At 38.5% G+C, this 285816-nt stretch overlaps 14 protein-coding genes and 1 long non-coding RNA gene across 20 annotated transcripts; 5 read left to right on the top strand and 10 right to left on the bottom strand.

Moving 5' to 3' along the window:
- The first annotated feature begins 35630 nt into the window (after positions 1-35630).
- apln (apelin) lies at positions 35631-56151 on the top strand. Its single transcript, XM_026917763.3, has 3 exons — positions 35631-36193; positions 50560-50732; positions 55033-56151. Exons 1-2 carry the CDS (start codon positions 36127-36129, stop codon positions 50724-50726), a joined length of 234 nt encoding a protein of 77 aa, XP_026773564.1. The 5' UTR covers positions 35631-36126; the 3' UTR covers positions 50727-50732; positions 55033-56151.
- Positions 56152-77633: 21482 nt separating this feature from the next.
- vimr2 (vimentin-related 2) lies at positions 77634-89956 on the bottom strand. The gene is made up of 10 exons (XM_026917404.3): positions 89726-89956; positions 88319-88460; positions 87822-87980; positions 87580-87699; positions 85890-85985; positions 83476-83613; positions 81877-81999; positions 80130-80240; positions 79914-80038; positions 77634-78890 (listed from the first exon to the last, which is right to left on the bottom strand). Exons 1-10 carry the CDS (start codon positions 89836-89838, stop codon positions 78848-78850), a joined length of 1170 nt encoding a protein of 389 aa, XP_026773205.3. The 5' UTR covers positions 89839-89956; the 3' UTR covers positions 77634-78847.
- Positions 89957-92906: 2950 nt separating this feature from the next.
- ocrl (OCRL inositol polyphosphate-5-phosphatase) lies at positions 92907-120608 on the bottom strand. Of its 3 annotated transcripts, none has more exons than XM_034305924.2 (24): positions 119986-120608; positions 117568-117647; positions 112972-113063; positions 112620-112658; positions 112189-112302; positions 109796-109969; positions 109439-109688; positions 109194-109355; positions 108993-109094; positions 108639-108753; positions 108366-108482; positions 108055-108236; positions 107669-107780; positions 107278-107387; positions 106972-107107; positions 106757-106867; positions 103730-103895; positions 103286-103521; positions 101353-101376; positions 99214-99330; positions 97214-97298; positions 95655-95782; positions 93629-93740; positions 92907-93544 (listed from the first exon to the last, which is right to left on the bottom strand). In XM_034305924.2, the coding sequence occupies exons 1-24, from the start codon at positions 120025-120027 to the stop codon at positions 93420-93422; spliced, it is 2931 nt and encodes a 976-aa protein (XP_034161815.1). In that variant the 5' UTR covers positions 120028-120608; the 3' UTR covers positions 92907-93419. The 3 variants fall into 3 exon arrangements, with proteins under 3 accessions (XP_034161815.1, XP_034161817.1, XP_034161818.1); XM_034305926.2 differs by having other exon boundaries at positions 112620-112655; XM_034305927.2 differs by lacking the exon at positions 101353-101376 and having other exon boundaries at positions 119986-120607.
- A 4232-nt stretch (positions 120609-124840) lies between these two features.
- LOC128318613 (uncharacterized) lies at positions 124841-129025 on the bottom strand. The gene is made up of 3 exons (XR_008302023.1): positions 126920-129025; positions 125861-125998; positions 124841-125631 (listed from the first exon to the last, which is right to left on the bottom strand). It is a non-coding gene; the product is annotated as an uncharacterized LOC128318613 (long non-coding RNA).
- A 2302-nt stretch (positions 129026-131327) lies between these two features.
- si:ch73-335m24.2 (protein eva-1 homolog C) lies at positions 131328-140036 on the bottom strand. Of its 2 annotated transcripts, XM_026917470.3 has the most exons (8): positions 139684-140036; positions 137508-137710; positions 137256-137379; positions 137016-137168; positions 136682-136825; positions 136495-136566; positions 132407-132487; positions 131328-132143 (listed from the first exon to the last, which is right to left on the bottom strand). In XM_026917470.3, exons 1-8 carry the CDS (start codon positions 139880-139882, stop codon positions 131758-131760), a joined length of 1362 nt encoding a protein of 453 aa, XP_026773271.2. In that variant the 5' UTR covers positions 139883-140036; the 3' UTR covers positions 131328-131757. The 2 variants fall into 2 exon arrangements, with proteins under 2 accessions (XP_026773271.2, XP_026773272.2); XM_026917471.3 differs by lacking the exon at positions 132407-132487 and having other exon boundaries at positions 139684-140025.
- A 1706-nt stretch (positions 140037-141742) lies between these two features.
- clic2 (chloride intracellular channel 2) lies at positions 141743-146762 on the top strand. Its single transcript, XM_026918546.3, has 6 exons — positions 141743-141942; positions 143268-143377; positions 143747-143872; positions 144150-144250; positions 145224-145405; positions 145639-146762. Exons 1-6 carry the CDS (start codon positions 141895-141897, stop codon positions 145798-145800), a joined length of 729 nt encoding a protein of 242 aa, XP_026774347.1. The 5' UTR covers positions 141743-141894; the 3' UTR covers positions 145801-146762.
- Positions 146763-146917: 155 nt separating this feature from the next.
- On the bottom strand, positions 146918-149319 carry urp1 (urotensin-related peptide 1). The gene is made up of 5 exons (XM_034306208.2): positions 149186-149319; positions 148350-148478; positions 148225-148265; positions 148026-148131; positions 146918-147115 (listed from the first exon to the last, which is right to left on the bottom strand). Exons 1-5 carry the CDS (start codon positions 149280-149282, stop codon positions 147084-147086), a joined length of 405 nt encoding a protein of 134 aa, XP_034162099.1. The 5' UTR covers positions 149283-149319; the 3' UTR covers positions 146918-147083.
- A 4824-nt stretch (positions 149320-154143) lies between these two features.
- On the bottom strand, positions 154144-170357 carry slc24a6a (solute carrier family 24 member 6a). Its single transcript, XM_034306236.2, is given in 18 exon segments — positions 154144-155416; positions 155583-155648; positions 155812-155924; positions 156015-156129; positions 156222-156388; positions 159223-159499; positions 160551-160609; positions 160612-160716; positions 160936-161078; positions 161191-161244; positions 161337-161362; positions 161471-161545; positions 161630-161733; positions 161847-161931; positions 162023-162097; positions 164943-165019; positions 167520-167615; positions 169651-170357. Coding segments are annotated over 18 exon segments (1848 nt in total). The 5' UTR covers positions 169751-170357; the 3' UTR covers positions 154144-155305.
- Positions 170358-171981: 1624 nt separating this feature from the next.
- Positions 171982-175076, bottom strand: zdhhc24 (zinc finger DHHC-type containing 24). The gene is made up of 3 exons (XM_026918584.3): positions 173888-175076; positions 173456-173733; positions 171982-173038 (listed from the first exon to the last, which is right to left on the bottom strand). The coding sequence occupies exons 1-3, from the start codon at positions 174199-174201 to the stop codon at positions 172746-172748; spliced, it is 885 nt and encodes a 294-aa protein (XP_026774385.1). The 5' UTR covers positions 174202-175076; the 3' UTR covers positions 171982-172745.
- Positions 175027-188100, top strand: LOC113529119 (high mobility group nucleosome-binding domain-containing protein 5; the record flags this gene model as incomplete). Its single annotated transcript, XM_053235624.1, is given in 10 exon segments — positions 175027-175080; positions 175082-175137; positions 179733-179883; positions 180049-180132; positions 180362-180428; positions 181172-181651; positions 182360-183182; positions 183326-183541; positions 183638-183672; positions 185914-188100. Coding segments are annotated over 10 exon segments (2052 nt in total), but the record flags the coding sequence as incomplete, so codon positions are not given.
- A 780-nt stretch (positions 188101-188880) lies between these two features.
- foxa (forkhead box A sequence) lies at positions 188881-193262 on the bottom strand. Its single transcript, XM_026918455.3, has 2 exons — positions 192506-193262; positions 188881-190259 (listed from the first exon to the last, which is right to left on the bottom strand). The coding sequence occupies exons 1-2, from the start codon at positions 192563-192565 to the stop codon at positions 189168-189170; spliced, it is 1152 nt and encodes a 383-aa protein (XP_026774256.2). The 5' UTR covers positions 192566-193262; the 3' UTR covers positions 188881-189167.
- A 5556-nt stretch (positions 193263-198818) lies between these two features.
- On the bottom strand, positions 198819-237332 carry cyfip2 (cytoplasmic FMR1 interacting protein 2). Of its 2 annotated transcripts, XM_026917792.3 has the most exons (29): positions 237178-237332; positions 222035-222184; positions 217668-217757; positions 216801-216878; positions 216392-216493; positions 216022-216203; positions 215816-215912; positions 215246-215374; positions 215025-215129; positions 214846-214934; positions 214159-214396; positions 213683-213975; positions 211408-211555; positions 211146-211299; positions 210809-210965; positions 209927-210023; positions 209749-209825; positions 209527-209635; positions 209253-209372; positions 208954-209153; positions 208777-208864; positions 207422-207565; positions 207183-207273; positions 206739-206869; positions 203433-203505; positions 203233-203327; positions 202852-203090; positions 202504-202651; positions 198819-200453 (listed from the first exon to the last, which is right to left on the bottom strand). In XM_026917792.3, exons 2-29 carry the CDS (start codon positions 222149-222151, stop codon positions 200286-200288), a joined length of 3759 nt encoding a protein of 1252 aa, XP_026773593.1. In that variant the 5' UTR covers positions 222152-222184; positions 237178-237332; the 3' UTR covers positions 198819-200285. The 2 variants fall into 2 exon arrangements, with proteins under 2 accessions (XP_026773593.1, XP_026773594.1); XM_026917793.3 differs by lacking the exons at positions 198819-200453; positions 202504-202651; positions 202852-203090; positions 203233-203327; positions 203433-203505 and adding an exon at positions 203513-205966.
- Positions 237333-239934: 2602 nt separating this feature from the next.
- itk (IL2 inducible T cell kinase) lies at positions 239935-250242 on the bottom strand. Its single transcript, XM_026918484.3, has 17 exons — positions 249908-250242; positions 249535-249639; positions 248956-249037; positions 248726-248851; positions 248566-248603; positions 248251-248402; positions 246401-246466; positions 246179-246233; positions 245560-245639; positions 245249-245391; positions 244828-244902; positions 244267-244435; positions 243402-243618; positions 243253-243317; positions 243025-243140; positions 242346-242503; positions 239935-240513 (listed from the first exon to the last, which is right to left on the bottom strand). The coding sequence occupies exons 1-17, from the start codon at positions 250043-250045 to the stop codon at positions 240448-240450; spliced, it is 1851 nt and encodes a 616-aa protein (XP_026774285.1). The 5' UTR covers positions 250046-250242; the 3' UTR covers positions 239935-240447.
- A 4883-nt stretch (positions 250243-255125) lies between these two features.
- On the top strand, positions 255126-258168 carry med7 (mediator complex subunit 7). Of its 2 annotated transcripts, none has more exons than XM_026917493.3 (2): positions 255126-255269; positions 257249-258168. In XM_026917493.3, the coding sequence occupies exon 2, from the start codon at positions 257258-257260 to the stop codon at positions 257987-257989; it is 732 nt and encodes a 243-aa protein (XP_026773294.1). In that variant the 5' UTR covers positions 255126-255269; positions 257249-257257; the 3' UTR covers positions 257990-258168. The 2 variants fall into 2 exon arrangements, with proteins under 2 accessions (XP_026773294.1, XP_034161770.1); XM_034305879.2 differs by lacking the exon at positions 255126-255269 and adding an exon at positions 255304-255501.
- Positions 258169-259271: 1103 nt separating this feature from the next.
- Positions 259272-274710, top strand: lonrf1 (LON peptidase N-terminal domain and ring finger 1). The gene is made up of 13 exons (XM_026918542.3): positions 259272-259398; positions 259486-260042; positions 264570-264688; positions 266102-266224; positions 268062-268232; positions 268795-268927; positions 269243-269300; positions 269439-269553; positions 269826-269947; positions 270789-270947; positions 271870-272032; positions 272286-272435; positions 273277-274710. The coding sequence occupies exons 2-13, from the start codon at positions 259724-259726 to the stop codon at positions 273424-273426; spliced, it is 1782 nt and encodes a 593-aa protein (XP_026774343.1). The 5' UTR covers positions 259272-259398; positions 259486-259723; the 3' UTR covers positions 273427-274710.
- Positions 274711-285816: the final 11106 nt, after the last annotated feature.

The raw sequence follows: 285816 nt of genomic DNA, 5'->3' as shown, positions 1-285816 counted from the left end.
CCAACATCCCTGTGCATCAAGTTTCAAGGTCGAACTGTGTAAAATGTTTAGAGATTTTATGCACAGCAATGTTAAACACACTGTCTCTCTTAAAACTTTCCACTGCTGTCTTGATTGTTATCATGGGCTGCATTTCAAATTGAAAATTCTGACCATGCATTCAAAAGTATTTATTAATTTAGGAAAACCAGAAGACTAGTCATGCATAACATAACCTTTCAGTAGTGTTTGTACAAACTGCTTAGTGTCATTACTCAGTCATGGTCTAGAATAATACATATGCATGTGATTTGAGATCCCATGCTAGTTTGTTTAGTGTAGGGAGATGCAGAGGGAAATTTATCCGTTTTGATTGCTGAACTATGTTAGCGTGTCAGGATAGTGAAAAGGACTAAAATAACCATATTAATTTCAATGTGGCTTGTCTGAATGTGACTCCCAGCAACATTTCAAAATATTAGCATACAAAATCTGATATTTCTAATATTCATTTTGAAAATAAATAAATGAAACAAAAGAGGAGATTGTGATTTTTCTTGCGACCCCATTTGTAAATCAAGGGAGTCCACAAAGGACCGCAATCCCTAGTTTGGATTTCCTGATGTAAGGGAAAAAAACTTTGAAGTGCTATGTTGTTATTTTGAATTATTACCTATTTATTTCAAGTTAACTTGTTATTTCATCCACAGTCTATTAATAAGACCTATTTATTGAATATTAGCTTACAGTAATAATAATTCTTATTCTATTTCCTAAATAGTAAGTAACCGAGACATTGCTTTAATGGAATTCAGTTGACACATATACACTCACCAACCACTTTAATAGGAACACTTGTACACCTGCTCTTTTATACATTTATCCAATCGTTCAATCATGTGACAGCAGCACAATGCATAAAATCATGCAGATACAGGTCAAGAGCTTCAGTTATTGTTCACGTCAAACTTCAGAATGGGGGAAAAATGTAATCTCTGTGACTTTAACCATGGCATGGTTGCTGGTACCAGATGGCTGGTTTGAGTATTTCTTAAACTGCTGATCTCCTGGGATTTTCACACACAACAGTCTCTAGATTTTACACAGAAAGGTGTGAAAAAAAAAAACATTTAGCGAGTGACAGCTCTGTGGGTGGAAACGCCTTGTTGAAAAGAGAGGTCAGAGGAAAATAGCCAAATTGTTATAGTAACTCATATAATCACTCTTTACAAACCTGGTGGGCAGAAAAGCATCTCAGCATGTACAAACAAAGAACCTTGAGGTGGATGAGCTACAACAGCAGAAGACCACATAAGGCTCCACTCCTGTCAGCCAAGAACAAGAATCTGAGGCTATCATGAGCACAGACTCACCCAAACTGGGCAGTTGAAGATTAGAAAAAAAAAATCACCTGGTCTTTTTCTTCTTTTTTCAGTCTTCAATTGTCTAGTCTCAGTGAGTCTGTACCCATGATAGCTTCAGATTCTTGTTCTTGGCTGACAGGAGTGGAGCCTTATGTGGTCTTCTGCTGTGGTAAGGTTCCAAGGTTTGATGTGTTGTGAGTTCTGAGATGCTTTTCTGCTCACCACTGTTGTTAAGAGTACTTATTTGAGCTACTATAGACTGCCTGGCAGCTCAAACGTGGTCATCTGGTCATTCCCCTCTGATCTCTTCTATCAACAAGGAGTTTCAGCCTGTGGACCCTCTGCACACAGGATGTTTTTGTTTTTTTGCACCATTCTGTGTAAACTCTAGTGACTGTTGTGTGTGAAAATCCCAAGAGATCAGCAGTATATGATACTCAGACTGGTAGCAATCTGGTACCAACAACCATGCCACGGTTAAAGTCACAGAGATCACATTTTTTCCCTATTCTGATGTTTGATGTGAACATTAACTGAAACGTTTGACCTGTTTCTGCATGATTTTATGCATTGTGCTGCTGCCACATGACTGAATGACTGGATAACTGCATAAATGAGCAGGTGTACAGGTGTTCCTATGAAAGTGGTGGTGAGTATACATCTAATGATTGGCAATTCATTTAAATATTTTCAGATGTAGTCAAGGTTTTGACTCCTAAAATTGACCATTTGAATTTGATGTATGAGGTAATAACTCAAAATTAGTTGACGACATTAATAAGTCAACATAAATACAGAACTAAGAACCTTTTTTCCCCTCAACTTGTGGTTCAGGGCTTCTGTAGGATATAATTAATAATACAGGCAAATTGGAAGAACTAACTGAATGACCACTGCAGTACTTAGCACAACACAAGAGTTCGAAACATAATATTGGCTAGAATGAGAAAAAAACATCTATCTATCTATCTATCTATCTAGGGTCTGTCTTTTGTCCTCCTTAAAGAACACTTTTTTTATGTTTCATGGCCTTTTTTTTTTTTGAAGCGTAATAAAACCACTTCACTGGGACGTTCTTTTTAAAGGGAGAATCTAAAAAACGATGCTGTCCATTTTCTCAATTCTGAACATGGCCCTGCACATGAGGAATTAAAACTAGATAAATAAAGTTCACTGGGAAAGCCTGTATCAAACCCCAGTCAAGGAAAGAGATTGTAATACAGCTTTGATACCTAACCAAAATTGTGCACACGGAATGTGTGTAACCAAACCAAAACTTTTTCTATAAAAAGACTAGTTTATTAATTATTGGGCATTCAGCAAAAAACAAACCTATTAATCAATTGTGTCATCTAGATATGGTGTACCAATCTATAAGCTGCCATTATTAGCAATATACTGTATGTGATGTCAGGTCTACTAAGCAGTTATATACTACATATACACATATACTACATACACACAGGATTGAACGAGAGCTTCTTCATGAAGCCATTTGTTCCTCTTTCCTGTTTATGAACAAAATGACAACCCTGAACATGAGCATTGTCGCCACTGGTAAAGCCTTGCCTGCACTGCTATAGCTTTTAAGTGGCCTGTGTTGAAAAATTACTCTATTACTGTGGTCTTGTACACAGCTGGCCCAGTTTACCAAACCCGTTTAAGGATGTCGCCTGACAAGGATGTCTCCTGTTTGTTTTGTAAATGTATTTGTTTGCAACAATGAAAACAAACCAAAATATCTCCTCTTCCCAACAACTTCCTGATGATTAAAAAGTGCCTTGTGGCCGGTGAGCTCGTCAAGCACTGACAGCTCTTGTAGCTCAGTTCCTGTGGGATTGGCCATTACTGCCTGAAGGCTCAGAGTGGTCATACAGACTTGAGCCACACTGCAGGAGTTTGCTTTTAAAGTGGGATGAAAATAAGGGAAACTCACTGACAACTTTTTTTTTTTTTTACATGGATGACTGAAGCAGAGCAGTGCAATAAAAAGGGCCAGGCTCAGATACAGAGCTTCCACAACAAAATAATGTTCTCAGCAGATCAGAGTGCTCCCCTATCGTCACTCTGCACGCAATATGAATCATTGTAGTCAGATGAGACAAGCCTCAGTTCCCCCTTAACCACACACCCACATATACAGACACACAATCAACACTGATGAGTGTAGCAAACCACATAACAGACACTTACATCTGCAAAATCATTGTAGGATGAGAATAGTCCTGTCTGGTAAAATGGGCCAGGACCCAACAAACCTGAAATTGGATGAATTATTTCATGAAAGAAAACACGCTGCATTCGTTACACACTCATGTTCTAATCAGTCGCAGGTGTGTGTAAGTCAGAGAGGTGTTAACTCCGGGGGCCCAGGAACTACAGCCTTAGGGGAGGTCTAGTAGCTGAAGCACACACACACACACACACACAAACACACACACACACAGCACATAAACACACCCAAAAGGATCATCAGAAACCCAGGAAAAGACGTTCAAACTAAGGGTACCACTATCTGATATCCCACTCACAAGCTAACCTGAAATGTATCAGCACCTTGATTTGCAACAAAAAAATAGTAATTAAATACTTTTTTTTAAATCACGTCCAAGCTTGTATTCCCCTAGATACATTGAACACAGGACAATATCAGAGAATAAATGTCACTGCATTGTACAAAATTATCTTAGCTGACTGAAAACTTCCTCTGGTCTGCTAAGGTCATTGGTTTCAGAAAAAAAAAACTTTCTCTGCAAATGCAATAAATCAGTGGGGAGGTTTAGCAGAAAGGACATGGTTCACTCTGTGTATCTTTTTAGGAGGTACGAGTGTGTCAGAGAGCCTTCGGGGACTGCTGTGAGGGTGTCAAGAGCTAGTCACTGAAACACGGTCATACAAAATGCACCAAGGTGAATAAATTTTTCACTGGAAAAATGGTACAGTGTTTTTACCGAGGTCTTGGGAAGGTCTTTGAGGTTTAATTAACTTCAAATAACTTATAGCACCTTAATAATGTGAGCAACTACAAAATATTAATGTAGCAACAAATACAGTATATTTGACAGTGGTTTCTGGAGAAAACTACTGTCAGCTTTAACAAACATAAAGTGAGAGTACAGAGAAGGCAGTAATTTCATTTTGTAATAAAACAAATGATGGTGAAATATGATTATAGCTCAACTTTAAACCAAGCATAAAAATTTATGAGATTTTCTTTTCTGCTTATTTATTCTCGTTATATTCAGACTCTTTAACTTATCCCTTTGGAGCAATTTATATACAAAAAAAAAGCTACAACTGGAGACCAATTTACTTGATGACAAGTCACATTTTGTTTTATGTCTAATCCATTTTAGTTGTTTGACTCAGATTGGACAACTTACAAATCAAAGCCTAAACAAACTCAGTTTTCTGGTACATAAATCCAAGGTGATTACACACCCCAAAATGCTCTAGATCAACCCCATCATTTAAATAAAATGAAGCAGATTTTTTCGGGCAACTTTTCTTCAAGGGCCAGAAGAAAACAGCGTTCTACTTCTACACTGGTGTATTCAACATTGACAGAAACGTGAGAATCTCTGCGAGCCCTCCACAGCAATTGAGCACCTGTTTTTGGTACACACCAGCAAACATCTGTGCTTTCCACTTACACCATCCCTATCTCTTCTCCCCACCCCCATCCTGGACGGCTTTGCTTCTCCAGGGAATTCAGAGTCCTACAGCAATTCCATGGGTCCTCTTCCGCGGATTATTCCCATCCTGCACAGTGGCTGGTGGGTGCCAATGCACTGCGGCTGTGCACACAGATGGGAGCTTGGCCCTGTGATAGCTTCCATATGTTGCATCACTCCTCCGTTTTTTTTGGTTTTGTTTCCAATTCTCATCTTTCTGTCTCTGTTTTTCTCTTTAAAGCTACTGGTCACTGAAGGATAGGCGAATGCACCCAGATATGAAGCAGGACAGAAGTAAATCACTACTGAAATACAGAGAGTGTGTCGCAAATTGAACTTTGCCTGCCTTCTTTCATCCTTTCAAAATGATTGGTTCAGATATATTATAATGATTTTTATGACCTTGTTAGGATAAATTATCACTTGGTTAACACGGTGCTGGAGAAACATGAAATGGTAATTTCACACTATGCCTCCAGGGCCTTGCAAAAATAAATAATCAGTTTTGCATAACTTATCTGTCATGGGCACTGGACTGTTTTACGTCACCTCAGGGAGGCAGTAATATTGATCCATGTTGTTCTATGGTAAATAAGAGGCATCAGAGAGCTGAAAAAGAGCCCATGGACCCAGTCAGCCTGGGAGGTTCACTTGTCTGGCCTGACACATATGGGCTATAATACACCACCCCTCCACCCTACCCCCTAATTATAATCCTCGAAGTCACCCTCATTAACCAGACATCCGCACTGAACCCGTCTGAGTAAGGGGAGGGAGCTGCCCTGTCAGTCAATGCCGACCACCTGAAAAAAGGTATCAAGAGAAATAAGCCAGAAGCCCCTGAGCTACAACCAGCCAGGTTTTTCCCCACTAAAATAAATGCCTGCTGCAAACACAGACTATGATAAAGAAATCTATGGAAGTCATGGAAAGAGCAGCTGTTGAGAGAAAACTGTATGAAAGCCAAAGGAATGCAGTTCATGCCTATAGGTACATGATGATTCCATCACCTTGTTCTCACACAATAAAACAGTGCAGTGTTAACCACTGAGGCAGATCACATTCATACTGACTGACATGCATATGGTCATTTGTGTAGCCACAGGAAAAAGTGTTATAACAAATAGAGCTTGGTTTCCCAAATCCATAAGGGCAGACAAATTTTTGTAATATGGTAGAGTGAGTACCATGATGAACGCTCTTTCTCCAGTGGAATAATGATTGCTTGCTTAGGGGAGATTCAGTACAGATTTTTTTTTCAGAATAACAAAACACAGTCATATAGTCATGCAACAATCCATCAATATTACTTTAAATGAGTGTTTTACTATGTCGGTTCATCTGCAGAGAGCACACTGTGCATCCAGGAACTCACTGACAGCCTCGTGGAGGGAAGTAAGAACATCAGAAATGACACAAGCTGTGGGCAGTCTGCAGGTTCAAAAACACAGGGCCTGACAAAGTGATTTATGACACTATTGCTGTTCCCGAGGCTGACAGAGAAGACCACTGAGCTTCAGTTTTCTGATATTAAAAGTGAAAGGACCCGCTGCTCTCATAACATTCTGTTAATATTTTGAGTTAAATCCCCAAGAAGACACCTATGTGCTGTGACCTGTGCCATGTGTCTGGATACTTCAGTTTCTTTTGAAGTTTTAACAGCGGTTGAACACTCTTCACCTTTTTTTGAAGTCCATAATTTTTTTTTTGTGGGAAATTAACAACAAGCCACTGAACATTGATCACAGACAGCAAGGAAGGTTGGAGCAGTTTCAGATCATATTCCTGCATTTCTGTTTACATTCTGTGACACTAGGGCTCAAGAATCCACTGTGCCAGTTTTTTTTTCAGGATTTTAAATGGTACCACAGAGACAGGCAGCCAATATCAGGGGTGAGAGTAAATCTCTTTTTGGCAATGATGCAGATTTAGACAGAGTGCATTTAGCCCTTACAATGTCTGACAATGAAGATGAGTACGAGAGCATAAGCAACTATCTTCCCTCCTGTGTTGATGGGTGCACTGCCACATTGCTGGACTGGTGCCTATGAGACAGATGGCAGAGGAAGATGCCCTGAGTGCTAACTTTGCTGGCTAGCCTTAACATGCAACAGAGCCTGCACTATGTCTGTACCTCTGGTGAAGTCCCATGAGCTGCTGCAAGCCATCACAAGATTAAGAGCTGTGAGCGAGCAAAATAGAACGTACGGAAGAGATTGAATAAAAAACATATGCTTGGATTTTTACAAAGAATTTGACATTTCCTTCTAGCCAGTGCTGTATGGCATATTAGCGGCTGAGCAATTGCAGACATGATGCTCTCAAGATGGCTTAAGGGGGATTAAGATGGATAGCATGCATCATGTTCGCTGAATCGGAATTTACACAATTAATGATCTAAAAGTCCTCACTGGTCAAGAAGTATTTGATTAGCCCCTGTTTGCTTGGCTTAGATTATAAGATTAAGGAGGGCACATTCCCGTATGGATTAACACAATTAGAGAAATAAGCACTGAGTAAAATGATCTGATGATTACTATTTTTAAAACTTATTTCAACAAGGATGCACAAAAAAGGCAGCAAAATACTACTTCTATTACTACTACTACTACTATTAGATAACACATTATTAAAGAAACTTTAATGTCCTATATTTGCCTACTCTGTTTTTTACTCTTTAAGGATCCGTGTCAAGAAGGCATTATAATATAAGCCTCTAAGCATGCTGCAGACCACATGCTGGCATGCCTGATGTAGTTGGGAAGAAGTGATTAGATCCACTGTTGTACGGCTCATCTCAACATCCTACAGATTTAACCCGAGGCCAGCTCTCACCATCTGACCTCGGGTTTTCATGTAGAGATATGAGTGAACTTTGAACAGGTTGAGCAGAGGAGACTTGGTGCTATTGATCTGTGGTGATCACTATGACATCTAATCTCTGATGTGTGACAGGGCAAAAGAGCAAAATGTCTGCTGGACACATAGCTTAAGATTTTGCTAAAAAAAAAGAGCTCCTGAGTGACACAAGAGAAAAGCTTTGCCCTATTGTGGTGAGTTTGAATCCTGATGATGCCACAGCTGTCTGGGGCCGGGAGTCCAAGAGAGGAACAATGTTGGCTTTACATTCTCACCTGTCAATCAGCTACAGCATACTCACTTCAATAATATGTAACAGTAAGTATATCAGATTCATATGCACTTTCCCAGTTTGCCCTAAAGCATATAAATTCTAAACTATAATTTCAAACATTTGGACAGTGGACATGAACTGATTCTGTAAACAAACAAACAAACAAAAATGAGTTAATGAACACAATAGTAAGGTAGTAAAAAATTGGCTAGCCATCTATTTAGTATTCACTCGGGTAATTACTTACTGGTGATCCATTTTTACATTTTTGTCTTACTTCACTACAGTTTTTTGTAGTGTCTAATTCAGTATGTTTTTAAAAGCTAATGACACCTTTGTGATTTTATTACCCTTTTCTTGTCTGTTCAACCAGCAATTTTATTTATGAAAACTATTGTAAAGATGACAAAATAACTGAAATGATTCTCTCATTCTCCTTAGTTAGTTGGGATGATGTTCCTTTTTTACCTCATCAGAGAAATCGCCACATGGATAACTGAAGTAAGTTGAGAAACACTTTATTTTATGGGTACCTTCATAGTGCCTTCATAACACATTCATAAGCACTGCATAAATATTTTATAAAGCAATGCTGGAGAATTTATAAACATCTTATGTCAAAACACACAAGATGACATTAGAGGTTTTATGCAACTTTGTCTTTGCATGGAAGAGAAAACAACAGCCACCAGTTATCATTGCAAGTTGAATGATTGAGATACTGTGTTACTCTATGTTTTTTATCCATATCTTGCAAGTTATTAGCTTGCTTTATCTAACAGCACTTTGAGAAAGCTGTGAAAGGTGCACATAGTGCTTCATAAGAGTGTTATTTACAGTCAGGTCCATAAATATTGGGACAGTGACACAGTTTTGGTAATTTTGCCTCTGTACACCACCACAGTGGATTTGAAATGAAGCAGTCAAGATGTGACTGAAGCGTAGACTTTCAGCTTTAATTCAAGGGGTTTAACAAAAATATTGCATTAACCGTTTAGGAATTACAGCCATTTTTTACATAGTTCCTCCATTTTCACAGGCTCAAAAGTAATGGGACAATTGACTGATAAGCAGTTTCATGGCCAGCTGTTTCCTCCTTATATCATGATAAATTAAGGAGATAAAAGGTCTGGAGCTGATTCCAAGTGTTGATTTTGCATTTGGTAGCTGTTCATGGGAACTCTCAATATGCCGTCCAAAGAGGTGTTGATGCAAGTGAAGGAGGCCATCATTAGGCTGAAAAACCAAAACAGAACTATCAGAGAGATAGCAGAAACTTTAGGAGGGCCAAATCAACAATTTGGTGCATTCTTAAAAAGAAGGAATGCACTGGCGAGCTCAGCAACACCAAAAGGCCTGGGAGACCACAGAAAACAACTAAAGTGGATGATTGCAGAATTCTTTTCTTATTGAAGAACAACCCCTTCACAACATCTAGCCAAGTCAGGAACACTCTGGAGGAGGTAGGCCTATCATTGTCAAAGTCTACAATCAAGAGCCACCTTCATGAATGTAAATACAGACGGTTTACCTCAAGATGCAAACCGCTGATAACACTCAAGAACAAAAAGGCCAGATTAGACTTTGCTAAAAAACCTCTAAAAAAAAGCCTGACCAGTTCTGATGCAAGATTAACTTGTACCAGAATGATGGGAAGAGAAAAGTATGGAGAAGGAAAGGAAGGGCTCATGATCCAAAGCATACCACATCATCCGTCAAACATGTGGAGGCAGTGTTATGGCATGGGCATGTTTGGCTGCCAATGGAACTGGGTCACTGGGGTTTATTGAAAATGTGACTGTTGATAGAAGTAGCAGGATGAATTCTGAAGTGTACAGAGCTATACTTTCTGCTCAGATTCAGTCAAATGCTGCAAAACTGATAGTACAGCGCTTCACAGTACAGATGGATAACAACCCAAAACATACTGTGAAAGCAGCCCAAGAGCTTGGAAATTAAATGTTCTTAAATGGCCGAGTCTGTCACCTGACCTCAACCCACCTGAGCTGCTTTTCACTTACTGAAGACAAATCTGAAGGCAGAATGACCCACAAACAAGCAGCAACTGAAGATGGCTGCAGTAAAGACCTGGCAAATCATCTCAAGGGAGGAAACTCAGCATTTGGTGATGTCCATGGGTTCCAGACTTCAGGTAGTCATTGACTGCAAAGGATTTACCTCCAAGTAATAAAAATAATCCTAATATTTATGATTATATTAGTTTGTCCCATTACTTTTGAGCCTGTGAAAATGGAGGAACTCTGTAAAAAATGGCTGTAATTCCTAAACGGTTAATGCAATATTTTTGTTAAACCCCTTGAATTAAAGCTGAAAGTCTACACTTCAGTTACATCTTGACTGCTTCATTTCAAATCCACTGTGGTGGTGTACAGAGGCAAAATTACCAAAACTGTGTCACTGTCCCAATATTTATGGACCTGACTGTATGTAAATTTGATTAACAGTTTGAGGGCATCAGTGTCTTTCATTCAGTTCAATTTAATTTTAATTGTATAGCGCTTTAATGGACATTGTCGCAAATAAGCTTTACAAAAATAAATGGATTCACAAAAAATATATTGTAAATATATGAATTTATCCCTAATGAGCAAGCCAGAGGCGACGGTTCATTTGCCTGACATATGGGCTTTATAAATAAGAAGCTGTATTGGAATGAGGGTCCATAATCATTTTAATACAAATTGACTGAGCATTCAACTACAGATTAATATAAGAATTATATACCCTAATAAAGAATTGGCAAAAACATGTCCACCTGCCATCTTAACATTTGTAAGGTGTACTTATGCTATCTGCTTCTTAGCCGCATTCCAATACAGCTTCTTTTTTATGAAGCCCATGTGCCAGGCAAATGAACGATTTTGATGCCATCAATCTAAAGTGTAAATTAAATGTACATTTATATGTATAACTTCTACAACTTTCTTAAAGTGTCATATACAAGCCAAATAACTTATAATAACTTATAACTTATAATCATTTTGTGTGTTTTGACATGAGAATTCTCCAGCATTGCTTTATAAAATACTTAGACACATGCAAATAATGAAATTAAACATTTCTATCTAAAAAAATTCTATGAAGAGCAGTAAACAGTAACAAACTAAACAAAGTCAATATTTGGTGTCACAAGCCTTTGCTTTTTAAAAAATATCACCAGTAGTCCCAGGTACAATTTGTGTAGTTTTAAAGGAACATAGCTGGTAAATTTTACTGAGAATCTATCACAGTTCTTCTGGAGACTTTGACTGTCACTCTTGCTTCTCTTTTTGTTCATACATGTTGCTTTTTTTTACTTAAATATAAACATTTTTCTGGAACGTTTAAATTTTTTTGTTGGAAAAGTAATGTTTGGAAATGTTTTTTGTACTGACTCCATAATCCAGACATCATAAAATAAACATCTATAGCAAAATGTGTGCTAAAAAATAGGGTGCCTAAGACTTTTGCACAGTACTGTATATATATATACTGCTTATGAATATGTTATAAAGGCAGTATATGTACCCTTCAAATAAAGTGTTACTGAAAGTTGCTGCATTTGTTATTGCTGTTATTACTAATTACTAATTAGTATTACTTAATTGTAGTTTTGCTCTCTGTTTCTAAAATAAGATGTAAATGAAGAAACCATAATTTGGTCATAATAAATAACCTTAAGCTATAATTCCACTAGTTACACACTGTTATATCCTGATGAATAGAGCCTGAGATAACTAGCTTACTGCTACCCACAACACAGCAAAAGCATGCTTGTTTGAAGATGCACATCAGCATCATCACTGCTCATCGTTAACAGGAATCAACAAGGTAATGCAAACACAGACATTGCTTCACTCAATGAATATTTGCTTGAGCAAATTTCAACCACACTGATGCATATTAATAGATTTATCCACAGCATATTATTTATGAAGAACTCCATTCATAAATCTGCATTCTCATACTGTACTGGTTTTGTTGCTGCTTTGTACATCTGAGCTGTTGCACTCGTAATGCCAAACACTGTTTAGACTGTTTATACTGCCTATAATGTTAATGTTGCACACATACGATATATATTCAATTTTTTTGTATTTTTTTAAATTAATATTTCTTATATAGCATCTAATAAGGATGTTGCAAACCCAGTTCCATTGTATTTGTGCAATGACAATAAAGATATTTTATTCCTCTATTCTATTTAAAACATATACTATAAGATCTGTCTAGCACTACATACCACAAAGAATGTGGCATGTAACTATCATTAAAAGGCACAGGAATTTGATAGGAATTAAATTTTTTTTCCTTCTCAGTTTCATGGATCAAAACCAAAAATGATAAGATTGTTTGTTAATCTGTAAGAATTAAGCTAACAATATGATTGATTAGTGATGCTTGCTATGCAATGCAAGCATCGCTATTTTAATCGTGCATATTTGTTCTTCTTCTAATTTCTGGACACGTTTTTGGCATGTAACTAGTCCCTTAGTTTTGCCCCACCATCAAGAAATGTACCTCAAAATGTGCGGCCCCACTGAGACATGTGTGCTATTACTTTTCTCAGCGTTCCCACGTGCGGGTTTCGGCCCATAGAGAATCAAAGGGGAACAAAACACGGGTGTTCCAGTTCGGACATCGTTCGGCTGACCTGCTTATATCACATATCCTCTCGTACGTCTTAGAGAGTAGACCAGGAATCTTCACTGAAAAATGTCCGGAAAATGATGTTATTCCGGCCGTATACTCAATAATGTTAAGTTTTTGGATCCCCCTAACTCCCAAACCATGAGTGACACAGACATGAATTATGTGTCCAAGTGTTCGGCTTGTTCCAGAGAATCAGGATATCTCATTTGGGAATTGATCCCACGTGCACGTCGCGTGGAATTTCCTGTCGGGTTTCGCAATACACACTAATCTAAAATGAGTCTAGAGGAGCAAACAGAAACACTGTTTAGAGTTACTATCTCCACAGGAAATCTTTGGCATCTAACTAGTCCCGCACCGTTTGATTCACAGACACAGATCATACCTCAAATCGCTTGGAATTCTCGGGAGGTGTGTGCAATTACTTTTCTCGCCATTCCCATGTACGTGTCATGAAATTCCCAATCAAATTTCCCCCATACGTGCTCACTGTAGCAAGACACAACAGGCCATAAACTGAGTGTAATCACCAAACTACTGCAGCCATGTCATACATCAAAATGATCAGCTCAATGAGGAGAACTGCATTATGGGGGATAACAATACCCTCAACTTAATGTGCAGAATTGCATTATGGGTCACATGGCATCACGTCCATGTTGCCACAAAACTGACTCTAACCACAAAACTACTGGTACATAGACATATGACATATCGAGACGCTTGGCTGACTATGTTAGTGATGTCAAATGTATGTCACGTGCATGTTAACCCCCAAAATAAGTGGAATCACAAAACTACTGCAACGTAGACATGTGATACATTAAAATGCTCAGCTCAATGAGAAGAATTGCAGTATGGGTATTCTAATGACGTCATGTGTACATGAACAGACTGCCATAAAGCCTATTATATTAAAAACTCGAGATAAATACATTCATCATTACAGCTACCGATATAGGTCAAATTAATTATGCTTCATTTTTTTCAATAAGAGATAAGCATTCTGAATAATATGATGGTGGTGTTCTTGTATCCAAAAAATCGTTTTTCTATGTGTATGAAAAAGATCTTTGACAAAAAAATAATGGCCTGAATAAGAAGGAGAAAAGAAAGAAGACATGGTAAGGAACCCAAGACACAAGAATTAATTAATAACAATTAATTATTATAAACCTATACGCAATAATTAAGATTTTCCATTTAAAGGACAGGAGTAAATATTTTTCTTTGTTCTAACAACAACAAAAAAAAGTCTCTGAGACATTTATGGGCCAAATAGAGTGGGGTCTAAAAGTCTGAGACCACATTGAAAATGTAAGATTTTTTTTTTCAATTTAAAAATTTTTAAATTTAAATTTAAAATTAGAAATAAACAGAAATTCTAAAACAAAAAAGGGAAGTTTGAAAAAGAATATCTTGACTATTCAATATTCAAGATTCTGCACTATTTCTAGGTTCTTATTTAAATATAAGCAAATTTATGATATTGACCATGTTAAATACTTTGTACAAAAGGTCAGATTTTCCACATGCCTAATATCTTCTATTCAAGCATGTGTTCAGACGACACGCCGATGGATTTGATCTAACATGGATCATTAGGTATTACACAAACTTGTGGTGTCCATGCCAGCTCGAGTGCACACTGTCATTAAAGCAAAATGGGGACATACGAAATACTAAGAAACTCTGAAATTCACGTAAATATGTCATTTTCATATTCTAATTTTTACTCAAGTTGTTGTCAATAATATAATTTGTAATGAAAATTGTTGTATTAGATTAGAAAAGAATGCAAAATTTAATCATTTCCATGATTCTCAGACTTTTGGACCCTACTGTATATATGTGACAACCTGAAGAAATGTTTTAAATAAATGCAAACAAATTGTCATTCTTAAATAACTTATATTATTTTTCACATCTACTCTGTTTCATTTTCTTTGGATTTTTACCCCCAATTCTCCCAATTTGGTCATTTGCCAATTACCACTCACCAGCTAGCGCTCCTCTATCACATGACAGCTGTGAATCATGGAGGCTGAAGTTTAGCACATGCTTCCTCCAGGACACATGAATCCAGCCACAGCATCTTTTTGAACTACTGCTTATACTTTGTCACAGGGCAGCGAACACATTAGGAGGAAAGCAACTGCCTCCTTCTGCTCATACTTCAACAGACATACTTATTTGGTTGGTGTTGTTCTGATTGACAGGGGAGAAGCAATGCCATTCCTTGCACCCAGAGAGAATGGGATTCGAACTTGCAATCTCCCGACGATAGGTACGCTTTTATGTTGCGGCACTAAGGAAGCCATATTGCTGAATCCTGCTTTTGCCTTTAAGCTATTTCCCTGGGGTATATTCAGTTCCCTCCAAAAATATTGGAACAGCAAGGGCAAGTCTTTTGTTTTTGCTATACCCTGAAGACATTTGGGTTTGAGATCAAAAGATAAATATGAGACAGTAGATCAAATTTCAGCTTTCATTTTCTGACATCTACATCTAGATGTGTTAAACAACTTAGAATGTGGCACCTTTGGTGGCAGACCACCCAATTTTAGGTGAGCAAAGGTATAGGAACAGATAGTCTTAAAGTAAATGAAAGTAAACAACATTTAATATTTGGTTGCATATCCCTTTCTTCCAATATCTGCATCAATCTGGCAACCCAGTGACATCATCAAACTGTTGCATACTTCTTTGTGATGCTTTTCCAGTCTTGTACTGCAGCTTCTTTCAGTGGGGTGTTTCTCCCTTCAGTCTACTCTTCAGAATGCATGCTCAACTGGGTTAAGGTCTGGTGATTGACTTGGTCAGCCTAAAACCTTCCACTTTTTTCCCCTAGTGAAGTCCTCTGTTGTATTGGTAGTGTGTTGTGGGTCATTGTATTGCTGCATGATGAAGTCCCTGCCAATTAGATTGGATACATTTCTGTGTAAATTGGCAGACAGAATGTTTCTGTAGACTTCTGAATTCATTCTGCTGCTACCATCATGAGTTACATCATTAATAAAGATTAGTGAGCCCCTTTCCAGAAACATCCATGCAAGCCCAAGCCATGACACTACCTCCACCATGCGTGAATGACGAGCTCGTATGTTTTGGATCATAAGCAGATCTTTTCTTTCTCTGTAGAGGTTAATCTTGGTTCCAGAACTTTTGTGGCTCATCTCTGTATTTCTTTGCAAATTCCAATCTGGCTGATGAGTGGTTTGCATATAGCGTCTATATTTCTGCTCTCAAATAGTGGATTGTGATACCTTCACCCCTGCCCTATGGAGGTTGTTGTTGATGTCACTGACTGTTGTTTTTGGGTTTTTCTTTACAGCTCTCACAATGTTTCTATCATTACCTGCTGCTGTTTCCTTGGCTGACCTGTTCAATGTCTGGTTATTAATACACCAGTGGTTTCCTTCTTTTTTTTTCAGAACATTCCAAATTGTTGTATTGGCTATGCCCAATGCTTGTGCAATGGCTCTGATCAATTTGCCTTTTTTTCTCACCTCCAGAATAGCATGCTTTTCTCCCATAGACAGCTCTCTGGTCTTCATGCTGGCTTAACCTTTTTAACAACAAAATGGAGTCTTCACAGATGAAACCCAGGGCTCAAACCAAGAGTAAACCTTCAGAGCTATTGTTTAATCTAACAGGGCACACCTGGGCAACAAGAAACACCTGTCAGTCACACGTTCCAATATTTTTGATCACTTGAAAAATGTGTGGGTTCAAACAAAAGGTGCCATGTTTTAAGTTGTTTAACACATCTAGCTGTAAGTCTCAGGAAATGAAAGCCAAAATGCTGATCTATTGTTTCATATTCAGTGTTCTCAAACTCAAATGTCTTTAGGGTATAGCCAAAAAAAAAAAAAAAAAAAAAGAAGTGGCCTTGCCATTCTAATACTTTCAGAGGGGACTGTACAACTGAGGTTGCACAAATGCAAAATGTTATCTCTGAATGGCATAGAACTTTCAACACAATTGAGAGAGATGGTTTGTGACCATAAAATACATAAGCAGTTAAAATGGAATTGGACCATGGGAACTCTGTCCACCCACACAGTGAGGAGAATGGTGAAGGGTGGAAAAGGAGAACAAAGACAAAGTTTTAGATTTGCACAGTTTAGTAGATTCTTGTGGTTGTCAAGTTTCAAAGTCAGCTGTTAAATGCCCCTTTCAGAACGACAAGCTGTTTGGAAGCATTACAAGAAAGAAGACTTTCAGACCAAGAAAGATCAGACCAAACCCAAAATTTGTGGTCATGCACATCACGTTTGGAGACAACACAGAGAAAAACAAAAATCTGTGTTTTGCAATGACCATCTTAGTCTTTGGATTTGAACCCTTCTGAAAACTTGTGGTGTGAATTAAAGAGGAATGTCCAGATGTACAAAATTAAGAATATGAAGGAGCATAAAATGTTCTGCATGGAGGAAGCCAAGATAGTCAGTACAGGAAGAGACTCAGTGATATTATTCTCTCCAGGGCATCATAAAATATTAATTGTAAGGGTACAGATAGTTTTGAAACCATGTTTCAGTAGAAACAATTGGCACTATTTCTATACAAAGCTCCTGTATGTTTGAGCTTATATATATCACTTATTGCATATGTTGTTCTGGTTATTAACGTTTACTTATTTTTTTTGAATTGTAATAATTCTGTAGGGCTACCAAATCATACAATTACAGTAAACTCAATGGTGCACAAACCTTGTTCTGTGTTTTGGCCATTTTCTTTGTCACCTGTAGAAGGAATTAGAATTCAGGAAGTTTAGGTTTAGTCAACAGTTTAATGCCTGTTATAAATCAGTCACCCGGTGGATTATGGCACAGTTGGCTTGTTTCCAGCATGTGAACAAAGAGTTTCCTCTTCTCACTACTACACTTATTGAACTCTGCTTGAGGTTTGTCTTCTCCAGTTTCCTGATTTTAGCAATGTAACTAAACTTTAGACTAGACTTCTCTAAATGATTTTCCTTAGACACACATACTCTCTCTCTCTTCTAATTTGCTGGCCACAGTTAGAAATCAGCCGGCTGGGACTTGCCAGTAATTGAAGTCTCCACAGTGACTGCCTACAGCACAGCATTAAGCGATGCACAGGGGAGGTTTCCTGGAGGAAATTCAATAAGCTGTTCACAGTTAAGTGTAGTCATCGTCAGGCCATGTCCAGCATAAGATGCAGAAAAGCACTTGTCAACATATCTTAAAATACATGGAAAACATGCCTTACCCTCAGGCTTACAGACGTTTTCCAGGTTACTGTAAGTAATGTGGTATAAACAAACTAATGTCAAGAAGAAAATGCTACGTCATGTACAGTGGGTAAATGACAATATCCAGCAGTGTTCATCAGTAGAACATTGATCCCTACGTTCCCTACTTAGATCAATAGGCAATCTTTACTTATTAAGTATCTTTACTTAATTCTTTAAAAGGCATTAAACAGTGAGGAATTATGTGCTTACTTTGGAGCCCACCATGCAACCTCTGTGGGGCATTAAAAAGTGTTAATTGAAAACATAGACTTTCTGTCAGCTCAGCAGTACATTATTCTCCCCATGCTTGATTTCTTATGGTTATTCTTATGGTTTACTATCATCCACTATTAAAAAACCTGGCAAGTGGTTGATATTATATAATAAAGATGAAATAAATATGAAAATGTTAAAGATTAAAAAGTTCAAAAAAGCACTCTGTCTAAAAGCATGCCAAAACATATATTCTGGGGCCTCTTGAAAAAGTCCTAGAAAGTTGAAGAAAGTACATATTGACATCTACATTACAGCAGAAGGGAAAGCAGAGCGTAAAAGGCACCAGTGCAGATCAAAAGTACACTTAACCTAACCACTGAGGTATGAAGCACATGTCTTATGACATGCAAGCTGAACTATAAATCAGAACTTCCTGATTTGGAGGCTGAAAATGCAGATCACTGGTGCACCTGGAAGTACATGCTGAAATTCTGACAGGCCAGAGAGTATTTGATGGATGCCTAGTGATGTTTTTTTTTTTTTAAGAGCCTCCTGAAAGTGGGAAAAAAATCTGACTCCCATGAGGTGATGCAGGCCTCGAGACAAGCCAGTGTTGAAGATTTTCTGAATAGTGAGAGGCTGATTATGGCTAGTCTGGTGCAAAGTTGGACAGGGCTGTCTTTCATATTTATTAACTTATGCTATTATGCACCCATTAAGCCAAAACGGAAATAACCACACCAGTTTCAAAGCTAAAAAAACCCAGAGCTGTACATGCACAATGACGCAATCCTCACTCTCTATAATCAACCTAGGGAAGGAAACTGATGACATGATTGCCTGTTGATGGTGCGCTCTTCCTAATTAAAACAGGAAGAAGGATAACTCCTCACACCCTTGCAGCATTATCAGGCTCAGGGCTCTGCTGTGGCTGTGACTCAGCTCTCAACTTCTTCCTCCTGATAACCCACTGGGGCTTAAGCAGAAAAATGAGAGAGAAAGGGATGCAGTTCAGGGCAGCATGGCGTCATTTACTTGTCTTTTACAAGTCTTGTTTACGCCAAACCCCCAGCATGAGCTGTTGCTGCTCACAGCCATAATGCCATTTTCAATCTGATGTTAGATGATAGGCAAAACAAAATTATATGAAACAAGTAGATTGAGGTATTTTCCCCAATGATTATGAAATATATATTTTCGTCATGTTAGTGTTTAAGGTACAGTGATGCATTGTAAATTCCTCTTTAGGGGCAAAATGGGTCATAATTCTTCAGCTATTTAAGGGTTCCCCTTGGCCTACATAATCTTTAATGAGGTGGGGTATAGTTAAACAAGAGGGTCAGCAATGTTCCACTGCCACAGAAATATTTAAGGGCACTTGACTTTAATCCTGAGGGTAATACAAGCCTCCTTGTGGATAACGAAATATGAAACTTGAAAAATGACGCATCTAATGATGCTCCCTGACAGTTTTTGAATTAAGTAGCCATTGCTGTGGGATCAATCTAAATAGCACACAGATGGCAGGCACAATTTCTTTTTTACTTCCTAGTAGCCTTAAGCAGTTGCATCTATTTTGGCTTCTCTTATAAGAGAAACAATGAAGGCTTGAGCTAATTATACTGCAGAAATAATAATTAAAAAACACAGAGGACAACACAGGTGGCCAAATAATTAGCGTCCACTTAGATTTCTGGCAAACTACCTATGAGTAATAAAAGCAGCTGAAATGCTGTGAAAAGCTATGGCATAAGTGCAAGCTTAAAATCTAGCAAACATAAAATTACATTAAAATTGTGCATATTATTTGGTCCTATATATAAAAATTAATATATGTTCAAAGTTTATAAAGTTTACCCTGAAAAAAAGAAAAAATAATTAATTAATTGATTAATTTTAAAGTGAATGTCGTAGGTCCACTTCTCTTCCAGGTTTGCTGGTGGGGATCACAGTAGCACATCCTGAGAAGGTCAGCTTAGACTTCTCTATCCCCAGCTACAGATTCCAGCTCCTCCTGGGGGATCCCCAGATATTTCCAAGCCAACTGTGAGATATAATCTCTCCAGCAGGTCCTGGGTCTGTGTAAAGGTCTCTGTCCAGGGGAACATGCCTGATACAGGTCTAGCTGGAGCCAACCAGGGTACATCCTTGTAAGCTGCCTGAACCACCTCAATTGGCTGCTCTTGAATTTGGAAGAACAGCACCTCTACTTTGAGACTTTCCCAGATTTCTGAGCTCTTTACCCTATCACAGAGATTAAGCCCAGTAACCCTGCAGAGGAACCTCATTTTTGCTGTGTATACACACAGCCGTATTCTTTCAGTCACTACCCAAAGCTCTCAACCATAGGTGACATTGGTTGACCACTAAACAGAGAGCTTTGTCCAAAAACTGAGCTTGTGTTTCACCAACAGACCAGTACAACAACTGTAACACTGCTGCAGCTGACCTGGTTCGTTTGTCAATCTCATGACCTCTTTTCCTATCGCACATGAATAAGCTTCCAAGGTACTTAAATTCTTCCGCAAGGGGCAAGATGTCTCCACTCATGTAAAGGAAGCATCCTACTCTTTTCCTGGAGAGAATCATTGAGACAATTAGAGGTGCTGGGTTTAATCCCAGTTGCTTCACACTCAGCAGGAAAATATTCATGTGAATATCAAAGGTCCACTTTGGATAGTGCCAAGGGAACAATATCTTCTGCAAATGACAGGGATGTTACTTGTAGTTACTTCTAGATTCAGATACCCATCTTAAACTATTTCAACTTAACACCAAAAATGCAGACACAACTCTCACTCAATTGATACAGAGACTGGATCACAAGTAGTGACCCCAATACACTATACTCCTGCATTCATCAAGATACACAATCATAGGCTTTCTCCAAATCCCCACAACACATATAGACTGGATTAGCCTACTCCCATGACCCATTACAAAGTTGTACAATATTAAAGAGGTGGTCCACTGTTCCATAGCCTGGGTATTGTTCCTCCTGAACTATTGAATGGGGTCTTTCAAGAACCCTGGTATAGACATTTCCTGGGAAGCTGAAGAATGTGGTTCCCCTAATTGAAACATATCCTTTTTTAAAATTAGAGACCATCATCCCAATTTGCCAGTTCAAAAGCACTGCACCAGATCTCCATGCAACACTGAAGAGGTGTGTTAACCACACAACCCCAACCGAATTCACTCCTGTAGCTATGAAGGTTTCTAGTTGCCATAGTAATTTTAGCCCCAGAAATGCACTCGAAAGCACCAGAGATTTCTGGAACTGTCTCCTGAAATGGTACATCAAACTGAGTCTCCCCACACTTACCTCATTTGTCTTTGATAATAGACTATCAGACGCTCCAAGCAACCCCAAAACCTACTATTTGGTGCAAACTGCTATTTGGTGCATATGCTTTTCCTTCCTGAGCTTTGAAATTTCATTGAGGCAACTGTCTTGTCCACTGGTAAAAAGTGTGAGGGCTTCAGCCTGGGACTGAACTGATGAGTGTCCCCATACCTGCCTGAGGTCTATGTCCTGTGGGAATTGTAGAGCAGAATAGAGACCACCCCCAGTGAAGAAGTGTGGTTCAGAGCCTCTCCTTTGTGTGGCTGTATGGTAGACTATATCTAGTCCTTACCTTCCATGTTCCAAAAGTCAGACCTGACCCCCACCCCCACATTGGTATTTCGGGCTGAGCCCAACCAGGTTATGTGGGTGGCCCAGTCACCAGGCACACACTTGTGGACACCACTGAGACCAAGACTGGCTCCAGGGGTGGTGGGTCCCTGTAACCCAAATCCAAGCAGGGTGTTTTTTGTACCTATCAAGGGGCCCTCTTACCTCATATCTGTTCATCAAGGGTGACCTCACCAGGAGCATTAAGCTACTTGTGACATAGCCCTGAGGTTCACCAAATTACACAAGCCCCTTCACCAGGATACCAGGTCTTGATCTACAAAGGGAATTTCAAAATAATATCAATTGCAAATGCATGAAAGTATATATGCAGTACAAAATAAGTATGACATAAGCAAACAGGGCTTAAACTGTTTAATGTCTCTAAACTAGGTTTTCTCCCTAACATATTCACTGTTACATCACAGTTGTGTCTAACTTATTTTGTCCAATCTTTGATTAGATGCCATTTAGTCTAAACAGTTTTCAACCATAATGCTTCTGTGTCACAGTTGTGACATTGATTAAGTTCTGGCAAAATGTTCAGTCCTTCTATAGTCATTATATACATACAATGCTAAAAGGCAAAAGAGGAAAATGGCTTTCTCATAAAGCCACTGATGATGAAGCTTAACTTTGTAAGAAACCATGGCAACAAAAAAACTTCCATTTGTAGAGAAGCAATTTTCCCTCTGTCTGCACCAATAATATCATTGATATGAATGTTCTTACACACAAATTGGTGGAGATTTTGAAAAAGACACCTGAGACATGAAATAGGCAGAACATCAGGATTAAATTAACCATTTCCAGCAAGCAGCTAAAATCAGGAAATTCTTGGTCTGGAGTACAGCCAATTTGTGTATGTTGTAAAGAAGCGTACTTCAACTCCAGAGACACGCGGTGAATTAAGAGTAAAGTTACAAACAGTTAAAAACAAGGTAGGATGATTAGGATTAACAAATGGATCCTATTTAAAATACATTAAGCTTCATTCAGTAGGGCTATACTAGATGAGGTTAATTTACCAATTGCACAAATGTATTAGCTTACATAATGGAACATAGGGTTAGGCCACAAACTCAAAGCCAGCAGGCATTCTTTACTTGTTTTCTATAGAAATGGACAGCCTATGAATGGCAGCCTATTATGTTATTGATTTATTTATTTGTTTAGAAAGTCTAAGCCTACACAAAGATTTCAGAGGAGGCTAGGCTTGCAAATAGATCATTACATAGAACATAATTAGGAAAATGTCACTCTGTTTATTCATTCACTGTTTATTTTGGACTTCCCATTAGAGGTTTACCTTATTCCTTGATGCCTTTACCAGATGTGGAAATTATTGTTGGCTTCCTGATGACTTCTGTATGCTCCGGTGTTAGTCTCAAGAGGTATGGGCTTACAAATACTATGGGCTTACATTGTCTAACTATAATTTTTTATGCTATTGCTAAAACCATTCACTACTAAAACCTTGGCATGTGTACAAGTCATCATCAGGAATAATGTTAGTATTAACCCTTCACTAATAGTCAGTTTGCCTAGAGTAAAGTGACAAACTGTCCTTATTAGTCATTAATATTGAAACATAATACATTATTTCTTGCAAATAGCTACATTTGCATAGTTACTGGGTTTACTGGGTTTCTAAAGTGTTACTGTATTTTGCATGAGTTGGGTTGATTTTTTACAATAAATTACTCTCTCTCTCTCTCTCTCTCTCTCTCTCTCTCTCCAAACGTGACAAATTGCACTTACAGACAACCTCTGGACAGCTACGAAGTCCACTATGACCTGTTCCCTTTTATTGTTCCATAATAATGACTTTTTATAGCTATCTTTCCTCTCATCCTGACAATTTTTACAATCTTTTTGGCAAAAATACCTTTCAAAAGTATAGATGTTTGCTGTAATTTTTTTCCTGTTGTAATTTTATCCATAGTAATTCCAAAGTATTCTGTCAAAAAGTTAGCTACCTTACTTCACAAAGCCTGATGATAGACTTGATGTTGAGCCTTCTTCTTGTCATTAGATTTTTATTTACTAAGCGGTTATTTATTTATTTCTTTTTTTAAAAAATTATGATTATGGTTTGCTGCTAAATGGACTGAAAACCATATCTAGCTAGCTGGATCATGATGTAGCTAATCAGATCCTTAATTCAAGAGTTGAGTGAGATATGGATAGCCAGCTAAAAAACAGCAGTTAAATGACAAGTTTAAAAACAGTGCAAACAAGATGCTAGTGTTCATTTTGCTTAGGACAGAAACAGAAATAACTAAAACTTGTTTTAAACACGCTTAGTTGATATCAGTAATCAGAACAATTTGAATTAAATGGTACTCTGGAAGATATCCATACCTAAATTCTAAATAAAACAAAAATTTTGAAACTCTGTAAGTACATGTGCACACACACACACACACACACATGCCCACACACAAACACACCCAAACACACACACACACAGTTTCAAGAAAACAATAAATGTTTATTATGATGCATCACAGAAAAACTTTTTCTAATTAGTTTTATCTCGATATTTGTTGGTTGTTCAAGCAAAACTATTGAGCAGGGAGGAAATGTAGAATTGTAGCTTTTGTAAGATACAGCAGAGTGTAACGCAGTGTTTCCTATGACTAATAGTGTTGATGCTCTTTCATGACACCTCCTGCATCTTCCCTTATGCTCATTCTATTACTCTACTTGGGCCAGAGCACTGAAGCTGTGTGGACAAAAATATATTTTTTCTATGTGCTGTAAAAAAAATCTCAGTAAAATTATGAGTGAAAAGAACAAGAAAATATAGACTTTAAGGTGCACAATGGTCCAACACTTCAAGTTGGAAAGGGAGTTTTAATGTGTAAGATGCACAGTCAAACTTACTGCTCATTCAGTTTGTATTCTAATATATCAATAATGATGTATAAATATAGATTTTGTATTCACTGAACAAAATAAATCTCTTTATATTACTGTAATCCTTGTATTTATGGCCTACACATTCACAGCTGTTTCTTAAATAGCATCATAAAACTATTTGATCTCGTTCATCACCGCCTCACACTCAGTGTTCCTGGGATAGTTTCCAGATCCACCCTGACCAGGATAAAGTGCTTACTGAAGATGAATGAATGTACTACTGCTATAATGGTTTAGGCAGGACGCTAAAATAGAGGGATTATAGATAGAGCCCTATAGGAACCATTTTGATCTAAGAGTGTATAGTTTGTCCAGGTATGTGTGACCTTTCATTTTCAAATAGATCTTTTTTTCCAGGTGAAAGCTGTGGGGATTTAATTGAACATTTCATATGCTGTATCATGGTAAATTTTCACTATCTGTGAAAATGTGCTCAGGCCCATTTCTTTATACACAACACACAGGCAAAGCATTCGAACAAAACATTAAGGCACACTTGTGGACAAGATGAAGTCTGCAATAGCATTAGGATTGAGTGGAAAAAAGTGACGGCTAATTTACACAGTCTAGGGTGAAATACAATCCCTTAACACAATTCACAAATTGTCTCAAAAACTCAAAAGTAATGTTTATAATACTTTTGAGGCCTGAGGTCTTTTTCTTTCTTTAGTACATCAAATTACTCAGTGAATATCAGATAACTCATTCCAGTCTTATTGCAGTGAGAGCATCACCTTCCACAATAAAAAATGATTTGTCTAATCAGGGAGAACTTTAAAATAGAAAAATGAGCATGGACAATATGTTTCCTGATGGCTGGCTCAAATCTGGCAGACCCGAGGCAATGACCAGTGTAGAGAATGTGCTACCATGTCAGGGAGCTTTGTCCCAGCACCCACAGTTGTTGCCTGGACAGCAAATTGAATTTGTGAATGTGGTAATAATGTCATCCTCTCTCCACTTCTTATGGGTCATTTTTGGCTGTCAGTTTCCTGCTGCTATCATCTAGAGAACTTTAAGCAGGCCTGAGGCCAAATTCCCACTGCCTGCAGAGTTCAAGGATGTACACTTGGACACATGGAGCATAAATAACAGTGATTACACAACAACCAGGCCATAAGGGATACACAACTTAAGAGTCATTCATAGCACAAATTCAGTCTCTAACTCCCACTTTGGACAGTGGTTGTCATACATGTGTGTTGCCTGGTCTGTATAAATACAGTCCATAAATACAGTGAATTATGGCTTAGACTGTATCTCAGTAATGTAGTTTGTGTTAAAATATTGTTTGCCGTATCTAAATGTCCCACAGTTTGAGCTCATGTTTGGGGAAATGGATGAAGAGGAGATTTGCTAGGGTTCCCTTAAGCTTTAATCATGAACATGGAACCGCCAGAAGGAACTGATTGAATTACCTCAGGCACCTAGAAGGCACTGTAAAGCAGATAGGAATAGAGAGTGATATGTATACACTCATAACTAATGACCAGTCAATCACACCCAAAGCACAGTAATGATTATAATAACAGTACACAATGTTGAGTAGGTGGGGATCTCTCACCAGACCCACTTGTGTACGATTCTGTCATTATGAACTTCACTTGAAAATCTATACTAGTGATTTTAAGTAATTAAAATCACTTTATCCTGGTCAGGGTTGTGCTGGATCTGAAACCTATACCAGGAACACTGGTTACAAGGCCAGACCACACCCTGGAGAGGATACATTTGCATATAGTGGCAATTTAGAGTTGCCAATTTTTGTTTGTCTAGGATACCTTATGTATTAAAAAGACTTTCAGGGAATACACAGCTTATTGCGAGGTCAGTCTTGGGACTAAAGTACTTTCAGTAAAAACATGCATGCTTTTGTAGAACTTCCTGGCAAACTGCCTTCAGCTCTTGAGTTGAAGTTAACTGCTGTATTATCTACCAGTTATTCACTGCAAAATACAAAAAAAAAGCAATCAAACTGTACAGATAAATAGAATTCTCTTAATTGCCCTGAGGGGTCCTTTAAATATATTTGAAAAGCACATGAAACTTCCGGCAAATAGTTTGATGCAAAATAGTTTGATGAAAAATACCACACAAATCTAATTTTACTGAACGCACACTGAATGTGAATGTGTTTGAGCTGAATTGGCGTAAAGCACTAAGATGAGAAAACAGTTTAAGAAATATTAGAACCATGTTTTATTTGTTAACTATGTCATGTTTTAGTATAGCCATGTTTTACTGTTGTGTACTACTCTTCAAAGGTCTAGTTGCTATGGTACAAGTAGAGTTCAGTGGCACAGTATAAAAGTAACTGGTTTCTCTAGAGAAGCCAATTTATCAACATGCCAGAGACACAAAAGGCAGCACATCCTTTACTGGCTCAATTTCCTCCTTCTCCCTCTTTTTCTCTTTCTCTGATTCTCTCTCCTTTTGTCTGTTTCCTCCACACATTACATTTCTTTCTCCTTTTTTCTTTTTTGCCTCTAAACTGTTTTCCAACGTCTCAATAACTAAAACCCATTAACCCAATTAAAATCTTCATCTTGGATCAAATGCACCATAGGGAATCAAAACATTACAAAGTGAAGGTAGAATGGTGGTCATAATATATACTTAACCTTGACAAGCTGATTATTTTTCCCCCCATTGTTTAAAAATGGGGTTTCTGTGAACTCCAGAAATCCAACGTTCTAATGCTCTCTCAGGCATTAACAGGCAGGAGGGGGAAATTTCATCTCAGGTGCTTTCCATCCATTTTTGCGCTCACAGAATGAACTGATTCCTAATGGGTCCCTGATCTCATGTTGAAAAATGACCCGAAGGCAAACTCCCCCTAACAGGTGGGGACCAAGACTGCCCTCACCAAAAAGAAATGATTTATGGTAAGGATATTCTGGCCTCAGTGCTAGCCATTAAAGACCTTGGGTCATTAATAGAGTTGCTTTTTTTTTTTTTTTTTTTTGGCCATTTCCCTTTCAGCTGATAACAATATGCAGCTGGACGAAAAGTGTTACAAAAACCATTGCCATTGGCTTTTTTTGTGACAGTATATAAATTACATTTACTGCTTGGCAAACCATGGAAACGCTACATATAGCAGCATGAATTGTTATGTTATTCTTCCCAGACGGAGCAAAGAGAATTCATAATAAGGAAGGTGTCAGCACATGAAAGGCGAATTTCACAGAGATAAGAAACAAAGAAGACTTGCTTCAAAACGCTGCCACTCCAGCATAGCTTTTATGGAGGCTTTTTATTTCCTATTCATACAAGTGAGTTTCAACAACTCAGCTTCATCCCTCACCTTTTAAAACTCAGAGTTACTTCTAGAGAGAAAGAATCACAATCATTAACACCTTTTTTTTTTGGATGGGTAAGAGAGGGAAAAACAAAATCGCCAACAAATCCTCAAAGTGGAAATGGATTTTTGTTTTTCCAGAGGCTGGCACTGTAAAAGCACTTATTTTCTTAATGGCTTGAAAGCATCATAGCAATAAAAATCTCTTAAGAAAATGAATATATTGTTCCTGTGAAAATCCTCAGTGTAGCAGATATAACACATGGATGAGAAAGAAGTACATGTTTATAGACTGCCAACATCAACTAACTAACTACCATATGACTAACATACTATTCTTTTTAATTATCAGTTTAACAGATCATGTATAGGATTACAGTGTGTCACGGAAGAACAGTTCGAGACATGTTCCAGTTCTCTATCTGTTTCAGACTGTACACACTGATATTAGGACTCAGAAAATCTGTTATTCTTTATAACATTGATCTACACTGAGCTACAATACTGATCTACAGTAAGATCGGAACACATAGGGAATTGATAAAAATGTTAAATGTTTAGTGAGGAACAGGCAAAGTTTGTAACCCACAAAACAACCCTCTAATCTGTCAGGTTCCAGCACTCTCTCAAGTTAACCCCACACTCTTTAGCCCCCAGGATTTGCTGCCTGCATACAGCATCAAGCAGGTTGTTTCCAAACCGCATGCAACTGATTGAAATTCTGATAAGTGCAACATCATGCGAGCAGCTGCAGAAAAAAAGATGACTGGCTTTGGCTACTTCTCTTTGACCATTTAATTTGTTTTGACTTCCTTTAATCTTGCACCTACAATAAATGAACTCTCGATTTGGATTAACAACATAGCGCCACTCTTTTTGGGGTGTGAAAGAATAAAAGAAAACATATCCAAAAACCTGCGAGGAAGCATAGATGGCCAGTTAGTACTGGTCCACTCCCATTCATGCTTAGATACAGAACGCTGGGATGAAAAGCACAGCTTCAGAGGATATCTCCTGTTCACGTGGCCCAGATCCAATCCACTTTGTGACACACAGGCGGGATAACTAACATCAAGATCACTTAGATCACCTGTCACCTCTGTAGAGATCTGTATGTCTGATTACAGGCTGACTGTACAAAGAATTCAAAGCCATTCTATGTTTGTTGGCTTTAGGCACCTACAGTAAAGCTGGATATTATGAGGGCACATGTGGGCTCGACTTATTCTATTCAAACAGGGCCACTGAGCAAAAACAGCTCTCTTAACTTTCAGACACCAGGTTGATAGAAGAATCCATGCTTTATATCATCAATGTACAAAGAGTGAACTTTGTGAAAATGAATGGGTACAGCAAGTACCAGCAAAACACAGTAGTGCAGGTGGGAACTGCTGTTACCTTTTAGAGCCCTTGCATTGTCCATAAGTGAATAAGTGGCTTTGGGTTACTTTAGCCCCATTTAAACGATGGAGACCCTAAACTGTCATCCCTCATATGTAACCCTCAGTTTCCACTCTCTAGCTCATGGGCCGGATAACCTGGATTATGGAGACAGCTGCTGCACAGTCACGCAACATTGGGGTAAATGTTCATGGCGATAATTGGCTGAGACAGATTGAAGAATGTGCTAGAATTTCCTCCTGTGTAGTAAATTTGCTTCAGTCGTAACAGTCATAATACAAACAAAAGAAAAAAAAAGCGTCACTAAAAAAAAAAGCACACTAAAGCACACCTCTGGAAAAGTCTGGATTACATGAGACAAATAAACATCATGATGAAGGTGCAGTCATGAGATAAAAAAATATTTAGACTTTGGTTTTCTTACTTTTTTCTTACTTTTTTAATAAGAAAAATACAGTAGTAGATTTTAGTCTGTAGCAGCCTCCTAGTTGTTTAAAGTCACAGAGACTACATGTTTCCCCCATTCTGATGTTTGATAATATGTAATGTAAATGCATAAATGAGTGCATAAAAAAGTGTACAGGTGTTCCTATTAAAGTGGAAGGTGTGTGTATATAATCAATACAAAATCATTATAATTGTAGATCAAAATACTACAGCAATAAAAATGATCGACATTAATCACAATTATATCAAAGTGAAGCCAGTGTATTTTCCCTTATGAACGGACTGTAATCTCCGTATGGTTAACCTGATATTGACGTGCATATTTAAACGGACATTCTTTACTTTATTGCCATACTTTCTATTTCTTTGTAGTTCCATTACTCATCTAATAAAATTTTTATGGAGTGCAAAGCCAAAACAACACAGATTGTATTATTGCTCAATTACCTGCTGACTTCACCATAAAGCTAATAAAAACATCAGTGTTAAAACAACTAAAACATTATACATTTTCACCCAAATAAAGCGTAAATTCACTAACTCACTAATATAATTTTCCTCTGAGTTATCTGTGGTTATAAGGAATTATTTTGATATCCTTTGTAAAGAGATATACTAAAATATTTGTGATATTCAAAAACAAATCAAAACACTTGTACCACATTAATTCATATTCATATGCGCTTGATGTAATGGTTTGAAGTGGCTTTTAGGTGGCGAGGAGGGGTTTTTTCCACCTCAGGATCCTTGCATCCGTTTGTTGATATTAACGGATGATCTGCTATGATGGTATTGAATTCCTATGGCATTTCTTTGTAAGTGGCCTTGGTCATCCGGAACCCATGGACCGTGCACAAGCCGGTATTTCAAAGGGTTGGGATCTGACACAGGAAGCACTTGGATGTTTACAGGAAGCTCTTTCAATAAAGGAATGCCATGCATGCTGCATGTTGGCTACCGTTGACGACATCTGATGTCTCATTGTAGCTGCCTTAAATAAAACAATATATTATTTGGGCATGTATTTTTAGTTGCACGCATTTCTTCAATCATCTGATTATGTTGATTATAAGAAACAAAGATGACTCCTACTCATGTTTATGAGTGATATTAATCACTCCACAGGTGGTTTTCATTCCTGGCTAAAAAAAGGTCTCTTATCTGACAAAATGTTTCTCTTGTTATTTGTCTGCTTTCATGAGTAATTACCTTCCTGTTTATTATACACATATTAATTACCGGGCTCAAATACAGTGACAAAAATAAACAGGCGGATGTTTTGTTGCTGTTATTAAGAAATCAAGTAGGTTGAATGTTATACCACTGGTGCACAGCTGCACATTCTACAAGCCTCCATATGTAATATTTTCTACCAATTTAAGATCTATTAGATCTGAATTAGCTAGCATTGAACTATGTGATTGAGTTGTGAGTTAGTGGAAAACCTGAAATGTTGAAAATCACATGATGTTCAGAAGTGGGCTAGTTTTAATTGTTATAGTTTTAACTGTGGCATGGTTGTTGGTACCAGGCTGGTTTGAGTATTTCAGAAACTGCTGATCTCCTGGGATTTTCACACACAACAGTCTGTAGAGTTTACACAGAATGGTGCAAAAAACAAAAAACATCCTGTGAATGGAGAGTCTGCAGACTGAAACACCTTGTTGATGAGAGAGATCAGAGGAGAATGACCAGACTGGTCTGAGCCGACAGGAAGTCTGTAGTGGCTCAAATAATCACTCTTTACAACTGCGGTGAGCAGAAAAGCATCTCCAAATGCACAACACATGCACAAACCCTAAGGTGAATGGGCTACAAAAGGAACAATCATGATCCAAAGCACAGCATTTCATTTATGAGATATGACATTATTGGCCTGTGTGGCTGGTTCACTTGTTTTTTTCTGACAACAGAATCAGGATATTTTTACTATTACTTTAGAGAAACCTGTTAACTGCTCAGATCCAACCAAATGCCATCAAACTCAGTGAATGTTGCTTTCAGCAGGACAAAGACCTAAAACATAACCCAAATTAAATTATGCAGTTTTATGGCAAAACATTGACTGTTCTTTATCCAGCTGAATAAGTATTTCACTTAGTGTAGAGAACTGAGGGTAATCCCTGAAACCAGAGGAAACTGGCTGCATTACAGCACTGGTGGTATCATGGGATATCTAACTCAAGCTACCATGGCTTACAAAGTTGAAATGCAGGGACTACGTGTAGTATAAAAGAACGCTGACTCCATTATGGCGCACACCATGTAGATATGATAATGTCATTCTGCTATTTATTTATCTTCATCCAGATGTTTTTAAGATAATGTAATATTCTCAAACGCAGAGCAAAAACAACAAAAACTTTGTTCCTGTCCAACATCAGTTAACACTGACTGTACACAGTAGTCTATAACCAAGGTGTCAACCAATGTTCTCTCATGCATAACAAAGAACTAAGACAGATTTAAATAAACAAATCTGTCTGTTGACACATGCCATGCATATTTGTGATGATGTAAAGCAGCACAGATGACCGTCATGGACAGTATCTGGTTAGTGTACATTAGCGAATTTTCTGAGAGCTAAAAAAAGGGCCTAGGGAGGATAAGCACCTTTAAACTGTGCTTTAGCCACTTGCAGGGTGAAAAGATTACTTCATGAGAAGTGAGTATTTCAAGTGGGCCATTTAAAAATGGAAGGTGCTCATGTTGGGAAGTCTGAAGAGGGTGTTGGGGACATATTTGCCCTGGGGCAGGTGACTCAGAAAACAATGCCTGCACAGTGTGTAGAGGATGCAGGAGCATGGACCCTGAACTGAAGGCTTGAGTGAGTAAATTGACTTTGGAGAACATCCTTACAAGGGGGATGCTTTGTGTTTTACATGACAAATGCAATCCATCCATCATGGCTTTCTGTCTATTCAGCAAGTGCTTAATTGTTTTATAAGTGCTTCACCAACTTCATTCTCTGTGGTTAGCATTCCTATCTTTTCTTAAAGATGAATTGGTAAGTAATTGGCATCATTTGTCTGAATTCTTACAAATTTCTTATGAGTGCAAGTTGGTAAATGGAGGGAAAAGAACAACACAGCATTTCTTTGGAATATTTTAGAATTTTAGTTTGTAAAGTGCGCAATGTTATTGGACATAACCGCTGCACTCCACTTACATTCCAAAACTGGTTATTTTTTTAACCGCTCTAAACCACTTTCACAATTCAGCATAAGAGATAAAAATCATTGTTGCATACTACTTGACAGGATTAAGATAACAAAATTTAGTAACTACAAATAAAATGGTAACACTACTATAAGGTCTACAGATATGCATAGATTAATACTTAAGTAATGCTTCCATTATGATGCATTTATGCAAGTACAAATCTATATGAATAGATATTAATAATGGTACAAGAAACTAATGGTAAAATATTGACATATTTATATATATATATTTTTACACATCTTTTATATTTTTTTTTAAATATTGTCATTACCTCTGATGTCAAAATTCAGAATTTGAAGCCAGTGACACTAATAAGTTGCTTTGAGACAACATGATCAAAATCAACCAACTTTATTGGGGTGATGTCATAAAAATTGATGCATTCAAGCACATGGTGACATACACTAATAAAAGTAGTTATTAAGGCTAACTTACAGTTGATTTTACTGTAGAGGTAACTTTAGAAGACAATATTATAAACTTTCATACCATAGGTGAAATTTGTAATAATGTGTACATTTCATTTGTATTGATAATGTATCCTGTCTTAGGTTTTAGTTTAGGACTAGAGGTGTACAAAAATACCAAAAGGGCTGTGCTAAGGATTAGTGCATGTATTTATTCAATAGTTAAGTATTACTCTGTGCTTATGTGTAGACCTTATAGAAAAGTGTTACCAATTAAACTGAATTTCTGTCTTGTCAGTGTAGTCTTAGTGATTTATCTCCTCTGTTAACTAAAATAATGAAACTTTATAGAGAAAACAAATGGCTCAGAACCAGTGAACCTCTCAGAGCCTAAATGGTGAATCTGACAAGTTGTACAGTCACAAAAAATCAGCAAAGACCCTTTTACAGTTGGGGATGTGGCTGTGTTCAGAATGAACCAATCACATTCAATCTCATGTTCAAAAGTAATCATCATACAGTTATCATCAATGAAATTATTCTGATTAACCCCAAATAAAGACCAGCTGTTTCTGTAGGATTTTCTTGTCATCTGCTAGGTTTCATCTGACTGCTGAAGCCATGGTCTGCAAAGAGCTCATACAAAGCCTATACAGGGTCCCACTGTTGAAAGGTATCGATGAGGAGAGGAGTATAAAATAATTTCCAAAACATTAGATGTACCCTGGAACACCATGAGGGCCGTCATCAACAAGTGGAGAAAATGGGGTACCACAGTGACATTACCAAGAACTGATTACTCTCTGCATGTGACAACAATCTCACGTATTTTTCACATGCCTGGACTGTAGGGTAGGGTGGCTAGACAGAAGACTTTTCTCAAAAATAAAAAATAAATAAATAAATAAATAAAAAACCAACCAACCATTAAAAAAAAAAAAAAATCAAAGCCCAACTAAATCACCCCAAACCATGTGGCAAAATGTGTTATGGTCTGATGAGACCAATTCCAAAAGGTATAATAATTCCATAATTCCAAAAGATATGTCTGGTGCAAAAAAAGCACCAAACGAACAACATACACAAGGTGAAGCATGGTGATGGCAGCATCATGATTTCGGGCTGCTTTTCTTCAGCGAGAACTGGAGATTTTATCAAGGTGTAGGGAATCATGAATAGCTACAAAAACCAAAAAATACCTACAAAAACTGAAGCTGAAGATGAAAAGGAATTTCACCTTTCAGCATGACAATGACCCAAAGCATACATCCAAATCAACCAAGGAATGGCTTAACCAAAAGAAGAGCAATGTTTTTGAATGGCCTAGCCAGAGCCCAGAACTGAATCCAACTAAAAATCTGTGGGGTGACTTGAAGCGGGCTGTGTACAGGAGATGCCCTCACTATTTGATGGATCTAGAATGTTTTTGGAAGAAAGAGTGGAAAAATATTGCCAAGTCAAGCTGTGCCATGCTGATAGACTCTTATCCAAAAAGACTGAGTGTAGTAATATAATCAAAAGGTGCTTCAGTAAAGTATTAGTTTAGGGGTGTGCACACTTACGCAACTAGGTTACTGTAAGTTTTTTATTTTTTTCCCTAAAAAAGTTTCTGATTGTTTTTCACTTTATTTGTATACTTTGCAATTTCACATTAAAGGTGGGAAAAGTTATGATATGATTTACTGTAGTTCCTTTTTTTACTTCATAAAAATCTGCCATTTTAACAGGGGTGTGTAGTTTTTTATATCCATTGTAACTGCAGCTAAAGAAGGAAAGTCTTCTGTCGTCATCTGACCTACAGGTTCATTATGCACCAATGTGCACCAATTTTCTGGCATGCAAAGAGTTTGAGACAAGAGCATCTGTTGGGTTATTACCATAAACCTCCGTGACCCATCTTCCTCTTCCACCCCCCTCTTCCTCTGTTTTTCGGTGGGAGGGCTGACGTGAGGAGTGGAGGGGTGTAAGTGGGGGAGGCCCTCTTTTTTGTGACCCCCGGAGTCAGTTATATAAGACACATGATCGAGTGAAGCCACTCTAAGCAAACATCCACCGTACACAAACCTGCCACAAGCCGACTGCCTTGCAGCTCTACTGAACTTGGCACACACTGCAGCTCTCCTATTCTAGGAGGAGGAGGAAGAAAGAAACCGTGCACATCTCTGTGGGAGAGCTCCAACCGAGACCTGCCCTCAGTCTTAGAGTGGCGCTGATATACAAACACATTCACACAGCCCATTCACACACACACAAACAGCGCACACAGACACACACGCACACACAGTCACACGCGCAGGAGCAAACAGTATCTCTCCCTTTCTCTCTGTCGAGCTCACCCACCCTCCCTCTACCTCCCTTCTACACACACTTACACATTCACACACACACACATATACACACACATACACACCACTACAGTATATCAGCTCACGACTAGAGGAGAGACGGAGGGGAGAGCAGAAATGAATGTGAAGATCCTGACGCTGGTGATTGTGCTGCTGCTTTCTCTGCTGTGTTCAGCCCGTGCTGGTAAGTCAGGGAGCACGCAGGCTGTTGCCTGGAGCCACCCTATGCTCGTCTATTTTCTCTCTCTCACTCTCTTGCTCTGTCTATATGCTGTTAGCTTTCAGCTTGGCTAGAGGCAGCTGTAGTTGATCAGTTACCCAGCGTAGTTAGCTTTCTGTGGCTGGGGAGAGGAGGAGAAACAGCACCTGGGCTGTACACTGTACTGCACTGCAGAGGTTTGCATGTTGTTGTTGTGTATTCTTTTGGGCTTGTTTTTTTTTTTTTGCTTCTTGACCAGAATGCTGTCAGTGCTGTGACAGATGGAAGCCAGAATTTGTAAGGATAAAATGATTGAGTAATATATTCATGACTATTCCTGTATTATGTATTGCTAAGCTAGCTTGGGGGTCTGTGTGTTGCTGGGTCTCATAAATGTAACACATATGCTTATTACAATGTTCCTCATATTCCTTCATGTGTTACATAGTGAAGCTGCTTGTATAATTCATTCAGCCTGACTGATTTCTTTGAAAACAGCCAATGTGCTGTCAGTATTGAAATCTACAGTCAGGTGTATAGTGTGGATGGGTGTATTTCCAAAAGCAAAAGACCTTTCATTGTGAATTTTGGTTGTGTGTGTGTGTGTGTACATGTGTTTATATGATCATTGTATACATGAAAGACTGGACTTAATCCCACAAAAGAATGTATGATTGTCTGGTTTCATAATGTGTAATTAGTGTGTAGTAACAGTATTACTACATACATATTTGGCAGTAGAGCTTTATCCCAATGCTAGGTCATTCAAGTCTTAGCTGTGACTAGGAGCTTGTGTCAGCTGACCAGTGACCGGCTTGCAGATGTGATGCAGGTCGCAGTCTGGTGTTAAAAACAACAACAGTGACCCTTCTGTAGATCCTTGCATTTCTCCAAATACTGACACCAATCAATTAACAAATGCTGGGAAGCATGTGTGGTGTATCAGGAGGGGGAGTGTGTGTGTGTGTGTGTGTGTGTGTGTAAATGTGTCCAGGCTAGTGTCTACTAGCCACATCAAACTGGCAATCTGCACGCCTTCATTATGGAGATCTTGCTATTTTTGTCCCTGCATGAGTAAATGGGAAGCAATTAGCCTGAATTACAGTCAGTATCATTTTTCAGTCCCTTCTTCCATGTGTGTGTGTCTGTGTGTGCATGTGTATGTGTGTGTGTGTATGTGTGTGTGTGTGTGTGTGTGTGTGTGTATGTGTGTGTGGAGCTTGGGCTGAGGCTGCTCCATGCTTCAGCTCCGTAATGCCCAGACTCAGGCCAGCGCTTGTTCCCAGGCAGCATTAGCAGCATTAGCTTCACTCAGACGGCATTAGAGAATCAGGCATCAGTGATGGGGAGAGAGAGAGGCCAAGAGAGAAAGTGATAGAGAGAGCAAGAGAAAAGGGAAGAGACCTGCTGCGAGTCTGGGATGTGTGCTGTCGCGGGAAGGTGTTGCAAGTGTCTGAGTGTGTAGGCAGCGCATGTGAAGCCTTTCATCTCTAGACGCACACTTTTTCCAGTTCACTGGTAGTTTGCTGGAAATTGCAAGCTATTTCAGTCCAGAGATAAAGAGCCTCGCAGAGCGATTGTGTGTGTCTGTGAAAGGGGTTATCTGTAGGCAGATACTGAAAGAGGGTGGGGATGAGCAGTAGAAGTCACAGTGCAACAGGCAACTACACTTTCGTTGTTTTAGAATCAGTCGGCAGAATGACGTGCGACCTCGCACATGTTTATGCGTACCTGAATCAGCTCAGATCATCTTGCAATGGGCTTTCCTCACAAAAGGCCAAGCCCTCTCTGCAGTGAGCCATCCATAATTCATTCTGAAACCGATCTGTGTTCCAATCTCACCATTCTTAAGCCTGGTATGTAAAGATGTCACCTTACACTGCCTCCGATATCAGAGTTTCGTTCTTCAGTTGCAGAAGGAAAAGGACATATCCCCTTAACACATACAGTGGAGACAGAGGGGAGGAAAACAACAGGTTGAAATGTGCATGCGCGAACACACACACACACACACACACACACACACACACACACAGACACAAAGCTCCTGAGATGTGTAATTTTAGCTGCCTAGTTTGTCACCGTAGTGAAAGCAGGTGAAGGCACAGAGATCACTCACGTCGTTTGAAACAAACCATCTGTGTGCAGAGAACCAATTTCACATGAGCTGTCAGCAATGACATTAATTAATATTTAAACTTTAATGTATGGCTCAGGCACAATCATGCACCCTCCAGCACCCTTCAGAGTCAACCAGGACCATAACAAGAGCAGCAGAACAAACACAGGCCTCATTAATAAATCTACATGTGCAGAGCACCTTTAACAGGAGGAAGGATGTGAAACTTTCAGTCATAATTTCAGGCTGTTTACCTAATGTAAAGAGGGTGCTTCTGTCAACAATTATGATTACAAGGGCCACGAAAAGCATACAAAACATCCAAACTGTAAACCTTTCCAGATGTCCAGCAATAACATGATAATGGTGGGTAGCCACCGGGAAGTAAAGTCTGGTTACGGAAAAGTTATTAAAGGATTATATCCTTCAGCAGTTTTTTTTTTTTTTTTTTAATTTCCCCTCTCTTGCACTTGATGTTTTAGTTTATAAGAACACACACATATAAGGTCAGTAACTCACATTTACTTCATGACCTGGGTGACCTGCATATCTCCCATCTATTGTCTGAGGAAACGCTTGATGGCTCTGGCCTCTGTACTATGCAATCTGTTTTAGCAGGTGGTATTTAAATCTATATTAGAGCTATAAAGCAGCAAGTAACATTGAAATACTTTGTGGCTCCTTGGTTCAAATCAGTTCCTTTTTTACACTATATGGCCAAAAGTTTGTGGACACATGCCCATCACACCCATATGTGCATCTTCCCCAAAGAAGGTTGGAAGCACATAATTGTATAGAATATCTTTGTATGCTGTAGCATTATAATTTCCCTTCAATGGAACTAAGAGACCCAAAACCTGTTTCAGCATGACAATGCCCCGTGTACAAATTGAGGTCCATAAAGACATGGTTTGCCAAGGTTGGAGAGGAAGAACTCGAGTGTCCTACACAGAGCCCTGACCTCAACCCCACTGAACACCTTTGAGAAGAACTGGAATCCTGACTGCAGCCCAGGCCCGCTCTTGTGTCTGAATGGGCAGATCTCCACAGCCATGCTCCAAAATCTAGTGGAAAGCCTTCCCAGAAGAGTGGAGGTTATTATAGCGACTAAATCTGGAATGGGATGTTCAACAAGCAAATATGGGTGTTATGGTCAGGTGTCCACAAACTTTTGGCTGCATAGTGTAGCAGTATTCTGAGTACCACTTCTTATAGCATTGTGGACATGTCCTTTTTCATTAAAAAAAACCCCGCCCTATCCAATTTCACCAAATATGTGCGTGTAAAAACAAACAAATCCAATAAGGCTGCAACAAGAACAGCAAAATACAAAATCAATATATTTATACAGAAAGTTCCGAGTTTGAATTCACTGAGGGATTTTATATCAGTAGATATAGACAGCGTAGTACAGGTCTACTAAAGTATCTCTTTAGCAAGATTGCATAATGTGTTTTATGAATTTTATCCACAAAATATTGTTTACTGAAAACAGGAGGAACAATAAAATAAGGACTTCTAATTGTGTCAATATCAAGTATCAGCTGTTAAGAGGACATGCCAATTTATTAAGCACATCATGATCATTAAAATGAAATATATGGCCTCACAAGAAATTTATATATAAATTTAATTAAAGTAAAAAAAATATATATATATATAAATGTGTGTTTGTGTGTGTCCTTTGTAGAAATCAGCTCACCTTGACCCACACACTCAAAGGGTAAAACAGAATAAACTATTCAATCAAGCATGCAGTCCAGACTGCACAACAGCAAATGAGACCTTTCTGATGTGGAGGTGTACACAGGCACTAAAATATTAAACTGCCTTTAAAACTTTCCCAGCTGGTGGTCTTGCTTGTTCTCCCACAATCGCAGGTGTACTTCGGTGGGGAACATAAAAGGTTTAGAAGCATTCTTAAAATTGCTGCTTGATGCTCAGTCTTTCCACTCCAGCATCTGGCAACAGTAGTGAGCCTCATGTACTGGCAGCTTCTGAGCTAAAGCAACCAGCCAGCCTGCTTCCTTCAGCCGGGCAACACTGCTGCTAATCTGTAAGACTCTGCGCCAACAATTGTCGAGGGCATCAGAATCGCTTTTGTTCATCAGAATTCTTTTTTTTTTTTTTTGAACATTCTCTTTATTAAGTTTCTTACAGTTCATTAGAATTCTTACAGATTTGACACAGATTTTGTTGGCCAGAATGTTGCTACTGAACACAGTCTATCACCTGAAATCTCCCCAGCCTGCCTGTTTCTCTTTCGCCTTAACTGGTTAATTAAAGCCAGACATTCCAAACGCCTCCCACCGTCCATCCTGGCTGAATTATAAAGTGATTTATGGATCCCTGTTTGAACATAAAGTATTAGTTTCATGGCCATTGCCAATCAGATGTGATGGGAAAAGACATTTTTATGAACATCGAGCCATGCCGGTGAAGATGCAACAGAATTAAATAGAATTTAATTGCTTTCACATTCAATATCTAAAACATGTGGTGAGAAAATATTGCAACATGAAGTCAGCGTAATATTACTCCATATACTCCGAGTAAAAAAAAACAAAACAAAAACCTTTGTTCTAGGTTTTATCTCATATTTGGGCAGAAATTTCTCACTTCAGGACAGATACTATAAGGCAGGAAAAAGGTAACCACAGCAATTTGTCTTCTCAGGCTATAAATTATATGAGCTGATAATGTAGTGCCCAGTCCATGGTTCCCTGTATTAGTATGCTGTTTGGGCTAAGATGCTCTAATGAGAACAGCTGAAAGTGGATCACAAAGAAGTGGTTGAGAGTTGGGAAACACTTTACATGTCCACTGAGAATTCCCACAATTTATAGGCCCATGCTACAGGATAGGTATGCACTGCCTTTTCAAATAATTTAATAAAAATAATATGCAGTGAAAGTCTTTTAGTCTTTGCCATGCTAAGCTTGTAGTGGTTAATATAAGGTTGAGAGGTGTATGTATATTTATTTGATTATTTATTACTCCATTATATTGGCAAGATTTAAACATGGGATGATGTTATGTTTGTAGCAAATTGCCATAACCACTGTTCTCATAAAAAACACCCATTACCTTAGTGTGAATAGTTTGCTCTTTAAAGTGGCATAGAAGACTTAAATCAAGTCCATAAACATATCTATTTAAGGCAAAAGTGTTTCCTGGAAGGACCAAAGAGCACTGCATTTCATTTAACCACATGTATACACACATTGGTTAATATGCAACACAGATAAACAAAACTAGAGAATGAACTACAGCTGCAACCTCAATGACCTGAAAATGCACCATGAGAACCAGAGCAAATATTTGGGAACTAGAAAGACTCCATCGCACTTCCAGGTTTAAATCTGACTCCTAATTATATACTAAATCAGTAGTTTAGCTAGTTATGGATTTCTCATCTTTTATTCATTACATTAGAAATATTCTCTACTGACTGAGGAGATTTTTTAACAGAGAACACAGGGATCAAAATATGTCCTCTCAGCACAAAATGTGTACAGTGTTGGCATTTCTCTAAGTCACCCTGTAGTGTGGCACAGGCCCAAAGCAGGGGCACTGCAGCTGACCCCCCAGCACTTATAGAGTCACAATACACAAATCCAGCACTGGTGATTACTATGATTCAGTGATCAGAGGCGCATGGAACTCATCACAATTTATCAGTGCCATGGATGCAGGATGCAGCTCCTTTTTTTTTTTTTTGCCATGCAAGATATGCAAATCTGCACTTTCCTTGCCATGGCTGAATGGGATATCCAAAACTCTGCCTCCCCCAAACCTCTCCTTAGAGCAAATCCTCTCTCAAATGGCATACTGCCTAGAGCTGATTCATGAGAAATCTTGCTTAATATACTTGTGTGAGCAGCTCAGTGAATTAGAGGACCCAACCTTCTGTAACCTCTACCCACTGATTCACCCCTGTCAATCCAGAGCAACTGTTCAGCTTTCTCTCTGTCTTTCGCTAAGCTTCATTAGCATTCCCGGCAGCAGGCAGCCTCACCGCTTTGAACCTGCGCTCTGATCAGTTGGAACTGGGCCACTTCTCACCTCATCATTAAAGCAGTGCACTAATTTGGGTCATGTGTAGTTTCCAAAGCTGCGTGCCATCTGAATGTGTCAGACGAGATCAGAGAGCCGAATAACGACAAAGTACGTGTTTGATTTTTTTTTAAAGGGGAGTACGGCTCTTTTCTTCTCAGTAATAGGCTGCAAAATGGAGCGACTTTTGTGGGTTGAGGGGTGAGCAAGAAGAAAGACAGCGTACTGGGACTAAGGGAGCAAGTTTTTATGCACTCCCTTTTCCTCTGTGGGGCAGCACCAAACAAAGCTGTTCTTCATTTCCTCCCATGTGCACTACTATCACAGCCACACTATGCTGCATATCAAACAGTTACATACTTCCAAAACATTCGCAACCAGCAGCGTGCTGGACCACATGCACTGCATAACCCACCTTGTCCGACAGATGCTAATGAAGCACTGAGGGTACAAAACTTGAAATGTGTAAAACCTGGGACTCAATTCCAATTCACAATATCATTCCGTTTGGTCCTGACTGAGCGCCTTTCAGAACGGCTGCCATGGTAACATGGTCTGAAAGTCGACAAGAGATTGGTACCAGTTTCTGCCAAGACCCTGTGCTACTGGTAGGCATGTGATAAGCAGCGCTGTGACTCTCGGGCTTCAAAGGCAGAACGCTTCAGAATGGGGCACTGCTGATTTCACATGCAGCTCAAGCAACGGCCATGGCTTCCTTACCTTCATTTCCATATGCCAAGTAGTTCACTGAGGGACTTCATGTGTGCTGACAGTACATTTAATGAGCTATACACTAAGAGGGTCTTATACTGTGTCTAAGCTAGTGCTTTGTCTTAATTCTCATCTTATTAGGGATATAATGCCTGTGTTCTAGAATGACTAAGTGGAGGATGACTTGGCAGGCTACAGATTATTGGACTTGGCATAGCTTTGTGTGTAGTGGAGAAAATTAAACAGCTCCAGCAGGAGCATTCTATGGCCATTTACAAGTCTTATTATTTTTGCTCAGATCAGAAATGATTTCTGGTTTATATCAGTGTTTGTTAGTGACCCATATGAACAGACCTTTGCTCTCACATGCAGACATTTTCAAAATAAAATGCACCTTAATTCTGTATCCAAACCAGGCCCCCATAAGAAAGTGTTTAGAATCTGATTTAAACAGATCTCATTCATACAGATCTGGTTCATATATAGGTAAAAAAAGGTCTGATCTGTGCCACTTCAGTCCTGTAGTATGCATGTGCCCAATGAGTCTCTCTCTTTTGTCTCACATTCCTTCTCTCATTTTAGTGAATGAAAGACCTTCAAAGCACTGGGTATCACAGCTCTGATATCACACACCAACTGCTATGGTTACACACCCACGGGGATCCACGCCCCAGTGCTCACTCTCATACACATATGCTCTTAACTGATGGCAGCAGAAGTCATGTAAATGGAATATAAAGAATGTAGTATGTAAACAGAATGTGACTTCAGACACACACATGCATATAGTCCAATAAGCCAAAGGCTGGTTAGTATCTGAACGATTTGTTCACCTTTGGCTTTGTGGTACGCTTCTGTTGTAACATTTGGTCAGCACTAGTCTGAGACTCAGATGCTCTGTCCATGGCTGTTTTGTACACATAGCTGACACATAGCACACATAACAAGCTTCGGAATGTTTTAGGCTGCACCAAACTTTTCAATGCCATGACACAATGAGGTTTTGGGAGCAAACTATAGTCACTGGATTGAAAAAATGTTCATGGCAACAGATATTAATTATGAATAAAACATGTATTTTTGTTTAATTTACACAAAACCGTGTAAATATACGCTATACGACTAAAAGTATGTGGACACCTGACCATCACACCCATATGTGAGTCTTCATCAAACTGTTGCCGCAGAGTTGGAAGCACTTGTATAGGACTACATTGTATGCTGTAGAATTACAATTTCCCTTCACTGTAATTACGGGCTCCAAACCTGTTCCAGCATGACAATACCCCTGTGCACAAAATGAGATCTATGAATAGTTTGCCAAGGTTGATGTGGAAGAACTCGAGTGGCCTGCACAAAGCATTGACCTCAACCCCACTGAACACCTTTGGGATGAACTGGAATGCTGACTGCACCCCAATCCTTCTCACACCACATCAGTGCCTGACCTCACTAATACTCTTGTGGCTAAATGAGTAAATCTGCACAGCCATGCTCCAAAATCTAGTGGAAAGCCTTCCCAGAAGAGTGGAGGTTATTAGAACAGCAAAGGGGGACTAAATCTGGAATGAAAAAAGCACGTGTAATGGTCAGGTGGTCAAACTACTCATAATAGTAGTTGGCTGTTACCAAAATGGCCTTTTCCTGTGAAAGTAGTTGGTTTCTATTGTGGAAAGGTATCAGACTATCTAGCTAGAAATCTGGCACAAAAGATCAGTTCTGCACTGACTGAGAGTATCTGGTACGAGCTGTTATAGCTGTAAATTCATGCTGGGGAGAGAGTGGCTCGATGCTCTGATATTTAATTCTGTTATAGTTCACTTCATACATGCTGTGGAGTTCTTTCATGTGTCCAGTTGTAAGAAATTGTGGAGCCAAGCTAGTCAGGTTGAAGGCAGATGCCTAGGACCTTTCTGTGCTCATGCTTATATAAAACATGACTATATTTTCTGCTGGGAAATAATTTTAGTAAAAATGTAGTAGAAAATGTAAGATTTGTTGCAATATGTAGTGCCTACTGTTTCAGATTTATATTCAGATATATATATATATATATATATATATATATATATATATATATATATATATATATGGGATTTTTAATGACTCGCCAGGTTTCTTTATGAAACTGGCATCATAGTCATCAAATTATTGACCATCTTTGTCCATTTTGTAGGTATTACCAGCCTTTTTCTTTGTTTAATTTTTTTCTTTTCTCATCATGCTTCACTACAGTTTTTTCCATGCTGGCTAAGCAAGTCCCATTCAGCTATTGTTTCAGTGTTTGTGGCTCATTCTAAATATGATATATATAAAATGCATGGTAAAGACAAACAATAAATAATTCACCGGATTAATAAGGAAACCACACAAGTCCATTTTAACATTCAAACAGAGACAGTTTAATTACATTGCATAGCAGATCTCTATTACCTTCCGATGACTGAGAATGGGCAGCATGGGGTAAGTATCAGAGGTTGAGGTTGAGGAGTGAAAAGACATGTAATACATCTCCCTATAGAGGAACATGGTGCTGTCCTCACCTGGTTCTGCTTTGCACATAAATAGATCTAATCTCTCACTTCCTGGAGTAGTGGCGAACAGATTAAATCCATCTGGCCTTTCCGTAAATACGGTCTCCAAAACATGTCTCTAATGCGTCCTTAATAATGATCATGTGTCCTTTTTGTCTGTGGATTAGTTTGTTTTTCTTTTTAACTGGTGCAGCACACTTATATTTGCAGCATATTGTACATTTAAGCTAGACACAGGATTTCAGTGAGTCACCCATCAAACTCAGCCGGCTGTTCATAACTGCCCTGTGCCCTGTGGCTCTTTCTCCCTCTGCCAGACAGGCGCTTGAAGAGGCACAAGTTGTCGGCATGAGAGACAGACTGTGGATTTAGAGGGACAGGCTATCAACCTCGGTATGTCCAGCAGGAGCAAGGCAGTCGTGTGAAAAAGCCAACATAATGGATAGCACCCGAGGAGTGCACCAAGGCAGGGAGAAGAAAATGAAATAGTAGCACTTCTGGCTATTCATCATGACTCTGGAGGATGGAGCAGTCTGTCACACACTGAAATGGGAATAGTCACTGCTGCACTACTATCTTCAGTCGAGCTGAAAGAAGGCACCAAAAAGTTCTCTATTTTTTCAGTTTCTTTTTTTATTCTTCTTTTTTCAAAACTACAATAAGGGAATTATGAAGCATCATGATCAAGTAGTGGGTGAAACAGCAATGTCTAGTGGGAATAAATTAAGCCTTACTGAGGGATGTCTAAAGAGGAGTTACGGTCTCACACGTGCAAATGAATGTTACACTTTAAAACGGGGTTAGCTTTCATACTTTTTCTTACAACTTTATTTATAGAAAACCAAACCATATTGCTCTCAATCATCTGATTTAGCATGAATTTCTCATGAGATATGGTGTCTTAAGATTTGCATTATGAGAAGTTTAGTACCGCTTATTACAATTTATTACCCTAATTGTCAACATAATACAAGGACATATAATGCAAGGACGAGGCATTTTACTCCTCAGTGTATTTACAGCTTGTGTAATGGGTTAAGAAACTGAAGAAATATATAGGCACAATCTATTATACTACATCCACTGTTACTGTCCTTGTTATTTTGCCATCATTTTTGATGGAGTTTAAAAGGATGCAGCATCCACCAGACGTCTGGATGTCACAGGGCCAAGTGGTTTGAGACAAAGAGCTGTAAAATAGTCAATGAGAGGAATTCTATGTGCTTAAAATAGACTTCCCCCTTAATATTTAGACATGTGTCTGATTGAGTTTCCTCCGGGTGTTAAGAGTTAATTCATAAACGTTGTTCTGATGGCTGCCGGAGACTTTATTTTTAGCAGCTTTCATTACGCTTTTTTGACCCAAACTCAGATGTACTTCCTCAAGAAGCTGGGCAAAGACAGGCAGCTTGTGATGGCAGGAAACCTTTAAATTGTCTCATTAAGGAGACGAGTTCTGACAGACTGAGCACGGGGAGAAGAGTGAATGTAATATTTTGATAAGCAGTGTTCAGCTTGTTCAGTTGTAATTACAGCCTCTTCTGCAGGCCAGGCTGGGAGATTCTGCATCAATCCTGGAGTCTTCATCCCTTTGAGACAGTTTGGTACTATACTTCCTGTCATGTTTCAGGGATGTGCAGGATTGAATGATGTTTGCACTGACAGTTAGATCATGGTTAAGGCCCCTTGTGTGTTTTTATATTACTCTTGAGGAAAAAAAAAAAAAACAACTTCCTGTCAGTTCTAACCGCACTCACACATGGAGCCTTTTTACATTTTAACCCCTCACCTTCTACCTTCCCCCACCACCTATTAAGTAGACGTGAGTTAAATGTTGACTGAATATATAAACTTCCTTCATTAATTCTGTTTTTGGTCCAATAACAAGAGGATAAGTGCAGAATTAGGCTGCCTGGGGGAAAGTCGGATTTTGTGGGGTTTTTTTTTTCCATGGTAAAATATGTAATGGAGTCTTTCTATACCTTGAATGAATTAGTCAACTGTTCTCATGTAAATGTGTAACACAGCAAGTAAAGATGATTAGCTTGAATACAAGACTTGATTTGCTAGGCTTTTGAAAAAATGTCAAGTATGCTTAAATACTCATTACTGAGGGAGAGGCAGCCCTTGTTAATATTTTCAAGAAGTCGAAATTCTGAGTTTATGTGAAAGAAATTTCTCTTCCAAGGTTCTTGTCCAAGGTAAGCAAAGGATATTAATTAGCTGAAATGTCAGCTTCTCAGTTATAAACATAATGAAAGACCTGGCGAGGCTTCAGGAATACATTTTGCCTGTTTAGACAAGTTCTTGTTCTTGACAGTAAAGCTTAAAGGGACGCTCTGAATTAATAGTGGGCCTGTAGTTAATCTCTTCCTGAAAAATGTTTTTTTTTTTTTTTTTTTAGCTGATGAATCTTTCTGGATGAATTTTTGGCACAAAACTTGAGGCTTAGACTAAAGAATATGTACATCGGCTGAAACTGTGGGGATAGAGAGAGAGAGAGAGAGAGAGAGAGAGAGAGATGGATATTAATTCACAAAGCATGCAAGGAAATGATTAAGACCTTCATTGGGTAAAATATGTTGTAAAATAAATTGCTTGGAAACGGTGGCTTGGATGGTCACTGAATCAGCACTGAGAAGCAATGGCTATTTAATAATTAAACAGGTTTTTATGAGCTTCACGTTATATTCAATTAATTCCAATGCTAGAATTACCATAAATCCGCTCCCTAATTTTCCCATGATGTATGCATATTAGAAGCTTTCTCATGCAAGACATTTCTGGACTCAGTAATGGCACCTAACAGAAAGTAGAGATGAGTGGAATCACTTGTGAGATCAGTCACATCAGATATCAGAGCAGATGAAGATACTCCAAACTCCCTTACCCTGGAGCAGTGCTTTGATTTCCTATAGAGGTGAAAGGTTGGGAGAGTTAGATCACACACAAGTGTGCAAAGCAGGCTTGAAAGATCTCACTACACTTATTGTGTGATGATACGAAACATCTGGGTATATTCAAGACTTGCTATATGTTCATACATACAAATCCTCACTCACACATCTGTGCATATGAGCTGTTTACGAGCGGTTTTAGTTTCTTGAGTAAAACACAGAGCTGTTAGAGAAAAAAGTCATAATGGTGTAACTATTTAATCAGAATTTTTAAATATTTATGGTACACTCTATGGAATCCTTTGATTTGTTCCCCCTAAAGATTCTATGTAGAACCATAGAGCCGAAAGAGTCCTAAATAGAACCCCATTAGGAAGCAAAAACCCTTTACTATGAAGTTCGAGGAAATCTTGTTTTTGAGGCGCCTATGAATATTTGAATTTTGATATAATTTTACCTTGTCTAATCTAATTAAACAACATGGGCATATTATTTAGTGCTGTTATTAAATAACATGGGCATGGGCAAGTGCTGGGGACAGGAACGATGATGGGGCAAAAAAAAAAAAATTGCACCAGAAGTGTTTCTGAAGTGTTTTTATATTCATACCAGCTTAAAGGAAGAATGATGGATACCTTTGAACTATTTTAAAATTGAGCTTATATGGTTTACATCAACTACATGCTATCTCCACTGAGTACATTAGAATACCTCACGCCATTAAATTGACCTTTATAGTGACATTTTCTTTAATTATGATAAAATAATGTAATCATAATGCCATATGTAAACACAGGGTTGCATGAAAGAAAACCTGCTTGAAAATGGCATGCGTCATATTAATTTAAAGTTGCCTGGATACGAGAGGTTCATCATATAGTAGAGATTCATTATAGACACCATCCAGAGAAAAGAATACAGAAATTTATGGCTTGATATTTTTAGAAAGCATTTGGATTAGTTTCTGCCACTACCTATTAAATGAAAATTTGTTATGCACTATACTTTCAAAAAAGTGCTGGAGACAAACCTGCTTATATGAAAAAGTGGTGGGGAAATAATGTTATGCATATACAGTGGGGTCCACATTGAAATGTGACCAAACTGAAAATATGGGAAGATCGAACATTTTAAACTGGAAAAAACAGAAGGTTTTAGAATTTTGAAATTTCTAAAACAAAAAAAGGGAAATGTGCAAAATCTTGACTATTCAATATATAAGATGTTGCACAATTTCTAGGTCACTATTTAAATTTAAGCAATTTATTTAAATTTGTGATATTGACCATGTTAACTCCTTTACACAAAAGGTCAGATTTTCTGTGAGTCTTATCCCTTCCATTGAAGCATGTGTTCAGATGGCACTCTGATGGATTTGATCTAACATGGATCATCAGGTTTTACACAAACATGTGGCATCCATGCCAGCTCGAGTGCACACTGTCATTAATATTCCATATATAATATAACATACCAAATACTAAGAAACTGTGAAATTCATGAAAATATTTCAAAGATTCTACTTTTCACTCAGGTTGCTGCTGATAATATCATTTGTAATGAAAATCTTTGTGCTAAATTGAAAAAGAGCCAAACAGAAGCATTTTCTCTAGTGGTCTGAGACTTTTAGACCCCACTGTATAAGATAGAGTGAATGTACTCAGTAAATGCCGTTCCCTGACTGAGATCACAAGACCACTGGCTGTTGCACCTTTTTTTACAGTGAGAGTTTAAGAGACTAAGAGTCTAATTATGTTAGGTTATTAACCCCTAAAAGCCTATTATTCAGTAATCCATGTTAAATCATATGATTCAGAAATTACAGTGAAACTGCTAGGGAAGGTATATAATGATGAGACTGAGGAATGGCAGTCTGGAGCTGTCCTGGAGCCCTTGATAGAGTTTAAGGAATTAAAATCAGCAGATGACCTAAGTAAACTGAACTGCCTTTGCTAAGTAGTTAACAAAAAAGAGGATTAGCCTATATGTCAAATGCATCAGTATGGAATACAGTATTCTCTCTCTGCTCCACAGGTCCAGTGACCTCCACCGAGCATAGCAAGGAGCTGGAGGAGGTGGGTAGCATGAGGACTCCTGTGCGTCAGAACGCTGCCCGAGCTGGCCGGAACCAAAGACCCTCCGGCTGGAGGAGGAGGCGCCCTCGACCCCGTCTGTCCCACAAGGGGCCCATGCCATTTTAGATCAAGGTCAGTCCCACAATGCACAACACTTTTTAACTCATGGCTGAGACGGACAATTGAAATTTTAACAAATCAGAAGATTTATGAAATTTCACTTGAAATGTATATGAAGAGATTAGAAAGGACACAACAAAGGTCCTAGCTTACTGCTTTGGTCTTACAGTCCTTACTAAGAAAGCAATGAAAAGCACATTTGACAGCATACAACAACTAATCAGTTTTACTAGGAAAAAAAACCCAAAGAAAATGCAGTACTTTTATTTCTAAATGAAGAAGGTTTTTTCCCCTTAATGTTAGCAATGCTGCACATCAAGGAAATCAGTGGAAAATTACCTGTAATTTGAGGAGAGGAAAAATGTAACTGACGTATTCTGTTGTTTACCCAGTAGTTTTTATGTGATGGCTATACTTTAGGCTGGGTTCAATACATCCATTCACTTCGAGTAACTCTACAGTATATCCAGAATGAAAGACTGTAACCAAATATATAGGTAGTAAGTAAGGTAAGATTTCACACAAATTTTTCCAATCAAATAAAACATTGCAGTACCCCGCAACAACACAATCCCCCCGCCCCAATCCCCGCTTCCACCTTTTAAGACCACTTATCGCATACAGGTCCTGTTTCTGATTGCACCACATGGAGTAAGTTGCACATGATGAAACATTAGATTTCAGGTCTGGGCCTTGAATTCTCTCTTTTCTTTACAGTCAAGAGAACTTCTGTGCAGCAGCCTGTCATTTCTTATTGCAATAAACATACATAACAGAAACAATCCAAGAACTGGAAATAGAATAAAAGACCTGGAAACTCCTCCTGGAGTTCAGAGTTCATCCTGTTCAGCCTTTTCAGCCATATCCCGACAGACATAGTTGACTGAGCCAGCTCATTTTGCTTGACTAGCATGCCAATCAAGCCCCCAGTGAATGGCACCATGAGAACAATTATGGACTCTCAAGCCACAACATTCAGAGTTCAAATGCTTATCTAATGAAATCCATTTGAAGTTCGTCACTCTTCCAGTGTACTAATAATTGACTAATAATTATTTAGCAAAGAGAACGTATGAATCAAATAGTAAATCAAAAGCATGCCAGTCAAGCCGCCAGTGAATGGTACCATGAGAACATAACAGAAACACTACAACAGCTGGAAGTAATTCATGTTGTATAGACATGTTATGTACATGTTATGTAAAGATTTTTTGGAAAATAACTATGTAATATGTAAAGAACCATGCACACACACACACACACACACACACAAAATGCAGAACAGATAAACTCGGCATGGTATAATATCTCTGCAGGAGGTGGCAAGCCCGTAACACAAGTCCTGCTATAAATTAACCTCATATGCAATTAATCCTTTCAGCCACTGCAGGCAAGTCAACCCTTTATAGCATAGTTAATTGTTCTTAAAGGCATGGAGATGAAAGCTCTAAAAGAAGAGAAACACAAGCCCCCATAACCTTCACAGTTTTACAATCTATGGTGAATAATAGTTTGTTATTGTTTTGGCCAGATTTCGTCTGGGAATTTTCTATCCCTATTCACGCTCTTGCGTGATCCGAGGGAAAAAAGCAGTGGTGACGCCACAAAGGTGAATACAAAGAGCAGGCCTATGGCATGGAAGCCTGTACTTGTGGAACTACACATGTCTTTAAGTGTTCAATGCCTCTCCTGGCCAGTTAAAAATGAGGCATTCTCTTGGCGAGATAGGCAGTCAGTGCTTGTTTTTGAAGCCCAGAATTCTGGCGGGGCACAATGAGGGAATCTCCAGGAAGTTGTGTAGCTCCATTAAAGGAAACGGCTCAGTGATTCACAATGAACACTCCAAAACAGCACTTCAAACCCAAACAACATGAAGACTTCTCTTTCATTCACTCTCTTCTTCGGCTCCTCTCATGCCTTCCTGGAGTTCAGAGTTCATCCTGTTCAGCCTTTTCAGCCATATCCCGACAGACATAGTTGACTGAGCCAGCTCATTTTGCTTGACTAGCATGCCAATCAAACCGCCAGTGAATGGCACCATGAGAACAATTATGGACTCTCAAGCCACAACATTCAAAGTTCAAATGCTTATCTAATGAAATCCATTTGAAGTTCGTCACTCTTCCAGTGTACCACCATAATGTTGCTTGACTAATAATTATTTAGCAAAGAGAAAGTATGAATCACATAGTAAATCAAAAATATTCCCCACCTGGGACAACCCTGTACTGAGCCTCTAACCTGCATCTGGCTAATGTACAGCATGTCACATTTTCCAATGGGTGGGATAAGCTGCCTTGCAGTTCATCAGCCATGCCTGAAACTGGGTGCAGCCTGACCAGGAGAATTAACTCTCCTCTAGGTCTGATAATAGGCAGGGAACAGTCGGAAAAGCACTTTAACTTGAAAGACTAATTTCTTTTTTCATCAAGTCTGCTAATTTGTTTCCTGATGATCAGAGGCATACATTTTTGAAATAGCAAGACTTTGTACTTGCAAATTTGAAGAAAACAACTGCTTTAATTAACATTTAGAACAATTCAATTCAATTTTCTTTACATAGCACTTTTAACAATGGACATTTTACAACTTTACAGAAATCTGGATATGGAGTTAGATTTAGATCCCTAATAAGCAAGCCAGAGGCGAGAGTGGCAAGGAAAAACTCCCTGAGTCCACATGAGGAAGAAACCTTGAGAGGGACCAGACTCAAAAGGGAACTCATCCTCTTCTGGGCGACAATTAATGGTCCTTTAATTAAACTACACTGTGAATGAGTGGCAGTGGGACTGAACAGCGTGTCCTTAAGAATGGAACAAGAGGAAAACCTCTTGACTTTCTCCCCTTGGCTGACCAGACGACCTTAACAGTGTCAACTATTGCCTTGTTTATACAAGTTTATATATAACCAGCACACACACACACACACACACACTATATATATATAAGGGAATCATGCAAAGCAGACTAGATGTATTATTTTGCACCCTTTGTTATTATTATTATTTTTTAATTTTATTATGGAACCTGTTAGTAAATCAGCTTATTTTCCAATAGTGTTATTACATTTGCATGTATTTTACACACACGAACCTTTAGTAAAACAAGGCATTAGTCTTTTCTTAGTGAGGATCCTGTAAGCCAAGAGCTGCTGTTAAGAAGCATTGTAGTTTCGATAATGCATCCAGAATGACTAGTGTGGTTCAGGTTTGTACATGTTTTTTACATGTTTTATACAGGACTGCATGTGTGGGGCAGAAAACAAGATGTTATAACCCCAAATGACATAATGAGACTTTGTGTTGTGATAGGTTGTGATAATGGAACCACAGCATGAGCATCAACAGCCCTTAATGAGCTCCAGATGCGATTACATTAAAGAAAGAAACAGCAATCCTTTATCTTAAAGGCCGCAAAGAATATACAGAACAGAGTGAAAGTTCAGGCCAGTTATAGTGCCACATGGTAAAAAGAAAAGCCGATAAGAGAGTCACTTTATATCCTACTTTGCTTTTGAAACTACCGACATCTCTATTTGGTTAGAGGAACAACACAGCAAAATACCTAGGTGATGTCACAGAGCAAAATGACGCAGACACAAACAAAAAACAGTGAGATTCAAATCTGTATCAAAAGATGTTGGGGATTCTGCCTCGTATCAGTCAGTGGAGGCTGTTGTTACTGAACAAAGCTATCTTTACGATCAGATGGAAACAGAAAAGTTAAAAAGGAGGATAAGAAAAGATAACCTCATTTACACCGACGCAGAGGTCAAAGCAAACTTTTCGTATTCACTAGATTCCAGTATGTTTTGTCAATAAATGTCACCAAGGACCATCTACTTTCACAAGGAGAGACAATTTGACTGACATGACAGATGACAACCACAGACTTTTTGCAAACACAAAAAAGATTATCTCGCTTACTCACCAGTGCTTCAGACAAAGCACGATTTTGATCACCAATGACTATATCTTACTCCTTGTGCTCGTGGTGTTCAAATGTTTGTTCCCTGACTGGAAAGTGGAGCACAGAAGTGTAGAGGGCAGAACGCATCCTTTAAAATTCTGATGCTTGTGGCCAGAAAGGTGTGCAAAATACAGTATAATAGACGCTCCATGGCCCATGGGCAGAATCCCTGAGGCTGAGACTTCTCTGATGATAACCATAAGCAGAACTGAACAATAGCATTACTGACTAGACTTCTTCCCCACTGCCTATGTCATTTCTGTTAATCTAGAACTTTTCTGCAAACGTATTCATAGTAACCACCAATTATTATAAAGGCTATTTTTCTTTCTTTCTCTTGCAGGCACTGCTTCGAGCGCCCACCCCTTTGGTTCTGATTTCAATGCTCTTCCTTTGTCTTAGGGAGGGCCCTGTAACAAGGGGTCTTTCCAGCCCAGCCTGAAGAGTGATGTCCATAGCACCTGCTGGTTCTTCAAGAAACTCTTCTTCTGTCCACAAAATACCAGGACAAGCCACTCACCCTCAGCTCTATGAAGAATTGTGGGCCAGGAATGGGGTGGGGGGGATATACAGCCCGAGCTATCAGATTCTATCTCTGTCTTTCCATCTCTCTCTCTCTCTCTCTCTCTCTCCTCGAGTGTTTTTTCCTCATTAGCTTTCTAAAGCCCTTTCATTGCCACACTTTGCATGACGTGTGAGCACTGAGAAGCCTGGTTCAAAACAATCTTCATGCAAAAGTGTCAGTTTTTTCTTCGAGGTGTGCTACCCCATTCTCTGCTGTGTAAAGATGCCCTTTGTTCCAGTGCTGTGTCGTGGCAAATTCTGGTGTGAACAAATGTCATATGGGAGGGAAGTGACAGGGATGTGAAGGTAAAGGCACTATTGAAAACTTCATCACTTTTATCCACTTCAATCTTTTGACATAGGTAACAATGCTCCATTTCATTTTACCTTATGTCTGATAAAAGTAGCTATTATACATCTTTTTATTTTACTTAGTTACCACTGCTGATTATATAATTACCTCTGAATTTTGTTGCTTTGCATTAAATGAATATCATCAGGTGTCAAGTAAACAACAACAACAAAAAAAAAAACTATGGTATATGGATTGATTGCATTTCATCATTTTTGTACTTAAACAACCTTCATTAAGGATTATTGCTCCTAAAGGTTTTGCTATCCAAAGCGTATTATGCATTACCCTATAGACACCCAACATCGCAAGATTTAAGCCACAGTGTCTCCTTTTAGGATTGCACTTCTCTACTAACCATGTGTCATGTCTGTCGTCCACCCCTACTCTTCACCTCGCCACAGCAGACATACATGACTGTTAACTGGCTGGGGCGGCCTGCCCCGCTCAGCAAACCACCTCTCCTTTTAATGAAGTGCCAAATAGTAAATCTGTAATGCGATGCTGCCATGAGAATGAAAAAAAAAAAAAAAAGAGACAAACAAACGTTACCTCTTATTTAAGTCTTGAAACACCTAAGCATATGTATGTATAACACCATATTTGTTCTGACATCCAACTTATAAAAACAATGGTAGCAAAGAAACAGTTTAAACAAATCAGACCAAAAATCTTTCAAAGCAGACACTTCTTGAAAATGCAGTAATAGTCTGTTTTTCATACCAACCAGTAGTGCTCTCTTCTCTGACTGCTGTGCTAAAGGCTGAATTGCCCCCTAGGACAGAGATATTTGATTGACACAATAATATGCCTTTATTTTACACCATAGTGGAACTTATTACTTTTTTAAAATTTTGATTCTGTCTTTGGTTTCAATTTTTTTTTTTTTTTCTCAGGGTGCTGTGAGAGAAGCCTGTACTGGATTTTGTGCATTTATTTAAGAAACACACATACAAACATGCTTACACATGCACTGTTCAGTACAGAATACAACATATCTATGTTATATATATAAATGTTATATTATATATATATCTCCCTGTCTATGTATCCACCGTTATAACTATGTATTCAGATTCAGTTTTTGTAAGCCATTATCATTCTCCCTGTTTTGGGAGCAGTTGCCTTTTAGCCTGAGCCTCTTCAGCACAGGTGGCCATTGCTTTGATTGCTGTGGTCATTGAATCCCATTGCTAATCTACTTCAGATGGGCCTCACAGGGGGTTAGCTGGAGTCCGAGGCCCTTGGAGTCTGAGCTCATTGACAAATTGGCTTAGTTCGTGACCACACATACCCTCTTCTTCCGTGGGTTTATCATAACCATGTAACACTCTATAATCTAAGATAACCCACAGAACAAACATCGTTCCATTAACATCAGGCCCTTATTTGTTCTGCAACTATAATTCAGAGACATGAGGCTTTTACAAGACTGTTACCCATATACATAATTGTGCTGCTGAAATAGCACGGCTGGTGTTTTATTTAAATCAGCAGCTAATTCCTTCCCCCCACCCTCCAATAAGCTATTTCTCCATATGGAATTTAAAGAAAAAAATCCTCCACCATCGACGCCTTGCAGCAGGAACAACTCTTAATGAGAGCATGCCTAAGAACCACAGCAGTAAAACACCCAGCGAAGCTCACCTTGCAGAAAAATGGATATAATCATAGGGTACTGCAAATACCCATATATCCAGTCTCACTATTATTATTTTATACATTCTCAGACAGAGATGTAGACAGAGATGTTTCATAATTTCTCCTTCAAATTGAGACATGCTTGTCTCACGTTAGCAGGGCAGAATATCCGAGTAGATGAGGAAGTTACCCCAGATCTGTTGTGACACAGTAAATGGGATGAAAGCAAAGAGACAGGGATAGAATCACTCATTCCTGTCCCCTAACAGAGGTGTAGGATTATTTCCGCATCCACATTGTTCTTCATGAATGTATCTATAACATCTGCACCAGCTGAGCTACCCCATTCACTGAGTGAAGTAAAGCAGTGTTTCAGCACAATTCTAGCCTTGTATCTGTAAAAAAAAGTAAAAAAATAAAAATACCCCCATCACTGCTATATAACACAACCCCTTAGTGATGGCTATCTGTTGGATCACATGTCCAAAGACAAACCCATAATCAACATCCAAAGCCTGGTATAGAAGAGACCCCTAGCAGCTTTGCTCCAGCACCTTTCTGTATGGGCATGCAAGGCTGCACTTTTGCAATTCCATTATGCTGCTGGAAAACTATATCCTGAACACACTTTCTCTTGGCATGTAATGATTTTCCAGTGTATTGTGACAATTTTATTGACTGATTCTTGTCTAGCTGGTTGTCCAAAGCTTACTTTTGAATACAGTGTGGAAAGCTGTATTTTATGTGTGTGCGCGTGTGTGGTCATATTAAAAAAAAAAAAAAATACAGAGAATTACTCTACCACACAATGTGTTGTGGACACATGAGAGCTTTCACACCTTTCTCTCCTGCCTGGTGCAGCCTGAGCCACCTATCAGCATATCAGGCTAATGAAGCTTGTGGTGAAAAGAGAACAAACGCAGCCAGACTCAAACCAGTACTTTAATGTTGGAGAATTGTCTTTTCAGTTCACTTAAAAGAAACCTCTACCCAGTTCCTCATGTGTTTCTGCCCATATGCACTCCACTGTTGACTTACAATGCTTGAGTAATGTTCCTATGCACTTCAAAGCATGTTCCACTGGTTTGTTCACAGAGATGCTGTTTAGGCTCAGATCATGTTTGCTATAGAAATGTGCATTTGCCTGTCGTGGAATGTGTAGGAAAGAAAGGAGATGAGTGAATGTTTGTATATGAAGAGAGCTGTGGCAAGTGAAATGCAGACACTCTAGTCTCTAAGACTTGAGTTTCTAATGGACAGAAGGAAACCTCAAAGACTGCAGGCAGTACTTAATTCTTTTGCCTTAGTGTAATAAATGCATTTTTCCACTCTCCTATCAGTTGTCTCACGCTTGACCAAGTAAGGCAAAAGAAAATGACCTACAAGCAACACATTTGATTGCTTGCTTTTGATAAATGCACCACTGCGCATGTGCAATGTAGAGTCTTAGGGATCAAATAGCTGAAATTCAATCCCGCGTATTCACACATGTCCACTAGCTGAGCAATCAACAGGATAACTGCATTTTGAAATCCCATGGGTGAGGGGCTGAGAATAACTTGATTTCCCCCATAGCTTCTAATGAAACTTCACACCCAGACTAAAGCGAGCTCCATGTGAATATATCTCTTCATAAACATGGCCAGTTTGTTCAGCACACCATTTTTTTTTTTTTATAAATTCTGAGGATAACTGTATAGTCCACAGCAAGCTATGGCTTATCAACAGTATTACCAGGCCATGTGGAAAACACAGTAAAAACAAGGTATTAAATCCTCATCTCTCTTGTTCAAGGTGTGTGCTCATAGAACTCACCAGGCCAAATGTACAGTCTCTGTCTCTGTTTTGATGTTAAACTGGGCAAAAAACAATTTAATAAATAAATGAATAAATAAAGTGTATCAGAAATGGTTGAAATACTGTGTACATATTTGAGCTTTTGGGTTCTAATTTATAAAAGATAAGCTTTAGCTCTTGGAGTACTTATTTTATTTTTTTCTTTTCATGCGTAGCTTTGTGTTTTTATTTTCTATTTCTGTAAAGTGTGTAAATATATCTTTATGATAATAAGTAATATTAAAAATATTATTTTAAGAAACAAGTGTCGAGTTGTCCATTTATAAAACGCTGTACATAGGACACATATGCCAGATGACACATATGTGACTACTAGCATTCTACAACAGTCATGCTTGCAATACTGTATGTTCAATTTCTATATTCTCTTATACTAGCAGATAATAATAATAATAATAATAATAATAATAATAATAATACATATCTAAGGAACATATAAATGAACCTTTATAACCTCATCTCTTTTCACTTTCCTAACAAAGATTATATTTAAAAAATCTAAAATAAAGAGCTTACTTTCTAACTTATAAAGACAACTAATAACCAACTAATAGTCTGCTACTGAGAGCAATATGGAGAACCATGTTGTGAAGCCCTCCTTTGTTTATGCTATCATTCTTTGTAAACAGTACAATGTGTAGCTAATCACGGGGGTAAGACAATTATCCTGAAGTATCGCCCTCGGAGAAAGATTGTCTCACAGCAGTACATTAGAATCTCTGTGTTCTGGCATTTTGACCTGCAATGAGCAGTTGACATGTACAGAGAGTGAAAGAAAAAGTAAAGTCTGAGGGAAATAAGAGGTTTGCCTGGAGCCTTTCAGCAGTACTGAGCCCACTGGGACTGATCTGGGAAGTGTCTGCTTAACATGCGAAGCTGACATGGCCTGACAGGCAACAGGCCGCCCCACAGGGCAAGCGCACCCCAATCTGAAGAGGTTATGTCATCAAACCCGGGTCAGCTGTATAATTGAACAGGAGGTCACCAAGGTGATATGGAACATGACAATGAAGAGCCAGAGTTTTAGTGTGGCTCTGTAGACTAAGCCAGGAGGCAGTTAAGCATCCCAGATGGCCCCTCTAACTTCTGAGGGGTGAAGCAGTCTTGACACTTCATCTGCTAGAGTATCTACTGGACACTTGAAATCCAAGTGTGCTTGTGGCTTAGACTGACTTTACTGAATGTGTGAATGTGAGTCCAACTAAGAAATGACAGAAGTGGCTAATGTATGTCAGACGCATGACTCTCAAGTGCCTTTCTTAATTATTTATGATGCAGGTGAGTGAGAAAAGTGAAGCTGTCAATAAAAACATACAGAAAGTTTTTACTATTTTAACTTCAGATTACACCAAAGCACTAATCTCTGGAGGATCTCTGGCAGCAAGCTTCTAGTCTCTTCCACTGCAACATAAAAGCATTTATTGCTGTCGGCTGATCTGTGGTACTGACTGATGGATGTATGCGGTATCCTTAGTATCATTCTGGTTTCCAGCTCTGTTACTTTGCATAAACGTCCATGTTGATGGGTATTGGATCAGACATCACATTGCCAAATCAATGCCATTTCAAACGACCAATCTACAAAATGAACTTTAACATAAGAGACAATTAAGCGCATTAGAGTTGCAACAAGGTGCAACTTGAGGTCTGTCACTGCAGTGAAGAGGAAGGAAAACATTGGGACTGCAGCACTGGGCCTGGAGCCAGGTTAAAAAAAAAAGGAAGAACAACACAAGCCTAATGCACCTCAGCTGTGTTAACAGTGGCAGTTCTGCAGAGGTGACGGTTCATTGAATTGGTCATAAAAACAAGATCAGCACAAACTCAGAGTCAGGGAGGTTGCGGTTAGGCACAAAGGAGTGATATGGAGAATGTCTATGAGTTTTTTTGAGGCAGGTTTGCCTCTCTGGTTACTGCTTCAATCAGAGTGCTGATTTCTTGTGGAAACACTTTACAATAACAGTACATGAATAATCATGTACTAATACCTGAATTAATACTTACTTAAATATGAACTAATTATACGTTAAGGCATGAACTAATCATGAACTAATGAAGAGCTAACCTTAACTACAACGTGAGTCTTATGAATTCACGCGTGAATAACGACCACCTTAAGTACATATTAGTACTTGTTCGTTAGTTAATGCATTAAATAACACATAGGGGTAAACTAAATCAAATGTTCTCTATAAGAAATATGAATTAAACACGCATAATTTCAAACGTCCGTGGATGGCGCTGGATTACATTCATAATTTACCTGATCCTACTTATTGAACATAGAGACGCACTTTGATAAAGACACATTAATAAAGAAAACCAATCATTTCATCTCAAACCGTTTTGCTTCATTCTCCATCATTCTCAGACTAAAACACCAGTATAATCTTATAGAACACTGGTTTTAAATGCTAATAGATAATAGCATCTGCTAAATGAATAAATGTTACTGTATTAACTTCACCCTTGTGGGCAGAGGAGCAGTGCCCCAGGCCCTAGCCACCCAGAGGACATACTAGTACTACAGTGGGATTTGAAATGGATGGAGAATGATGCAAAACAGGTTGAGATGAAATTATTAGTGTCTATTATTAGTGTGTCTTGCTTTGTTCAATAAGAAGGATCAGTGTAAAATATTAAAATAATCCAGCACCATTCAATCATGTTAGTGTACGCAAACATGTACTAACATGTACTTAAGACAGTTGTTATTCACGCATGAATTCATAAGACTCACGTTGTAGTTAAGGTTAGCTCTTCATTAGTTTATGATTAGTACTTGCCTTAACTTATCATTAGTTCATATTTAAATAAGTATTAATTCTGGGATTAGTGCATGATTATTCATGTACTGTAATATTAAAGTGTTACATTTCGTGTAGTTTGGGTTCCCGGAGGATTTGTGGTTAGGCCTCGGCGCTCTCTCACTGCCGCTGCCCGGGTTTGATTCCCGGCCAGGTAACCTACCCCAGCCACTGGGGTTGCACAAGACAGTGCACTCCCAGTGCTGGACCCAAGCCCAGATAAAATTGGGGATGATAAAATTGCGTGAGGAAGGGCACCTGCGTAAAAACTGTACCAAATCAAATATGTGAACCAATGATCCGCTGTGGTGAACCCTAATGGGAGCAGCTGAAAGAAGAAGAAGAAGAAGAAGAATGAACCTTTCTTGTGGTTTATTTAAAGTGACCATGGGAATGACTTGCTCTGATGGACTACTTCGGGAATAGGTGTCTAGGAACCAAGAGGAGATCTAATGTACTGAACTTGTCCTTGAACTCATTTACCTTATCAGTGAGCCAAAAAACTGTCCTCAAGGATTAGACATGCAAAAGACTGCTTGGTTACATTAGACTTTACTGGCATATTTGGAACAAAGCCAGTGCACAGTCAGGCACATACCCATCATTGTATTATTACAGTGTATTATTTAGATGGTAAGTAACAGCTGTTGATGAGAGACTTGATACATCCTACTAACTGTTTACAGCACAAATGGTGTTTGCGGAGGCAGTGCTGTAACCAGGGAGACTTAAGGTTTCCGAAGGTAAGGGTGCTGCTGCAATCGTTATTGCTGTGTTTATGCCAGTAAACAGGAGTTCTCCACAGGGACTTGGTGACATTGTAAAATGGGACAAGGCCTTGTGCTAAGTAGAATTTAAAAAACACTTTATATATATATATATATATATATATATATATATATATATATATATATATATATATATATATAACATACATATATATATATATATATATGTATGTGTATATATGATTTGTATGTATATATATGATTTGTTTACTCAGACCAATTTTTAAATCAATGCCCAAGCATTAGAAGTTTTGGGTCATAGATTAGTAGCATGTCACACAGTGGAGAAGACTATTTAAAAATTAAAGCTGCCAGCAGCATTTTCGAGGGCCAAGCACCCAGACACCGTGAGTCACACATTCGCAGACACGCTACAATTGTTGCCTAAGCAATCACAGGAAAGCAGAGCCATAACTTTAGGCAAAGGGATTCAAGAGCGATTTGTTGTTTCACTCATGATGTGCATGTTTTGACCACGCACAGTGGCGGAATTCTCTGACTGTAGGAGGAAAGGTCTACATTGCATTGCTGCTGCAGCTGCCACTATGACCTGTGGTGTGACCTGTGGAGTTGTCTGTTGCTACGTTAACCTTTGGTCATGATTGCTACCGCTCTGACCTAAATTTTTTTCTTCTTGATGTTTGCCAAATTTGGTGATGAGAAGAGTAGTGAAAAAATAGTTTTTAACAAAATCCAAGGTGGCCGACAAGAAGTACACTTGAATTTCAGATCTTGGTGTGCATTCACTTCAGCATACTCCAGGGAATTACAGGAAAAATGAACTGTGAATTTAGCACAAATTCATCACATGATATAAGAAAAAAAAAAAAGTTGTTACAGTTCTTGCACAGCGATGAAACTTCTTGGGTACATTCAGGGCATGATCCTGAAGATACTTATCAAGTTTCATGATGATACGTAGATGCATTGCTGAGACACACCCTCACATTCTATTTTTTGCATTTGCCAGTTCGTTACAGGAGAACGGGTTTGAATATCAAAATTCCTTTGATAACTTTTGTTGAGACAGGTCTCAAGATAATTTGAGCCAAATTTGGTGAGGAGGTGAATTTGGAGGAGGAGTAGCAAAAATGGCAGTTAGATGTAAGCATTATTAGCATGTTATTGTAACTTTAGACCAGTATCATTGCGCCAAATTTCACAACTTTTTACCAGACGGTTCTATGGGCTGCCATAGATACCCCAGCCAGAAGAAGAAGAAGAAGAAGAAGAAGAAGAAGAAAGAGAAAAGGTAGAATAACAAAACCTTCGGTGCTTGGTGCCCCCTAAATACACAAAATGGTATGAAGAGGCAATGCTTGGGTTGAAACAACTCCAATATATAAACTCTATTTGGCCTGGTATTTGGTACAAACATGGAGGAAAAAACATCAGACCATCAAGGACTTGAAACACTAAAAAATAATCTTTCTGTCTTTAAGTGTCATTTTGTGTAATACTTTTCCCCACGTAATTCTTATTATGCCGGAAATGAGGCCGCAAGATATAACGCATTCCTCAACTCTGAGTTACACTGTCAAGCAGTTGACAGATAGCCAGTGATAGATATTAGATTTTAGTCCTCCCAACTCATATCATGATCAGCCATCACTAATGATATGACATGGATGTCCAAATTTAGCATGTCACTCTGTGGAGAAGGAGTTTGGTGAAGCGAGGAGATTACCACATAGCTAACAATAAAATATCCTGAATTCAGAAAGAACCAGTGATGCCAGTGTAGCGCGGCCACTTAAAACCACTTTGCTGCAAATAATAAGGAACAGTGCAGCAATTGTTAGATTGAATGAGATTTTTGCTAATATTATATTATTAACTAATTCATTTGAACACCCACTTTTAAAATCGAAAGGAGGTTGAGTTTCATATTGCTTTGAGGTTAAACACAAACGTGATTTCACTGCAAAAACAATGGAGCAATACAAGCTGACCTGTAATTTGCAGACACACTTACTCAGAGCTCTGCCACTGCCTGCCATTAGGAACTTAAAAGGACGGGAGCCGTCATGAAATTACATAGGATGGGGGAAAAAATCGTTGTCAGATGGCTTCAACTAAAAAAAACCTTTTAGCAGAGGCTTTGTGGAATGCTGTAAACACGAAAACAGACTGCAAGTTTGCTTAAGCATTATGGCAGATGTTAATTAAATGAAACATTACAAGGCAGCAAGCAGCAAACGGTGGCTGTAGCACAGAACCTGAATTGGAGTGGGTGCACTTATTATTAGCTTAAAATCTAAACCTGTGACATCACAAGCTTTATTCCTAACTATTGACAGATATATAAACAGATTGTCTTTATGAACAGTATATAGCTCATAAATGGATAAGTATATGGGCATGAAGCTGCTATAGACTGAAGCTGTCTGAAAGATGGAGAGGCAGCTCTAATCTTTGCTACCCATGCAGTACCCATGCTTTATTTCGTTGAGGAAATATGCTTACACCCGCCGTACTACCCGATTGACTGTTTCATTTCATAATGATGTCTTAATGCAGTTCAAATCTCTGAGACCTCCGGAAGAAGAAAGAGATAAAAACTAGCAAATTCAAGCTCCCACTCCATCTTTTTCTTACTCATGTGCACAGCCAGCTGAGCCACACACAGACACAGCAGTGGCAGAGTAAGACAAGCTTTTCTGGAACAGCCTGTACTTCACTTCGCAGCTCGAGCTCAGAGTGGGGCTGACAGCAAATTAGACTGCAGCTGGAGTGGACCTGCTGTCTTGGTGCTCTGCACTGCCTCCTGTGATTGCTCGAATAATAAATGTGCGCACCTTCAAGAGCTAGCCACACACACTGATAGCGAGAGATACTATGCTAACACACTTCCACTGTTCCACTGTGGATTAAGTTTGCATTTTATCACATTTACTTTAGGCTCTTAATGCATTACAGAATTCAGCATATGATAATCTCTGGTGAGTGAAGAGAAGTTGGGTCCAACAGCAAATTATAGTTGTATCAGATAATTGCTTTTGCTGAATTGTTTATTAAACATAAACCCGTGAGAGTTTTCTTTCTCCTCCTTTCCTGAGTGTGTGGTGATGGCAGTGCTCTGCCATGTTTAAGACTGACTATAAACACAGACAGTGGGGATGTAAAGAACACACAAAGGTATTGGACCTCCACCATACTGCCCAGTATCAGTGACGGTGGGATTATCACACCACAGCCAAGCAGCAGCTCAGACAAGGCTACTGCTGACCACGGCACCGTTCCATTCCGCCAATCACTACCAGTCTACTTTAACAAGAGCATTATCAAATATTCACACAGAGAGATAAGGAAAGCAGTAGTGAGAAGCAATTGGGCAAATATATGTGATATTCACTGATCAAGTTGTGTGACAAGATCAACAGTATGTGCTGTAGTGGAAAAATCAGAGGCTTTGGAGGATAGTGGTCTGTAACATTCTTTATACATCACAGGCTGATAAGGCAGTGAGATACACTATATGGCCAAAAGTATGTGGACACCTGACCATCATACCAATATGTGGGCCTTCCCTAAACTGTTGCCACAAGATTGGAAGCACACAGTTTCTCTTCACTGGAACTAAGGGGCCCAAACCTGTTCCACCATGATAATGCCGCTGTGCACAAAACAAACTCCATGAAGACATGGTTTACCAAGGTTGGTGTGGAAGAACTTGAGTGGCCTGCACAGAGCCCTGACCTCAACCCCACTGAACACAATTGGGATGAACTGAAATGCTGACTATGTGCCTGACCTCACATATAAGTGTGCTAGCAGGGCTTAGCCACCCTGCCTTTCAAAGATATAAAAAAATTCAATATAATTTCATTTTTGTATATCAATATAAATCCATTTGTGACAACCATATCAGATAATTTGCTGTTAGCGAATTTCTTAAGGTGGGTTATTTTGGACTTTTGTTGAACAAAAAGTCTTAGAAAAAGGTCTTAGAAAAAATACACAAAATGGTATGAAGAAGTGATGCTGGGGCTGATTTTTTGTAGCCCAGACTGTAGGTTCATGCAGCTTATCAGTGACAGTCATGTCAGATGATTACACAGAGTGAAACAACTCCTAGATTTGATCTCCATTTGGTCATTATGGACACAAAAGGCTCATGAATGTGTGTGTGTAATAGTTTGCCCCAAATCATTCTTATTGTGCCATTGATGAGAAATTGATGTAATGCGTTCCTCAGCCCTAAGAGTTTCATTGCTGAGATCTGATCGATATTATTGTGGCCCTCCCATGTAATATCACAATACAAAATGACTATCACAATACTACTTCTGCTGCTTCTACTACTACTACTAATAATAATATATTACAGTGCCTTTAAAAACAAAATTATAAATCCCTAAACAAAAATAAGACACCAAAATATCAAGTGCATCCACAAGTTCACAGCCCCAGCCACAATACACACGACACACTGCTGTCAACCTGTTGGAGCTCCATCGTGACTGCAAACTTAAAAACTACCACTAAACAAACAAGATCCTACTACACATGGGTTGAATAGAACATTACGAAAAAGCAAAGATCAGCAAAACCAAGCATGAAAACGGGAAAAAAAAAAAAAAAACGTCTGTGAGAAGCAGCAGCATAGACGCAACACAGACACACACATAAGGATACACATAAAGTTTTCCACATGAAGGGCTCCTGAAATATGTAAATAAATAAATAAATATTTTATATAGCCATAACCATCTGAGCTGAATGTTGAAAAATTAACTATGATAATGATCTTTTTTAATGAGGGCAATTGGAGACAAATGTTCAAGTTGATTAAGGGGTGACCTGCACTTCCATTAAAATAAATAAATAAAATAAAAAGTCTGGTTACCTGTGGTTTGGTTAACAATAAAATTCTGTGCAAGTATACTATGGTCAAAAGATCTTTCAAGGTAAGAAGTTGTTTATAAAAGTGGAAATAATTGTAATATGATTTTAAAAAATATACCAGCATCAGTCTATGCAGTTCCAAATAAAACAAGAAAACAAGCAAAAAAGTTGCTACTCTGACTATAAATGTAAGGGAATGCCATAGCTTTTTGCTTTCAGTGTTCCAGTCCATCCTAAAGGTGTTCAGTGGGGTTGAGGTCAGGGCTCAGTGCAGGTCACTCGACTTCTTCCACTCCAGCCTTGGCAAACCATGTCTTTATGGACCTCACTTTGTGCACAGGGGCATTGTCATGCTGGAACTTATTTGGGCCTCTTAGTTCCAGTGAAGGGAAATTGTAATGCTGCAACATACAAAGACATTCCAGATAATTGTGTGCTTCCACCATTGGCAACAGTTTGGGGAAGGCCCACATATGGGTATGATGGTCAGGTGTCCACAAACTTTTGGCCATATAGTGTACAAATACTATTACTGCTCCAGCTAGCTGCTTAGCTTTCACATCCATTCATTTCCAAGAATCCAATATAGATGTAAGTTATACTTGATTTATATAAATGTAGGTTATAACTGATTTCAAGTATATAGCAGTTATAGTAAATAGAAAATAATAACATTAGTATTATGGTTTCTCTGGGCATTATAATAAACAAGTGGGTTCACATGTAGTCCCTGTTTTTTAATGTGAGAGGTGTAATATTGCAACAGTTCTTGTAAATGTTGTTCTTTCCCTGTCAGAATACACCAGCACAATATCTATGTAAATACTCTTGAATTTGGCTGTTGAGTTCTGAAAGCTTGAGGCTAAAAGCGAGAGTTCAAACAAGCCTCTATTGTTGAAACATTTTTGTGGTTGTTCAGTTTCCTCACCAAGTTCTGCCCGCTTCTTCGAGGATGCTCCATGTGGTGCTTATTTCTAGCCTGAATGTTTTTAAGACATAGGATAGGTAGGTGTTCAAACCACACAGGATCACATACATCTATCTTTCTTCAGCAATACCACAGGGGAACCCCATAGTTCTAATGATACTATAGTTCTAACGGTAAATCTAATGATACTTTTTTTGATTATATCTTCGAATTTAGATTGATTTGATTGATTACTTCCTGATGGAATATAGTAAATCTGTAGGTAATCTGTCGTAAATCATTGATCATTTCCCTATATACTACTAGCAAAACCAATCATAACTCTGTGCTCCCATTGGTGCCAAAATGATGCAACAAAATGACAGGAAGTCAGCTGATTTCAGTAGAAGCTGGCAATTTCCAGAGATGGTAGGCAAAGTGACTGTTAGGGAAGCAGACAGCATGAGAGAGTTGTGCTAAGAGTAACTTTATGAAAAGCAAAGCAGTTTGCCTTCTACTGGGGTAACGGAAAGTGGTAGGTTTCTTTTTTCCCCTGAATGCGTAACATTATCCATGTTTTTTAGTTGCATATATTCTTCCCTCCTTGTGGATTCTGAGACAGTTGATGAGACTTGGTCTACTGCTACAGGCTTGGAGTTGTTGTTGTTCTTTGGGGTGCTCCCGTGAGGGGTCGCCACAGCGGATTAATGGTTCTCATATTTGATTCGACGCAGTTTTTATGCCAAATGCCCTTCCTGATGCAACGCTCCCCAATATTATCCAGGCTTGGTACTGGCACTGAGAGTGCACTGTCTTGTGTAACCCCAGTGGCTGGGTTTGGAGTTGGCTACCTGGCTGGGAATTGAACCCGGGCTGTGGCAGTGAGACCGCCGTGGCCTAATGACTAATCCCCCAGGGACCCTGCTACAAGCTTGAAGTGATTTACCCAAAACAGCCCTGGCTGTTTGTAGAGTTGGAAACATGTGTCTTTGTATTTGCATCAACCTCATAGTCTTATGACTATGAGAAAAGAATGAATGAACAGTGCTTTGCAAGCCCAGATGTTGATGGCATCTTGTTCACTAAGCCACTAGTGTTTTGCTGCACAGAGAATGTGCATTACATGCCAATATACCAAGAGTGCAAATATATCATAACCCCACAAAGAGAAATCAGTCTCACCAGTCTGTTTCATCAAAGGGCTTAGACAATTGTAAGCAATGTTAGCATAATGACAGACCTTGTGGACGTTCCACAAATGCACTGCTGGTTGTCCATAGTTTAGAGTGGTCCTTGCAACAAGTTCAAGATCCAAAACCAACTCATGCGTATTGCGTGATCACAGCAAGGTCCAATGTAACGTGTAGATAAAAATACACAGGGATTGTAGGTGGGGGGAGTGAATGACCAGTGCTCTCTTCCACCCCCAATACCATGACTGAGGTAAGACCCTTGAGGAAGGCACCGAACCCCCAACTGCTCCCCGGGCGCCACAGCAAAAAAAGGCTGCTCACTGCTCCGGGTGAGTGTTCACGTTGTGTGTGTGTTCACTACTGTGAGTGTGCACTTGGATGGGTTAAATGCAGAGCACAAATTCCGAGTATGGGTCACCATACTTGGCCAAACGTCACTTCACTTCACTTCATTAAGCAACAATCCACTACAAACACCCCTTATTGCAACATCCATTTAGTGCTCCAAACATCTGTAGCCTATCTGGATTTGGATTTAAAACTAGAAGCAGGTGTGACCTAAACTTAAAGTTTTTCTTTTTATTATTAAATATGAACCCTACCATTATGCCCCTGGAAACACACAGGTAGAAATGCCAGTACTCTCAGCATGTTCCTAATTCTGCTCCTGCAGTTAATATATTTGTTTTTACCTGTCCATGTCAAATTTGGTCGGTTCTCTTTTCCAAATTTTAACCAAACTAGCAGCCTAATTTAAATGACCATGACCCTGACCTGGCAGTAACTTACGTAAGCATGTTGTAAATGCATCACTCTGCATCACACATTCATGTTAATGAACATGGTCTTTCTTTGCTCTGCAAATTTCATATTTAGCTGATATGAAATCGCTCACACTGCAAAACTTTCTGGCATTCTGCAGGAATATTGTACCTCCTATTCATATCTATAATTGTCTCTATTAATAACGCATTATCTGTCAACTTTGAATAATGCATTTGTGTTCAGTTACATCCCTAGTACTTTTATTGAGCTTGAAAACATTTTCTGAATACAGAGCTCATGAACAGGCTTGAAAGAGCTCGGCTATACCTACAGGACTATAAGTCATATGGTGTATCCACTGCTCTGGCTGCCATTCATGCAGAAATCCAGTTCATTCCAAAGAGCTCACAGACATGTTTTTCCAAACTGCATTTAGATTTCACAGTCTGATGAGCCTTGGGCCACAAAGTTCACCATTAACCAGGAGTACAACAGACGCAAGAGTAAACAGCCGAAACACTGGCAAGTTGATCCAATGCAAGTGAGACAACATCTGCTAAAACACAACATCCTCCTTTGCCTTGCTGTGGATTTTAAATGCATTAATTTCCCTCATTTGCAATGGTTCATTACCTTTTGGGTAAACATTTCAAAGCTTAGCTGCACATACAACAGCAAATGATACAATCAGTGTAGCCATTCTCCTGCCAGTGAGAAGCAGGCAGTAGAGCCACCACGCCCAGTCATTCAGTCCAAAACTCTGGATTGAGTTTCATATCAAGCTAACACATCAAATATCGCTTTATTGGAAGCACAAGAGCTTGTTTATCACACCTGTCACTGCAATCGCCCTCAGAGAAGAGCGGGTAGACAGCCGCAAAAACAGGACATACAGGCACACGTTTGAGCTGGTGTCATTCAATTAAACCTAATATTTGTCATCACAGGCAACTAACATTTTCTCCATTTTAATGTTGATAATTAAGATAACTCATATAATTAAGACGTTTACAGACTGTTGCAAAGGGCTGACAATGCTAAATAAATGTCTCCTTACAGAAAGCTTCACCACAGAAATGATTATAAACTTTCTTTTTTAAATACCAGCATGTTTTTATTTAAAGCTTTTTTGTTAGATTTAAATTTTATCCACCAAACAAGACCAACTGAATGATTTGTTACTATAGTTACCACTTTTCTATTCCCGATACTGATCCTGACACTGAAACCTCGAGTATCAGCCAATATCAATACCAGTATCAATATCTTCCCTTTAAAAGCTACTAAGCTTTAAAAGCTTTAGTTTTAATGATCTAAAAAAACAAACAAAGAAACAAAAAAAAAACTACAGCACTTAAAAAATGCAGGAAAAAATACATAACTAAAACAAGACAGCTTTTTTTTTTTAAATTCAGTTAAACTCTTTCACACAAAAATCAATTACATGGCAAATATAATAAATATAAAATATATTTAAAATATAAAATCTAAATATAATTTAAAAAAAAAATCAATTCTAACAAAATAAACCAAAACTCTTTATATGTAATCATTTTCAGTTCCAAAAAATCATTTTCATTTGTTACAGGACTCAAAAAAAAAAATTCATTTTTTTCCCCCTCTGGTATCCAAACCACCATGTTTTAACGATACTGGGTATCAGACATTAATATTAACCTGTAATTTGTCTTGCAGCCAGACCTACTGTCAGAGCTGTATTGTTATAGCAAGTTAATCAACACCAATTAGTTTCATGAATTCTGCTCTGTTGTATAAACAGCTTCAGGCAAAAAAAAAAAAGCATAAAACAAACCAAATACATCCAAACAAACGTGTATCAAATGAAAATCTGATGTTGAATAAAAATAAGTGGATCGGCTGCACTAAATTGCTGCTAGGTTTGAGTGTGTGAATGTGTGTGTGTCCTGCGATGGACTGGTATTCAGAGTGTAGTTGTGCCCTGTACCCAATGTTCCTGGGATCCATTGTGACCCTGACCAATATGACAGACTTACTGAAATTAGGTGGATAGATGGATGAATGGATGGATGAGATTTGTTTAACCCAACATGTACCACTATGCTACTGAGCAGTGGAATTATCTCAGTAAGGTATGGATGCTCGGTTCGCATTTGCAGACTAGTTAGCTTTCGCTTGCTAGAATGTTCAAACTCGATGAAGCCATTTAAGTGGTTAGTTTTGATAAAAAGCTTTGATGAGTGACAAGGTTAGCACCACCGTCTTTACATCATAACAGGAGAAATTCTAGTGAGTAAGTATAGACATTAGAAGGTCACCAAAATATTCATGCATACTGTGTGCCCACAAGACCAATATTAACCTATTTAGAAAGCAATCACTGTTTCAGCTTCCCTGGGGCTCTGAAAATCTCTGCAGTCTGGTTCTGCTGCACAGAAGCATAATCCCTAGCTGATGCTTCATAAATTGCACCTTCAAAAATTCCCTGCAGATTCACCCTGGGAGAGAGAGTCTGATGTTTATGCAGTTGCCATGGCAAAGGATGTCCTTTGGAGGAAGGCTGAGGAAGTGTTAACCGATCAGCACCATTCTCTGGCTGAAACTCTTTCCTATTTGAGCCTGTAACACACAGTCTCTCTATACTGCTGTCAGGTGCATCTCTTACAGTCTAAATATGGATTGATGCAGCAACAGATTTGTCAAATACACTGCCACTCACAGGATATGCATCCTATACATATATACACATATACCATATCCACATTTAGAAAAAAAAAATAGAAAAAATTGAACAGACTAAACTATTAGACAAATAATAATAATAATAATGATGATAATAATAATAATAATAATAATAATAATAATAATAATTATTATTATTATTATTATAATAATCATCATCATCAACACCACACATCAGTGCTCATCTCTCAGCAGATATTTCTTTATAAACATTTACATTGCTAGACCTTTATAGTTTATAATTTCATATGTGAGCAATTCCCATTAATCATGCAACACATCAAACCTGTGATCCTTTCAATGATAAAACAATATTTACATTCAAACTGTTCATTTAGTCATTAAAAATTGTCATTTCATTTCATCAGTCATTAAAAATGTCCCCCTTCGTTGCTGTACCACTGAAGAGCTTGGCTATGATGTGTGCAGAACCTTTGCGCACTTTTGCAGATTGATTGGTTTTGGCAAAACCTCAGCTCTAGGTACTTTTTTTTTTTTTTTTTTTAAAAAGGCACACTTGGCACCTCTGGCCACATTTGTCTTTATGTTAAGCAGCCACTGCTTCTGGTTTGGCTCAAAGCCTCCCTGCATTTGGTTGGATGATTGAATAAATTTCGATTTGCCGTGCTGGAGTGTAAACTTCCTCCACGGCTCACCTTCAGCTCTGGCCTCTCCAACCGAGTCTCCCAAAGGGCTGTGTGTCAGCATCATTATTAGCCCTTCAAATAAGTAGTGCTCAGAAATGTCTATTTACCGATGAGGTCTGTTTTAACCCCTCATTTATCAGTCTCTGGATTCGGATAGGTCTGCCTCTCTGCTTCTCTCTCTTTCTTCCCGACAGGCAGACCCCAGAGCCCTTGTGAATAGACTGTGGGAATATTTGCCAAATTGGCAGCAGATGTTGCAGGAGATTGATATAAGAACTGTTTTGTCTAGAAACGGAGGCTTGACAGCGTCTCGTAGTGAATTTCCAGTTAGATGAGTCAGTGATTGAATAAAATCAATACAATAATGAAGATTTAATGGTTACTTAAGACTCAGAATTACAATGCATGAAGCAAGGGGAAAACATTTGAGCTGTTACAAAGCATATGGACGGTATTACAATAAAACATCTAAGCTTGAGGATAAGCATCCTTCCATCAGTGGCTAATAACTATAAGCTCCACATGATGTTGGTGTTCTCTGCAAAGTCATCCCAGAGCTTTAGGCAGATAATGGGGGACATACAGTATAATGTGCAATAATCTCTTTACAGTAGGTGCCTTATGCAAGATAACAGACACTTTCATCGATAAGATTAGACAGGTACCAACACATACCCAAAGCGGCTGCCAAATCTGATACCATCACTTCGCTAAAGCTAAAACAGAGCCTCCTGCTTACTGTTGAATTCTGTCAGCGCTGAGGGTAAACAGACCTGTGCATGCAATAAAATGAATGAGTATGTGTCTGAAAATTATTTTAGAGTTCTGGTTCAAAAGCCAGAACTTTCTATACTCTTGGATAGAGATAAAATACTGAAAAGAGCTTTCACACTTTTACATCATGAAATTGCTACTTAAATGCAAGTATTTCAGCCCCAAACCTGTTTGCCTCTGCCAGAAGGTTCAGACTTGGCTATAGATAGAGCTTTCAATCAGATAATAAGACAAACATGCTTCCAAATCAATCGAATATGGGAATATGAAGGAACTGAAAATGTCCTGCATGGAGGAGAGGACCAAGATCCCTCTATAAGTGGCTCCAACCTACAGAAGAGACTCAGTGATGTTATTCTCTCCAGGGCAGGTGTAAGAAAATATTAATTGAAAGAGAACAGCTAATTTTGAAACCAGTATTTTTTTTTTTTTAAGAAAACATGTTTAAATAAAACTATACATTGTACCTGTATGTCTGAGCTCAAAATATCACTTACTGCATGTGTTATTGTTTTCATAATATTATTTTTTTCTTATTTTCATGAAGGGCACTTGCTACTATATGTGTAACAAACTGGCAAAACAAATCTAATCTTACGGAGTGAATGAATGCCACTACAAAATGGAACTGCTGCCAATTCAAAAGTGGGAATGTGCCAAGACTTTCCTCATTTTCCACCAAGTTCACCATGTGATATAGCTTAATTAGGCACATGAGAAGAAAGCATAACCCTTACTATTTTTTCCCAGCACAAACGTTGAAGATATCTGGCAAATATAAACAAATGCACCATGAATGGCCTAAAATATTAGGATTATTAACTGGCATTTATGCCAGTCATACAATATTATGTACTGTCTGCTTGATCATTTTTGAAAAACTCATATGCACAACTGCTTCTGATCATCTCCAGATAAAATGTACCATGGTGCATCTACTTCACTGGTGGACTCATGTGGTGGAAGAACTTAAGAGTCATCTAGCGGTCAGCAGCCTCATCATTAATGGAACAACTGTCATTAGAAAACATTTAAAACACCCAACCACCTCATCAAGACAAACACTGTAGACATTCGCAGAATTCGCAGCAGTATAACTCTTCCAGTGTAGAGAGAGAATGTTTACTCGGGGATCTCTTTCCCAGTGGCTCTAAGAATAGAAGGAGGAGCAACTCAAGAGAGAGGGAGAGATAGAGAGGCTTTCCTCCTTGAATCTCTGCCATGCCAGACAGAGAAGTTCCCATAATTTATTATTGTTCTGTTGTTAGGGAAATACTTCTCAATAGTCTCCCCATTTTGTATATTTTCAGTCTTTATTTTTCTCCTTAATCACAATTCCTTCCCACCCTGTTTATTTACAGTATAAATATCTAATTCATTGCATACTTCTTAGAACCTGTATTGAATTGTAAATTATTTCTCTTTCACCAGGACACTGTTTGTTTGCATAGCCATCAGGCGGCTATAAACCTGGGTGAGTACACCTATCAGGAGATGAAGAGAGCTGAATTGAGTTATACAAGCTGCTCAGGTCAGCACCACCACCATTCTCTAATTCAATTCTTCATGTCCAAGGCAGAAGAGGTGTTGACTGATAGGGCCTGTTTTACTTGGATCGAATATCAGCAAGCATAAGCAATGTCTGCTCTTCACGCAGGCAAGCGCCGTGGTCCCACATGTGGTATCAGATGTGTTACCTCGCTAAGGTCAGCATATAAAAATGATCATAAGCCTACTCATATAGTCATATTTCTTGACACTTCACAAAGCCTACTTACAGATTTACTTTCTGAAATCCAATCAAGAAATGTATGTAAGTGAGTTTCAATAATAAAGTGTGAAGAAAGCCACTTCTCTTTTTTTTTTTTTTGTTTATCATGGATGGCGCTCCCACTCTCTCTTCTCCCGTACTCTATCCTCATGAAGGGTATTGGGATTAAAAGGCCAGACCCGTCAGTGACCACTGACCCGGAGCTCTTTGATGACCGACCTCATGACTGAATACTCAAGATTTGGGTCTAAAGGGAGGAATGACCTCAAACCTCTTAAAGGTGCTGCTGGGCTGTAAAGGTTAACAGCTATCATGCTGGTGTGGTGGGGGCAAGTGGTAAGGCTTGATAAATCCTCAAACCACCACCAGCAGGTCTTTAATCAACAATCAGGCCATTAAATCAGTGTTTTGGAGTGCTGCGCCAAACAGCAATCATTTCCATTTTAACGAGGCCATCTCAGCGTAGATGCACACTTGTTTTTCACTAAGCCAAAACTGACATTATGAAAATGGAAAATATGATTAAACTGTTTACGGGAGAATAGGATGTTGTGAATTTGCATAGAAAAATACATGTGTACAAACACTTTTATCAAATCTAAATTTTGTGCTTTAGCAAGCAGCGAACATATTAGGAAATAATTATAATACAGCATGTTAATGTAGACAGAGATGTCAGCATAGAGAGTACAACCTGAGGGAGACAGAAAAACACACAATCAAACTAACATAAATCTTACCAAAGTTCCGCAGTCAACCTTTTGCTTGCTCTCCCCCTCCACTGAACCCCATGAAGGCCAGGAACTGCCTGCTTGCCCAGGGGGCCAGGCTGAATGTGCCATACTTCACCAGAAGGTCCCAGAAGGCACATGTGTGTGTGTTTGCGACAAAGGTGGTTGGGGGAGTAAGTCATAGAGATCTGGTGCCCTGAAGCACTAAGAATGATGGAGTGCCTCAGCAGCAAAAACAAGGGCCCCAAAGACAGAGTGGCTTCCTCCCATGTCTGTCATGTTTCATATCCACACAATTAAAGTAGTCAGCTTGCCTGAGTAGGTCGGTAAGGATAATCTTAAATTCAACCAGTTCACCAGTAGCTGTAATCTTATCTGATCCATTATTAGTAACATTTTGCAGAGCTAACACAACAGTGCTTTTATCTCATAGCACAGAGTGCTTACATGCAAAGTTAAGTTTGAAGACAAATGAGTAAAGTATGGAGGGCAGAACTCAAGACAGGTTAAAGGAAGGACATTTAAGAGATTTCTCTGGTGGTCAGCAAAATTGGAGAAAGGCAGAAAACATGAATTAATTAAACTGAGCAAAAGATTTAATCATAGACTCTGACAAGCTTATTACGTTACACCTCCAGCAAAAAAAGCGCAATAGCATTTGGACAGTGCAGAACAGGGCAAAGGTTTAAGAGGATGTAATTGATCAGTGTCAGGTGAGAATTCAGGAGGTGACTGATTCAACATAACCATATTTCATTGTGTGTTTATATATATATGTACTTCTGAGCATTGTTTGGGAGATGTAGTTTCAGAGACTCTAAATGGAAATTACCATCACTACACCAACACAGTAAAGCTCAGACATTTCCATTCTTTCACGAGTCGCGGTTAACAGCCACTGATTGCTATGACCATTATCAATGGTCTGGAAAAATGCTTAGATGCCATTTATCTTTTGGTGTATGTCTGTATTTGCTCAAACTGTTGTGTCTGATGGTCTTTTTTGACCATGACTCACTTTCATGCCAGACGCACTCTGAGTTTTTAGTTTTTAGGCAACCCTACCACACGGGTTCACAGTAAGAAGAAGAAGAAGAAGAAGATGAAGATGAAGAAGAAGAAGAAGAAGAAGAAGAAGAAGAAGACGTTTCCAAGTAAGGCTTGGACCCCTAAATATAGCTGCAGTCAGCAATCCGCGAGGTACAAGCACTACTTTGCAGGTAAGCCCAGTTTCTGCCTTAGAGCCCTTTATTATTTATGTGTAGCTATCACAGCAGATTAATATCAACACATTCTTCATGTAAAGATTTTGTGAGTTTTGGCTGATGAACTAGTAATTATAATACATTTTCAGATTGCTCTTAAACCTGTGAAGTTGCGTCTTTATTGCCACTTATTATTAGACATTTTAAAACTGAGCAATTTTTTTTTTATTTCAGCAAATTGGCACATTCTTGAGAGCTCTATTGAGTGTTAAGATTAAGAAAACAGTAACAGATATGGTTATTTGTTTAAAAGAAAAAAAATGTGTAGCAACCTTTTAGGAGCCAAGTCTTGCAACATTAAAACGACAGTAATGTATCCATACCCAGGATTATGATGCAAGTTTCGTGATAAGCCAGTCAGAAATGGTTTAACTTTAAAATACACCTATACTGTATGTGTACTTGATAAGACGGCCAGTGAGAGTAGATACAAGACACAGACACCTTTTAAATGTGCAACTTGATGTAAGTGTGCATTAGTTCAGCAGCAATCCACAAGATATCATATGTGTCTGGGCCTCTCTGTCTCACAGGTAGCACAGTCTCTCCTCCTCCACCTCAACCAAAGCCCTGGAACAAAGATATAAGAGGAAATAAATACAAGTAACACTGCAGTTCTTTCACCTTAGCCCCAAGACAAAGAGACATCCATGGCTGACAAAAGCTGACTCACTCAGATCCATGATGATCGTCATGAAATACTATACAGCTCAAATCCCCTTTCTAATGTAAACTGTGTATTGTATACAGTTTGTGATGTCTGGAAATAAAACTAATTCAAAACTGCAACTCTGTGATAGGCCAGCCAGACATGTAGATATGCTTTTGGACAAACAGCTTTTAGGATATTAATATAAACTGGGAGAAGCAGCATCAGAGGATTTAGGCCTGACTGGACTTTAAAATACAGAATGTGTACATACAGTATGTCTTCATCTCTTATTCATGAATTTTATTATGAACAACAAAACAGCAGTTACCTAAAAGAGAAGAAAGAATAAAGTCAGCCTGGTGAGACACTGGAGTCTTCAGGAGTACAGCACTCATGCAGTGAAATTAAGAGCAGAGCTGCTTTTGCTTTTTACAGGCAGCTGTGACATTAACAGTCTGACAAGGCCAAGTTTGCCTCCTGCCTATTTTAATGAGCTATTGTGTGCAAATGCGGAGAAAGACCACGTGCGTCACAGTGCATACCAACAGGTGACAATTAACAATGCAGTGGAAGCACGCGCCTTCAAGGACACAGGAAATGGCATCATGGTTTCTACGACTGCAGATGGATGCACTTCCTGCACCCAAGTTCTTCCTTGTAAATGAGATTGCTATTCGTAGTAATGTCTTCAAATAAACAAGGGCTCATTCAGGTGATGACCTCATCTTTGCTATTCTCACTCTCTCTACTGGGACTCAAATTTAAACACAGCAGGAACTGGATGTTTCCTCATGCTTAAAAACAGCATGTATTTGTGCATTGTTGATTGCTATATTTTAAGATGATGAGCTCCTCTGTAAGGACTTAACTAACCCTACACTACCTAATTAAGCCTAACTAATTAACTATCACTTTTGCACTAGTATTGGTCTGAATCTTACCGGTAGGCTTCTATTTCTATGTCCAGTGCCATCTTCTCATTGAGCAGTTCCTCATAGTCTCCCATCTGTTCCTTCATCTGCGCTTGTAAGTCAGCCTCATCTTTCTCCAGCCGGCAGATGCAGGTCTAAACACACAGACTGTGTTAGTGAAATGGGGTCAGGCCCTTATACAGCTCTGCTGTATGGACTTTTTCAGTATAATAGTCAGTATTTTACTTCCAGCTCCTCTATCTCCAGCAGATGAGCCTGTGTTTTTGCTTCAATCTCTGCTCCCAGTTCCTCACCACATGCCTCCAGCTCATCCAGCTCCTTTTGCAGCCTAGCAATCTAGGATCACATGTGGTGCAAATGGTTATACTTGTAGTGTACTGTACATGTTAACACACAAGAGTCTGACTCAATAGAGTGTTGACATATTTTGTTTTGAAAGGTTGTCTATCAACATGAAATGTCTAGGCTGCCATTACATGGTATGCATGTGCATATGAAGACTGTCAGAATGTCAGGTTGCTTTTGTTCCTTACCACAAACAGAATGCAGAGAGCTATATGGCCCACCTCGGGGCAGTCTAATGCTGTGAATAATTACTGTAATCAGGTAAGCTAAACAGTCAGCTGGCAGAGATGGATGGAAAAAGCTGGCTCTGTTTCTCTTTGAGGAGATCACAGGAGCCTCCAAGCAACCTTATTAACTGCCGATGAGCCACGCGACAGAGGTGGTCGCTGCTTTGCTCCAAGATTGATTGGTGAGGTGATTGGTGTCCTTTGTCGATAGAAGACATCAGTGATGCCTCCCTCATTACACAAAGTCCAAGCAGAGCAGGGAGACCTCATTTTACCATAAGCAGTTTGTTTAGTCATACTGTGTCTTAGGAAGAAACCAGCCTGCTAGCATCGAACACTGACCACAAGATGAGAGAGAGAGAGAGAGAGAGGGAAAAAAAACAGAGAAAGGAGGAACCAAAATCGAGACAGAGATGCAAGGTGGAAATGAAAATGACATTGAAAGACAGGGTAGAATTAGAGATAAAAAAAAGAGAGTGATTGTGGGAGAGAAAGAGAGGTGGAGAAGAGCAAGCGGACCAGGGCAAGGCAGGCTGTCCATCAATGCCGGCCTGCATGCAGCAGATTAAGGAAGAGCACATGGTGTTATGAAAGCAGGCAGAGTGGTTTATTTTCTGTTTATTTTCAGAGTGGGCTATGACTACAACCAACATAATTAGAACCAAACCGCTGTGTTTGTTATTGCAAATGAAAAGGTGTCAGCTGTGACCAACTGATGATTTCCCTGTCCTCTAAAACGTAAACTGAGAGCAATGAATGGTTCTTAATCATGCCATGCTCAAGTTCAAGATGCTTCTCATGCTTCCCTCTGTAGCGAATCCTTCTTTATTATTTTTTACTAATGACTAATGTGATATAATTGTGTCTTCATAAACATATATTTACAAATAAACCATAAATAAAATGTTGCGTGAGAAACGACAGTTGACAAAGTGATGTGTTATTATTACTGGGCCTTATTATTACTGCTGCCTTCTCCTGAGATCCAGCTGGAATGTGTGAAGTTTATAAAGTATAAAGGGGGAAGAGCTGGCTGGCAGACTGTGAAATGTGATAACTTTAGAAGACAGATAAACACTGGTATGGAGACGCTGCAGCACTCACATCTCCCAGTGTTATCACTCAGTGTAAACACACCGGTCACAGGAACACTCATGCTTTATTCCCTGGCGTTCCTGTTCAGCCTCCTGACCTCTCATGACTCCTAAGCACTTGTTTGGATCATTAGAGCAGAAATGTTGAAGGGCTTTCAGCACTAAACTGGCAAGAGCCATCATGGGCTTGAAATCAATTGAAATCACAGGGGATCAAAATGTTAAAAAAAAAAAACAGTGGAAGGATCAGTCTGTTAAAACAGCAGGTCGGTGGCTCAAGTGCGGCACTGAGGAAGTGTCACTCACCAGCTCCTTCAGACCATTCACGTCCATCACCTCAGAATTTTCCTTAACTTTCCCTCCAGTAAGGTTTTCCAAGTTCCTCCCCTTCTCTTCTCCTCTGGCAATCGCAACGGCCCCGGACTCAAACTATTAACACAAGAAAAGCATACTGCATCAGTCATGTCCAATCACTCAGATCATCTTGCCGCACAAAGTGACTCTGGCATATACAGGAGTAGGCTGTGAGCACGGCCGATTAATCCCCACTTACATTACCTCATACTTGTTCCCAATTAACGCAAGCATAAATAAGAGTGAAAGAAAAGCAAATGAGGGGCCATCACGTAAGCTAGCATGATGAGCCAAAATCAGCTGGTAATTATCATTAGTCCAAGACCCAATCACTATCAATTGTGACTGAGACAATTGGCCCCTTTGGAGCTGTAATGAGGCCCAGACTCAAAGATGGGCCCTGGATCCAGGTGCCACAGGGCAAGAGAAAAGTAGACAAAAAGTACAAAGGAGAACAGGGACATAGAGAAGACAACTGTAGAGTTTAACATAGCTGTCTAGAACGGAAAACCCACTCTCTCTCATGTCTTTGAAAATCTCTCTAATACACACATTCACAAACACCGAAGGCTGTCTAGAGACTCCTGAAGCCAGCCTCCCAGTGCAACAGCTCTCTTACCTCTTACCAAACTGCCAAGGAGCCTGGGAAGGAGGCCAGGACACTGATTACTGGCCATGACCCAGTGTAGAGCCACCATTCTAGGGGCAGGCAGGGTCAAAGGGGAATGGTGCTAGAGGATGACCTCTGAAGAAAACCCTCTTCTCATAAGTCACTGAACACACAATAATGCTCTGTGCTGGAAAAAAGTAGTGGACAGGGCTTCTCTAGAGCGAGTAAAGTGAGAAAGAAAACACAGATGCTGGTCCCACAGAGACGTGTGAAAGCTCAGGTTTGCACAGCGGGAAGAGAATTGAGAAAGAGAGAGAGAGAGAGAGAGAGAAAGAGAGAGAGAGAGAGAGAGAGAGAGAGAGAGAGAGAGAGAGTGTTTTCATGACTACTGGGCAGGACTGTAGATTAGCTTTTCAGTGCGAGTTTCAAGAGTTGCAGCAAAAATTAAAATAATGTAGCATTGAGTTAATAATATTCTCAAAAAGGGACAATCCACATAAGCGGTTATAATTCTTCAGTTTAACTGCATGAGAACATAGGATAGAAATTAAAATCTAGTTTACTGTCTTTAAAAAGATCAGTAATTCATCAGTGATTTTTGTTCACATATGGATTGTTTCCACCCGAAAGATCATGTGTCCAACCTGTGCCTTATCTACATTGAGGTGACGCTCAGGCAGATGGGAAATATCATACATATTAAATAGAGGGACTAGTTCACAGTTACATAATTGACTTCAATGACAATGAGCTTTAGGTCTTGAACAGACGGTTGAAAGAAGACATGAATGGCTACACCATGCACAGAGTGTATTCTCTTGTTTGTTTTAGCACAGAATAAATCTTTCCTAGCCTGTTTGATGTGACCATGTCTACACAACTGCATGTTTAAAAGGTTTAGTGTCAGGGTAGAAGAGACTCTAAATATATCCATAATGTACCTGTAGGCTTTCAGCCAGCTGGCAGTAGTAGTCCTTGATAACCGTGATGGCTGGAGTGAGGTCAATGGAGGGGAATTGCAGAGACACAGTTTGATCATCCCGATCTTCAGCTGTAGGCTCGCACAGACTCTCAATCCTCTGTGGACCAGCACACCATTAAGAGGTTACATTATTGTCTTCATGTTACAGTTCATGCGCCTCTAAATTCTTAGATGCCAATGTTCATTAATCTTGCCTGAATAGTATAATAATAATAATAATAATAATAATAATAATAATAATAATAATAAGAGGTACAGCATAGTTATCCGGAGAATATGAGTTGCTTTGAATATCCTGTTAATGGCAGCTATCGTAAAAATAGAAGGAGATGCCTTTCCTTATTTAATACTCCAGATGAGTCCATGGACTGCAAGCATGGCTACGAGGAAGTGTGTTAAACATGAGATAACTGGAGAAAAATACATAATGATTAAGTTTTCTCTGCCTCTAGCCTCCCTTTGTCCCTAGCTCCCATGCCTGATATGAAGGATTTGGTGGTCTATCACCTCCTGGAGGAAGAGCAGTGAGGGAAGACGAGAACAGATGAGAGGCATATAGAGAGATTGAGAGAATATGGTTTGCATAGGAAAATGTATAAAAAGCAAGGCTGAGATAAAGAGAACAAGAAAGAAAGGCAAGGACAGGGACAATACAGACTGAGAGAAAGCTTCTTTCAAAGCCTCTGTTGTTATGTGGGCCAAAGCTCTATCATCTGTGACATCTAACTCTCTACGGCCAGGTCTTGGCTGTTATTTGCCTCTCCCTCACTCCCTCTCATGTCAAAGTTTAATGGAGTGTGCTAACAGCTGATGAGAGTGGGTACTTACCACAGCACCCTTTCTCTCAGCATCACTGGATATGTGTGTCTAATGAGCCATCTTACATACACTATACGCTAAAATACCATGTAAAATCTGACTATGCTTTGACTTGTCTATTTGTTACTACTTTAAATAACATACAATGCATAATGAATGTAAATCACACCAAATAATAATCATCTACTTTTTTAGAAACGATCATTTCCATATTCTTAGAATCATAGAGTGGGATGGTTACAAATGTACTTATAATATTCTGATGTTTGTTGCTGAGACCATTTCTGACATATAATCCCAATTAATTCCATTTAAATCCCAGATTGGAACACTTCAGAAATGTGAAAAAGTAAAAGGGGTGAATACTTATGCAAGACTTTATGGTAAAACCATAGTTTGAAAAATTTGTTTTCTTGGTAATGATTAGCACTCTCTTCATCTGTCCTGTATGGGATATATGTGCAATCCATTTGTGCATGTACCTTTAAGATACACACTTGCTGTCCACTTTATTAGGAACACCTGTTCATGCAGTTATCTAATCAGCCAATCATGTGACAACAGCACAGTGCAAAAAATCGTGCAGATACAGATGTTGTAGCCGATCCAGCTCAAGGTTCATGGGCACAGGCTAACCCAAACTGGACAGTTGAAGATTAGAAAAAAAAATATCACCTTGTCTTTTTCCAGTCTTCAACTGCCCAGTTTGGGTGAGTCTTTGCCCATGATAGCCTCAGTGTCTTGTTCTTGGCTGACAGGAGTGGAACCTGATGTGGTCTTCTGCTGTTGCAGCCCATCTGTTGTAGCCAAGGTTTGATGTGCTGTGCATTCTAAGATGCTTTTCTGCTCACCACGGTTGTAAAGAGTGCTTATTTGAGTTACTATAGACTTCCTGTCAGTTCATACCAGTCTGGTCATTCTCCTCTGATTTCTCTCATCAACAAGGTGTTGATGACCCTCTGCACACAGGATGTTTTTTGTTTTTCACCCCATTCTGTGCAAACTCAGATAGAGATAGTTGTGTGTGAAAATCTGAGGAGATCATCAGTTTCATCAGCCATCTGGAACCAACAATGACGCCATGGTTAAAAATCACAGAGATCACCCCCATTTTGATGTTTGATGTGAACATTAACTGAAGCTCTTGACCCGTATCTGCATGATTTTATGCATTGTGCTGCTGCCACCTGATTGGCTGATTGGATAACTGTATAAATGAGCAGATGTACAGGCGCTCCTGTTAAAGTGACTGGTGAGTGTATGTTGACAAAGAAACACATTTCAAAGGAGTTCTTGATGTGTTATTGGTCTACTAAACTGATTTACTGGATCTGGCCCACTTGACAATGGACTAAGTGTAATGTGGCCTGTTACCTAAAATTAGTCTGACACCAAATAGTGGTTACAAAATAAAATAGCCTTCATTACTGCATACCAAAATGGGACCACCAGTAAAGTCAACACTACTGCGCTGAAAATTCCAGTAGAGAACTGTGTATAAAGAAACACAGCATGGAAATTCTCAGGATACAGTTGTGTTCAGTGTTTTCTTACCAACTCATGCTGTTGCTCCATGGCAGCTAACTGCTTCTCATAGATTGCCGCTTGTTCTCTGAGTGCCAAGCAGTCAGCAGTCACTGTATCCACCTCCTGCAGGGGGCAGCACATATTATTAGACTATGCTCTTCACAGCCAGTGTAAAAACAGTATGGTTACAATATGTCAAAATAGAGCATGAATTATGGTTTAGCCTCGGGCTACACACAGTATCACACTATTCTGACCTACTATTTACATTGATAGTGCTCCTACCACATAGTGAGCAGTGTCTAATGTAGTCAGTGCACCCTAGGGAGCAAACTATTTTGATATACTATTTATTGAGGTAGCATGTGGTTTTGGCATACCATCTGGGGCAGAGGTAGTGAGTTACTGCCTCTGCAGCCACACAGCAATGTATGGCAGGGGCATAGTCCTTGAGAGACAGTGCCATTTCACTTAGCTCATCTGGGCTTCTCAGGGTGCCTGATTAATTGGCGAAGAATTCAATTACTCTGAATGAAAGCATTTGCATGTGAATGTGCCAGAGTGGCCATGGACCACAGGAATCTTGGACTCTGATGGCAGAGCACACGCTTTTCCTCCAGCTTGCAGCTGTCAGAGACTAAATTCCATATGATGACCGTGTCTTTTCTGTGGACATATTGAATCTGCCTTTCAGCTAAATGCTAGCAACACCTAATGGGAGATGGTTCATATAAAACTAGCACTTTTTTTTTTTTTTTTTTTTGGAAATAATGTCTATTACATAGACAGCCTATAAAGGATTGGACTTGCAGTATAACTGTCATAAAAAGATTAATTTTTAACATGATACACTGTGCTTCTCAGGTTTGTATGTTATGCCAGAAACCAAACATTCTGAGTGATTTTCACAAAAAAACTGCCATCTCTGTTTTGACCTATGTCCCTTTGAGTCCACCATGTCTCTCGCACCCTATTTCTGTGTTTTATAGCAGCTTTTTTCCTCAGCCATTCTCCATTCAGATTTCACTCCAGCCAAGCACACTATACAGCATCTGGCAGTGAGAGATGAGAGCCTGCATGAATGAATTATAAACCGTTGTAGCAGCTTTCCCACATCTGTTCTTTTATTGGAAGAGACATGTGCGGAGTGATGAGATGTTCGATGAACACAGCGGCTCATGTTTCGGCATGGCCGCTAGCCCAGAGCCAGCATGGGACTGCTAATCAACGCTCTCTAGATTTGTGCCGTTTTGGCCCCCTCTCCCAGAGTTATTCTCTTCTCAGAGGCAGGGCGATGTCATCACACACTGATCTGGATGGAGAGGCCGCCATCTACTGGAAAACTTGATACAGCGTCACAGAGGGCCTGTTTAAGCTGTTCTCACAAACTGGACTGATGTCCGATAACTGATGTCTACAGATGATTAGATGCTACATTTTGTTTATATTTTTACTGATTATAATTTGCGTGCTATAGACTTGGATTATAGTTACTATAGATGCATAATAATACAGTGAAATGTTCTGGAAGAGATTAATCATGACCCTAAAACAATTTGCTTAATTAAAAAATTAAAAATAGGAAAAAATTGTACAAAAGTGTGTGGAAACAGGGGGACCTTGCTAGTGCAGTTACAATTTTGTTTAATAGGAGAGGAAATGAAGAAAAGATAATGATCAGGGCAGTGTTCAGCTCCATAGGCCTTTATGGCATTACCACAGCAACATCCTTGCGCTCCAGTTGGAGGTGAGTCCGTTGCTCCACGACCTCATCATACTTTCTTTTTATATGATGCAGGTCTTTCGTCAGCTCCTCTGTGTGACACAAAATCTCATCCTGAGGAAAACAGAAGAGCGTACCATATTATGGCCTAGCTTTGAACTTAATTAGCTCAACATGTTTCAAGATTGTGTAAATGACAAATATTTGGTATGTCGAGTGCTGGTATGCTTAAGCACCTTCTCTCTGCGCAGTCTCTCAATCACGGCCTCCAGGCTGGAGTCTGAGGGGCAGTCGAGACTGATAGAGCTGGGGGGGCTTGGTTTGGCTGCCAATCTCTCTTCCATCTCAATAATCTGAGCCTCCAAAGACTCATTCTCTTCTTCCAGACATCGTACCTGACACACATACGATATGAAGCTACACAGGTGCTGCGGAGTCTTCTAACACTAAACTCATTAAAAATTTGTCATAGTGATACGAAAAATATGGGAGACAGAGACCCATGTTAATAACTTCCCTCGGTAATCAATCATAGTAATCAGGAGTATCAAAGTAATGGTAAGGAAATAAGTTAATTGGGTCTACCAGAAAGAAGCTATTACATTTACAAATAATAATAATAAGCATTTTGTGCTAAATAGAAGAGTAATGAGGTTGTGCTATGTGTAAAGCATTTAACATTTGCCCAGTTATTCTGCACCCGTTCGCGAAGTGCCGCCTCTCCAAGTCTCACCATGTCGATAAGGACCGCCAGGCGATCATTGAGGGCGGCGATTATGGAGCGCTCCTGGGAGAAACGCATCAGACCCTCCCTGTTTAAAGCTCGAGCTGCAGAGAAGTCTGGTTCAGGCCAGTCGATCATGGAAACTCCACCCCTACCAAACAGACTTACGTCTTTCTCATGTTTGACTTGAAACCACAGGCAAACAAAAGAGCAATGTGAAGGGATATTCCAGTGATCATGTCATCTGACATGACTAAAGTGAAGTATGCTTACCAGTCAAATGGGTGAGGTCATAATTTCATGACTCCAGAAAAAACACACTAAACATACGTCTTGATTCTGATTTAAGTGGATGAACAAAACTGGATTGCTAAAAACACTGAAGTTTCAATATTCTTAGCACAGGGCAAAAGAATGGGGGAGAAAGAAATACACTGGGGGAGATTTCCAGATTTCTAAAAATGTATAATGCAATAAATCACTAAAAACCTCCTCAATTCCTTTTAATTGTGAGTCAGTCAGTCTATAGTACTAAATATAGGACCTTCACTGTTCTTCACATCCTGCAAATACAATTTTATAAAGAGAATTTTTTTTTTCTAATATATGTTCTTAAACACGCAATTCTGATTCCTTATATTAGGGGTTATCAAACTTCTTGTATCCATGGAACCATGGAACTCTGAAGTGAAGTGACTTGTGGCCAAGTATGGTGACCCATACTAGGAATTTGTGCTCTGCATTTAACCCATCCAAGTGCACATTCACAGTAGTGAACACAAACACACACAGTGAACACACACCCGGAGCAGTGGGCAGCCTTTTTTGCTGCGGCGCCCGGGGAGCAGTTGGGGGTTCGGTGCCTTGCTCAAGGGTCTCACCTCAGTCGTGGTATTGAAGGTGGGAGAGAGCGCTGGTTATTCACTCCCCCCACCTACAATCCCTGCCGGACCTGAGACTCGAACCCACGACCTTCAGGTTCACCTTCGGGTTGCAAGTCCGAGTCTCTTAACCATTAAGCCACGACTGCCCCATAGAATAGATTTATTTCATGAACGTTATTTAAATGTGTACAATAATATTTTGTCTATGTATTAGAGTCATAGAGGTCTGGATTAAACCCTTTCAATTCAAATGACTGGTAAATAACTACAAGAATTCAACAATAAATATAACAATTTTGGTAATGGTGGGTTGTGATTTCCACCACAGTAAAAAACGTCAGTCCCTTGGGGAACCCTGAACCCCACTTTGAGAACCCCTGCCTTATACACTATGAAGAACACTTGTATAACCTTAAAATCACTGAAGTCACATTTCTATCCCTCTTGAAAGTAAATGCCAAAATGCCATAACATGAAGTCCATTTCTTCAATATATCTGAGGAGCTGTGAAGTACTGGCATATCAGCCTGACCTTGCAGAAGAGGGGAGGATCTGGGTTCCACAGCGCTGGCTGAACCATGTAGCTGGTCTCTGGTGCTCCTCTTCAAACAGTTTGCGATACGAGGACACTCTCAGCATGGCCATGGCTGCTCCAAAGCTACACAAGAGCTGGGCAATGTGGTGGTCACTGCTCCAGCCTGGAGACTTTATACACTGCTGGGTTGAGAATGTCACACACACCTGAGGGATCTCTCACAGAGCATTGAGCAGACTAACTATAGGAATGGTATCAGAAGCTAAATGTTTCACACAGGAGAAACAACCATGCCATGGCAACAATGTTGAAATCCATTGCCATTGCCATCTGTAATAAGAAAAGCGTACCATATAAGGCCTAGCTTTGGACTTAATTAGCTCAAAATATTTCTTTAAATGATGTTGCCTGATTGCATTTGCTAAATCAGTGAGGGACAAATATACATATCCTAGTTTCATTACTATGGGAATGCTTCCCAAAATGCTAGTGAAGTAGCCTATAGCTAAATGTGATTCACAGATTGTGACAATATTTTAGTTGTCTATGAAGGCAATATTATGCGTGTTGTATTACCAGCCCATGCTGTATTGTACATGTACATAAACCGTGAAAGCCCACTGATCCGATATGTAAATGACAAATATTTGTTATGTCGAGTGCTGGTATGCTTAAACACCTTCTCTGTGCACAGCCTCTCAATCACGGCCTCCAGGCTGGAGTCTGAGGGGCAGTCGAGACTGATAGTGCTGGCGGGGCTTGGTTTGGCTGCAAAGCTCAATAATCTGAGCCTCCAAACACTCATTCTTCTTCTTCCAGACATCGTACACATACAGTAAGAAGCTACACATATGATGGAAACAATGTTGAAAATCCATTGCCATCTGTAACACATAAGGTATGTTCATATACATTAATGATAAAACACAAAACAAAAAGCATAGGAGAGCATCAGACTGAAGCTCAAATTCATAACCTAAGGCTATATATGTTACTAGCAACTTAAAATGACATCTGTAATCCTTGCAACATGCAAATATGTAAGATAATGTACTGAACTCAAATGACTTCGAATGACAATGTTAGGTTTCAATATTTTATTTCCATTAAATAAGTTAAAAGTACCAAAAAAAAAAAAAAAAAGTGTTCGGTTGCATATGTACCATAATTATAAGACAAACCAGTGCAGAACCCAACACATGAAAACAGAAATAGAATGTAAGACAAGGGACAATATAAATGAGTAAACTTCCAACTATATTTTCCCAGGGAGCTTGAGGAGGAGGAATGGAGACGTCATAAAAGCAAGCAGTCTTCCATCAAACGAACATTTCATCAGAAATCTCAGATCACTGAGCACTAGCACGTCTCCCATCCAGGGGGGTCATGCACTGGCAAATCTGAGCAAGGGCTTCACACTTTGAGGAAAGCAGAAGCTGAATGCTGGGCCCTTTTCAGGAATCTACTTATGACCTCTGTTTTAGAGGAAGTTACAAAATAAGAGGCCTAGTGTTGTGGGTGACTAAATCTATCCACAGACACAGGTTTATAAAAATGCCAGACATGGATAATTGGTCAGACAGCAGAGATCAGCCTGTCTGTGTCTGAGGCAATCTCAGGTAGCTGAATGTGAGAGTTTAGTGGCATTAGGCCATGCTCATTTTTACAGTGGCATGATAATTGCTTTTTAAGACAGCAATAGCTGATACTCATCTTTTAAATTCATGTAAGACTTTGGGGAAATTTGAGCTGTGGGAACAAGTTGAAAAGATGAACGTTTGTTTCACTTCTAATGTCCTTTGATAATATCAGTAACATATTTTCAGTGCTCTGTTTCCTGTTCTATCATAGCTGGCATACCACATGTGCCTTGCATGGTTAACTTCAGGGACAACAGGTTTAACTGTTGGTTTCTTCTTATGCGACGTGGCAGAATACTCAGACTTTGCTGTGTTGACTTACTATGACTTAATACTATGTTAAATAAAGCCTGGCCTGTAATCCGTAAATGTCACAGCACAGGACAAACCCAATGACTAATCGAACTACAACAAATGTGTATAGAAGTCAAGTCAAAGGGCGCTCCTCCTTTCCTCTTCATCTTAAAAACATAATTAGGCACTGATTCAGTAAACCTCTGGTTAGGTCATTAACAATATGCATGATTAGGATCTATATTTGTAGGTAATATTTCATGACAAACCTAAACACAGGTTTTAGTATGGATTGGAATACAGAAAAAGGCCTTGACTAAAGATAGTAGTAGCTTATATGGATTAGCGAACTATATACAGCATATGTAAATGTACAAGCAATGCCCCTAGAAAGCTATTAGGGTGTGTACATTTCTATTAAGGGAACAAAAGAAAAAATTTCCCCTAATGATTATTTTATACAGTTTGCATGGTTTAGGTTACTGCACATATAGTATAAACAGAAGAAAAGAGGAGACATTTTACACCAATGCTAAAAGTGATGACAACACAGAAAACACCCAGTATGTAACAAGAGAACACACTTACATCAGATAAGACATCAAGTAGACATGACTTTGAAAACCAGAAAGCTCATAGCTGAATTTCGAATAAACCACCAGAAGCATGCTGCAAATTAGTGAAACAGAACAGCCATACACCACAACACTGGAGTGTAAAGTGTTCTGTTGAACCACAGTGTGAAGATCCACAATGTTTAATAGCACTTTAGCAGCACTGTTCGGAAAATGCTGAACTCAGCTATGAAGGCGCTACAGCATTAAAGCGGCATTAACAGTTAAACATGATGAACCAGGACAAATGGGTCTAAAACCAAATTCCAATGTATATGACTGAGGAGGAAATCTTACTGAGCTTTGAGAAATTCCCAGTGTCAACTGGTGGAGAAAATGACACATAGCAAAATAATATATAATATATAAATAAATTTACACTACAACGGATAAACACCACTGTGACTCAGGTTCACTGCCACAGAAAGCCTTCCTTCAAAAGGCAAACGATTGTCAAAGTCACCTTTCAAGAATAATATAACCCCACCCACTAATACCAAACTGAGAGGGACAGTCTGTCAACTAGTTACATGGTAAACTCACACAATCCGCTGATAGCTGGATTGGAACAACAATGAAAGGTGCCTCAACACTGTTGAAATCTGTCAAAATGAATGCAGCAGTCAGAAGTTTCCTTACTGGTTGTATTTAGTGTACAAGTCAATTCATATCGGCTCTCTTCAGATGCATGTAACACACATACATACACACAAATAACAGTTTTTGGTTTTGGCATTAAATTTTCTGAAAAGTCAAACATCTGAAAAAGGAAAGGAAAAAAAAAAAAAGGTTCATACATAAATCCTCATAAAGGTCTCAAGGCCAAATAATAAGGAGCCGTAACTCTCAGAGCGACACCAGTTTGACCTGAAACTGCTTCATTTAAGCACTGGAGAAGGCTCTACTAAACAAAAAGAATATTAGAGCCAATTGCAGCGTTTGTGCAAAAGAGGTGCTGCCATTTTTAAAATCGGTATGGTAGTGCAGGGAGGGCCCAACGTCTAATAAGTCATTCACACACCTGTGCACGTACACACGCGCGCACACACACACACACTCATACACACGCACACACACTGCCATCACCAGGGCACCACCTGCACCTGGATGAAAAGTTATGACCCGTGATCTCTCGGGAGCTCCTCAGTCCTCATCGCTGCTCATTAGGAAGCCTAAGATGAAATCGTTGGCCCTCTGCCGATCGTTTGAGGTCTGCCTGCTTGTGAGGTTTGGTGGAGGCCTGATGAGAAGGCTTGCAAAGAGGGTAGCTGGAAGAAGAGAACAGAAATGAAGATGAAAAACATTTTTGAACAGTTAGTGTGGGTACAGAGAAAGGTGGATTACTGACTGACCTATGAGGTTGGCAGTGAGGTTGTTGTCGATTGCATGCTTTAGCAGCTCCCTCAGGAAGGCCATTAGGTAGCGGAACACGTTGCGGTGTGCTCTGGGGAGCTGTGATATTAACTGTAAAATAAAAAAAAAACAAACAAAAAACCAATACCCAAAAAAAAAAAAAAAAAAAAAAAAAAAAGGGAGAGAAGTCAGTTAGTTTTATTTTATTCTATTTAATTTTTAAATTTAATTTTTAGAGAAGCAAATGGATGCGTCTATTATATTCGATATATGGTACAAATATCCCTTTTCCAACTCTATAACCATACCGAAACTGAGGCCATAACTATACAGTCAATAGTAATTTGCAAGAGGCATGTGTATATATTAAGTAAATGATTTATTTACATTGTATATCCACTCATTTTTTCAAGCTGCCACCCATTTCTCATCTTAAAAAGGAGCTTAGTGGATAGCTAACCACTTAATTCTGTATACAAGATCTAAGACTCCCTCACTTGGCTAGCACACAGAGGCAGAGAAACTAAACCACTCTATCTGCTCAGGCCAACTGTGCCATGACATCACTTACAACCAAGAGCAATGAGCCAAGCATTTCAACAATAACAAAAAGCATTTATACACTTGTATTAAGAAATTACAAGAAAGATTATCAAAGGTAGCAAACACAAATGAAAATCCATTAATAAAAATATAATTAAACAGCGTCCATCAGGGGACACAATCACACAGTTTGGCAATCTGGGAAAACTTTTCTGGCCAACAGCCAAAAACATAAAAAAAATATAGGTTTTAACCCAAACTAAGGTTTTCTGCCTGTAAGACACTTTTCTCTACTTTAAGAAACCATTAATATATTTTGACAAAACGTCGCCAGTGCTTATTTTTACCAAAACCTTGCCTGTGTTTTTTGCCTGTAATAAACATGGCTGCAAAACTGTCAGCCGGCCTAAAGGTGGCTAAGTGCGTTTCTCACGCAGTGAATGTCATGTTTTAATCAAGCTGATGTTTACATGCTGCAGAGAAAAGGACCTAAGCCTAACAGATTCAGTTGTCTAACTAGCCCAGCTAATCTAAATATCAGCTGTCAAATTCTCCATGAACACACACAGTCAATTACATTGTAGAAGCAGCGGAGGGCAAAGTGCTAATAAAAAATATAGGAAAATAGTGGGAATAGTGGATGATGGCTTATGATCCAAGTGTCCCATTGGAGCTTAATAATCTTTGATAAAGTGCCACTAATGTTGTTTTTCTATAGATTACATAAAGTACAAAATATAAATTACAAATGTAGAGGTGGGTGAGGCGTTTGCTTGTATGATCCTTTGTCAAGATAATATTAAATCAGGTTAACATAATTCCAGCTCAGACAATCCAGAAATGACAACAGAGTTACTGAGAATTCCAAATATAGCTTATAATGTAGACATAATGAAGTCTATAACCTATAAAGTTTATTTGTCTTTTTTCAAAAGTAAACTGAAGTATATCATTATTAAAGATAGACTGCTGGATGGCCGGGACTGCCGTAGGCTGTAAATAAAGACTTGTATTAAGATAGTGGTAACATTTCTTATGTTTATATATTTTTTTAATATATATTAAATTAAATTAAAATTGAACAAATCAATAATAGTTGATTTTAGAGACTAAGTGTGTTGGTGTCTCTCAGTGGAGTCAGTATGGAATCTTTTAAAAGTAATTTTTCCCTGTTTTGGCTTTTGGCAGTAGGCAGACTTTAAAATGCTATAACCTTATTTCTGGTTGAGAAACACATTTCTACAGTGTTCAGAAGTTCATATAACAGAAAATATCCATGTGAATGGGTTTCCCAGGGCACCACACATATAGTGCAATATCATTAATGACTGCCAATTTGCTGGAAAATCAGCCATTTAAAAACTGAACAATGATTTGTCGTAAGTGGCTTATCTTAACTAAATCAGTACTGTTTTAATCATCATGGACTACAGTCAATTACATTGATTTAGAAAATGTATTTCTTCTAGAGTGTCTGTATACCTGTTTACAGAGACGAGTGTCATGTGAGCATTCCAGACAGCGTTGATAGAGTTCATAACACACCACGGGCTCAGGCAGAGCCTCCAAGAAGATCAGCAGTGCTTCAGCTACTGAATGGTTACTGCCAGCTGATACACACAGTTAGGGTGCAAACACAAAATGAACAGCCACGCATACACACACACACACACACACACACACACACACACACACACACACACACACACACTAGCCTGGCAATTTGAGAAGAACCATGGTGACATTTAACAAAACTGAAGAATGCAGGACAAATTGGACTGAGAGGATCTCTGTGGCAGTGTGCAGTGACAGACAGCAGGAGAAAGTAAAGCAGTAAAGACAAGGAAAGAGAGCAAAACAGAGGATGTACTGTGTCTCCTTGAAGTACTTCAAGTCCCATTATAAAAGGACCAAAAGTGCTTCAGGGCTTTTTTGTCCAAAAAAAAAAAAAAAAAGAAAGAAAGAAAGAAATATACCACAAAAACAGCTAGTGTAGAGTTGCAGAATTAAATGTGGGAGAGAAGAGGTTAAGCAGAGAACTTTTACGTCCTGGGCAACTTTACAACCGCAAGTGCCATCTGACTGACCTGTTTATAATACTGCCACTGAAATCCAAATACAAAACAAATCAGCTGGGTATGTAACGCATGCTTTGCACTGGCTGTAGCTACCACAGAGAAAGCTAACTATCAGCACACACTTAGAAGAACCAGGAAGTTAAGTCCACATCACTATTACAATCACTATTTTTCCCAGGATAATAAATAAAACTGACATATGTAACAAATAAAACCCTTGGGGGCATGCGGTTATAGGAAAATAATCAACAACAGAGTGGTTTGATGCAGACCATTATAAAGCAGAGTTACTGTAACCAGCTCAATGTAAATTATTTTCCTATAATAGCATGTACCAAAGAACGTCATATATTATATCCATTTATATTTGCATTTAATGTTGTAAGTAACTAAGTACACAGCCTTTCCTTCACCGGCCTCTCTTTTTTTCCTCTCTTGAATAAGACAAAAAATATAGCTTGTCATGTTACCAAGAATCTGCAAAAGACCCCTAAAAACAATGCCGTACAGCTTTACTTCTGACCATCGCAAAGCACTGACAGTGGAGGTTCAGTTCAAAAATGGTAAAGAACATTCTCCTCACAGAAAACCTCACCCCATCAACAAGTTCACGTGTAAGCTGTTACTACAGCAATAGCATAAGACACATTAATATAAACCTTGCAGCTGGAACTACTCTCAGAGCCATGCTCTTACAGAAAATTCATCAACTCCTTCTAACCAATCAGAATCGAGCATTCAATAGTGCTGTGGTTAAGAAAAAAAAATATATATATATCTGCAGAAAACATGCCATTAGGAACACAATGTCTTTTTAAACTAGACTGTGTTGTAAAAATTTAGTAAGTGCGTATTATATTTCTACAGCTGCGCAGTGAAACATCTGCTGGAAAACATTTTCCCTACATTTTTATCATACAAGAAACAGTGTACAGCATATAGTCATTTGGAGGAAAAGGATACGGATGGAGTCTGGAATACTGGTGTCCAAACAGTCAATGATACTCTGCAACTCATCTTGCAGGCCAGGGGTCTGGAAAAGGTCCTCCTAGAAAAATAATTATAATTTCACTTATAACATGACCCAATTAACTAGTAAATAAAAAAGATCTGTATTTTTATTTTTATTGCAGCTGCACTGCTAATGTTCATCTCTTTGATTCCAGGTACAAGTTTGCTCCCTAGAGCAGGTGGGATTTTTAGTATCTTTATGTTTTTTTTACACTGCCATTTTAAAGAAATCTAAAAAGGAATATAGGAAAACACAATCTTGATGGTTAGTGTTTGGACATTTTTGTGATTTTAAAATCGTGTCTGTCAAGCATTTAGATATTCATTACAAAAAAGGCAACAATTTAGCATGACAGATAGCAAACTATTATTTTACAGGTCGTAACAGCTGGCTAGCTATTAAAAAAACATTATACATGCTGAAGGCAGTAACTTTATATAAAAGTAAAACTATAAATGGTTGTCTTTCAGTTAACAAGAGCAGAACATAGGTTTCAATTAACAGCAGACCTACAATCTACCCCTTTCCATTTTCATTGGTTCTTTGACATTACCAGTTATAGTATATATTTCTGCTATTAGAAGAATAAGTAAAACTCCTTTGATCAGTAAAACGTCTGGATGTAAATGCATCAGAAAGACTTGTGTAACATCCATGAAAGTTGCTGAGTCTGTAATCTGGGCCCAGCTTTTAAAGCTTATAATGCAGAGCAGTGATCATCAGCCCTCTTCTATCTTCCTACAGAAGCAGACTAAATGGGCCTCATTGATCAATATTTTAGTCACGTTGTGTGTAAATGTTTGCGTAAGCCAAACCAAAATAAAACGTTTCGGAAACACTGATTTTCTTCCTACTTGAGTGTGTATGTTGAAAGAGAATCATCCATAAATTACCAGGTGTATGCATGGCACAGCTGATTTACATTTGGTGATGCCCACAAAACTCCATAAAAGGCAAAGCTCACACAGCTGAAATGATGAGCAAAAGGCAAAAATGGACCTTCGCGGAGGTGAAAGTAAAAGTTATTTAGACTTTTGTCTATGCCAAAAGTGGTGAAGAGACAAATTACAGAAAAAGTGAATTAGGTGTGAATTAAGTGTGGTGAAAAGTAATTAGTCTGATATGAAAACAGGGAAAAAAAAGATATACACTGTATTCAGGTAATCAGGCACACTGAGCACATCAAACAGGGAAGCTATTTTTTACTTGTTTTAAGTGTATTAGTCGACGTGCTGGAGTGGTGCACAGCATTAAATGAAGATGCCGTGGCAAATGGAACGATTAAAAGCTTTCATCTGTAAAAATCATACGGCTATGCACAGACAGACGGCCCGTTTTATGCAGCGGCATGTCTTTTGTCATAATTGGATTTAATTTATTTGTTTTTGATAGAGACTACAAAAGCACTTCTGTAAGTCGTTGTGGATAAGGGCGCCTGCTAAATGCTGCAAACATAATAAAAATAAGCAATTTAAACTCCACAGTATATTCCACATATAAAAGTGCAAGTAATCCATGCACATTAGATGATCTGAAGTTGATCAAGTCGAGGTTTACATTAGTTAGTTTTCTTATGCATAAATTTACACGCACGCAGGAGCATGAGTAGGATACAAATGTTTTTCTGAAGTTACAGGATTTTCATGCACACCATGCGTAAACGCTCGTAAAAGCGATTAACAAATAAAAGCTTTTGTGCCCAGCTTGATAAATGAGGCCCATTGTGTGCAGGAACGGTGATGGATTAGGGTTCTTACTGTATTCTGTACAGGGGTAAATTCTTAGAAACACTGAGCACAAAGCAATGACTGCAAACACTGATCATTTATATTAGCATTAAAATGGCGCAATACAAATGTAATTTTTAAATCTCTGTTCTTCTCCTTGGTACCTTATATGTAAAAACTATAGAGCGGATTTAATATGCAAGCTGCGGTAAGCTGTGATTTACCTGGTGACAGGCCTTGGTGAAAAGATGGTTGACAAGCAGCCAGATCTCCTTGGGGATCTTTAATGGTTTGTCCTCTGTGTTGCCACTGTCCAATAGGAAGTTCACCTTGGATTTCTCCTGAGAAGTAGATTAATGTTAACCTGTTAGAATGAAGCAAATCAGTGTGCTTTTACCTGATTTACTCTGTGCTGCTAATAATGAGCAGAATTTTCTTGAGCTATTAATTAAAGCAGGTATATTTTTTACATTCGAGGTTAGAGGGAGGTCAAGCGGGTCACACATTATTTACAGGGGACTGTGAGACTGAAGGAGAGCTATTTTGTACCAGACATATCACATTCCTTTAGCCACTGTAAATGTATCGCTTAGAACTTAAAAATACACCCTGACATGCCCTATGATCTCTCTCTCTCACATATACACACACACACACATACGAACAGTGGTGTTAAAAAGGGATCTCACTGTCCAGATCCAGCCTTAAAAGCAATTTAAAGAGGAACAGAAGCAAAATCTCTGCATCTGTCTATTTTTTTAAGCACACAGACCAAAATACTTTCTCTTTTACTCATCTCTGAAGAATTGTGCAATTGTCCAACCACAGAAGTCTCAACACCATTACACAGACAGGCAGTTTCTAAAAGTCATGATGGTGTTAATGTGAAGGTTAAAAGTGTTTCAAAAGTAACTTGGTAGCTTCTGAGTGGCGTAACAGAAAAGTACCCTATCATCAAGAGCTCACGAGTTGCCAGGAGTCAAGAAAGCAAAACTGGCAGTGCTTTCTGGGTGGGATGAATGGCATTACTCTCTCTCCCCTGTCCATCACAGCAACACTGGCTAATTGAGGTGTCTGTGAGCTCATGTATGTGGAAGAGGGCAGATAGCGCTCTCCACAGAGTGTGTTATGCTGTCCTGCAACGCTGCATGAGCAGCAGTTCAAAAATACGCAGAGGGTGGCTTCATGTGTCTCAGAGGAAGCGGGTGTTCACCCCATCCTCCCTGGTTGGTAGCAATCATGTGAGAGTTAGCTATTGAATGGAACTTGGCAAGACCAAAACTGGGGGCAGAGGTAACTTGGCATGTTGACAGTAAAACCCATAAGAATAGAATACATGCACTCATTTCACTTTTCTTTGGGCTCCAAAATTCATTTTCAGTGCTCCTAAGCTAGACAAGCATGAAGTGGCGTACAATGTTGGCCCACACATTTTTGACAAAATGTGGAGTGTCATGATTTAAGGAGCGCTAAGGACAGGAGCGGACAATTCACTAGGGATATCTAAACTGAGCAAAACACAGAACAGTGCAGGCAAAACTATCGTACAAATCTAATCACATGTCGAGTGAAAATAAACATGCAGCCAGACTTAACATCATAACATCTTTTATGAGCAGTGCAAGAACATTACAGCTCAGAAGAAAAAGGTTAGCCAAAGACTTGAGTGCAAACACAGCATGCTTCACCAAAGACATTATGAGGACAGAATAAGGACAATGGCTACACAGAGTAAATCCATGGAAGAGCTTTTCCATTGTCTGGGCCTTACAGAGAAAAACACCAATGGTGTTCCGATCCGACTTTTCTTAACAAAATATTTCCAAAGATAACTCTAACGCCTGGGCAACCCCACAGTAAACACTGCCTTGGAAGAATATCAAGCCCTGCTAATTAGACAACCTTAACAATTTATTAGACTAGTTGTATTATTCTTTAATTACCACATGAAATATTGTAATGACAGTGAAACAGTAGTGCTGTTTACAAACTGACATTCAGAACCAAGTGTCAGAGCCAAACTCCAAAAACTCCAAACAGCCTTAATCACTGCCTGAACAACACACTGAGTCTGCTATGAAGTAACATTTGAGAGGAGTAGAAAAAAAATCCTGCAAGAAAGTGGGAGGCCCGCTGATCATTAAATGTGTTAAAGAAGACATAGTGCAAAGCAAACAGAAACCTCTGCAAACTGTTTCCACACATGCAAGAATGTTAACTGATACATACACAGAAATCAAAACTACTCACACCACACATGCAGTGTAAACAAACTGTCTCTAATTCTGTAACGAAATGCCATTTAGCAAGCCAGACAAAACACTGCAGCAGCCCTTACAGTACAGCAATCTGTAGAGCTTTACCTTCTCCATGTAGCTATCTTCTCCCTGAGAGTGAGGCAGTCCCAACAATTATCGGTTGGAAAGGAATGGACAATGCATACAGGGGAGATTGAGAAAAAGGAGGACAGGGAAATTAGATAACCAGTGAAAAGAAAGCATAAGAGATGGTAAGCATTTTCACTCACCACTGGTAAGCAGTCTAGAAAACAGATAAGCAGAAATGAAAGAAAAGATAACTCATGATCATTCATATTTGCATGTATGAGAAATGGCAAAAATGCAGATGATAAATGCTGACAAAGAAAAAGACTGAGGGCATTCTGAGTCAGCAGATGTTACTGAACATGCTGTAACATTCTGGAAAAGCCTTATAGTGATCTCAGCCCTCAGGTGACTTACAGGCGTATGGAAACAGGATACAGATACAGCTTCTGAAGACGAAAGTCTACAGTTACATACAGAAGTGACAATGAAGTGCAGTGGCCCTCGTTAGTGCATGACATGGCATCTCATAACAGTTGTAGTGCATTATGAGACACTGAATAGCACTTGTATTGTGAACAGGAGATTAGCTAATGTCTTATTCTAGCACCTTTCTCCATTTCAGGTTTTATATTCAACCTTTTAAAATCAAATTTCTCTCTAGTCTGGATCTCATCCTCTATATTGATAGATGGGTTTAATGGGACTTCCGATATCATATACACTTATTAAATGTCATTTTACTTAATAATAGACCATTAGGCCGGAAATAAAGTCACAATCATGGACAGCACATTACTGATTCATACCTGAAGTTAACTCTGATCCAAGTTGTAGAGCGTCAATAATTTTCCTGATTAAAAAGCCTCTTTAAGACAAAGTCGGGTAATAATAACAAACGTACGTAGCTGTTACGTGTGAAACGAATTTGATACAGTATTGAAAAATTGAACGTTCCAAACAGTATTCTGAAATTTAAAACTGTATCCTTTTGATCTCGTCTAAGGAGCTCTCTTTTCCGCCGATCCACAATGGGTATGTGTGGGCAATCTATCAGAGAAGGAAGGGGTTTATACTCTACACACTCACACTCAAACATCATTACGTTAAATTCTAGAGGCTGCATTTTTCAGCCTCGGTGCAAAATAATACTGTAAAAGTCTTTATGGGAACTGCAGATATAATTATAGGATTAAGACTAAGCTCATGTTTCTGTCTCATGCATCAGTTCCTACTGCCTTGCTGCCTCAGTAAATCCCTCACGTGTTCTCTGCAACTAATATTTAAAGGCCTACAACTGCACTGAAAATAGAAGTGTGAGAAAAATATTCCAGCCCTAACTGGCAACCCTACAAAATGAGCAGTAGCTGAGGACACAGAAGATGATTGCTACTAGACACAACCAGAGCAAGCAAAAGTTGGAGCACCCTCATTCTGTCAACTTCAAAATCACTGCAATAGTAACATTTTGGGTCTTGTGCTGAACATGTGCATATTGGTAACAAAAAAAAAAAAAGAAAACAGTATGCCATTTGCACTACATGTACATGTTTCCCATGTACACCTGGCAACACAGCAAACACAAAACAAAGAAACTGACCTCGGGGCGGAAAAAAAAAAGTAATCAAAAATGCAATAGCAATCATTATTCCTGATCTCTAACCATTTTAGTTAGGAGAAGACACAATGTTTCAGCATTTAATTAGCATTCCTGACCAAAAAAAAGAAGATGCCAAGTGGATCTCACTTCAGTTCAGTAAGATCACAATTCTGCTACAAAATTTTGCTTTGAAAGTGGAATCAGTACATTCATCATTACAACCCTAATACCTGTACATGGTCCAGTGAGAAGACCATGTGTCTCTGCATGGGCTTCAGTGTTGTGCATCATTCATTTACAGTACATCTACATGATTTACCCTCTTAATAAATCACTACTTCTACAAGCTTGAAGCTGCGGTTTATCCCTCACCAAGTCGATGAGCTTGGTGATGGGAATTTCGCGGATGGGTTTCTTCATACGACACAACGTCTCCAGAGAGGTTCCGAAACAGCTGGGCAGGTAGTTCCCCGACACAGTGATGAAATAGTCTTTCCCCCGGTCCAAGTGCAACACCAAGATGTCCTCAATTTTATCCTCTCCTGAGTTGAGCATAGTTACTGAGTCTTTACTCACATACACCTCCAAGGATATCTCCATGGTCTCATCTGCAAAAATAAATAAATAAATAAATAAATAAATTAGTCAACAACTTTAGCAACAGTGAAAAGCTAATTATTTACATTTTTAGTACATACTCATATCACCAGCTTATTTTGACTGTTGACATTGTGTGTGTTATCAGTTTTCCTTTATTTTCATTCTGGATAAATTCTTCAATAAATGCAAGAACAGTCTTAAGTGACTGGTACTCACTAGGGTCAAGAACACCATCATTAGGATCAGCTCGTAACCAGGGTTTGCAATACTGGGAGTCTGTGAGTTTGGGGATGAAGGCAAATGTACAGGGCACTTGACCGTCATTGGTAATAAGAAAACTCTGCTTCTGTAGCTGGCGAAACTTCACATTCTCAAAGTGAAACTGCCCAGAACGAGAAAACACAATACAGACCAAGATTAAGTCACTCACATGCACATATATGTGGTTCTTATGACGCAAAGCCCCTGGTAAAGTCACACTGACACCTCTGTAAATCACACTTCAACCAATATGAACATTTCACACAACATCACATAACTATACAGATTTTAAGAAGCTAATCATTAATACAATTTTATATGCTCAAACATTTGACAGACTCCAACAGCTTTAATGAAAAAAAAAAATGAAATGCAAATAAAGAGCAAATACACTTAGAAAGACCACTACAAATGTGTTGGTTATTACAGGAAGAACTCTGTGTTCAGGACCGGATGCTAGCTGCCTTGACGTAACTCAAAGGAAATGATTACATGTATACTGAGAGATGTATATTGGTCATTTTCACAGTTTTCACTCCTTTAGTTCTCTTGGTAGATCATGACTTTATAAAGCCAAGTGTGGTTACGCCCTGTACAAATCCTAATGGGAGGAAAGACTTTATCCTGGGTTTTCTTCCATGTCTTTGTTTCGCTCTGCATGTCTTTAAATGGAAGGTGTTTATGCACTGTACTTGTAGAATTACAAGCTCAGTGAAATGTTATGACCGGTACAGCCTTAATAAACACTCCTTTATTACCGGCTGTGTGGAAAGCAGGTATTCTCAAGCCGTATTCTCAAGCTAATCAACTTTATTTGATCATCTGCAGCGGTAAAGCATGTTTATGGTAATCTAATGGTGAAATACAGACAATTTACATGATATATTTATGTCTTCATAGTGAGAAAGCACAGAAATTAGATTTCATGCTCCAGTGAAGGAATAATATAATGGCTGTCTGTAAACTGAATGAATGAGTCATGGGCAATAAACATGTTGCTAAACGGAAGCTAAATACATAGAAAGGCTCCCTTCCTGTAAAGATTACGTTTTGTTGTCTGGCACTTGACTTCGCTTAATGTGTACTAGCACTTCCAGGTTTTGAGCAACACGCTCAGGTAAACGAAAACCTGTAGAAAACTATGGAAAAAAAAAAAGTTTGGAAACCACATCCACACGTCAGAAGTTTTGCAAGAAGATATGCATTAAGACGAATATATCAGTTGCCTTTGTGGTTTTTCACTACTTCCATATAAACAAGAAAGAAGAAGCCCTTTCTCAGGGAAAAAACATCTAAGCCCACCTAAATCATCCCAAACCACATGGCAAAATGTGTTATGGTATAACTCGATGACACCAAGGTAGAACCTTTTGGACATAATTCTAAAAGATGTGTTTGGCCCAAAAACAAGAGCTTATCACCCAAAAACACCATACCCCTTGTGAAGCATGGTGGTGGCAGCGCCATGCTATGGGGCTGTTTATCATCAGCTTCGACGGTTAATTCAAATTAATGTTTTATGTGATTTTCAAAATGTTCTAATCGAGACTGTTTATATATATGTACATTTTTAATTTTTAATTAATACATCCATAAATGCTATTTAAAAGTTTAAACCAATACGAAGGAAAAACACAGCTGTCTTAACCTGATAAATGCCTCCTACAGCATGCACTACTCCCAAACACTGCGTGCTTACAAAGAAAAAAACACCAAGATAAACAGGAAGCACTTCACCGAGGACTGAGCTCATAGCAAAGAAACATTCAAATATCCCTTCAGAGATATGGAACTGGTACAGGTTTGAAAAATCAGATGAACTAGTTTATGTAAAATATAATTTTGCATAACATCCTAAGTGGTAATTCGCCAGACAGAATTAAAACATTTTCGACCACAGCATGCTCGAAAGTTGACACCCCGCGTTCCTATTTTGTTAGCAAAAGGGCTGTCAGCTAACTCGGATGAGTGATATTTTCTTTCTCAAACAGCAAATGAATATGTCTGTATGTTGATTAATCTAAAGCTAATACTTGTATATATAGTAGAACTCATTTTAAAGGTAATAAGATTTACTTTGTTTATTTCTGATGCTGTGCGCAACCAGGCTAATTTGACGCACGAATACCCCAAACTGACTTCTCAGTTGCGGGGGCATTTCATGTCACGAAAGACATGGTCCCCATTTACTGTGTCCAGAAAGAAGGGCTTACTAAGTTGTGCAAAAATAGTAACAGCGCCACTTATATCAAATAGTGCAATGTTTTTTTTTTTTTTTAAATATCCTTTCTTTAAATATTCTTTATTTAAAAGAACCATTGCTTGCACTATTTGCTATAGATGGTGTTGTTACTATTTTTGCACATCTACATTTTCCAAAGCCCATTTTTTATGTAAGAACAATTTTTTTATGTAAGAACAATTTATTTTTTTTTTTTTTTTTTTTTTGGGCAATATCTAATCTATGTTGTCACAAAACCTGCAGGCCTGGACAGTTGAAGATGAAGAAAAATGTGACCTTCCAGCAACCCACAGCAGAAGAAATGGCTTCAGAAGAAGATGATTAACGTTTAGGAATATCCGAGTTAGAGCCCAGATCGAAATCCCATCAAAAACCCGTGGAATGACATGAAGAGCGCTGTACACACGAGATCCCCTCACAATTTATGACAGATCTGGAGGCTTTTTACAAGGAAGAGTGGAATAAAATGTGTAGACTTTTTATATCCACTGTATATCTAATTAGTTTGAAGTCAATTGACACTAATGAAGACTACTGATCAACTATTTAAACTGGCCGAATCAGTTATGGCTCTTGGTTGAAATGAAAACCCGCAGCCACAGAGTGGCCCTCTGTAGGTAAGACTTGGACACCCCTGCATTACAGGTACGGCATGCACAGCACTATCAGCAGAATGGCAGATCAAACTTCTGTGCATATACACCACGATGTATAATCCTGCTTTTGCTCTCATTACTCACCTCTCTCTGAGTCAGTGCCAAAGAGGGTAGAAAGTCATTCTCCATCCTATCCATGTCACGAACTATTTCCTCAAATACCTTCTTATAACGCTGCTCATTTACCATCTTCACCTGTTACACATAAACAGAAAATACAGACGCACACATTTGTGAACAGTATCAAAATTAGTAAAATAAAGCCAAATAATGTTGGAATGTTGGACAGTGAAGCTCACCCCGATGCTAAAAACAGAGCTGACAGGTTTGTGGTCACTGGTCTGCAGTTCCATATGGCTGCGGTAGCACAACTGCTTGACATTATTACCTCTCCATAAAATACGATCGCACCAGGCAGGAACTCGACATTTACCACTGAATCAAAAAGAAAGAAGCACAACAAACAAAAAAAAAACAGACCAGTTTAAAGTAGTACCCAACTATACTCTTATTTGTTTCACATAAACATATATGATAGAAGTTTTTTTTTTTGTTTTTTTTTTAAACTGTGATATAGTGTGATGGATGTGGATCTACAGTAATACCTCGAGTCCCATCGGTCTGATTTTGCATCGTATTTGTAAGTGGGGAGAAAACCTATTTCTCCTTCCATAAAGTCAGTGAAGGCACGTTTAGTCTGCCTCTGGATATTCAGCTGTCAAAAGAGAATAAAGACAAAAAAACAAAACAACTGTTTTATAAGGGTAGAGGAACTGTCTCTTCAATTTAAGCATATCTAACAGGACACGCATAAATATGACAAAGAGGAAACAGGAACAACAACAACAAGGGATTCCAATGACTTACTGTGAATTAGTGTTCCCAAAAAAAGTTTTGAGAACTGAGAAGCCATATTCTTACTATATCCAAAAGGACTTCCTCTTTCTTACCTAACTATTTGGTTAAGCATGTGGAACGTTCTCTCTCGGCACGTACCTGATCGTACTCCTGAAGCCGCCGCAACTCATTCTCAGCAATGAGCTTCTTTACCTCAGCTGCCTCATGTAAAAACAGTCTGTAGTTCAGATCTCCCAACCAAATTACCACACTAAGACAAACAAATTAACACAATCTGTTAGAAATAATACAACTGGATTCTGAAAAGCGGGTTATACATGAGACACCTAAACTGATTAATGCCTCAGCATAAAGTGATGGAGACATGAATTAACTGTTATATGACTAATGTCTTGATACTGTTGTTTAATACTTGATACTGTTACTATCTCATGTTTAATTAAGCTTAAGAAGGGGTTAGAATAGTTAACTTTATTGATGTTTGACAATCTCTGTGAGGGAGTGAGACTAATAAAAAAACGTACTCGTGTTTGACTATACTGAGAGGTGGATGCTCCATGAGGTGAAAGCTCATGCGCGCACAGATCTCCTTATAGTCCTGGTTGCGTCGCTCAAAGTCTTCGACATGGGCTGCCAGGTGGGAGTTCACAATGCAAAAGCTGGTGTTGTAAAACACAAACCGCACTGCCACACCTCCTTTATTTCCCTGTAGGTGTACACAAATCAGCCAGTAGTTACCTCAGGAGTTATTTATAAGGTGCATGAACTGAAACTAGGCACTGGCAACCTCATTACCTTCTCAAATATAGGACCGCTGGACTAACGTTAGACTCACCATTTTGTTCATTAGGCCCGTTCCAACAGTCTCAGCAGCAATTTCACTGATGTGGTTTTTGTGTTCCTTTTTGACAAACACCACCAGCATCATACCAACTAACCGTATAAGTCGTACCTGAGGATTAAAAGTGTCCTCTAAGTTAGTCTACAGGGCTAAACAGGTAGTCTTTTAATATAAGCTACAAAACCTGCCTTTTCTTATAGCGGTGACAAAAACAGGCAGTTTCAAAATTGAGCTTTTAGTCTAGATGTTATGTGGTCAGTCACTCACTTGTCTGTATTTGGCTTTGGGATGAAGACTCCGCTCCACTGCATCAACCCAGAGTTGCTGTCTGGATGAATCCATGTACAATAATGCTTCTGTACTCAAATCCAATTCCTGAAACCTAGTAAGCCACAATGGTTTTCTTATAACATGTTTAAAAAAAAAAGGGGGGGGGGTCAACTAAAACATACAACTGGTCTGAGGGAGCACCTCCACTGTTACGCTGAAAGTCACTGCTAATTAATAAGCATGTAAATGGACTGATAAATCAGTGGAATGTAGGAAGTTGAAACTAATAGATTTGGTGGAAATTTGATACAGAAACACAGATGTTTAACTGCAACTCTTAGTGACACTGACCCCACTGCATACACATCAGGAGGATCAGGGTCACAACACAACCAGGGATCCAGCCTGCTATCAGGAGACTGACCATTCACATTCCACGTGCCTGCAAAAAACCTAGAAAATAAGTTGGGGGGGAAAAACGTCAGCCTTACAATAGGTGGTACAAATGAACTAATTCAGTTTCAAGACAAAAAAAAAAAAAACAATATTAACCTAAAGTTCTGGATGTCCACATACTCCTTCTCCTTCTTGCCCAAACGGTATCTGAGAAGGCCCTCTCTCTGGCCTGTCTGGCTACTTAACATAGCCTGCCTCATGGTTTGTGTAGTTGGACTGTTCGACCAAGAGTTGGATCGGTCTGTAGAGTGATTATACCTGTAGGATGAAATAAGACACTATATCCACTCCATAGAAAGAGAGAAATGTCCTTAAAGCAACAGAAGGATGCTCAGACTTACTCTTGCCTGACAGGCGTGGCCATTTGTAATTGAGGCTGTCTATCTTTGGGAGGTAGGCCTGCAGGAGGGGCAACTGAGGGGGTGTAACTGCCTTTCCGAGGAGGAAGGGGAGGCGTGGGAGGAGGAGGGGCTTCTCTCGGGGCAACTATCCGATTTTGTCTATTCTTCTTTTCCTCGACTTTTAAACCATGGTTGAAATGATCCTCAAAACCAAAGTCTGTCACCAGTTGGCCTGAAGAGTCTACAGAATCTGGTGAAAGTACAAAACAATAATGAGATAACAGCTTTAAATATGCAATGGTTAGATAAACATAGCATGTATTCAACTAGTACATTAATGGAAGGCACTGTATGTACCAGCGGTTAAAGGCTTTCCTGGAGTGCTACTGTTGGTATTGCCTTGTAGCACCGCCCTGGAGGAATTGCTTGCTGCTTTGGAGATGCTTCTCTGAGGGGGGATTGGGACAGAGCCTTTAGGTGGGGCAGGAACAACAGGCTCCATCTTCTTTGTTAATGAACTTTTTCCTTCAACTGGAAGAAAAAACAAGCAATTGTTAAAGTCTTAAATGTACCAGGCAAAACGTCAACCCGAATAAAAGAATTTCAGAGACAAACAGGTATGGAGTAACACCAACTATCGAAACGTATGTGTGCTCAATATGCTGGAGAGAGTCTGTAAAATTAAAACTCCCTTAAATAGCATTTTTTTTAATAAGGTACAGCAAAGTCACACTCTACTTAATACCTTAAAAAGATTACCTTTAATTTACTGTCATGATTGCTGCTAGTATAAAAACAACCTACTAGAAGGGCTGTAGGACATTAGTCTGGGATGGCTCTTACTGGTGAGGTCCTGCTATGTTGTTCCTAGTGACCTCATTAATATCCTGCTACTAAGAGATTAACTATGACGTGTTGACCAAAAGCTAACAGGAAACTGGAAACTGGATGGGCAGGCTCTGCATACAGAAAAAAAATGCTGTGAAATTGCAAGCAGCAGTAACCAGGTGCAAAAGTTCATATTTTTCTTCTTTTACTATTACCAAATGCAAATGTGAAAACCCTCTTATTTTTTATTTTATTTAGACATTTTCTCCTGTATGTAGTCCTGAAAACTACAGGTTTTCCTGAACTGTCTTCTTTGCTCATTTCTCAACCAAAAGTAAAGCAAGTCTTGTTACCTCCAGAAGTGAAAAGAGAGCAAAGATACATACTTCATTCCAACTCCACTGAATGGTCCCAAAGCTTTGATTTTCTCAAAGCAACTGCTATTTATTCATTTCATTTCTATTTATTTTAACATGTAATAAATAATGTATACAAATAAGAAATGTATACATCAACCTTTACAGCAGACTTTATTTTTGAATACTGACTTTCCCACCCCTCCAGCAGGAATGTTTTTTTTTAAATAAGATCCATTACTTTAAATATAAATAGCAAACATTTATAGATGATTGCAAATTACTATACACTATATACTATTTTAATAACTCTGTTGCCATCTCCATATTGTCTCAGTTGTATTATCTTAATCTTTTACAACCTGCCAGACTATAGAAAGCAAACACCCTGCCCTGCTTGACATTTGCAATCTACTCGTGATCATTTGAATCAATGCCTGCTGTGACAGTGACAGTTACAGGTTATTTATGGAACTCGACTACAGAATATAGTACAATCACTGTACTGCTAGGCACCACTGTAAGTTTGAAAAACTAATCTTACATGTATAGTATAGGGTTCTTTCCAGCCGAGAATCAGATGGAAACTTATCAACTACCTAACTAACACTCAAACTCTGCTTGCCACCACAGATTCTGGGAATGGGAGCTTCATCCACATGGGTATGAATGGGAGTTCTGATGTTTTTGTACTTGTAACTGCTAGAGCTCCAGATTTACCAGAGTTATAGTTAGTGATTTTGGTAACATTTTGCAGCAACTGGCTGCTCTGCAACACAAAAGTAAAACCAAAACAGACCCTTCTTTTACTATTCCCTCCAAATCCACACCCAAAACAGATGCCTAGTCTAAAAGGGACCACAGTACATTTCCTCTGAGTGGATATTTTACTGACAGTGAACGCCAAAGATTATAAAACGTGTTCTCTTTGCAATAGAGCTGACTGTACCTTTAACCATATTCTGAACTGCCTTATCCTAAGACGGTAGTACACATACATGATAACTCGGCTCTTAAGGTTTCCACTTTCTTTAAATACTTCGGCTGTCCTTCAAAATCCAAAACTTCCAGCTCTTTTAAAATAATGCTTACATATAACATGTTTGTGCCAACAGCAAAGTTTTAAGGTTTAAAAATATCTAAAGCTACACTATACATAATTTTTTACATCCAATAAAATGATAATGTTTTTACATATCTTTTAATTTCTCTACTACATCTTTATTAGATCTTTCAGGACAAGTCTGAAACAGTCATCAAAGCTAAACATCTTGCAAGAGTGTAGTGTAACAACAGTCCAAGTGTGCAAACTTGTGGTCTCTGGTCTAATTTTAACACCAAATGTAGTTGCTGAGAGCATTTGACCAGAAGAAGAAAACTAAGTCATAACAGAAAGCCACATTAAGTTAGCCTTATGCTAAACAAAAGCTAACTGGCACTCCTAAGACATGAACTTGGGCACATTAGAAATTATGACTGCACTCGTTCAGGTTAATAAGCAACCATGGTAAAGAAAAAGAAAGCAGGAGTTAATAAATAATCAAATCTGAAGGAGCATATGCTCACCTTGGTGCTTAGCCTTCATCACTTGCTGGAAAAAAGTCTGACTGCGCTCATCGTCCTGTAACTCCAACAGGAGCTCTGGAGCTTGCTCCCCTCGAATACGGATCCTGAGCGTCGCTGCCGAAAGAAAGGGACAAGAGCTGTTAGACTACGCACAACAAAGGTAGGGGGAAAAACCAATACATCAGAAAACCTTTCTGAGAACGTACAATATACAAGCTGGAATCACATTCTGACACTACAACAGTAAACGGACAGAGCATGCAAAAAAAAAAAAAAAAAAAAAAAAAAAAAGAACTAATTACAATGACTCATATTGGAAATAGGATCTTTCTTAGTCTCTTACTTCCCTTTATAAAAGTAGTAACTTATCTGTCAAGCAGGATATTAATAGAAACCACATTATGAGAAAAAAAAAAAACTATTGTTCTTACTGCTTATTGAGAGGTCAATGAGAAGAGCCTCCTCTGCTTCTGGGGAAAAAAGGCAGTTGCAGGAAGTTATGACTCGTATGTGCAAAGGTTGCTAGGGGCTGTCCTACTGTAAGGAAACAATTCCTATAGGCTCTCTGTAAATGTTTGCTTTCACGTTTACAAGGAACGTAGAGTATGGAGGATTAAAATAGGGTGATCTGTTCTGATGCTTTCGTCATCAAGCTCAGTGCTGTGTGTTTTTTTTTTTTTACGCACCACAGACACTAAAAATCTGATAAAGAGCCGTAGGACTGGCGTGACAGTGTTCTGAGAGAAAAAAAAAAAAAAATTGCACAATATAACAGCCACTTACCACGTACTACGTGAAAATGCCTATTGATCGGTATGGAGAGCTGGGGTACCGGACTGGATATGACTGCTTCAGGATTTGCCAAAACGCTCAACCTTAAAGAGAGAAGGCGAAATCTTTCTTATGCAACTTTGTGTAGCACAGCATTTTTGATTGTTCAATAATGTCAGCACCACAAGTGAAAAGAATTACAATCCATAATTATAGAGCTTTCCATCGCACGCTGTGGCACGACCTGGCATGACCTGGCAAATTACACATGATCCTACACTATGTTGCATTTTTCATTGCAAAATGAGCTGTGCCCATACGAACATACCCATTTGGTTACTCTTCTTGCCCAGGTATGTGAGAGGTATCAGGTACAGTCACACAGACATCCTGATTCATGTCTCTGGCTAGAACTGCTTCACTACTGACACAAAGAAGTAGTAAGCAAGTGTAGCGTCTGCCAAATAGACAGATAGTGCCGCTAAGTGACAAGTTGTGTCCCAAAAGACATACTATACACTATACACTCTACCGTCTAGTGTCTAGTGGAAAGTAGTATCGTCTCTAATAGAACACTAAAGTTTTTTTACTAACCGGAAGTATAAGCCGTTTCCCAGTCGATGGCAAATGATGTCAAACGCACGTAACGTGACGTCACGAGCTTTAGCAGAATACCCAGAGTCAACAAAAATGCATTTCTTCATTTTACTGTTCATGTCAGTGTTACCTTTTATGCCCAACATGACCTCAGTCAGCATCAGATAGAGGCGTAATCGTCTCCGCAGGTGAATTTTGCTCGCACGATCCAAAATCAACATAGTAAGTTGTGGTTGTGGCTATGGCTGCTGGCAATGTAAATATTTAAGGAGCGTAGTGCCCCTCCCCTCTTCCACTACGTAAGCAAAGCTATAACCGGTGAGTGCATGAAGTGTCCAACACTCCATACTTAGTTTTTTTCGGCTGAATAAGTGCATAATCCGGGTACTTGAAGTGCACTTCTTCTTGTTGGAATTTTCAGTGTGAACACACTACTCACACTATTTATACTACAAAATGGCCCAGAATAGTGCATAAGTATGTGATTTGGGACGCACCTATAGTTTACACTTTATTCTCACTAAACATTAAATTACTGTCATGCTTGTGTTTGGTTGTGCCTGCTGCCTTTAGCAAACACGGCATGTCTTGTGCTTACAAGTTCCCTCGCTATTCAGTGGAGAAGCAGTAACAATCCACAATCTGAACCACACTGTATGGCTTTTGTTTTATTACATAATCATCTAATAAAAATGTTACATTAAAACTTGGTAGTACAAAAGATCTAATTATCCAGTTGTTCCCATATACTTTCATTTTATGCAGTTATGTCTCCACCCCGCAGTGCATCTGAGGGCTGAGAGAGAAGAGGAAGAAAAGAAGAAGAAGAAGAAAAAAACACAGTTGTTGTGGCTTTCATTTTCTACCACAAACAAGTTTCCATATCTCCTCCTCCTCCATACTAGCTAGTGTGAAGCTCAATACTTTAATATGCACTAATATTAATTAGTGGTCATACTTTTTCCGTTCCCAACAAGTGTTCCTCACAACATGCTTCAACTTCCTCTTAACTCAGCATGAAATTTAAACAACAGGAAAATTCACCGACTGCATGGAGCCAAAAAAAAAAAAAAAACCCGACGAAACTCCACTGACCACCGTTTCTCCCAGACTGTGTGAACTGCTTCGTGTAAAAAAAATAAAAAATAAAAAAGTCACAACCCAGACGCTCTCTACTACACCACATTCAACCAAAATAAATGATGACCAAAACATTTTCAGTGTCTTAACATAATTTCTTGTATTGCCAGCTGTGAAAGAAAATGTATTTTGCTTAAGATGAGTGTAACATATTATTATCTGCTCTCAGTGTTATTAGAGTATACATTAGACAGCCCATGATTCCTATAGTTTACTCACTACCCTCCAAAATTCACACTTTTGACAGCTGTGACACATTTTACATTTACATTTTATGTTTTTTTTTTTATTGTGACAAATAATTATTTCAATATTGAGCAAAATAAATGTGATTATTGTGCAGCCCTGCAATCACCTAAACTTATCTGATTAGAAAAAGTTTTAGTTGTCTGGAAAGCAGGTCACTTAAGGACACTGTCACACCTATTAGTCTGGTTGCCGAGTCGGGATCAGAGTGAAATTTAATACTTTTGTTTCGTTTGCTATTCGGTTTGGTTTGTTTTCAGACTGCACAGAATTAAATGAACCAAAAAGCATAAAAAAAAAAAAAGTTGGCTGACAGGTGTGTAGGGCTGAAAATACACACATAAAACTCGAATGGTGAAAATGGTGAATAAACCTTTACCGATTTAGTATATAAATCACAAAAAATCACCCAAGCATGGTGGCAATGCTCAATAAAATACTAGATCATTATATAAATAACTAGGTTAAATATTTTGTGTCACATCCACTGTTTATCTTCTTTTTTTGTTTGCTGGTCCAAATGTCCAGAACACATGGCATTTCCGCACAGCTCTGCGCTTTGGCTCAGTTTGAACCTTGCAGCTCAACCCAAAACATATGTTCAGTTCACATCCTGCAGTTGAGCTGATTCAGGATCTAATCACTTTCTCACTGCAATCCAACCACGTTAGCGTCTGACTGGAAGTGCTCAGATGGTCTCAGATCGGTTATTCTGGTTCTCACCTGCCTAAACACTCCACCCCAAAGAGGTCCACAAACAATCCACCCCTTCATACTGCAACTGCCTAGTTCAAATCAGTGAAACGGATTCTATCCGGCCCAACCCGATTTACTTTAGTAATATTTTTAAAACAAAAATATTTGCCAACAAGTGTGTCTTTCAAAGATGTTTCATTCACTAGTCGGAAATACAGTGAGAGGAAATGTCCGCACTCGAGTGTGATTGTTGTGTTTGCTCCACAGGCGATTGCTTTAAGACTACACAGGAAGCCCAGCTTCCACTAACATGTCATTACAATGTGGCAATGAAGTGTTTACAGAAGGGTCTGTATTATTCATCACTCTTGGCGAAATTCAATATTTTAGCGATTGAAATTATTAAATATCTCACTGCAATATTGGGCTGTTCGTTCATTTAAGGCAGGGGTGTACAGTCTTATCCGGAAAGGGCCGGTGTGGGTGCAGGTTTTCATTCCAATCCAGCAGGAGCCACACCTGATTCCACCCGTATAATCAGCTGATCTCGGCTTTCACTAGACTCAGGTGTGGCTTCTGCTTGGATGGAATGAAAACCTGCAACCAAACCGGCGCTTTCTGGATAAGACTGGACACCCCCGATTTAAAGCGAGTATTTTCTGTGGACAGCTGCTTTGAGTCCCCACACAGCACTGCTAGAAACCCAGTGAAGCCGTGCTTCTATGGCAGATTCAAGGACTCTGTGATTTAACGGGAAAAAAGATGAACACTTATTGGACAACAGGCTTTTACTGCGAGTCCTCCCCAGAAGCTTCTCCATTTGATGATTGGGAGATCTCTCAAAAAGGCAAAACCTCGTCACACACTGTCAAACACTGAAACGTGTTAAACACACCAGCGTCAGTGAGAATCACTTGAAGCTGCAGTAGTGGTTAGTTGAGTACTCTAATCCACTACAGTTTCACACACACTAACAGATCGAGCGGTCACTTCCTTCTTCAGCTGGCAGCTTAGCTGCCGTTTGGCATGAAATGACAGACACTGCTAATGTTAATGATAAAAAAAAGAAGGACAGAACAAAACCCAAGACTTTAATTCAAAATTCAGACAGCAGAAACAGGTCCTTTCAGCTCTCTTGGTGTACACACACACACACACACACACACACACATCTCATAAAGAAGCTGTATTACATCAGACTTGATTCCACATGCTCCCTCTTCACTGACCACATGCTCTATTAAAACATTGCGAGCGTGACACACAGCAGTGTTGGTAAACACCTATAACACATCACTGTTTCCTGTCTAGTGCTTGGAGCTCTTTACAAGCTTTAACTAGCAGAATACATACACCAGGTATGAGTGTTCTGTCTTGCTTGCTCTGCTCTTGAGTAAGAAACACTGCTGTGAGGTATACAAGATTACATTGCCTCACAGTACTGCTCCTGAATCCAGCGTGCCGTTTGGCGTGGTGAAATTTTAATGCAGTTAGGAGGACTTTGTGCTCATGTGAGGCTCATTCAGGCTTCAGGAAACCACAGAGGAATGCAGGATAATGGGCAGCACACTGCCCGACAGCAAAACTACTCACTTTCTCTCAGTCACAAACACAAACACACACACAATCTCTGCAACATGGAAAACATGACTGCTTAAACACTCTCCACGTAACAATACGACATATACAGGCAACTCCACACATCTGGAGATACCAGGGCATCTGGATTTGGGAGCCTTGTGAAAGTGCAGAGAATCCATACAAAGCACAAGATACAATAAACATATTTATATATTCTGCTAACAGCTGCTCACATTTAAAAAAAAAAAAAAAATAGAAAATCCCCATGGAGCAGGACAGCAGTTTTGCACTAAGATATAATAAACAGAACTAAATCTAAACATGACCCCATCAGTAGCAGATACTCACGTGAACTGTCCTGAACTCTCCAGTAGAGACAAGAGTCGAGGTTCTCGCTGCCCCGCCCTCAGCTCATGTCCCTTTACCGTCTGAACATTACAGTTAAGGATTTAATACTGTGTAATAGAGGATGAATGAAAAAAAGAAGGGGAGGGGGAGTGTTATATAACACCTGCATACAAAATACACTGTAAATACAAAATGAAGCAATGTCATGTTTTGGGTGATACCCAATACCCAAAGGAGTATAGAATAACAACCAATTCACCAGACAACAAAACCCTTTCAGGCAGACAGAATCCTCGCTGTACCTTTTTCCCCCACAGCTAATAATTAGAAGCATCATTAGTCCAAATAGTATCAGTGTCAATTTTTTTCCTAAGACTAATTTAGCTTATGCAGCAGTTATGTGCCAGTCTGATATCACAGAAGTCATGGGTTTACCAATTAGTATGTTCTGTGTAGTATATTGCAATAAGGGCTGCACAATATTGAAGAAAAATGCAATAATGCGATAACTTGTTAAATTATGCAATATGTGGCCCGATAATGCTATAAGTGTGTAATATAGAGAGTCGACCTTGCAACCCGAAGGTGAACCTGAAGGTCGTGGGTTCGAGTCTCAGGTCCGGCAGGGATTGTAGGTGGGGGGAGTGAATGACCAGCGCTCTCTTCCACCCTCAATACCACGACTGAGGTGAGACCCTTGAGCAAGGTACCGAACCCCCAACTGCTCCCCGGGCGCCGCAGCAAAAAAAAAAAAAAAAAAAAGGCTGCTTACTGCTCCGGGTGTGTGTTCACGGTGTGTGTGTGTGTTCACTACTGTGTGTGTGCACTTGGTTGGGTTAAATGCAGAGCACAAATTCCGAGTATGGGCCACCATACTTGGCCACAAGTCACTTCACACATTATATATATATATACATATATATATATATATACACACACACACACACACACACACATACATACAGTGCTGTGTAAAAGTCTTAGGCACCCTATTTTTTTTTTAGTACAAACTTTTAGATTTCCAAACATTAGTTTTCCAGCACAAAATTAAATATTATAGAAAAATGTTTGTATGTCAGTAAAGAAAGCAGCATATTACATAAGAGACACTTTTCAGACAAAAAACACTGGGTTTCGCTGCAAAAATAAGAAGTAACTGCATCAGTCAAAGTCTCCAGAAGAACTGCGGCTGCTTCTGCAAGATGCTCAGTAACACTTACAGCTCATTTCCTTATAAAACTGCACACACTTTACCTGAGACTACTATTTTTTTATTTTAAAGCGAAGGATCGTCACACCACATGTTGACTTTGTTTCATTTAATACTGTTTACTGCTCTTTATAGTGTTTTTTTTTTAATGTAGAAACATTTAATTTCATTATTTTTGAAGGCATTTGAGACTTTACTCTACAGCATTTCTTTGCATGTGCCTAAGACTTTTGCACAGTACTGTATGTGAGAGGAAACATGCATGTTTCATGTTCTTTCGAGGAAAAGAAAGCATCCTCTGCTCTCTGTGTTGCCCTAAATCTGATTTTTCATAACTTTTTGAAGTATTAAAATCATTCAGTTATTGCAAGCCTTTGCGATATGCATATTGCGACATTTACATTTGTGATATTTCGATCATTTCAATATATCCTGCAGCCCTAATTGCAAGCACATTGTTCAGCAATATAGATGCAGTTTTGTCCATATCGTTCAGCCATAATCCAGTTATGAACTGTAATCTGAAGAAGGAAATGTGTGGAATGGATACTGGGCTCATCTGTCTGTCTGTCTGTCTGTTCTCCCTGTGTCTGTGTGGGTTTCCTCTCACCTCCTAAAAACATGCTGATATGTGATGCTTTTTAAAACTAAATTACACTGGTTAGGCTAAATTGTCCCGGGGTGTGAATGTGTGTGTATGGTGCAGTGTGATAAGACTGGCATCCCATCCACTTATGGGAGCTTTTGGTATTTAAATCTAAGAATTATCAAGGATCAATACGCAAGACTTTTCCCAGAACAGAGAATACAAAGGTTCTTACAAGGGTGTGCTATGAAGCAAGGAAGGAAGGAAGGAAGGAAGGAAGGAAGCAGTTACACCTGAAGTACTAAGTAGAGAGATGATACATTAGATAGATAGATAGATAGATAGATAAACACATCCTGTAAGACAGTTTGGCTAACCCACTGAATTACTGCAGATATGTTAAAGCTATCTAAAACAGTTCAAGTTAAAAGCTCCTTGTTTGGTTAGACTCCCTGGTCAAGATGTCAAGTTTTCCTAACTATGTGTTAGTTAAGCCTCTAGTGAAGCTAGTTTAGCGTCTACTTCACAGCCCTGTCATAGCTCTCTAGCTAAAAGCCTAGCTCTGTCACACTCAGGGATTATTCAACTATCTAACTCCACTCACACCACTTCCAAAGGATACTGCCAGGCAGTTCTGCTCACAGATTCCAAACGAGGACAACATGGTTCAGCTCTCCAGTTAGCTTCTCGCCAGATATTTCGCTAGCCACTGGCTAGCTGGTTAGTTAACTGGTTAAATATTTGTCTCATACCAGTCCACACCCCTGCGGTCCACTTCTACACTCCTAGCTCCGGAGACACACTTCACAAACAGCTTTACTATGGAAAGCTCGCTGGGAAAAACCCTCTAATTTACTGAAGATAACAATATTCCTTTTTTTGGCAAAAGAAAAGTCACTGAAAAATAATAAAAAATAAAAAAATCCACTGTTTCGTTAGCTAACTCTGCAGTTTCATAGGTGACCGGCTGAGATGGGGCTAGCGGCTAGCTAAGCTAGCTCTACCCCGAGAGGCGAAGCTTGCGGTCTCCGGCAAGAAGGAGGAAAAAAAAAAGCTGACATGACCTTGCAATAGTAGAAAGCCTTCACTAACTGTACTGTCTAACATTTTACTGTTAGAAAGCTCGCCACATCCTGTTAAGACACATCTAAATGTTAAACTACGGCTGCTATCAGCAGCAGCGCTAGCTTCGGCTTCCACATCTGCGAGTATCCGTGAACATAGACACTGCGCACAATTTGCGCATACTCATTAATACACACTTGGCTGCAGTCTGATACAGCCTCCTCAGGAGACTGCATGGTTACAGCAGATTCTCTTCTATCAGTTCTGTTGTACAGTATATGAGTGCCACTGTTATACACACACACACACACACACACACACAGGGCCTCATTTATCAAACTGATTTATTCGTAAATCATTCGCAGAAGCTTTTATTCGTGAAATTTGGTATTCATGAAAATTAAAATCCCGTCATTTTGGAAAAACATTCGTGTCCTACTCATGCTCCTATGTGTCAGTTTACACCCAAGAAGACTAACTAATATAAACCTTGATTGATCAAATCATATAAATCTCCAGGAATTACTACACTTTTATATACGGATTACACTGTCAAGTTTAAATGGCTTGTGTATTTTTAGTTACACACACAAATTTAATTAAAATTTTGTGAAACCCAGTCATTTCATATTAATGGCATTAACTAAAGAAATATTAACTATGAAATAAAAAGAAAACAAGGCAACATAAATCTATAAATTAAGACAAATAAGACCAATCATTCTATAATGCCGCTGTATAAAAGGAGGACGGGCTGAGGGAGCGTTTAAGTCAGGTCCGTATGCTGTGGCACTTTTCTTTGAATGCTGTGTAACTCTATTAGAGCCAGCACCAACTGACCGATAAGTGACTGATCTGGTATGTCTTAAGCTACAACGTATTGTTTACTCCCTAGTGTGGGGAGGGTGTGAGGGATTTCTGGTCGAGAATCATAGAGACACTTTGCTTTGAATAAAAAAAAATAAAATACACCTAGTCACAGTCACTGTGTGATGTGCTTGGTGTCAATAATTACCTGAGTGAAGGATTTTTTCCCCTCCATTTTCATGTCAAATCATTTTATTTTCACCTCACTTAATTCAGCTATTCCATAAACTGGCTCCAGATTTTGACCTTTTCAAGGGCTTGTAATGCTGGTATATAATCGGCATAAACATGAGTCAGAGTAACTTTGACTTCTACGTCTGAGAAGGTCCATTTTTGCCTTTTGCTCATCATTTCAGATGTGAGCTTTGCCTTTTATGGAGTTTTGTGAGTGTCACCAAATGCAAATCAGCTGTCCTGCGTACACACTCAGTAATTCACAGGTGATTAGCATTCATCAACATACACACACGAGTATGAAGAAAATCAACATTTCCGAAAATTATAAATCTGGGGGACATTTTTAGTTTTTTCAGTTTGGCTTGTGCAAACATTTACACACAACTTTACCAAAAGACTAATAAATCAGGCCCATTGTATCTACTACACTCACTGATAAAATGTTATCAGGAACACACCATACAAGTGCACTTTGTAGGTACACAAATAATGACTGCAGCTTATCTGGTGTTATGTAGGCACTACTATTTGTCAGCCTCATCTACCTTGCTTATCAGTGGAAAGGGCCACAGGACTACTTATATATAAGGAATACTTATTTCTTAATAATCCATTATTTTACGTTATACCCCAGTGCTGCTGAATTCTCAAATCTGATTGGTCAGAAGATGATAGATATATATTAATGTATATAGCATATACGAATATTAATGTGCTTATTCTAATATGTTATCTTTCTACCGTTTCACAGATCGATATGGTGACTTGTATGGTGGACTCTGTACAATAATATTAACTAAGACTAGTAATAAACATGTCATTTAGGTTAAGCATTCTGCCACAGGAAAGCAAAAAAAGAGAGAAAGGCTCGTGCTATAAATGATAACAGGAACTAACTTGTCTTGTGGTTCTTGCACAACATTAAACATTACTATAAATGGTTAAAAAGCATGACATGTCATTCAATAATAAATACCAAATTGCTGTGAGAAATAAAAACACTTTAGTACATTGTTATAGGAAAATACTTCACTTTGAATCGAAGCCAGACCACCCTGTCATGGATTATTTTCCTACAACAGCACACCTTGTGTTTTATTCCTTTTCTACTACACTACAGCACTGTAGAGCAGAAACTTTAATGACTGGGAGTTCGTTTGTTGTATTTCTCAGGCTACCGTGTTCAGGAGACGTATTATTGCACATGCGCAAACATGTAGCATCAGAAAAATGTCAGACTGGACTACATTACTTCACTCGACACTTTACTTACCCACTCAACCCTATACAGAGGTGTAGCTAAGGGAAAGGGTGGATTTCAGGTTTAAACCCCCATGAAATATGTTATGACTGTTCCAAATGCTAAATTGTGGTTAACATAACCAGGGGTTAAAAGTGATGGAACTCAGACAGTGACTGGAGAGGAGACTCAGTTTCTGTTAGATCTTATAGAATATTACAGCATTATGTATGAAAGGAAAAATCTCACACCAACACACCAGCCCAGTACCCTTGCCTCAGTGAAGCTGGGTGAGGGGTATTGCTGCAAATCAGTTGGGACATATCAGTTGGAACAACATGGAAGGCAATTAATTTAAACTCAATTAACATCTAATATTCATTGTAATAGGATAATGGGTTTTGCAGATTTCAATTAATTCACTTAGTCAGCAGTTTTCTTGCATGTAGCATCAAATCTGAGATCGCAAAATCAGAATATACTATATACTTGCTATGTACTAATTAAAATAATCACCAAGCCAACAAGCTAGCTACATTTGCACACAGTCTGATAAACAACTTTGGACATGATTAGGACTTGATTAAAAGTAAAACGATCACATATATCATTACAAGTGTGGTAAGATGAACATGGAATTTAACAGTGCTGTTATAGTCAACTATCCGATGTAATTTAGAGTTTTTTCGTTCCCACTACTCTCACTACTTTTATGTTTAAATGCAGCCTAATAAACCTTTAATAATCTGACTGACCAATCAGAATAAAAAATGTTCATGTATACACCCCAATCAGTTTAGTATCCAAATGAAGGCAATCTGAATTAAAATGGGTAATCCTTTCAATAATCCATTAAATAGAAAAATAACAGCTGTGTAAATCTTTTGTGTCTGATTTCTTTCATATTATGATCTACATGTGCATTTGGGTCAAAATGTGCTCCTTGTGCAACAAAACAGTCCTGAAAGAAACCGCAGTTCATGTTACAGATATGAATCTATTTAAAATAATTTTGAGGTTAGATTAGCATCAAACTGACATTTTGACGCAGATGTGGGACACGAACTGAACTCAGTAAAGTCGGCTCAGAGTTTGAAATTGACGGTAAGGATGCAGAACCTGCACACGGCAAAAAAAGTAGAAAAAACATTGATAAAACCATTATTTCTTGTGCATTTATTCCCATACAGTGGCTATTAAAGTTAGTAACATTAGAAGATGAGTGAAGACATTATACAGATAATGCACTTGTATGTTAGTTTCAACAAGCAGAGCATCCTTGTTCCTGAATCTCAGGCAAATATGAAATGCTGAGCAACTTTATATCCTTCATAAACTCTTCTTCACACTTTGATTATTGATTCGATTACACTTCAACTCCAGTCACGACTGCTACACAGCTACTCGTTGGCAATTGTTTTGCAGGGATTCAGCATTAATGGCACGTCTCATTCATGCATGCTTTATCTTGTTGTCCTGTCTTGCACTTTGTTTAGTGTACTGTTTATTGCTTATTGTTCATTGCTGTTTGTTGAGCCGTTGTGTGGCAATAAAAGAATCTTGTCTTGGCTTGTTTTGTCTTGATGACATTTGCTGAGATGGAATTGTTTTAAAACGCATTAAAATCACTGTGATAATCAGTGTGATTAAAAAGCTGAATGCGCTGACTGGATTCACCTCACTCCATGCATGCACATAACTTTGGATTTGATTATATAGCCTTTAAATAAGAGCTGGCAAAAAAAAAAAAAGTGTGTGCTCTCTTTCAGGGAAAGTTTGCAATGCTAAAGCTAGCGTGCAAGACTCTGTGGGAGTGAGGCAAAGAAATGCCATTGCTATTAGCAAAAAAAGACCATGGCCACCATTAGCCATGGGCCTAGCATAGTCTAGTTTTTAATTTAAATGTACCTGTTTTTATTTAAACAGACAGTTTTCTTTTTTAAGGCGACAGTTGCTACTGTCTCCATGCAGACAGAAACCTGAGCCCAGAAGTCAGCAGAGCAGTGTTTTCTTTCTCAGCAAATGTCGAAGCTGAGCAGGATAAGTGGTGGAGTCTGCTGTGTTCCCAGAGCAGCATACTGTTAAAAACATTATAGGTTTTCAGGAATTATATAAACAACACTGAATTATTATTTTTCTCTGTTAAAATTTAAGGCTGACTTAATAAATGTTTAATTAAAGTAATTATGCCAATTCCTAAATCCTAATTTAACCTCTCCAACTATGCAATCGCTAGCACTAGTGGTTCATTTTATTTCCAGTGAAATAACACCAAGGAGACCATTAGAAGAAATCTTGTCCTTATGCTGCCTTCTGAATAAAACAGATTTTATTTCTGACCAAAAACATGCTGCCTACCTCAGGAGCCTCCTCCTCAATGCAACACGGAGTGACACTATATAAATATTGTCATATACTGAACTGTATAAGTAGACCAGGCTACATCTGTGTAACACCTGTGTACATATATCATTATACTGAACTGCACCATATATCACTAACGCAACATATTGTGATGTATCATCCAAATTTTTATTACGTGTCCTCACCAATATCACAACATGACCATCTTCTCTTGCCTGAAGCAAAGCAAGACAATGTGTAAAGAAGAATAATCTGTAGTAATACAATATAAATAAGAATAATCTGTAGTAATGCTATAAAAATAAGAATAATCTGCAATGTGCAAGTGTCAGGTATTTGAGGCGGATGCAAGTGCAGGCCATGTATTAGGAAGTGCAAACCGTACAAATCAAACAATATTAAGACAACAAGCATGCACGTGATCTTGAGAATGTTTTTGGATATAATTAATAGTGCACAATGCTGTGTGTTTTGTACTCCGCTTTTGTCCTTGTCCTCCTTGTCCTGCTTTTTCTTTCACAGGCGCGAGAGTCACATCAGTAGCTGTAGCTGCATCTGAAAGGAAACATTAAGTGAGGTTCAGGCATCGTCACAGGAGGAAACCAGTCATATTAAAGTAGCTGCTAAACTAATCTAGAAATCCAGCTTGGCTTTTCAAAGGATGTTTATCACATGGACACAGGTACAATATATATATATATATATATATATATATACTGTGTATATATATATATATATACATATATATATATATATATATATATATATATATATATATATATACTGTATATGAATGCCAGGATCCAAGCTTTCCCAGCAGAACATTGCCCAGAGCATCACTCTGCCTCTGCCGGCTTGCCTTCTTCCCATAGTGCGTCCTAGTGCCATCTCTTCCCCAGGTAAACGACACACATGCACCCGGCTGTCCACATGATGTAAAAGAAAACATGATTGATTAGACCAGGCCACTTTCTTCCATTGCTCCACTGTCCAGTTCTGATGTTCACGTGCCTATTGTAGGCGCTTTTGGAGGTGGACAGGGGTCAGCATGGGCTCTCTGACCGGTCTGTGGCTACACATCCCCATACGCAGCAAACTGTGATGCACTGTGTGTTCTGACATGAGTACAGACAAACAAATCTACTTTTGCTGTATGTATATATATATATATATATATATATATATATTTTGTTGTATATATATACATATATATATATATATATATATATATATATATATATATATATATATATACATATATATATATATATATATAACAAAATATATATAGTGAAATAAAAAAAATATACAAAACTAAATATTATACACAACTAAAAATACTGATTACAGAATACTAATTCAATTATACATGAAAAAAAGAAAAACAGAAAACTTAAAGCTCCATGCATCTTACCAGGTCTCTATGCCACGAGTTAGTGAGTATAACATGACACAAGCTAGTATGTAGTTAGATTGGATTTAACTGTAACTTTCAGTACTTGCTGAGAAGCTTGTAAATATCACTGTGGAAGGTTATATAGAATACATCTCTATACAATGTGTTTTGGATCAAAACTGGTAACACATTTCAGCAATAGAGAAACAATAGCAAAACCTAAGCAGAAGTTTGTTTTTAAGTGCCAGCAATTTGGGTGAAAATCTGGATGCATCCTGTTCTAAGAAAAATGTCTGAAAGGCCTTAAAAGTGTACTTCAGCTGTTTGGGATATCTGAGGTTTAAAGTGTATGTGAGGCCAAGAAGAATGGCACAGGCTTTAGCCATATTTCTCAGGTTAGTCACCACTTGCTCTCCCTCAGCACAATACTAAAGTCCTTCTACTCACCCCTATTGCAGCCGGTGATTTTCATCATGTGCTGCATGAGATCTTGCTGAACATTTCCATCATCACACTGTGGAACACAAACACACAAACATTTAATGCTTCTCAATATTGATTATGGATTATCTACCTGTATTTTATCATTTAAACTGTATTCAGTGCAAACTATCTATATTTTAACAACAAACATGAAGTAGTATTGTAAATAAACACTTAGTTCTGAATAGTTCTAGATGCTTATGTTGTTCTCTTGGATGAGATCATCCTCCTTTTCCCCCAGGTCATGGACTAAGCAATGAATGACACTGTCTCTTGTCTGGTCAATGCTTTTATCAGGGTTCTGAAGTGGAAAAAGAGTAGAACTGAGGAGAAACGGTCTCACATATTTATACTGAAACTGATTACAGATAACAGATAATACAGATTTTTTTGGAGTCTGCCCAAGTGCTCCTCCTTTAGAAGAGAATATGCTGACAAGCTTTGGGGAGTAGTGGCCTAACATCTTGATAAATGTTGGCTCCAGATGCACAGTGGTAATTCTTTTAAATTCCTCATTTATCTGACAGGCAGAAAACATATAAATATTATTGTATGTATGTATGTATAATATATTGTATGTTCAGCACAATATAAACCACATTATTGTCTTTGCTGTTTAATGGTGCTATAGGACATTCACAAACAAGGTTCAATCTCATGTTTCCCAAGTTGAGGATATAGATTTAGGGTTTGATGACCTACCTGGAGGATGTTGAACAGGATGGGCCATCTCTCTTTGATATCCATAATACTGGGACACAGTTTGTCCACCTCATGGCAAAGTTTTGTGCCATTTTTTCTTTGATCACAACAGTATTGTCTCTGTTTTTCACTTCAGTCAGCATTTCCATTCTCACTTGTTCCAAGCTCTGTTCGCTTAATTCACTTCTGCTTTGCATGGTTTTTTTTGGGTTTTTTTGGCAGGCTTCCTGTCCTCAGGGTTTTCGTTTTTCATTGTGTTACATGCAGCTTCAGGAAATCCAAACTTACTGACTCATCTTCTGTCATCAGCTATCTTGTACTTTAGGCTCATTTGCCATCCATAATAGCCAGGAAAGAACCTGGTTCTTTCAGACAAGGGTATTTTCTAATCAGTGCTTCAGCCATACTGGCAATCTGTACCCAAGAGGGATATGCTGTGTAGGTCTGAATAGCCTTAACCAACTTGTCATTTATCTCTTGCTTCACATTTTCGACAATCATAAGGCTTCCATCTCTCCAGTGGGCCTCCATGGCCTTTTAAGCATCATCTATGTTTCTGGGGGAAAAAATGGGAACAGGAACACTTGGGGCCATGGCAACCTGTCAGGCCTACTTTGTGGGGAGAGGATGACTGCAGATGAGACAGATGTGGATGCATGACATCAGATGAGATGGATGTGGATGCATATGTGGGGCTTTGAACATGCTGTGGATGCAATAGAGGAAACTTCATCTGCTGACAGTGATGTACTGGCACTGGGGATTTCTTCATTGGTGGCATACAGTGTCAGAATCACAGAAGAAAACAGAATTCACACAACCTTGATTGTATCCTTGTGTTGAATTTGGTTAGTGGAAGTAAGGCTAAAGAAGACATCAAAGTCAGAGTCCTTATACTGAAGACTGAAAACCTCAGTAATATTAAATGTCTCTTTAACAGCCATCTTCAGCTCGTCCACTGTATTTGGGATTCCTGAGGGAAGGAGTAACTTCCTGATTTCCTGCTCAGTAAGCACTCTTAATGCTGCAGGCTCCATGCTGCCATGTGAAATGCATAAACATTCAGAAAATTGATAAATGCATTATAAGAAACCACCATGAGAGCTTGTTACTGACCTACATTATTCTTCTGAAATCATAATCATAAACAAAAACAACATAAAACTGTATAGTCATAAATAACATTTTCCATCTGGGTTAATTACCCCTCACTAACACTAACTAACTGCAGTTATACATCATCTGTAGTGATCTCATCTAATACGTCCAAAATATACGACGCTTCAGTGTGACCAAGTGGTTTTTACATTTAATGTTCAGAGATATAAATAAAAAAAGTCTGTGAGTTACATCATGTGACTCACAGACTTCTGTAAGCATATTAATTATTTATATTCATGAAAGCACAATCAGGAAAAAAGTGAACAAGTATGGCTTTTCACAGAAGGCTAGGAAATGGCTAGGAAAAAGTCCCTTCTCTCCAAAAAGAATATGGCAGCATGACTTTGCAAAATTGCATCTGGACAAACCACAAAAGTTCTGGAACAATATCCTTTGGACTGATGAGACCAAGGCGGAGATGTTTGGTTATCAGGCACGGCGCCATGTTTGTTGAAAACCAAACACACCATTTCACCACAAACACACCAACTATCAAGCATAGTGATGGAGGGCTGATGATTTGGGCTTGTTTTCCAGCCACAGGACCTGGGAAACTTGCAGTCATTGAGAGAGCGATGATCTCCACTTTATACCAGAATATTTTTGAGACAAATGTGAGGCCATCTGTCCAGCAGACACTGTCTGACACTGCAAGCATACCAACAAATCTAAAAGAAAAAACATCAATGTGTTGGAATGGCCAAGTCAAAGTCCACACCTCAACCCACTGAGATGCTCTGGCAGGATGATAAGAGAGCTGTGCATAAACAATGCCCCCAAACATCAATGAAATGAAGCAAAGAAGAGTGGGCCACAATTTCTCCAAAATGATGTGAGAGACTGATAAACTCCTACAGAAAATATTTACTTCACGTTATTGTTGTGGTTAAATGGGGTTCTACATGTTACTGAATTATAGGATGTACGTATTTTTCCCACCTAGTTTCTGAATGTTGGTTTACTTTTTGGGGAAAAGAATTGAAGTCAAGAAATTGAACTCCTTTTTCTCCTTTTTGACTCTCTCTTTCTTTCTCTCTCTCTCTCTCTTTATGGAAAAATAAAGTATCTATCTATATATGCCTAGGTAATTGTCAAAATATTTATTCATTCTTTTATTTTCAGTAACTGCTTTCTCCTGGTCAGGGTTGTGGTGGATCTGGAGCCCGTCCTGGTTTGAACCCTCAGTCTAGTGGGTCGCACAGGTAATTAGTCCTATTGGTCTGGTTGTGCTGTGTGTTCTCAATTTTGTCTTGCTTTTGGGTTGTTTTGATTCCCATAGTTGTCTTGCAATATACAGAACCAAATCCCATGAACAAAGAGTATCTTCACTGCACTTTTAAAGTAGATGTTTTAGGCGAGGTTTATAAAATTACATGAAACATATTGTTTAGTCAAACTCGTTCTCATGCAGTTATTTACAGTGAAAGTCTTTTTTTAATCAAATACAAAATAGGGAGCAAAATCATATGTTTGCTCCTCTTCTAATAAAAGTAGGGGTGCAGGTCCACAACATTAAATGTGACTATAAATAGTTAAAAAGTACAATGTGTCATTCATTAATAGATGAAAATTGTTGGCAGATCGCTATGGTATAAGAGCACTAAAATCTTCAAGATAATCCATAGATACATGTACTTTATTGATCCCTGAAGGGAAATTTGAGAAACATGTTCTTCACTGCTGAAACCTGGGATCAAGGCAGAGACTTTTATACTGTGTCTTCAGTCTAATGCTCTCCCGACTGAGCTATTTTAGCCAATAGCACAGTTATAATCAGTTTTAAGCTCAATAATAATCCACTTCAGCATGGAACAACAGCACTCCATTATGAATTGTTTTCACTGTGTTTTATTCCTTATATAACAGCGCAGCTCTTATATAACAGTTCATACTGTAATTCAAATCACAGATTTAGATTAATGTGCTCATCATCCTTTCTACAGTAACGTCTCCTTCACAGAGACGCTCCACAAAATCTAAGCCTAATAATATACCAATTAAAATGTGTTGTTATTTAGTAATGAAAAACATGTTTATTGGTAATATAGCTGCTTTTTCTCTTAATAACTTCAAGAGAGAGAGAAAAGAGAGGCTGGTGAGGGAATGACTATTTATAGCTGCTATAATGTAAGTGATAACAGGAACTCATTTGTTTCACGGACGTTCCACAACAAAATAATAATAATAAACTGTTAAATTTATGATGCAGTGTTATTAAATAAATTAACAAATTAATTGTTAGCAAACTACTGTGGTATAAGTGGAGTAAAACATTTCAGGACATACTGTTATTGGAAATTTTGGAATATATTATTTTCCTATAACAGCACACCCTGTTGTGTTTTATTCTTTACTTAGCTTTTTATCAGCAGTAGAAAAAATACACTTGCTCCTTACTGACTTACTAACACAGACTTGCTGTTTGTCTTACAGAAATGAAGAAGCCTCCCTCTGCTGGTCACTTAGTGGCAGCATGCTAAGGAAAAGTAAGAAAGTTTTCGAAAAAAGATTTTGGGTTTTTAATTTAATTTTATTCTTTGATTTATCATCAAAACATTACATTACAAAAAAACTCTCGCAAATAAACAAACATTTGTGTCCCAAAAAGAGATAAGGTTATAGAAGGTTACGTATGTTCAGTAACTGACACACAACTAACAGTAATACTGAATATACTGCATATTTTAACTCGTTTATTATATGTAACAGTTATTCATCTTGCAAGTCTTCCAATGGTTTATGAGACAAAGTATTGGAATGGATGCATGACAATATAATTTTTATCTTGTTAATAATATAGATGAGTGTTAAAGTAAACAAGTACAAATCAACAAGTAATCAATACACATCACAAACTTCTCACTGTTTTCTGGTCAAAACTTTCAATCACAAGTAGTACAATAAGCAAGGACATAACTGGTGTGTGTTCATTTCTAAAGTCAGGCAGATGAAAGCCTGGTCTTATGGATGGCATAGGGGCTGGAATTGCAGTGTGGCCAAATGTCTCCATTTGGCACCTCTGCTCTGTCCCTGTCCTCGTCTCTCTTCTCCTCCATAACCACTGTCATGACCATCTCTGGGCTGAACAAGTCAGCTCCACGGTAAGGGTGTGTAAGGCGAGGAAAGGAAGAGTCTAAGGAGATATTGTCATCACTGATCAGCCCATGGCGTGATCTGCGTGCAGTCTTGATCTCATCCTCTAGATCGGACATCAAGTCCTTCACATCCCGCACCAGCGTAGATTTCACACCGAACAGACACAGCAGGAAGACCAAACCAGCACATATGCCTGAGACAAAGTACAGAGCCACTGTCTCTGGAAGCCCTTATAACATGGACAAAAAGAGACAGAATACAAAAGCTTTAAGTCTGTGCAAACATAAATAAATAAATACTGGGGACAGTTAGAAAAAATAACAGACATGCAGGGCTTTTAAAATAAAATATTGCTGACATAATTAGTATGGGGAAAGGCCATTGCTGACTGCTGGTGTCAGTAAGGGGGAAAAGCAATCCAATTAAAAAGTATTTTCTGTAAAAATTATTTGTTTTCATATGCATGCAGAGGGTCCAGATTAACTAACCTACCCTGGATCTGGACAAAGATTTCCAAAGAGTTGGTGAAAATGTTTTGTGGTCTGTACACACCAGGGCCAGTGTACCAGCCACCTGTAGAGGGCGAAAGCAGCCTCAGCAGTCAGCAGGACCACTCATTAAATTATACTGTACAGCCAATACTATGAGCACCTCATTAACAGCTCTATCAGAAATGTCCTTTTAATCATATGTAATGGTAGATTGTGTTAATGCGCCATTTTAATGGGATTTAGTCTGCTTTTCAACATGCTTTCATCTACACTAAGCACTGTGTCCTGGTCAGACTCACAGTGCATCCAGAGCCTATCCTGGGAACACTGGGCACAAATACACACACACACACACCCATGTGCACACTTATTCACACCTAAGGGCAATTTAGAGTTGCTTTTTATACTAAAAAAAAAAAAAGGCATTATTAATACCCAGAATCATTTGCAAATATTTCAGGACCAGGTAAAATTTCTTAAAGAGTCTGTGGTCAAATACAGCGTTTACAATCACTTTGGCACTAATTTCAGAACTTTGATGTCATTTTTCAAAACTCTACACCCAAAACACACAACCAATGATCAAAAGGCACATTTTTCAAAACTCTAACACTTTTTCCAGTTGCTTGGATACAACACACAATACACACAACTAAGATCAAGATCACAAGAACTAAAATCACCTGTTCAACAAGACACAACTTTGAACCATTTCACAATGCAACTCACACATTACATCTGAGATGACTGTCTAATCATTTCATCACAATGATCTAACTATCAGTTGATACAACTTCTCGAAATGACAAGTAGCTGTTGCATTACTCCTGATGCATAGTTTTATGGAAACTGATGAACAATATTCCACGTTTAGATCATGAAAGTTTCAGGGTAACAAGATCCATTGACACCATTTACTGTGGAACATGAACCAACTGGAATACATTATATATGGATGTCATATTTCATCATTATTCTTTATCAGACAGTTTCTATGGTCCCATGTACCACTTTTCCAGACCATGTTTTCAGATTTGACATTACTGTATGTATGCAGGCCCTTGTAATTGCTTTTCCAACAAGGCCAACTCGTTACTGATGATTGATTTCACATTGTGGTGCGAGTATATAGTGAAATGAGTGGAATCCACCTACAACAACATAGCAATAATATGGAGCCAGCAGGCGATCCAGGTCACAATAGAGGTCAAGCAGTGGGAGGAGGAAGACAAGGAAGACATGGTGGTCAAACGAATGGCAGGGGACAAGCACCCTTTCTGAGAGGTGGTCGTGGGCCTTGTCATAGAGGAATGCTTAGTCCTCACCAGAGAGGCAGCCATGGGCCTCGTTTGAGAGGTGTGGGGGAACTTGGTAGAGGACAGATCCATGTGGAAGGCCACGGATCAAGACAGAGGCAGCACCGACAAAGAGTGTCCAATGAAATCCGAACAATAGTTATAGACCATGTTGTAAATCGTGGCATGACAATGACTGAGGCAGCTACAATGATTCATCCAAACCTCAGAAGATCAACCATGGCCTCAATCATCAGAACTTTCCACAATGCATACTGAAAAGGCACCAGGTGTCTCTAAAACAGCTATACCATGTGCCTTTTGAAAGAAAAGCAGACACAGTAAAGCAGCTGAGGACTGAGTATGTTCAGGTATGTTCAGTTTCAAGCCTGTTGTGAGAAATTCCCCAAAAATTCTACATCATTGTAATCAGTAATTCTCTTTCCAAAATGCCTTTTTAGAGAGTGATGGAGCTGGATGCTGACGAAAAAACCCATCACAAATGAATCTTTTTGGATGAGGTGGGCTTGAACCTGGCCAAGACAAGGAGGAGAGGTCAGAATTTCATTGGCCAGTGGGCAACCATCCAAGTACCTGGACAACGTGGGGCCAATATCACCATCTGTGTGGCTATATGGGAAGATGGTGTGGTGGGATGCAGACCTCGTCTTGGATCATATAATGCAACTCTCCTTGTAACCTTTCTTGATGAGCTAAATCAGGTCTGTAGAGCTGATGGCGTGACCTATGTCATTGTGTGGGATAATGTCAGGTTCCACCATGCTCAGATGGTGCAAGAATAGTTTCAAGCCCATCCACAATCTACCACCCTGTACTTACCCCCATATTCTCCTTTCCTTAACCTGATTGAGCAATTTTTCTCCATAAGGAGGTGGAAGGTATATGATAGGCACCCTCACGAACAAGTCACCCTTCTCCAGGCCATGGATGATGCATGCAATGACATCATGGCAGACCAGTGTCAGGCCTGGATTCGCCATGCCCGAAGATCGTTTCCAAGATGTTTGACTAATGAAAACATCCATTGTGATGTGGATGAGAACCTGTGGCCAAATCCACAAGACAGGGTTGAAGGAAATATAGAACTACAGTAATCAATTCTTTGTTTTGCTTTTTGCAATAAGCCAGGTGAGGAACACTGCAGTTGATATTTTACAGTACTGTACTTTTTTTTTCTTTTTTGTAGCTTATTATTTTTGCTTCGATTCAAAGAAACCTATGTTGTGATTTGATTGTATTTCATCAATAAATTTCAGATTATTCTCTCTACGAGTCCTTTTACAGTGATGTATTTATGTTTAGTACCATATTGAAACAGGTATCACATATTTTGCACTAGGATATTTAATGATTGTACGAACAACTACACAGTGAAACTATCAGTAGCTTGTGTGTGGGTGATCTAAATTAATGTTCCTGTGGTATTTCATGATAAATGAGTTATTTGAACTTAAAGGTATGAATGCACAATGCAGTGTTTTGAACAGCAGACAGCCTGTGTTACAAGTGATGACCGTTTTGATTTTTGTGTCTAGAGTTTTGAAAAATGACATAAAAGTTCTGAAATTAGTGCAAAAGTGATTGTAAATAAACTGTAATTGGTTTTAAATTAATAATTGACTTTCAATCTATAATTTGGATAATAATGATGTACTTTGCAAAGTGACCTCATCAGTTAATATCACAATATCCCTGAAAATAAAGAAGAAATATCTCAGAAAGGATGAATGTGTTCAGATAACAGGGTTTAGTAAATATCACAGGACACAACTAAAATAATGGCTCCTACTAAAAAAAAAAAAAAACATTTTTCATAACCTATAAGAGATGATTCATGGAAAAAAATGTTGTGATGATTTATTTGAAATATTTGAAGTATTTCAGTGATTATATATCAGGGTAGTATAGTGTAGTTATAGTGGGCTGGGACAGGAAAAATGCTAAGTGTCGTAGATAGGTTTTTATTAATGTTAATATAATCGTCTAAAATATTCATCTATGTTAAAAACGTCTTTTACCTTTACTTTATATCCATGTTTAATAAAAGTAATATCAGTGGAACACACATGGCACACCAATCATGGAATCAGCCAAACGTGGTTGTGACCTGTAGATCAGCAGTGATGCCCTGCTATGCTGGTGGTATTGAAGCTTTTTCAGGAGAGTTTCTCAAACATCTGGTGAATCTCCATATGTACATATCTACCCCCACTTCACAACGGTAAAAAATATAAATGCATAACACATACAATACATACTGTATATCTGATGTAGACACATATTCTGTGTAAATATTGTAGATGTTTTTCTTGCCTCAGTGGTTCTTGTTGTTGGGGTTTAATTAAATGCCACATTTCCAAATTTATCAATAACTGTAACAGAACTGTGCAGAAGGGTTGTGTGTAGTATTTCATTACATGATTCACCATTCAGTGCTAAAATACATTTTATATATTTAAAGACATGTATGAGTAATGTTGTGTATGCATTCTTTTTATGTATTGTAAAATTTACTATTAAACCAGTTCAATGAAAAAATCCATGTCCCCTCAGTTTCCACAGAATCCATCTACAGTTTAAATACCACTGTACACTGCTATGTGACAATTCCTATATCTTTGCTGTTGAATGTTCTGCATGTTTAAGATACTAAAAAAATCAATAAATATATGAGCCTTATTTTTTCATTGGATGATTGAACATTATTTGTACTAAAATTTGACAAAAAATCATTCAATATCCATCTTGTTCATATAAGTATTCCACATCTTACCATGTGTATAATCAGAGATTCGGAAAGGATCTGCACCTCCACGTCCCATATCTTCCAGCAAATACCTAGGAACTGAATTCACAATAACAAGGCAAAGGCATCTATGAGTGGCCATAAGATCATTTCACAATGCTCTGTGAATGTGTTCTTTTATTCCTCACTTGCTGTGGTATGTCCTGTAACTCACCACATGTGAAAGACACTCGCAGTTGTTTGCTGGTGCCAGGGAAACAGGGGTCACCAAAGTTCTGCACATTGGCCAGCACAGTGCAATTTGTCCTTCCATGACATTTCCTTGATACCCTTCTCAAGGCTGACGGAGACAAGCACTCTGAAAGAAAAATACAGGCACAGAGATTGCATTGTCTGCCTGGATTTAGGATTATTGTTTATATGTTTTGGGGCTGGATTTTGCTTTAACTTAGAGTCAGTGATGGAAATATTCAGTTTAGCACAGGCTCTGCTGTTATATAACATTTGTTCACTAGATGGCACAACAGAGTTAAGGTTCAGTCTCAGACCCATGTCAGACTTCACATACACCCCTTGAGGGCATACGGGGGTGTTATGCTCCAGGTGGCCAAACGTGGCGGAGTAGATGGCCAGGACAGTGTCGTTCTTACAGGCGAGCTTCAGCCTCTCGTTCTCACACACTGTCCGCAAGCGATGATGTGCTTTGAAAAGGAAGGAGAAGGATTTGGCTCACTGTATGTCATAGAAATACTGGTAAATGTGCTATGCAGATGTGTGTGCGCTCTAACCTGGCCGACACTTGTAGGAAACCAGGATGTACTTGCTGGTTCCAGGGCAGGGATCTTGTCCAAACACTGGACTTGCCACAGGAATCTGACATGCCCTCCGATCCTGGCACTCGGACACCACTTTCTACTCACACACACACAAAAACAAGCTCAGGCCTCCATTCAGAGGAAGCAGTACAATTTAACCTCACAACAGAGCGACACTTTAAACATCATTTCAAATTGTTATTCAGCATTCTTCCTGTATTATACCTGTATGGCGATGGCGGACGTGCATTCTGTGCTTTCCTCTGTGACGTTTTCGTTTGCCTTGGGGCACAAGTGCTGACTTGGTATTCGCCGTCCATAGAATGCAGACAGAATAGCCACTGAGGTTTTTGAGGGACACCTGATGGTCAGGGTCTCTCCCTCACATGCATGGGCCGTGTGGTTCCTCAACACTGTGTGAAGGAAATCTATAGATAGAGGGAAAAAATGCTGAACTGGGCTTTAGGTGTTATCTGTGTTAGTTCAATACTCAGCAAACAACCTGGGCATTGAAACCACATTAAACACTGGCAAGGTGTTGTGTGTACTACAAGTACTGCATGTTTAGTTTGAAAGGCCACTGTAGTGTGATGCCAACCATCCAACCATATAAAACTTATGAAACTGCCTTCCTTTCTTATCTTATCATTGTAGGTGTGGTGCATAACTATAATATTAAATCATTCACAGCACCGCCCTTATCTGTTTCCAGAATTATAGTACATGGGAATGAATAACTGAAACCTATTCTTTTTTTTGCTAATCACTTTGAAATTGATCAGCTGTGCAGAACTGGAATCTTAATAGCCAGCATCACATGCAATAGAAGATCATATTTACAGAAAAATATCATCATCGTTATCTTCACTAACTGCCTTATCCTGGTCAGGATCTGGAGCCAATCGTAGGATCACTGGGCTTGAGGCAGGACAACACCCTGGGTGTCATGCCGCCCTATCACAGCGCACCATGCACACACACCACACCTAGGGGCAATTTAGCATAGCCAGTGCACGTACCTGCATGTTTTTGGAGGTGGGAGGAAACCAGGAAATCGATGAAACCCACACAGACATGTGAAAAACATATGAAATGCTACACAGACAGTAACACAAGCTCAGGATCGAACCAGGGACAATGGAGCTGTGAGGTGGCAACACTACCAGCTGCTTCATCGTGCGTATAGCAATAATATTGTGTGTATATCAATAATAATTTATTATAGAAGATAAAAAATGTTATTCAATTTCAGCAACCCTCACTCTGTCCCTTTTATCTATTCAATGTCTATACATTTTAGAGAAGATTGTTAAGAAGCATGAATATTTCATTATTTCATTATTACATCAGTCCACTTACTATATTGTCTCAATTCAATTCAGTTCGATTCAATTCATTTACATATTGCTTTTAACACTGAACACTGTCACAAAGCAGCGTTACAGAAATCCAGATATAGACTTAAAATTTGTCTCTAATGAGCAAGCCTCTCATAAAAGTGTTTGCAGAAAATAATTACATATTATGGGGAATAAAATTTTAAATCATAAAATCATTAATTGGACCAAAATACTGCATTACAATTCAACATCACAATCACATGTTTGGAAGAAAATGTTCTTCTGTTTTTAAACATTTTAAGAATATCACACTTTTCTGTTGTTGTTTTGAAAACTCAGTTCTTCTCTGACTCCATAGTTCTTAAGTATATATTAAGTGCACATGAGAATTTTCACTATCAATATTTCTATTTTATGATCTCTGGCAATATAATGAATCTAAATTCCATACATGTGATAGATTTGAAGGTTTTAGCTTTGATACACAATACCTACCCTCATCCTCCCCTTTCCTCCTCGCTGTCGGACCACTCAGCTCTGGTTTCTAAGCTTTAACATGCAAGACTCCCTCCCCATATTTGTGTGTGAATGTGTGTGTGTGTGTGTGTGTTTTTGTTGTGTGTGTGTGTGTGTGTGTGTGTGTGTGTTGGGGGGGGATGGTGAGGAGGACATTAGTGATGTCTCTTAATGTAATATAAATACACAAATAAAAATACATTAAGTGATGATTGCAATATTGAATAGAGTTAATAGTATACTAAATCATCTTTGTTTTAGAATCTGTACTTCATGTTCACAAACGGGGTTAACTGCCTTATCCATGCTTATCTCATCCTTAGCCTAACAAACTGCAGATACTAATGTCTTCTCTCTTCTAATGTCCAGTGGTTTGTTTTAAAAACCATCGCAGTGACCCTGACAGTCACCGCTCTAAAGCTGACACTGCACAGCTATTTTGCACAGGATGTATGAAAGATAAATCTTAACAACCACTCTCTTCCTGTGAGGCTGCAGTGTTGTGTTCACTTGTCTATCGCAGAATCTTAGAAAGAAAAACTTACCAGAGAAATCTGGAGCAGTCCAGGCATGGTGTGGGTTGAGAGCCAGTAAAAAGAAAAGAAAACCCCAGGACAAGCTAGAGCTGCATGGACGGGACATAATGCAGGAGTCACATAATGGTCTGGTTTTAACACTACGAGGTGATTTGTTTGTTTGTTGCCCTCTGAATTCTGACCAGGAGGAATCACTCAATGATGCCATTGTACCAAGAAAAAAACAGGCCTCTTGTCACAGGCACTGTGAAACAGCTGACGGCTGTGGCTGGCACACTTTGGAGTGTGTGTCATTTTATTGACATGGAGCAGGTTGACAGGCTGAAGACGTAGCTTATATTGTCATTGGGTCACATTTACAGTGCAGTATTAATTTGCAAAGGAGGTAGGCATGAGTGCTGCGAAATCCTAGGTGTTATCAGTGATAGTATGTGTTGGGTGGCACATGGGAGCTGTAGGAGGCAAAAAAACATACATTCCAAAGGGTGCTCTGCTTTATCAGCACAGAGCCCATAATTATACTCTTTCCCCCTCAGCAGGAAGAAGAGCAGCATGAAGAAAAAGCCATACTCCTGCTCACATCTCTGAACTCTGCCATGTTTGTCTAATGCTGAGTATGCTGACAGGAGGGATCCATTGTCTCGTTCCTTACAACCTGACATCAGGATCTCCATGGAAACCTCTCTGTTGGTCTTTACATTTCTACTGTCAAAGGAAGTGTGCAGCATGGGTTTAAAATCAACACAGGTCTAATACTCACATAGAAGAGTGGGCGTAGGGGATACACTGAGCTAAGAGTAAACTCTGCCCTATCCTGCTTCCTGTGCTGGCCTGAGTCTGGCCTTGCTTCATTTCCATGAGTTGTTAGTATTTCCATTTTAAGGGCTTGTTTTGCAATCATATATTTTATCCTGGAAGCCCCCCCCCCCCCCCCCCTTCTGATGAATATTCTGAGAAAAGGGAACATTAACTATTCTACTTTCTGTTTGCTATTGAGTATATACTTGTGTCTTAGGGTATTTTGTTGCCCACTGGGACTGTTTGTCATACGGTTGTGAAATCCCCACAGTGATGCAACAAATTCCCCTCTAAAAAACAGAAATGAAACTCCTCAATATCCATTTTTACATTACAGTGCTTTGGAGCATGCCTGTCTATTGTTCACGGAGCTTGGCAACAAATTAAACCCAATTTTAAGGTAGGCAAATATAATTTCTTCAGTATGTTTCATGCGATGCGTGTGAGTTCAAACAGTAAAAGTACAGTTTACATGGTATCCATGGTAACAGGCAACAAACATTTGATACTGAGTGGTAGATTGAAGCAAGCATTGAATCATGAACCTGAGACCTCATCAATGACTCAGTCCTTCCCTTTACATATCTAGATGATCTTCCTTTCTTTTTCAGTGAACAACAGTTTCTTAACATTGAACACACACACTCACATGCACAACTCTCACTCCCATCACCATCGCCCTGTGTGTGACTCATGGCTAAGATCAGAGTCTGCTCTCTTCCAAGACATTTAAAGGAAGTTTCTGGAAGGCGTAGAAAACTAATACAAACCTGTAAAAAATTCTCATTTGAATTGTGATCAAATTCAACAAACTATCTATACACCAGCTGGAGTTCTGTTGGGAATTGAATTTAAATGTAACACACTGGCTTTTAACACAAATCCAGGTGTTTTTAAAGTACATTTAGATTCTCTCCCTACATGCCATAGCTGTGAAAGCTATTTTTTTTCCATTAGCATTAATTAAGCTAAGTAAGAGAGAAGGGCATTGTGGTTGGAAACATAGTGGAAGCTTTGTTTTGGGAGTCCCAGGCACTGAGAGTAATGTTACTGAGAGGCAGGCTTTACCAGAAACAGCACACATGTTAAGTGTTGATGGCTTTAGTGAATGGAATGTAAGACCACTTCATGCTCATTGATGTTTTACTCTCTGTTAATTAAAAGCTATGAAATGTGAACTATTTTTGAACACTGCATCTACTTGGCCACTAGTTTATATAAGTCGATGCCACACCCATTCGACTTTCCCTCCCCCTTGGACTTAAAGTATTGAAGGAGCAGTTCCCTGACCAGCCAGTCAACGAACTCCTACACACAGATACATGTATGTGTGGTGAATTTTCTTTTGTCTTGGTCACAGCTAATTTGTAGGATCACTGCTGAACAGTTTTGGGCTAACAAGCGTCCAGATTGTGGAAAATAATGGCACTTCAACAGGATAAAGAACCAAGCATTGAGCTCTTCATAAAGGTCAGTGCTTTCTACTTTCATTAATATTAGTCACTTAAATTTTCAAGGGTTATAGCAGGAATTAAATATTTTAACTCACTATGTTCTAGTAAGGAATGCAAATTTAAATACACGTACCTCTATCATTTACCTACCAAATAGATATACGACATGAGTTTTAGTTTAGTTTCTAATTCAAAGTGAATAGTGATGTCCGGGCTTTAACTTTAACTAAACTAAAGAGGGACAACTGAAAAAACTTCAGGGTTCTAGATTTGACCTTTTTTTATACTGGCAGGATTGTACATTATTATCACACATTAGCTCAACCTCATAATCATCATGAAAAATGTATACAAATTTGAACTAAAAAGGCTGATGTAACTGTAAAATGTTAAAAATTTATGAGTGTAAGGCTATACTGGGTTTTGCTATAACACAAGAAAAAAAATAAAATGTATATTCTAGTGTTGAATGACAGACTGCAGCTGAAATTTGTCTGCTCTGTGTGAAAAGGAAAAGATCCTCGTTATGTTCATTCTGAATTGGAAGTTTACTGTCCTGTCATTATGGTGTCGTAGTTGCATAGTAGCGTGTAACTGTCTACTTATACGCTGCTCTTTATCACAACATACACACCTCAAGAGATGAGGGGGGGTGGCATCTTATCATCTAACACACACAGGGAAACGCTGGAAATCCCAGACCCCTTCCTGAGGCCCACACACACAGACACACATGCTTGTACATGCACATGTAGATATTTTCATACGCATATTAACTAACCTATCATATGGAAACCTTTGGCAATAAACACAATGACCAGATTCCAGAAGATTATTCATTTGAAATATGGCACAAGAACTTATTTCTACCAACCATCACAACATTCCTGATTTACAGCTTTGTTTAATTTGCTGCTTTTGGAGCAGGTGGGGCTTTGAGTGGACTAAGGTGGCTTCCTCTTTTTGGATTAAGTCCTATAAAAAGCCTCAGCACCCAAACACACATAGACACACACAGCTACTGCTTTTTATCATCCTGTTTTTGAGATCCTTTTTTTTTGGGGGGGGGGGGGGGGGCGGGGGGGGGGGGTAGTAGCTGGAAAATAGACTGCGATTCAAGACGGAATAATGTCTTAGGAATTAGAAGGAAAAGATGAATGATGAATTATCCTGTCTCCTCTGTAATTAATAACTAGGAACCAAACGACATGTTCTGGTCTTGTACACTTAGGAGCAAAGCTAGACCAAAGCTAAAAGTATTTTTTCCAATTTTAGTGTGAATGTGAGTTCCTGTGTGTCAGGATACAGCGTTAAACACAGATTTGCTCTGTGTGTCTCCAGGCAGGCCATGATGGAGAGAATGTGGGGAACTGTCCCTTCTGTCAGAGTCTCTTCATGGTGCTGTGGCTGAAAGGAGTCAAATTCACAGTTACTACAGTCGATATGAGGAAGTAAGTGCTGCTCCTAACCATATCCCAGATAGTGATTTTCAGCTACAGAAATTTGATCAGTTGTTGCATTCTTGGAATAATCAGGTTGGGAGGGGCCCATGGATATGGATTTCAGAGTAGCTGTCATGCCTATGTTATTTACTTTTGTTATTACTGTTTGCAATAAGCAAATAAAATCAGTTCACTCAGTCATTCTGTTAGCTTCTGTCACAGCCAGCCACTCCCACATCCGGGTGCTTTGCTTAATGAATAACAAAACACGTGAAAGAGTAATTAATCACCACTGGCATCATAAGTGCATGATGTGATTGATGAGTTCATCCACACCCTGTAGGCCACACACTGACTACTCCGATTTTTACTGTGCAGGAAGCCAGAGGAGCTGAAAGACTTAGCTCCAGGGACCAACCCTCCTTTCCTCCTATACAACGGTGCCCTTAAGACTGACTTCATGAAGATTGAGGAGTTTCTGGAGGCAACCCTTGCCCCTCCCAGGTATGAATATAAACTTAATCCTCCATGTTTGGTGGATTTGAAGGATATAATCCAATCTTCCATGTTTGTACACTTAAACATCTAAGACTCTACTTAAATGACTTTGCTGATTAATAACAAATATATTATTGTATTGAAAGTAATGGAATAATTTCATATAGTACAACCTTTTAAAAACGTATTTGGCACCATATAAGCTATGATTAACCCACGCATACACACAGGTGTAGTACTCATACACACAGATCTCACTCAACCTCTCCTGCCCTACCCTCAGATACCCTCATCTCAGTCCCCTGAATAAAGAGTCATTTGATGTGGGTGCTGACATTTTTGCCAAGTTTTCTGCTTTCATCAAGAACAGTCCAAACAACAGAGGTTAGTTATATTTAACCAATAAAAAAAAAATGCACTTAAATGATCGATTAGTACTTTATTTACTTCTGAATATACTAAGTATCATATTAGATTGGTATCTATGCATGCAGAACAGTGGGCATTTTGTACCTTGTTTTATTCTGCCTTTTTTCAGAAATTATTCTCAACTGCCACTTTATTAGGATGCCTGCACATCCAATGCATAAATTCATGCAGATGCAGATCAAGAGCTTCAGTTCATGTTCACATCAAACATCAGAATGGGGAAATCAATGTGATCTCGATGGTTTCGACCGCGGCATGGTTGCTGATGCCAGACAGGCTGGCTTGAGTATTTCAGAAACTGCTGATCTCCTGGGATTTTCACACACAACAGTCTCTGGAGATTACACAAAATGGTGCAAAAAAACTCCAAAAAACAGTCCAGTGAGAAAAAAAAAAGAAAGCCACCTCGCTGATGAGAGACGTCAGAAGAGAATGGCCAGACTGGCTTGAGCTGACACGAAGACTATGGTACTAATCAGTTAACCACTCTTTAAAACTTTGGTCAGCAAAGCAGCATCTCAGAACTCACAAAATGTTGAAACTTGTGGTGGATGGATTGCAACAGCAGAAGCCTTCATCAGATTTCACTCCGTCAGCCAAGAACAGGAATGTGAGGTTACAGTATGAGCAGGCTCACCGAAACTGTGCAGCTGAAGATCAGACAAACATCCAACTTTCTTCAAACTTCAACTGTCCAGTTTATCTGTAACCACTGTAGCCTCAGATTACACTCTGATGTTTGATGTGAACATTAACTGAAACTCTTCACTGCTATCTCTACGATTTTATGCATTGTGCTGCTGCCATTTGATTGGCTGACTGGATAATTGCATGAATGTGCAAGTGTATGGCTGTTCATGATATAGTGGATGGAGTATAAAAAGTACTATAAAAGTAAGATAGATTTGATCATTCTTTGTCCACACAGTACAAGAACAGGCTTTGCTAAGGGAGTTTAAACGCCTTGATATTTATCTAAACACACCACTGCCCGAAGAGATAGACCACAACTCCACCGAGGACATTTCCGTCTCCAAGAGGAAGTATCTCGATGGCAACCGCCTGACGTTGGCAGACTGCAACTTGCTGCCCAAATTGCATGTGATCAAGGTGAGACAGACAGGTTGAAGTGAAAGCAAAATACATTATGTGTTCTTGAAATGTTTTAAATGTATCATGGAATAGACAAAATATTATTTGTGCCTGATAGCTCACTTTTATAGCTCAGTACTGAGTTTCAACAAGATAGCTATCCGTAATGTTTGGTATATTCTGAGTATATATTTTAACCATATGCAGTAAGCCAAAAGTCATATTCTTTCTCATTTGCCCTATATTTGAAGGTTGCTGCAAAGAAGTACTGTAACTTTGAGATTCCGGCTCATTTCACTGGCGTACATCGCTACTTGCAGAATGCATACGAGAGAGAGGAGTTCAGCCAGACTTGTCCAGCCAGCGTTGAGATTGAGAAAGCCTATCTGAGCGTTGTTAGCAAGAGGACATAGATCTCCAGCTAAGAAAGTCTTGCATTTCCATCAACTCTTTACATGAAGGAGGACATTCAGCCTAAATTTTGTAAATAGCTTTAAATTAAATAAAGTGTCAGGTTCAGTTTAAACGGCTGAGTCCTGTGAGTTCGGTATAATATTGAAATGTTTGTTAATGCTCTGAATTGTACTACTGTGCCATTTAATGGTTTTTCCATTTATTTAGCCCATGAACCTAAAACACTAGAGATTCAGATAAGTCATTCTCTAGAAATGTTTTTTAATGATGAATAATATCTTCATTTGTCATATTGGCACGTTATATATTTTGGATTTTTGAAAACAATAATTGTTTTATAATTCTGGATAACCCCTGCACAATCCCTTGGGTAGCCTGTTAAATGGGCCATGTGTGCAATTTAATGTACATCAAATGTGATTTGCTTTGTCCATAGTGTATATATGTATTTTACACACTCTTCTAAATGTTTTAACACTCTTTTTTTTTTTTGTTTTGGTTTTTGTTTGTTGTTCTGGGGGAATCTTTACAGATTTTATGTAAAGCCCTACAAAAGAGGGTTTCTCTTTGACAAAAGTCTCCAAGATGAAGCTGTTTAGAAAGCTACGTTTGTGAACCATACAAAAAAAAACCTTAAGAAACCTTATTTTCCTTAAGAGCTTATCTATTCAATCCTACATTTTATGTATATACATAGTGTTATGTATACACGTATCATGAGTGAGTTAAACACTATACCATAACCAAGCATGCTGGCAAACTTATGTCTGAATCAACATAAACTGAAATTTCATGTTATGTGCATAGATCAGGTATTCTACACAATGAATAAATGTATGAGTAATCGTATTACAGAAAAGGTTACATTCAGATCAAACATAATATTGTTACTGAAGGAAAAGGTCAAATGCATTTCATTTCACAATTTAATTAAAAATAAAAATAATTTCATACATATCAACAGCATTGTGCACATCAGTGTGTTTATGAACATGCAGATCTTAGAATGAAGATGTATTGCTGATTGAAAAATACAGAGGTGATTCAACTTTGCTGGACAAAATGCTCATAACATTTACAGACACAGTGTTGGCCTCATCAAAGCTCCACTTTTCTACACAGCTGTTTTACAGAGATTAGCTTTCTTCATGTTTAAAAATATATCCATGTGCTGTAGTTAAATTAATATACGCATTGTTAAAGGGCTGCTGGATTGATGTTTAAAGGAGAAGACAAACGTGACCGTTTTGGTGTCTGTTCCTCTGTAATTCCCACAGGACTCCTAGTTTGTTACACAGTACTTCCAAAAACAGGCTGCCAGGGAGAGATAAAGACAAAGAGCTTCATTGTTCAGTAATTCTAGCAGTGTGACAATATATTGCTTTGATGATATACTGTGATATAAAAAAAATAATTATTCTATTAACAGCATGCTATACTGCTTCTGAAAATGACAAATGAAAACAAAACCTGAAATATGCTACAAGGTTTTTAAAACAAAGTAACACAAGCACACTGGGCAAAAAACAACCTAATGACATTAGAAATTAGTACAAATTTGAACAAGCATGTGTAATTTGATTGGAGGTTTTTATATGAATTTCTTTATATTCCTTATAAATGAAGTCACAAGAAAAAGTAAGGACGCAAACCCCACTGCTTAACTTTACACATGATCTTTTTATATGATCATGAGAGTTTTACAAAGTGTGAGACCATGTTCATTAAAAAGAAGAGAAATTATATTTCTGTACCATACTGCTAAACAGTAGAAAGCTAAAGGTGTTCCTTAATATAAATATGATTATCCATAATCTTAAAAGAAAATATTCAGGTTTCTCAACCTGAATATTTTACCACCATATACCTCAATATCTGACTTCAGTGTAAAATTGCGAGCACATTCTGTGATATTGTGAAAACCATGCTATGGGGATGTGCAGTTAGTTTTCTGCTTCTAATCGCAAGCAATCTGTAGTTGTTCGATTTTTGATTAACCTGGCACATCTGGATATGAGGTTTCCTACTGCTGACTATGATTACGTCTCATTCTACAGTCTAACCATTGCATAAGACAGTTATAAACATGCTTTTTCATTGTGTACATTTCCATTATATAAGAACCCTAGAACTATAATCGCCTGATTGTGCTTTAGTATTCATCAAGAGCTATAATAACTAATATATACAAATCATGCAGTTATTTCACAAAGCCGAGTCTGACCTCTCTTGTTGGGTTTGGGTAAGTTCTGCTCGGATCGAAGAAAGCCTTGAGAGCGCAGGTTATCTGCTGCTGCTAATTTCATGACTACTTCCTTCAAGTCATCCACCTGAGAGACAATTTTCGTTGATGGTACACAATCAGCAGAAGAATCACTTGAAAGGAAAAGAAATATGAGCCAGCAGCATCATAAGGTTCTTACCATGTGGTTCATTTTATCCTGTTGGAGATTTTCTTTCGCTCCTGAAACATGCAGGAAAAAAAACATTTAAATCACAGCATCTGCTCTGCAACTGCTTAAACTGTAAAATATTCACATCCTCTCACCTTTAGGCCAAGAGTCTCTATCTCTTTCCTGGTGAAGCAAGATGGGAAGGATGGTCTTGACATCTCTTTGTGCACTCAGGTCATCGCTCTGTCCATCCTCTATTTCTGTCACCAGTTTCTGAAGGAGGTCTGGTAGAACACAGAAGCTTGGTGTGAATGCATTAGCTAATGTTGGCTAACAGAGTGGCAATAACGAATAACATAGTAAATATACATTTCTAACATCCAATGTTAAAACACAACTGTGTGAGTCATGGACTGAGTAGAGACATTTTTGCAGACATATAGAGGCTCTGAACTTTTAAAAATAATTAGTGAGGCACCTATATATTCTTATATTCGTATATATCTTATTTTATAACATCTTAATTTAAAAAGTCAACTCAAACTTAGGTCTTGGGCTAAATTTAGAAATGAAATAGCTCCACAATGTGTGGTGTTTTTGTAACCTGAAAATTATGTCTAGTTTTACTTGATGCAGTGGGAAACACACTGTACAGTAAGCAGAACAGAATCCAATAACTACTGAATTACACAAGAAATTGTATTAAACTCTTCAAATTGTAATAACATTTTTATTTCACATAAAAATCTAACTCTTTATCGATCTATAAAGGCTCCTGAGACAGCCAGTAAGTCAACCAGCACTGTAATAGCATCGATATGAAAATATAATATATATTGCAATCAAGTACAGTAGAATGTGACTTCATCATGACTTCACTATATATCATGACTATTACTGCAATCCCCATTTCTGCATCTCTTACAGATGAGATTAAATTAAAACGCTATGACTTGTCTTTCAAATTGCTCAAGAAAGCACCTGAACTTACCTTCGTGTGGTGTCAGTGCTGTATCTGAGTATAACGGTAAAGCATTAGCTGCAGGGAAAACCATGGCCAAAATGTAGAGCAGTGCCACAGACAGCATGCTGACAGAATCTCCAACCACTTGAGTCTTTGCTTCCTGGCTGTGGGAAGGGACTTCAGTTTTATATCTTCCAGGGCCATCTATCCTAGCTGGATCAATATCGCTCATGTCACCCCATCAGTGTAAATGGTTTTGATGTGACAGCACTCTCGTCATAGGTGTAATTCAGGGTGTGCTCACAATTCATAGGGTTCCTATCTCTGCTTGCACAGTGAGCCCTAACAAATGTTGACTCTCTCCTACCAATCAGCCACTGTTCAGCCATCTCACATTGTTTATGGCCTACGTGGCTTCTCAGACGTATGGGCCATATGGAGCATTTTAACAACGTCAAAGCATTACATTGTCTTCATCCAGGCCTAAAAGATGCTAGTATAAAATCATCTTGGATTATGTCATTTGTTTTATTTTAAATATATTTTTTTAAATCTAGTACCATTTTCCCTTTTGAACAAACAAAGAAACAAACAAACAAACAAACAAACAAACAAGTAGTTGGTGGTACGGAGGCACCAGGATAAAGCAGTTTACGAAAGTGAATTCATAAATGAAGTAAAAAATAAGTAAAGACAACAGATTTGAGAGTAGATAATGTTCTATTTAGATGTACAGTACTGCATAGTCAAACATGTTACCAATAAATAAGCAGTTTTGCAGAAATACAGACTAATTTCATGTTATTACTTTAAAATTTGAAATGATTGAAAATATATAAAAATTTCTGAAATCCAAATTATTGGCCATGGTAATCACATATATGTGGTAGACAGGCTCCAAGAACTCAGGACATGTTTGGACTTCTAATTTTTTTCTCCTCTTTCGGCTACTCCCGTACAAGGCTGCCACAGAGGATCACCCGTCCACATACTTTCATTCTGACACAAGTTTTACACCGGATGCCCTTCCTGACGCAACCATCCCCATTTCCGGTCTTGGAACAAGCACTGATAGTGCGCAGGCTCGTGCAACTCTCCAGTGGCTGGGGTTGGTTCCTGAAGCAATGAGAGAGCCGCATGCTAGCCACTAGCCCACCAGGAAACCACATGCTTGGAATTCTAATGATACACTGGAAATCGTTGCTAAGCAAATAGAAACACAGCACATAGTAAAATAAAATGTATAAGAATAGGTGTGTTTTAAACATGATAAGGAAAAAACAAACAATACTATTGTCTAAATGCTGAAGATATTAAAAGCAGGGAATGTACCAACTTTCAGGATTCCTTTAACTGCAACTGCAGCTGTAAGTGCTAAAATAATAATAATAATAATAATAATAATAATATAGCACACGTCATATGTATTGTACTTAAAATTCCAGCACCCCCAGTGTAAAATGCTTTCCTGTATCCCTGCAAGCATGAACTAGACAAGGATAAATGTTAAGGAAGGGGAAAAACCAATGAACATAAAGGTGGCAGAGGAAATGAAGCCAGATTACATACTGGATTACATTAGAGGTGTGAGCTGGACTGTTTTTTTTTTTTTACTCCATTCCTACTCAGTGACCAGGATAAAGCATTTATAGAAGATGAGCGAATGAACACACTGAGTTCATTTGTGAGTGAATAAGCCACTGCATGAATAAGCCGATGTATTCAATACGCTTCCATGTTAATGAACATGACCTTACTTCATCCCACAAGCTTCATATCTAACTGCCAGCTCCCTGCTAGCATGACAGTAAGAACTAGCCGCTCCTTACACTGCTAAATTTTCTCTCTTTTCTATCCAAGTCTGCCAAATTTGCAATGAGCAACAGCTTCCAAGCTCCTAGGTCAGAAGATCATCCTTACCTGGTTTATTTTATTTTACATCAGCAAATTACAGCTAAAGTATTTCAGTCACTAGTTACTGAGAATTGGCATTAATTTACAGGCTAGTTGTTAACTAAATGATTTGCAGTGTAGTTTTACTGCCTAAAAATGTTTCTTGAAAAATAGTAAAAAAAATAAGAAGTAATAGTGATAAGTGCACTCTGCAGCTGGAGGCTGATTTGATATTTAGCCATTTAGTATTTTTATCTTTAAAAATTAACTTAACAAAGTTCCATGTCCTTCCAATAACTACAAAATACCAAACACCGACTCGAACATCCTGACACTATTCTGTACTCTGAGAAACTCTCAAAATTTTAATACCATCTGCTTCATTTATTCAATTAGCTCTTGACACAAAAATCTCTCTAGATCTCTAGATAAATATTATATAAATTATATAAATTTTAATCCCTTCAACATCAAATAATGTACAACCAGTAAATGACTACCTCACTCTAAATGAACCCTAGCTATACTTGCCTTTTTTTCACAAGCAGTCTACACCTGGAACTGTTTTATTTTTAAAGCATATTAAGTGTATTAAGCTGGCTTTATCAAACCAAAGTGTAAATTCTAGTTTTACTACTTTACTGAACCAGCTGTGCATCTATTATAGAAATAATCTAGATGTTCACTTTGGCACTTAATCAGAAGAGCGCATATATTGTTACCTGAACAAATACACAGAGACCTTACGTACATAGTGACGTGTGTTCCAGGATGTTGCTGTTGTGTCTTCAGGCCATATCTATCAAAGTGAAAGGTGTATAATACAACACACAGAGGCTGGTGTTTGATAAATAACCACACCATGTGGTGATGGATATTGCTGTCTGGAAGTATGTGAAACTGCAGATGAAAGTATCAGACAGGACTAATATCCCTCATCATTTTGATCTTTGATAAAGCATAGTGTCCAGCTAACAAAACTCTCTGTAAAGACCATTATTGTCCTGGATATTGCAAGAACTTCATGTGTATATATTGGGGAATTTTCTTTCTTTCTTTTGTCACGCTCCATAGAACCGTTCCTGCACACTGAACGCCATTTGGCAGACTGATGGAATACCTCACATAACTTTTACACCCAAACCTCCTTGCTAAATGCCTTGTCTGAGAATGTTGATTACCTTTTGCAGTTGGTTGCCATGCTTGTGCAAGTAAATTGATTTATAGACTTTTAAACTTTTTGTTTGTTTGTTTTTATTGAACTTGCATCTGCAATTGGTTTAAGTTGTGTAAGAGCTACAGAAACTGCAAGAGTTTCACAGATGAGAATTTTATTTAAATGGGTAGTGGGTGGGGGATGTATATTTAAATGGTTTTCTGAAACAGCAAGTGGTGTTCTTTTGAAATCCCAATGCTCTATGTGTGTGTGTGTGTGTGTGTGTGTGTGTGTGTGTTGAATATACATTCACTTTATTAGGAACCTGTACATCTGCTTATTCATGTAATTACCCAATCAGCCAATCATGTGGCAGCGGCACAATGCATAAAATCATGCAGATACTAGTCAAAAGCTTCTGTTAAGTTTCATATCAAACATCAGAATGGGGGAAAATGTTATTTCAGTGACTCAGTGAGAGGTCAGAGGAGAATGACCAGACTGGTTCGAGCTGACAGAAAGGCTATGGTAACTCAAATAACCACTTTTTACAACCGTGGTGAGCAGAAAAGCAAAGCATATCAAAATGTCATTAACGTGAGGCAGAAAGGCTACAACTGGGAAAAAAAACATATTGAATTCCACTCCTCTCAGGAGAACAGGAATCTGAGGCTACAGTGAGCACAGGCTCACCTAAACCAGGCAGCTGAAGATTAGAAAAATCATCACTTGGTCTTTTTCTAGTCTTCAGCTGTCCAGTTTGGGTGAGCCTGTGCCCACTGTAGCCTCAGATTCCTGTTTGTGGCTGAGAGGTTTGGATATCGATATGTTTTTTTCCCTGTTGTAGCCCATTCTACTCAAGGTACAACATGATGCCCGAACTCTATAGACTGTTGTGCATAAAAATCCCAGGAGATCGGCCGTTTCTGAAATACACATTTTTTTTTTCATCTGAAGCTCCTGACCTGTATCTGCATGACTTTATGGTTGGATAATTGCATGAATATGCACGTTCCTGTTCACCTGCATGCTTGGTATATAGCCTACATAAATAGCTTCTACTTCTAATCGATCTTAAACCTAAATAGATGCAAATCTTTATCTTCTGCTGTTTACAATATGTTGAAATGAAGTGACTTGCATGTTACATTGCAGCATGACTATTTAATTACACTCTCAACAACATACATATTATTTAAGAATACAGATAGAAGTGTAACAAACGTGAGGATATACACTCAGACATGTTCATACATCACTGGAAAACAGAAAATAGGAAACATTTTAGCTAATCAGAAGAGTTAATTCAGCTACAAAGAATTAAGTCAGTGATATGAGATCAACAAAAGTGATATGAGAATGATTAACCCCCCCAAAATTCCAATAAACCCAATAAAAATGGTGTAAATTATAAAAATATGTTGAATGTTATAAATGCTGAAACCAAGCTATGACTGTGATAAATCATTAGACAGGTACTAAACGCATTTTGGGTCTTACGAAAAAATCACAACTGTATACCGATGAGACAAACACAGAATTTTCTATTAATTCATACAAATAAAAACTAGTGGTGAGAATAATTTAACAATATGCTTAGATTACAGCCCACTTTAGTGCTAAATGTTCCAACTAAAAAACTACAAAATAAATGTCAGACTGTAACAACCTCAACAAAATAACAATTTATAAACAGATAAGCAGCTCAAAATCATCAAAATGATGTATCAACTTTTCAGGTCCTTATCCCCTTTTTGTTCAAATTTCAGCAAGGATCATTTCCATTTGCTGATTATTCTGTATTTAAAACAAAACAAAAAAGGTGAAACCCAACACACAGACTAGTGTTTAAAGGACTTTAGTAAGTAAATTAAGTGTAGACATATAAAATGTGTAGTAAAATGTGTCTAAAATTGCATGACATACACTGTAAAAGTGTTTTTTATTTTGTTTTGTTTAATGAATCAAACTTCAAAATACTGAAACGGCATGTTTTCTTCCAAATCCTTATTTTAAAGAAATACTTTTCCAAAGTAAATATGATTACATCATACATTACATACATAATAATGTGACTCATTGCAAAACAAAGTGTAGTTTTGAATTGTTTTGTTGTCTTGCTCAGAATTACTACATCATTTTAGATTCTTTAGAGTAGAAAATGTACAAGCACAATGTAAAGAAGTGACCCGTGTTTTGTAAACATTACATCCTGTGGCTTAATTCAGGAACTTTACGTTAATCCTGTTTAATAATCATAACTAGCTTTAAAATTCTGCTCAAACAGTAAAACAAACAAAAAAACTTCTGTATCTTTTAAATATTGAAATACACTTTGCAAGACTCAAGCTGATGTAATGGCCAGTTGTGTAAACTATTCTGTGTTTAGCAGTGGACTTATGCCAGCAATGTTCAGTCTTATTGGGGTCAAAAGGTTTAAAAAAAGGGTGAAATAGGCTTTAAGTGGATTCCGCTGTGTGTATGAATAGTGCTGTGTAGATAAATATTTTGCAGATTTCACTTGCTAGTTATGTTCCTTCACAGCATGAGATATCCGTGCCACCTTCCTCTTCTCAGTTACAAAAAAAAATCTCAAATCCTCCTGTGTTCACTTTCTGTTTTTGTTTCTTTGGTGTTGCCATGCTGTCTATATAAACTTTTGGTAAGATTAATATAGGCCTTTTGAAGAAACTTTTAAATATGGCAAAGAGGCAGAGTTTACAGATTCGGCTTTAGTGACACCCAGTGTCCGAACCAGGAACTTCATTTTTTTTCACTATTGCACATTTCTGAAATAGTGGCCCAAACAAAATTTTATCTTCTTTTTTCTAAATTCTCTAGCAGGCTACTTCAAAAATGACATTGTGGGGTGTGGGGTGAGCCATAGCTTTCTTTTGATTTCCAAGTGTATGAATACAGTATAAATAATACAGTGAGTAGTAACTCCTTAATATGGTTTATGAATCTCTAATCACTGATTGACCCCCACAGGACTCGCTCCTTATGCCTCTGATGGAATAATTACAGTAATGTGATGTTTCCTCATGAAAAAAATCCAGCGTATTATTCAGGGGAAAGTTTCACTAGCTGTGTGAGACCTACAGCTTCTCAAAGCAGATCGAGCAGAGAAGGAAGATGGCATACAAGATCATAAGTCCCAGGCCTAACCTCCGATCAAGTCTCCAGCGATTCAGATGTACACTGAGAACCTGCAGCACAGAAGAAGAACAAATATTCACATGAAACAGCAGCTATCAGCTGTGTTCCCTTGCAGATAAAAAAAAATTTTTTAAACAGAATCGTTGAATTAATCAATCCCGTCAGCTGTCCTTAATAAAAAAAAAGGATATAGTAGTCCTTAATGTCAGTACTCACTGTGAGAAAGACTGAAGCAAGCAGTAAAATAACAGAATACACCAGTCCCCTACTATTAATGAAGACCTGAGAGGTGAATGCAAATAGAACAATAATGAGAAAAAAGTTAACTTAAGCATATATTAAGCATATCATATCTAATAGCAGTGTTTATTTGCATTCAACATTCAAATAAAAAAAGGCAAGTGAGAGCACAGAGCCAAAATTGATGTAACTGGCAGGAACTAACCGTTGACCCGTAATCCACCACAAGTGTACGCAGAGCCCACGGGAAACCAAGGCCCAGTAGAATGTCAAAAATATTACTCCCTATTGAGTTAGACACAGCCATGTCTCCCATACCTAGAAATCCACAATGCATATACAAATAGAATGTGATTTAATGAAATTAAACGATCTAGAACAATACTTTTTCCTGCTAAGCATATGTACCTTGCCGGGCAACTATAAGACTGGCCATGCAGTCCGGGACGCTTGTGCCAGCTGCTAAAAACGTGATGCCCATAATCACATCTGGGATGTCCAGTGTGAAACTGATGATGGTGACCTAAAACACAGAATACGGTTGAGCATATTATTTAAAGTTGATACAGTCCTGTAAGTTCAATACTTCCATTTGTCAAGTACAATGATGCATACCATCCACACCATGAGGTAGGAGAAAACAGCAATCCAGAGTGTGGAGACCACAAAGGTGACCATGAACCAGTGCTCCCAGTGTGGCATCAAACAGTTGGGCACAGTGTAATAAAGCAGACAGCTTAAAGGCCACGAGAGCAACCACTTCACCCGCTCACAGAACCCTCCTGTGGAAAAATATACATGGGAACGGAGTTTACGCTCAGACTACAGATAGTTTTACAAGCCCATGAAGCCCTTTAACGGAGAAAGGAACTATTGAAGAGCACATTGTCATGTGGGGGGGGGGGGGGGGGGGGGGGGGGGGGGGTGGGGGATGCGCCATGTTCATTATTTGCCAGAAAAAGCTATATAGGTGGGTATTTTTGTCATTTGCACAGAATAAAATTCTCAACAGACAAAATAAATGACACCTTTAATTAATAATGCATAGAAATGAAGCTCTGGGCTCCAGGGAATGTATAGCATTATGGCTGTGTGTAAACTGAGTTAATGCCCAGTCCTGGGCAGATGAAATAAATTAATTAGTTGTGGGCAGTGTGAAAGAATAAATGATTCACGGGTCATGTTTAAATTTAATAAATGGGTCATGGGCAGTGTGAATAGAAAAGCTCGATCTGCACTATAGGCTAAATAAAGACAATGGCTCAGTTTCTGTAAAGATTCATTTTCGTAGTGCTCTAATCCTTTGATTGTTACTAATCTTGACTTATTATTGACTTAATATTTGACTTATTACTATTTTTGTCGCTATTGACTGTGCTGCTACACGAGGCAGGTGGCTTGTTGTTTGAGCTGGAGTGTAGCAGGGTGGGTGCTGAACACGCAGAGTGACTAATCTTATGATGTTATAATAAGGCCACAACCTCATAAGATATGTGAAATGTTGAAAGCAAGGCTATGCCTTGGCTGTTCATCATCTTCCTTTGAGGCTGTGCAGCCACAGTGAAGAGAGAAGAGAGCAGCTGTTACATCAGAGGCCGCTGGGATGAAAAGATAAGATTAGAGAAGCTGTCAATGGGCGTGGGCCATATGCAAGAATCTGCTGTGCTATCAGTGACTGCATCTCATTCATGAGGCCCAGGTTGGCAGGGAGGGATGGTAGTTTAAAATCAGAAGATTGGAGTGAAAAGCAGGAGTACAGCACAGCAGTGGTACTGATTATGCTGCAGACTGGTGTTAAGGCCATCCCCCACCCAATATGTTTGGACAACTGCCTAATCCATTTTGTGGTACATCCCATGCAACAGACAGGGCAATTACAATGTTCAATGATGAGCTCTTATGCGTGTTTAAACGCATACTGAAGAGCAGGCATACTGTCTCCAATGACAGATGCAGAAGCCCTAGGCTTGAAATCAGTGCCTCGGGTAGATAAGATGCACTGTAACAGGCAATGTAATATATGATGCAATAGGCACTGAAATAGTACAGACAGCACTTCACTTGTGTGAGCCATGTATGACAAGGACACAAGTTTGGTTGGGTCAAATGCCATTGTTGGAGCCTGATAAAAGCAACCTGTCCCAGCTGCTGTTGGCATCTGGATAGATAATTGGCCCATTAGGCATTAGATTATCATCCCTTCTGTCTGAGACATAAACATTCCTATGAAGTGGGGTTTCAAAGACTGCAACAGAGGATGGTGGGAGCTATGTGGAATGCAGTGTGGGACATATTGGTACCAGAACAGAGCATGATCAAGCCTCTGAAGGTTTACTGGTGATCCAGGTGTAGTTTTTGAAATTACACAGTCAATTGTGGGCTGGTTCTCCTCTCTGCAACTAGAGAATTGGAGCTTGATTACAACAGACCAGTTTCTAATGAGTACACTATCCACAGGATATCATTTACATTATTGTCACAATTACGTGTTGACAACTTTGCTATAGGTACTTAGCAAAGGAAAAGAGCAAAGAGTAATTCTCCAACTAGTAAATAGTTCAACAGGAAACTGCCCTGGCAGCCCTTCAGTTATAGAACCCTTCAGTTGTCAACACAAAATGCTGAAGCATATTACATCTGGCTCTGCTCCACATTTAGGAAAACAAAGTAACCCTATAGACATTATAATGACAAATAGTTACTTGCGTTTAGGGTGTATTTTAGGGCTATTCTGAATGTCCAAATGCTCAAAGGAGGCGTTCACATCTGTTTTAGGAAAGTCATGGTGATGCAATGACCTCTCCCACCAAGCACTGATGGTACAGACCAGCAGCTTTGTGTTGCTGAAACCGAATGTATTTTGCCAGCAAGAAACTGACTTTTTTGTGGTTGAAAAGCATGGAACTGTTCTAAATTAGTCACTGGCACTAGCAGCATGTAAGCGGAAAAGTGCTATCTGCTGGAATTACTATTCTTTTTAGCACTTATGGCACATTAATGTGCTCAGTAGATAATTTGCTGTTCTGATCTATCTGAGGAACACAGAGCACATCCCTTTGACTTCACCATGCTGCTTAGTCTAAAGAATTTTTAGTCACTGTGTGCAAATTGGGGGCAGTCGTGGCCTAATGGATAGAGAGTCGGACTTGCAACCCGAAGGTGAACCTGAAGGTTGTGGGTTCGAGTCTCAGGTCTGGCAGGGATTGTAGGTGGGGGGGAGTGAATGACCAGCGCTCTCTTCCACCCTCAATACCACGACTGAGGTGAGACCCTTGAGCAAGGCACCGAACCCCCAACTGCTCCCCGGGCGCCGCAGCAGAAAAGGGCTACCCGTGCGTGCGTGCGTGTGTACGTAATTGGATGGGTTAAATGCAGAGCACAAATTACAAAGTGTATAGGTCACCATACTTGGCCACAAGTCACTTCACTATCGCTATTCACTCAAATTAACATGAGCACCACTAATCAGGTCACAAAGAAAAATCCCAAATGGGGCCATGTCTCAAAATAACAGACAACTAGGCTACATAAGTGCTACCAGTTCAGAGGAGCAGTTACAGTATATCCAGCCTATCAAGCAGTCTGTTTTTATCACACACGTTTTAAATTCACTGGCCTGGCACAATGAGCGGATTGAAGGGTTGTTCTTCTTCTGCCTCATCATCCTCCTCTGTGTCTTTGGGCTGTGCGTCCCCCATGTCTTCCACCCTCTCCATTGCCCCCCCCTTGCCCCTCGTCCTCGCCTCTTCTAGCGGTTGGGTCTCGCTGTCCATGTTGTCACCATTTTCTAGTCCCCAGGGTACTCCCTCCATCCCTGGGCTCTCCTGACCGGGAATTTCTCCTGTGCCACTGCCACTTTCCCCTGAGCCCCGGCTCATGATCAATCTCTGCCTCTGTGGGATAAGAGAGAGGGGAAGAATGAGAACACAGCATATTGATAGAGGGGTCAGATATTAATCCATATGCTCTGTTTAGATCAGATGATTATTTTTAATTTAGAACAATACTAAAACTGAGAGAGCAAGTGAACTGTCAATTAGTAAATAGTGAACAGAACGTCAGGGTTAAAAGCATTCTGCAAAGCGAACTTATGGATGTCCAAATCTAAGCGTGATGTGGAGCAGAGCATGGGGAAGTCTTTTAAGAAAGACATGCCTAAATTGCAAGAGTCAAGTACACAAACAAGTCATGATATGCACATGCGTGTAGATGGAATAAGCTGACATTGAGAATTGAGAAGAAAAATTAAATAAAATGTAGAAACTCTTTTCTTCAAAGAAGGGGGATTTCAGTATATAGAATACAGATAAAGACACCAGCCTAACAGATATTTCACAGAATCTAGCTATAGATACTGTATACACTCAGTGGCTACCGCATTCAGTACACCAAAACTAAAAACACGTTAAACTAAACACAGATTTTTTTTTTAATCCCAAAGGTGGTCTATTACATAATTCTCCTTTTTTTAACAATGTAAAAAAAGATTCTATAATGTGCTTTTTTGGGGAAAATAATTGTTTGGGAATTGTATACCACAATTGTTTGAAAAATTGCTCTTTTCTACTGAACACTACAAATGTATAAAATATGTATTTAAGAAAAAAAAATTATGAAACTATCTAGAGTACCGCATACAACACCCTGAACAAAAAGTCTTAAAAAAATTAAAACTTGTCCAGTTAGTGGTGTTTGGGTTTAAACATACTGTATGTTTCATCTTGGCCAAACACAGCTAACTGAAACTTATCTGAAAACAAATGAAAAATGAAAATGAAAACAATTATGAATTCAAGCCAGTAAAGTGGTAAGGTCGCGTTCTTACCTGATGGTGCTAGCAGTATTAATATCTGCACACTTGAAAAGTGTTTTATCAGCTACGAGAATGCAGTAGTCCTGTGTCTGCCAGTCGGCTAGCATGAAGGGTGAGTGGGTGGGCGTTACCTCAGCGATGAGCATGCATCCGGCCATGCTGAGGTGCGTACGGGGAGAGAAGTGGGGGTGACCATGAGATGGAGGCTTGCCTCTGATAAGGAGAACTGGTGAGGATGCAGACTCATCAGCTCATCCACCATCACCACGGCTGAGTCCTGTTCACTTGTACACTGACCTGAGCAGTACAAAGTGTTTTTAGTGTTTCTGATCTTTAAACATTTCAAAGTACAACAATGTACTGCTTCCCTTGCAAGATTTTTAATCTAGGGTCAACATCTATAATGACCATGAAAATCTAAACAGCGTCAATGTATCTGTAATGTGCTGCTGTACAAATAAAGGAGAACAAGCAATACACACACGCAGTCACGCACACACACACACACACACACACCTTTCTTCATCAGGATCATTGAAGTGTCACAGTGTGTGCTAGCTTCTTCCGCTGCTACATCTTGCCGTAGGCTGCTCACCAAACATGGCTGTCCGGGTATACCACACCTCAACTCCACCCAGCCCCAGATTTGACCATTAAATCTGAAACATACCCAATACAAACACACACACACATACGCCCATAATGAGCCATCATTACTATCATTAAAACTCTATGTAAAGCATTTAGTTTCAAAGACTAATCATTACGTACTTCATGATAAGGATGTAAATTCCATACATTGATATGAGGACTATAGTCTCCCACCTGTGCCAACCAAGCAAAGTGCACAAAGTCTGAGATTCTGTTTAAACATTTCTATACGGTTTCAAAAGCAATGAGAAACCACTGAAACCTACCAGAGAACTTTCTCATCATAAATGATCTGCAAGTGAAGAACATGTCTGTCTTTAACAAATCAAGCTTAGAAAAAAAAAGAGGAATATATACAATAGCTTTCCATTATACAACATGTAATTCTAGCAAGTCTCACCAGAATTAAGGCCAAGACCGAGATGATGTAGTAAACAGAGTCCCGGAAGAGAGGCCACCAGGTGAGAGAGATCGTCTAGGAGGAAAAAGAAAACGAGATCTCTATACATCTCTATTTCTCCTTACTGTAGGGAAAACTCCTGGAAAACAAGTATCCTACCTGTCCAGCAAAAATGCCACACACTCCAATGATAACTAGGATATTAAAGACTGCTGAGCCCACTATGGTGCCAACTCCCACATCTCCCTTAGTGATGAATACACCTGAGACAGTGTTATATATTAATCACACTGGAGGAAATTGTCTGAATAAACTTCTTTAATAAAACAAAAAACAACTATCACCAATCTGACCAAGCAAGTTCAATAAAACTGACCAATCAGAGACGTAAAGAGCTCTGGAGCAGAACTTCCTGCTGCCATGAAGGTGGCCCCGGCAACATCCTCACTCAGATGTAGGTTCTGCAAATCGAAAGATGCTAAGGATGTACTGTACATAGAAGTATGTGTAGTCTTACATGGACAGCAGAGACAACAGCAAAACAGCTCTGACCTCACAGATCTTTTCCAGAGATGGCACAAAGTACACGTCGCAGACGATAGCAAGAGCGTAGAACATGTAAACAGCCTGCAGATGTAAAACCAAAGACAAAAGAGAATATTAACAATTAAACTGGCCTTTGCAGTGACTACCAAGCTGCACTGGACATGAAAAACAGACTCAGTATTAATGAACAGTTTAGTGTGAAATTACTTCCCTTACAGTTATGTTCATTTAATTATACTACACGTTTATCCAAGTTCACTACAAGTAAACTACTGTATTCTTACAGAGAAGTACACTAAGTGTACACTACGTATACTTGCCACTTACTGGTAATACTAGCATGTTCAAATATATTGCTCTTGAAAATAGTATAACATACTATACTTTTATATAGCACTATACTTTGATATATGAAATACTTTTTAATAGTTTACCTTAAGTTAAAATGCAGTAATTTATTAGTTTTTTATGTGGGTTTGATGGCAGAGACTTGAGTCATGAAACTAACCAGGTAAATCGTTTAGCTGTTGGTTGGGAGATCATGAGGTGCCACCTTCATGAGGTGAAGCACCTTCACATTTATAGGTGGGCAGCCCACATGTGAAAAGGGGAGACTCTGCTTTTATTTTATTTTATTTTATTTTATGTATATATATATATATATATATATATATATATATATATATATATATATATATATATATATATATATACATAGATATAGATATAGATAGATAGATAGATAAAGTACTATCAATAATTATTTAGAAGTATGGCTAGTATAATCAAAAGTATGATAAGCATGATAATTTTACTTTAAAGTACACTTTACATCATACAGAAGTTATATACATCGATCAGCCATAACATTAAAACCACCTGCCTAATATTGTGTAGGTCCCCCTTGTGCCACCAAAACAGCTCTGACCCGTTGAGGCATGGACTACACAAGTGCTGTGGTATCTGGCACCAAGACATTAGCAGCAGAGTCCTGTAAGTTGTGAGGTGGGGCCTCCATGGATCGGACTTGTTTGTCCAGAACATCCAGCACATGCTTATACTGAGATCTGGGGAATGTGTAGGCCAAGTCAACACCTTCAACTCTTTGTCATGTTCCTCAAACCATTCCTGAACAGTTTTTGCAGTGAGGCAGGGCGCATTATCCTGCTGAAAGAGGCCACTGCCATTAGGGAATATTGTTGCCACGAAGCGGTGTACTTGTTCTGCAGCAATGTTTAGGTAGGTGGTACATGTCAAAGTAACATTTACATGAATGGCAGGACCCAAGGTTTCCCAGCAGAACATTGCCCAGAGCATCACACTGCTTCTGCTGACTTGCCTTCTTCCTATTGTGCATCTCTTCCCCAGATAAGTAATGCACACGCACCTGGCTGACCACATGATATAAAAGAAAACATGATTCATCAGACCAGGCCACCTTCTTCCATTGCTCCAGGATCCAGTTCTGATGCTCATGTGCCCATTTTAGGTGCTTTGGGGGTCAGCATGGGCACTCTGACCAGTCTGTGGCTACGCAGCCCCATACGCAGCAAGCTGTGATGCATTGTGTGTTCTGACACCTTTCTATCATAGCCAGCATTAACTTTTCAAGTATTTTGTGCTACAGTAGCTCTTCTGTGGGATCGGACAATATGGGTTAGCCTTCGCTTCCCATGAGAATCAATGCCGGTTCACTGGTTGTCCTTCCTTGGACCACTTTTGGTAGGTACTTACCACTGCATACCGGGAACACTAGCAGTTTTGGAGATGCTCTGACCCAGTCATCTAGCCATCACAGTTTGGCCCTTGTCAAAGCTCAGATCCTTAAGCTTGTCCATTTCCCCTGCTTCCAACACAAAAATTTAGAGAACTGACTGTTCACTTGTTGCCTAATATATTCCACCCCTTGACAGGTGCCATTGTAACAAGATATTCAAAGTTATACACGTCACCTGTCAGTGCTTTTAATGTTATGGCTGATCGGTGTATATGGAGCAAAAAAAAAAAAAAGATTGAAACAACATTATAACATTGAAATATATTACGTCAAAAATCATACATTTGTATTTATTTATTCTGAATTCTCCTTCTTGAAGTTCAGTCATTTTATTTCACTGTTCAGATATTCACATTTTCACATTTTCAAACAATATCTATATTGTCTATTGTTGTCTATTGTCTAATATCTATATAGTATCTATATAAATTTTTTTTCAGTGTTCACAAATTCAGATTCAATAATTCAGTTTTCAGATTATTCAAAAACCTGTACTGAGGTTGCTCAGTGCTCAGATTCAACCAGTTACATTCAATACAAAAAAAAATCAAGTATAACATCTGGCTACTCAGCGCAAAGGCAATCGAGTCTAGACCATGTTGTGCTGTTTCACGTCTCCTGCCATGAAATGCTTCCCCCTCTCAGGATCACAATATCACTGTATGAACGGAATGCTGTGAAGGCAATAGTGGATTTGAATCAGACTGAAAAAGAAAATCTGTGTTCTTTAGTAGGAGTCTGCAGCGGGGGTGTGGCGGAATGAGTGAATTATAATGTGGCACATTATATGATGATTATTTGTGATTGTTATCTCTCTCTCCCTCTTTCTGATAGCCCTGAGAATGCATGTTTTTGTGTCAAAGTGAGCTGAAAGCCAACTTATACATTGAAAAAAACGATTCAGTGATTCAGTAAATATATGGCAGAGCCGCATAGATAATTTTTTGTGCTTTTTTCGTTTAAAATCTTTGTCACTGTTTTGCTTCCATATTTATACACAGAGACTGAGACTGAGTACATAAAGTGAATTTTATTATACTATGACATGTATTCATGCACTTACAGCACTTCTTAAAAATGCTAAAGTATACTCTGACAGTGTGCCATGTTCTGTTCACACAAGTGTTTTTGTTTTTTGCAAAAACTCACACAGAGGATATGCAGCAGCAGCGCCCCATGCCTTCTCTGCTCCTTAGTGAAGACATCTTCAGGAAATTCATTGATTGCTGTCGGCGTGTGTGTGTGTGTGTGTGTGTGAGTGTGCGCAGAAAGAAAAACACAGTCCATTAGTAAAGGGTTGGAGATGGAGCGAGTAGTTTCAATTATTGACATAAAAGCAACCGAAAAGTTTCACAGCTTTACTTTCTCCATGTAAGGCCTGCTTTAGTGCTTCCACTCAGGCCATCTACGCAGACACAATAACAAACGCAGGATTTCATTTTTTGAACTGGAGAAATGGTAAAATCGTGTCAAAATAGTGGTTTGGTATTTTTCCAAGTAAGTGGGGTCTTATCAAAAAAAATCATATAGGAATTCAGATATCTAATAACAGTATGATCTGATTTAAGAGCATCTGCAGGCAGGAGGTGTACTGGCATAAGGCATCTAAAAGCCTTTTCAATCCCTCCTCCTCTATTAGACAGCAGTGTGTAACTGACTGATTGAAAGTCAATCAAATGAACCAACAGCTGGTCAAAAGAAGATTAACACTCAGCAAGCTCTGATGACAGCTGATGTCATTATATTATCTGTGTAACCTTTAGTAAGAAACAGTGCTCCTCTTCTGACTGCACATTTAACTCCACACTGTTATGAAGCTTTTAGAGCTAACTGGCTGACAGAAATCTCAGATCATCTGTAGCTGGTTTGATATAGTGGTCAGCGCCCAAGGCAGCAGGCCTGCTTACATTAGCGCACATTAGAGACATTTCAGTCTCCAGATACAGATTTGTTTGATGCAGAAACCGCTGCACAAGAACATTGCTTCTGCAGGCATTGTTAAGTGGGTAGTCAACAAAACTATTGCAAACAGTACAAAGCAGTTTCAAAACTGAATGTGATCATGCATGAGGCAAAACTATTTATTAACTAATTCATATACTGCATGGGTTCAGAAGTTAGGCATCCATGTGGATTCATCAGTCACTGCACTATATAGCTGGAATAGAATTTCTGAAGAAATGAACTTAGGTTCGATGACTGTAGTCCGAAATGTTAACATTGGCTTGAGGAGATTATTTTTCTTTTTGAGGTCAGAAAATAAAAAGAATAATAATAATCTGATGAGTAACCTGATGCTGGACTGTAATTATAGAGGGAAATGCTGCACAAAGAAGAAAAAGTGTTAACAGACAGCAAATTATTGCATGTCAATTTTGGCACAGCAAATCTCTTAAAAAAGCAATAAGCAATTGATGTGCGATGCTCGGCCAACAACAGAAACGCAAAATAAAGACCATGGATCTCCTTTAGTGTTTTAACTGAGACACTTATCGTAGTGTCGGAAATCATCAGCACATTACAACAGTGTTTTCTCTGTACAGAAACATGGACTGAAACTTTGACTTTACAGTTTGACTTGAACAAGTGTAAACATCCTGTGGGCAGAAACAACATTTCTGCTGCTTCGATGCTTTTCCTTTCTGGCCTTTTTCAGGGATCCACCACACTCAGGGCCAACTATAATAATACAATAGGAGAGCCGACATGTTGTGTGTCTGGAAGTTTCTTCCTGGTTTGTTGCTTCAGAAAAACATTTCTTTTTAATCATATAAACACAGATTTAGACCCCCCCACCACCATCTCTCCCGATATGATCAATATGACAGAAATCCATTGTGATGATATTAAACTTCAACTCATGTTTGCAGTGATTTTAAAGAGCAGACAGATAGACCTGAGCTCACACACTGCCGGAAGCAGCATGAATGATCAAAGACAGCTGGCTTCAGAGAGAGCCAAGGAAATGAGACAGACACACATTGCTGTAGGTGAGCGATTAGAGGGCTGATCGGTGGGGAAAAGGGCTGTGTGACGTGTGTCTCTTAAGCACCATGCTTTGACTGCTTAAAACAGACCTTCCTCTGTTCCGAAATTACTGATTCTGCTGCTTAGCAACACCAAGCCTCAAAGGGGGCTTGGCTCGGAAGAAGGCAGCTGTCTGTAAATGATGAGAGAGGAAAAGATGGAATAGCAAAACAAGGAAAAAAGTAAAGGAGTGCTGTTTGAGCAAGAAAGAAAGAAAGAGAGTGAGAGAGAAAGAGAGAGAGGGATATATATATATATATATATATATATATATATATATATATATATAGAGAGAGAGAGAGAGAGAGAGAGAGAGAGACAGACAGCAAGAGATAGAGAGAGAGGGAGAGAGAGAGGGAGAAAGAGAGAAATAGAATGTGTGTATCGTAAATTAAGCTTCGTCATCTTAAAATATACTCTCACTTATAGTTTGCCTGGCTGCTTTATGACTAGTATTTATGGCACTCTTGTGTACAAAACACTTACCCCAGGTCTCACAATTAGTTTAAGTGTGTGTGTGTGTGTGTGTGTTTGTGTGTGTGTGAAGGTTTAGTTGTGATTCTCTTTTTTTTGCATTTGTTTCTAGTCAGACTGTATAGATGTGCAGCACTTGTATTTTAGTGCATTTTCTCACTAAATCTGGGAAATGAGTAAATGTAAATGTAAATGTAAATGCAAATGAAGCTGATTGGAACTCACCAGCTCGGGGTTTGCTGGATGTTTGGTTCGACTCTCCACTCTGCTGAGTCAGTTTTCGTTTAGACCAAATCGGATCAAATTCCTTATCAGGGGGATCTGTAAAACCAGAACTATTATATTAAATTGTACAGTTATTGATATTACACCTTACATGAGAAAAGAACTAAACATCAGTAGACAGTAAAACCACAGGAAGTACTCAGTTAACAAACTTTCTCTTAATCAGTAAATGGGGCAAAGACATGACATTTCTTTTTGTGTCTGCATCCATTAACTTCAACAAAAATGTTAATGAATTATATTTGTTATAAAAATGACTTGAATGTGTCTCTTCTAGTAGAATAGTTTAAATTTATAATTACAATTATTATTATTATTTTTTAAATGCTTTTTAAAAGAGCTAAAAAGTTATTTTCATTACTTTTGTCTGAAATGACTCTCCTAAAACATTAGTGCACCCAGCTGTCATGAAACAAGAAAACCATGTGACAGGAGTCACCAAGAAAGATTCCCTGGAGACTCATAGCTGTGCAGTAGCAAAGTCAGGCAGTTTATGAAATATCAGATAACTGGATGTTTTAATGACGTAGCAAAGTTCACATTTGCATATCAGTAGTTGGGATGCCAGGAAATGTTCGAAAGGTACTTTAAAAACGTGTAGAACACTTAATCATTTCTGTCAATATGATTTGAATGCTAGGTGGAGCACTATACTCACCTCAGTATTATATGGCATCTACTTCATAATGTTACGTGTAAAACTTCCCTTTTAAACTGGCTGGCCTAATAACGGCTGACAATGTAATCTAACCTAATCTAATCTAATCTAATCTAAGATAATGTAATTTTAAGGCTAGTAACTATTATTATTATTATTATTATTATTACTAGTAGCAGTAGTAGTAGTAGTAGTATTGCTGTTACCAATAATTCTAAATCTAAATTCTGGACTGTATAGAATGCACAAAATGTCATTACATTATAACATGACAATTGTTTGTAATATATATATATATATATATATATATATATATATATATATATATATATATAACACGTAGTGTCTTGTATTCTTTGCTCATGCTGTGCTGTTTTACTGATGGAGTAGCTGCAGTCACTTCTGCATGTTTTGCCCACAGTGTTGGTTTTGTGCATAACTGATGGTTGGTAGCCATGAAATGTGGTGTACAACGGCTTTGGCACTACTAGCAGGAAGCCTCTGCTTAGACACGGGACACTTTTTGCAGACATGTACACTAGCTGTTTTCTGGCTAAGCCACTGGAATCACCTTCTTGTTTTGACTGGATGGATGTTGATTCAAGATTCAAGATTTTAATTGATCACATACACAGTTATATACAGTATATAACCTGCAGTGAAATGAAAAGCTGGCCTATTTCTAGGCCAACACTGTGCATTTAAATGACTAAATTAAAAATAAGAAATGAATAAGAAGTAAGAAATAATAAGAAATAAGACATGGTTGCATGGGAATGTGCAAAAAATAGTAATGTACAAAATATACAGTTATGTTACATGTAATAACAATACAAAGTGCAGCATGCGGAGTAACACTGGAGTGTATGAGAGATTAGAGAGTCTTTCTGGGGTTCTAAGGGATGTGTATGGTGGATATAAGGGTGGACTTAGCACTAGGCAAGACAGGCATCCGCCTTGGGCCCCCAGAAGCCAAGGGCCCCCTCAATATGCAGATTATACAGGATATATTTTTAATTATTAATGCTATATAATGTATGCAGAAAATTTCGATGTTGACACTGAATAGAGCCCTGTTCCTGGGTGGATATATCGGTGTTCAGGAGTCTGACAGTCTGAGGCAAGTTGGAGGTTGTATACAGTTTGTAAACAGTTTGTATACAATTGTTGGTTGTATACAGAATCTGAGGCTTCCTAAATACTATAATTTTTCATCTGAGCATTTCTTTTATGGCAGAGTGAGAGGAGAAGCCAGCTTAATTTTAGTATCTAGTGCTCTGGATTAAAAATCCCCATCACCTTTAAGGTTGTGGTTGTTCAGTTATAGCCTACAAGCAGCATAATCCAGCAAATCAGACTGAATTAGCAGGAGGTCAGAAGCCGCACAGCTGGAGACAGAAAGCCAGCACGCACCTGTTACTCGGAGAAGCCAGCTGAGGGCGATGAGTCCAGCACACACACACAGCCTCCTCAGCAGCCTCCTCAGCAGCCTGCTCATCCTCAACGCCTTCATCACACCACTGCTCAGCCCTGCAAGCCTCAGAACATGGCAGTGCGACCCAGGGAAAAGCGCCCTTAGCTTTCTTTAAGCCTACATCCAGTACACGAGCTCTCTCTTGTCGTTCAGACGTGTGGGGTTTGCTGGTTTGGCTCCCACAGCATCGTCAGTCTGCCTGGCGACGACAAGCACAAGCACAGCCGCGGCTGCTAGCTTCCTCTCAGCACCGGTCAGAAGGAGACGAGGGCACAAATAAGCTGAGATATCTCCTGTCTCAGGGCATATGGAGTGTTTATGGCATGCTCGAGCATCCGTGGCCCCCCTCCGTGTTCCCTACACACTTCGTCGCTGAGGGTGTTTCCCAAACAGAGCTCTAGTAGTGCGCCCTCATGGAGGAGCACTGAGGAAAAACACAACACAGTATTAGCACTAGCACTAGCACTAGCAAGACCTAGCCAATAGCATCCTCTCAGACAGGCTCGTTGCCACTTGCCTCAGGAAATAAGTGAAAATAAATACTTTGGTTTCTTTGTAACACTAAGATACATAATAGTCTCCAATAACATCACCAAGGCTAATCAAGTTGACTTTCTGTAGAAGACAAGAATATATGATACTGATAATTGATTCAAGTCCAGCTTGACATGAAATACTTTTTGTGGCAACAGTTGAGTGGTCTTTTTTTTTTTTTTTTTTAGGTGTAGTAATAAACACCAGAGATGAGAACAAGTTAGTGTTTTGCAAGTTTTGCAAGTCAAAAGTTTTTTGCACTCAGAAGCCTCAGAAACACCCCTGAAATCAGCAACTCCAGAGTCCTAACGTTTGCGCTGTGAACAGATCAGAATGTGTTCCTCCAGGTTTAATGCCACTTCAGTGTGTAATGCCAGCAAATTTAATTCAATTCAATTATATTTATATTCGTATAGTGCTGTTAGGGTGGCTTAGTTAGGGTCTCGCACCTCCAGGGTTAGGGGTTCGAATCTCGCCTCCACTGCACAGAGCTTGCATGTTGTTATTGTGCTTTGGCTGTTTCCTCCAGGTACTCTGGTTTCCTCCCCCAGTCCAAAGACATGTGCTGTAGGCTGATTGGCATCTCTAAATTGTCAGTAATGTGTGTGTGATTGTGCCCTGCGATGGTTTGGTGCCCCCATCCAAGGATGGATGGATAGATAGTGCTTAGCAATGGATATTGTCACAAAGCAGCTTTACAGTAATCAGTATGTACTGTATAATGAATGATATGGCCATATGACTTAGAATCAGCTCCATCATTAAACACTAGTGCAATCCCTCCTTCGAAGTGAGGGGAACTTCAGTGTTTTTTTGGGTCCAAATCCAAGTAACTGGTTGTTAAACTGGTGTTAGACTCACAGTTGTTTTTTAGTTTGGTGACTTATCATGGTACCCGCATCTAGATCCTTGATAAATACTATAAGATCTTATTGAACACTGTATGAGATGAACACTGTAGGTATTAATTCAACATTTTAAGGTTTGCTTCAAATAATTATTTGCTTCAATTAATATTGAAATCATATTAACACAGAGGATGCCATCAAATATGTGTACGGTTCAATTAGACTTTATTCTTGACATGTAATAAGGATGATAAAACTGAACATGTAAACAAGGATTCATATGTCAAGGGCTGAACTTGAGTTACATCATTAACTACACCACCATGTTGGGCCTGTTTCCTCTAGGTATATAGTAATGCTAGCTATAAGAACACAGAAGCATAGAAAGGCAGAGTACAGAAGACGTGTGGAAATGAGTACAGGTATAGATCATAGCTGAAACGTGTGCACCCCTCCCTGCTCACTACCTTCATCGCTGAGTGTTATAGTGCACCTTCATGGAGGAACACAAGACAGACACAACTCACTCACATTTCATTTTATTTAAGTCCTTTTGAAGGGCCTCTGGCCAGCATGCCATTACATGAGAAGGCTATGAACAAATCTAATAGAGGATTATTGATTCACCAGGATAGATGCATAATAATGTATCGTTAATAATGCAAAATGAATGATGGTCTTTAAAAGTGCAGGGTGCCTAACTGTTTATGGTTATTATGATGTTGATTACAGATCATTAGAAACTCGTTTTTGATCTAACATATGCAGATGGAGTTGATGGAATGAATGCTACATGCAAATACTATTATTCAAGGAAGATAGGTGGAATCATATTTTGCACCATAGAACAAATTATTGCATGCTGTAATTATAAACCTGTACACATCATACTCAGAGCTTGTCACAGTTGAGTGATATTTATTTCATTGTTACGCTGGATAAGCTCTAACATAACCCTTAGATGAATGGTATACAGACTGTTTATTAACTCGTAAAAGTATCAGTAATATCACCTTGGCATACAGATTTCGAAATGTTATTTGGCACATCAATGACTGATTAAAAAATATAAAAAGAAAATCCAATGGAGTAAATAAAAATACAGTGTATTCAAGACAAAATTCCATTCACCACAATAGCATTCAGTTGGTTTATATCATAATTACAGTGCTGGGACAATAATATAAATGCATTAAATGGAACATCCACATCACATTATACTCCAGGACAATACATATCTATCCCATCAAGATCGTCTAAAATCAGTTAACCGTAAACCTTTTCTATATACAGTGATTTGGCAAAATAAAATGAAGATTTCTTGCTGGTACCCATGATGCAAAGATAGCTGGTAATTGTTTAAAGATAGCTGGTAGAATATTCACTCAGTGCACAGTTAGTGTAATCAGTGCTTCAAATCCACTAATCTTGACTAAAATCCTTCCCTGGCTTCACATTACCTATAACTCTGGCTTCATATTACCATGGATAGCTGTGCACAACCAATTTGACTGCTTGTGACCCTAAAGTTAATGCTGTCTCCAGAACAAAGTTTGCTAGGATTTGAAGATAAAATCAATTGCATCCACTTTTAGATAAAGAAAACATCAGAATCTCGTCAGATTTAGAGTCAAATTAGTTGCGCAGAGCCTTCACTTCACGGGGTCAAGACAGCCAGTGACTTTGAAGTTGATGCCGTCGCCGGGCAGGGTGGAGGGAATGAGAGGACAGAGCCAGCAGATGTACCAGTGCTCACCCAAGCATTCACGGACGTTGGCGAGCATTCCGAGACTGTACGGCCGCCGGGCAGAATACCATTCCCTCGTCGTCTGACCTCTCAGCATCAACCCCACATGGAAAAAGAGGAAGGCAGAGACCAGCAGGAAGCCCACCACGCAGGTGTCGGCAATGAAGGCAAAAGTGAAGGCTTGCGCTGTCACCTGACCTGTGATCCACAAGAGAGATGGAAGATTTTGTCTGGTTTACAGTCATCTAGGTCTGTCTGGATGTCTCGTAGTACTTTGTCAAGATGACTGGATGTGCAAAATTTGAATGGATACTTAACTTGACATTCAAATATAATACACAAAAATAAAACAATCATAAAAATCATAAGCAAAATACACAAATGAAAAAAGAAAATAGAAGTGTACTATAAATAGGAATAAAATGGGAAAACTGCAAAAAAAAAAACAACAACAACTAAGAAATATAACACAAAATCTAACCTTATAAGATACTGACAATGTTTTTGCATTACATAAAATGATCATTTGTCATGACCGGACAAGTGATGAAACATCTTTCTACCTCAAGACCAGTCACCTTGACTCACCTAAACATCTGCTCATTATGCACTTACCAGTGACCAGCATAATCCATGGCACCATGAGCAGCATGAAGCTGTGAAAGGTAACACCTTCCTTCAAGATGACGATGAAGACCTCAGCGTTCATCACCACGGCGTACAGCAGACCAGCCCACATGAACAGCAGACAGCTCAGGAAGTAGCGGTAATTGCGGAAGCCCACACACTGGCCGAAGAAGACGCAGTGGTGATCCCGACGCAGGACACACACTTTGCAGTCATAACAATGCGAGCATCGTGGAGGAGTGTGTGTCTCACAGGTGAAACAGTACCTGACAAGCAGAAGAAAAAAAAAAAAAACATTGTCCTAATAGCACTCAAAATATCCATATACACAATACGCTGATGTGTATCCAGGGCTAAGTGAGCTCTGCTGAGTAGAGCACAGGAAATATGAGACAATACAAATGCAATAATGTCAATTACCTCCAACCCTGCCCCACGATACCCCCATTAAGGAATACTCCACGGATACTCGGGTTGGTTTTAAGGAACAGAGAGGCGTTCCATGTTATGCTTCCCAGCATAAAGTACTGAGCAAGCAGATGCATGGTCTTCCAATGAGCAGACCACTCAGACTCCTTCTGTGCTGGCTCCAGGGGGGCTTCCATCAAAACCAGATAGCTCACTTCAGCCGTGATGGAGAACACCAGGGTTGTATTGAGCACAATGGGCAGGTAGCGACAACCCTTCTCCACCCCACACCACACTTTACTCCCAAAACTGACCATCTTCACCATCTACCAGCCTTTTCTATTAAAACTCTCCTGAAGGACCAGCAACCATGTACTTAGCGTCTTGGTGCTGGACTCTAAATTCATACAAAACCATAACTAGTTGATAACTCTGACAGGTGTCCTGCTGTAGTCCAGTTTCAGTGAATGAAAAAAGGAATATGAGAGGGGCTTGATACTGTCTGGGATAATACAAAAAGCCTTGTAAAGCTGTCTTTCAAGTTTAGCAGGTGAGGTAAGTCAGCTAGCTAGCTACAATCATGGCACATTAAGAACAGCTGGCGTGTTTCACATCGGCTTAGCCGCTTAGTGGCTACAAAATAAATGTAAACTATTTATACCGACGTGTCGATCCATTTATTTCTATTTTGTGTATTAGTGGTGGAAGAAATGAGCTCTGAGCTCTCAACGTAGGTAAAAAAAAAAGCTAGTTAGCTAACTACCTAAACAATGGCACCGCACATGATTATTGTGTTACAATTTTAAGCGTCCCTTAAGAGCAAACGGTTGGGACACACTGGTTCCTACTTACAAGAAATGATCTTTTTAAGGACTTCAACAAACTGTTGATATGTCAAGCATTTACATTCAGATAATTTCTATATTATGACTATACGAATCACACTTTACATTCGAGCAATAGCAAAGTTTTTCCACAGCTTTACAGTAAAGCCTACAGTAAAGCCTACAATAATTAATAAAAACATAGGGAAATAATGTTACCAGTGGATCAAGCACATAAATATATATGTCGATAAATTTGTCAGTCTGAAGCGTGACACTATCGGTCTGTTCCCATTTCACAGAAGATCCCTAAATCCCTAATCCCTAAATCTGTTAATCAGTATAGCAGTTGTTGAGGCTGTGGAGGTTTTCGCCCAGCCATGCCATGTGTTATGAACAGGGATGGAGAGCAGTAAAGGGTGTACAAACTGGCGCTGTGCGACTCACTTAACAAGGTAAAGTCTCATTTCTCATCACAGCCACTCACCTGTTTCTCAGATCAGCTCTTTTTCCAAAACAGACTCAAACTTCAGACATGTGTATTATCCTAATGTTTTACCAAGTCAGATAAATTTACTAAAACACACTAATTTCTACACTGTAGACAGTTTTGTGATTTGTCTAAATGAGAATATATGAGAATATAATGGTAATGAATGGCAGAAGGGGGCGACATTGAGAACAATGCAGGCCTGTAAGGCAGGAAGGCATCGGGTCCTGTCCAAATCGAGGGTTTCCACCGAATTCTGCCTTCTGAGGTGCCTTCATTAATGTGGCCAGTTTGTGAAGGAGCATACAGCTGTCTGTCTCTGGACAGTTAAAATGGCGGCGGAATCCACTTGCAGTGAGAGCAGATTGTGGAAAGAAGATTTGTCTTTACCTTTATGTTGTCTTTACTTAAACAATCAAATAATCATGACTAAACCTTACTTAAAATGTTGCATTTTGTACCAATAAATCAAAAATCTAAGTTCGTGTACTTTATTAACCTACAAAATATAAACTTAAGATTTCAAGTGTTATGAACTGAAAATCAGGATTCATTAACATGACGCACGCTGGTTTTTCCTCTGATGTGATTGGCCAGCTAAGGACTTCTGCCTGGCAACAAGACAACTAATGCTCTGATTGACTAATGCGGACTCTCAGCTGTAATCCAGGTGTGGCTCACGTGACACTGTCCCCTATTGGACACGACTATATATAAGCTTACGTGGAAGTATGAGGACTGACCCTTAGAGAAAACAGACTCAGACATTCTCCCACTGAGCCCCACTATCCAGTTTTTGGAAAAATTACACCCAACTAAAAAAAAAAAAAACACTTCGAAAAACTGTCGAATTATTGCCTATTATAAAATAAAATAATATGACATTAAGCAGATGGTTCACTGGTAAACTCGGTGAACAGTACATTTTCAACATAATCCTTTACCTTTTTTTTTTTTTAGTCAAAATATTCAGCCCTTTTCTGTGTTTTTTCCCTCTAATATATATAGTTAACTGGTTTTAACTACTTATTGAATGATAGTTAAGTCAGAGATAGATTGATAGATTTATTTTCACAGTATTAAACTGTTTACTGTGACAGAATCCAGTCTTTCAAGTGAGAGTTTTGTTGTTAAAATGCGGAACTTGCTAAACAGTTGGCAAGAAAGGGTCTGAAACTGTCATTTGAATACTTCGTTGTTTTTTATTGTTTTTTTTTATTTTTATTTTTTGTATTTTCCACATATGCAATTCCTTCTCGACCCACTAGGGGAGCTCGCCACACAGTCTCAGTACCTCTGCCTTAGAGTCTAGAGTTCAGTCTTCACCTAAAAGATCTACTTTATTTAGTGTATGAGACTACATGCCAAAATGCTGGAGAAATATTAAGTATAGCTATGTTTTAAGTGTTGCAATTTACTTAAACTGGAATAAGGGAATTGGAAAATAAGAAAAATCTATTTTCTGTCTGAGAAGATGATCTTTCAGTAGAGGAACAGAATGTATAATTTATGCAGCTTCCAAGTATCCACCAATCCGTATTCTTCACACATATACTGCCGTATAGTGCATGAACGTCATCTCATCTATCATTTTTAGAAACACATAAATTAGATTAGAATAGTATATTCTGAAGTGAATAATATATTCTAATCTGGTTAATTAAATAGTATAACTCTAAGCTTTTCTTTGTCTTTTCCCAAATTAAAGTGAATATTTTAATATTCATTTATTTAAAAGACACATAAGACACCAATGGTCGAACAGAAAGTTAGACTTCTTTAGGCTTTGGGATCAGAATAATTAGTGTGTATTCAGCTGGGGTGTGGGGAGAAGCTGTAAATGCATACTCTCCAAAAGCAACATGAGTAAAAACTGAGCCAGTTCTTCAGAAAAAGCCTTACAGAACTCAGCAGTTAGGCCTTCAGTTCGTATAGTCTCTTCTTAAGCTCTTCCAGTGCATCAAGTATTTTTCCAGTATGGTTATATCACTATCACAGATCTGATCTTTTCATCTCTAGAAGTTGATTGAGGTCCATAACCGTAAAGGATTAAAGAAAAAAAAGCAGATATTTTTTTTTCGAATACTTTGATTTATAAAGATTAGCATAAAGGATGCCATAAAAAGAGTCTATTTTATAGACCCGATTTTCTCCCTAAGTTAGTCTTGGCCAATTCCCACCCACCATTTAGGTTTACCTTATTATATGACAGCTACCAATCTGGAAGGCTGAGGGCTATCACATGCTTCCTCTGAGACACATGAAACCAGCCAACCACATCTTTTTGAACTGCTGCTCATGCTGCATCACAAGGCAGCGTAACACATTTGGGGGAAAGCACTAGCCATGTTTCTAGGTTTTGAAATGCATTGACACCATCTCACTAGTGACATCTTCTGTCCATATGTATTATAACACTACATATTAACATTCATACTAATAATGTTAATAATAATATATATATAATATTTATAATATATAATAATAATATAGTATGTTAAAGTCACGTCATGTGATGGGTTTCGTGATGACAATAAATGATATTATTGTTTTGAGCAAGATTTTGGTGCTTGAATAAGGGGTAGAATATATGGTTTGAATTGAGCTTAAATTAAATATATTGTCAGATCTATGCTTGTTTTGTGCAGTAAGGTATAAAGAAATATTACAGTGACCATGAATGTGATTATGTAACTGGAAGATCAGTTACATATACAGAAAAAAAGGCTCAATCATTATTTTTCATAATAAGGGAATAAGGTGACTTTATTACTTTCCCAGTCTTTAAAAAAAAATCGTTCACAAGGAAAAAATGTGGCAGGTATACAGCTGCTCTGGTTTTCATGTACTCCAGTGGATCTTTTAAAACCTTTTATCTTTTAAATATAGACTTTAAGTTGATATTGAACACTCATTGTTACTAAGAATACAGTGTAAAAATTGCAGAAAACGGAGCTTCCATGCTAAAGACGTATGCTGAAATCCTTTTCTCCTTGATCTCACTAGTTCCTTCTTGATGGTATGAAGGAATGTTTATCTTTGTACTAAATGTGTCATCGGATTGAGTCTGAATCTGCCTCTGATAAATTATTCCATTTTGCTGTGTGGCATTGTGGTCCTGGATCTTTTAAGTTTAAATACATGGTTACAAAAACTCCTCATATATTTACCTATTTCGTACTTCAGCAGTTCCCAATATGAGCTAATTTTTTTTTTCAAAATGATTAAGCAGAGATGAATTAAGCTTTCTCTAGGGCCTGCAGTCTGTTAACGTGTTCCTCCCAGTCTGTTCAGCTGCCTTGTGACGTAGCATGAGCACCAGTTCACAAAGATGCAATGGCTGGCTTCATGTGTCTGAGAGGAAGCATGTACATGCACTAGACCTTCCCCTCCCTCCTTGGTAGCTGATCGGAAAATCTGCAGCAAAATGGGGTAAAAATAGACAGTAGCAGGCATGAAAAAGTACTGAGAAATTACACTTAAGTGAAAGTGTAAGCAGTGTGTCAAAGTCTTAATTAAAAGTGGAAGTATCCAACCATAAATGCACTGAAAAGAAAGTAAAAACATTGCTACTTAAATGTACTTCAATATTAACAAGTAAAAGTTTTAAACTGATGAAATTAAGTTAATGGCATGTTTTCAAGTGAAAAGTAAAACAGTTAGAAGATTTTTTTTGTTTTAAAGCTTGAGAACATCATTCAGTCTTTGTACACTTGCTTGTCTTATACATGACAAATGCTACATAGTTTGAATACATCAGAAGTAATATCATGTAAATAACCACTATTTAATAATTTACTATTTAGAATTTGACTTGCTGAATAGCCAACTATGTTAGCTACCAGAATTGATGTTAGACTAAACTGGCATAACAGGCTAACTTATTTAAAATATAGCCAGTTAATGTTAGCAAATTAGCAAAACCGAACTCAACAAATTAGATGCTCAAGGAGATGAAGTTCAGAGGAGATGCCTAATTTTATATATTAGTCTTTGCTTACTCCAGCATATTGAAACATTTTACTGAGGTAGGGTCAGGGGTGATCATCCTTAGGTTCGACACTGCAGTGCAGAGGCTTATCCATCTTCAGATGCACATAGTTAGCTATAGCACTAACTAGATTGTGTACCATGTGAAGGTCACAGCAGATGACAAATTGGCATGACTCTTGACAGGTATTTTTTCTCCGTTGATGAACTTGATGTTAAACTGGAATGACTGAATGCTAAACTGAGCCCCATTCAACTGATGTATCATACAATCATTGGCTGGATGAGAGAAGAACAGGCTTTATTGATTGGTAATGCGCACTTCAAAGGTCTAAATAAAACTGTTTTTTTTTTTTTGGAACTGTACTTAAGTAAGCACAAGTATCCAATTTCAATAATACTCAAGTAAAGTATAAATACACCAAAAAATGCATTAGTATAATGAAAAAGTACAGTTATTCAAATATTTTCTACCCAGGACATTAGTCAAGTGCATGTTACCTATTCAAAAATATGCCCCTTCACCTTCTTTTATGTGTGTGTGCAGTAGCAGGGTTGCTCTGCTGCAGTATCGGTTGCAGGAGCTGAGTGAGAGAGAGCGAAGGGCGCGAAACCATAACCAGAAACTGTTGCAGGATTTCCAGAGAGCACAGAACACCCTCAGTGACTTGGTGGCTCGTACTGAAGCCATGAACACAATAAGGGTCAGTAAACTAGCAAACCTACTGCCACCATTTGTTCACATTCTGTTACCAGTGTCTCTGAGGAATTAAATGTTTTTATTGTAGAACAGATTATAAAGGTCATGGCCCAGATTGTTGTTTTCACTTGATTTTGCTGGACTAACTCACCATATCACTTTAAAACAGATGGAGTATGAGAGGTACCTGGAAGAGAACTATCCTAAATGGCAGCAGAAGCTGCAAGACAAGAGGTTGTCAGAACAGCGAAAGGTACTTTCAGTAGTTCTTATATGTTTTAATCTGATATATATATTCTGGAAGCTTTAGGAGCAAGAGTCTTCAATCTTATTTGCAAAAAGCCAGTGAAGCTGCATTCATTCCCACCAAATAAGAGCTCCAGACAATAGTCTATTGAGGACTGATAAGATTGGACTGATAAGATGCCATAATGTTTTAAGATTGATCTTTCAAAATGTTTTGTGTTTTTATGTATGTCCAGATGATAGAACGGCACCTAAATGCCTGCACACCACAGACGGAGGAGGAAGGTCAAAGGATAGATAGAGGCAAGAAGCACCCTTTTAGGATCAACTCTCCTTGAGCCATTTCTCCTGCCCCATCTCATTGTCTCAATCTTTAATTCCCTTCCACACATATCTGACCATAGAAATAATATGCCAGAACATAAAATCTGCAAATCATAACTCTCTTAGAAAAAAATGAATAATATAATAAATAAATAATTTAATAAAAGTCTATTTCAGACTGTTAAGGGTTCTTCCAAAGGGACAAGCTGAAGAATCCTTACAGACTCTAGACTTAACCTGAGACTTTTTTGTTTTCTGAGAGTGTACACTATATGGCCAAACGTTTGTGGACACCTAAAAATCACACACATATGTGAGCCTTCCCAAGGTTGGTGTGGAAGAATTCAAGTGGCCTGCACAGAGCCCTGACCTTAACACCAGTGGGATGAACTGCAACACTGACTGCATCCCCAGGCCTCCTCACCCAACATCAGTTCCCAACCTCATTAATGCTCTTGTGGCTGAATGAGCAAATCTCCAAAATCTAGTGGAAAGCCTTCACAGAAGAGTGGAGGTTATTATATCAGCAAATGGTCAGACGTCCACAAACTTTTGGCCATATAGGTCATGTCATGCGTGCAGATTTATTTTACTTAGCATTATGTAATTCGTTTGAGCCCTTTGAGTGCAGTTGATTATGTGGTGATTTTATGTGTTTTGAGCACCATTTTGTTTACTTTCTGTTCAAGTCCCAATATCTAGGCATGCTTTATTCCATCCAGGCAGCAAACAATACATGCAAGGAAACATCCAAAATTCCATCCATTCGTCCTTTCCCTCTATGTGGTTAACTCAGTCACAGCCTGCAGGCATTGAACCGGAGCACAGTAACATCTCCAAGAACACTAAAAACATCCAGAATGTTCACCAAGCATTGAATTCATCTTTGCTTGACCCCAGCCTGTTATCTGGTGATCCACTCCACAGTCTGTACTCAATAGTTCCACAAAACCCCCCTTTCTATGAGCAATTGAGGCAATATCCAAATTCCTGTTCATCTGGGAGTGGAAGGTTTAACCTGAGAGTTCACCGTCCCACTGACTGTCCTTCTTGGTCACGCCTTCCTTTGATTAATGGGGATAAAGAGAGAAGAGAGGAAGAAGGAAGACAAAAAACGCAAGAAGCATCATCAAACTCTCAGGGTGAGAATCTCCACATGCAGAAGAAAAGGAAGAAAGTGAACCGCAGTGACACTAAGCCAGGTTAGGCAAGATTACACTATTATCAACAGGTAGTTGGGTGCAGTAATAGTAAAGTCATGAAATGCTGAGTTTTTGTTAACGGTTCATTTTTGCTTGGAAAGTTTTTTTTTTTGTGTGTGAAGAATTTATATATTTAAGTCCAGGTTAGGAAATACAGAGACAATGGCAGGCATCTATGGCACTATGTCAGTATCCAACAGGAAATTATTTAAAAATAAATAAATAAATAAAACTTATTGGCCCACAGATTACTAAGACACTTTATGGTGTTTTTTTTTTTTTTAGTTAATTCTTCACCCATCTGTAGTCTCTCTGTTGGTCCTATTACTCAGTGGATTAGATTATATCACCTAAAACACTACAATGATGATTTAAGTAAATGCAGCCTAGATATGATTTATTAATTCTCCATGAATTGCAGGGGAGTAAGAGACTTCTCAGAGATATGATTTGAGATCAGAAGTGAGATGAAAAGCCTTGTTCATTGGTTGTGATTGCCACCCATGTGACCATACCCATGAACAAAACATACATCTAAGCCAGTATTTCTCATAAATCTGACAATAAAAAGAAGGAATATGCAGACACGTTAGTTCAGTGGCACTATATTAATATCCAACAAAAAATTTAATCCAAAGACAGTGAAGTCCTGATACATACAAGCCATCCTTAGTATGCTTTTTAAGTATACTTTTTGCCTGTCCCCAGTGAGTATATCAAACTACTATGGAGACACCAGTGAAAGCAGTGATCTGTCCTCTAAAGCTGGCAAAAGCCTTCCTACTGAAGTTCAGAGGAGAAGAAATAAGAGGAGAGAAGAAAAACAGCCACACAACACAAGGAAAGATGCTGTTTCTCAGGGGTCATCCTCAATATCAGACGGTCAGTCTGTTCCAAAGCCCAAGCAGCAAAAGAGAAATCAGCAGTCTAATCAGAGAAAAACTGCCTTCAAGACTTCAAAAGTTGCTGTAGATTCGCCTAAACAGCGAGTGAAAGAGAACAAAGATGATGGTAACCCGATTAAGGAAACGCTCACAAGCATTTCCTGTACAGTCGAGACAGAAGGGATGCAGAGATATGAGAAGAAGGATGAGGCAGAGGAGGAAGAAGAGAAATTTAGTACTGTAGAGAAGCAAGTGAATGGAGTGGCAAACAGATATTCAACTGAGAATCAAGAGAAGAGAGCAAGTCGGTGTGAAGAACGGGATAAAGAAGGAGAGGTTGAGGAAAGATATGGAGAGCAGAGCAGTACAGTTGAAGAAGAAGCACAGGAGGAGGAAAATTTAAGAAGCAACACATCTGCTAAGGAATCCCTTCTTGAGGAGATGGGCTCTGTGAGAGAAAGTGAGGCAGAGGAAGAAGGAGAGGGAGAAGAGGAGGAGGAAGATGGAGAGAAAGGTGATGAAGATGAGAAAAGCAGAGCATCAGGAAGAGGGAGCAAAGAGGATGATAATGAATCTTATCAAGAAGGAAATTACAATGAGGTTTTGGCATCGGGTTCGGAAACATCAGAAAAGAACATCCAGGACAGGTAGGGTGAAGATTAAAAAAAAAAAAACTTTTACCATAAATATATGCTTATATATGCAACATATGCTTCTATATATGCTTATATTTAATATATGCTTCTACTAATCATATTGCGTCCTGATTAACCCCTGAATAATTTCTTAGTCTCAGAGAGTTGTATAAAGATGAGACTGAAGATGACCTGGCTGAGAAGGAGGGAAGCATTGATGATGATGATGATGATGTGATAGTAGAAAAGGCATCCCCACTGTCATGTCATCCTGTTTTTGAAGATACTAAATATCAGGATGATGATGATGATGATGATGATGATGATATTGAAGGTCTTCTCGCACCACAGAACAACACTCTGCAACACCAGTAGGTATTTTCCCATGTAATCTTATTTTATGTAAAACAATAAACGTGGTATTTGTTTTTGTTTTAACTATAGAGCACTTTTATTTTTTTTTACAGGGCAGATGAACCAGAAGAAATACTCAAATCAAAAGGTGATAATAAATGTCCACGCCATGCTGTCATTGTGTAATTTACATCAAACTCATGGGTACTTCAGTTAATATATAAAGATAATTTGAGGTACTTTATGATCTCAATGTAATGCTTCCTCGGTAACTCCAAGCTAAATAATTTTTTAGAAAATATTTTAGATTCATATTTTAGATGCTTACCAACAGAACTGGTACGTTGGAACCTGTGTGTGTTTTTAGATGTGGGGTGGAAATGCTCTCACCCAGGATGACAATGCCCCATCTACAGGGCACAAGGGCTTACTGAATGATCTGATGAGGATGGAAATGATGTAAATCATATGCTATGGCCTTCACAGCTACCAGACCTCAGCCCTGTTGAACACTTAGGGAGAATTTAGACCTACATGTTAGACATCATTCTCCACCACCATCATCAATACACCAATTTAGGGATTGGGAGCAATACCTCCACCTTGAGAGGCTTGTAGAATCTATATCAAGGCTCTTTTTGGTGTCTTACCTTTCAGAATCACTATGTTGTTTTTTCCTTTAATTTGTTTCCCATCTGTTTGTTCAAAACACCTACAAAGCTATAATGATCTACGCAAACATGACCTGGATATGATTCATTAATTCTGCATGAATTACAGAGGAGAAAGAGACCACTCAGAGATATGATTTAATGTCTGAGTCGGGATAACAAACCTTTTTCAAGGGTTGTAGATGCCACTATGTGTAACAAAACATGAACAAAATGTTTATTGATGTATATTTCAGTGTTCTCAGATAGAGGTATGCATACCCCTAGGGGTATTTGGAGGTACTCCAAAAGGTGCTTAACAAAAAGGAAAATCCTGACATTTCAGGGGGAAAAAAAGCAAATAATACTAATGGTTTTTCCCCCTGAAATGAAATGAATGTAATTAGAATTACAAATATGATTATTTGTAATTATAATTGTAACAAGTATCAAATTACTGCACACCAGGACTGGCTTTATAATGGAACACATTTTGTCACCATAGGGTCTATATCACCATAGGGACATAATCATGAATAATATGTGCTATGACAAAAGCAAAATTCACAAGTGGCTTATTAAAAAAAATTTAAAAAATGACAATACAGGACCAGCTAAAAAGGGAATCAAAACTGAAACTCAAAAATTAGGTTTAATATGGATAAATACTAATGGAATTTATGGAACTATTTGTCTCATTTTCTATTATTAACTTCATTTTATAGCAATATATGGGACATTTTGCAATACTCTTTTTATAGCTTCAAGCTATATGTATTATGTTCTTTCTCTTAGTTTAAAAAAATATGAAAAGATCATAGGGATACCCAAACTAGTCACCCGAATTAATCTCTGTTCTAGTCAATACTTCAGAAATGGTCTTGTGCCAAACGTCCCCAGGTCCCTGACTGACTGAGCACCTGCAGGATGAGCATTACTGCTCTGTGAGAAAAGCATGTCGAACCAGTTAAACATAACTAATAAAGGGAACAATAAAGAGTGAAATGCAAATCAGATAATTGTGCAATATTGCTGCAGACATGTAGTCAAACCCATTTGTTCTAGCTTAATAAACAGATTACTGTTTTCATAAAGCATTTGTATAGTTTTATAAAGTATTTGTATAGTTTTCATAAAGCATTCGTATAGTTTTCATAAAGCATTCGTATAGTTTTCATAAAGTATTTGTTGCTTCTAATCAACGTTAAGGGTAATTACGTTCAGAATAGGTTTTATTATTAATAGGTTTATTAGTAGCAAAATACAGCATGTTTTAGATTCTGTTACTCATTTCAATCTTTTCTTATTCTTCAAAATGTTTGGTATTCTATTGGTGGAAAATTTTGCTTCTTCTTTTTTTTTTTTTTTTTTTAAATAAATGCTTAAAATTTGAAAAATTATCTGCCAATAGAGTAAAATTACTAAAAGCTTGAAATTAGTACAAATGTTTACAAAGAGGTTTAATAATCATATATTTGGTTTATTGTAATCTTATAATCGGAAATACTATATACATTTGGCTAAAAGACATTTTTACTTGCTGTCATTTTTTTATAGTGTATAATAAGAACATAATAATAACCTTTAAAATACATAGTATCCACACTATTATTATTATTATTATTATTATTATTATTATTATTATTATTATTGCCTTCTAAATCTACAGTATAGACTCTTGGTTGCTTGGTGTTTTCTTTTATATTCAGTGTATTTATTAATTATCTGTTTTAACTCAGGTTTGCGCAGTGATTCAGAAGAAAATGCACAAGGTAAAGACGATCCAGTGGATTCTGGTGATGAATATGACCATTTTTATGACTAGGCTCCACTTGCAACGCTCACAGGAGATGAAGGTGAACTCATCAATGACAAATTACAAGAAGATCAAACATTACTTCAGGACACCTTAATAGATAAAACCTCTCTCATATCTGCCTGCAATAGGTCTGAGACTCCAGCAGTTCTGTGCATTCAGGATATGAACAAGGTTTATAGCCTACACAGCAAACACAGACAAGCAGACTGAAAGATTAATAGAGAACAACACCGAGAATTACAAAGAGATGAAAGAGGACAAACCGGTGCAGGGAATCCCTCAGGCTTTTATGTTATTTGCTGGGAGCTTATCGGCTTGCCCTGAAAGAACCACAGTACTGTCACTGTGCAAACACAGGTGGGTCTGCTCGGGCAACAGAAAGAGAAAGAGATATGAAGGAGAATAATAGGAAAAAAGGGAATAGATCACAATAGAGAACGTTTAATGAAAAGAGAATTGTGAGAGAGAGAAGCAGAATTGTGAGAAGAGAGCAGATCATCTCCCTTTACACAACATGCAGAAACTGCATTTCCTCATTCTGAAATAACACAGTGAAAGTGTGCACAGTGTGTTATATGTGTAATTTGAATGTAGCAAGGGTTTGAATGCTTTCATATTTAGATTGGAAGCACAGCCTAGCGGAGGAGGGTGAGTTGGAGTTCGGGCAGTGAGAGGAGGCCGAGCGAGGGGGTAATGGGGCTGAGCGATGGCTGTTTAAGCGATGGCTGTTTGAACAGGCATGTTTGCACGGATGAAAAGGGACAGAGGGACGGTAGCAGAGATGCACATTAACAGACAGACGATGAAAAAAAGCTGCCACTGTGTAAACTGCACCGGCCCAGTCTTTCCTTCTGGTGGCCATGACAACGGTGCAGAAGCTACTCTTTGCCCAGTCACATGCCCTCCTTTTGACATGAGGAACAAAACGTCTCCAATGTCTCCAATGTGGCGTCAAAGCAGACATTTTGAATCCGTTACTGCTGTAGACCAACTGCTACAAGCATTGTCCTTTCTCACTAATTTCCTGGTTAGCAACACACATTCTGTAATAAGTAATTTTAGCTGAAAATTATATTTACTATAATCAGTGCATGCCATTTTATTAAGCCACTTTTAGTCTTCATTGGAACTGGAATTAATAGTATCTATAATAGCAATGGCACACTGAAAAGCATTTGTCTAAGAATATTTTCTATGGCATGTACTGTATACTCTCTTTTATTTGTTTTTTGCAGCTGAAATTCATATATACTATATAAGATAAAGAAAATTTGTAAAGGATATTGGATAGTAAAGAATAGTGATCTGGCTTCATCAAGGAAAAGATAAAATTTTCTTACAATACACTTTGTCATTCTACTTACTTGAGTTTCTGATTAGTGTCTTTTTGTGTGAATGTAATGAAGTAAAGTCGCCCTTTTGGGGCCTTTTCTATCCTTCCACAACCACAGAGTGCTCCAAACTGAATTCTAGACTGAGAAAGCCCGAAGCTTCCAGTTGGTGAACTCTACATTTCTATATGTTACAAAGGCCTTTTGGTATATTAAACAGATCCAATTCAGAATCCAAAACACATGCTATTTTAAAATACTTACTTTACTATTTTTTCATACTATTTTATACATCACATTTTATAAATCAGGTTACTATTCAGAATGTTAGTCTGGACCTGATGATGAGTCGTAAGGGTTTAAGGGGTTAATCAAAGACAATCTCTCCATCAGTCATATCCGTGTCCACCACAATGTGGAACTCACAGTGTGCCAGTCACGACTCAAAGCTCATGAACTCCTCATCCCTCACTCTTTCTCTGTGGATTGGACACACACAGAGGAGCCCATGGCCTCTGCTCAGATCGCTGTGGGTGTTCTGGTGCCCCTGCTGAGGAAGACACTGCTTTGGGGAGGTCTGTCGTTAAAGCTGGTGTCATCCCTTTGTCCACATCCACTTGTACACAATGCTGCTTTCCCAAGATACAAAGCTTAGCGCAGGAGGGGTGGAAGGAAGGTCAGGACCTTTTGAATAACCTTCCCGGCATAGCCATGTAGCAGAATGAGATGCCACACACTAGCCGTGTTATATTATTTACTCACCTATCCTGGATATTACCTACATGCCACCATTTCTTAAATAAAGAAATTGTTGCTTATTTCTCTGTACAAGTAACTGTAAGTCATAGTGTGTTATTGATTATCTACATTCCTGCTCATATCTTAATTGATGTTTATTGGACTTTGACCATTTACTTAGTTACTGTACATTTATATTTAAAATGGCACTGTTTATGAGAAGAAAAATGTGAAAATTGTGAATAGAGATTTTGCTACCTTGTGCCTAACTAAATGTCTAACCAAACGAGTATGTTACAAATTAACCAAACAACAGTGGAGGTTTATTCATGGGGAGGATGGGGCAGAACCCCACCATTTATATCAACATTTCAACAATTGTTAATCATTCATAACTCCATATTCTATTTTAAAATGTGACTTTTTTTTTTATCGAGTTGATAAAAAAGTGTCTATTTGACAGATATATGCCGATGCACCACTGAATTGTTTGCCTTTCTTTCGAAAATTGTTGGGCAGCGTGCTCACTGCCCCACTTAGCTTCCATAGAGTCATTATTGTGCCTAGTGGTTAAACATGGGAACTGCAACAAGTGCTAACAGAGGTCCATTGGGGCAGGTTTTTCTCTGCCCCATGCTCATGCAGGAGGAATTTATGTTTTTGACACACAATTTCTGTAAATTACAGAGTACCTTTAAAAATTCACTAGAGAGTAGCCTATAGCATATCTCAATTGTGATAACCTCTCAACTTAATTTTGTTTGAGGCTGTATTATTATTAATGTCGTAGTGCCAAAACCAAAATTGCTCAGGAATGTGGGAATTGGGAATGTTCGTTTGAGATCTATAACATCAAATACAACTACAAACACTTCAGTAATATCTGGTTCATGACAACATTGAATAAAATTGTAAGAACTTTATTTATGAGGAAACCTAGCAACTGACTCATGAGTCCTCTCAAAATATAACTATGACAAACACATTTGCATTTGAGGGCAGGTTTATTATCTAAAATTTTAATTTATATACAATATTTTCAAAAGGTCAGTTAAAACACATAAGTAGCACTTCAGTAGCTCAGAAAAACGGGTAAATCAGTGCTTCAGGAGGAGCTTAAAACCGGCACTGGGCACAAGCTGAGTCCAGAGTAGCACACTGAGTCTCCTGCATACGAAGATTCGTCCTTGCCTGTGAGATATGGATTATACTGATGAATGTTGGAGCTTGATGATGGATAATAAACAGGGTAACTCACAGGAGGCTCATAGCACTGAAAGTCCATAATTGGTGGCACAGAAAGAGGCTGGTGGAAGAAGGGTTCTCCATGAATGCAAGGCTCCGGAGGGCAGGAGGCGGTTGGCTGTAGTGTTGACATGGTGGGGCAAGGTATATTTGTCAGGTGTGCAGAAGGTTCTGAGGATGGAGGAAATGGAGTCAGTGAGTGTGTGGTGTGTTGCTGAGGTGGGATTTGTGAAGGTGACATGGAAGGGCAATCCATGACTGGTGGCAACACTGATGGCATAGGAGGCTTAGAAGGCTGAGGCGGGGAGATAGACGATAAGACTCTCAATTTAACCTCTGACATCTTTTTCTTGCCCCTTTCCTTTCCAGTTTCTCTGTCTGCCTTTTTTGAAGCATTTTTAGTTGTGGATGGTGATGTTGCACTCTTGCAGCGGAAACGCTTCTGTCGGCGCATGTAGCAGCCATTTTCAAACATGTTGCCAGAGTCAGGGTGCAGGGTCCAGAAGGAACCTTTCCCTGGAGAATCCGGGGACCTTGGGACCCGCACGAAACAGTCGTTGAACGAAAGGGAGTGGCGGATGGAGTTTTGCCAACGCTGTTGATTTTGCCGGTAATAAGGGAAGAGCTGGCGGATCCAGTCATAGATCTCATTCAGGGTGAGTTTCTTGGATGGTGACTGCTGGATAGCCATGTAAATCAGTGAGATGTAGGAATAAGGAGGCTTGGTGTGGTTGAAGGTTCTCCGGTACACTGATTTCAGGTCAGGAAGCTCCAGTCTATTGTGATCTGTTTCAGGATATCTCTGTTGGACCAGGACATCTGGTGGAGTCTCAATCCCTTCTGTGTCTTCTCCAGCCATTGATTCTCTTGGGAGACTGAAGATATGATAGGGATGCTCTGGAGAGGAATACGGCCCACTGCTTAATCGTGTACTGTCTGCTCCACGATAAGCCTGAACCGAAAAGGCAAGTGAATATTAGGAAAACTGTTTGTAAGCCTGGTCAATAAAATCTTAGAGTATCTTAGAAACATACAGCCTAGAGTTATGAAACAGGAGCACTACTATACTCTCAGAAATAAAGGTATGAAACTGTACTTTCCCTTGTTGGTGGAATGGGACTAACAAGGGTGCATCTTATATACCTTTAATAGGCATCTTTCACCTTTAAACATAATTTCATGTAATGTAATTAAGGATGACTGATGCACTTTTAAAGCTTTACTCTAAAACGCAGGTTCCCAGCCCTGGTCCTGGAGTACCCCCTGTCATTTTAGTGTTCTTTGCTCTAACACACCCACTTCAACTCAGGAAGGACTGATAATTAGCTGAATTTAAAAAAAAAAAAAAAAGCCAATTAATGGTACACAACTTGCACCACCTTCCCAGGTAAAGATAAATATAAAAGATGGTATAAAAGATGTACCATTGATGGTGGCACCCCATTGACAAGGAAAATAGTTTGCTAACTTTATTTCTGAGTGTGTATGGTAGTGTGAAGGGACCTGAATTCAAGCCCCTAACCATTGCATGCACAGAGCTCATGAGCTAGTGTTGATTTCAGCTGGTGTTGATTTCCTCGCTGTAGCACCTCTTTTGAGATTTGTGTTCTTCATTTGATTAGCTCACCTCGCCTGTCTCAATGTAAATGATATTCTGGCCACCCAGCCTGCTGATAACCCCATCATTATCCCTCCCTTTTCAGCCGCGCATTCTTCCTTTTAACTCACTCTCCGTCCGCTAGATTTCTGTTTCATGTCAAAAGCAGTGACTGAGGGCTCTTTTGAGACCAGCTTGTGACCTCCGCTGTCCACTTTCTTTCGCCCTGCACATTGTCGCTCATATTTCCGCCCCTTTAAGTCACTATAGTGCTCGCGCTTTGTTACTCTGCGTGTTAAACAGCGCGCGCGGCGCTTACTGAGAGTCAGGGAGAGACCCGCGGGACCCCATCACCCAGTCCATCAATGAAGTACAGGCGGACCACACACACAGCTTTACACACACACACACACACACACACACACACACTAACACTAACACACACACACACACACAATCACTAACACTAACACACACACACACACACACACACACACTAACACTAACACACACACACACAAACACTAACACTAACACACACACACACACACACAGCTTTAAACACACACACACACACAGCTTTACACACACACGCACACACACACTAACACACACACTAACACACACACACACACACACACACAGCTTTACACACACACACAAACACTAACACTAACAAACACACACACACAGCTTTAAACACACACACTAACACACACACACACACACAGCTTTACACACACACACACACACACACACACGGCTTTACACACACACACACGCTTCAATCTCGTGACGCCAAAGTGCGCATACAAAATGTACTAAACGCCACGTAGGCTATTTATTTATTAATTATAGGAAATTGTAGGCAATTTATTTATTAATAATATTATTATTTTGATTAAATGCAATGTATGCATTTGTTATTTTAAATTAAATATATTATCTTATATTATATTATATTATATTATATTATATTATATTATATTATATTATATTATATTATATTATATTATAGCTAGGCCTACAGGAAGAAATGCGTTCACATGGGAAATGCTGAATTTTATTCCACTTGTATTAAAAAAAAGGTTCTTTTTTCCCCACGTGTTTTCACACATTCACGGGAAATTATATGAGGTAAAAATATCACGTTATTTCTAGTTTCTTGTTGTGAATCTTTGCTTGTTATATTACATAAAATATTCTGTTCATTTTTATACATTTGATTTGCATGCTGGTTATTATTAGCAGTGCAATTTCCAACAGGGTTTGCTTTAAAACTGAAATACAACAAAACGCAAAACCTGGAGCAGTGGAGTCATTTCCACACTTTAAATACTGTAATATAAACATGAGAATAATGATGTGGTTCATTAGGTCTAAGGCAAGAATGGACAAATCCTGTTTAGTTAAATAATAAAAATATTAATATGAATATGAATTCAGTTTATGTGAGTTGCAGTATTAGTATTATATACAGCCCAGTTTAATGGAGTCTGTAGTTAGTCTTATTAGGCAGAACTAAAAATTAAAACATTAAACAGTTAGACAAAACTAAAACAAAACTACACTTGGCTTGAGGTTAAATGAAGCAGTCCTACCTGCTCTGTGTAAAAAGTCGGCCATTCATCACATCTCTCCTGTTTCACTCCACCAATCATATCTTCTGCTCTTCAAGTTACAGAATGAAGTTATATAGAGTATAGAGTGTTTTTTTTTTAACTTAAAAATTAAGCTTCTCCCAGGTTTGGAGCATGAGCGGTTAGATCAGCTTTCTTAGACGAGCTGTGAGCTCTGAGAGCTGTTTCTGTTTGACTCTTCCTCCCAGCTCTGAGTCCTGCTGCAGGGCGGGACAGAGCTGATGATCAGTGCTGAAGATCAGAGCTGTGGATTAGTGCTGATGATCAGTGCTGAAAATCAGAGCAGAAGATCAGTGCTGAAGATCAGTGCTGTAGATCAGTGCTGTGGATCAGTGCTGAAAATCAGAGCTGATGATCAGTGCTGTAGATCAGTGCCAAAGATCAGTGCTGTAGATCAGTGCTGAAAATCAGAGCAGAAGATCAGTGCTGAAGATCAGAGCAGAAGATCAGTGCTGAAGATCAGTGCTGAAGATCAGAGCTGTGGATTAGTGCTGTAGATCAGTGCTGAAAATCAGAGCTGAAGATCAGTGCTGAAGATCAGTGCCGAGGATCAGTGCCGAGGATCAGAGCTGTAGATCAGAGCTGTAGATCAGTGCTGAAAATCAGAGCAGAAGATCAGTGCTGTAGATCAGAGCTGATGATCAGTGCTGAAGATCAGAGCTGATGATCAGTGCTGTAGATCAGTGCTAAATTGGACTTCCTTTAGCTAAATTTTGATCATTTTGTGTACTACATGTTGGGTGAAAAAAGTAATTAAAAAAAATTCAGTAATTTAACATTTATTCCCCAAAACATGCAAACAATATTAGAACAATATCATTAGGAAGTGTCAATTTACAAACTACCAGATTAATGATCTCAAACCACAAGCTTCATTAAGTCTTGCTTGACATCCATAAATTAATGAATAAATGAATGAATAAAAACATCCAGTATAATAAAATGTTCTTCAGAATTCACTTAAAAGGCAAACGATAGAGCATGAGTTTTAATTTCATATGAAAACAAATACAGGGCTCAATGAAACACTGGGCTAAAATTAGAAAATATTTATTATTTTAAAATAATGATTTATTAAGTAAGACATAATGGAATTTTAACTCAAGTGATTTTGAGGTTCTTGTGTCAAAACATGGTTTTTATCCCCCTTATATAGTATATGCACACTTTTACAAAACTGACACCCTCTACCATTTTGCAATGATTTATTATTTATGTGAAGTAAGATAGAGTCCTGGGGTATTAAACAAGGCCAGCAGGACAAGTGCTGCAGCACACTGACCTGCAACAAGAGCAAGATGGAAATAGCTCTCATTACACAGACACCAAACAGGACAAACACACTGGTTTAAAAGGGAAAAAATCTTTAGAACAATTCCTGGACATTTTCAGTAGTCATGAATAATCATAAGTTTAACCAGAAGCACTCAGAAAGCTCTGATTATGTGGGTTTATAACAATAATGACACTATTTGTTATCTATTCTGTTTTAATAATGCTGAATCTGCTGGATGAAGTCTATGTGCACGCGTGCGCTGATAAACCTGGCTGTACAGGCGCATGCGCATTTGAAGGTTATTTATTTTCAGCGCGGAAAAGGAGTGAAATAACGAGCCTGGAATAAGATTATATTATTATATTCTTTGGTTTGTAGACTGTTTGAGGAGAAACAGATCTCGGTTTAACAGCCTCATGTGACAAAGTGTCTTCAGTTGATATTGTTATATTGTTCTAACATGCGAGTGGAGTTATGTCTTTAATTTTACACGAGTGAAGGAAGAAAAAAATGGGGGGAGTCATGAACATTTAAACCTTATTTTTTCTCTACACTACGGAGGCTATTCGTTTTGTGACCGAGAGAGAGAGAGAGAGAGAGAGAGAGAGAGGCAGACAGAGAGAGAAAGACAGAGAAAAGAGAGAGACAGAGGCAGACAGAGAGAGAGAGAGAGAGAGAGAGAGAAAGACGGGGGGGGGGCAGACAGAGAAAGAGAGAGAGAGAAAAGAGAGAGAGAGAGAGAGAGGCAGATAGAGAAAGACGGGGGGCGGCAGACAGACAGGGGGGGCAGACAGAGAGAGAAAGACAGAGAAAAGAGAAAGAGAAAGAGAGAGGCAGATAGAGAGAGAAAGACGGGGGGGCAGACAGAGGGGGGGGGGGGGCAGACAGAGACAGAAAGACAGAGAAAAGAGAAAGAGAGACAGAAAAGAGAGAGAGAGGCAGATAGAGAGAGAAAGACAGAAAAGAGAAAGAGAGAGAGACAGAGAAAAGAGAGAGAGGCAGATAGAGAGAGAAAGACGGGGGGGGGGGGGGGGGGGGGGGCGGGGCAGACAGACATGGGGACGGGGCAGACAGAGAGAGAGAGACAGAGAAAAGAGAGAGAGAGGGCAGATAGATAGATAGATAGATAGATAGATAGATAGATAGAGAGAGAGAGAGAGAGAGAGAGAGAGGCAGGTGCTCAAAGATAAAAAACCAAGGAGAAAAACAAGAGTTTGAAACACAGACTATGGCCATAACCTGCACAACATAAAACTGTGCAGATATACTTTACACTTGAGATAAAAAGCCAGTTCAATAATATTAACTTTAAATTTAAAGTTGATTAATTAACGATTCTTAATTCCAGTTTGTGTTATGAGCATCTGATGAGCATGTAATGATTCATCTTCTTTTCACATTTTCAGCCTTGTGTTCATCCTGACAGGCAGCTGGCGGGTAGACTCGGGGTGGTGGGTGTCATTTTTATTGGAGCAAAGCAAACATTTACTCTGCAGGCTATTTCATCCCTCCCCCAAAACTCATCAGCCTTCACCTAACAATGCCAAACCATACAGCATGCAGCAGCAGTGCAGTGTTGACTGCAGCCAAACAGCGCTGATTTATTACTGCATTATTCTGAGACTTCAGGTTATTCACTCCAGACTTCCCCAAAATGTGCGAGTCAGTTACATTTAAAGTCTTTTTTTATGTACTAATGTACTGGCACCAACAAAGATGCCATGGTTAAAGTCACAGAGATCACATTTTTAATTCTGATCTTTGATGTGAATGTTAACTGACAAATGATTGGCTGATGAGATAACTGCATGAATGTGTGGGTGTACAAATGTTCCTAATACAGCTATCATAAATAAATGACAAAAAAATAGCAAATAGGGGCCCATCCACATCAGCCCTAAATGTGAGCCATAAAAATGTAAGACAAATATAGATGTATTTTACATGTTCCCTAATTTTTAAACTTGTTTTTAATTGTTTTTAAAGAAACATTTTTGGCAGTCAGTAAAAATTTAGTGAGTTACTTAACAAATGAAAAAAGACATTGTGGATGAATCATTTATTGTTCTCCTTCTTTACATTCTGCACCACCAATGCAGTTTCCTGTGGAACTAGTGGAGTATTTCCTCCTGTTCATTTCCTTGATTGGTAGTCTACCAATAGCAAAGTCATCACCTCATGACCATGAACCCAAGTGTGCAGCCTGTAAAAAGTAATCACAAAATAATCAAATAAGCATACAAAAATGAACTGGTACAGCACAAACTTTTCTCTAAATGCTATTACAAACAGGTCTACACACACAGTCTACCTGCAATACATATTTACTGAACCGAAGACAATGTCAGGTCACTCTCCTCATCTTTTTCCTCCTCTTCCATCACCTCCTCTGCATCATCATCATCATCATCATCAAACATTTGCTTATCTAAGATGTCTTTTTCGTCTTTGTCCATGCCCTCATGGTCTTCAGAGTTGCAGCTGCAAGTCCAGAGATCAAGGAAATAATATCAGTAGTATATGAACAATGGATTAATTCATTTTGTGTCATTTTAAAATTGAAATAATTTGACTAAAAATGTGCTCACCTAGGAGTCGATATGTTATAAATCTGACAGAGTTTGCACAATACCGTTTCAATGGGAAAGCGTAATTGCATTGAATGAGCTAAAAAACCCTAAAAAAGTGACTGTATGGGAAAACTAAAACAGTGGAGTTATTCCATAGAGTTATTTATATGTGTAGTTATTGATTTTTTAAAATTCATTTAGCTAGTTATTCCATAGAGTTATAATTGCATCTAATGGTAATGCCAAGAAACGGTAATAGAGGTCGATTTGGGAAAGAATCACGCTGCCCCATGCTCAGGGTAGGGGCATTGGACAGGACAGTTAATGACAGGGTTGCCAGTGTCACTTTTTTAACACCAAATTGGGCTAGTTTAAAAATACTCAACAGCCATGAAAAATTCAAAGTGTAAACTCAGACAGTGTGTCTATGATGTACAGAACCATTTATTTTTGTATATATTATGGAGTGCGTGTGCATCACAGTGACCTTTGTTCCCATGCAAAGGCTGGAAAAAGATGAAAAAGGAGACTCCCTTTTCCATCGCCTGAATTTTCTGTGCTAGTTTCAAGTCTTTTGTGTGGATTTTGAGTTTTTAGTTGGGCTGGAAATTTTTCTGAAGTTTTCCAGCAGCCATAGTTATTGATATTACCTCTTTTGTGTGCACCTTGCACACAATTGCAAGAGGACAAACACAGTTGAACCAACACCTAAAACCATTCAGAATGGGCTACTAGACTATGCTGGATGACTATGTTGTCGACTCTCAGCTGCCTATTACAGGGTTATTCTAAAACTGCACATAGATATCATAAGTCAAGTGAAAGCCTGTTGAGGCTATGTTGTTATTAATGTTGTCCTGTCCGAACAAAATCTATGGTCATGTGCAACTGCTGATCTGAGTACAATAAAGCTTCATTCATATAAAAAATAAATCTTATCTACTAAAACCTACTCATGCAGTTTTAAGTAGACGATAAATGTTAGTTATTTCTCAGAAATGGACATGCTAAACTACACCAGACAATGCTACCTCAGCTCTGCCACATTCCCCATGTCAAATACATATCAGAAAAAATATAAGTACATCACAACTAAGTGGAAAAAATGTCCTTACCTCAGTTTATCCATCTTTCTTTTCAGTCTGTCACGTCCAGGTGCAGTGAGGCAAGTGAAAATTATGCTCCTAACTTTCTGAAGTAGCATCAAATTCCCACCACAAGCAACCAATCAAATAGTTTCCAGCACTGAAATAACAGACACAACACAAAAATAACAGCCATCGATTTCTTCTGGAGCCACAGGATGGTTATTAGCTGTGTGACCTCCACGTCACATGGAACATCTCCTCAAGTGTGCTCACAGACGACTAGCCTCGCTGATTTACCTGCTCAGTCAGTGCATCAGTTTGACGGACATGTTGACAGTGCATACACGCAGGAGTGTGTCGCCTGCACCCAGAAACGGTGCTGTAGATTTGGGAAGAGCTTCACAGGCAAAGGCTGACCTCTGTGCTGATGCAGTGTCATCTCACTGTTGAGTTTAGCTATCTAGTGGAGCAGCACAGCCCTCTGGGACAGGACACACTAGCTTTGTGCCCTACTTTATGCATTTCTGCCTCTTTCACTGTCCATGTTGAGCAGAACTCACAAGCTGTACCACAGAGTTGTACCAGTGGCCCCAAAATGATCCACAAGAACCTGGTTCCCACTGTTACTCTTACTAGTTATTGGGACGCCCTGCTGACCTCCTCCCTGACTTCTTGTTACAGCTGAACGGAGAGGTGTGGCATCCTTGGCCAGATTAACTGCGATACCTTTGAACAGACCCTTTCCGGAAATGGTGTGTGTCCTGCCAAGTGGACCTGGTGTGCTGCTCAGTGTAAAGTGTCTGGAGTTACCTTGTGGCCGAACCCTGGATCCATGCCTAAGCTTATGTCACCCAGGTTTCTGAGTCGGGAATCTGAGCTCGCTGTGATTGACCTAAATACATTTTACTTGCTTAAATTTCACACAAATACATGCAACTCAAATAATTTCAGAAAAACTATGACAGCATAAAACAAAAGTTAATCTCTTCTTACCATGACCCAAAGACAAAATGAGAACAATGTATGGAACATATATGAGTAAAATTAAATACTTGAATTTGCCCTGCACTGCCTGAACAACTCCACTCTCTTTGTTTCCTTACTTTTACAAAACCATCTGCCATTCCACTATTACTGTACATGGAGGAAATAGATGCCAAGTGCAACTAAGCCCTTTGACTGATACATCCTGATGTTCTTGTTCTGCTGCTTTAACATCAAGTACAAGTCATAAGAGAGGTGAGAAGAACATTTAATTTAGTTTTTTTTTTCGTATTTATGATTGTATTAAATTCATTCTCTGGAACAAACATGACATCATTAGTAAATCTCAAGTCAGGTTTCAGTTAGATATTTTTTTTTATTTCATGGAAATACAATGCAATTTTCAATCCATTTGCACAACCATTTGTTGTACATTTCATTATGTTTTTCCTTTTTCTATTTTAAAACACTTGATCACTTGTACAACAATATGAACAAAAATTCATGTCACAATAAGATCCAAGATGACAATAAGTTACACCCGTCATGCCAGCATTTAAAAGCAAAGCCTCAGAATTTTCATTTCATTTTTAATCATTAAACAATTTAAGCCCTCCAAGGCGCAAGGAAAACCGTGTATGTGAACAGAGACTTGGAAAAGGAACCCTTACTTTACTAAGTACTTTAAAAGAGAAAGGTATGTAAAAGATCCTGCACTCAGGAAAGAGATGAGTTCATGAGGATCCACTCACAACAGTAGCTTTAGGTCTTATAATTGCCCTTATGTACAGGAAATGGAAGTTTAAAGGTCATTTTCCCCTAACAACGTGTGCCACGGCATGTGATGGGAAACACCCCGATATCGGATATTTCCTCTAAATGAAATCAAGAGGTATTTTAAAGGAAATCCTTCATCCTCCATTGCAATATAACTTTGAAATTTAGGTTATGTGAGTTCACAATGCTAAACATCTCCACTGGTTACATACACACTTTAAATTAAAACATTGTTATCCCAGACAAGCAGTCCATAAACTGAGACGTTACTAACTGCAACCATTGGTGGGGGTTTGTTTTCTGTAGATTAGGCAAATACTCAAGACATATTACATTATAAAAAATGAACAAGTACCACACCAAATACTTCACTTTGTCTGACATTTAAGATGGAAAATAGAAGATATAATAAGCTTTAAAAACAATTCAGAAAAGCAGAGCTAACTGGGTAATGAAGGAAACTGAACGTGGTGATCTCTTTAAAATGTGTCAAAATATAACAATGATACATAAATATGCAAACTAGATTAACACTATTGTCCATGAACCAGATTCCTCTTGCTCCTATTTCTTTAGGGACATACATTAAAAATTAAAAGGTGAACTTAGTTAAAAGTGGCATTGCAAAAATGGGCTTTACCAATTTTACTATCAGTATGACCAAGTGTAATGATATCAGGAATTAAAAAAAAAAAAACAATAAAAATCACAATAAAAATTTATATATGTGCTCTGGTTAATTTAATAGTTATATTTAAATTTGTTACTTTTTACTTTTACCATAATTTGCCTTGTGTACTACAGGCAGGACCTGGTGTGAAACCTGGAAACTTATTAGGATGTTCAGAATCGAGGCTCAGAGAACAGTGGATAAGGCCTTCAGTTCACTTGAGGATCTAACTTTTGGACAAGTGTGGAGGTATGTCTGCCACTGCTGAAACAGTGGTCGGGAAAACGCTCGTAAATTACCTTTACCTTGTAAGCGCTTAAGTTTGAAAACCAGCCCACACCAGAGGAAAGCGTGTCAGTGGTAGGCTGAGGGGGTTTTAACATGTGGTTGCCAGGGACTGGTGTATAGGAGGCTGGAAACAGCGAACATGCTCGACTGTAGAACTGTCCGTCTCAACAGCCTTCATGTACTTGTTGAGAATGGCAAAGATCTCATTGTTGAGGATCTGGTACTTTCGGATGCGGTCAGCCATTTTCTTCAAGGGCTGAAAATCAAAGGCATGGAAACGTTAGACACTATACTCTGTTGAAAAGTTTCAGCATTTATTCGATTAATTTGGTCAGTCGACTTTGGCTAAACTGTGTTTATATCCTGATAGCTATTGCTGAAACAGATGCTCAGAAAAAAATGTTTCTTTGCATTTGCTCTGAAATCAACTAATAAGGGTTGTATTTTTATGCAAAGGCAAATGTAAAATGTCAGGCATATCACTAATTTGATTGCACATTAGCTGATTTTTTTTTTCTGTTTATGCCAAGTTGCATTTCATGGTTCAGACACATGGAGCTCAGGTGCTTGAGCACCTGCTATATTGCCCCTTGTTGCCCCAGTGCCCTTTCGGAATTTTTTTTAAAGATGTGACTGAGGCTCATATCAAATCAAATAATTATTTAAATAAAAGCCCCGATTGCTGACTGTCAGTTTACATCATGTTACTTGGTGTGTCACTGCAGCTACAACCTCCAAGCCTACATTTGCAATGTGGAGATGGTGAGTTTAGTTTTAGTCTGAACACTTGCTAAGTACATACTACGTGTGTACTTAGAAAGAAAAAGTGTTCCATGCCGTTGCTTTGCAGTTTACTATCTGGCTTTCGTAGCTGGAATTTTAAATCAAAGATGGGCTGTGTTCACATTCACATTTCAGCTTAAAGGTGAATTTGGGCATTTGTGTATTATATTGTTTTTCATTATTCAACATTAAATATTTATCCTTCCTTTTATAGTTAGTACAAAGATGCCTCAGAAAGAAAGAAGGCGAAAAAAGAAAAACGAATGGATCCTGTCCTCTAACAGCCAGAGAGAAGTATGCATTGGAATAATCTAGAAATAATTATAACAATTATATTTATATTTGCACAATTTTATGTAGTGCAGGTTATGCCACATTTGGTGTTTTAAAATCTTGATCCATTTTGTAACTTTAAGCACCTCTCTCTCTCTCTATCTCTCTCTTTGGTCAGAAATGAAAGCACCTGTGCTAAATGTGAACATTCCAAATCTAATCTAATTTTACACACCCGTTAGTTCTGGTCCAGTAATTTGGTTGGACAAACAGTGTTCCAAGAGTGCTAACACTTAGTACAACAACACTGGGACATTTCGCTGTTTGTATCACTCCGCTTGTCTGTGTCTGCTACAAATAAATTGCCTTTCTAGCAATAGTTCATTACATTGAATCTGTTACTACACTTACTACATCCTGTCAGTCTGTCTGTGTTGGCACGGCATCACACAACACTCTATCCAGCTGGAGCTCCTTTGGGAACCATTTAGTTCATGAAGCGAAAATATTTGGCCATATTTTGTCTGAAATGTCAGTTACTTGATATTAATTTCGTGTTTATAGAACCGTGGTATAAAAGCAATATCACACTAGCAACTGTGCTGTTGTACTGAATATCAGCACAGCTGTGATCTGGCTGTAGGGATGAGTGCTGCAGGTAATCATCACTAGAATTTGGTATAACAGCACTTTTGCTTGTACGATATTGCTTACTTATGTCATTAGAAAAAAACAAACAAACAAACAAAAACAGCTAAGCAACCCTTATTTGGAGTTTTGAAACAACAGCAGACTAAATGTTCTTTTTTCTCTACTTACGTGTAAGTATAATGAGAAGTTGATTTGACCACACTGCTCATTACATTTAGGCATACTTTAAAAAAAAAAAAAAAATTGCTGTTGTTTGGTTCTGATTGTTTTCGTGCACTGTTTCTGATGCATAACATAGAGACTGAAGATGGGTGTACAGTTATAAAATGAGACATCGGTAAAGTTGTCTACTGTTAAAGATTTTAAAATAGAACTTTTCTCACAGTTGAGCAATTCGTGTAAATCAAAGGTAATCAAAGAAGTATGCGAGTAATCATTTTCTATTGCTTTTCCATAAAAATGTGAATAACATGACATAATTACCATTAAATATTTTGAAAATATACTGATATTAAATTTTGGGTATATTGCCCACAATATCAACTTAATAACTCCACAAGGTCAGAGAGGACACCTACCATGTACTTGATGATACTTACCACATTCTTGATGATCTCGTCCTTGCCATCCTGTCTCTGGACCTTCAGCAGATGGTAGCAGAAATCAAAGAGGTCGAAGCGCCGCTGCTGGCCCAACAGCACGATGATGGCACAGCCAGCCCAGTTTAGTCCATCCCCAAAACACTGCCTAAACACAAACACAGTTGCACCACAGTATGCTCAGTAGACTCCAACCTAACATTCCTAAAACCTCAATCGCACATAAGATCACTGTAAGAAGTACAGGGTGTATCATGTGGAACACTCACTAATAATGACTTTTAATGCTTAGTTGTTTTTTTTTGGGTTTGTGTCTCTGCCAATGTTATGCTAATTTAAATGACATACTCTGCGGTGAACTCGTGTGTGCCCACTGGGATACAGTAGACAAACTGCATGGCGCTCCAGAGCCGGTGGAACTCCATGCACTCGTCCACGTGCATGACACCGTTGCTGGGTGGTGGTCCACGCCACACGCTGTCTTGCAGAAAGCTGCGGATGCGTGTGAGGATGACCTCGAACATTGACAAGCCGCAGCACAGCCTCTCCTTGGTCAGCAGGTCTCCCTCTCGTGCTATAGCAATTTGCTGTCAGGAAGATTGGCATATAAATACCGTGCACTAAAAACAAGCAGCTTGAATTTTTGTATCACATATTTCACTTTCCATGTCGAGTGACATCACTAATGCCAGACCCATTACAACCTCTGAACAGATGTTTGTGTCTCACCTGTGGAGTGCCAAGTCTCTCAATGAGAGGAACCAAGTGCAGAGGAGCATACTTGGCTTCCAGCCTCTTCATCCTCACCTCCAACCTCTCACCCTCTACAGACCAAGCAACAGCATGGGATAAGGCTCAGCATTCGAAACGGCTTTACTGATCTCAGCAAGAGGAGAGTGTAATTATTCATAATCTGTGTTGTTCTTCACCTTTGATGTAGACTCTGGGGAGAATGTTCTGGAATGGAGCTGCATGAAGGAGGTCACAGACTTCTTCCTGGGACTAAAATGAAAACAAACCACCAGAGAAACCTAGTGAGCAACAAAACTGCTTAACGAAGCAGTTCCTGGTTCCACTGTGAAATTACAGAAACCACACAAACAGCAGTGTAGAAATTGGATGCCATCCAATGATGATATACTGTACATATGATGTAAAATCTGTGTAAATCCTTGGTGCACACAGAGGACAAAACTTGGCTTTAAGCCGTAACTACAGTCCAGCTTTAGAAGTTTTTTTTTTTTTTTGTTGCCACATTTTTGCCAGTTTATTAGATACACCTACCTTATAGTTATACCCACTGATCAGTTTATCAGGTACACCATAGGTCACTGTGTCGTATATAACACAGTAGCCCATCTTTTGCAGTCTCTACACCAGCCATCAGTGTAAAAGAAGTACCACAGGACCATCAATAAGCAGATATTATTTAGACGGTGTTTCACAGTGACAAATACGTAGTAGTTGCATGTTAGTGTGTATGTGGTGATCATACGAGTGGATCAGACACAAATGCTGCTGGAGATTTTAGGCGCTGTATATTCTTACACTTATACATTATTATACACAGACTTTGTCAGTACACCATGCCATGGAGGTGTACAGTTACACCATGCACAATTTGTGTTGATCATCCTCTAACCCCTCCTATGAGGGACCATTTCCACTGATGGTTGGAGTAGAGAGCGGTTGCCAAACTGTACATAGCAGCAGATGGAGTATAGTCAGTAATTATATATTTGCAAAGAGCAACTTTAAGGTAACTCTAAATGTTATCATGGCGGAGTGTATATACAATGTGGGTGTACCTAATAAATTAACAGCTTGGTGTATATCAGCCATACATATTATGTAATGATTAGGTTAGGAAATGCTATTTAATTGTATAGCTTCGGGAATTTGAGCAGTGATTAAAACACACTAACTCTCACAGGCAGGCAGAATCATTAGTTGGTAGATAACAACAAACTTGACTATAACATAACATACAGAATTTATGCAATTGGAGGAAATGGATCCTGGATTAAATTACATGATGTGATTAATTTTAGTGAAATGAGGGCACACTGACTTTGTCATGTCACTTCAAACACAATAATAAACCAAGCAATGAGCAGATTTGTGCCCTGTGCAGAACGGTGTCAATGAGAGATCAGCGTGCAGTGATCGGCTGTCACAAAGTACACTTCAAAAAAAAGATACATTAAACACGGAAACAAAAGGCAAGCATCAGATTAATACAATTGATTGAATAGCAAAGTGCATGAGTGCAAGATCAGTGCATCAGAGCAAGACATTCACGAGCAGCCAGAAAGTGTTCCATACTGCCATGGATTCGGAAGAAGAATTTCTCTTTATTTAGTGGTATGTGGGGCTGGTTTCAAAAATGATCAGCACCGCTGCAATTCATACTTTGTGATACGTGCGCTTGAGAGCATAACAGCAATTAGAGTCTCTAACTGCATTGTCTAACTAGGCTGGAGACCCTTGTAGAGGGATTGGGGTGCACGCCTGTACGCAGAGCCATTATATCGTTAGGTTTGTGCGTGTGGACTTCCAACTTCAATTCAGACCAACTTTCGAACGTGAAGAACCACATAAAATGTGTAAATCTAAAACTAAGATATTTGGGCTCTTTTTTCTATGCTTTATCATCTTTATTTGTTACATACACATTATAGTAAAGTGAAATTCACTTCTTCGCTTTCAGTATTCCAGCTTGTTAAGAATATGGCACCCCTGGAGCAGACAGGGTTTTGGCACTTGCTCAAGGGCCCAGCAGTGACAGCTTGGTGGTGCTGGGGCTTGAACCCCGACCATCTGATCAGTAGCCCAGAGCCTTAACCACCCACTGTGTCACCATTGCCCTAGCTCTGTTTTTCCCTTCTCACTATGTAGAGGGACAGAGTGCTCATGGGTCCAATACCCTAGCAAACTTCCAACTGTTTCCGACATGAATTGTTTTTGTTATGGTTGATCTAAAACGCCTTGCAGTATTGCTCTGTTTCTAGAAAGAATCTTAAGAGATGTGGCAAAATAGTGACCCTCCATGCTACTGAGAAGTAGCAAGATTAATTAAAAATAAATAACATTTATAGCTGCCAACTAAATCTCCTATTGTATGTGCACGATACTGCTTCAATGCTTTTGGTATTTTATTATGTTCTGTCCAAAAATTAGATGTGGTTTTTCATCATTTGGTGAACAAAGCATCCACAAATAGAAATTCATGTTTTTATAATCACCATTGTAAAATAATTGTTGCAACCCTTGTTGAACGACATGAAACTAACTTTGCTTAGTCAGTTGTCTGGGGACCGTGATCACCTTATCGTTGAATCCATGGCAGAATAGGACACCAGGAACAATATGTAAAATGAAACAAAGCGACAGCGACCAGAGACGGTGTGCTATTGGTCTTTGTGTGGTTTTGTTACATGAGTTAGACCTAATTCCTTACCACCTTTGGTTGTTGCCAGCGTGTAATGAGAAATAAAGTTGCGTTTTAGAGGCAGATGGCAGCACTATCTTCTACTGACACATCATTGGCATCCACACAGTAATGAAACACACACACACACAAATTAATCATTGTACACATTGTCCAGGGTGACAATTAAGTACAATGCATCAGGAGAAAATATTGATTTCCAGCTCAAATCAAGGGAAAGAATTACTCAGTACAGGGAATTGGTCCTGTAGGCTGGGAATTTCCCTTTCCATTCAGAGTAGCAGTGTAGTACAGTACTCGTGAAAACCCACTAACAGATGCCAAGAATTTCAGTCTCCTACAAAGCTATAAGAAACTCTCCCACAAAAGAGAATTGACTTTTGTGGAAAAAATGCACAGAGTGCCTAAACCAAAATGTGTCAAACAGACTGTATATTGCAATGAGCCACAGACGGACAGGGAACTTAAAAGGAAGGAAATAGAGACACAGAAACATGACAGGATAGAGCTGAGTGATAAGTAAAAAAAAAAATTATGCATTTTAAAGAAATTCCTATGACACATTTATCATGAAAATATTATACAATAGAAAATCCAGAATTATACACAATATTATATTTCAGTAAAATCTTTATATCTAAAAATAGTAATTTAAAAAAATGCTGTGTAAGATTTAAAAGAAACCTATAATAATAAATATAATAATTTAATATTTTACACAGTCTAGCCTTGAAGCTAACAAACAGGAAACAAAGTGAAATGTACAGAATGTGTAGCTTCCTACCAGTGCTTGCTCAATAAGGAGGCAGAAGAGGATTGCATTGCCAACCTCCCTTAGGCTCTGAAACACATCAGTCTTCAGCTCAGCGTATTCAATTATATCTTTGAGCTGGTGGTGGAAAAACTCCAGGATACCTGAAAACACACATAATAAATAAAATACCACATAAAATACCACATAATAAATAATGAGAACTGTAAAGGACACAAGAAAATGAATTTTAAGAGATCACAAGTCCACAGTAGCTTCTGCTTAAAAAAAACACTGCATTTAAGGAAAACCTTAGAACTACTAACGAGTCTTTAAATTGCTGGCATTCATCTTGATAATCACAGAACCAAAGCAGATTTTCACACTTCGGCTTGTTGGTTGTTATTATTATCGTGAAATTGATGTAGATGAAAAATAAAGATGACAGCTGTAATCGGAGACAGTGAGCCATCTTACCTGGCGATCCATACTCATGGCGAGGCAGACGGCAGATCTTAGGCATCACCTCTATCAGGGTCTTCACATACTGAAGAATGGTGCCCTGGAGCTGAATAGCACAGCAGGAGACACACCGAAATAACATGATGTAGAGTCAAAAATAGACATGGGCCTAATGCAAGCTGCTTATATACAGATAAATTACTATAGATGAGAAAATGATATCCTGTTGACAGTGACTGTTAAATGATCACTACCAAGCTCTTGACAATTTTCAGCAGCTCCTCCATCACTACAGCGATGCCCTGGTAACCAAGGAGACGGCAGATGGTTTTGAAATGCGGGGGACCCACAAAGTTCCTGTAGGAACTGTAGATGTGGGAGTATGCAATGTTCAGAGGCTGTAAACCAGAGAATGACATCATTTCACACATTCCACCTCCTCAAACAGCACATCACATGGAAACAGTTTTATCTGACATAAAAAAAAAAAAAAAATCACATTGCAAAACGAATAGTATATACAGTACTGTGCAAAAGTCTTAGGCACATGCCACATGCCTTCAAAAAATTATGAAATTAACTGTTTCTATATAAAACTACTATAAAGAGCAGTAAACAGTAATAAACTAAAATAAGTCAATATTTGGTGTGACAACCCTTTGCTTTTTAAGACAATACATCAGTAGTCTCAGGTACAATTTGTGCAGTTTTATAAAGAGTTTGAAGAATCTACTACAGTTCTTCTGAAGACTTTGACTGTTGTACTTGCTTCTTGACTTTTGCACACAAAACCCAGCAGCCTTCACTATGCTGTTTGTCTGAAACTGTCTGTTATATGTAATATGTTGCTTTCTTTACTGACATACAAACATTTTTCTGTAACATTTAATTTTTTATTAGCAAAGTAATGTGTGGAAATCTAAAATGTGTTTGTACGGACTCAATAATGCAGAAGTCATAAAATAAACATCTATAACTACATAAAAACTGTACTAAAAAATAGGGTGCCTAAGCCATTTGAACATAGGCATGTAGGTTTTTGCCATATTGAGATATAATGAGTATAATGAAACAGCAGTCAAACATTTATCCAGATATACCTTTTCCTAATTAAGTAATTATTACAAATTATCACTCCAGAAATGAAATGTCTGAGTATAGATGGAGAATTATGGCAGTAATTCAACATACTAGTTAACTTCATATAACTACGTATATTCCTTTAATATTTGTTTTCCTTTTTGTGTTTAGGTGATAAAATCTCACAACCCTATGAACAGTTTTGAAGCTCATTTGACAAAAAAAGGCCATATGACTTGTATAAACTTATATAATTTGATCTAATTTTATCTCATTTTAGTAAACTAGATGCAGTATGCTTCTGAACAGCTTTTTAAACTAGCTTTTTAAACTTATAATTAAAACATAATTAGAAAAATGTATTTATTCAGTCTACCACGGGTAAATTCCTATTATTATACTGATGTTTAGTAATCGCAATTTTTTTTTTGAAACATGAAAACTATGTTTCCAGGGGCTTTAAGGTTTTATTATGCTAAGCATTTTACATAATTGATGTTCATACAGGTGGAACAGTGCTAAAACCTACCTTAGAGCCATACAGGTAGTAAGGCTGAACGTTGGCAGGCTTATCACGCTGAGGCTCTTGGGTAAAGGGAATTGCTGTGCGCACAAACCTGCCCCACAGTATAAAACACAATGAACAGGATAATACAACTGATATATTCATGTATAATTATTATATCCACAGTGAATCTGCACAGACCGGTTGGTGGAGCCATTGTAGCAGTAGTTTGGCAAGAAGTCAAAGTTGAGCTCCCAGAAGACGTGCAGTGTGATGCGGCCATACGGAGCAGACACGTTGTGGTTGGCTTCCCGGAACATGGCGTCAAAGCTGTCCAGGGTCATGTGTTTGGACAACAGCCGATGAGTCAGTCGATTTATTTCCAGCAGCCACTCGAGCTCCTGGAAAATACATACATGCACAGTACAGATGAGAATCATATTGATGCTTTCACAAAACACCATGTGGAATACACTCATTCTTTAGTGCACTGCTTTTACCACTATAGATGTGAGGTCTTCACTCTCAAAGCGGCTGATGGCATGGTCCAGGGATTTGTACATGGCTGCTGAGATCCTCTGAGTGATCAGTCTGTTCAGGTCAATGGAACGACCCAGGAGCTGTGAACACACGTGCACAGGAAAGAACATACGATCTGCCATAGTCAGCAAAACCTTACTTCAATGCCAACAGAACAAGAAAATTTAGATTTAAAGTATTAATATGCTCAAAGGACATGGAAGTTCAACCCCTGTATGTGAACGAAGGCTATACCTGGACATGTCTCTGTTTCAGCAGTGTCTCGTAGCGGTTAGAGGGGGGATAAGGGATAATCACACCATAGTTCTTACATTCTGCCCGGAAGCGCTTGTCCAAGAGAACACTGAGACAAACACATTTACATATTCAAAATAACCGAGTTTAAAGCTTGAATACATATTCAATATTAAACCAGTTGTTGAATCGACAGGTAAATGAGGTATAATGATTGCTCACCTTCCAGCCATCGCTTTATAGTAAGCAAATATTTGATCAGCCAATTTGTATACAAACTGATCAAAACACAGGTTCACCTAGACAAATTGACCATCGTTGATTAATTACAATCTCTGAAATAAAATAGGTTGAAATGTCTAAATTATAATAGCATGCTAAGAAAGATGTAAGACTCTACCTCAGCCTCTATCTCATCGTAGAGGAACTGTTTCTTGAACTTGGTTAGAGCGTAATATCCACTGTCATTATAAAGATCCAAAGGATACAACACATATCTGAAAAAAACCAAACAAAAAAAAACAAACAGTAAAATATGCATTAGAAATACATTAAAAATAAGCATCCTTAATGCCTGCTTTTCACTGCTTCCAACAAATGACAGACGAGAGAGCGGAAGTCATTCATTTTCAGTGCAGAGTTGCAGGGGTGCTAAAGACGTCACAGACTGTCTGTGGGTGAAGAATCTTTGGAAGGCTGTGGATGTGTTGAAGATTTTCATTCTGTGCAGGATGTAACCATGTTACCGGAAGTAATATATTTTCTTTGAAAATACACGCATTTATTTTGCATTTAAAATTCCACATTTTCTTCATATTCATACATCTTTTAGTAAAACAGATGTTATTAATCAAACTGAATAATATGTTTGTTACAAGGCATTTTGTTGTGAAAAGCTAGCCAGCTGGTTAGCTAATTAACAATGCTATAGCTTGGACTCCATACAAATACAGTAGCTACCTTGTTACCACATTTATACACATAAACTCTATATTTGTTGAACTTTTGAAATGAAACTTTTTCACATTTCAAACTACACATTTTATGTAGGCCACAAATATCCATACATTTTCTCTAAGCATCATATTTCGTATTCACGTTTCTATATGTCACATAATAAAGGACAGGGATCTGCCAATGCTAATATTAGTCTCTCTCCCCCAGGCTCGTCTGTGACCGATGACTGTATAACAATGAACAAAATGTAAAGGACTTCCTTTACAGGTATAAGACAGGATGCAAAAACGAAATATGTGAGTGTATGAATGTCTGCAGCACTTACTCCATCATGGAGGGTTCTTTGGTCTCCAGAATATGGTCAGTGAGGATCCAGGGCATGGACATCTCAATGGGGAACTGGATACGACGACCCATGGTGAGCTCCAGGAAGAACTCTCGGAACCAAAGCTGCGACAGGTCACAGCACTGCTGAAGGGCCTCTGAGAATCAATTATGACAAGGGTATTTCATGACTGATATTCAGGAAACCTTTACAGCAATACAGTGTTAAAGAGGCTCTGCATAAAACAAAATGGTATGCAAGGCTGTACATGTACTCTTTTGAGAGCTAGACATACGGGTTTTAATGCTTTTGTATTAGTATGAAAGTGATTTCTCACCACTGAAGTTGAGGAGATGGGTGTAGAAGAAGGAGTGCTTATGGAAGTCCTCTATGGCCTGAACTATTGGGCCATCCAGGCTGCTGCGTAGGGTCTTCTTAGAGCCGCTCTTGTCTGCGATCAGAGACTCAAGCATGGTTCGCACCATGTACAGCTGCAAAGGGGCAAAATCGTTTTAAATAATTCTATAACACTTCTAGACAGCTGTTATGCCATCCATAAGCAGTAGATATGTGAAAAGAATATCTTCAGTGTAACTGACCTGTGTGCTTGAGGGGCCAACTGCACGGCGGGGCACTTTGATATCGAAACCTCCTTTGGGGTCCTTCTCTCCCCTTAGACAAGGGTCATTGGGTGGCTCCCTGCCTCCCTCCCAGTCACAGATGGTCTTCCGAATGGCCTGTAGAACGCTGTGAGCACAAACGGCAATGTTGCAACCATGTGGATGGAAGTCTTGCTCTCATTCAGAGTCATTAAAGAAATTTAGCAAGCACATGGCCATCTTGCACTGAAGCACTGCATTTTATAGTGTATAGTGCTGTATAATGCTTTCCAGTGGATTGTGACAATCTTCAATGTGGATGGATTAACATCTAACTGCTCATGTTTCCTGTCCACCTTTATATTCACTAGTTCATACACAAGAAAGCCAACAAAAGGTCTAACGCTGATTGTAGATGTGGCATTTGCAGGCTACAATCAATTTCCTGGTCTATGGGTCCTTTTCACAACCAAGTATGAAACATGGCAATTTTATTTATATTGGTGTCCCGTTTAAATTTGGTCTCTAAAATGAAGAGACTATGTATCAATATATTGGGTTCACCCTACATACATACATACATATATATATATATATATATATGTATGTATGTGTGGGTGTGTGTGAATATATATATATATATATATATATATATATATATATATATATATATATATATATACATATATATACAGTGGATATAACAAGTCTACACACCCCTGTTAAAATGCCAGGCTTCTGTGATGTAAAAAAATGAGACCAAGATAAATCATTTCAGAACTTTTTCCACCTTTAATATGACCTATACCTTTTCAACTCAACTGAAAATCAAACTGAAATATTTTAGGTTGGGCGAGTAAAGATAAAAAAAACAAAATAATGTGGTTTCATAAGTGTGCACACTCTCTTATAACGTGATGTGGCTGTGTTCAGAATTAAGCAATCACATTCAAACTCATGTTAAATAGGAGTCAGTACACACCTGCCATCATTTAAAGTGCCTCTGATTAACCCCAAATAAAGTTCAGCTGTTCTAGTAGGCTTTTCCTGACATTTTCTTAGTCGCATCTTACAGCAAAAGCCATGGTCCACAGAGAGCTTCCACAGCATCAGAGGGATCTGATTATTAAAAGGTATCAGTCAGGAGAAGGGTTCAAAAGAATTTCCAAGGCATTAGATATACCATGGAACACAGTGAAGACCATCATCATCAAGTGGAGAAAATGTGGCGCAACAGCGACATTACCAAGAACTGGACGTCCCTCCAAAATTAATGAAAAGACGAGAAGAAAACTGCTCAGCGACATTAAAGGAGCTGCAGGAATTTCTGACAAGTACTGGCTGTGTAGTACATGTGACAACAATCTCCCATATTCTTCATATGTCTGGGCTATGGGGTAGGGTGGCAAGACGGAAGCCTTTTCTTACAAAGAAAAACATCCAAGCCCAGCTAAATTTAGCAAAAACACATTTGAAGTCTCCCAAAAGCATGTGGGAAAATGTGTTATGGTCTGATTAAACCAAGGTTGAACTTTTTGGCCATAATTCCAAAAAGTATGTTTGGCGCAAAAAGAACACTGCACATCACCAGAACACCACCATACCCACAGTGAAGCATGGTGGTGGCAGCATCATGCTTTGGGGCTGTTTTTCTTCAGCTGGAATTGGGGCCTTAGACAGTTCCAAATACCAGTCAATACTGGCACAAAACCTTCAGGCTTCTGCTAGAAAGCTGAAGATGAAGAAGAACTTCATCTTTCAGCATGACAACGACCCAAAGCATACATCCAAATCAACAAAAGAATGGCTTCACCAGTTTTGGAATGGCCCAGTCAGAGCCCAGACCTGAATCCGATTGAAAATCTGTGGGGTGATCTGAAGAGGGCCGTGCACAGGAGATGCCCTCGCAATCTGACAGATTTGGAGTGTTTTTGCAATGAAGAGTGGGCGAATACTGCCAAGTCAAGATGTGCCATGCTGATAGACTCACACCCAAAAAGACTGTAATAAAATCAAAAGGTGCTTCAACAAAGTATTAGTTTAAGGGTGTGCACACTTATGCAACCACATTATTTAGTTTTTTTTATCTTTACTCGCCCAACCTAAAAGATTTATATATATATATATATATATATATATATATATATATATATATATAAAAATAATGTATGTCACTGTACTGTAAAAATTACTTACAGACTGAACTGTAGCAGCCACATTCCATTTTCACATTTTCAGAGACATAGCCATGAAAATGGGAACACACTAATCTTACCTGATTAGGACATTCTTCTTCTTGCGCACAGCCTGCCTCAGCGGCTCTCTCAGAGTGACCTGAGCAAAGTCCTGCAGCGCAGCATAGATCGTGTTCCTGATGGCCTGGTTAAACACGCTCTCCATGCGGCCCATCAGCACCTGCAGGCCTTTGATCATGGCAATCACTTCCACCAGGGCAAATTTCTCCTCACTGGTATAGTTATAGCGTGTAGCACGCTCATACTCCTCAGCTGTGCCAGGACAGTCCTTATTGCAGAACTTATCAGTGGGGTGCACGAGTTTCCATGAGTACTGGAATAGGAAGGGAGACAGAAGAGACAAAAAGAGAACAAAAATAAATCCTAAATATAAACCACATAAGAAAGAACTGGCTAGAGACAAAAAAATGCAACTGCTGTATCTATGCTTTAAGGCATGCATGTGCTCTGTGTATCTCTCTCTCACACACACACACACACACACACACTCACTTACCACCTCCATGACATGAGTACTCCACTTGGAGAGGAGCTGCAAACCTCGGAGAGCCAGATCAAACAGCTCCCTGTACTCCTCGTCAGACTTCTGGCTGTCCAAGCCGGAGCCTGTAACCACCTCACTATTACTGTAACGTGCCAACTCTGAGATGAAGCGGATGTGGTCATCTCGGATCTGAACCATCTGCTCACACAGGTTATACTGCGGACTAATACTGCTCTGGGTGCAAGTCCACCTGGGGAGTTAAATGACCAATGAAGAAGATTGAAAAATATGCATCAAGGGGAATATATCATTCCTGTCTGTCCCTAACGAAACTAACACGGATCTCTGAGAAGCACAACAAGCTACTTCTGAAATAAACAGCAGTATGAACTCTTATCAGTACAGAAGATGATCCATTAAAGTAGTGGTGTATAACGAGCACATGTCTTTAACAGAAACAGTAAATTGTAGTATAACAACTTATGTGTATTTGTGAGCTATTAGCACTCCTTTGAATAATGTTTTCAGCACCATCGGCTTTAAGGTTAGCTCTCATGTCAACGTTAACATGCTTGTCTTGCTTGTGAAGAATGCATGCACGCACTGACGACTTTTGTTTCAATAAATGAGTCACTATAAGGGAGCAATGGCATTTAGGATATATTTATTCTTACTCCTTTTAAGAAATTTTGAACTTACTTTGACTTGTTCTCCTCATAATGGGCGCTTGTCTCGATGTACCGAGACAGCTCAATCTGCATGTCACCAAACAGAGGCACGACCTGGAGCTGTGGAGGCATTTCAACACATATTAACAAATTCAACTCAAGAGGCATATTTTTTGAGTGAGTTCTGTTAACTATACATTTCAAACCAACCTTGAAGAACTTGTCGATTTTACTGAGGTTTATTCTCTTCTTGGCATCCAGCTTGTAGATGTTGCTGACGTTTCCATCCATTAAATAAAGCCCAAACCCCATCACCTGTAAGGCAGGGTACAATCACAAATAGGTAAGCACAAATCTCCTCAGCAGCATTTTCCCACAAGATTGATGGGCCACAAAGGGCAGTGGCAGAAGATGAAGGGTAGGCATGGCACCTTGAGCAGCATGTGTTTCTCACTGGGTGTCAAGTACATCTTATTCTCATAGTAGTCCACACAGATGTTAACAATGTCTGCCAGGAGCTCCTCATAGCCAGGGATCACCTCTAGCTGCTGATGCAGACACTGTAAGCAAACAGATCATTAAACCTTTCAGACCTACATTAAGATATCTTTTGCATACTTTTGAACAAACATTGCCAATTTTGATGGTAACAGTATTGTAGTGTATATAGTACTATATTTTATATAAAGTATTGTGTATTCCCAGCAGAACCTCAGCTATGTGACAACTCCTCTACACTTCAATAAAACCTTTGAATAAGACATTCAGGCTGGCTAGAGTTCAACCTACCTGAGGTAGAAGATTAAAACATGAGATTAAACGATCACTCTGGGCATCAGTAACAAAGATAATGGATGAAAACTGATTCATATACAAAATGATAAAGGGAGCAATGTACCAGGTAACAGTTATAGGCAACACACCCCATATTTGCAGTTTCACAAGATAAAAACAGGTCTCAGATCTTATCATGCAAAAGTCTAAAAAAATCTGAAATTTACCTGTGTGATTCTATTGTGATTGGCCAGGAACATGGAAAGGTTTTGGGATTCTTGGATAGACTGTGGGTCAGCCATCTTTCTGAGGAACTGAGCAGCTCTACAAGAATAAAACAGTTACAGGAAAAAATACAGGCTTCCGAATGGCACGAAAGTAATTACCGCTCTAAATCTAAAAATGATTTAGTGCAGGACCATTTCTGTCATACCTTTTGTAAGCAGAGTGGTCATTCTTCACACTGCACTTCATGTTCTTGAGCTCGTCCAGAACAGCGAACATGTTAATGAATTTGCCCAAGGTAAGCAGGTAAGCCTCAGACACAAAGTCTTTCCTGCGCTCAGCGTGGCACAGACGCTTTACCTCACTACAAAAACGCTCAATTGCCTTACGCTAGAACAGAGAACCATAAATGTTACCTTTCTGGACCATATAAAATCCCCACACTCAGCCTCACAAGGGATTTCTACATTCTTTTAGAAGAGATAGATGTGTAGATGTGTAGGACTAAAATTTACATGTGAATACTGAATATTAAATAAGAATGAAAAAGACTAACTGCTAAAAGGTTCCTTTCTTACTTGGAAGTACATGAACTTCATGAGCTTGGTGACCTCAGGTTCCAGCACCTCCACAGTCTTCTCGTAGATCTCCACTCTGTTGGGCTGTTCGTTACATTTCACCTAAGACCCGCAAGGCGGTAATATCACAGCATAAAGTTAGAAGGAAAGTGATATATTTGATATATATTTGATATATATTGAGGTCTGGCAAGTTCAGGTAAAAATTAGGAACTTGTGGCTACATACTGTCCAGTTAAAGGAACCTGTTATAAGATATCACTTACACAAAATTATAGCACATTTTACTAAAATGTAGGGGTAGAGAAAATTCAGTTAAATGAAAAACAAATGTGTCATGTGTTAAATCAAATTTCTAAAGATTCTATGTACCAGGTATATGATTATTGGTAAAAGGCTTCCTGTGTACCTGGGGAATGGCTCTTGAGCAGCTTCTCCAGGTGTACAGCATGACAGCGTATTCATGTCCCTCCTCCAGCATTTCATTCTGAAGACAAAGTCACTGATTATAAGAGGGCAATGATAAGGGAGATGTTGCAGGGCATCACACACACACACGAGAAGGCCTGTTCTTTGTAGTTTAGCTCTGTTAACTGTTAGAAATCTACATATATGTATGTACTTAACCAACATGGCAACAATGGCAGCAATGATACAAACTTGACCAACATTAGCCTTACATTATGTAGAGTGTTGGTTAAGTTTGTATATTTTTATATGTATTTCTAATACTTTATCGTTTTTATAGTAACAACTCAGTAACAGAGACTGTTACAGCCAGAACTACTGTCAGAGCTGCTGTTAAATTAATTAACACCTTCTGACCATTTAGATTCAAGAGTTCAACAGTGCTGTGGTATAAGGCGAAAATATCATAATACCTGAAGATATTTTCACATTACTCAACTTATAATATTTAAGTTTGCTAATGAAGTGCAAGTAAATCATTAACACTGCATTTTAAAAACATAACGATAAAAAATCACCTACTCAGCACTGAAAGTAGCAATGGAGGTCAGTGTCATGTATGTATTTACGATACCCACTATACATCTATGTTTCAGTATGTTTTTTAAACATTTAGTGTCTAGTATCTGAAGAATACTTGAGTAAATGATTCTGCTCACATTCTCAGTTTGGTGAAGCCTCCGGTGACAGTTAATGAAAGCAGCTTTGTGCGTGCATCAGATGCTGTGCTTTTTATCATGCAGCTGCCATGGTCACATGACCTGTGTTCAACTATGCAGTAGCACAAAAAACGCCGCTCTCTACTCACCATGCTGGAATGGACTGTGGCCTGTTCAATGTATCGGGCGATACCAGTCACAAAAGCATTTCTGTCCTCAAAGTTGGTATCGAAATTTGCCTGGTTGAAAAGACAAGCATTTCTTTATACATACAGGTCTAAACATAGACTAGTTATACAGACATATCATATCTAGATATGACATGATGTTGCATGATATATCATTCTAAAAGATATTTCTAATTCTTTCCTGGCATTTAAGACATCTTTAAGACCATTATACAAAGTTGGCAGTTTATTAGGTACACCTATCTAGTAGGGGTGTAGCAATAAAGATATGGTATCGTATCAATCAAGACAAGGCTCTTGACTCGATACATCTGAGTATCAAACAATACAATCAACAGACTGCATAATCAAGCAGGCTATTCATCACAAAACACTGCACATTTTACATGAAATGTGATACACATTTAAACTTAATCAGGCCCACACTTCCCTGTTTTTCACAAGCTAACAGCAATAGTTATGGTCAGCAGCAAGCAGGAACTGAAAGATTGTCGTACTTATGATGTTGACAACCAGCAGATGGTTAACCGAAACTTTACAGTGTGCCAAATGAATGGAATTTTTAAGTTTGTCTATGATTAAACGTCTATTATCGAGTGGTGTGTTCCGCCTCCTTTGGTTTCTGAATGGCATGGACTTTCCTGGGTGTAGATTCTACAAGATGTTGGATCTACTGAAAACTGAACAGCTGCATGTCTTGTCATGCTGCATGCAGACCTTTTCACCTGATCCCAAAGATGTTCAATAGGGCTGAGAGCCAATTACTGTGCAGCCCACCAAAGCAATGAAAAATTCTTTGTGCTTTCAATGACTCCCGTAACTAGCAAGAGAGAGAGAGAGAGAGAGAGAGAGAGAGTGATACCGCTTGGTAGAGTTTGTGAGACATGCCCACACACACACACATGCCAAGAAGCGTGAACCTGAACCTGATGGAGCCGTTTTCTGTTATTGTGCTGTTTTTGTTTTTTTTGCAAGTGCGCTGAAAAGTGCAGATTGAATAAACGTGAACCAAGAGCTCGGCTAATGTTCTGCCTGCCTCCTGAGTCTTCCTCCACACTCTCAGATACCAGGGTTTTATGGTGGTGGTGAAACCCAGGATCTGGCAAGACTCCGATGCAGCCAGGGAAGCCTCCCCCCTCTAAAGAAGCTAAAGAAGAGACGACCCAGTTGTTGGTACCAAAAAGCCATAGGGAACTTCTGTTCCAGGCGGTTCACTATAATCCCATGGCTGGGCATTTGGGGCAGGAAAAAATCCTAAACCCCCCAACGGCTTATTTTTATTGGCAGGGCATTCGCGGCAATGTTCGCAAGTGGTGTGCAATGTCAGCTGGTGAATCCCACCCCACTCCAAAAGCGCCACTCTGCCCATAATCCTTGATTAAGGTCCCCTTCGAAAGAATTGGCATGGACCTCGTTGGGCCATTAGAAAGACGCACACAAGGATATAGCTTTGTGTTAGTCCTGGTGGATTATGCAACACGATATCCGGAAGCAGTGCCTCTGCACAATATCTCAGCACGCAGTGTTGCAAAGGCACTCTTCCGTGTTATCTCCTGAGTTGGGATCCCGAGAGAGATCCTGACTGACCAGGGCACCACGTTAACGTCATGGATTAAATCGATTGACATCAGTGTTTACTATTTGTAACTTCATTCAAGAGGATGCATGAAAGTGGGATAAGTGACACAAGCCCCTTTTATTTGCAGTATGAAAGGTCCCGCAAGCCTCCATGGGGTTTTCATCATTCGAATTATTTAATGGGCACAAGCCACGCAGCGTCTTAGACGTCATTATGCACTTCAAATATACCACCTCAATCTCCTGAAACCATTTAGATAGGCAGTTCCTGTGGCACAATTCACCCCGGGCCCCTGTGGAGACCACCGTCTCACTGTCCCAGAGAGCACAGGTTAGCTGATAGCAACAGGAATTTTCAGATGTGTTTTCAACTCTACCCGGTCGTACGAACCTCATATAGCACCACATTGAGACTCCTCCAGGTGTGGTGGTACGTAGACGCCCATAATGGTTACCTGAAGACAAAAAAAATGTGGTTCGGGATGAACTCAAGGCTATGCTTAACATGGGAGTAATTGAGGAGTCCCACAGTGATTGGAGCAGCCCGTGGTCTTGGTGCCCAAGATCGATGGGTTGGTCCGTGTTTATGTGTATTTTAGAAAAAGCAGTGCAGCGTCTAAATTTGACACATACCCGATGCCTTGCATTGATTAACAGCTCGATCAGTCAGGTGTGGCTCGCTTTTATTTGACACTGGACTTAACCAAGGGGTATTGGCAGATTACCTTGACTCCAATATCTTGAGAAGAAACTGCCTTTTCCATTCTGCTTGGGTTACAACTATTTGTCAATCTTAGGTTTGGGTTGTTTGGAGCACCAGAGATGTTTCAATGTCTCATAGACAGAATCCTCCACCGCACAATGCATATGCCACTGCTTATTTACATGACATAATCATTTATAGTAATGATTGGCAGCAGAATTTTCAACATCTGAGGGCTGTCCTGAGATCCTTGGGATGGGCAGGACCCAGAGCAAACTCAAAGAAGTGTGCAATTGGACAGGTGGAAGTATGGTATCGCGGCTCCCACTTGGGCCCCGATGGACAGGTGCATCCCAAAAATTGATAAAACAGCAGCAATTGGACCCAAGACCAAAAAAGGGGTGAGGCAATTCCTGGGGCTGGCTGGCTATTATCTGAGGTTTGTACCTAATTTTTCAGATGTCACCAGCTGAAAAAGGGAGGGCCAGATCCAGTCCAGTGGATGGAGCCATGCCAGCATTCTGGCCTTCTGCCAGGGAAAAGCAGTTTTGTGTGGGGGTGAGCTGTTGCATTCTCCTGACTTTTCTCTCCCTTTTGTTTTGCATACTGATGCATCAGACAGAGAGAGGAGTGTCCCGTGATGTACATCAGCCAGAAGCTCTCTGTATTAGAGACCAACTACATTACAATCAAGAAGGAGTGTCTGGTCATTAAGTGGGCAGTCCTCACCCTCCGATACTACCTATTGGGGTGCCCTTTTACTCTCTGTTCCAATCACAATCTCCAATGGCTCCACCGCATGAAGGATGCCAACGCATGGATCACTTATTAGTATCTGGCACTTCAGACATTCAAATTCGAGGTGGCCCAGATGGGGGCACAGATGGTGGTGGTGAATTACCTCTCCCGTGAGGGAGGAGTCAGCTGCAGGCCAGACAGGGGATGGTCGGTGGGGGGGGTATTTGGCAGCGGGGGCATGGTGGAGCATCAGCTGGATGGAGAGGAGGCGGGTCGAACCGGCAGGTAACGCGTGATGATTCTCACCTGTGTCTTGTTACCGCCAGTCTACTTATTTGTGTCTCTTTGTGCTTTGAGTGACTCCCGTAACCAGCGAGAGAGAGAGAGAGAGTGAGTGAGAGATACCGCCTGGCAGAGCTTGCGAGACGCGCACACACACACAAACACACACACACACACACTAAGGAGCGTGAACGTGAACCTGATGTCGCAAAAGCTGTCATGGAGGGACTATTTTTGTAGAGTTTTTTGAAAGTGCACTGAAAAGTGCGGACTGAATAAATGTGAGCCTGGAGCTTGGCTAAAGTTCTGCCTGCCTCCCAAGTCTTCCTCCACACTCAGACACCAGGGTTTTACAATGTCCCTTATGACACAGTGCACTATCACATTACACAGTCTACTGATCCTTCCATCAACATGATGAAAAAGAAACCTGAAATTGTCCTACCAGGCAAGTTTGTTTTTTTTTTTTAACTGCTTTTTACTCCTGTGACCACTGGAGACACACTTTTTTAACTTCACAGACAAGAAGATAATACTCCATGGTTGAATTTGCATATGATTTTCCTGGTTTTGTCTGTCTGTTTGCTTGCATTATTTGGTCTACAGAACTGCTGATCATTGATACCGTTTTGCCTTTCACAACTTTATTTCTGCGTTATAGAAATGATTGTGAGTGAAAAGTTCAAGATGACACATACGGGAGATGATAAAACCGCCACAAGAGTCAGATATCATTCAGTAAAGTCACCCCATTTGCTTATTCAAATTTTTAACTGAACACTATCTAACCTAAAATGCTGTTCTGTCTGATTTATACCACAAACCACAGTCACGTGGCATAAGGCTTATTAGACTGTACAATTTGTGTTAAAGCGGGAGATGTACCTAATAAACTGGCATCTCAGTGTATAGCATCGATGCTTGATGGAAAATTAGAATTTAATTGTCTACTGAACTCAACATCCAACAATATTTCTGCATGGTAGATATCTGATGTGTAGTCATAAAGCAGACAAAGAAGGCACACCTGGTACATAATGGAGGAGGGTGGAGGCTCGATGCATGGCTGCTGGTCTGGGAGTGGAAGCTCCTCCAGCAGGTCCACGTTAGACAGTGCATCCTCCAGAGTCACGTGGGTCGTCATGGCTGTGCTTGTTCACTCACAATGCAGTCCAGCCTGAAAACACAGAGGGACGCATTTTACTAAGAGAAGTCCTTATCACAAATATTTATTACTACATTTAGACTGATGGGCATTATCTACTTAGTAGGTGATCTAACAACATGGAAATAACTTTGTGCACCATGCCTAGTTAACATAGAATAAAAACATTTTAGAAAGTGCATGGGCTTCATGACAGCTTTTGTTTTGAATTTATTTCAATCATTAAACAGAGTACACAATGACAATGATAAATTTGAACAAGTGGGTCATTATATACAACAGTTAGCTCTTTGAAAAGTAAAGTTGCAAAGAGACAAAAGCACAAAACAGTAGTGAAACCCTCATGATCTTATACTAAATGCTATGAGTCCCTCATGCCTGTCTGGTAAATCGTGACAATCCATTTTTAACACCAAAACACAGTTTGCATCGATGCAAGATGCTCATAAATATGACACAATCTGAGAGCTTATTCCTTCATTCATTCTCATTTTTATTAAGTATAACCTATACAAGATCTATTCTCTGCCATGCATTCTCTGTGTATGATTGATTACATGTTTTGATTACTGGCTGACAGTGTGCCAGCCTGTCTTGGTCTGATTAACTTAATATGACATTTAAGATGCTAGAAATGATCCTAAAAATTATCATTGGACAAATAATAAACAAACAGAGTTACAGGAGAAATAGTGTGTCCTTTATTGTCATCATTAAAAGGAAAGCTGATGTATTAACCAAGACATTTCAATGTGTCTGTACTGACCATTGTTCTGATGCTTAATGTTTGAATGGTGAATGCACACAAGATACAGCAGTCACACAGTAGTACTGTGTGAAGCACGTGTGAAACAGCGGTTTTACTTCTCTATTAGGACACCCCACGAAAGCCTGTGTTTTTTTTTAACATAGTTAAACATATGGACATTTGATCTTCATTTTAACAGTATTGGGAGATTCAAGTAATATAATATAATTAAACAAATAAAATCAAAGAAAAGTCTTTTTAAAATGATCTGTAAAATGTAATTTAAAAAAAAAACTAATTTCTTGTGAGGAAAAAGTAAGGACAACCCCACATTTATTTGTACTTAAAATGGCTAAAATTACCTACAGGTGTATGACATCAGGTGTAAATTATTAGAACATCATTACAGAGCATTTTGAAGGAAACTTGCCTTATTTAAACCTCAGACATTTAGTTTGGTTTGCTCTTAATTGTTGAAGTGAGAGGTATCACCATGATGAGATCCAAAGAGCTCTCTGAGGCCTTCAGAAAGAAGATTGTTGATGCTTATGAGTCTGGTAAGGGATATAAAAAGATCTCAAAAGAATTTGTAATCAGCCATTCCACTGTCCTGAAAATCATTTACAAGTGGGGAACATTTAAAACAACTGCCAACATGGCCAGGCAGGCTGTCCAAGCAAATTCACCCCAAGAGCAGACCGCAAGATGCTTAAAGAAGTCTCCAAAGACCCTAAAATATCATCACGGGATCCACAGCAAGCTCTTGCTACAGTTGATGTCGAAGTGCATAAATCTACAATCAGAAAGAGACTTTAGCACAGCTTTAATTATCATGGGAGGTGTGCAAGGAGGAAACCTTTGCTGTCTAAGAAAAACATGAGGGCAAGACTGAAGTTTGCCAAAGAACACATAGACAAAGGCCAAGACTTCTGGAATAATGTGCTTTGGACAGATGAGTCTAAAACTGAATTATCTGGACACCATAACAGAGGGCATGACTGGCATAAACCAAATACAGCATTTCAGCAAATGAACCTCATACCAACTGTGAAATATGGAGACGGAAGTGTTATGGTTTGCTTTGCTGCAGCAGGACCTGGCCAGCTCACCATCATAGAATCTACCATGAATTCTACATTGTATCAGAAGGTGTTGAACATGTGAGACCATCTGTCAAAAAATTGAAGCTTAAGCGCAACTGGACCTTGCAACATGACAATGACTCAAAACATACCAGTAAATCCACCAAGGACTGGCTGAACAGTAAAAAATGGAGAGTTCTGGAATGGCCAAGTCAAAGCCCAGATCTAAATCCTATTGAGATCCTGTGGGGTGATTTGAAACGGACTGTGCATGCAAGAAACCCCTCAAACATCACACAGCTGAAAGAATTCTGCAGTGAGGAGTGAGGGGAAACTTTCTTCCAGTCAATGTCAGAAACTGGTAGATGGCTACAAGAAACGTCTCACTGAGGTTATTTCAACCAAAGGGGGAAACACTAGCTATTAGGGTACAGGGTATCCTAACTTTTTCCTCAGTTGAAATACTCATTTTTGTTGATTTCTTTTGTTTAATAAGTGAAAACAAAGTGACTTTTTTGTTGTTTACATGCAATTACATCACTTTACATCTACAGGTACAAATTAAAACAAGATCAGAAATTGACATTTTGACATTTCTTAATAAAGAACTGAATATTTAATGGGGTGTCCTAATCTTTTCTCATGACTGTATATATACACACACACACAAATATACAGTGCCCTCCACTAATATTGGCACCCTTGGTAAATACAAGCAAAGAAGGCTGTGAAAATTTGTCTTTATTATTGAAATTTTTGATATTTTGTTCAAACAATTCACAAAAATACTCTGCTCTCATGTTCATTCCTTTTCTGTTTTCTTATAGCCACTTCCCATATTATTTAGCTCAACAACCTTTTGCCACACCTGACCGCTATATGCCTTGGTCTTACATATTGTCATGAATGACTAAGGGAATTTGGCCTGTGTGTTACCTCTTTGACCTATATTTTTACCCCTGTGAAACAGGAAGTCATGGTTGAACAATTTCCTGTTCCTACTCACCCAGGTGTACTGAAAAATTTAAAATATCAATATACTTCAGAGGTATTTTTCTCATATGAATTCATAGGGGTGCCAATAATTGTGCCACACATATATTTAACAAAGTTTTTTTTTTTTGGATAAACCTGTGTTGTGTTTGCAATTGTTTGATATCTGCGAGAGCAGAGTATTTTTTGTGAATTTTTTGAACAAAAGATCAAAAGGTTAAACAATAAAGACAATTTTTCAGTCTTCTTTGCTCATATTTACCAAAGTTGCCAATATTAGTGGACAGCACTGTATATTTGTGAGACAGTGCATTGTTGACCATGTAGTGTGTGTGTGTGTTTGTGCACTAAGAATGCAAGACTAAAATTGCCTGCTGATGCATATCTTATAATATCTTATAGCTTTGAAGTCCATGGTACTTGATGTATTATATTAGTCCATACAGAAAGGACGTCTTTTTTCTGTAATTTTTCTGTTAGGCACTCTATAGTGACCTTGGGCTCTCCAATTTTATAGTTAAAATTGTCACAGCTTACAAGTGAGGAAAGCATATAAGCCTCCAGTTTAGCACTGTGCAAACTTCAAGCCTAAATCATCACATATTCACCTTGAACCATGTTGAGTTGTAATGTAATTGTCTTGATTTCCATGGCTTGTAGATGTAAGCACAAGCCTAATCTTTATCAATAATCCAGATCAAGAGGCAGAATGGTGTGGTGTGCACAGAACAGGCAGAAACTGAAGTCTAATGATCGGTGTGGTTAAACGATCAGGCAGACAGAGCAAAACCGGATCAAAAACCCAGAGAAAGCAAATGGTCAAAACCAGAAAGACAAACACAAAGTAATGCTCAGAACTGCAGGTTGGAAAGAATGAGAAAACCTCGCCAACAACTGAACAAAAAGAGTTCATTAAATATACTTAGTTAATTGAGTGAAAACAGGAAGCATGTTCAGGTGAGTGTAAGCATAGTAAAACCGGATTGGGATCAGGACAGAGAGCAGTAGCTCATACATTGGTGGTGAAGCCTGATGTGTGATAAAACTGACTTGCTCAGAGGGCTGCACAATTAATCATTCTTTAATCATAAATGCAATATTTGCTTACTCAATTAAACAAATACAAGTGACTGAATATTTGTTTTCATAGTGTTCTGTCTCACTCACTTACTTACTTCGAGGCTAATTGTGTTTATATTTAGCATTTAGAAAGTCCACTCAATTACTGTGACTAAGTATAAGGTTAAGTGATATAAGTCTTTAAACATTTATATAGAAATGCTTATATAATGTACTATATGAAAAAAACAGTTTTTTTTATGTTAGTCTAAAATAAACAAATTATCAAATGCAAGAAAATGGTTATGTTCCTAAACATCAACAATATCTTCATCAAATCAATAAATAATTGTGATTTCAATATTGTGCAAACAATTCTATCATTTTAGCCATTATTGTGCAGCCTTAGTTGGTTATGTGGTGTCTGACACAGTGTTATCTCCAAAAAATACACAGTATGTCAGTAGCAGCCATGTTAAATTTAGAAAAACGTCATAATTTGGTCATTTCACCCATGCATCAGACTCAGGTAGGACTGTGTGGTCAGTGTGTGATAATCTAGACATGCGGGCTGTACAATGGTAAACTGATAGCTATAAGCTTCCCATACTTGTTAGTTACATTAGCCACGTAGCCCCAGTGCAAAACAAAACAAAACACCAATCCTGTCTGATAGACTATATTTAAGCGAAAGGAAAAATTGTAAAAGTCATATTTGGCTGAACTACTTCAATAACACAGTTACCAGAAACTGTCCACACAAAGTAAAATCATATCAGGTGTTCGGTGTATAAAATGTTTCCTGAAAAAACATTCCTGGTCTAATGACCCATCACCTTGAGCAGTTTGTGACGGGCGTAGGCATTTTAAAAAGCAGGAAATGTATCAGTTAATGCTTTACAACAGGTGGCAAAACGTGAATCTGCTTCACATGGAAGATGATTTTTCACTTTCACTATGCGACCAACTGCAACTGGTCAATACTGCCATGCGGTTAGCTTATCTCTTGACATTTCTGCAAAAAAAATGACCCGTGTAATTGAGAGGCTAAAAAAAACAAGACAATGACTCACTTATTCAGAAAGCTGGAAACAGGAAGTTAAGGAGGAACTTACAACGTACAACAGTGTATACATGGTTAAGACCACAAAAAGTGTTACAGCTACGTGCTGACGTGTTCACTTCTCAAAAGCCTTACCTGCATAAGACTAATGTAGATACGCAGTAACGCAAAGTAACAGCAAGATATTACATTAAACCTGTCTAACTTCTACTCCTCCATATCTAGATTCCATTTGCTAATGAATCATTGTAATGATTCATTCTCATTAATAACTCATGGAAAAAGTCTACTAAAGCCACAGGTCTCGTTGAATGGACTAGAGTCAATATAACTACTGAAATATTCGCCAATTTACTTCTTTAGTTTTCACATAAATCTTAGGTGATACCTTTAATATTTCAGTTGAGTAAAATTTTTGAGGTTTATTCAAACAGTTCCACATTAGAGCTTTATACTTTAAACCAACTAAAGGGTGTTGGTCCATTTTCATCAGAGATTAAGGTATAATCAAATGACTTGCCCCACTAGGCCGACAAGTGTTATGATCTCATCCTCTGTGGTTAAAGGTCTGTTAATATGCTCTCTGCTCTTCAGTCAGATGGCTGAAAGCCAGTTCAGTCATCATGTGCCTCATTGTCTGCTTCTGATCTCACAGAAAGGCTGTAACAGGCTTCATTTACAAAGTTAATACACAGAACAATGACCCAGAGGGGCGATCATGGCTACATCTCTCCTCCTTCACCTTACTCTATTAAAAGGCTTCATGGATATTATTCACACCATGCTGACTTCTGAATTATAGCAGGCAGAGGTTTAAATGCAATGCCCCTCACCAAGATTTAGCTTTCTTCATATCAGACAGCTGTGAGAATTGCACACAGTATTTTAAAGCTCAGACAATTAAATACAGTCAGGTCCAGTGAAACAATTTTCCTAAGTTTGCTTCTGTACACTACCACAGTGGATTTAAAATGAAGCAATCAAGATGTGACTGAAGCGTAGACTTTCAGCTTTAATTCAAGGGGTTTAACAAAAATATTGCATTAACTGTTTAGGAATTACAGCCATTTTTGACATAGTCCCTCTATTTTCACAGGCTAAAAAGTAATTGGACAATTGACTGATAAGCAGTTTCATGGCCAGGTGTGGCCTGTTTCCTCGTTATTTCATGACGTTATGGAAATAAAAGCTCTGGAGTTGATTCCAAGTGTTGAATTTGCATTTGGTAGCTGTTCATGGGAACTCTTAATATGCGGCCCAAAGAGATTTCGACGCAAGTGAAGGAGGCCATCATTAGGCTGAAAAAACAAAACAGATCTATCAGAGAGATAGCAGAAAGTTTCGGAGTGGCCAAATCAACAATTTGGTGCATTCTTAAAATGAAAGAATGTACTAGCTAGCTCAGCAACACCAAAAGACCTGGAAGGCCACAGAAGACAGCAAAAGTGGATGATCGCAGAATTCTTTCTTTGTTGTAGAAAAACCCCTTCACAACATCTAGCCAAGTCAAGAACACTCTGGAGGTGGTAGGAGTATCACTGTCAAAGTCTACAATCAAGAGACGCCTTCATGAATGTAAATACAGACAGTTTACCTCGATGCAAACCGCTGGTAACATTCAAAAGGCCAGATTAGACTTTGCTAGAAAAAACCCTCTAAATAAAACATGACCAGCTCTGATGCAAGATTAACTTTTACCAGAATGTAGGGAAGAGAAGAGTATGGAGAAGAAAAGGAAGGGCTCATATTCCAAAGCATACCACATCATCTGACAAACATGTGGAGGCAGTGTTATGGCATGGGCACATATGGCTGCCAATGAAACTGGGTCACTGGTGTTTATTGATGATGTAACTGCTGACTCCTTGCTCAGATTCAGTCAAATGCTGCAAAACTGATAGGACAGCACTTCACAGTACAGATGGATAATGACCCAAAACGTACTGCAAAGGCAACCCAAGAGCTTCTTAAGATAAAGAAATGGAATGTTCTTAAATGGCCGAGTCAGTCACCTGACCTCAACCCAACTGAGCTGCTTTTCACTTACTGAAGACAAAACTGAAGGCTGAAAGACCCACAAACAAGCAGCAACTGAAGGCGGCCGCAGTAAAGGCCTGGTAAAGCATCTCAAGGGAGGAAACTCAGCATTTGGTGATGTCCATCGGTTCCAGATTTCAGGCAGTCACTGACTGCAAAGGATTTGCATCCAACTATTGAAAATAGTCCTAATATTTATGATTGTTATTTTGTCCAATTACTTTTGAGCCTGTGAAAATGGAGGGATTATTTTAAAAAAATGACTGTAATTCCTAAACGGTTAATGCAATATTTTTGTTAAACTCTTGAATTAAAGCTGAAAGTCTACACTTCAATCATATCTTGATTGCTTCATTTCAAATCCATTGTGGTGGTGTACACAGGCAAAATTACCAAAACTGTGTCACTGTCCAAATACGTACAGAGCTGACTGTACAATGACTCTCATTTGCAAAACTAAGAAACTGTGTATCAAAGCTGCTGATTAACGTAATAATAATAATAATAATAATAATAATAATAATAAAATAGCAAATACACACTTGAAATGCAAAGTGTATTTCACTGTCATTCCTTCATATAACTTGTACATACTGAAACGAAATACCTTCAGAACAATGGTGCAACATATAACAATGCAGCAGCACTGTACCCAAGACTACATAAAGAGCAAAAACATGACAATATAAGACAAGTGTAAAACCAGACAATAAATACACAGGCCAACAAACGTACGGGACAGCAAACATTAACTGGCCATGACATTATAACAATGTTTGGCCTGATTATAAGGCATAGTTGAGAATTAACTGAGCATAGGTTTTAGGGAAATGTTGTCATGTTTCAGCAAATGACTACAACTCAAAAACCTCACAAACACTTCAAACTAGCCCAAAATGTTCGGCTGTAGGAAAAGGTAGATGCAATTTTCTCAGTCTTTTTAGGGGAGTGAGTTAACAGTAGTTCGCATATCTGAATCATAGTATATAGCTACAATAGGTGGATAGTACACGGAACCTGGCAACACTGCTTACAAAATAAAGCCATATTCACATTAATATGATACTAATGGGAGATGAACTATTTGTTTTTAGCCTGACCTAAACCACATTTCTACCACATTTCTGTACAAACAAAAGAAATATGCTTTCACATGTTGAGCCACTGCTCTCTATATTTTACACAGACAGCGTGGTGTGCACAGGGCAGTATATCTCTGCTGGCTTTTCAAAAAATAATAATTTAATTCATTTTAAAAATATCGTAAAACGTGTATGTTCATTAAGTGTTTTTCTCGTCATTCTTAAATGAGCATTCTCCATCATTATTAAAAGAAAATCATACAAGCATGATAATAAAATGCTATGTGAAGGACCCCATTTTGAAGCACCACAGGTGCATCCCAGCTTTATAACAGGTTCTGACAACGTGTCCAGCAAACTTTTCTGATCTTTCTGAAATGTAACAACCCAAAACAAATTGAAGTATATCTGATAAAATATTATTAGATGTCTGTTGTTAACTGAGGCCTAAATAACCATTTATCAATTTGGGCATGACATCACATATCAATGACATCACTGGTTTGAAGCATAGTTAGCTTGCTTACTCAGGCACATTAGATAGAAGATACAGTAGAAAGCTTGCTGGAAACCCTCCGGTTTTAATCCAAACACGAAAACGGATACAAATATTTTCAGCACTAAACAGTACACTACACTATACGATACACTATCCAGCAATTTAACTGATAAAAACTGTTCCACTAACAGCAAAATCTGTGTAAAGCAGCAAGATCTTATTATGCTGCCCCAAAGCCCCTGATTAGCAGGGAATGATGTCGTTCTCATTTCTGTATGGTTTCAAATCAGGGCTCCACAATATGACAATATAGCTGTAATATTTGCACTACTGTCACTTTATCACTTTCAACAGGACTGTGTACTGGTCGGCGTCGTAGTTATGTACTGTCTGTTCTGTCTTGTGCTGTCTGCACATGTTTGCACTTGTGCACTTTACGTTTAATTTATGTAATTTATGTAGTCCCCGTAGTTCTGTGTTGTTCTGTGTTGTCTTATGTAGCACCTTGGTCCTGGAGAAACGTTGTTTCGTTTCATTGTGTACTTGTATATGGCTGAAATGACAATAAACTCCACTTGACTTGACTTGACTAATACTGATATCAGTGTCAATACACTTTTCTAAGATATCACAGATATCGCAGATATGCCTTTTAATGATATTAATAACATTGCAAACTCTGGCTGTAAGAGGAAAATGTCGAAAAAATGTTAAACCTTTAAAATTTTCAGAATTTTTAGCTGCTTTTTGGTTTTACAGAATTTATTTTCATAAAATAAAAAAGTATCATCAGGCTGAGTTTTTCCAATTTTATGTAGTTTGTTAGCTAAACCATGTACACTCACTGGGTACTTTGTGCAATTACAGTTTGAACAAGTGACTGGATTTAATTAATTACTTTTTTTTTAATTTTCGATGTAAATGGTCTAAAAGACTGGATTTTTTCTCCCAGGAGCTGTCACATTCATCATGTCACTGTCACATTCATCATACCTACATACCTTTCCTATCAGCTCCACTGTAGCTACTGGATATTGACTAATAAGTAGAGAGTTTAAAGGGTTAAAAATAAATCAGATTTGCCCTGCTGTGTGAACAAAGCCAATTAATTTTGCGTAATTACTTTTTAATGGTTTTCCAGCAGCCAATGCTGTGATAAAGCCTGTGATAACTGTACGTTCACACTAGAGAGCGACAAGTCGCTCACGCTGCTTGTAGATTGTCTCTTGTTGGCGTGGAGCGCATGTGTATCGTCTGTCCAGCTACACTGAGAAAGAGTCATGGCCTAAATGCAGCACACAATTTACTACAGTATGCAATTTATTTGTCTTTAAAAAATGTCCTTAAAATGAATTGTAATAATTTAATAAAGTGAAAATATGTGAAAAATCTGTTGTTTGATGTGTGTTACATGCCAGCCTTCGTATTTGCTATTGGCAGCACAAGCTAACTGCACTACATATAGACACTCTACAGAGACACCAATGATCTTTGCTATTTTTTCAAAGCTTTAATGTTTTTTATGTCTCTATATACATTTAATGAGAGGTCACATATGACAGCATATGATGAAAACATAGTGATACGTTTTATTCCTTTTTCTCCGAGTCAAGCAGTACGCTGGTACTAAAAGCAGGTAGAAACTAAAGTTGTGAGAAATGGGAATGAGAAAATGTTGTACCACGTGTGACATACGATTGGTCCAAGGAATCAATCGAGCCAGTTGTTTGGATTTGTCACTTTAATGTGTTGAACGTAATTTGCATAAAATTGAGAAAATCTCAACTAGCATGTCGTTTGTTGCTCCGTGTGACGCACGTACATAGAAAATGAATATCCGCCTGTTGCTTTGTCACTCGCTAGTGTGAACGCAGATTAAATCAAAATTCACTGGTGGCCATGAAAACGAAATTTGTTTTTGAGCTTTTTGTACAAGGGTCTTGGCATTGTGGACATAGATCAAGTCAATATATATATTTTAGAAATAACAAAGAATGTTTTGCAGATATTCCTGTTTTAATTTAACTATTTAGAATTTCTCAATTTGCATTGAATAAAATGCATAAGATACAGAAAATCAGTCAAGTCCTTTAACACACTCCTTCCCTGACTTCCTGTTTAAAAGGAAATACGTCAACATACAGAATCAAATCATGGCTCTCATAGGCATTTCATGGGCACTTTAACAGATGAATAATGTCTTGCATATCACCGATTAAAAAAAAGCAATAGAAACAAATACTGAGGATGTTTTGAGGTGGCCAATTTAGAAGTATAAATATACAAAAGCTAAATGCTTGTGAAAGTCAGTGTCAGTTAAATGTGTGCTGTCAATTACATGTGCAAAAGGTGGAGTTTCCTGATACATGCACAGTATCTCACAAAGTTACTCAGATGTATGAAGCCTTTTTCATGCTGGTAAACTACATAATTCACTTTAAATGTACGAAAACGGCTTAAGAAAAATGAAAAAAAAAAAAATGGAAAAAGAAAAAACAAACAGAAGTATACTTGTTTATTTGTAGCCAAGCCAAGTGTGCTGGTTTTATCGGGATTCAAAAAAGGATTCTTGGCAACACATCCCATACAGGATAAATGTCCTATGCAGGGACTTTACAGAGAGAGAGGAACTGAATCTGATGTCAGTCAGACCAGTGTCAGCTGTCCAACGCTTGGCTGCCTTTTTAGCACAAAGACCTAAGGAACTGCTACACAGAGAACCACAGAAGACCAAATGGGCCATTAGTGTTTGCCTATACAACTGATCTTTCTTTAAAAGAATAGTGATGATAAAGTCATCTGTCAGTCAGTTTTGGAAGACAGGATCAGCTATTACCAACGGTTTATTGAAGAGCAATATTCTGAAAGTATTCCACCCACGAACTCAAGCATCTCAACATACGGTTGAGCTCTAACATTGTCTCAGAGTCAAAGTTAATCAGTCATGTGTGAAAACAGTCCTTCTATCATTGACATTCTCAGAGAAGCAGCTAATTTCTTAGACAGTGAGTAGAATCAAACTCTGAACAAGGTGGCACCTTCCGCTTTTCCTGGTGGGGGTCGCTGAGAACATCAGCCCAGACTTCTCTATGCCCAGCCACAGAATCCAGCTCCTCCTGGGGGATCACCAGATGTTCCCAAACCACATGTTAGAAATAATCTGTCTAGTGGTTCCTGGGTCTCCATCCAATGGGACATGCCTGATAACAGCTCTGTTGGAGCTGACCAGCGGGTTTCCTTGTAAGGTGTCCAAACCAGTTCACCTGGCTCTTCTCAATTTGGAGGAGCAGCAGCTCTAATTTAAGGCTCTCCTGGACTGCCGAGCTTCTCACCCCATCAGGTATAGTGTAAGCCCAGCAACCCTGTGGAGGAACCTCATTTCTGCCACCTGTACTCGTGACCTTATTCCTTGACTCACTACCCACAGCTTGTGACCAGGATGTGGCCAGGGTAAGGACATGCAATTTAAACTACTGCAACCAGATTGCTCTAATCTGGAGCTGCTATTCTCCACATCCACAACTACTATAACGTTTATGTGGTCAACATTTGACTTAACTAGCACCCTGCTTTCGATTTTGTACATAAGAGCTAAAGCTAGCTAACTTTGTATTTAAGAACTAACACTGGTCACGAAGTTGGATACCATGAACAGGAGTTGTTTGGCCCAGAAGAGAGACTGTCTGGTTTCTCTGTTTGAACAGACCAAGTCTAAGTCTAATATACTTCCATTTGTCTACCTTGGCCCTCTACACTGCTCAGCCGATATTCCTTGACATTATGTAAGCTTCACAAAACCAGTGGACCATTGATTGTTACACACGTATTTGTTTCCGCACTATGACACCCTCTGAACCTTTGAGCAGACTGCTGGGCTACAAAATGCTCCTGTAACACCATGTGATACGAAAACCTATTTAAAGACTGAGAATGTATCCTCAGATGGCAAGGGAGACCGCATGTTTTAACAGATACTCTGTTGCGTGATGGTTTGCTCATTCTGTACTTTACTGTTAATATGACGTAGATGTGTGAGATGTGCTCAGTGGCTCCAGAGGCATGTGCACTGATAAACAAAACAAGCTTCACGACTTATAGACTAGATGGGCAAACAAACAAACAAAAAAATCAGAATGCAAAATGAGTTATAAATTTCTCATTTGCCAATAAAACCTGGGGAGAAATCTGGCCGACAATCATTGAGACCTCGAGTTAGATTTCACATGTGAACTGCTTTTCATGAGTAGTGACTTATTAAGCTTGTGACACTGTATTTGCTTCTTCACGATTGACAAATTTACTCATTTTTAAATGGCCTAACTTTGAAGGAGGGTGAGAAAATATTGGTGTTCAAAATAAACGTGTTGAACACACAAAACACCATAACTTCATGAGTTGATGCTATTTAATGATACATGCACTTGGCACAAGCGTCTCCCTCAACGCCCTGTCCCTTTACCTGCTGCTATTTTTAGTGTATTGGTGCATTTTGGTGTCCTACTATAACTGGACTACGACTGTAACTGCTATAACAAACACTTTTGTCCATGTTTTTAGGGAGAATCTATGACATCTGACCACATCATCTTACTTCCTGAGTGCCATCTGGTCAGTGATATGAGGCTCTAACACATGATTTCAGAACATATTAACAGGAAACTACTCTTTCATATGTTTATGTAGTTATTAGTTTTATTGAACTCACAAAGTGGTTTGTGTTCATAAAAAGGAGGATAGTAATTTAGTGCTGACAATTTGAACTTTGGGTGTTTATAGACCACAGTGTGTGTGTGTGTGTGTGTTCTCCTCCCTAATTTTTATTTACTCATTTTTGGCCAAAGTATCACTTTGATGTTGAGAGAATCATAATACTACACCTGGTATTGGTCTAGAAATCAAAATTCTGTTATTATTTTGAAACCCAAAGTAGCATGTGGTTTGGGATGCAGCCAAACAAATTAGCCTTGCCATTTTCACACCACTTTTTAAAAGATCATCACTGAGGTCTCATTTGCTACGCGGAACAGCCAAATAGAAAACGGTTCATCACTGCTGGCCTCTGACGATCAGCTGCATGGGCTCTGTGAAGGGCCCAGTGCCAATGATTTGGGATACATCTCAAAAACAACAGGTGACTGTTGGCCACAGATCAGAGAGCGACAACTGATGAGTCAGGGCCTTTATGTGAATTTCCATCATATCTAGACTGAATGGCAGAGAACAACGCTGGATGGAAGTACATCACTGACGCGAGACAGACGTCGCAGAAATCACAGTGAATCTCTGAACGAGCAGGATACACTGAAAAATGTCTCAATTATGACTAGCAAGCAAGCGTTTCATAGTGTAGTCAGAGCATGGCAAAGCAGTCGATAACTAGTTACTAACTTGTTCAAACATGGTTTATTTCTCCTCAGCTCTGTCCTAAAGCTCTTCTGTCCTGAAACTCTGCATGTGCTCTCATTAGGCTGTATTGGAAATGCTGAAAGAGGCCAAATATTCAAACTGTCACTCAGAAGGAAACAGAACTGTCATATATATATATATATATATATATATATATATATATATATATATAATGATGATAAAATGATACCTGGGTTTGAATTCACCAAAAAAATATATATATTATTATATTATTTTCTCCATATGTTCTCCATAAATACTCAGTCAATTACACACCGCTGTCAGCCATTACAACTGCTAGATGCTATCTACTACATGTCTCACAGAATGCACCGGCAACTCACAGACCCAGTCAAAATATTTAGCCAGTAACATGGAGTAGGCTGAAGAAATGCTGAATAATTAACAATATCTGTTATACTTTATTGGCCAGTGCCGTCGTTCAATTTCTGAATTTCTCAATTTCTTGAATTTCGCGAGGCTCCAAAAATTAGCTAGCAGCTCGAGTTTAGCATCCGTAGCATCCTTATGACACTTCGGTGTTTGACACAGAAACGGCAGAAAAGACATTTCAGCAACCATAAATGAACAAATATGCAAAAGAATGGCGCAAACGTGAAGTAAACCAGCAAAGCAAAAACAGGACATGGGTGTAGCAAGCTGTGTTTGAGAAGCAGGGCTCTGAGGCCAGTCCTCTCCTCACCCCACCCAGAAGGGGAAAGGATGCTATCAGTATCACACACCGAGCCGCCCAATGGATGCTCGATTTCTCAACCCACTGTTATATTCACCCGCTTTCTACAATAACACGAGAGTTAACCAAAAAGAAGACTCATTTAAATGATCAGCACTAATCATCTGCAGTCTAAAATGCTGATTTTTAGCAATTAATCGGCTGAGTGACGTTATGGAGAGCAGCGTTACACCGCCACACTAGCAGGTTGCTGCCATCATCGCTGCCTTGTTCCTGCTCCCACATCCCTGCTTCATCTCACCGCAAGAAAAAAAAACAAAATGCTGCTGGAAATCATCGTACCTGCAAATCGCATGTCCGCACGACAAACGGCCGGACGATGAGCGCAGCGCGGCGTAAAAACACGACGACGGCGCTTCGCTCTGTATCCGACAACTGATGCTCTCGGCTCGGTCGCTGTCCGCTAATCCGCCCCACACAAAGAGCAGAAAATGGCTGCAAGTGCATTTCCTTAAAGCGACAGCGACCCTTTTTTTTTTTTTTTTTTTCATCTCTCTGTGCCTTCACATGTCCGGTGTGCTCATCCGAGGTGTGAGCCTCGGTCCTGCTCCAAAACCTGATCCAAATAAATACTGAAATGAAATATGTTTATATCCATATATGCTACTACTTAAATTCATATTGCAGTACTACTGTCTTCCTGATCTCATTTACTTTCCGCAAGATCTGCAGCACTGCCAGTAATCTTTTATCACTTTATTGTTTAATGCAACATCAAATGCATTGTTTCTTATATTTCGTACAAACTAATTCTGAGTCAGTGACAGGATTTTAGTGGTAGGTTGTTTCAGCAAGTGAATCCATGATGTAGACCTTTAAATACATCCTTGTAAGAAACGAACAGCTGCTTGGCTACAGCTCTCCTCTCAGTGTATTAGGAGTTAAGCATGTGTGCTGTTTTCAGTGTTTACAGTGAACACCGACCTGCTGCTGCTCCTGAACGCTCACCTCCCGCTTGCTGTTGTCACAGTAACCACAGGAGGAACGTGCGGCTGAAGCGGAGGATTATGTCCACCAATCATCAGTGAGAGTGTGGCCAGGCCACGCCCAAAGACACAACCATATGCAAATTTGTCTCTCTTCAGCGGCCTATTCTGCTGTAACATCCGCCTCGGGTGATAAGACCACCATACACTGAGTGATACATTTTTTTCCCCCAGTCATTTGAGTCATCTGTTGAATTAAATGAATCGTTCAGATCCGTTCAGCAACCTGATCATGCTGTGGTCTAAGGCAGACTATAAACAGCTTGAGTAGTAAAGCAGCTAATAATTGTTGATATTTTGTGTTATTTTACAGTGTGATTGCATGCCTGGGTTCAGAAGAATTATTTTTCACACCCAGCAGCACACACAAATACACAGGTTCAACACACAAACACACACACACACATTATACAATTCATGGATGGGTTACAACATCATAGGTCCATCAACAGATTAGACATGTAACAGAAACCTACACACACCCCCTGATCATGACGTCAGCAGTGTAGACCATGGAAAGGTAGTGTTTTGGCTTTAAGTTTTGTGGTTTTTCAGTTGCAAAACCTGTCAGAAGAACAAAAGCAAGGCCTCATGCAGCAGTGGCTGATATGGATTCATTCACCCAAGTGAGTCGTTCAGAAATACTAAATCATTCGCGAGCTACACATGTCTAGACGTGAGTGGTCAGAAATAGGCCTACACGTCTGAATGGAGTCAAATGCATCTTGTGATCAGACCACTTCCGGAGGTGGTTTGAGACACAATGGCCACATTACAGCTGTAGCGTGAACATTGTGCCCAGATGCATCTGAGTCAACACTAAAATCCCACATAGTCACTAGTCTTGCCAGGTTCTTAGTTTTCACACGGTTTCGGGGTACTTTTGAATTGTCCAGCCTCGCTGTTGATACACTTAACAGGTTGATTTTTGTCTTTTTTCTTAGATCATATTAATTAAATGTCTATATAATAATGGTCACACCAGCTATGTTTCTTCTCATATGCATGCTTCTTCTTCCTTTCCTAACATGAGCTCTGATTGTTGAATGCAGGCTATATGTGTCACTGATATGGTCTACTCATTTTCAGAGCATTCTCACAGCTATTTTTTACATTTATGTGTGCGGAGTTTCTATGCTGTGCTTCGGGGGTTTCCTCCGGGTACTCCAGTTTCCACCTCAATCCAAAGATGTGCGTTGTAGGCTGATCGGCATCTCTAAATTGTCCGTAGTGAGTGAATGGTTGTGTGTGTGTGTGTGTGTGTGTGTGTGATTGTGCCCTACGATGGATTGGCACCCTGTCCACGCTGTCCCCCGCCTTGTGCCCGGAGTCTCTGGGATAGGATCCCCGTAACCATGGGTAGGATAAACAGGATGGATGGGGATGTGTAATGATAGCCTGCAAAACTATTTTAGGTCAAATATAAATTGCTTCATTAAATAAATATCTCTATGTAGGATGTTACTTATGAATTGTCTGTTACATCTTTTTTTTTTCTTTATTATGTTAGTTTTGATGTTGGGCTTTAAAATAGTGTATAGCTCTAGAAGGGGCACAGTTTGAGTTTGGCAGTATGTAGGGTATTCTGCCATCAGACAGCACTGTTAAAGGAAATGTTATTATAAGGTTGGATATTAAAGTCGTCCAGTGCACAAATGATGACAAATCATGCATATTATCTCCTTATGAGGTTGAAACTCCTGTCTGTTGGACAAGCTCTAGAAACAAAACATATATAATAGATTTACAGGCAGACTTTTATTATACAGGCCTATGTAGTATTTGAGAGTATATTTGAGATTACAGCCTTGTGCACTTAGAGCTGTATGTGAGAGACAGGTTTTCAATATTCAAGCTTATATACTGGCTTATATTTTGTGGGTGTGGTTTTGAAGTGACATGGGGTTGCTTTTGCCAGATTTGGCAACCCTGCTACTGAGGAAATGCAAGCACAAACGGTTGGCGGAGAAGCATTCAGTCAGATGAAATTACCAAGTGTGAACACCTATCTTTCATGGCTGTCCACTTTCGATATGATCACCCAAACATCAGGTCTATACAAGACTTAACATATTTATTCAAATGTATTACTAAGAACATAAGTTGTTTTCTTTTACTGAAACTGCATTTCATCATGCATAAAAGTGATTAGTAAATACACAGGTATTACACATGTATGGACATAGTAATAAACACAGTTTGATGTTAACTTGCAAAATATCCTGCTGTAAAAGCTAAGTGTTTGCTATAGACAGATAGAGACAGATATAAACCTACAGTTAATGAATTTTTCTGAGAACCCAATTCTCTAATTCTATTGGACTCTGAAATAGATGGTTACATAATGGTGCCCCCTAAAGGAAAAAAAAGAGATCAGGAAATTTGATTGTACAAAAAGACATGAAGTAACCACAGGTTATTCCATCACATATAGGCAGTACAGAAAAATCATAGATATTAATTGCAAAAAAAATAATAATAATAATAAAATAAATAGAATATACAAATAAATAAAATGTTATGGACTGTACATTATATTTTCTTAAGAAATGTTGATAGCCTTAAATCAGAGATCCGCGAGAGAAGCCAGTTCATGCAAGAGCAGGACAAAAGAGGGCCGGTCTTCAGGTTTCTGTTTTTTTAAAATAAAAAAAAGCCATATTTACAACATATAGGCACTCTTATTGTCATTGGTTAACAGAATAAATAAATAATAAACAAAATCCCCATTTATGCTACTTCTCCCCATACTTCAGTTTTCTTCCCTGCTTTTGTGAGCAAACCTTAAACATTTAGAGGATGTCACTTGCATTGCTGTCACCACGATTCACGTTACACGCAGAAATTCTCCAAGTTGTTCAAAGACGATGGAAAATTTAAACCTAACATGGTTCATGAGCTGGTTATTGAAGCTACAGGTTTAAAGGTGCTATATTTAGGAATGGTGTGATTTATTCAGCCTCTGGTTGGCTGTTCTGATGATCAGGTGCTGATTTAATGTTGTGCCAGAATATTTCAGTCTATGGTCCTACGTGGTGTTAAAATTTGATGCCCGACTGTCATCTAATTACAACTAAAGATGATCTCTATCATGTCTTAGGGTGCATGTCAACTTGCAAGAGAAATCTGACTTCACAAACAGTTTCAATTCTGCGTCTCTAAGTCTAACCGCCATGTGACCATCATTACCAGGGGTAAAATCTGCACTCTATTAACTGCAAGTTTCATTGTTAGAAAACCAAGTATCACTCGGGACTTCCTGCAGAAATGCCCTGTGAGGAATAAGGTCTATTATTCTTTAGTCTATGATCGTTATAATAATTATTTTATAACCTTGTAATAAGTAAGGAATAAAGCAAGACAGCATAGGCTGTTATAGGAAAATAATAAATGACTAGGTGGTGTGTTACTCTGACGTTAAATATTTTCCTCTAAAAGCATGTCCTGTAGTGTTTTATTCCTCTTATACCACAACCAACACTAACTTTTTTTTTTTAATTAAGCAACAATACATCAGTACAATACAATATCTGTTTACAGTTACATTTTAATGTTGTGGAACATCCACAAAATAAGTCAGTTCCTGTTGTCATTTATGTTGCATTACAGCTTTAAACAGACGTTCCTTCCCCAGTGTTTTTTCTCTCTTAAAATTAATGACACAAAATGCAGCTTGTTACAGAGAGACTGCAAAGCCCTCAGTCCTGAAGAAATCTCCCATGTCAGAAAACATAAAGGAACTTAAAGGCCTTATTTCTGACTCTTATCAAAATGTTGATACTAGAGACTCCTTCCAAAATGTCACGTAAATGTTTCCTCACGAAAAAACTTCACCATATCAACAAATACACACATTTTCTAAATCTGTTTATGTTCAAGCATAACATAAAAGTCCATTTGTAAGTTGTTACTATAGTAAATATAATGTATTAGGATGAGCGCATTAACTTAAATCCGTTATTTGCGCCTTACAGCTGGAACTGCTATCAGCGCTGTGCTGTTAGAGAAATTTCAATGCGACCTGCTGTGTTATAATGTGAAATATTAAATACATTGCCTATATGCAAGTTTTCATGTGCTAAGATCATTTTTCCAGTGTATTGACAGTATTATTTATAATACTACTACGACTGTACTGATATAGTAAAATCTATTTATGTAACAAATGTTTCTTTTTGTTTGTTTGTTTTCTTCTGTACAGTAAATAGTTTATTTTTGGAGACGTTCAGTAATGTTTTGCTGACGTTTGTGTGACATATTATTTATAGTATTTTACATATAAGTATATTGATATGACATTTTTTGCCATGTAACTAACCCCTACTTAGACCCCTGTGTCTGAATAAAACTTGTTGTTTGTTCGATTTCACTTAAACACAGCATTTTAAGAAATAATTTACACAGTGCCTATATAATAATAATAACAGTGCCTATAGAATACATAACTGAAATTTCTTTACATACCTCCTTCCAGCACCACTGCATTAGCTGGTAAACAGGGTCTGGACAGAGTCGGGGTTTTAGTAACCTTAGTCCAGCGTTTAAGGATTCCACCACTTCTGCATTACTTCGACACTCATAGGGCAGTCGGCCTTCGCTGTACACCTCCCACATTAACACACCTGAGCCAGAGGATATATCATAGTAAACAAAAAAACTCTCTTTTTTGTTATTCTTTTGTTGCTCACGCTATAAGATAATCAGTGTGACAAATAGACAGTTTGATAACTGTACACATTATTCAGTTACGGCATTATAATAAATGATCATAAAATGCCAAATTTAACACAGCAGTGTAAGGGCTTAAAAACATATGCTTAAGAAAAAATGTAATTTATATAAAAAGGATTCAATAATAGGATTGCTTTTCAGTAGTTCTTGAGAACAGTTGTTTAATCAACATTTTGTAATATCATCATCATCATCATCATCCATATCACTATAGAATAATGTTAAATAATTGTTAGCTATTTTGGATTTCTTTATTATAGTATACCATGTACTAGTAGATAAAGCTAGATTAAATAAAATAAATAAATGAATGAATAAAAAATAAATAAATAAAAAGCTACAATATGTTTTTCCCCCCAGATTCTTTTCTTTGGTTGAAAAATCTGAAACAGTATCATCATTGTGCTCTCACCAAATGACCACACATCTGACTTGCTGCTGAATTTGGTATATCTGATCACTTCTGGAGACGACCACTTCACAGGGAATTTGCTAGTGTAGCTGGTGTACTGGTCATCCGGTACAAACCTGCGAAGATGAGGCAACATCAAGGATACAGGGTGTGTGAGAAAGCTGTGGTATTTATTTATTGCTTTTTAGAATGCAGAATAATTATGATAATCAAGCTTTGCTTTCTTACCTGGTCATTCCAAAATCTGAGACTTTCACCACAAGGTCTTCTGAAACCAGGCAGTTTCTTGCAGCCTGTAAAGCACATTTTGGAACAAATTTAGAGTTCGTGATTACTGAATGGCTTCTGAAGGGCATTTATTGGAAACAAAGATTTACCAGGTCTCTGTGAATGAAATTCGAGCTCTCCAGGTAAGCCATTGCTTCGCTCACATCTATACACATGCCCAGCAAAGTTTCCTGTGAAAGGCAGCCTTTTCTGGAGCGCAGGAATTCTGTCAGGCAGCCGTTCTCCAGAAACTCAAACACCAGGTACATGGGGGACTGCTGCGTGCACATGCCGTACAACCTCACCAGCTTCGGGTGGGATACTTTCCTGTGGTTCAGGATGTCATAGCGAACAAAATCAGACATAAGATGTAGTGATGTGGTCACATCGGACAGCATACAGGTTTCCATTAACAATGCAGTACGGCAATCACTTCTGAATGTTTTAGATTTAAACAGAAATCTAAACGAGGACGCCAATCAACTCAGAAAGCCTTCCATTGTTCGGAAAGCATTTATGTGAAAGAGATAAAGTCAAAACTTACAGGAATAACAAGTAATCGAACTAAGAACAAGCTTTTAAAAACAAAACCTTAATGTTTTAGTAATCAGTTTATCTTGGCAAAAACTAAAAAAAAAAAAACGATTAACAGAAACTGAAAATAGAAGATTTTATATTTGCTTAGGACATTCCACAACAATGTGAATTATAATGAACTGTGGTACAGTATTTATGTATTTTTAAAATGTATTTATTTATTTTACAAAGCTTTCATTTCCACATTTTTATTACAGTGCTATTGTATTTGTTGTTGGTGTGGGCTCTGGTGATTTTCTATTTTAATTACAGGGTCATCAACTATTACTGCTAGTATTACTAATATGTGGAAAAATCAGTTTAACATTGTTCTCAGTTTAACATTTATTATGTTCTGTGGTGTAAACAGTTGGCGTGAATGACTAAATCATCACTTACATCATAACCTTGGCTTCCTCTTTAAAATCCTCTTCAGACATGGCCCCTTCACGGATTGTCTTTACAGCCACCTTCTCACCACGCCACAAGCCCTCCAACACCAGACCAAACTGACCACTGCCCAGCTCCGCCCCGAGAGTCAGGTCCTCCATGTCCAGCTCCCACTCCTCTGGAAGGCACAGACACACACAGACTATGAGAGCAAACACTTCCCAGTTATCATTTATGAGTAGAAATCTACTATCTAGAAGTGGATAATTCACTTAAAAAATCATACAACATAACCATTCAAGCCAATAACCCACTTATGGTATATTATGGTATATTATGATATATTATACTGTGTATTAAATAGACTTGATAACAGAATTGCTCTTAGCCTTCAATATTTTATATTTGGAGCATACTTTATACATATATAATGATACAGCATTGTGCACATATACATACATAGCTGAGTATAGCCTCACACCCCTACTCATGTCTGTTTCTATTTTTTTTAATTGTTAAATTAAGAACTTAAAGAAATTATTAAGAAATTAAGAAATTAGGAATCACTACCTGATGCAAGCTCCTCAATCCTGGGAGAATTCCCTTGGCCTCGGGAGACACAGTGCCTCAGTCGTGTTATTAAACCTACCACCATGACAAGCACATTACAACAAACGTTATTGTGCTACAGATACGATTTCTTTTTTGTTTTTGGTCAGTTGGTAAAAATTGATCGTACTCTGCTTTATTACTAAACTGCTTTAGACAAAAGCGTCTACTAAGTGAATGATGAAATGTAACTGTAAACAAAGTTACCATAGCAAATCTCTTCTTGTAGATCTAAATTGACTGACTGAGTAAATTGTTTTATCCAACTGAAATGATTTAAAATCTAGTAATTCTATGACTGTAGAGAGAGAGCTATCATTTAGAGGCAGAGTTTATTAGCTAGCCTTTACCAGCATGTCCTGACTAAATATGACAGGCTCACCTGCTGCATTGTGTTGGTGATAATAAATGAGCTCTGGGATGGTGCTGAATAAATATTTTTCAGCCAAGTAATACTTGGGCTCTTCGTCCTCTGTCTCTCTGATCTTATAATGCTTGACTCTTGGATATTTTTCCCCATTTGACCTGCAGAAATGTGATATTGAAGAGATATATGAATAGTTACAATACGATTATGACAATGATTTTAAAGGAGTCTGAGAGAACTACTGTATTAAAGAAAGTGAGTATTTTAAACGGGCAGACTGAAACACACACTGAAATAACAGTTTAGTTTGGAATGATGTGGTTTACCCAGGGGCTTTGGTAAATACAGACACTGTGTAAACTCCTGCATGCCGGGAGTCACGCACCATGAAAGCACCCTCCTTATCCTAATAACATAAGAATACAAATATCTGTCATAGATTACATCGATACATTTACGTCGATTACATTAGCATCTTCTTTGCCTTTAAACACAAATCCTGTGTGAAGTGTTTCTTATGCTGTGAAATGTTTACAGTGAAATATTAATGTTTATTATGCTACTGTTTGTGTTAGTTGCTCCTTAAAGGTTGTTGGTTAGTTAGACAGTACAGACACTAAAACTGTAACTGCACATAGAAGTAAAAATTGTCTGTCTCACATTCAAACCCTATCCTGTGACGCAGCCGTGACAGGAAACCTCACAGCCACACTGGTTTAAAGGTTTTGGATCTCTTTGAACACTACATGCAAACTCTGCAGGTGCAACTACTGCAGGCTTGCAGAAAGCCAGAAAAAAAACGTTCCTCGCTTGTGACAAAATTACCCAATAGCAACTGCAGACTCTGAAAAAGGTATTTCACACAGTAACATGTACTTTCATTTGAACGAGTTTGTTTATATAAAATAAAAACCTAATTTTGTTTTGCAATTTTTGTGTACTTACCACTGCAAGTAATAATTCTTCAGCTTCAGTCCGCGTTACATCTTTGTTGTACCATCTATACGAGAAACAAGGACAAGCAAATCATCATTAATAGGTTTTTCAATCTGTGACATATACATATAAGCCAAGAATGGAAACAGGTTGTGCCAAAATATATAATCATTAATATTTCAATATTTAGATATGGTTTTATGCATGTAAATATATATATGTAATTCTTACTTAAAGTGCTCAATGTTGTTCGAAGGTTTCTCTTTAATATAAATGCAAGGCACAGTTCCAACATTTCTGTGAGAAAAAGAGAAAAATAAATAAAGATGGAAAAGGAGAGGACGGGTTTTAGTACACAGTGGAATCTGGCTCAAGAGGTATACATCGGATGCGTTAATTTACACCCAAATACAATGCCATTACTCTCTGATCAACTCATTCACTCATTTCAATCAATATTAAGGGTTGACCCAAAGCTAGCTTGTATAAAAAAGTGTTAGTATACAGTATGACATGTGAATTTGTGGTTTAGATCAACCACATTAAAAGACATCTATTGATTTGCTTGTAAACTTTTACTTCCATAAGGCCGAAAGCCACTAACAATGAATAACTTCTCATTTCAGCTCATTGACAATGAGGATTTTATTTCCGAGTGCTGATTCGATTATGGATTCGTGTAGAGTGCTAGTTAAATATAAGTCTAATCATCTGATGATAAAACAGATTCTGCCAACATGGTTATTCAGTATAAGAACCTGATGGTTTTGACATCTGCTTTGGCAGCAACATAAATCATAACCTTTGGGCTCCTTTAAAGGAATTCTCCAACACCTTTTCAACCTAATATCTTAATTAATCTGCTATTTGACCTAATAAATGTACCTCATCTCTAGGGCATCTATGATAACAGACAAGAATTTCAACATGTTTCCTTGTAATGAGAAAACAGAAAAACTTCTTTCTCAAAACTCAGCTATAATAAAAGACTAAGAGAAAAGTCTAAAAGTCAATAGTATTTGTAAATTCAGCTCTGAATCTATATAATATCCTTTGAGTGATCATTTTAATCAAGGAGAATCTGTGGTTCTGCATGGTCTGATCTGTCTGATCATGCATGAATGACACAAAACCACCGGGAAAGTCCAAGTGGCCTAAATAACATTGAACTGTGTTTTATCGTATTTTAAAGTTGGATAAAAATCCGTAAGAACAGCTTACGTAAAACATTCTTAAATGTTGGTCTCAATCCATTGTTAAAGTGTAATAGCTGTAGTTTTCAGCCAATAAGCTTTAACTTTTTAGTGTTTATTGCAAGGAAGTAAAAAAGCCAAATAAACTACAAAACGGTAACACCCTATTTCGAAGGATCCTTCCCATTGCCCAACACAGCAGAAACACTCTGAAGAAACATGTGCAGAAACTCTGCGGTCCTTAAACTTTTTAGGGCAGTTCTTGGGTTAGGGTCACCACTCATAAAATAACCTTTACTAACCCACAGAACTAAAGATTGCAACAGCTCTCTGACATATTGCTACATCATGGTGTAAATGTGCTATATTTTTTGATTGGGAAAGATTGAAGAAATGAAAAAAAAAAATGGTTGCAATGTTAATATATTAATTCATACATTAATATGTAAGTGAGCTTCTTATATTTAATTCATTAAATATTTTCATTATAAGAATAAAAAGGCGGCGAACTCTTTATTACTGTTGAAAAAAAAAACGTTTTTAAAAATGATTTAAAAAATTATATATATATACATATATATATAAAAAATACTATGATTGCTAATATTAAAATTGATAACACTGGAGAGCTTCCTCTTAAAATCAGCTATAAGCTCTTGTGGATATTCTGGATGTTTGATTCTAGAAAACTGGAATATAACAATGCAAATAATATTGTTATTATTAGTAACTGCATAATTTCTGATGGTTTAGGAAGGTAAGAGTAGGCTTATCCTTAACATGGAACTTTTTCCAACTGAGAAATATGTAGTTATTTTTTTTTTAAAGAAAAAGTTCATACTGCAACACAAAAACGTGATAGAGGAATTGTATCTGCTGCATATTTACCCATCTTTATCCCTGACGGTCCACCAGTTGGGTTCAGAACAGTCTATTACTGTGTACTCCTCATCCTTGTGCAGTGGAATGTCTGTGTCTTCTTGAGGGACAAAGTTCTTCAGAGCCACAACAATTCGCGTTTCTGGGCTAGAGATCCGCCGCTGTGGGACAGAGGAAAAAAAAAAATGCACAGAATTAATTCAGGATATCCAAGCATTAGTAATCACGACTACTTTCATTTGTGTCAAAAGGGAGAAAAAACACCATTTGGTTTACACAGCAAACATATCAGATTAATAGGATTACATATAGCGCTTGACTTACCTCTGGGTCTGGTGTTGGAGGCAGAGGTTTTTTGGATGCTGTGTTGAGAAAAGACACATTTAGAGAATATACTCAATTTCAAATAAGCATTATTTCTTATCAGCGTATGATTATTGTTCAAATACAGTAAGATTTTCATAGCAGCTGTGTTTTATTGTACCGCATCCACTTGGATAATAGTCACTGCACCCGGGTGCCAGCTTGTCTGTCCTGTTACAACACCTCCATCTTCCCTCTCCCCAGAAATCAGGATGGTAGCTCAACACTAGATTGTTGCTCTTTGTTTCTTCATATAAGATAAGATATAAATAAAACAGTGAACCATTTTATTCAGATAAAATGCAGATAATCCAGTTTCTTTTATGTTTACAGTCTCGAACAGCTGCTCACCCTCTTTAAGCGCTCTGACCCACTTTAGCCTGCAGTCATTGTCTGGTGCAAACACGTAAAGGTAGTAGTTATCATAGACAACCTGTAAGTAAACCAAAAAGCAATGAGGGTTTTTTAGTTTTCATACACACATTTACACAACAACTTCATCTGACCATGAATAACAGATAGTGATTTATTTGTATTGCACATACATATCAGTATGATAAAAAATAATGTACACAGATACATTGCGTATAACAAATGAATGATATGTGGACCAGACCCATTCCCGTCTCTTTTATGAATTTTATTGATTCATTTGTTTTTTTGTTTATATTGCTGTACTGAATGTGTGAAACTGTACAGACTGCATCTGTGAACCTAAACAAGTTTAACAACTTAAACAAGTCTTAAACGAAAGAGGAAAAATGAGAAAAGGAACAACAATATTGGTACAGAGGGATTATTTATTCATGCCGTACCTCTGTAACGTCTATCAGCACCATATTAATCCAAATAGGACAATTTTATGAAAAAATATTCTTTTGCTGAGCTTCATCACAAATACTGTTATATAAGGTTTTACAGCACTCTCACCTGGAAAGGATATTTGTATTCACAGGGTATGGGAAGGTCACTGCGTACAGTCTCTACACACTTAATCCGGGAAAGTTCAATGCAGCCCTTCTGAATTGGCTTTTTCTGAAACACCAGCAAAAATGTTACATTCACTTTTATTATTCTGTTTAGACATTAGACATGTTCTACAAAGTAACTGCCAATTTCAAGTTTTCAACTTTTAGCGAAACTATTTTAGCTTGATCCTGGTCAGAAACACAGAAAAACACACACAAGACTATAATTTAAATACAATCAATGAAATGTATGTACATCATGGTGATAAATACAGACTTTATTAAATGTTTAAGGAAGCTCAATATGTTGTCAGAAAAGAACTGCATTTACTCACCCCAGGGCGACGTTCAGAGTAGGTCAGATCCTCAGTGTTTAGCACAAAATATCTTTCCTTATAATTGCAAGGAGACGTTCGTCGTTTCTGCTGAGACTTCTTGTATAAGATTCCTTTTAAAATAACTCGTGGGTACATGTTAAACTGAAATTGTTGGAGGAACACTGCTGAGCTTCAGGCATACTGGTGTACCCTGTAAAGTCTGTCTTAGTAACAAGCTCATGATTGAACTTGCACCATAAGTTGTGGGTTTCCGGTGAAAACATGCACTGCATGTAACATTTCCTTTAGTAAGGCATTTGAGATACAGAGCGCACTCACTCACACACACACACACACACACACACACACACACACACATATTAAGGAAAGGCATTAAACCGCTTTAGTAAGATGATATTTTAATGTCAGGGCTGCATGGTGGCACAGCAGCTACAGTTGCCATCTCACAGCTCCAGGGTCTCTAGTTCAATCCTCAGCTCCAGTTGCTATCTATTTGGCGTTTCACATGTTTGCCCCGCATTTGCAAAAGGTTTCCCTGGGGCAGTGGAGAGGCCAGTAATTGAGCAATGGGTGGACCTGGGAAAAATAGGGAAGGCAAGGATTTGTAAAGAAAATCCAAATGCTAGCAGTCAATCAAAAGCACTTAAAAGACTGCAGAAAGTGGCCAATGAGTTGAAAGACTATCACTCAAGAGGCTTGTTCTCTCTTTTGCCAGTTTGGAAAACCTACCTATTCAGTTCAGTTTAAAACACATAGTACTTATATATATAACACACACACAAACATGTTACAAAAATGGTACAAACATTTTACCATAGGTCTATAGGCTTAAAAAGAATACAACAAAACAGCTGTCATGGGCCTTATCGGTTCAAACATAACGTTTCCTAAAGTCTGTGTAGGCTTATGATGTTACAGTGCAAGAGAAAAATCTAACCAAAGAACCAAAGAAATCAGGACAAAATATTGTTTCAGAAGAAACCAACATATCCCATCTTCTCCACTTTTTTTAAGCCAAGATTTCTTTAAAATTTATTAGGAGAATCATTATGAGAATTAAAGCTATTAGGAGAATCATTTTATAGCGGCCTGTCAGATTTAGCTTTGGTTGTGGTGATATTTAAAATAAATTTATTCAAGTGAGGAGTTTAACAGAACTAATAGCCTGAGTGGCCCATGCATCAGATTTTAATCAAATCATTTAATTCACACACAAACCCACAGCAAAACGACAGCAAAAGCCAGATTTCAAGGAAACCAGATAAGTCAGATAAAAAGGAAACCATGCCTACTCTAATTCCTGTGATTAAATATAATGTGTATAGAACACAGCCATAATTTTGCTAAGTGTTTTTATTACACCATGCATTCCTCAACAAACTGCAGTTCTGCTCTTCAACTCTCGAATGAGTCTGGTCTCCACTCTCAGAGCACGTTCCAGTGTTAACAGAAACTGAAATACATTTCATGCAAGACCCGGATTATAATGAGGGCTAGGTGGTGCTGAAGCCCTAGGCCCTGAGCTCGGAGGGGCCCCTGGTTGGCTGCCATTCGTGTCAGTTGCATGATTGACAAGTAAGAACTAGCCTGATTATAGCGCCAGAAAGCGGGAATACAAACAAAGAACCACTTAGTGTCTACACTGGTTAGAGATATGAATGATCAAAGATTTCGCCTCTCGCAAGGCCAGGAAGAAGAGCATCTAATGGCCAGACTCTCTAAAGCACATGTGTCAAACTCAAGGCCTCCTGCCAAAAATGGCCCGCTGCCTCATGTCATGTCAAATATTTAAAAAAATAATAGCGAAACGGACGGTAGTACACAACTACTGAACATTTTCACACTTGGTAGCATTCACAGCAGATCCGCACCTGCAGAGATACCACCTGCGTTCTGCACACTGCACTGTACCGCACTGTGAGATGAAACTCGGGTTAAAATAACACCTATATGCTGCACCTGATGCAAGTCACACCCTCACCTAAAAAACGAAAAAAGCAAGGAATTAATTTCAAGATGATGGCATGAATTTGTCGTTTTAATCATTCAGTACAGGTTGTCAACCAATTTTACCTTTAAATCATTCAGTACAGGTACATTGTCAACCAATTTTACCTTTAAAAATCAATTCAAATATTGTATTATTAGTAATAGCCGAATATGATATTTCATTTATTGGATGGGTGGTAATATGGAAATATAGAATCATAATGATGATTTCAATGATCTTTTTATGAACGTCATCACAGTGCAGCTACGGTGCAAAACGATGTTTAAAAAAAAAAAATTTAATAATACATTTTTCCTGGAAACATCAGAGCCTAGGTTATTGGTTTTAAGTGGTAGAATAGATAATGTGGCCCTGCTTTACATGCACTTTTATTTATCCTATTATTAGGAGTGGCAGCTCCTAGCAAGTGAGAACTGTTTTGTGTGAATAATGTTAACAAGACAGTGGTGTAACCAATGACTGTATATGTAGGTGGATGTCGTAAGAGGGATTCCAGAGTGAAGTCAAAATGTCTCTGAGGCCCTCTAGTGGCTCGCTGCAGTACAATTTTTAACCCATTTTATCCCATGTTGGGGAATGGAACAGATAGAAAGCTTCCATTTTACAGCTCCAAAAGTGTTCTGTTGGTTTTACAAGCTCAACTGACTGTGACATATCCCCCAGTATGTGTTATAGGAGTTATTTGACAATTAAACCCCACCACCCCGACACTATTTTGTACATGGCACCCTCCTGAATGTTTTGTACATGGCAGTGCTCATAAATGTGCACACAACTTCCAACACACAGCTGAAGCTCTTGACAGTTCTGCAGCAAAGCCATGTCTTGTTTTGCTGTAAACTGTTCTAACAAGCCTTGGGGGGGGAGTTCTCTTCAGTTTTTTTTTTACATTTTGACGTCTAAGCTGGCTCATTGTACCAATATTATAACCAGCAATCCAATATGAGTCAACCAATTGATGTTATAAACCATCGTCCCTGTAGCTCCTGTGTAGACTGTTGTCCCATCCAGGGTGTGCTGCTTCCACATGTCCAGTGTTCCCAAGATAGGCTCCGGATCCACTGCAACCCTAACCAGGTGGGAGATAAACACATTTCTGAATGAATAAATGAATCTTTTAGCTATATTGGTGTTGAAGAGCAAAAAAAAAAAAAAAAGATTTTGTATCTTGTAGTTTAACAAATCCCATCATCCTTGCTGAAAAATCCAGTTTGCTCTTACAAGCTACCAGCTGTCATAACACATGCTGAGCCAGTAGAGATGTAGAGATTTTGTGATTTCCTTACTGTTGTGGTATTTTCTTAAAAGCAACTTGTCTGTAGTGCTACATTAGTTGCTAGTTGCACAATTTAGAAACTGTTTCCTTCTACCATATTGAGCAACACGTTCCTAGTAGCTGGTTTTCAGCAGGGATGGAAAAAATAATAGAAAATAAAATAATAAGATAATAGAAAATAAAAAATAATAAAAAAGCAACAGTTATGCATTACTGCAAAGAAATATACATTAATATGAAAAATAAAGAATTAGTAATAAAAGTGACCTGGATGAAAAAAAAGTATTTATTTATACACACCAATACAGTTGAGGTCAAAAGTTTACATCCCCCTTTCAGAATCTGCAAAATGTTAATTATTTTACCAAAATAAGAGGGATTATACAAAATGCATGTTATTGTTTATTTAGTGCTTAATACTGAATAAGATATTTCACATAAAAGATGTTTACATGTAGTCCATAAGAGAAAATAATAGCTGAATTTATAAAAATGACCCCGTTCAAAAGTTTACATCCCCTTGATTCTTAATACTGTGTTGTTACCTGAATGATCCACAGCTGTGTTTTTTTGTTTAGTGATAGTTGTTCATGAGTCCCTTGTTTGTCCTGAGCCTATTTGAACCCTTTTAACAATGACTGCATGTTTTTTCCTTCTGGAGCATCTGTGAGCATTTGAACTTAGTTGTCCTCAGTGTGAAAAGATGGATCTCAAAATCATACAGTCATTGTTAAAAGGGTTCAAATAGGCTCAGGACAAACAAGGGACTCATGAACAACTATCACTAAACAAAAAAACACAGCTGTGGATCATTCAGGTAACAACACAGTATTAAGAATCAAGGGGATGTAAACTTTTTGAATTTGAAGATCAGGGTAAATTTTAACTTATTTTGTCTTCTGGGAAACGTGTAACTATCTTCTGTAGCCTCTGAAGGGCAGTACTAAATGAAAAATATGATATTTAGGCAAAATAAGAAAAATGTACACTTCTCCATTCTGTTCAAAAGTCTGAACCTTCTGTAATAGTTGCATATGAGTCCCTCAGTTGTCCTCAGTGTGAAAAGATGGATCTCAAAATCATACAGTCATTGTTGGAAAGGGTTCAAATACACAAAAATGCTGGAAAACCAAAGAATTTGTGGGATCTGAAGGATTTTTCTGAAGAACAGCAGGCAGTTTAACTATTCAGGACAAACAAGGGACTCTTGAACAACTATCACTAAACAAAAAAACACAGCTGTGGATCATTCAAGTAACAACACAGTATTAAGAATCAAGGGGATGTAAACTTTTGAACAGGGTCATTTTTATAAATTCACTATTATTTTCTCTTGTGGACTACATGTAAACATCTTTTATGTGAAATATCTTATTCAGGTCAGCACTAAATAAACAATAACATGCATTTTGTATAATCCCTCTTATTTTGGTAAAATAATTAACATTTTGCAGATTCTGAAAGGGGGATGTAAACTTTTGACTTCAACTGTATATTATATAAGTTAATTAATATATATAAACTAATAAATCACACACACACACACAGTGTCCCAAAAGTCTCCAAAAACACCATTCCTAAAAATTTGTTAATAAGTTTCTAACAGTCTCATGTGTGAAGTGCTTGCCATGTTTCCTGTTAAATTCCGTTGCACCCTTGTGACAGCTTCCTGATTCAGCCATGAGAATGATTTCGACGCGCTCTTCTTTTGTCTAAGGCATTCTTAAAGTCTATCTGAAAAATATGTAGACTATAACCTAAGTATGAACAATTCTGGAAGACATTTTGTTAAAAAAGTGTTCATTTCCCCTGTGTATGGAGACTTTTCGGACGCCCTGGTAGCTGTTACAGCTTCTCACAGCCCGGTATGACACACACAGCCTGACTATTGTTTTGAACCCGCCCCCAAACGATTTCTCACCAATGACAGCTTCCGTTTCTAAGATCATTTTGTCCAATCAGAGGGGCCGTTACACGAGTTTCTCGCGCAATGCGAACAGGAAAGCGTCAGGTTCTTATGTTTTCTTATAAGCTTTAGCGAGTGAAACATACACAGATTGGAAAGTGGTTTGGTATGTATTGATTTCTATTTAAACACTGATATGGTGTCTCTGAACATTACTAACTAGCCATCATTAAGGTGACTAGGTGAGAGATACCTAACGTTAGTCTAACAATAAGGGAAACGCGCTGAGCTAATGCTAGCTAATTTACTACTACCATGTTTTAGTACCATTTAGCTTTACAAGTACAATTTTTAAAGTACAAGGCAGGGTGTTATTATGTGACTAAACAAAAAATGCGGTAAGGTTTTATACATTTGGGTTAGTTCACTAGTTGTTATGTCCTTAGCTAGCTGGGAAGTTAGGTTTTATTTGAGACTGAGACTGCTCAGTCTTCAGGTTATTCTCTCTAACACAAGGCTGACTCTAAACCAGACTTAAACTGGGATGATGCTGTTTTTGGGTAATATATCCAAATACTGTGGGATAAATTAGATTACAAATGTACAAACGTCACTTTTTTTAAACGAAATAATACTTATAAAATAATAAACCCCCCTCTTTTGTCCAGAAGTCTTAACTTGTCCATGTATCACTCTGTGATTAGCTGACTTGTTCTTTTTCTACTTTCTTTTTTTTTTTATAATTGCATTTAAGTTCCATGTGAAATGTAGGTGCTGAGAGATCATTTGTACTGATATTGTTGTATATAGACATAAATTGTATGCTAATATGTACTACTGTATGATAAAATATATCCTTTACCAGATCATGTTTACTGTAGTAAGGTTTTTAACCATAGTATTTCAATATATTTTATGTAAATATGCATGAAATTTAAAGGTACATTGCCTAACCTTACCATTCATTACTACACAGCTATATTGTATAAATAATATATATAAATAAATCAAGGGTGTCAAACACAAGCCAGATTACCCATGGTGCAATGTCCAGTGGGCTGAACCAAAAATCTCCCCCAGCTTTTACATGTTTTGTAGTGAAATGAACTTAACTGGGATTATATGTCTCATTTTTAGCATTCTAATAAGGAAGAGGGATAGTTGCACTCAAATGAGATAAATATATCCTCAGGTGCGTGAAGCAAGAAAGTGAACCGCAAAGGTCTATGAAAATATATATTTATTACTTTAGACTTGCATAATGAAAAGAGTGCAAAGATCAGTGTGCAGACGTTTCAGCCCATAGCTTTCTTCAGTGCTTACCTAACATACAACAATTCATCTCTTCTACAGCCACATAATTGAAGATTGAGACTTAAGCTGAGCTTGACCAAGAAGAACTCCTAGTTACAGAACTCAGTTCCAGAAAATACAGAATAGAAATTGCTAATTAAGAATTATTTATCATTAGAACATTTTGTCAGTAGCTGAGTTTATGGCCCTGAGTTTCCTGCTCTAGGGCTGTGCCATATGTGATGCGATACATATTGTTATGTATATACGATACAAAATGTCTATTGATAGATATTTTTCTATATTGTTTATATCATCAATTGTTGCAAAAGCTGCTTTTCGGCAGTTGATTTACATCACTAAGGTCAGAAGTAGGAGCTACTAGCGGTGTGCTGTAACATAAACAAAAAGCAAGCATTTCTTGTTCTCATTTGTTATAGTTCTGTGCAATGTCATTTCCACGTAAAAGGAGAAAAGAAAACGTGCCTTTCACTGGTGTTTAGTTCACACAATGATCAAAAAGCAGTCATGAATGCAGTTATTTTGTATAGATAAATTTTTTTCATCAGAGAAAATGTAATATATTGTGATATATATTTGTTTCAATATATGATATAAGATTTTGTCCAGATCACCCAGCCCTGTCCTGTTCAATATTGGCCTGTGATGTAATAACAGTCTATAGCTCTTTTTTCGCCCAAATTTTTCAAATTCAGTTACAGTCTACAAGAAGGTTTTAATTTAGAACACATTCTAAATTCATTTGGATTAGAAGTTTCATCAGGTTGAATGTTTGACACCCCTGATATAAGTCATAAAAGCAATGTCTAATTTCTCTTGTGTATTTGTCAGACCCTCAGAATGGGCGAGCCGCAGCAGGTCAGCGCCCTACCGCTGCCACCGATGCAGTACATCAAAGAATACACTGATGACAATGTCCGGAAAGGACTGGCCCCTAAACCACCGCCTCCCATTCGGGATAATTACATGATGTTTGGCAATCCGTTCCAGTGTGATGACCTCATCATCCGGCCCCTGGAGAGCCAGGGCATTGAGAGGCTGCACCCAATGCAGTTTGACCACAAGCGAGAGCTGAAGAAGCTCAATATGTCCATCCTAGTTAACTTCCTGGACCTGCTGGACATCCTGATCAAAAGCCCAGGCAGCATTAAGCGTGAAGAAAAGTTGGAGGACCTGAAACTTCTGTTTGTCCACATGCACCACCTGATTAATGAGTATAGGCCTCATCAGGCCCGTGAGACACTGCGAGTGATGATGGAGGTACAGAAGAGGCAGAGGTTGGAGACAGCCGAGCGCTTCCAGAAACACCTGGAACGCGTTATCGAGATGATCCATGGCTGCCTTGCCTCACTGCCTGATGATTTGCCCCAGCCTGACAGCTCTAGCATGGCTGGAGCAGTGGTTTCAGGTTCAGGGGGCGATGTTAGACTGAAGGCTGAGCCCATGGATGTGGAGGAGGCTGGGGTTAGCTGCATGGCAGGACAAACAGACAAAAATGTACCCGCTACTACAAAGGAAAAAGTATGGGATAAAGATGCTACAATGTGCAGTATCATTGATGAGATGACGTAAAATTGATTACATTTTTTTTCTTTTGTTTTGTTCTGGGGTAAATATATCAGATTGCTAAAAAACTGTATTACAACACGGACAGTAGCAAAGCCATTCAAATTTTGGAGGGGAACTGTTTTTCTTATGACCTTCCAAATTCTGTACACAATTTTACATAATTAAAATAAGGTATTTTTTCATCTTGTTTACTTCTTCTATGCCTCTCCTTGTTTGTGGAAATTGTCAGTTTCTTGCTTCTAATAAAAATTGTGTTTTAATAATAATTACTTTCATAATAGTAAGTATGCCTCTGGGTTTTTTTTTTTTTTGTAATCTGCACATGTGAAAACATAACGCTAATGATCAAACACCTCCCTTTTCTGCACCACTTATACAACTGCAGTCGCAGCATTGAGTACCATTACTGTGCTATCTAGATAATATTAATATCTAAGCTCTTATGAAAATGATGGTCTTAATCATTGTTGATAAGCGTCACAGTTTGTAAAACAAAAAAAAGAGTGACTGCATTTTAATTTTTTTAATTGAACAACAAGGGGGGCACCGTGACTTAGTGGTTAGCACTGTAGCTTCGCACCTCCTGGGCTGGGGGTTCGAATCCCACCTCGGCACTGTGTGTGTGTGGAGTTTGCATGTCTCTCCATGCTTTTCTCCAGGTATTCTGGTTTCCTCCCCAGTCCAAAGACATGTAGTTTGACTGGCATTTCTAAATTGTCCATTGTGCCCTGTGATGGACTGGCATCCCATCCAGGGTGTCCTGCACCTTGTGCTGAGGCCCTGGGATAGGCTCCAGGCTGCCCGTGACCCTGTGTAGGATAAGCGGTACAGAAAATAGATGAATAGAGTTGAACTACAAACCCATTATATGAAGGGATTGTGCATTTCAATGATGCGTTTACACAAATGATGCAGTTTGACCACAAGTGAGAGCTGAAGAAGCTTAATAGTTAACAGTAGTTAATAGTATGCAGGAATCCCGAAATAACATACATTAGCATATATATATATATATATATATATATATATATATATATATATATATATATATATATATATATAATGTGTGTACACAGAGAGAGGGAGAAACGTGGACAACTAAAAACAGGCACTAGTTTGGTCGTTTCTTAATTTAAACTCGTTAAGCGGGATTTGAACGTTATTAAACCGTGTTATGAAAAAGGCTGGTTATGAAACTGTTTCACAACAGGGCGGCACGCGCAGCGCGCAGCCAATAGGAACCGAGCCGCTTCGTCACGTGGTTTTATTTATGTAACTTACGGCGTCAGAATATAGCTCTGAATTTACTGTAGTGAGGCCAGCGACGGGGAAAAGATGTTGATTTGGTAATAAAATATCCACACAAAGACATGAAACTGAAGCGTTGATGGAGTAAGTCAGATGACAGAAGGGTAAAGCAGTCTCTCTCTCTCTCGCTTTCTTCCTTCTGAAGCAGTGAGAACCTGCTCAAAAACAGACAACGTTACTTTTTTTCCCAGGAAAGGCTGAGATGTGAAGGACAGTGGACAGCTTCCTGAAGGCGGATTAGAGGAAAAGTGTTGATGCCGGGGTAAAAGGTTGTGCTGCTTCAACACAGTTTCCGAGAAGCTCATGTGAGTAGGTGAGAACTGCTGGCTGAAGCGACACTTCGCCCTCCTCAGCTCGCCACACCGGCTTCTCCAATCTGCAGGCTTGTGTTAGAAAGGACTGGACATTCCTCTTTCCCCGTGGTTTTGCATGAATACTGCGTGTGACATGGAGCATCTGGAGTGTCCCATATGCCTGTTTCTTCTGTGGGAACCAGTGACGATGACTTGCGGTCACTCGTTCTGCCGCCAGTGCATTATGGGAATCTGTGTGCCGTCCAGATGCCCAGTCTGCATGGAGAGGCTAAAGCCGAGGGACGCAAAAAACATCAAAAACAACGTTTTGCTCTTCTCTATAACAGAGAAATATTGCCCTGAGGAAACCAAGACGAGGTGCGAAATCCAGGAGAGGCTGAGGGCTCGCGACTTTCCCACAGCACTGAGTATGGCAGAAGACAGGATAGAGGCAGGTAAGGGTTAGTCCACACGGCTGTTAAAGAGGGTGGCAGGCAGCCTGTGCCTGCAGAAGAACCTTCTTCTGTTTTATACTTCTCAACTTCAGAGCGGTGCTGAATGTTTAGCTGGATACTGTCTTGTGCGCATGCGCACGCACAACGTAACGCAGTCACGAAGTCATGTGTCATACCGCGCGCTTCTTCTCGCCTCGTACACGCTCAGAGTTCAGATACACCGTACAGGAGGGGTGCTCGAAGTGTTTGAGCAAACAACCCCAAATGCACATGAATTATTTTCTGCAGCCACAACCCTTGACCACTCTATATTCCAAACAAACAACAAAAACAAAACCAAACAAAACAAAAAATCTTGATTGATAATATAGGACTACTACATTTGAACATAGTAACATCCATATGTGTAACCTAGTAGTAGGTTAACTAAAATTAACTAAAAAGGAACCAAAGGAACTTATCAGTCTGTTATGTTGATATAGGAAAATAAACCATAACACGTCTGTGTGATGCAAAGCAGAGGATCTTGGGTTATACTTATGATTTATGACTGACATATGATTTGTTTGGGGTTAGAATAGTTTCATATTGTCAAATAAATAGATTACAATCCACAAATAAATGTGGAGAGATTCACAAAAGTTAAACAAATTCACAAATAAATAGATTGAGATCCACAAATATGTGTTAGGAGTTTCACAAAAATTAATTAAATTCACAAATAAGTAAAATGAGATATGAAAATTAATGTACACACACACACACACACACACACATATATATATATATATATGTATATATATATATATGCATATATGTATATATATAAAATCTGGGTGATTTGACCTTTTCTCAGCTTCAGAATGGCTTGGTTTTCTCCCATAGACAGCTCTCTGGTCTTCATGTTGGTTTATCCTTTTTAACAACAAATGCAGTCTTCACAGGTGAAATCCAAGGCTCAAACCAAGAGTAGACATTCAGAGGTAGTAACTATTTAAACAATCAATCTAACAGGGCAACAAGAAACACCTGTTCCAATATCTTTAATCACTTGAAAAATGGATGGGTTCAAACAAAAGGTGCCATGTTCTAAGTTGTTTAACACATCTAGGTGCAAATATCAAGAAACGAAAGCCAGATGTCTTCAGCTTATAGTAATTGGCCTTGCCATTCCAATACTTTTGGAGGGGACTGTAAGTATGCTATTTGAAACTCTAGTTTCTTTAGTGGACTTAGATGGACGGGGAAATTTATCCAGGAGGCACATCTATTGGACTGGGTTCCTATGGGACACAGACAAATAAAGTTTGTTTATATTTTTTTAGGAAATATGCTGTTTTAAAATAGGTAGTAATAATAATAATAATAATAATAATAATAATAATAATAATAATAATAAACTGCACCAGTGGGATTTAAAAAACACACACACATCTCTAGTTGAGACAATTGTTAGAGCCAGAATTCATAGACATTGCTGACAGCAGTAGCTTAGCCAGGAAAGAGTTTCTGGGGGGATGAGGAAATGTACTAAAATTACCATATGATCTCTACACTTAAATTGAGAAGTGCGACACCCTCAGGCTTTTTAAGTGAATGCCTGGGAGTGGTGAAGGCATGAATTTTTTTATTTAATCATTTAAGGTATGGTCTACCATCAACCAATTCTTGACATATTAATAACGTTATAAAATACCTTTATGACAGTACCACTCAAATGTTTAAAATAAGATGCTAGTAATAGGGGAAAATGACATTTTATCTTATAAAATCAGATGTGCCCTTTTTCCCCCCCTACCTCTGGTACTTTACAGGCTGTTACCTCGACATCCCTATGCTCAGAGTGTAGCTAGCTGGTTTTCATATAGAAACAGGAAAAATGCATGATCATGATTGGTTAATCCTATTTCTTACCATAGCAACTCTCAGCCAATAAAATATGATTAAACAAACTAAGGGACACATTTGACATTTGGGATGTTAAATATTGAATTGCAGCAATGATTCTGTTGGCGTTTTATTGCTGGCCATGGGGGTGTTTGATGGGACACCAACACCGCATCCATTCTGCCAGTAAATCAGGGCTCTAATGTTTACTGCCCGGTAATAATGCAAAAAACAAGGTAGCCACAAACCCTCTAGTATTTTAGGTTTCTGCAGATGACTCTTTGTAGATGACTCCTATGAGCTTTGAAACCCCAGATAAGAGGCATGTTTACTGAATCCAGAGCTTTAAAAATTGATTTTGAAATGAAGATGGGTTTATTCTGAACTAAATTGTAGAAAGGAAACCATTTTTATTACATTCACATATCCAATAAGAGGGAGGCAGTACTCTCCATCTGTCACTGTTTTGTTTGTGCATATCCATTTTCTTTATGAAATTTTGTTTAAAAAGTGCCTTGGGATTCCTTGTTACTACTACACATAGGTATTTAATTTTGTCTAGAGAAACTGTGAACTGAAGAGAGTTCCATTACAGTATATAAATAGAAGGGAGCTGAACGTTCTTGGTTAGTTAAAATGTAGGCAGATGGGGTGTGTGATTCTCATCAAAACCGGGGCAATCTGACTAGCAATTCTTTTTTTTTTTTAGAAAATTCAATTCCAATCCCATCCAGGCTGGGGAGCTTTACCACTGGGAAAGGATTTAATTGAATCAATAATTTCTTCAGTGGACAGCTCAGAGTCCAAGGCCTTTTGTGAAGCATCATCCAACTTAGGCAACTTAAGGCCAAGTAACAATGTAGTGATGTCTCCATTTGGCCTTGATTGGTACAGCTGTTCAGAATACTGTTTAAAACAGTCATTTATTGCATTGGAGTCTATAAGTGATGTCTTATGCGATGGATAGCCCTACTGGCTTGTAGCCCTCTAAGCTGACTAGCCAGTAGTTTATGGAGTTTGTCTCCAAATTCAAAGTGTTTTTGTCTGATCCTTAGGATCTGATTATATACCTGACCAGACAATATTGAATTATACTCATATTTTGATTTAAGGATATTTTGCAAAGTTTGAGTGTTACTATACTTAAATATTCAATTATGAGAGCTCTGATTCTATTTTCTCCAGACGGCTAAGTCGAGAATAATCTGGTGACCCAGATCACATATGTTTCAGCTTGTGAAAGTGACACCACAGCTGTTTAACAATGGCAAACTAACCATCTGTGTTTAAAAGTGCAGATTTTGCCATGCAAGCAGTGAAGTTTGTACAATGTGCCTCAAAAGAAAAAAGAGCAAAGAAAAATTGATAATATGCTTGAAAAACAGCAAACTCCCCCCACCCACTTTCTCAAACCAAGTGGGTGAAAGTATCCCTTCATAAGCACAAGAGAGGCTGCATCCATAAAGCACACAGAACTGACTACTATTACATAGTAGTGTTACCCCAAACATCTCCACCTCCCCTCCAAATAACACAAAGTATGAATGGTTAACCAGAAACACAGGGTCACCTCACATAATGAAGGTCAGTAACAGAAAAACTACACCCTACCCGAAGTGGTCTGCTGTAATGAAACCCCAGTGTATCAGTTCAGGAGATTAACTCAATGTCAGTTTCCATTTAAACTGGTCAAATGCATACCAGCCTCCTGCGGGGAGATAAACAACTTGGTAGCGTTGTTATGAGTGACACTGAAATGAGCAAGGTAGAGAAATCCACATGTGGCACCAGTGTTCTCAGTTGCTTCCGTGTATCATCAAAGAGTTTGCGCTGCTTTATCACCTCTGCTGGAAGATCAGGGTAGAAATGAATCGCCTTTCCCTTGAAGGTTAGGGGAGACTTTTGACTAGCCAGCAGTAGAATCTAATGATATAATTAAAATCTAGTTATATTATTCCTTTAATCAGCCCATCTGCTGGGCTGCTCAAAACCTTGTTGGGTCCTTATGGCAAATGTTTAATTTTGAGTGATTTTGATGTCTTTAATGTAAATTGTTGAAATATGAGAGGGAGCATCATGATTGCAGAATTGATTGTTATGCATACATAACCAAATTTCTAGTGAAGTCTGTCTTATACTGCACGCTTATGCAAAGCCTGTTTTATTATCCAATGACAGGCAGGGCTCTGCATGTCCATGACCTCTACTCTGTGTATTTCACTTGTGTAATTCGCTTGTGTAATCTTGTTTTGCATGTTTAACAGCATGTTTGTTATGGACATAAAGCATAAAATGTTAATATGCTTGATATCTAAGCACCTTTGTGTTAATCTGTAACGTAGCTTCACGTATCCCTCTTTATGTTTCTGAACCTAAACCCTAGGACAGTTACACTTAACTCTATTAAATAGACTGCTTACACAATTCAACTCCAAATAAAAGAAGGTCTGTGTTGTAGTTTGGCAGCAGTGATTCTGTCAGCAAAGGTGTGGGAGGAACACTTGTGTAAGCCTATGCTATTGACAAGATGATTAAGTGTGCCTGTCACTTTGAATAACATTTAACACTCAAAACTAAAGAGATCTAAACAGAATCTTCTTGTTGTTGTTCATCTCTTTTTATGCTCACATTTTTCTTCAGTTCCTGATGATTTGAGTCTGAAAGCATGGAGGGCAGAGGCCAACGTAGGGCTCCGGCGCTTTTCTGAAGCTCTCCGTGACCTGGAAGATTTGTGCTGTGCCAGGCCTAACTGGGCTGAGGTAAAAACTTGAATGTGTTCTCAGTGGAAATATTTTTTGGGTTGCTGTTTTAGAATAAGCATATATGAGCATTTCAGTACCTGCTGCATTTGCTAAAGACTTAGCTGAAAGTATAATCTAACACCACTACATCTGATGAAAGGCTGTAATTGTTTTATACAGTTTAATCCGCTTAACTGTTAAGTTTGAAAATAAATATTGATGTATATTGGCGATGCATTATAAAATATGAGTGCTGCTCTAGAATAAGTTTTCCTAAGTTTTTATTTTGCATCTTAAACCGCCTGTATCATTTAAGATTCGGGAAACATGAAATTTCCTCGGTTATCTGAAATAAAAGAGTTTAATGTAGTTTGTATACATATTACATTTGAAATGCTGGTTACAGTGATAATTCCATAAAAAATCCTACAAATATTCAACCACTCATTCTTGAGATATCCGCTGAAGAGAACATAATGCCTGCACGACCTAGTGGCAGAGACATAAAAACAATCCATTTCTGAAGTCTTGTTTCTTCGACGTCACAGAAACGAACATGTTAAAATTTACCCACCCTTTCACTTTACAGCCGGCTAGCCTGTAACTAGCCAAGCCTAGCCTAGCCTAGCCTAGAACTTAGCAGTTATTGGATTGAAAAATGACACAAACAAGCAGTTAGACACTTTTCTGTTCCTGGTTGTCAGGAAACAAATGAGAGTCTATATAAGGATTCAAACATTCAAAATGAGCATCTGAGGTTTAGTTTTTTGTGACGGCTAGATTTGTCCTAGTCATTTTTTTTTTATCCCAGAGTTTTTTAGACAGTTCTTCCCATGTTATAGGCAGTGGTGTAGTGTGCCTCTTTTCACTTGTGCCTGTTTAAAAGGGATAAGGAGAGGTTGGAAAATGGTCCTGTAAAAATGACCTATGACTGTTTTGTACATAATGTATGTTTTTGTACACAAATGTTATAAATGGACTTCAAGGAAAAAGATAAAATGAGACTATTAAAGGGGTGAGAGGTTATGACAAGGCTGATACAGGAAGCCTAGGTTTGTCACATCTGATGCTCAAGATATGCGGGAAGGATAATCTGACTGTTGTACTGCCATCAGCTTGTCTTATTTTCAACAGGCTTATTTTGAAGTCACACACTAGTGCAGCGGTACAATTGTCAATGAACAGTTTTTTATTACTTAATATTTGGTAATGATTTAAAATTGATCAGAATTGTCATTCAGTAAGTTCACAGGCTTTGAATTTATTGGTCTTTAGCTCATTCTAAAAACATAAATACCATGTTTTTATGCGGACAAGTGTGTTTTAGTGGTGCTATACAGTGGTGTAATAGGAGAATGTGTTATATGCACTACATTTCTCTGTAAAGGCTTGCTTGTCTGCCCTCTTGTGACCATTTCCCTGCATGCTTAGGCTTTCTTCCGAAAAGGGAATGTGCTGCTGGAGATGGGGAGACTGACGGAAGCTCTCATGCAGTTCCATCACTGCCTAAAACAACAGCCTGAATTTGCTGCCGCTAAGAACCAGATTAGGAAGGTATGGGAAGTAAACAATCTTATGGCAACACAGACCCTACCAACTTGAACATTAAACTCTTTACTCATGAACATAATTAGTGAAAAATGTGAAATATTATGAAAAATTCACAGTATATAGTAACCATTCAATCTGATATCTTAGTTTTTGTTGTATCAGATACAGTGTTTAAATGGGTTGTGTTCACTGTGTTCATGGAAACATGAATGGCCCACTACAAGAAAACTATTCTGAAAAATACAAAAATCCATATTCACTGGAAAATTGATAATTGACTGCATATAAGTGGAAAAACTAACTTGATTAAAAAAGAAAGAAAGAAAATAAAGAAGAATGGTGATATTTCTCAACATGGCGAAACCCATGGAAAGTCTGGTTAGTGGCCAGTGCTAAATGTCATTACAGTGTCATTTTGGAGTCTGTTGTTAGTAATTATCAACACATGAAGGAAATATTGATATTCTAGAGGAATATTAAATGAGGCAGTTTTGTATCATTTTAAGTGTCTTCCTTTACGCTGTTTGTATAAACACAATATATGATATATGCTCAGTGTTCATTCCATATTTCCCACTGCAAAATTGGGAAATTTCAGTGACATTTCAGCGAAGCATTGGACAGCATTTGAGCAAAGGTCACTAACAGATTGAACAAGATCATTAGAACAGCTGGGTCAGTCTTGGGAGCTAAACTGGACGCAGTGGAGATGGTGACAGGGATTAGGATTCTGGAAAAGGTTTCAGTGATCATGAAGAATTCCTCCCACGCACTCCATCAAACACTACAGGAACAGAGGAGTACACTAAGAGGCAGATTTCTCCTGTCCTGCCACGGGAAAGGACGCTTTCACTGGTCATATCTCCCAGAAGCCATCAGATTGTACAACTCAGCACTCTAATCTGTCTTTTTATCTATACATCTATGCATTATCTGCATTGGATACAATACGGCAACTGTAACTACCTCATTAGTGGATAATACCTCATTTGTGGGTAACTATCTCATCTATGGATAATACTGCATATATAACCATTACACTGTGCACTGTAGGAGACACAATATACTGTACTTCTTGAACCTTAGCATATCTATAGATGTATATGATACATACTATATAGGTTTACTATTTATATATCTACACTATGCATACAGTTTTATATTTTTATTTTTTAATTTTATTGTATTTTTCAATATTTATCTTATTTTATCTTTAGTTTATTCTTACTTTATTTCTTATGTGTATTTGTGCCTTGTCTTTTTATGTATGCTGCTGGAACACTCTAATTTCCCCTTCAATAAAGCATCTTAATTTCATGACCCATTATCAGGTGCTCACCACCACATGTCAAAAGCATGTATTCACAACTTCCATTTAAATGCACCAACGGTGTCTGCCTACAATTTCTCAAAAAAAAAAAAGATATGAATTGATGTGTTACATGACAGCAGCAATCCAAGCATTTAATGATTTATTTACAGAAATGCTTGCATTGCTGCTGAATGGAGGATTGCCCTTAGCAATTTCATGTAAATACGATTTATATGGATGTTCTTTCTCAGCTTTCTTTCTTTTTTTTTTTATTATGTCTAATAATGTGCAACAAATATTTGACAAATAATTGTCATATATATGTGAGACATTATTATCTATCCCAATACATTAAGGATAATAGTCTTAACTATTTCAGGTTTCATTATAACAGTATATGGATAACTGCCATCTCAACATACTGCCACATTCATAATGCGTTCTGTTATTCAGCCTGTAGCAAAACAGGAATCTGTCAAACATTTGTCATTACTTGATTTATGTTGCCTTTCTCCTGTTGACGTTCAGATCTTGGAGATGGAGGGTATGGCCATACCAGAGGAGGTGCCTCAGATCCTGCAAATAGTGGATGACTATCTTAAAGACTGCAGTTCTCAAACTAATACTTTTAGTTCTACACCTACTGAGGGCCTGAAGTTACACTGGAGCCAACTAGATGAGAAGTTTAACTGTGAGCAGGTAAAAATGCCTGATGGCTGTTGTACCATTTGCATATTAATGTACTGTACTTAGTGCCAATTCCGCTATTCTCTTCATTATGCCAATGCCCTGACAATATGACATTTAGAAAAGAACCTGAGAATCTAAAATGACCTAAAGTTGGATATGAGTGAAAACAAGTTCGTTTGATGTAGGCACTTATTTAATATGTTGATTGACCAGGGCCAATATGTATAAAGGTTCTGAGAATTATTCTCAAAGTAGTCTCAGAAATCTATTTTTAAAAAGGTGAAAATATTTCAGAACACAAAAGAATGCAAAATAATACAGTTTGCTATGAAATGGTAGAGGCAATTAATGCTTTGTAGCCCTGTGTGTGGTGGACCACAGATGAGTGTGTGAAAAGAGCATTTAAAAATCACCAGAAGGCACAGAATGAAAATTATTTCCACATTGTATAACAACTGACTGTATTAACACCCATACATAAGGTTTATATCAATATTGCCACATAAGAACAAATTTTTGCTCGGAGTAGCTTTATATTTACCAGCCCTGGTGTCTTTCTTCCCATCTCCAGCAGTCTACATCTCAAGTCAAGCACAACTCCAGTGCTGAGTGCTGCTTGAGCCTGTGCCAGTCTGCGTCTTTCCTTTCCATAGCCCAGGAGAGTGAGGAGCTGATGGTAAAGAAGGAGGATATACAGATGAGAGGTGGGAAGATTGTACAGCCACTTTATCACTGTACATTACTCTGCTCTGTCAGTCAGTACTCAGCATCAATGAGACACTCTTTTAGATTTTAAAGTGAAATGTGTGCATAAAGATAAGAAATGTATTTCCATTCCTTACACACAGAAACCTGAGCACATGAACACACAGTGGTGATGATTCACAATTGCGTAACTAAAGTGATCTTAAACTCTCATCATGTTTGCTAGAACTGCCTACAGTTTCATTGCATGTGTGTTGAGTATTATGAGGAAATCAGAGTTGTTGCTTTTTTGTTGGTTTTCCTGCCTCTTGTAGTGGACCGGGAGATGTCCCCGCTGACTGTGTCTGACTTTGAGTGCCCCCTCTGCATCAGGTAAGTGCAGTATATGCCAGAATACACTCTAGTCTGGAATTAGTATTATTATCACATACTACTATATATCTCAGTATGTATGTTTTATGGACACTGCATAGTGCTGTTATGTGTTTTCTATTCTTTATTGGTCCTCAGGCTGTTCTATGATCCGGTTACAACCCCATGTGGCCACACATTCTGCAAGAACTGTATTGAGAGAAGTCTTGACCATAATCTCCGCTGTCCACTCTGTAAACAAGCACTACAGGAAGTGAGTCTTAAGCAACCTTAAAGCCTCAAACACTCATTGATCATTTTTTACATTTAGTCTCTTGGTATAAAAGTCATGTCTGTAGAGTTAACATAGTGCTTCTAATATGTCCTTAAGCCATTCTGCATCCTCTTTGTAATTAGAGGAATGGCCTTTCATGGATAAGTAAAAATAAATGCACATTTAATATAAACTGTTTCTATGCATTACCAGTCCTCCTCATTTTCTACTATTGTAGATAATAAAAATTGACTTCTCTCTTCATGTGCTAGTATTTCAAGAATAGGAAGTACAACCCCACGGTTCTGCTGCAGGAGATTATGACCCGCCTCTTCCCCCAGCAGCTGGCTGAGAGGAAACAGGTGCATGATGCTGAGATGGCTGAGCTTTCCAAGTGAGTCAGACACAATACAAGCAACCAAGACCTACAATGTATATAAAAAGTATACACACCCCCATTAAAATAGCTGGTATTTGTGATGTAAAAAAAGAAACCAAGATAAATCATGTCAGATCTATTTCCACCTTTAATGTGATATAGCAACCAACAAAATTCAAGTGAAAAAACAAAACAGAAATGCTTTAGGGGGAAAAAAGAAAAAACTTACAATAAGCTGATTGCACAAGTGTGCACACCCCTTAACTCAACCTTTGTTAAAGCACCTCTTGCTTATAATACAGCACTCAGTCTTTTTGGGTAAGAGTCTACTAACTTAGCACATCTTGATTTGGCAATTTGACTCCACTCTCCCTTGCAAAAATGCTCCAGAGCTATCAGATTGCAAAGGGGATCTCCTGTGCAAAGCCCTCTTCAAGTCATTCCACAGGTTTTAGATAGGATTTAGATCTTGGCTCTAACTGGGCCATACCAAAACATTGTTCTTCTTCTAGAGCCATTATTTTGTTGAATTGCATTTGTGCTTTGGGTCATTTTCATGCTGGAAGGTAAAATATATCTATCTATCTATCTATATTTTTTTTACATCACAAAGACCTTTTAATAGGGGTGCATAGACTTTTCATACCCACTGTGTAGCATGATGCTTGTCATTTGGTAAAAGAGTGCTTTTTTGGAAATAGGAAGCCAGACAAATGATGTAATGATTAGAAAGTGTTAAAACCTTTGATTTTATTGTTCATGTCAGTAAATAAATTGTAAACTGTCATCAGAAATGTTTTTCAGTCATTCTTCACCTTCGTTTGACCTTTTATTCCAACAACCTCTTCTTTTCCAGTCTGACCAAAGACATCCCAATCTTTGTGTGTACTGTGGCCTACCCTGGTATCCCATGCCCACTGCATGTTTTTGAGCCACGCTACAGGCTGATGATGCGCCGATGTATAGAGACTGGCACTAAGAAATTTGGCATGTGCAGCTATGAGCATGGCAAAGGGTAAGGAGTGGTTTTACACTGGAAAAACATACAGAGACTGTTACATTACACACTGATTAGCTTAAAAAATATATATGTAAGCAATATCGCATGAACAAGAGTGCGGTTATGCTGAATATCAGCACAGCTGTGATTCATATTAATTAATTAATACCGAGCGAGTGACATTTTGGATAAAGTATGGCCGAATGTTCTGTTTATTTTTGCTCTGCTACCAGAAATATATCCCAAAGAAGCCACATTCACTTTATAGCTAGCTAGCCTTTCTGTTAAAGGTGCTTCCACTGAAATGGGCTTCCCTTATTCTTTTCCATCTTCAACTGACAAGCTTTCATATTTTAAGCCAAAAGTTATATTTCTGAAAAGTCTCGTTTGCCATGTCCACTGATGATGTCGCTAACACTACTGTAGTAACCATTTCGAACTAAGAAGTGAACACAGATGAGCGGAGTGATGCACACAGTGAAACGTCCCAGTGCCGTTATACTAAATATAAGCACTCTTGGAACACCAAATTAGTGGACCAGAACTAACTGTTGTATAATTATTCATATATACGTATTTTATCGGATGTTTTGTGAGCAGATAAAAATCTTTTGCATGTCTATTTAAATGGGGTTTCAGCCATTAAGAAAATTCTAGAGAATCTGCATTGACACAGTAATGTTGTTCTGAAATCAGGCTTAATGTGTGCCTGAAAAGCCTGCTTAATATTTATGTGTTTTAGTTCAACTGAGATATTTAATTGAGTTTCCTGTCAGTTCAGAACTGTAATTTTTATTCCGTAGTAATTGGTTTCTACCTGTAATGTGGTATTTCATAAAAGCCCCAGTAAATGCAATAATAATTTAAATAATTAGGTCAATACAGAATGACGCATCAGTCAAAACATGTCTGAGTTGCTGTATTTGGGATGGCCCAGGTTTGCAGATTATGGCTGCATGCTGGAGATTCTGGACCAGAATGTGCTCCCTGATGGCCGCTCTTATGTGGACACAGTGGGAGGAAGCCGTTTCCGTGTGCTCCGGAGAGGCCAGAGGGATGGCTACCACACAGCTGATATTGAGTACCTGCAAGACCATAAGGTCTGCTTTTATAGTGTTTCACAGCTGAGCTTAAATTACAGTCCAGTTAATACTATGCAAGCTGGCATTTAGTCAGCTTTAATCTGAGTTTATAATTTAAGAAGGAAAGAGATCCTAAAATATTTATTTCAGGATCTCTAAGCAGTAGTGTTTTCAATAACAGGAGAGAAGGTTATTTTAGATATCTTGTTGTTGTTATACTGTCCGTTTATGTATAATGTGTATCTGTTTCTGTACGTTGGGCTAAATTTAGGCACATGATGCTGAGCTTGAAATGCTGCAACGCCTCCATGACAGTGTGTATCAGCAGGCCAGGGAGTGGTACCAACGGCTCAACAGCCACATCCGGGAGCAGATCAACCACCAGTATGGGGCCATGCCTGAGAGAGAGGATAACATTCAGGTTTGAACATGCATGCGTTAACATGCTTAAAACAAAATTTATTTCCCATTTCACTCTACCCTAACCCATATAACCCTAATTATGTCCTCCTACGTCAGCGTAATCAGGTTACTTCTCCCAAATAGTCAGTAATTACGGAATAAATTATGTTATCTGGACTTAAAGGTTGGTTAAGCTGGTCTTTGTATATTCACCACTGATCATTTTCTTATTTATTGTTTTCTCACCTTTAGATCATTGGATTAGCCTAATGTTGATAAATTTATCTGCAACTAGTACAAACAGAATACTATCTAAGAATACTATCAACCTAAAACTCTGTTAGAGGAGATAGTACAGCAAACGCACACACACACGTGCTCACTCAACACTCAACACATCAAGGTTATTTATTTATTTTTTTAATTAGTGCTCATTTAAGTGAAGTGGGTCTTGTCTTCGTCTGAGCCAGTGACTCAGCCATTCAGATCACCAGGGGAGTCTTAATGCATATCTTGCTAGTATCTTTAGGGATGGCGGGTCAAGTGAAACCATGTTAGAGCCTTGAAGGGAGCGTCCATTTTTGGCTTTGCAGAGAAAACAAAGCTTTTTCAAAAAAAAATTAAAGGACCAGAATATTGCAGCATATCTAACCACACTCTTAATAATGTATTCAATCTAAGCCAGACACTTTTTATATTTTTGCCACTCATTTGAGTCAGAAGAATTTATACCAAAAATATAAATACAAAAATATAAATTATACTGCTGTGATCACAAAAATTTTTTGCCACCCATCCCTTTTCATTGCCTATATGCTGTCTTAATTTTTGTAAGTTATTATATTCAGTGTTTTTGGCAGGCATCTGCTGATGGTCCGGCCTGGTGCTGGTGGCTGTTATCAGTGCTCCAGTTAGATCCAGCCTACCAGACAACAGTTCTGTCCCTTACCTCTCTGAAGGACCGATTAGGACATCTGCGGATCGTATTGGAGTACTTTTCTCAGAGATAGGACACACACACACACACACACACACACACACATACACACACACGCCTTTGTGTCCTTCTTACACTGCCTTAGAGAAAGAGCACATTTTTGCTGTACTGGTAATTATATGTGCAATTGATTTGGGTATGTTGTATATTGAGTCTCCAAATACAATGTATTGATTTGCTTCTGTCGTTGTTTAGCTGAGCATTAAATTTAGAAACACAGATAATTCAGGCTAGAGGCACGCACAGGGATTGGGATCCCACAAATCATGTGAATGAGCTTTTTTTTTTTTTTTTTTTTTACCTTTATGTGGGTAGTCAGATATGAAGCTTGCAGGACAAAGAAAGGCCATGCTGATTATTAGCATATTGAGTTTTAGCATGGCATTTGTTTATTTTTAGGGTAAAATGATGTTAATTACAAGTTTAATTAAATAAAATGAAGTTTTAAATTACAAAATATTGTGAGCAGGTGCAAAAAAGAAATATTGCAGACAATAATAATAATTGCAGGAGTGGGCTTTATTGGTCAGAATTTCTTCAGGAGACAGCGGGAGTGGGATTAAATAAACAATACACTGCACACCTTTAATTTACACTGTATGAATACATAGAGGAACAAGGAGCATGAAGGAATTATTGATGCATAACGCTTGCAAATCTAAAAACCTGACCTTGTACCTACACCTATCATTGTAAAATTGCTGAATCAAATATATGATGCTCTTTGCAAAATGAGATGTCACCTGTTGCAAGAATGCTTTTTTATGTGTTTTGCAGTAGTGACATTCTTATCAGAATTGGCCTGTCAAAATTATAATGTGTGAAGTTTTAATGCTGCTGAATAATGCTGAATAAGGCTGTTTGTCATGAGCATGCTAAAGCCATTGTGCAATTTTAAAAGTAGAGCTTCAAATTTTTACTCATAATTCAAGCTGTGATTTGAATAATACTTAGAGGCAAGTTAATATTGTGAAAATGGTGATAGGGAATTTATATCATTTTTGAACAGTTATAGACTTCTTTTTTTAGGCTGAGCATTAATTTCAGAATTTCAGGTATGCTGGAGTTGGGAGAAAAAAAACACTGAACTCTGTCAGTTATGTACAGCGAACGTCTCTTTTGTGGCCATCAGAATTTCTGGTTTTCTCAGGATCATCTTGAAAGGGATTTTTGCCTTTGGGTTTAAAGTCTTAATTTGGATGAGTAAGACACACACTTACGCACATTTGTTAATTTATAAATAGATTGAATGATTAAGCAGCTATAATAATAATAATAATAATAATAATAATAATAATTGATAATGAAGATAAGCTTGAATGAAAATTAATGTCTTTTTTCTACTGTTAATGTACCATGTTGAAGTTTTTTTAATAACATATATAGTAAAGGGACAATAGATCATGTGTTAGATGACAAACCAATCACATCTGCAATCCCTGATGTTAATCAAGTTTTAATCAAAATTTGTCATGTAGTGCACGTCATCTGCCGGCAAGAAGGGTTTTTATTTTATGTCTCTATTAATGGGATTCTAAAATTCTGTTTTTTTAAAAATATATATATTAATTACATAGCAATAAGAATGAACGTCAGACATGGAATTCAGTTTGATCAGCCTGAGAGGGCCAGACAAGGGTGAACTCTGAGATTTCTTGTAGAGATTTCATTACACTTGTTTCAATTCATGCAGACCTTTAAATATTGCAAAATGTGGTTTTGATTGATTGAATGTTTAATTTTGTTTAAAACGTTTTCTTCTGAATAAAACTAAGCAATATTAAATAGTCAAAAATTACATGTTTATTGTTACTGTAATAATTATTTAGCATATTTTCCTGCTGTTTTGGGAATGATTTTAAACTTCCATTGGCCATTTTATATAGCAAACAAGTTCTGATTATCTTTAATAAATGTACCATTACAAATCAAATAATACAGAGTCTTATTAATAACAATGAATGAATGTTATTATTAAATGATTACTAAATAATATTAATTTAAAATTTTGTATTTTAGTATTTATATATATATATATATATATATATATATATATATATATATATATATATATATATATATATAATACTAATTTAGTATAAAATTTAATATTAATTTCAAATTTAGCATGCTGTAGAAGCTTTAGCGCAGCATTCAAGAAACTAATGCCAGATCAGCCACCAGATGGAGATGTAATATCACTACAGAACAGTGTATAATTTATCAAGTTGTCCACTAGAATGAAAAAAATTAATGACTTGAGCTTCACATTAATAAGTCAGTCAGTTTTGTTTTAAGCTTTTATATTCAGATACATTTTACACTCAGTTCTGAAGGTTTCTTCACCGTGAAGTAAGTCACAAGGTCGGTCCAGAGCATCAGACCATGCTGCATGAGCTGATTTCTTGTTATACGGATGGGTGATGAAGCTCCTGACCCCTAGCTAGTGCACACAGCTATACAGGTCAAAGGCAGAAAATCAATGTGAAGAATGAGAGAGAAAAAAGGAGGAAAGAATATTGCACATTGCACTGAAGACCCTCAGCCTATTGATCTGGAGAAGTGGCACCAAGATGGGACAAAGGAACAAGAAATAATGGAACACTGAAATTTTACATAGTGTTTAATGAGAGTGTAAAGTGGTGTAATTTAAAATGTCTAGACATGAGAAAATCATTTCAGAAGTTCCTATAAAATGTGAAAGATGTCGCCTCTGTATGAGGTATATCTGTAGGAGTTAGTTACACCAATAATGTTATTTTATACAAATATAAATGACAAAAAGGGTATTTCCAGCTAAGATGCATCCCATAAAATAGGTTACGACATTTTTTAAAGTATGGTAATTGAGCTTGCTTTTCACATAAAATAGTTCTGTATTGTTTATCCAGCTTCTTAGCAAGTCAGCTTTCCTAATACAATCATTAAATGCCATTATATTCCAAAAATAGTGATACTGGCATGTACCATTATCATTGGCTGAATAATTCACACTGTTCTACCTCTAAGAGTGAACACCTCTCTCATATGAACATGAACATGAACCAGAACATCAAATCTCATTAAAAGCACTGGCATAAGAGCAGTGCTGTGAGCTAAACTGATCCATCACTCCCTTTGAGCTGTGCTGCCTGCTGCTTTTTGAGCCTCTCTGAGGGTGACAGCCATTTTGTGTTTAATAAGCAATTGTGCACAAAGGACCCACTGATCAGGTGTACATTTGAGGGGAGCACAACTATAATAGCTCATCAATGCATGGTGTGTAAATCCTTACAATGCAGTGTAGATTAAGATAGGAATAGTATGTTAAAATGGTAATTTCTGGGATACAAAAGTAAGGGAACTTACATGGTGCCAATTAGTGGTAGAAGATGGAGAAGTGGCTATGCAACAGGCAATAAGGATTACATTTGTGACTTTAAAAAAAATGTGCCTTCTATTTCCACACTAATCCATCCCGGATACATAAGAGGCAAAGTCAAAATTCAGAGAATGAGATTATTAACTGGAATTACTGGCTTGTCAGGCATACTTGTTTATGCTCAACGGGCTGTGGGATGAGATGCTAATACTTGGAAAATGGATTGTACAGAAAACTGCCAAAATCTGTCTTCTCTCTCTCTCTCTCTCTTTCTCTCTCTCTCTCTCTCTCTCTCTCTCTGTCTCTCTGTTAGTGTGAGGGGTGGGGGTGGAAGGAAAGAGACAGGCAGCTGATAAACCTGCCTTGTTTCGCACTACTCTAATCCCCCGCTTGCATTAATACACAGATAAACCTTAAAAAGGCAAGTGCAGAAGAGTGGAGGGGGATATATCAGAGCCCTGGAGCTCCAGCTTCATGGAGCTAACCGCAATTAGACACAGAAATGACAGAAATGACAAGACGGCTTACGCTGCTTCATGTTGCCAAGGTAGGACTGTAATTGCCAGCTCCACAATCCAAGAGGAGAAGAAAAAGTTGCAGAAAATAATACGCACCCAGAATAGATCTAGATGTGTTGATTTGCTTCTCAGTGTGGCAGGTGGAAAAGAATATGTCTTTTGTAGGAGAGATAGTATAAGAAACACTGCTGATTTCTGTAAAAGTGAATTCCGGATAATTCCGGATAAAAAACCCCAGCAGGGAATAAAAGGAAGTGTGTACATCGGAGAAAATCTCATGTACTCAACCCCCCTCTTCACACAAATTAATTTACTGGACTGTTGAACTGGAAGGTTGGCATGGCAACAACCTATCTCCCCACAAACATATGTACATAGAATATAAAACTGATACTGACCGTTAAGACACCCTTTGAGCATTGAAGAAAAAAAAATCCATAATGTTAAGAGAGGTGAGAGAAAGAAAAGGATGAATTTAGAAGAAAATGTGAGTGTTTAGAGTGTTTAGTATTTCATTTCACTAAAACTTGCTTGGATAAACATGAATAAACACAATAGATAACCATCTCTTTCAGGTTTAGCTCACATTTTCCACCAAGCTGCAAGATCAGCAATCTCCAGTGTAGATCTATAGCTGCTGTGTGGAGAGTTGAGTTTCACAAAGCCAAGGTGGATTTTACAGATAACACCAGCTGCAGCCTGGATGATTCAGATCCCACTGAAAAAAAAGCAACAACTTAGGATCACTGAGTGTGCACAAAATATTTGTATTATGTTCTTGGTACAATCTAGGTTTATGGATCAGCACTAGAGCTAAGTGACCTTGACAGTAAGGTGTGACAAAGTGTTGCTGCCTTCAAAGGAAGAAAATATACTATTGTGGTTATATTTGCAAGCATCATATATTCATTTGTTTACCAGTTCAAAATGTTGTAAAAAAAAATTTGTGGAAATTGCACTCCATTTTTCTCAGACAGATTTGAAAAGCTGTAGAGAGGACAGCAAAAACTGGCTCTTATTGGTTTTATGAATCACCAGAAGCTTTCAGCACACTGTACAAACATTAAAAACAAGATTTAAACATACAATAAGTAGGAGAAAAGTCTATTGATGGTGTAAATGTTTTAAACACAGATATTCTTGATGTGAGAAATGCATTAAAGCATATTTAAAGCATGTAGATTTCAAGTGTTAAGGAAGGAAGCAATGAAAGAAAAATTTAATAAAATATAAAAATTGGTTTTCATTTTCTTTTTCTTTTTATTTATTTATTTATTTTTTGGTAGCCATGGCATGCCAGTTGTTCCCAGTTTTCAATTCTATAGTCATGAATTCTTATTATGCTGGAGCCAGGAGTTAAGTAAGGCAAGAAGATAATAAATCATGGCCTTGAATTTTCTAGGCACCTGAGACACATAATACGTTGTTAGAATATACTTAATATATAGACTGAATTATTTTGCAGGAAAATGAATCTTTTTTTTTTTGTGAACATGAGACATAAAACACCTAACTTGCTATATTCATGTGTGGCTATGCTGTATATAAACTCCTTAAACTTGCATCCTTACATTCCTCATTTAGCTACCATTACATAAACTATGCCATTATCATATACGTATAACATTATGTGTAATTAATAAATGATTCATAGCAGTTACTCAATACTATGATTTGAGATGAATACCTGAGTAATAAGACTTTAAGGTTTAAAAACAAGCAAACAAATAAAAAAAACGCCTTAGACTTGCAGTATCTCAGTGACGCATGGCACACATGGTTGCAGATCGGTGGCCAGGCAGTTGAACACTCATATTTGCCCTGACTGGCCTCTTTGCCTCTGACTGATGAGAACACACTCATTTATTTTCATCAACGCAAAGAACATTCGCTCCCAGCATTCTTTTGGCCAGACATCATCATGGAGACAGAGCTGGTCTCGGTCATTAGGGCATTGTGGAATGCAGAGCTGGAATCAGATTACTCTTCTTCAATCACAGGTCCTCTGCTTGGTTTAGAGACAACATATAAAAGCCAGCAGATCGATAGACAAATTAAATCCTGTCTTTTCTAATATCACAGTGACAGAGGATGGGACAAAAAAGAAATCCACTTGTGTCTACGGACCAGAGTTATTTATGCATTTGCAAGAAGAAAAACAAAGCAAGAGAAGAAGCTTTCTTTTGGTTCTCAGGTCTCTTGTGCATCTTAGACATGGGTTGCGGATTCCGTGTGCATGGAAGCAAACCACATGAGACTCTTCTGCGTAAGGGGATGCATCAATAATGCATAGATTCAGACCTCTGAAGATATGTCTTTCATCCACCACACAAAAATATTTTTTAATCCTGCACCATGACATGAGACCCAATGTGTGGCACACTGCATGTATGTGGGTGTGCGAATGTTTCAGAGAGAGAGAGAGAGAAAGTGTGTGTGTGTGTGTGTGTGTGAGAGAGAGAGTGCTTGATTTTTTATAAGGATAGAATCATGTGTGTGAGGATTCGGACCCAGACTGCTAAGGATATATATTACTGATGCACAAACATTCAATGACAGATTGCCATACAAAGCTCAGAACAAAGGGAGCATCTCATGGATTTCTGAATCACATGGAGTGACAGCTGCTTGCTCTAACTCTTAGCTTCTCCTCATCCTTTTAATGCATATTATTTCCATAAATTTTCCCTTACTGTGCAGAGCTTCTGCTGCACTTTACATTCATCAGATTAATCATCAAAGTTGGGATGAAGTCATAACTACATTACTCCTCATAGTTTCGCTAGCATGTATGGGGATTTTATTATTGCTACAATCATTTGTAAAATGGTCAATTCTTTGTCTTTTGTGCTATAAAACATTTCTGTAATTTCTCCAATAAAATACTGTGTTCAAACCAGTATGATATTCGTAATGTGTTATACATTTCAATCAAAGCAGCCTGGGAAACAGTGGCGTAGCCAGGAATTAATTTCAGGGGGATGAGGAAATATCATTCATTTATCTTCAGTAACTGCTTTATACTGATCAGGGTTGAGGCGGGTCCGGAGCCTATCCCCGTAACACTGGGTGTGTGTGGCACAATTCAGCCTGGATGCAACACCAGTCCATCACAATGCACCATGCACGCACACATTCTCACACTCATTCACACCCATGGGTATCTTTTTAGCTTAGCCAGTCCACCTACCTGCATGTTTTTGGACAGTGGGAGGAAACGGGAGAACCCAGAGTATACCTATGCAAAGAAAATATACTAAATAGGAGCAAAGCACGATCTGCAAAGTAAAACTGGTGAACCTGACATGCTCGTGCATTCTGGGTGAATGTCAGATAGTAGTCGGAGCAGTGATGGAATGTGTTTGTTATTTAACCAATCTTTACCAATCTTGCTAGATTTGTAGTGTTGCTATAAAATATATTATGACAGTTCCACTGAAAATGATTAAAATAAGGTGCTACTAATAAGAGGGAAATTGTATTTTATCTTATAAAACCAGATCTGGAATTCTTTTTCTGCTGCAGTAGCTACCCTCAGTACTTCACAGGCTGTTATCTTGATATCGCTATGCTCAGAGTCTAGTTTTCAAAAAGAAATGTGAAATATGCATGATTGCTATAGGCTAATCCTGTTTCTTATCATAGTAGCTGGTAGCCAATAAAATATAATTAATATGATTATGACTGTTGACTATTTATGATTATCATTACAGCACAATTACAGTGCAAGACATGTTATTTGACATTGAATAACCTTTTTACACACTAACTGTACTATAATGACGGTACAGAAAAATGATTGTATGTCAATAAAGAAAGAAATATAACATATTCACTGTTCAGGCAAGAAATGCTGTGGCATTTTCTCCAAGATACTTAGAAAAACTTACCAGGCAATTTCCTTATAAAACTGAAATGCACGTATGAAATGCACCTGCAACTACTGATGCATTTTTGAAGGCAAATATATTATCACACCAAATATTGACTTTGTTTAGTTTAGTTTTCTACTCTTTATAGCAGATATTCTTTAATGTGTGTGTTTTATGTTAACCACCCACGAATAAGCAGTTGGTACTGGAAAATATTTCAGGGGAGGTTCAAACATGAAAGCTGGAAACATTATAGGCCTTACTCTATGGCTGCTGTAACACTGCATTAACTATATTGTAATATTAGAGTAAAATATCATTCACTTTAAACCTAGGCCCCAAAATCACATACCTGATGCAGCAAAGGACTTTCAGCTTTACTGGCTAAATTTCTTATTTGGTGGTATATTATATTGTTTTGTTAAATTTTGATAAAACGGCATAGCTTCAATAAGTACAACAGGTTTAAACCAGGGCTAAAGCTAGACAATGTTAATAGTTAACAGTTGATGTTAGCCTAGCTAGCTAGCTGATGTTAGTAAATTTTAGTCTAGCTAGCTGGTTAAGGTTTGCTATCTAATAGACTTTTCCATTAAAAAGATAATATTGCTAATGCTACTACTTTATAAATTATAACCAACCATCCAAGAAAAACCGACTGATAATGACTGAATCTTCACAACCTGCACCAAATGGTAATCAACAGTAAAGGTGAGGGAATGTTAACATTGCTAGGTTCTAGGCACTACTATATAAATTATAAGCTCCAGCTCCTGCCAATGCAAAACATTCTAATATCTAGATAGAATAGTTAGCTAGCTATTCAAAAAAAGTGTTGAACAGCAGCTAGGTAAGTAGGAGTAGGTCAGTTAAGTCATCTTTCTGCATTAACTTTCTTCTCTTGTCTTATCATTCAGGACTGTTATCCATAGATTCTGTAATTATTCTTCTCATTGTTCATTTTTAATATTATTTTACAATCTATTTAATAGTATTATGCAGTACAGCCAGGACCAGTGGAGCGTTTGCCTTCATTCCAATAACTGCTATATGCTTCAGTGCGAGTGGGTGGGGCTAACCTGTGTTAAGTGAATGAGAGGGGACTAATTTGCTGTAAAGTAAATAGATTTACTGGGTAGATTTCATTCATTTCATTATTCATTTCTGTTATGAAACTAAAATGGATTGTTTTTGCTGTGTTTACAAATAATGTTAAGCCTTTTTATTTCAGAAAATTTAGGAAAATTTGGTTTGCCTTTAAAGGCAGGTCTCTTTGGTCTTTGGTGAATGAAAATGTATTTGGAAGCTGATTGTTAGAGCCACTATCTGCTGCAGCACGCTGCAGTAATGAAGAAGTTGAAAAAGTCCATCCTGGTCAGAGAGAGAGAGAGAGAGAGAGAGAGAGAGAATCAGAGCGAACAGAGTTATGATGTCCCTCGTGTAGCACTAAAGTGGAATTGAAGGTTGGTATCAGGTAGGACATGACTACTGCAAATGACTACTAATGTTCTCCACATGCCCCAGAGGGTGAAGCAACGCTGCTGATAATGACTCTCTACTTTCACACTCAGTTAGAAATTCATGTTATGAGTGTGTGTGATAAAAGGATTATTATGTGCAGAATTTGGCACAGCTAATTTGAAGGGAAGTTTTGCATGTCCTCAGTCGTGACCAGCTATATAACAAGTGACTAATATACTAGAGTGCAAAAGCGTTTCTCCTGTCATAATTTGTGAAGGAGCCACCTGTTAATAAAAGCTGTAATCATTCATATTTAGTGTACTAATTTTCTCACGATTTAATTGCCACTCACTACCTGCGTTGCTATGATAATTATTGCAGCTGTGATTTGACACCATTTATGTTAGCTTGCATCCAAGTCTTTCTGAACTTGGCTTGAGCTGCAGAACATTTAAGAGGAACTGCAGAGATCTTCAGTATGGAAGCATTTAAAAATTTCAAGGCTCTCAGTGTGAGATTGCCTCTATTCACTATAAGATTTTAGGCTGTAGGGCTTTGAACTAGTGAGATGATCAAGGGAATTAGTCAGCACTCGAAATGTAAGGCTGGCTCCTGCCAAGCAATTTAAGTAAGCATCCCTTGCTGGACTATAGTAACTTCTAATCTTCTTAACCTTTAGTAAAGGATCCCAGGGCCAGAAAACAAAAATGAGTTTATTTTGTATAAAGTGGGAGAGGAGTGATTAAAAAAATCACATCAGAGAGACCAGACCTGCCCTCATAATTGCATTTTTGCTCTTAGTTCAATCACTCTCCCCAGTGGAACAGGGAACTAGCAGGTTTATTAGAGTTGGTGGCCTGTGATTGCCTTTTAATGAGAGAATGACTGTGAAGGCAAGATAAGGAGGAGCTCAGACTAAGAGGTCCTCAGTGGGATTTGAATAATCATCAAAAATGCCATGTCTTTAAAAAACTCACAATAGGATATGGCAGTCCAACGCTTCCAACCCTGACCAGCCAATCCATTTATATTCCAGTGCAGTGGTCCAGTTGATGCCTCTGAAAATAAATTTTGTTCTCCTTTTAAATCGTGCTATGGTAGAAAAAACTTATGTTCTTATGTGTAAAGAGTGAAATAAGCTAAAACAATGATTACATTATTCTGCTTTTATCTCCTGTATGATAGTGCACTATTAATCAGGAAACATAAGGCAAAAGATAAATCTGCCTTCATTAGAAAGGCAGGATTGTGAAACTTTGAGTTAAAAATACAGGTCCATAGACAGCAAATAAGGTACATAATGAGTCTTTGAATCTTTCAGATGGGTTAGATGTGCAGGTTATTATTTTTTCACCCAATTTTCTCCTCAATTATTTCACATTCAATTATCTTGTTTTTCCTCTGTTACTCCCAGTCTGGAAGGGTTTAGGGCTAACATGGGACTTTTTTTTAATTTATCAGTTGAAGAGAATAATCATCTTTGTTAAGGATGAATAGGCTGAAGATGATTGATAATGTAATGATAGTAATTTAAAACCTATTCAAAAGACCATCAGTCTGTATTAGATTTCCCAAGAACCCTGAAATACACAGGTACACACTCAGTTATTTCAATACTTGATAACTGTTGCTTTTTATACATCTAAATGCTTTTAAATTCTTTCCAGGGCACAATTAGTGCGAAGGCTAGAACCATTATATTTGGTCAATTTTGCTACACAGGGATTCAATAGGCCCCAATTTCTCACATCTCTCATCAAAAAAACAATAAATATATTAAAGAATATTTTATGATATGCTAATTCATGTTGTAGAAGAAAAGTGTAATGCAATACTTGTATTACTATATATATATATAACAGTTTAAGGTTTATTCTGATATGAGTAAAAGGGGAAATTAGAGAAAGAAAAAACTCATTAGAAAACAATGTCACTGTTTTTCACATAACAGTTTTGGATTTATTGCTCCTACAAATAGGGAATAGAGACAAAGTGTAACACTGCTTTCCTGGCTGAACTCCTTGACGATGACCCTGGTTGCTTTAGCAACAGCCGGGAGGGCAGACAGCCCATCTAGCCGGGCTACTTCCTTTCAGCCTTCCCACTGTAGCGACATCTAAGGCTCCAGCACTGCTCCATAATCCACTCATCCGTCATTCCGTCTGGTTCCATGTGCTACACCATACATCTCTCTGCTCTTTGCATCATCCATTTAACTCTGCCATCCATCTTCTCACAGTGCCTTTCCACTCCCATCCACATGCTGGAGTTGCTCTGACTGACCCATTGTGGGCTCACCATGTTCACGTTTGATTCACAAGGAGCCACTCCTTCATCCAGTTGTCTATCTGGGTGGAGATTTGGATGGGAACCTGCATATTAATGTTGCAGGGCCCTGCATGGAGTAATGGCATGAATGGATGCTGTTTTGGAAGCGAGGTGAAATCTGAGCGCATTAGCACATGAAGGGAGGGAAGCAGGGAAAATCTGTCTCTGTCTCTAAGCTGATGAGGTGGTGTGATAAACGGGCTGCTGATGAGTCAGTGAGTCACTTTTCTGTTCCCTTCCCTGGTTCGTTTTTTTTTTTCTCTTTCTATTTCTATCTGCACAAGCACACTCAGAGGAATGCAATTCGACACCAGGTGTAGCCTCCTACCCAGTAATTGACAGTTAGAGAGACAGGAGCTCTAAGGTAAGATGATTGAATGACATGTTTCATAATGCACTGTATGTTTTCTCATCACATGCATCCATCCATCATGTGCTCTCTGAGCACTTTCTGTAAAGACAGTGATGAAGGGCTGGCCATGTCAGATCAGATTCAGATCAAATATTACCCCCTACTTCTGATTCAAGCCAGTTGCCAGTTGGGCTGCATTGGGAGGTAAGTAGACTGATGGGTGTGCATCACAGCAGGTAAGGCAAGCACAGGTGTCAGTAAGAGCATGTTAGAGTGTGTCTGTATGCAGGGGTATGTAATCTCCACAGAATCTGGAAGTGATGCCAAGTGGCTTAGAATTGGCCCTATGCTCTGACTCACATAAAGCAGCTGGATATGAAAAGAATATGGTGCCAGCTGAGACAGGGAGAGAGAAAGACACCGTGCATAGTGTGACTGCTTGCAGGGGGGCGAAAAAAGAAAGGGAGTGGGATGAAAGCACATCATGGCAGGTGTCATGAATCCTTTCTTG

This window comes from Pangasianodon hypophthalmus, chromosome 7 (genome assembly GCF_027358585.1).
Source record: "Pangasianodon hypophthalmus isolate fPanHyp1 chromosome 7, fPanHyp1.pri, whole genome shotgun sequence".
In the NCBI taxonomy this organism is placed as follows: Eukaryota; Metazoa; Chordata; class Actinopteri; order Siluriformes; family Pangasiidae; genus Pangasianodon; species Pangasianodon hypophthalmus.
The sequence above is the reverse complement of the archived record's forward strand: the minus strand, read 5'-3'. Positions and strand labels throughout refer to the sequence as shown.

Coding starts and splice junctions, on each gene's coding strand:
- med7 (XM_026917493.3), top strand. CDS start 257,258: ATGGGCGAGCCGCAGCAGGTCAGCGCCCTACCGCTGCCACCGATGCAG.
- lonrf1 (XM_026918542.3), top strand. CDS start 259,724: ATGAATACTGCGTGTGACATGGAGCATCTGGAGTGTCCCATATGCCTG. Junction 269,554..269,825: donor GTAAACAAGCACTACAGGAA/GTGAGTCTTAAG, acceptor TTCATGTGCTAG/TATTTCAAGAATAGGAAGTA. Junction 270,948..271,869: donor AGCTATGAGCATGGCAAAGG/GTAAGGAGTGGT, acceptor GGGATGGCCCAG/GTTTGCAGATTATGGCTGCA.
- ocrl (XM_034305924.2), bottom strand. CDS start 120,027: ATGTTGTCCTCGTTTGGAATCTGTGAGCAGAACTGCCTGGCA. Junction 112,659..112,971: donor GCATTTTCACGTAGTACGTG/GTAAGTGGCTGT, acceptor TTTTTTCCCCAG/AAGCAGAGGAGGCTCTTCTC. Junction 107,781..108,054: donor CTCAGTATAGTCAAACACGA/GTACGTTTTTTT, acceptor TGTTTGTCTTAG/TGTGGTAATTTGGTTGGGAG.
- zdhhc24 (XM_026918584.3), bottom strand. CDS start 174,201: ATGGTGAAGATGGTCAGTTTTGGGAGTAAAGTGTGGTGTGGGGTGGAG. Junction 173,734..173,887: donor ATCGTGGGGCAGGGTTGGAG/GTAATTGACATT, acceptor TCTGCTTGTCAG/GTACTGTTTCACCTGTGAGA. Junction 173,039..173,455: donor ATGGATTATGCTGGTCACTG/GTAAGTGCATAA, acceptor TGTGGATCACAG/GTCAGGTGACAGCGCAAGCC.
- urp1 (XM_034306208.2), bottom strand. CDS start 149,282: ATGCTGTCTGTGGCACTGCTCTACATTTTGGCCATGGTTTTCCCTGCA. Junction 148,479..149,185: donor AGCACTGACACCACACGAAG/GTAAGTTCAGGT, acceptor GTGTTCTACCAG/ACCTCCTTCAGAAACTGGTG. Junction 148,266..148,349: donor TAGAGACTCTTGGCCTAAAG/GTGAGAGGATGT, acceptor TGCATGTTTCAG/GAGCGAAAGAAAATCTCCAA.
- apln (XM_026917763.3), top strand. CDS start 36,127: ATGAATGTGAAGATCCTGACGCTGGTGATTGTGCTGCTGCTTTCTCTG. Junction 36,194..50,559: donor GCTGTGTTCAGCCCGTGCTG/GTAAGTCAGGGA, acceptor TCTGCTCCACAG/GTCCAGTGACCTCCACCGAG.
- clic2 (XM_026918546.3), top strand. CDS start 141,895: ATGGCACTTCAACAGGATAAAGAACCAAGCATTGAGCTCTTCATAAAG. Junction 143,378..143,746: donor ACTACAGTCGATATGAGGAA/GTAAGTGCTGCT, acceptor TTTACTGTGCAG/GAAGCCAGAGGAGCTGAAAG. Junction 145,406..145,638: donor CCAAATTGCATGTGATCAAG/GTGAGACAGACA, acceptor CTATATTTGAAG/GTTGCTGCAAAGAAGTACTG.
- cyfip2 (XM_026917792.3), bottom strand. CDS start 222,151: ATGACGACCCACGTGACTCTGGAGGATGCACTGTCTAACGTGGACCTG. Junction 216,204..216,391: donor TGAAGTTCATGTACTTCCAA/GTAAGAAAGGAA, acceptor TCTCTGTTCTAG/CGTAAGGCAATTGAGCGTTT. Junction 209,826..209,926: donor ACGATGAGATAGAGGCTGAG/GTAGAGTCTTAC, acceptor CAATTTGTCTAG/GTGAACCTGTGTTTTGATCA.
- si:ch73-335m24.2 (XM_026917470.3), bottom strand. CDS start 139,882: ATGGCATCATTGAGTGATTCCTCCTGGTCAGAATTCAGAGGGCAACAA. Junction 136,826..137,015: donor GTATGTGAAGTCTGACATGG/GTCTGAGACTGA, acceptor TTTTTCTTTCAG/AGTGCTTGTCTCCGTCAGCC. Junction 136,567..136,681: donor GCGAGTGTCTTTCACATGTG/GTGAGTTACAGG, acceptor TTGTGAATTCAG/TTCCTAGGTATTTGCTGGAA.
- itk (XM_026918484.3), bottom strand. CDS start 250,045: ATGTACCCACGAGTTATTTTAAAAGGAATCTTATACAAGAAGTCTCAG. Junction 249,640..249,907: donor ACTCTGAACGTCGCCCTGGG/GTGAGTAAATGC, acceptor CTGGTGTTTCAG/AAAAAGCCAATTCAGAAGGG. Junction 246,467..248,250: donor ACCGTCAGGGATAAAGATGG/GTAAATATGCAG, acceptor TTTTTCTCACAG/AAATGTTGGAACTGTGCCTT.
- vimr2 (XM_026917404.3), bottom strand. CDS start 89,838: ATGGCCATGCTGAGAGTGTCCTCGTATCGCAAACTGTTTGAAGAGGAG. Junction 88,461..89,725: donor ATCCTCCCCTCTTCTGCAAG/GTCAGGCTGATA, acceptor TCTGTTTGGTAG/GGGTGGAGTTTCCATGATCG. Junction 80,241..81,876: donor TGAATGGTCTGAAGGAGCTG/GTGAGTGACACT, acceptor ATGTGATCCTAG/ATTGCTAGGCTGCAAAAGGA.
- foxa (XM_026918455.3), bottom strand. CDS start 192,565: ATGATTGGTGGAGTGAAACAGGAGAGATGTGATGAATGGCCGACTTTT. Junction 190,260..192,505: donor CGACTTTTTACACAGAGCAG/GTAGGACTGCTT, acceptor TTTTCGGTTCAG/GCTTATCGTGGAGCAGACAG.